Source organism: Coffea arabica, chromosome 3e, assembly GCF_036785885.1.
Source record: "Coffea arabica cultivar ET-39 chromosome 3e, Coffea Arabica ET-39 HiFi, whole genome shotgun sequence".
NCBI classification, from domain to species: domain Eukaryota; kingdom Viridiplantae; phylum Streptophyta; class Magnoliopsida; order Gentianales; family Rubiaceae; genus Coffea; species Coffea arabica.
In genome coordinates this window covers 1920308-2195668 of record NC_092315.1, presented here as the reverse complement: position 1 = coordinate 2195668, position 275361 = coordinate 1920308, and the positions used below count along the sequence as shown (strand labels likewise).

The window sequence follows — 275361 nt, the reverse complement described above, 5'->3', positions numbered from 1 at the left end:
GAGGGTATTTTAGAAAAATAGCAATCTAAATTTATTTTTCCAACAAAATTAACTATTTTTCTTAAACTGTGTAAAAAAAAGAAACAGAATTATCAAAGTGAGAAGGATGAAGTAATAAAAAAATATGATTACGAAAAATGACATAATTTTTTAATAGAAAATGGCAATCCAAACCTGACAGTGCTGCAGCCATCCACATGGGATGAAGAAAGTCGATTGACGCGGTCAAGTACTAGCTAATGGTTGACAGTTAAAAGAGTAGTTGTCAGGCCTCCGAATCCATTTCTGTCTGAAAATTGAGGGTAATTCCTGAATTTGGGAGGATTTGGGGAGAAGGGAGAGATTGGGGACGAAGGGTGCACAGAAGAACAGAGAGAATTGAGGGAGAGAGAGATTTAGAGAGAGAGAGTAACAAAAAGAGGGAAATTCTGTTATATTTCTCCGATACCGTTTCCACCAATCAATGCTATACAAATAAGCTGAAGCAACCGACTATGAAATCTGTTAACTAATTCTGTTATGCGCTAAAACGACGTCGCGCTACTCAACTTGGTCCTCCCACGACGTCGTCCTGCTTATCACTAACTCTACTGACCCTTAAGTGGAACGACAACGTTTGCTCCTTGGGGCAAAATTCGTTGGGCTAATTTGGAAAATCAATTGCTGAATTTGGGAATCAATTGCTGTGTTCTGACATAACCTCCCCCATTTAATAGTCTTGTCCTCAAGACTGGAACTGAGGAAATTGAGCCTGGATGAAGTCCTTATCTTCCCACGAAGCTTCCTCCTCATTAAGCTGACTCCATTTGATCAAGTATTGGATCACGGGCTGCTCATTCCTCATGATCACCCTCCTCTTCAATATGGCTTCAGGCTGTAGGGGACATTGATCTCCCATATCAGGTTCAGGTAGTGTCGTAGCCACTGTCTGCAAAGGTCCTACCTTCTTTTTGAGTAGTGAAACATGGAAGACTGGATGGATGCGTGCCCCTGCTGGCAACTTGAGTCGATAGGCAACTGAACCAACCTTAGCTTCAATCTGAAATGGACCAGGCAACTGAACCAACCTTAGCTTCAATCTGGCAGACAATTTAAGACATTTCCTGATGGCCACTGACTGCTGCTTGTAAGGTTGCAGTTTTAAGAAAACCCAATCTCCCACTTCAAAGGCCCTTTCTGTGCGATGCTGATCAGCAAAGAACTTCATGCGTTGCTGTGCTTTTACTAGATGGTCCTTGACACTATTGGAGATTCTCAACTTTTCCTGTAGTAGTTGAGAAGCTGCTGGAATAATGGTATCAAGGTGAGGCCCCAATGGTAGCGGAGGAGGCCTGTAGCCATACAGTGCCTCGAAAGGTGTCAATTGCAGGCTAGAATGATATGAAGAGTTGTACCACCATTCGGCCAGAGGGAGCCACTTGCTCCAGTTGTGAGGGAACTCCCCAGTCATGCATCTGAGGTAAGCTTCCAAACACTGGTTAAGTCTTTCACTCTGCCCATCCGTTTGAGGATGGTAAGCAAAGCTATACCTTAATTCTGTGCCTGCCAATCTGAAAAGTTCTTGCCAAAACGCACTCGTGAAGACCCTGTCTCTGTCTGACACGATGGACTCAGGGATTCCATGTAGCCTAAATATGTTGTCTAGGAAGAGTAGAGCCACTTGTCTGGCTGTAAAGGGATGAGCTAAAGCAATGAAATGTCCCACTTTGGTGAATCTGTCAATGACAACCATTACTGTATCATATCCTTGAGAATCTGGAAGGCTTTCGATGAAATCCATAGTAAGGTGAGTCCAGGCTGAATGAGGCACAGGTAGAGGTTGTAACAGGCCTGGGTAGGGGACATACTCAGACTTAAACCTTTGGCAGGTGTCACAGGCTTGAACGTACTTGATGACATCCTGTTTCATATTAGACCAGTAGAATAGTGCCTTCAGCCTGTGCCAACACCCTCTTTGTCCAGAATGTCCTCCAATGGCAGAAGCATGGAGAGCTTGAATCAGTTTGTCCCTTAAGCCATTGGCTGCTCCCACATAAAGCCTGCCATTGTACTTCAGCAATCCCTGATCCCACTCATACTGTGACTGGGCAGTAGGATCCAGGAGCAGTTGGGAGATGATACCCTGACATTGAGGGTCAGCATCATAGCTCTGTTGCAATTCCTGTATCCATAGGGGTGTTACTGAAGTAATGGCTAAGCAGGATCCTTGCTGATGGAACTCCTCTTGACTCCTGTTATACAGTCTGGATAATGCATCAGCCACCTTGTTAGTTGATCCCTTTTTGTACTGAATCTCATAATCTAATCCCAGCAACTTAGCCAACCATTTGTGCTGCAGTGTAGTAGTAAGTCTCTGATCTAGCAAATACTTTAGGGACTGGTGGTCTGTCTTGATAACAAAGTGGTATCCTAGCAAGAGATGTCTCCATTTGGTCACGGCCATCAGCAGTGCCAACAATTCTTTTTCATAGGCTGATAATCCTAAGTTTTTAGTTGATAGAGCCTTGCTAAGGAAGGCTATAGGGTGACCCTCCTGTATCAGTACTGCCCCAATTCCTCCACCACTGGCATCAGTCTCTATAGTGAAGGTCTTCTGAAAATCTGGTAATTTTGAGTACAGGGGCTTCACACATGATGTGTTTCAGTGAGTCAAAGGCTCTCTGTGCTTCCCCATTCCACCTAAAGTTGTCCTTTTGAGCAGTTCTGTTAGTGGCTTGCAAATGATCCCATAGTGCCTAATGAACTGCCTATAATACCCAGTCAGCCCCAGAAACCCCCTCAACTCCTTTACAGACTGGGGAGTTGGCCAATTCATGACACTCTCTATTTTGGATTGGTCCATGGACACCTCTTGTTCAGTGATGGTATGACCCCGATAATCCACCTTCTGCTGGGCAAAAGAGCATTTGGATCTCTTAGCAAATAGCTGGTGCTTTCTCAAGGCACTTAATACTATTTACAGATGTTCCAGATGCAGCTCAAGTGTAGCACTGTAAACCAAACTATCATCAAAAGAAACCAGAACAAACTTCCTTAAGTATGGCTCGAATATCTGATTCATAAGAGACTGGAATGTGGCTGGGGCATTGGTCAGCCCAAATGGAATGACTAGAAACTCATAGTGACCACAGTGAGTTTGAAAAGCAGTTTTATGGGTGTCCTTAGGCTTGACCCTGATCTGGTGATAGCCAGAAGTGAGGTCCAGTTTGGATTTGTACTTTGAGCCTGCCAGTTCATTGATCAGCTCATCTACATTTGGGATGGGATACCTGTCTTTAATTGTCATTTCGTTCAGGCGCCTGTAATCTACACAGAAGCGCCAGGTTCCTTCCTTTTTTTTGACCAGCAGCACTGGAGAAGCAAAAGGACTGTTACTATGTATAATTATCCCATGCTGCAGCATTTCTCTCACTTGTTTCTCAATCTCACCTTTCTGAGAATGAGAATATCGATATGGTTTCATTTTGAAGGCCTGTGCTCCCTGCTTCAGTGGAATCTCATGATCTATCTCTTTGGGAGGAGGCAACTCAACAGGGGTCTGAAATACATCATGAAAATTTCCAAGGACCTCCTGAACCTCAGCAGGCATTCCAGATTCTTCTGACAGCTTATCATGTCCCATCCTTAAAGCTAAACACATCTTCTTCTTATATTCAATGAAGTTCCTCAGATCACTTCCTCTAATAAGGTCCAAATCACAGTCTTCAGCTTGTCCCCTCAGTTGTATCGTTTCACCCTGATTATGCAGGGATATGGTCAGTTGATGGAAATCAAAAGTAATGGGGCTATAGTGAGTCATCCAGTCCACTCCCAAGATTATGTCCCACCCACTTAAATCCATTACTTTGAGATCAAAACAGAATTGGTGCTGGTTAATTCCCCATGTGACCTTGGGACAAATGGCTTTGCTAGTCACACATGCTCCATTCCCCACAACCACAGAAAACGGTTCCACTAGCCAATAAGGGATATCAAATGCAATCACCTTCTCACTGCTAATGTAACTATCTGAGCTCCCTGTGTCAACTAGTATGAGCATCTCCTCCCCATCCCATCTTTCTACTAGTGTTATTGTCTTTCTTTTCATGGCCTCTGATAATGCATGTAAAGACATCTCCATGACTTGTCCTGGATTCCCTGTGGACTCATCTTGCTCCCCTACTGCATCCTCAAACTCATTTTCCTCTTCTTCCTCAGTAACTAGAAGGTTCAGGTGGCCAGGCTTGCACTGATGGCCCTGTCCAAACTTCTCTCCACACTTAAAACAAAGGCCATTGTTCCTTCTGTATTGTAATTCTTCTGCTGAGAGTTTCCTAGTTTCTGATCCTGCCATAGACACTGGTTTGCCTCTGAATGGGGTATTTCTAAAGGTACTGGTGGAAGACACCCTATATTGAGAGCTGTGGATCTGGTGTGGGGACGAGTTCTTGGAAATTCCCAACCTATCCTCAAAGACAGCTTTTCCCCCCTCCTTGAAGGTCCTGGTTTGAAGTCTTAGTGCCTCTTCCTGCAGTGCAGCTAGTTCAAATGCTTCTAATAGATTCATAGGTTTCAACATTTTGATCATAGTTTTGATTTCATCCTTAAGTTCACTGATAAAACTAGATACAAAATACTCCTCATCTAGATGTGGATTTCTAATCATCATCATGATTTTTAGCTCTTCAAACTTTTCCTGGTAATCTTCCACCTTGCCTGATTGCCTAAGTTTATTGAATTCCTCTACCACATCTCTTCCATTTCTATTATCAAATTTTCTATACAACCATTCCTCAAACATTTTCCAAGTCAGATCTGGTTTTTCCAGCTTAATCCCCTGGAACCAGTTATCTGCCTTTCCTTCCAAATACATTTCTATCACTTCTACTTTTTGATCTTCAGGAATTTGGTAATTTCGACAGTATTTATTGCGTTTCCTAATCCATTCTCTCGGATTCTCGCCACTGAACATAGGTAAATCAATTCTAGGAGGGTTTGGTACCAGAATCTTACTTGTTTCTCTCCTCGCAGTTCTACTGTTGTCTGTTCCAAGCTGTAGTCTCTGATTCAGTGGTAGAGTTGGTAGTAGAGGTGCTTGATCCATTCTTTGCCTTTCATCATCGGAGGCAGCTCTTTCCTTGCCTAATACAGCTCTCATGAAGCCGCTAAGTTCCTGCTTCATCTCAGCTACCAGATTCTCCTTTCTTTTACTGTTATCTTCCAATCCTGAGCGAAATTTCATCTGCATTTGCTATTGTTGTACTTGCGATGCCTGCAGACCTTCCATTACTTCTTGAAGTCTGATTTCCTGCTTCTTGATTTGTTCTTCCAAGGTTTTGAACCTGGTACTTTCTGCCATGGATCCTGACTCGTTCCAAGGATTTAGCCTGCTTTGATACCACTTGTCAGGCCTCCGAATCCATTTCTGTCTGAAAATTGAGGGTAATTCCTGAATTTGGGAGGATTTGGGGAGAAGGGAGAGATTGGGGACGAAGGGTGCACAGAAGAACAGAGAGAATTGAGGGAGAGAGAGATTTAGAGAAAGAGAGAGTAACAAAAAGAGGAAAATTCTGTTATATTTCTCCGATACCGTTTCCACCAATCAATGCTATACAAATAAGCTGAAGCAACCGACTATGAAATCTGTTAACTAATTCTGTTATGCGCTAAAACGACGTCGCACTACTCAACTTGGTCCTCCCACGACGTCATCCTGCTTATCACTAACTCTACTGACCCTTAAGTGGAACGACAACGTTTGCTCCTTGGGGCAAAATTCGTTGGGCTAATTTGGAAAATCAATTGCTGAATTTGGGAATCAATTGCTGTGTTCTGACAGTAGTGTGCATTGCAAATAATTGCACCGTACAATTTAAGTGAGTGCACAGGAATTTAAAGGCCTGACCAATCTCCCCCCTCTCTCCTCGGGGGGTTTTTTTTTTTTTGAGTGACATTTATTTATATCCCTTGTCATATGTACGCTAAAAGATGGACAGAAGAAATGTGTATGATACACAGAACATTGCACAAAAACGAAAATCTGCTAAATCTCTCATCTATTCCTTAAAAAAGTGTTTTAGTAAAAAGAAATTCTGCATCCTAAAAATTTCTACCAGGGTACCCATAAACACAAAATTCCTATCATTAAACCCTTACTATTGCTGGTACTACTTTTCAGTCAGACTACTCAGCGGAGGCCTTCTTCTTCTTCTTCTTCTTTTTGGGGGAGAGGACAGCTGGGATCAATGACCTGTACTTGTCGTGTTTTGTTCCGAGTAAATATAATGACGGGTGGGAAATGTACGCCTTATATATGTGTGCGCAAATTAAATGAAAGGAAAAATAGTGAGCAGTTATTCAAAATTTTTATTAGCCTGTAATGTTGTCATTTTTTTCATATAGTTAAACTAAAAAAATTATTTATGGTTGTTGGAGGGTTCTTCTATTTAGCATTTTAGTGAAGGATAAATAAGGAAAAATAAAAAAGTGACAAAAAAAATTCACATCATACCACTTGTATCAGCTTGCACTATTTTTATCTGTGACAAATACACACTGGATATATGTGTAAATAAAAAATACATAATATTTATAGCCATATATTTTATTTAAAATTTTTATTGTTAAATGATTTGAGTAACGAGAGTGTAAGTGATATGTCTCGAGTTCAAATCCTTCCACTCACCCACAAGAATCTTTTAATTTTTTAATAAAATAATTCTATACCAGCAATTATAATGCTTAAGGAGATTTATGTTATAAATATGAGTAAATCTTTCCTACACTGACGGTGTATACACTATCATCGTTGGATTCATGACATGTGTACAAAAGTTGAATTTCAAATTCAAATTTTGCATAGTTGTCAATCATCCAACGTTGATAGTGTATACACTGTCAGTGTAGGAAAGATTAATCCTATAAATATATGCTTAAATAGTTACAACTAAAACAATCATGGGTGTTGACAACATATGTGTAGATAGTTAAAGTAAAAATAATTTTTATAAGCGCAAATAGAAGTTCATAAAGTGACAATAAATGTTTACTTCAAACCCCTTCCTCCGTATTTATACATACTAGTCGGTGGAACACACGCTGTATGTGTGCATAAAAAGTACGATTTTTGAAAAGTGATGCAATATTGCATTCATTGGTGGATTAGTTAATTGTAATAGTACTTATGTAGGAGTGGAAGATTTTTCGGATAAGATATGGGTGAATTATTGGTAAATGTTGGGATAATATTTTTGAAATAACAAATAATGATATTTTTTATTAACACCACATCCCTGCTCACGCTTTATTATATAGGGAGATACTCATGGGAAAAGCATACCCTATGGATGTGCAATTAAGAAAAATTAAGTTATCTTTTAATTTCTTTTTTTTAAGAAGTTATACAACCCTTTATTACAAACAAATAAAAAGCAAATAGAAGTTATTGGGTGTGAAGTTATTAGAAGTTACAAAATTAGTAGTTATCCTTAGTGCATTTTATTTTTTATAGGGATAAATTTGAAAAATGTAAAAATGAGACAAAATTTTAACATCAAACCCCCTCCTCATGCTGTATATATGACTAGTGCTCAAGGCACACCCATGTGTGTGCAATTTAAGAATAAATTAATTTTTATGAAATTTTTTTAAATAAATTGATAGCTGTCTTGGTAGTTATGTCAATTGGTAGTTAGTTTGGTAATTAAATTTTTTTATAATAAAAGTTTGGATATTTAAACCTATTGATAGTTGCAACAAAAATTATGTTGGTTATATATAATTGGATAGTTAGGATAAAATTTAGTATTTCTGATGATAAAAATGAAAGTTTAAGAAGTGACAAAATATGATTAGTGGATAATAGAGATTGAGAATAGGGATAAGGGTTAATAGATAATTGATATAAGGGTAAATTTCAAAACACACAAAGTTAACACTAAGTTAACTACCTACATAGACTTTATTATTGTAAAGATATGAGAGATATATAAGTATTTGTATAATTTTTTTAGTATTTGTATAATTTTTTTACAAAAATAATACTTATATTAACTTTTCTAAAATTACTATGCTTTGTAGAGTGGTTATGGATAATTATTACAACATTTGGGTGCTCATAAGTAGCCATGTGGTAAAATGTGGTTATGTTGGTTGGGTAAAAAAATTATTTGCGCTAACTATCGGTGCCTTGACCATGATGCATGATGCACGTATAGACGGAAAGATATATAGTGAGATAAGAAATAAATCAAAAGGAAATGGCCTAAAACTACTACTAAATGATGATAATTCTACTACTCAAAAAATTCATAAACTCTAAATGAATTATTTAAATATTTTTTTCTATCTTATAAATCTAACTCCATAATAATATACACCATCAAAAGTATCCCATCATAGTGATAAAATTGGTATTATAGTTATCAAATAATAGGTATCGACATGAAAAATTTGGCACTTTTTCCTTATAATTATACTAGATAATCTTATAATTGTATAGAAAAATAAATTAAAACTTATTACACAAGGACATATTTGGGTATTCATTAAAAAATTTGACCAAATCAAATATTATTTTAAGATTTTAGTACTAAAATTATCAAATCAAGAGAGGTAAGTGTAATTTTTTAAACTTTAAGGGAGCTTATTGAAATTATCAAAAAATTCAGGGGAGGTTTCTGAAATTATCCCCAAAAAAAAGGGTCTAAAGGAGTGGTCCAATAATAAATTATATAAAGTGGTGCCGCTTAAATAGTAAAGGCTCGCTGCCTAAAGTTTCTTCTTAATGAACCCTAATACTAATTATCCTCGTAGACGGGATCCTCCGTCTAATATTTTGTATCCACTTTCCTATCCAATGTAAAGATACGTAGTTTCATTTATTACATCTAATATGACACATGAAAAAGAAAGACTGTTTGGCTACTTTATACTTTTTCTTATTTCTTCGTTTTTGGATTTTCACTTAAGTCCTGGACTTGGCTGAAATAATTGAAATAGATAGTAAAATGCTAAAATGCTTTGACTGTATATAGTAAATAATAGAAAGGGTTAATTTCACTTTGTCCTCCCAAACTTTGCACGATTACCCACTTAAGTCCCTAAACTTCAAAATGGGACACTTAAGTCCCTAAACTTATAAATACATCCCACTTAAGGAAAATCGTTAACAAATCCTAAATGCCATTGGTGGTCGAAATATCTCATTTTATCAGGGTTTAGGGATTTAAGTGTCCCATTTTATAAGTTTAGGGACTTAAGTGGGAGGTATTTATAAGTTTAGGGACTTAAGTGTCCCATTTTGAAGTTTAGGGACTGAAATGGATAATCGTGCAAAGTTTGGGGGGACAAAGTGAAATTAACCCTAATAGAAATAGATATCGTTAACTTCATAGCAGTCCTTGAGAGTTTCCTTTCCCCAGTTTTCTCTCGTTCCATCTTCTTCCCTGCTTTGCTCTTGGCAGACTAGAACCTTCATTGCATCCCAGCAAGAAACCTTGACCCGTCTCTCTGCTACCAGGATGAATCCTGAATTCTTCACCGCTTTTATAACCTTCTCGTCTCTTATTCCTGATCTTCTCGCGATTTGGTATTTTACAGTTCTTCTGATTGGCTCGGCTAGCCATCTCCAAGCCCCGCTTTGCATCATGTCTGTGCCGATAGTTAGGGAGGAACAGAACTCAATTATCCTATCCAGTTCTACTGAAGTCCAACTTATGATCTGTGGTGGGATGATGAACGAGGGGGATGTGGCCATTACAGAAGAGAGCACTAACCAACTACCGGTCTGCTGCACACAAAAAAGAAAAGATAATAGACACGATAATTTCATGAATTCTTTCCAACTATGGATTTGATGAATTCTTTCATAATGATTAGATGAAGGTGAGTGTGTTGAGTTGCAGGTTTGACTTGATTTTTACGTTAATTAGTTGTCAAAATCTGTTAATCAAGTATCTGGTTCAGTACCTGGACATGGTCTTTAATTTTTTGTTCATTTTCTCATTGGTTTTCCCTCTTTGTTGTTTAGGTGGATGGATGGATTTCGAGCATTAAATCCGGCTGCCGGGTTTAAACAGAGGTTCGCCGCTTGGGTTTTAAAACTGCTGTCTTACTTGTCAAATTTGGTGATAAGCTTTGTCTTTCATACCTGTTCATTATAATTTTCCTGCTTTTTCAGGGGTTTGACAACTACAAATATTTTCCTAAAAAGTGCTTTGTTAGACCATTCTGAATCAAAACATATGGATAGGTCATGATCAAACTAATGTATTTTGTTGTTGAGTTTTCCGAAGATCAGATTCAACAATATAAATGCTTGCCAAGAGCTATAGGATGGAAATTTTGAATATCAGAAAATATAAATTAATATATAAGTGTTGGAACATTAACTTTGTTGATAACGTGCCAGTTGTATTGACAAATTTATTTCACATTTTCAGAAGGCTTTTGTGACGTCTTTGCAGCTCATTTAAGCAATAAGAGGGGTGAGCAATCGATAGGGTATGAATACCAACATAGACTATACTATTTTTGTGGATAGTAAACCAAGGTCACATGTCATCATAGGAGAGCGTAATGGTATAAGATTATAGAGACTGTAATTGATAGGATTAGGCACAAGTTTATGCCTAAAAGAGATATTGTTTACATTGTGGATATGGAGGCCATAGTAGGATCTGTGCCTGTATTGAACCTTAAAATGTATTAGTCCAATATATAAGACGCAAAAGAACTATCCTAAGACAGATAAGATGAAATTACAAATCCAATATGAGGTCTAATTTTTTTTTCTTTTCTTAGTTAATTCTTTAGAAGGTACAAATCCAATGGGAGGTCTAATTGTTATTTTCTTAGTTAATCCTTTAGAAGGTAAATGATCATAAAACAACTGTAACTATAAAATCTCTGTGAAAAATGAAGTACATATTTGCAGTACAGAATAAGCAGTAAGAGATAAGAGTTATTTATTCAAAGGTTTGGTCGATATTCAAATAATTTTGTGATGAATAGGAAATATTATTATTGGAATACAAACAAAATTTCTGAAAATATTTCAACTAAATTGAAAGCTTTGCCCATTCTCATGGAGCCACTATTCATTTGGAGTATTTAACCATTGGAAAATTTTGTTTGCTAGGGTATTGATTCACTTGGTTCAGATGAACTACGAACTATTTTTAGTAGATCATTTAACCATGAACTTTAGTCACTATATTAACAACTCTATTACTTCTGCAAGAAAATGCTTAAATGTGAACTTTAATTTGGGAGATGAGATTAATAATTCTTTCATTGGGATCCTTTCACTAGTTTCATATTAAATATGAACTTTATTCACTAAAAAAAAAGATTCTGCATGAAGCATTTTGCCTACTTTATCGTAAATTGAAAGAATTATAGCCATTCTATTAATAACGCTAGCTCTATTGGACGGCCAATTATTTGGAATAATGTTATATTCTTGTTTGTCCCCTTTATTTTATTGTGATTTTCTATTTTTGGTTGGCGCTAATATTCTCTTTAGACTTTAAGGCTATAGAAAGGAATGAGATGAGAAAAAAGGTTGGTTGAGAGAAATTCTAGAATGAAAACGACCTTAGTACTCATTTTGAGGGAAATGTCAAGTAAACAAAGGTGTATGAATAGTCTTGTTTTCTTCAGTTTGATTTAATATTAATCATGAATTTGTATTACATATTTTAGACGTTAAATAAATTAAAAACAGAAGCACAAAAGTAAGTGACAATTATAGCTTTAGATTTAGACAAAAAAAATGCATAACATAATTAGTTAGTTTTGAGTGACTAAAAACCACTGACCATCACTCAAATTAATAGTGATGCAAGTGGTCTTCTTTTAGACCCTCTCATTCTCCCCCACACCCTCTGTACCTGAACTGTCAGACTTAGGATTTGAACTATGAATATAAAGAGCTCTTTTTTGACAACTGGACCAACCCAAGTGGTTTAATAGTGATGCAAGTATTCATTTGATGATTCCTAAAATTTGTCCCTCCCACTAAAGAATCATTCCTCAAATTTGTATCACTCACTAAAGCTTTCCTTCTTTAATTTCCGCAGTTTTATTTCAAGTCTATTATCAGCAATGTTTTCAAATTCATTGATAAAAGTATATTGAATTATACCAAACAAGGTTACTGCTACTTCTACATAAATCATTTTCCCAAACTTATGTGTTTAACATAGATTAATAGTTTTGATGATTTCTAACAAACAAAATAAGCACTATGTAACTTTACCTGACCATTATGTGGAGTCCAAATCCCAAAGTCCCAAAAAAATAAGTAAACTCACTAGATTTACTTTGGGCAAAGCACAATAGGTTTTCAGGCAAGGCACCAGAAACGATTCTTTTTGGGGGTCTGGGTACCATTAAAAAGAAGAAGAATGGACTTATTTATGCGGGTAGGAAGGCTTTTACGAGGAGATCATATCCGTCTTTTATCTTATTAGTTTCAGTCTATAAATTTCTCGTGTTACTATTCTAATGTCCAATCTTTTTACATTACTGTAGAAATCTCCCAATTGAATTGAAACTAATCATGAAAATATGTTGAACAATTTCAGAGTGCGTGACTATCTCACACATACGGCATCGTGTTCTGAGACTTCTAGTTTTCTATTAATGATTTCTGTTAATGGTCTCGTATAATTCAACATGAATAGCTACCATGTTTTCATCGTTGGCATAAGAATTAATCAATGTTTGAAGTGGATAAGATAATGTAAGGCAAAATAATTCTTGCTACAGTTTATGAGACATGAATAAACTATAATTTAGAAATAAACCAAATTGTAAAAACATCCTATTATATCAGGAAATTAATTGTACAATCAAAGAGTGGAGTAGGAACTAAATGGTGTTTAGTTTGCAATTAGTAAGTCTAACATCAATTTACATAAACTCAAACAAAAAGTCTAAAACTCAATTCGATACTTTCCTGCTGCATCTTCCTTAAGAATGGTACGAAAATTACATTTTTTCAATAAATTTTCTTTAACTTTTCCCGCAATTTCGCTCAAATTGTCTTCTGTAAGATCCATGGTCCTGACTTTGCCTCCTTTCTCTCGTACTTTTGCTTCTTTTAAATTGCCGAACATATTTACAATTGAATCGGTAGCCTTGTTGGTGAATTCCTTCACATACTGCACACGGACTTTAATTCCTCGCCTCTCCAACTCGAATTTCAAAGTTGTGAATTTGCTATTTGCAACCAACAAGAAAAGAAAATGATGAGAGTAAATCTAACACATTCATTTAAAGACTTTAAATGCTATACAATAGAGTTAATTAGCAGAAAGAACATTAACATATATTTTAAAATTACTAACATAACCAGTTTAACACGGTGCTCAATAGTAACAAATCTAGTTCCATTCGCAAAGTGCACCGTCTCATAATTGTCACACTGCACTAATAGCTTCTTGTATTGTTTATAATGCCCTTGCGCAACAAAATACTGTAAAGTTCCAATAATAGCTGTGAACTCTACATCAAAAATATTTTTCACGTCATCAACAACATCAGCCTGTCTCTCGCCTTCTATGAAAGAGAGATGATTTCTGTATAATCCTCCATAATACCCTTTACCCATAGGACCACCAAAATCGAATATATCATCTACAGAACATGTCAACTCCCTAAAAAGTAAAAATATTTTCATTTTCATCAGCCCTAAAACACCAAAATAAGTATAAGAAACAGCAATGCACTATATCCTTTACCCACAGGATTATCAAAATTGAATATACCATCTACAAAACATGTGAACTCCTTAAAAAGTAAAAATATTTTCACTTTATCCCAGAACATCAAAATGATTACAAGAAATAGCAAAATAAGAAACTTACTTCTCATCTTGTAATCCTTCTCATTTTGCAATACTTGGGGGTCTCGTCAACTTCTTCACGGGTGCATCTACATCTGCATCTAAATGTTGCATTTCTTTATCAAATTGCATAAGACTCGTCTTTTTTCACAAGACACGGAAGCGAGCCACTGACACCAACTATCTAATGAGATGACTATAGGCTGGGAGCTTTCTGTGATATTCATTGTTGGATGCGGCGAAACAAGTTCCATTGTGTATTTGACTTCCAACTCCAATGTCATTTACTTATAGGGGTGTGCAAAATCAAAAAATTTCGATTTACAGACCAAATTCAAATTTCGAAATCGGTAAATCGAAAATCGGAATCGAATTGGATTTTTTGAATTCATATATTTCGAATTTGGTTCGAATTCGATAATAGAGTTTTTCAAATCGAAATTTTCAATTTCAAATTCATAATTCGAAATCGGAATTCGAATTTCGATTTCGATTTCAAATTCGTTTTTAATATATAAATATATTTTTATACATGTAATATAAAATTTATATTATAAAATTTATATAATATAATATTATATAATAAATTTTATATTATATAATAATATATAAATTTTTTCGAATTCGGTGAAATCGAAATTAACAAATTCGAAATGGAATTCGGTACGAATTCGAATTCAGAATTGGTGAATTTAAAATCGAATTCGATCGAATTATCAGATACCAAAATTTCAAAAAATTTCGAATTTAAACTTCCGAATTACTGATTTCGAATTCGATGCACACCCCTATTTGCATAGGCTAAAACGACACTTGAACATATATTAATAATATAGTCATATATTGTTAGTCTTTTTAACCACAACTCGTAAATTATATAAATTACCAATGTCTTAAAATTTTCTAGAACGTTGGCATCTTTCATCTCTTTTTCACCATGTATAGGCTGTGAAGTACTTGAGTTACTTTAAAGATCAGCATACTTTACAAACAAATTCAAGCCTATATCAAGAAAAAATGAATACATAATCAATACCCATCATTTCCTCTCTAACTTTATTCTTTAATTCTGCTCTCACCCTTTCCATCCTTTTTGTTTCTTTCTTTGTTAAACCATAACATTATCAACCATTAAAACATTTTCTCAAGTTATAAAAGCAATGAATAATCTTGGGTTGGTATGATGTTGTGCAATAAACGCCGAACGATTGTCAAGGCCATGGACACTATAGGACAAAAACAGCATCAACAAAAACATAAAGAACATTTCAATAGGAACAAAAGTTGAAGATTAGAGTCAAGCACCCAGGGCTTAAAGAAAGGTCTACTCTCCTTGAGTTTAAGAGGTATTGCATTTTAACCGCTTTCCTTATCGAAAGCAACAAAGAAAGAAAAGAAGTATTGAACAACAGGAAATAACTAATATTCTAAAGAAAATTAATTAATGAACATGGCCATAGTTCAGACATCATAGGTGCATGAAAAAATCTCATAGACAAATAGGTAGTTTAAGATAATTATCAGATCTGTAAATGATTAGCTTTTCATCAATCAAGAGTTCAGCATATAATATTCTGAAAAGCTGTAGACTAACTAAAGACATGGAAAATATCGGTTAAAGTGCAAACACTCTAGTTGAAGTGTCGTTTTAGTCATGAACATTCTCAGTATCGAATCCTCCTCCTCATGCTCAAACCCATAACAGACATTTGTGCTGCTGTTGTAAACTTCCGCATCAGTGGTTTCATTGCCTGATTGATGATTCCATCCGCTTGAGTTCTGACTGGTGAAACAAGCTTGACACCTTTGGCAGTATTTGCCCAAGTACAAGAATGGAATGACTGGTTCAGGGGGCTATAAACCCGTGGAGTAAGCTGAGATCCAGCCTTCCTACTTCCCCGTACAAGCTACAGAATTTTACAGGCAAAAATAGTATACAGTATCAATGATCGCATTGGTCACATCAAGTATACAAAGTAAACCAGTCTATTGCAGAAGGGCTCGTGGACTAGCGGAATGTCTCACCCACCAGGGACCTAATACTGCCAAAACAAGAAACTCCATGTGGGGAGAGGATTCCTACCTACTCAAAGTGAGAGCTGAGTATATTCAACCATGAGAATTGCTTTTCATGATGCAACAATGACAATCTAAATGTTGGACTAATAAAACTAAAGCATTCAACAATAAATTGAAAATATTTCAGTTTTTACTCAGTATTCTTAAAAAAGTTTAAGAAAACCAGTATGACTATATTAAAAATATGGGCGCACACTACAGGACATCTCAAAAAAAAAAAGATGCAAGATTTAGTCCAATTTTTAGAGATCTTACCTCAGGTAAGCTCCTCGTCAGATTAACAGATTGAATGAGCTTTGCTGCAAAACAACAAAGAAATATCACAGACATCCTTGTTGCTGATTTGCTTTATTAGTATTTGTATCTGGTTTCATTTTCTCTCTTTTAGTCTTTCTTTATTTCGGGAAAACTACACAACATAAAACATATTTAATCATATAAGGACAAATTACCTTTCTCCAACTTTCCCAAATTTGAAAGACAACTTGCTCACCCAACAGCAGGGTATCATCACATTCCAAAGCATAAAAATTTATCAAAGGGGAAAGATGAAAAGCAAAAGAGAAGCAATAACTGAAATTAGTGAAACGCTAAATAATTCCATTGTGAGTGATGAAATGACACAGACTATGAAACAAAACTAAGAACAGGCTTACCTGTTTATGTGCTCCCGAGACCCAAGAAATCCAAATTTCCACAACAAGCAATGAATATCCTTTGCCACTTTATTATTTAGTGAACTCTGCAAAAGATACCCTAGCCTTACTACAAACACAAGCAAAAAAACTAGGCTCATTACAAATTGAATGGCAGCAAGTCAACAATAGCCACCTTTGAGAAGACAACACAACTGTTCACTCAACGGACACAAAAGAACAGGAAATAGAAAATACTAGAAGCACAATAATAATTAACCCCATCACAATAGAAATGATGATAATCCTATGAAAACACAAAAATAGGTTATTAGCACCATTAACCTTAACAAACATACCCTAGTATTGCTATGACAGTAGTCCTGAATGGCACCACCAGCCGACTCAAAAACTTGAAGCAATGATACTGCAGACAGAAGTGCATCTTTCTTGCTCCTGAAAGGCCTAATCTCTTCACGTTTACCATATGCAATCAGTCTGAACTCCTCACAAGTTAATGATCTCAACTTCTTTGCAATGTACAGCCCGAGGATGGGACCTTCGGTTTCATAGCCTGGAACGGGTTCCAGAAGCTTTTCCCTGGCCCCCATCAGCAATGTAGCAATCTGAACAAGATTCCCATCTTCAACACAGTGCTTGGCTACTGATTGAACCTCTCCAGAACTCTGTGCAAGCAACTTCACGACCTCCAGCGGTTTGTGCTGCCAAAAATAAAATAAAAGACAAACTTCAATAGGAAATTTTCGCTCTTCCCTTTCACAGAATCAATTATAAGACTTAAAAGATGAGTGTGGTTAAACCTACCAGATCTGGTAAACAAAGCAAATAAATTAACTTATGGATGGACTTTTCGGGGATCCAATCGGCAAGAAAGTCATGACGGCTGGAATGAGAAGGAAAAAAGCATAATAAAACATTAGAAAGATTCAAAGGTAATAAATTGGTCCAAAGAATTAAAAGAAGGCACCGACTCGTGCAAGAGCCACAACCCTAACATCAAATGGACAATAGCAGCAACAGATGTATGAAATAGATTATGAACATCTTAAACACAGCAGCCGTAAGAAGGCAGATATACTTTTATTGGAAGAACAAGTGTGCATATAAAATACATACATCTATAGAACAAAATGCCAGCCAACATAGATGCATGAAATAAATGCCTAATTGACATCAAATAGCTATATCTGTCAGGGATTACATAAAAACATTTTCTCAAATGCATGGATTCCACTCTCTACAAAAGTTAGATATAATTATTTTTATACTCAAGAACTCCCAAAGTTTTTGCACTTCACCTAAAGCAATGAAATAGTTGGTCAAACACAATGCACAGGCCCAAATGGAGACTTTTGAAACTGCACATTCCACTAACTAGTCCAACTGTGATGATGGTGCTCATTGAAGCTCACAAACCCATCCACCCCCTCTAAGTTCTATATATATTTCCTTTTTTCTATTATAAAGTAATTAAAAGCTACATCTTGTACCACAAAATATATATATATCAATGGACAGTTAACTTACTCAATCAAACTTAATAGCTTGAGCTTTTCAATAAGGTAAAATAACGAAAAAATATCATCTAAAATTCCAACTGTTGTAAAAAATGAAACTGGAAAAGAAAGTAAAGCATATATCCATGAAACCTAGCAACAGAGAACTGCATAAATTTATTGAACCTAACAAACTAGCGATTGAGAAAATCATGTAGTTAGTGTTACTTAATGCCATAAATTGATGGGCAATAAAAGCATAATGGGCCCGTAAAGGATGAGATCCATATAGAACCAACTTATGGACTATCGGGTAGTGATTGAAAGTCAAAAAAAGAACCTTATTGCCTCAACTGCCATGTGCAATGGGAGCTTCCCGCTGCTACCAACTACATTTGTCTGTGCTCCTAGTTGGAGAAACAAGTTTACTAGTTCAAATGACAGATTATGAGCAGCAACATGCAATGGGTATTCTCCACTACTCAGTTTGGCATGGAGATCTAATTTTAGTCCAGCCTCTCCTGCAACAAGAGCAGTAGCACAACTCTTTGCTCTGCATTGACAAACCATGGTCAACAAACTCTCCAGTTTAAGAGAAGAGATCCCAGAAACATTCCTTTCTAGCTTCTCTTTGAGCAAACCCACAAGTTCATCTTTGTTGTCATCAGCAATCAAGCTACTTACTTGTCTCAGATAGAAAACCTCTTCATCTCTTTCACGATTCTGATTTAGGTGCTCATCATCTAAACCCTCAAGTTCACCTTTCTTTGCAGAGCCAATTCTTGCTTGTTCCAACTCAGATTTCACTTCACCTTCACAGTTCTGTTCATGCTGCTGTGCAACTAAACCCACATATTGCACTTTTTTCTCAGAGGCACTGATGGTTTCTACTTGTTCCAGATAAGATTTCACTTCACTTTCATGATTCTGTTCCTGCTGCTCTCCAACTAAATCCACAGATTCCACTTTTTTATCAGAGGCATTGATTTTTTTTACTTGTCCCAGATCAGATTTCACTTCAGGCCCCCAATTATGTTCTTGCTGCTCTCCAACTAAATCCACAAATTCATTTTTCTTTTCCAAGGCAGTGACTTTTTCTACTAGTCCCAGATCAGATTTCCCTTCACCTTCATGATTCTCTCCACCTAAACCCCCAAATTCATCTTTCTTTTCAGGGGCAATCACATGTTGTTTCGGATAAATATTAACTTCTTCACTTTCAACATTCTGCATCAGCTTTCTCATGAAAATGTGCATTAATTAGAAGATGGAATGGAAAAGGAACATGAATGACAAAAAGGCGAAAACAAACAAGTTGCACCAGAACAAATAAACAAATTAAATGCATAGAGGGAATTCTGTGGGGTATATTAGATGTTAGAAGACATAGGAGAAAGTTATCTCAAGTCATGCTATATTCTGGTCACATAGGTACCATTTTATACCAAGAAAATGCACTCCCTAAACCACCACGCATTCAAGGGCATTGCATAGATTTACTTTTCTAAGTATTTAGTCATTTATGTTCTCACTTCCCATCAAAGTGAAAAGTTATGTATACTAGTAATAAAAACTGTCACCCATGCTATCAACTTCCAGACAAAGTCTGTTATCACCTTTTTCTTGTTGGTCCAATGGCCCCTACCTTGACTTTGTGGCCTCCGCCTTCTTCAAAAATAACAAATTAATAGTGAAAAAAACACACCATAGTTGGTTGAAGGAGGTAGGTTACTCATTAGTGGTTAAAGCGAAGTAATAGAATGTGATATGTAACATAAGCGTGAGGCTATTAACTAATTCAAGCATATGCAAACTGTTTCCTCCAAGTCTGTTAGCATATCTCAATGTTCCAAAATATGCTACTATATTTCAATATTTAGGTTATCATTTACTTGATTAAAGTTGTTCAGATTGGATTAATTCTTCATGCATCTGTCCCCTACTTGTAATGGCCTATATAAGGACCAAGTTCAGATCTTTCAATTGGAAAATTTTCAATTGAGTCAAAGTTGAGTCATGGTTTGGGTACCAAGGCAAAAGTTTCAGTTCAACTTGTTTTATCAGAACACTTAAAAATGAAAAAGTTCTTAAATCAAATGGGGTGCTCATGCTTTACTAGAGTAGTAATGGTAATAACTTCCAAGTTAAGAACCAGATTCACAGTCTTAGCTAGTGCCTACGGTTGCTTAAAATAGTGAATGCACAACTCTGGATGTTAATCTCAGCACAATAACCTACACCACTAAGCTCAGCCATGCAACAGGACAAACATGTCCAATGGTTTTCTTATCTAAAATCTAAGCAGTTTAAGGTATTGTCATCTATATAAATATTTCTGACTTGTGGAACTGATCTTTTTTACTTCTAGACCTGAGAACAAACTTACTTTTGATAAGATTTACCATCATGGTATATGATACACATCCTTAGAGTACAATCTACAGTTGTACATATTTGATTCTCTTTTACTTACAATGGCTTATGGAGAATTCAAGTTACAGAATGGGTGGTTGGTTACTCTATGAAGAAAAGACCTGTAAACTATAGGGTTCTCATGCTAGTGATATAAGACCAGGGGGATCTTGCCTACAATAAAAGGAAGGATCTAGGGCCTAAGAACTATACCCTTCAAGGGTAACCCAATGAAGACGAGGAAAATAGGGAGCTTTGGCAGAAGAGTAAACAAGGTAGAAAACTAAGCAATGGTTCTATTATTATATGAGTTTGTCCAAGGAGTGCTAGCGGCACTTGTTCATTTGGGTCCATGTGTTAATTTTTTACAAAACTCAAATTAAATTGAGAAAGTTACAATGAACTTGAGTGTATATGTTTAAATGGTTAGTTGTGGGTATCAAGGCTCACTCAGAAAACCATTACAAAACTTTGGGAGATGAAAATCTAGAAAGTTAGTGAACTTCCAAAACCTGAATTCTACTATGATGAGACCTGATTAATGACATTAAGCAACATATTCACCTCATGATTACAATGCTTATCCTCAAGGAATGCCCAAGTGAAGCTTGAGAGAAATTATGAAAACCTTCAAAGTTAGCTTCCATTGAGCCCTTTCTCAACGGCATCATTTGGCTTTAAAAAAAATTAACAATAACATAAAATAAAATAAAAAGAAAGGTTTATCTTTTCAATTTTATTTTACGAGTTTGTGAGTGTGTATGAGAGACAAACACAGAGCGTCTGTGTTTGAGAGAGAGAGAGAGAGAGAGAGTAGAATGGCGTTGGAGGAATTAGGTTTTGGTGAAGGTAAGTGGAAAGAAAGCTCAAAAAAATCAACTTGTTACAAGTCAATCAACTTTCACAATCAATATCCAGACTTTGTGATGAGTTATACAGACTTTCCTATTAACCGTGGGAAAGACATACGGGGTGAGCATGATGAATTTTAAAAGCAAAATGCAAGGTGATCACTGGCATACAGCGAGCAGTATAATGGAGTCCAAACAAGAGCAATGCAACCCTTAAGGCATCATTTTGAACCCTCATCTAATTCATGGAGTGAAGAGTTATATCCTTTGTCATGATTACGCACGAGGGGAATCGCCAACTTTAACATCAACAACAAAAATCAGGCTTGCTTGGTGTCTGTCAGCATCTTGCTTTTGTAACCATATTATCATTTTCTTTAAAACCATCAATTTCAAGCCACCAAACGCGGCAGAAATGAAAAGAATGCAATTCATCTAAGTCTGAACAGCCCAAAAAAAAACCCATAAAAAAGAACTGAGAAAAGCTCCAATCTTTCAACCCCAGAAAACACTACATTTCCCATCCTCAGGCATAATTACAAAATTTCCCAAGAAATGCACAAACTTAACACTAAGAAACATGAAAACTCAGGCTATGTGATTGGCTAAGGACAAATTTGCAAAGTACCTCTTTTGCTTTCATCCCTGTTACCGACCCCTTCGAAGTTGAAGAAACCCTAGTCTCTCTGTGTTTCTTAGTGCGTCAGGGAGTGATGAAGACCTTTGTATAAGCTGGGCCTTTTGCTTTAACCTGATAAACTTGGATCCTTGCCCCTTTCAGGGGTCCTGAAAGTATACTGGTATTACTTTCAAAAGAAAAAAAAAATAGTGTACTGTTATTCAAGGTTCTCTAGAATTTCTCCTTTGGGTCATATGCAATTGTCTTTGGGCTTGGGCACTGTTCATCCAACAGATGGACTTGCGTCTTCATGTGTGTCACCGTCTTTACATTAAACTTATCAATTCACAAGACATTGCCACTATGTCTGTGCACAACTTCACATTTAAAAAATATTATAAAGGAAAGAAAAATTTGTTGGCGATTATTAAAATTTTACTGGGCTTATAAATGAGAGTGATTTTCTTGTTGTGAAAAAAGAGAAAGTTATCGTTGGTTTTTGTTAATTAATAGTTTATTAAATAGCAGGAGCGAAAGGGATAGGTTGGATAGTTTGAAAGAAGAAATGTAAGTCAGAGAATCTCGCATTCGAACCTCCCACTTACTCTTTTTAAAAAAAAAAGTAGAGATGTAGATGTGCAATATCCTAGGAGGAGTAATTATTTGAAAAAGCGATGGCAACACTTACCAGAAATAGAGTGAAAGTTTGGCACATAATAGATGGATTTATTAATTGGTGGTAACACTTACTAGAAGTGGAGTGAAAGTTTGGCACATAATAGATGGATATAGTAAGCTGAAACTTGAATCTTAAAAGAAAATACTAACAAATAACACACAATTATTTAATATCAAACATTTGCTGACGCTTTACATTGAGAGAGTCGAACAATTATTTAACATCAAACTTTTGCTTACACTTCATATAGGGAGACGTTGAAGAAGGCCTAACAAAGTCAAATCTAAACTCTAGAAAACTAAAATCTATCGACCGCCATTTTCCCTTTATATAATTTATCCACCCATGTAAGATCCATAATGATAACCTCCTGGGGAGCCAAGACTTGGAATTTGTCTAAGGGCATATGATTTGTCCACAGAGAGAGACCTTAAATAGCATAGAACAATTTTATTTAATACTAGTATATAGCACAGTTATTAAACCTGCCCGGACATCAACCCACCCGGGAAGGTCATCAGTTCAATTGCAGATTTATCGATTGAACCGCGTGTTATACTATATCACAAAACAATTATTTTTGAGTTATTAAAAATAACATAATAGTTATTGAATTATTGGATGAACTAGTTAGTAGTTGAACTTCCAATTTTGTCATCAGTTGAACCAACAAGTCATTGGCCGGTGAACAAGTTCATCCTCTATATTAGTCTATTTACTAATCTAACTTGTTTGATCGATTTGATCTGTCGAACTTTCGAGCTGGCCATGCTTGATTACTATGGTATATATAATAATAAGTTGAATAAAGGGCCAACTGAGATAAAGCAATTCTTCTCCCAGACCCGCCTGATGTGGTGAAACCTTTTGTTGGCTAAGGATTTGATGGCTATAAAACACCATACGAGGAGCTGTGTGTCAGGATCTTCAAAATAAAAGAGGGTGTCATTTTATACATGAAGTTGTGCATTTGAGTCAGGAGGATTAACTACCATGAATGCTAGACTTAAGATAACAGTTATTTCCTTGTTGCAACTAGTTAGGATAATTGCATAAATAGTCCTCTTGTAACAGAAAACAGTTATGGAATTGGATGTAAGAAATGGTTTCTCTCTCTATTATGTTATATTCTTTCTTCTCACTTTCTCATTTTTCTTCTTCTTCTTTCTCTCCCATTCTCTCTGATTCTGGCTTTAACTAGGAAATTATCTCTGAAACCTGACATTTGGTATCAGAGTAATCGATTATTGGCTGTTAGTGATATCAATCATGGCAGAAAGCACTCAATATTGATCCTTGGAAGACCAACTCAAGAAACAGGAGAATTGACTTCAAGAGCTAGTGGAATCCATGGCCACTTTCCAAGCTTCGTGTCAGGAAGAGTTGCAATAGAAGTTCCATGATGAGATGGAACAAAATAACTTCAAATTGAAGGCAATGGTAGGAAATCTTGACCAGAAGTTCAACAAGATGGAGCAACAGTTCAATACCATGCTAAAGCTAATGATGAAGGAGAAAGGGCTTCAGGACAACGATGTCGAAGCATCAGAACCAATTCTACCAACTCCATTGGCACATCTGAGGTTGACGACTCTAGCGGATGTGCCAGGATTCCAACATGAACCTAAAGGTAAACTATTCGTACCTAATTTGCCTCGAATAGAGTTACAATCTTTTTTTTAGGCAACCCTAGGGAGTGGTTGAGAAAGTGTCAGAAATATTTCCTAAATTATATATCAAATACCAAAGAACCAGAAGTTAGATATGGCTGAAATGTTCTTAAAAGGGAAGGCTGACAATTGTTCCAAGGGATGAAGTTAGCAAGGCCTAGCCTGTCTTAGGGGGAATTTAGTGAGTTGTTGTGTGAAAGGTTTTCTGGAAAAGGTTCCCTTGACATAGTAGAGGAATTCAATAAATTGCAACAAAAGGGTACAGTAGAGGAGTATGAGGAGAAATTTGAAGAGTTGAAGACCCTAATGCTGACCAGGAATCCAAAGTTAGATAAATCCTACTTTGTTTCCAGTTTTGTTAGTGGCCTGAAGAATGAAATCAAACCAATGGTAAAGATGTTCAAATTGTATACATTGACAAAAGCCTTTGAAGTTGCTAAACTACAAGAGTGATCCTTGAAAAGCCAATCGAAACAATCTAAGTCTTTTGAAAAGATTGCAGTAGACCCAAAATTTGGGATGTATAGGAACTCTGTAAGTGGACAAAATCACTATAACTCATATAAACTTCCTGCAATTGCTCTAGTTTTCAAGAAGATTGATTTTACACATAGAGAATTTAGTAAGATTTCAGCTGAGGAAATGTAGTATAGGTGCAAGCATAACTTTGTTACAGATGTGGAAAGAGGTTTGGAGTCGGCCATCAGTATAAATCAGGGAGTTTGAATTGTATAGGCACTGATGTGGAAGAAGAAACTGACTTTGAAAATACAGAAGGGAAGCAAGATGAGCACACGGGTAGAGTTGGGAAACTTACTGATGTATCCTTAAATGCCTTATCTGAAGCCATAAAGAGAAAATCAATAATGCTGATGGATAATCTGGGGAGATTACCAATCAAGATTCTGGTAGATATAGGGAGTTCTGATAGTTTCATTTATCATAAGGTTGTCAACCTATTGCACCTGCCACATCATATAGTTAATCCTTTCATTGTGATCCTAGTAGATGGGACTGACATAATTAGTGGGGCAATCTATCCCAAAGTGACTTGGTTGATCCAAGACTATCAATTCCAGTTTGATCTAAAGACAATGGAATTGGGAGAATGGGATATTATCCTTAGAGTGGACTAGATATGTCAATTCAGTCCTACTATTTTTGACTTCCATACTCTTAGCATTGCTCTTAGTAGCAGAGGGGATTTACTGCACCTCTAAGGCTTTGTAAATCAACCTACAATGGAACTAGTGAGAGGCAAGGATCTCAGATAATTTATACAGGAAAAGCAGAGGAGTTGTGCAGCAATGCAAGCGGAACTTAAAACAGATTCAGAGAAAAAGCTTCCTAAACCTATAGAGAAAGTTCTGCAACAACATTCCCAGGTGTTTGCTCTCCAAAAGGACTACCCTCAGAGAGAGAGTTGGACCACCAGATCATTCTTAAACCAAGAGTTGAACCTTTCAAGCTCAAACTATACAGGTACCCCCATTCCCATAAAACAAAAATTAAAAAACAGGTTGTTGAAAATGCTCACAAATGGGATCATTATGCACAACACCAGTTTCTTTGCCTCCCCTATGTTAGTTAAAAAGAAGGACAATTCCTGGAGATTGTGCATTGATTATAGGAAACTGAATCAGTTAACTGTAAAAGACAAGTTTCCCATCCCAAATATAGATGAGTTACTAGATGAGCTGCATGACACAAAATACATTCCCAAACTAGACTATAGAATTAGTTATCATCAACTGAGGGTTAAAACAGTAGACACCCTTAAGATTGCTTTCTAAACACATCATGGTCACTTTGAATTTCTAGTAATGTCTCTTGGGCTGACAAATGCATCAGCTACATTTCAGGCCCTAATGAACATGATAGTTTAACTATATCTGAGAAAGTTTGTTTTAGTTTTTTTTTTATGATATTATGATTTACAATCCAACTTTAGAGTTGCATGCACAACATCTGCAAACTATGCTTAGAGTTTTGGCTGAAAATCAGCTGTATTGTAAGAAATCAAAATGTTCATTTGCTCAGACTTCAATAGAATACTTGGGCATGTGATCTCTGAGGTGGGAGTAAGGATGGATTCAACTAAGGTAGAGTGCATAAAAGCTTGGCCTATTCCCAATGTAGTCAAAGAATTGAGGAGTTTTTTTTGGATTTAATTGGATATTATAGGAGATTCATTAAGGGGTATGGGTTGATCTGTAAGCCTTTAACTCAGCTACTAAAGAATGAGGGGTTTGTATGGAACCATAATACTCAGATAGCCTTTGAAGATCTAAAAAGGGCTATTACTACAACACCAGTACTGATTATATCAAACTTTGAACTCCCTTTTGTAATAGAAACTGATGCATGTGGAGTAGGCATTGGAGCAGTACTGATGCAGCAGGGACATCCTATAGCCTTCCTTAGTAAAGCCTTATCAACTCAAAACCTTGGACTATCAGTGTATGAAAAGGAGCTATTTGCTTTAGTGCTAGCTGTAACTAAAAGGAAGCACTATTTAGTTGGTCATCACTTTGTCATTAGGATAGATCACCAAACCCTCAAACACCTGCTGGAGCAAAGGCTTACACATCTATTGAAACACAAATGGCTTGCCAAATTGCTTGGCTGGACTATGAGTTACAGTACAAGAAAGGCTCAGAAAATGGAGTAGCTGATGCCCTCTCTAGGAGGAGAATGGAGGAATTCAGTGACAATAATGTAGTTGTGCACCAAAACTGTGCCATTTCCACAGTCCAACAAGCCTGGATGCAGGAGCTATGATAGGGTGTTAATTGTTGGTTATTTTATTGTTAATTTTCCCCTTTATCCTTGCCAAATATTGTTTTAATTATTAATATTTACTTATATTTGGTATTTGGCCCTAATTACAGGAAGTGGAGCAAACAAGTGCTAAAAAGGAGACTTTATTGAGAAAAACACTCCACACATGGGAAGTTCTAAAAGGAAATACAAGCCGGGCTCCACAGGATGCTACAAAAAGGGATTTCCTATCTTTATGCTGAAAAGGGTGGACTTGTACTAGGAGTCTTACGAGTAAAGAGGAAACTAAAAACAAGGACTTTGGTAAAGCTCCAATTCTTTGGCCCTTGGACTCTCAATTCAGTGGGGACCACTAGAGATAGCGTTGGACTTTCTTTTGGCTTTAAAAAGGGAGAAACTTACAGGAGGGAGGTTATCTTATCAATCGATAGTTTTAGTTTAGTTTTTAGCATAGTTTTAGTTTTCTTTTCTTAGCTCTTTCGCATGGTTGTTCTCCATTAATGGAGGACTAACCTCTTAATTCTAGTCAAGGGGACAACTGAAGACTTGGTTCAACAATTACTGTGAGATCTAATTTATTTTAATTGCTTCCTTAATTTATTGGTATTTATATGTTTCCTACTTTTAATTGCTATAGTTCGTGTGAGTGATTGAATAGATGCACAATATTTAATTATTCACATAGGCTATTTTGCTAAATAGGGATAATTGAATCCGTAATTGTTCGTTATTTTTATCTCAGTAGCAACTGGCGTAATTGGGTTTACGTCAGGGGAACATACGATCTAACTTAAACAAACCCTCGTAGCGTGTTTGTTAGTTAGGATTGGGTCTTTCTAATTATTAATGCAATCTAGAAATTAAACCCTACGGTCGTACCTAGGGTTGTTTTTGGGTTAGAGAAATAGTTAACGGTCGTACCTTAACTATCGAGAAATTAAGAAAAGGTTGGTTGTTTATCGCGTGCATGACAACTATAACTAATCTATTAATAAATGTGGAATTATCTGTGAATCAGTGATCAGTGCCTGAACCATTTCTGAAGTGTACCCTTGGCTAGAGTTTTCCCTTAATTATTTCTCTTAATCAATTATTTCCTGCAGTTAATTTATTTAGTTAGTATTTAATCCAAAAACCCCTCATACTTTGGACTCTAGAAGAAACGAATTATCCCCAGTCCCTGTGGATTCGACCCTACTCACCGCTATATACAAAATCTGTATTTTTCTCGAGTAGGTATTTATTATTGCACAGGTTCGGCACCTGTCAAGCTACTTAAGAGCTATAATGGGAATGCAGAGGCTCAACTGAGGTTATCTGAGTTGCTATAAGATCCTAATGCAAATTCAGATTATCAAATGGAGAATGGAGTGCTCAAGTTTAGAGGAAAATTATACACGGGGTCTTCTAAAAATATCAGAACCAACTTAATTAGAGCCTTACATGACTCAGCTATTAGAGGGCATTCTGGTCAGAGGGGATGTTTACATAGGGTACTGGCTTTATTCTACTGGGCTGGAATCAGAAGAAATGTCATTCAGTATGTAAGGTCTTGTGATGTTTGTCAAAAGAGTAAACATGAAAATGTCCCTTATCTTGAACTACTGTAACCTATTTCGGTACCTCAGCAAGCTTGGTCACACCTAACCATGAATTTTATTGAACAACTTCCCCTATCCCATAGATTTGACACCATCTTAATAGTAGTGGATCGGTTAACCAAATTCAGTCATTTCATTAAACTCACTCTGCCCGACAACAAATTGCTCAGGTCTTTCTTGACAATGTATATAAATTACATGTGTGAGGACTCGCAAATTCCTTATATTTTTCTCAAAAATGCCCTTTTATTTGGAAATTATTCATTTGTTATAGCCCTACTACCCAATCATTTCACAATAAGTGCAGATGGACCAAGAAAGTAGGGTTTCACTCTATGTTTTCAGGATTGGAGTAAACTAGGGTTTTTGCGATTTTTCGCCGGATGATTTTTCGGTACGGAGCAAAGATCAAATTTAGTGATTAAAAGTGACTTTTAGGTGAGAAATAATATGTGATTAGGAGCAATGATAAAAAGTGAGTGAATAGGAAGTAAAAACCCTAGTACGTGTGATTTAAGAAAAAACGGCGCGAACCGACGGGTACCGCGCACTACCGATTGAACGCACCACTTGACCACCACTTTCTTACCACATGAGCTCATTAATATTTGAGCAAAATATCCCCCTCATTTCCAGCTAGTCTTGACCGAAAATGTGGACCAAATGCAAAGAAAAGAAAGAGAAAAGAAGAGTGGTGTTTCTTGACCAACCAAGAGTCCAACCTTTTTATCCCCAATTTTTGCTCTTTCTTCTTTATTATTTCTGTTGGTGGCCGAGACAAGAGAGGGGAAAAGAGATAGCAAAACCCACCTTCCTTCATCTTAAATTTGAGCTACAAAGTGAGGAAACAAAGAAAGTAAACCGATTAAAGTTATCTTTGAGTGTTGTTTTAGTGAGGTGTTGGTGAATTTTTGAAGGGGAAAGCTAGGGTCGCCCTTAGTAGACACTAAGCAAGGTAAGGATGGTGATATCCCCAATTTTTACTCTTAATCTTGTTTAAATTAGCTTAGCATCTCAAATTTGTGGTGAATAATGGTTGTTATCATGTCTTGGGTGTTATTTTTCCTTGTGGATACATGAATTAGGGTTTGATGAATTACTGTCAAACTTGATGTATGGTTACTATATGTTGTATCCAAGATTGTATAGGGGGTTTTGGTAGCAAGTGAAGCAAGAAATGAAAAAAGTTATCATTGGAATAAAAAATTCCAGATTTCTGGAAAAATTTTAGCCCATTCTGTTCGGTTTTATTGCATCATGTTAGAGGCCGAATTAGGCTTGGCATAAAACATGAAAGTTGTAGAGAATAGAATTTTATAGGTTCCTACAAAATTTCAACTCAATCGGAGCAATGTAGCCTGTGAAAAGATCAAAATACCCTCGCTGTCCTAGGTTAAATTCCAATGTTCCGCGTAGACAGTTCAGTCCATTTGGCTGTGTTTATTCACTATAATTCGTTCGGATTTAGCCATTTGTCAAAACATGAAAGTTTTAGTACTCTGTTTTAAATTTTTAACGCCACCAAGAACGTCTTAAACGGATCTTGGTAGACTGAGATAAGGCCATTTGAAGGCAGTACGGTTGAATAGCCGAATAGTTGGAGTTAGGTTATGTGAATTGGGAATTTGGTTAGGTTACACTGGAAGTTAGACTAAGTGTTCTTCATGAACATTGTATCCCTATGTCTTAGCTTCGAAATGGTATAAGTTGCATACTAATCCGATAAGCGTAGCCTCAGATGTACTCTTTTCGTAAAAACCCGTCAAATCTGTCTTTTGTAAACTTCATTTCCGCATTTGTTATTAGTCGATTTATGTTCTTGTATTGTTTTGAGCCTATGGAACGGCTATTGAATGCATTTGTGTTGTGTATGAACTTGGGCTTGAATGAGAAAAATAATGAAGCCAAAATGGCTAGAAAATTAGGTAAACACAAAGGGCATGCTGCCCAAATTTACGCTCGAGAACTATAGAAATATACTTGCGATTTGGGTAGAGTTGAGATGAATATCACTTGAACCATTTAGGACTTTTGCTACTTTGGTTATCGAGGGTTATACGTCAGAATCTAGCCGAACTTGTACCCCTAGGAAAAGTGGTATTAATCACTATAAATCTGTTTTCCTTGCACTTTCGACTTAAAAGCTATTTCCAAGTATAATTGATACCAAAATTTACCATTTGAAAAGCGAGCGAGTGATTTACGGATATTTTTCAAACAAATTTCAATTTCTTGATTATTATTGAACGAAACGTCTAAGTTTCGAACCTTACATGATTTTTCAAGTTGTTAAGCAACTTTTTATCGCAGATCTGGACTCCAAGCCAGGAGTATCATCTGGACGAGACCACTAAAAATACTATACTTATTTTGGTGAGTGCTTTCAAATATCGAATTGCACTTGATACTTGTATTTGATACGTGATCAATGTGATTACATGTTATGTACGTGTAATTTTGGGGCAAGAGTATACTTTATCGCACTTGCCCTAATCAAACTTGTTATTATTCCATGATTTCACTTGAAATGATATACTTGCATACAAATTTTGTCTTGTCTGGTATTCCAGAAACCCTGTGGCTAGTTAATCGAGTCGAGCCGGTAAGGGTCTGATCGATTAGATAACGAACCCTGGGTAACTAGTAATGTCGAGTGGAGTGTTCTCTCCTCGACTAATCGGTATATTCGAGTATTATCACCCGTGTTTTGTGTGACGTGCGGGTCCGGGTAAGGGGGTTGATTGGTGGACGGAAACTGGCGTGAAGTGGGGTTTTTCTTTCTGGAATAGTTATTACTTGAAAGTTGACGTAGTGTCAACTACCAATCGATCAAGCTGGGATGGAGCCGAGGCATGAGCCACTGTATCCTTACATGTGAATATGAGCTATATATTCTTGATTACCTGAAAGGTCATCTCCTCGATTGGACTTGTTTGCTCGCTATTTCACTATTACATGATTATTACTTTGTTTGATGGCTAATTTGATATTTGAAACTTCACTGAGTTTTCGCTCACCCCCGTTAGTTTTATTTTCCTTACAGGGGTACGAAGGAAGCGTGGGATATGTAAAGACTAGTGTAGTCTAGTTGTTTTGATTTTGACTTGTACTCGCGCTATTACTCGAATAGAACGTTTAGTATCTAAATTGTGTACACTTTGAACCAGTTTGGGTATATTGAGACTTTGTATCTTAATTGTGTATCAATGTAAATTATAAGTTGAAATCGCGATATTTTTATAGTCCATGGTTGTATGCACGTGATACGAGTGAGTGAGTCCTGACGAGAGTTGGACAGGCGGTCCGCCGAACCCTTTGGTACGCCCTAGGGTAAGGTGGGGTCGTCACAACATGGATTGCCAAAATCAATAATAACTGACAGAGACAGGATTTTCATCAGCAGATTTTGGTAGGAATTGTTCAGCTTGTTAGGAGTAAATCTACATTACAGTTCCTCATACCACCCTCAATCAAATAGCCAAAGTAAAAGAGTTAACCAGTGCTTGGAGAATTATCTCAGATGCATGTGCCATGAACACCCTTCACACTGGAGTAGTTGGTTACCTACACCTGAACTTTGGTACAACACTAACTTTCATATAAGCCTGCAGATAACGCCATTTGAAGCATTATATAGGTATAAACCAAGTCATACTCCCCTGGGACCTCTCCATGAGAGTATAATACCTGCGGCAACTGACATGGTACATGCAAGGTTTCAAGTTATATCTCTCATCAAGGAGAATCTAGCCAAAGCTCAGAATCTTACGAAAAAATTTGCTGACAAGAATAGGACTGAAAGAGTTTTTCAAGAAGGTGATTAGGGTTCCTCAAGTTGCAGCCTTACAGGTAGCAAACAGTTGCCATTCACAAGAATTTGTAGCTGACTGTTAAGTATTTTGGACCTTTCCAAGTCATTGCAAAAGTGGGGGCAGTAGCCCACACACTAAAACTGGCTAAAGGAGCTAGAATCCATCCAGTATTCCACGTTTACTTGTTGAAAAAGAAGATTGGAATTACTCAAACTATAGAATCTACTCTATCATAACTAAATGCAGCAGATCACTATTTACTAAAACCTAAGAAGATTCTTAAAAGGCGGGTTATTGTGACAGCCCCACTTTTTCCTAAGGCGAACCAAAGGGTTCGGCAGACCGTCTGACAACTCTCATCAGGACTCACTCAAACTATTCAAATAAAATAAGATATAATCTCGAGAATAAGTGAAATAACAATTCCCAAACTTAAAACGAAAACTTACACTCATATCTATTTCAAGCAGAAATACAATCCCAAATATAATAAAAACTTTAAGTTCCCAATACATTCAGCCCTAACTGAGTACTAGAGCGAGAACAAAGCAAAAATTTTAAAAGAGCTAGACTATACTTTTCTATATAGGTCTCTCGTCCTTGCTCGCATCCCCTGTAAGGAAAACAAGACTAAATAAATGAGTTAAAAGTCCAGCGAGATTCTATACACATAAACAAGTAATTAAACAAGAACATTAATCATGTAATAACAAATAATTTAGAAAATATTTACAATATAAATCAATGATAACACATTTATTAAAAGAATATATGTTCACATGGAGCCTTTTGTTCATTCATTCCACCAACCATTTCCTTATTCCTCCAGTATTAAAATAATTTCATTTGTAAGTGAAAATCCCTCCATTGTTCCTGCCATTAATTCATTCATTTCATTTTCTCCCTTCTAGCCAATTCATTGGCTAGTCTCCACCATATTTCGTGGTCATATTCGAGTATACCAAACATTAACCCAGGGTCACCAATCGCCCGACCGAGTTCTCTTCTGGCTCGAGTCGACTGGTAACGAAGAGCAAGGACCCAATTCAGCCAAAAGACTTACATTCATGCACAAATAGCATTTAATCATTTAATCGTTTAAACATTATAAATTTCACATTCATTTAGGTCAAGTACGATAAAGTACACACTCGCCTAGCAAAATTCATTTTTAAAAATCATTGAAAACAATTAACATTTAATCAAACATTCACAAATAATCACATAGTCACAACAATCCACATAGTCACAGGAAACAGAACGTATATAGAACACTCACCTATTTAAGCAAAATAACGTTCAAAGTATCCTTCCGGATAACACTCTCAATCACCAAGGAACCTTAAGAGTAACCAAGAGAACACATTATGCTTCAACCATCAAAATTTTAGGTGAATCAAAGAAAATTCGAATACCTACTAGTACAATGTATAACTATAATTTTTGAAGTGAAAAGGGTACATTTAGATAAAAGAACATGAGTAATTAAGACTTTCCCAAATCAAAGACAAAATTAAACTCAAAAGATTTTAGAAAATTTCATCGAAAAACAACTGAAACGGATGCCATGTCACAATCTAGCCGGATTCAATGCAGTGAGCATTCCAAATTTTTTTCTTCTTTCCCTGTCAATCCGACCAGCAATCCGGCCAAGATTTGGCCGGATACACGGCCGGATTTGAAGAAACATTTTTTTCCTTTTTCGTAAAATTCTTTGTTTGGCTCAAAACGAACACACATGCAAAGAATTAACATATAACAAGTGTTTTGAGTAAAATCATATGAAAAGAAAGATAAACAAACCCTAAATTCACACCTAAAGTCTCGCTTGATAAAATAAGTTTTGTGGCCGAGAAACCCTATGCAACTCTTCTTTGTTTTGGGAAGAAATTGAGTAAACATTTGAAGTTCAAAACTTGACGTTTGTAACCAAGTATCATGTTTAAAACGGTTGTCACATTCACTATGCGAAAATGTATAAGTTCAAGTGAAATTTAGCTCATCTAATACCATTAGAGTGGACCTAAGCATTTCTAAACAAAGTAAATCCAATGCATCACAAAATCACATTTCTAATCTCACTTTTACTCACTCAATACAAGAAAGTAAACGGACAGCATTTTCCCTTGAATTCTCTATTTTCCACCCTATACTTAACCACAAACATCTATTCAAAACAGCCATAAACACACACACAAATCATAGGCTAGCAAAACCCCTTTAAAATCCAACCAATTGGTAGCTCTAAACTAACCCTAATCATGCTCAATTAGAAACCCTAAAACTGAAATTGATGCATTCCAAACTGGAATTTCTTTAGACAAATGAAACTAACACCAAAACACTAGATTTTTCACATATTAAAATTAGTAAAACATGGCCAACCATTAATCATCACATGTGAGCAGAAAATTCATCATAAAACTGAAATTTTACATAACTCTACCTCAAACCATGAAATATTCCCATAAAGCTACTTATCTTGCACCCTTAAACCACAAATAAGCTAGTATTAGAAGTAAAGAGAGATTTCTTGGCAAGATACCTTAAAACCACAAGAAAGATAGTAGTTTAGACTTTCCTCCTCCAAAATAATTTCACCAAAGCCTTTAAGTTTCCTTAGTGAGCACTTGTATGGAGTAGTTTCAAATTTGGTTGGCTAAAACTCAAGATTTGAGCATATTTGGAAGCAAGAAATTGAAGTAGTCTCTCTTGTTTTTCTCCTCAAAACAGCCGGCCAAGAAGGTAAGAAAATGACGAAATTTTGGGTCAAAATTTGTTTTAGGAAAGTGAAATAATCCTTGTCAAAGTCCAACTTCCAATGAGGTGGTAACACTTGGCTCTTTTAATGTTTAAACCTTATCTTCTTTCTCCCAATAGTAATCTATCTAATTAACTTCTAATCATCTCCTAGTACCTTGTAAAATAATAACATTTAGCACAAAAATCACTTAGTCACCAAATTTATATCGCTCTAGCGGGTCCCACATCTATAATGCACTTCAAATTTAACGTACACTAACTCATATCAGGAAAATGATTTAAAACTGTACTTACTTATAAAAATGTATAGAAACTTTAATATTTTAAAGACAAGTATTAAAATGTAGGCAAAGAAATAAAATAATGTCTAGAAAATGTGAAAATTTTCGGGTTCTCACAGTTATCATGCGAAATTCTCAATCAATCATTTAGTATTTGGTGAAATAGAGTAATCTACCAGAGTCAGAATCATCTTGGGAGGATAGGAGTTTCATTGACAGGCAATTTCCAGAATTTCAAGCTTGAGAACAAGCTTCGTTTAAGGGGAAAGGATTGTTTGGATCTTCAAAATAAAAGGGGGCGTCGTTTTATGCATGAAGTTGTGCATTTGAATCAGGAGGATTACCTACCATGAATACTATGTCGATAGATTTAAGATGGCGGTTATTTCCTTGTTGCAACTAGTTAGGAATAATTGCATAAATAGTCCTCTTGTAATAGAAAATAGTTAAGGAATTGAATGCAAGAAATTGTTAGTATGGATAGAGTATTATCCCAAATAATTATTTAAAATAATTATTGTAACATTTTTTGTGATGTAATATATGTGAGATAAAAAAGTGATTAGAAATATAAAAAGGTGGATTGAAAAATGTATTTATGATGCAAGTGAAAATTTTTTTTGGAAAAATTTGCTATGCATACAAAGTCTAAATATTCTTTCTTCTCACTTTCTCTTTCTTCTTCTTCTTTCTCTCCCATTCTCTCTGATTTCGGCTTTAGCTGGGAAATTATCTCTGAAACCTGACACTGTGCAGTACTGATTTTTAGGCCTCTTTTCATATTTTCCCCTCTACTAATAATATAAATAGACAAATTACCGACTAGTAGTATTTTTTTTTTGGAGGGATAACCTCGGATGGATTGACATTCTGACAAAAAAAAATACTTAGTCTGAGCAGTATTATAATCACGCGGCTTATTCTAAGTTGAAAACTAAATCAGAGCTGTACTTATCTGTCTCAATTGTGAGAATGCACATCTCATGAGAAAACAGACATATTGATTGCATGACTGTTTTGTTTTTTAGTTGCAGACTTAATGCGGGTTGAATGATATTACATACGAGTCCTATAAAATTTTCAATACTGCCTAGCAAGTGTTACATTTTTTAACTAGACAATTTATTGCAAAATCTGGAATTGTTTATGATTGTTTCACATCATAATTCACAACTCACATGCGCATCCCTTGAGTAAATTTGCTTTGTTGGTTATCGGCAAGCCAAAGATATTGTCCTGGGAACAAAAACTGAATTGGTGACTCCTCACCAGTCAGAAAGGCGACGACAACAGTGGTACAGATCCTGTAGATTTCTTACTTGTATCACTCAAAAAGAAAAGGGTTTTATTCCTGCATGCTAAATGTTGTAATGGGCTTACTCAGATTGAAGTCATCCAGCTTCCATCCCCTCCTACCATTTGGAATCTTTGAATGTTTGCTGTAGCATTTTCTTATTGACAGGTGTGAAGCACTGGAAATTTTTAAACTTAAACAACCTCATATCTTTGCTGGAAGATGAGAATAATTTATACAGTTACTGTTTTATATATTCCTTCCCAAGAGGAATAATGCAATGGAATCCTCTGATAGTGACTTTCAAAAAGACGAAAAAGAGCATCAATTATTCTTGTAATTAACTGGACATCCACGAATAAGATGTGTGAAAGAGGAGGACTGATTCTCTATCTTATTTATGTTTGTGTATGTTTGCTTGGCCTGTCTTCTCAGGTAGAAGATTAGGTAAGTTTTCACCCAAAAAGGGAAAGTCTTGAGGGAATGAGGGGCATCTTAAGGATTGGATTGCAATGATATGATTCTTCATATTGAAATTGGAAAGAAGAGAAGCAGAATAAGTTTTCCTACCATAAATATTAATTCGAACAATGAAAGGCAAATGGGAGCATAATCTCTAGTCTAAAGTTACTTTTGAGGTCAACAATCAATTAGTGCAATTTTATAGGGTAGAACTGTTGCTTTGGAGGCAGACACGATATAATTCCTTGTTTTCTACTTTTCTAGGAGGGAGAGAAAAGAGGGCTGGGGAAGTGATAAGACCATTAAATATAATTAAGAACTATTAAGAGTATTGAAGTGGGGTGGAGAACAAGAAAAGATGACTTCTTTTCAAGCTAAAGGGATGGTAAATAATAATGTTTAAACTTGCAAGAAGGATTGAAGGGGCTGTGATACTGTGAAACGAGCAGCACAAATCCAAATAAGTAAGGGAAAGGAGAGAAAAAGGAAAGGTGTAGTTTCCATTTAGTACCACGTAGCACCCCAAAGTAGGCAAATTTTTGGCCTTTTCTTTCTGGACACATTAAATTCACCAAATCCTTTTCAAGCTTTTATATCCTGTGATTTTGCAGTTATTCTACAAGATCTGCCTACGCCAACCAGAAAGCTTTCATTGGTTGTCATAACTAGCAAACCTCAAATCGTCCTAAAGACCAAAAGAGAGTAAGACAAAAGAAAGGGTAGAAAGATGGAGGTTGGTCAATTGCAGAAAAGCTTTGTGGATTACACTGCATCTTTGTTTCGGGAGGTAAAAACCCATAAACTGCAGTTTTATGGTCATGAAATTATGGGGTATCTGTTTTTCTTATGTTGTATTAGTATATCAGGAAGTTAGTTTTATTTAGGTTGTTAGATTCTTGGGTGGTTATGGTAGTTTTGTTCTGTTATTTAAAGTTTATGTGGATTTCAGGGCTTCTTGGATGGTCAGTTTAGTCAGCTTCAGCAACTGCAAGATGAGAGCAACCCGGACTTCGTTGTTGAAGTGGTGTCTCTTTTCTTTGAAGATTCTGACAAGCTTCTCAATGATCTCACCAGGGCTCTGTAAGAACTTCTATCCTGTATCTTCCCCTGCTATCTGCCTCAGCCTGAAAACCATATTTGTCTCTTAAAGTGGTCGTTTTCTTCCCCTTATGCAGGGATCAGCAAAATATAGATTTCAAGAAGGTCGATGCCCATGTTCATCAGCTTAAGGGCAGCAGCTCCAGGTACAAATGACCATTTTGATATTAAAAAAAATCAAAGAAATTGAAAAAGGAAGAATGTTCTATGATAGCCCATTTTCTGAGCATATATGCATTTACAAATACCAAGATTTCCTTAGACAATCGGCTGTGTCACAACTGATAATTTTAGCATCTATTTGAAAGAACTGCAACAAAACTGTTTGATGAAGAAATCTTCCATTATTCTTCCACAGCATAGGTGCTCAGAGAGTAAAAAATGCCTGCGTTGCTTTTCGCAATTTTTGTGAAGAACAGAATGTTGAAGCGTAAGTGTCTCTGCAATCTTGTCTTGAACCAAGGGTTTACTCCCTTTTGATTATTGTAGCTTTTTCTTCTTCTTCCTCTTTTCTCATGTTTCTTGAGTCATTTACTCGCTAAACAATGTATGAAAGCTCCAGGAGTTGTTTTTTCCTTTTCCAGTCAATTAATATCTAGTTTCATAAACTGAAATCTTGGTGACGGGATCTTGTAGGTGCTTAAGATGCTTGCATCAAGTAAAGCAAGAGTATCTCCTGGTGAGGAGCAAGCTTGAGACTTTATTCACGGTGAGTAGATGAACTTTTATAAGCCTATCCGTTCTTCTGAAATTTGAAGCTTATAAAGTTGCGTATTCTATATTCTATCCCTGATTCTGCCTTCTGACTGTTGTCTGCAGCTGGAGCAGCAGATTATCACGGCAGGGGGAGCTATTCCCATGATGGAATGAGATGGTCCTTTGATAATCAGAACTGTGCAGAGAAAACCATAATAAGCTCTCTTTTTGTGAAGCTATCTGGATCTTCGAGTGAGTTACATCACTAAGCATAAGGTTCTCTAAGAAGTGAGGTTTTGTATCTAGGAATTTTTGATTGGAACTGGAAGAGGTGTTGTGTGCCTTTGCTTTGGTGAACTCAGAAAGTTAATGACTTGAGCTTTTCTTATATTTCATCTAGTACTAGGTTTCAGTCTGTTCAGCTGTTACCAAATATCATCTTGGATCAATTTAAGTTCTTGTTCTTTGGTACATCTGATGTTTCAGTTGTACCAATTTGGTGGAGCCTCTGCGTTGGGATATTATTTTCCGGGCTGCACCTTCTGGTCTGCCAGCATGTCCCTAGCCATAGAATCAATATTCTTGAGATCGGTTATTTATCTAAGTAGTTGATATTCCTGTTCGTTTTTCCAGAGTAAAGAAATCGACTTCAATGTCAAGTTCAGCAAAATATCAAATTTAACTGAAGTCAACTTCTTTGCTCTTCCATATCTGAATCACGTTCATTTAGGTCTTCAATAACGCATACAACGGAAAATTTAGGTATTCAAATGGAGCCCCTAGCCCTGCAGTCTGCATTGCATTGGCATATGAAGAAAGAAGAAGAGGACCGACTGATTGATGCTTTCCCAGGAATTATGACAGCCTCCTATACATGCTTTTCGTTTCTTCATAGTTATATTGTCTTGCTTCTTGTTGCTTTGTTGTTCAACTGAAGTTTTCTACGCCTTCAACATATACAAGTACATAGAGGGCTCACCTGCAAAAAAGTATCTGTAGCGATTGTTGGCGAGAGTGAGATGCTGTTTGAGACGAAAAAGAAAATTAAACACTTCAATTTTCCACTGATTATAGTTGGCTCGGGTACCGATAGCAAGGTTCGGATTAGATTAATTATTGACTCTTTCGAGAAGAGCCATTTGATTCACCGCCGTATTATTATTTCAGCATCCTGTGCCTCTTTAGTTGAAGCAGATAAGAAAATTTCTGGAAAGTTAACAGGAAATTTTGTAGGAAACGGCAACGTAGGAATTCAGCTATATGCAGAGACTTACAAAGGAAATTTGAAGGCCATTTTCAGCTTCCACAGTATGACAGCACAAGCTGGATTGCATGAGCTATATTGTCATGTATAGAAAGCAAGAGCGATTGTAGCAGAATGGAATAATGACGGCATCCCACACAATGATTGAATGCATTTGAGAGAGGTTAAAAAATTCAGGGTGATAAGGATCAGTAAACCTAACTACAAGAAGTTCGAATATTTCGAGGATGAGTTAACCTAACTATAACAAGTTCAAATATTTCAAAGCTAATGCCAGGCTTTGATGAATATTATCTTCAGGACAAATAGAAGATTGACCCTATTTGGTGCTTAGTTCATCTGAAATAACATGGCAGTTTATCTTCACAGCCTAAACTATAAACGGGTAAAAGAAACTGAACAGTTTTTCAGCTTACAAACTAGAATAAACAGATTACAGTATTCATTATGTAGGCTTGGTTGTTTTCATGATTTCATTTAATTGCACGAGGAACTGCGCCTAATGAAAAGAATGAAAAATCATGGGCTCCTATAAGAAAAATATCTTGGTTTGACTTCCTTTTTCTTTGTTTTGTTGGTATAAGCAACTGACACAGCTTCTCTTCTATGTGATTTGTGTCATCTGTAATTGGAATTTCAAGAATCAAAGGTATCAAAGGAAATATCTGGTGTCCAGAAAGAATTTCCACCAGAAAAAAACTTTCTTTTCTATGCTGTCAACTAATTATCCAAAGGCATTCCTACTTCTATATTGGTGATTTACTCCACAATTTTCTCTGTTCATCAAAGCTTCCAACTATAGCAGACTGGTTTTTATCACCAAGTTGATTCGCAAAAAGGTTATAATAAGCCTTTGAATTCACATCTGCTAGTACGTTAACCAATTTCCCTTGTTTTTCACTAACTATCATTCGTCCATCTTCAGATTCAACGCCTTTTGCAGAGACCTTGACAGTCTTCACTTCGAATGTTGATTCCAATGTTGAATGATCACCCGCAAGAACAACTGCACCAAGAATTTCCCCCAGAAATGTTTCCTGCAGGAACAAACATATTGAGTTCTCAAATAAAATATGCAAAAAAAAAATTGATTAAGAGCATGACTCTGGAGTGCAGATGATTTTCCTATCACATGGTAACACTGACATTTTATATTAAAACCACATATAAATTTCAACTATCGATAAAGATGCAAAATATTGAGTTGATTTATGTAAACAATAAGATTGATGTACCATATGCTGGTATCTAGGATGTGCCTGTTTCAAGTCATGTAACTTAGACAGTAAATTCCTCGCAAACAATGCCTCAGGGGTCTTCTTGGTGAGGTAGAGTCTTTGCAAAACTTTCTGGAACGTACTGACTCTACGCTGAACTCCAAGTGGAATAAGGGTGATATTAAGTTCTGAATCAAAAACTCTCCTTGCAGCCAATGGATCAAGATACATATTCAGTTCTGCGTATTCATTGGATGGGACATTGATGACATTTCCTTTCTCACAGTTATCATAATTGATGTGGCCTCCAACAATGTATACATCCTGCATCACAAATCAAGGCTTGCGTATTCATCCACCAATCTTACTTCATAAGCTATTCCATGCATCAGACATGCAAAGCTTTTGGATAAAAAATTAATCACTGTAGACCAATCTCACATTCCATGCAGCATAAGACATTTTCTCAATGAGCAATTGCATGTATATCTTCAGAATATGGTGCTTAGAAATGGCTTATCAGTCTTCTGTATAGACTATTACTGAGAATAATAATTTTGTGGTTGTTGCTTCCTATCTCAGAGCTTTTTGGTTATAAACACCATAGGGGTTGTTTCCCCTAATGTTGTCATTTGCTGAGATAGAATTACCTTGAACCAAATCCCAGAAAAACAGTGATACTTACAGATTGATGCTAACAAAGCTCAGTGATACTTTAATTTTAACGATGTTAATGTAATGCAGAGAAACTAGCCAGCTAGAATGAATAATGGGTGGATTCTTCATGTCATAAGGGCTAAGAGAATGAAAAAGACCATGCTGGAGGTACATAAGAAACAGGAGTTTAGGTATTGAATATTGAAACAGGGACTGATTTATATGTTAACCTCCTTTCTCATGCCTATGGCCTCAGTTTCTTTTCTTTATTTATAACACAATCAGTATGGAAGAGCCACTCACCTCAATAAAAGAGGTTACATTCTTGCCCAAATCAACAATGTGTGCTAGAGTAGTCAGTGGTCCATTGGTCAAAATGGTAACCTTAGACCCTGGATCTAGAGTTTTCACTAGTGACTGCCATATCTCCAGTGCAAGCGGTTGTCTGAGCTCAGGGTGACCAGTGTCTCGAGGAGCACCGAATTTGACAGAATTTTCTGCTGTATACCTGCAATTAATGTGGATTTATCATCTGAATTCAATCAGACAAAATGTATGGCTCCAATCAAAGCAACATTTATTTGAAAATACAGAGAAGTATGAATCACATGAAGTTGACATTATTTAGTAGTTGAAGTAGTGCAAGATCAATATAACAGTGGCAAACACATGCCTGCGAGGGCTTCGTGGCAAATCACGAGCTAATCCATAGAGAGTATCTGAGTCTAGAAATCCACCACTACCATGAGGAATAGCCTTGTTATACTTGCAGTCACCCACAGCAGACTTTGGAACAGATTGGTTCAATGCAAACATATCCCCAAGGCCAACAGGAATGTCATCACGACCCATCATATGCAGTAAATCATAGACAGCATCTATCGTTGCCGCATTTGCCCATCCAGTTGGAGTAACCAGCACAGCCTATCAGAAATGACGAGATACATATCAGAAAATCATTTTCTCATGAATGCTAGAAAACTAGTTCCCATCAAATATCTAACTTTCACAGAAATGATCCATAAAATTAAGAATTCTGCTTCTCACAGACTAAAACCACAATTACCAAACAAACTTGTAGAAATCTTGAGAAACTATAGTCATAGAATTACAAAGTAGGATGAGATGAATTTTTCTTTCCTTGAATGATGATCCATATCAAAGAAGTCATGTGTCAGAGAACTATGAAGACAGATAAATGAAAATTATTAAAGTTCTTGGATCAGTCTCGCTTGAGCTACGTATACAACATAATCTATAACTTGCAGTGGAACAGTAAATGCAAAAGGCTGGTGTACCTTAAGATTGATAGTTTCCACAGGTAATTTAAGGAGGTAAAAAAGAGCTAGAAAGTCTCCAGCACTCATGTCCATGTCAAACACAACATTCTTGCCAAGTCTCCTTCCCCTGAAATCTGGTTTGTAAAGAATTTCTTTGTAACGAGGAAATTGTGTTGTAATGTTGAATCTTCCTGAGTGTTGAGGATGGTTTAGAACCTGCAGCCATGAGAGATATTGTGGAGTCGTGTAAATTTTGTGCATCCTGGACTAAACTGGAACATGTAACTGAAGCTAGCATGATTGATGCCTTCTGCTTACATATATTGACAAAAAGTGAAACCATATGAGTAGCTGTTCAAGTTTATGAAGTGAAGCAGACTGGATTAACATACATCAAGAAAGCTTCTAAAGAACTCTCTGTTTAGAGGGCTGCTTCTGTCACGATTACGTTTTGCTCTAACAGCAACAAGCACACGCACTGCTCCTTGACCAGTTACCTCTGTTGTATAGCCATCCTATTAATATGCAGTGAATTGCTTATCAGAAAAATTGCAGATATAAAATCATTATAGGATAAGAGAAAATGAAAGCAAAGAAATTCCTGCTGTAGCAGCAAGTACAATGCAAGCGGAGAAAACCATAAAAACAAGGGTTAAAGATGCTTGTTGATGAATCTAGAGGATCTACTACAAAATGCTTTAGCTAACCCTCTTCGTTGCAAGAGAGCTATTATGTTGGAAGAGTGACTTTATGTATGTTGCCATCAAATTTGGTGCATAGATAAGCTATTGGTTAATTCTTCATAATCAAGCTACACGAACTAGAAATATTATTCTGCCAGAGATGGTCAAAATGACTATTTCATAACGATTAAAAGTAGTCCTTGCATCATTAACCAAAAGAATATGAAAAGCCAGAAAGAGATGTACCTTGCACCGTCCCTTCCCCTTTTTCACGAGGCAAAATGGATCACGAAGTCCAGTCTGGACATGGCCACCATGAACTCCATCTTTTTTCAAGTTAAATTTAGGGGTTTTACGCCCATCAAAGAATGGATTGGAGCCATCAGATATCCCATAGGGCTCATTTGAAGTAACTACAGTGATGTTCATGTACTCCATCTCGGCAAATTCATTCTCCCCTTTTTCGTTGTGTGGCTTGCGCATAATTGAAGTTGCTACACCAGATAAAAATGAGTCCCACATAAAAACACTCTGCATTAAGAGATTAACGGATTATTACCATTAACAACATGCCTCATCGGCCTCTAAACAAGAAGAAGCACTGCATTTGATAAATTACCAGGTCATTACCGTGAAAAAGTGATCATCAAACCAGGTATCACGAGCCATTTTCAAGGACTTGAAGCAGTATTGTGCTTCATAAGTATGTTGATTCTTCTCAAATGTCTCAAAAAACTCCCGACTTATTGGTATGGTGTTTGTGGCATCTAATGGAACAAGAGTAACTGGAATTCCAGAGTGAATCACCTATATTGCAAAAGAAGTTGTTATATGTGTTATTACACATTCTCAAGTTTGCAGGACATAAAACTTATTATCAGAATAACAGTAAGATCTAAGGCGTAACAGCCATTTCTTGTGTCACAAGGGCAAGAGAGGAATGACTTGAGCTTTTCTGGTTCCCATTGCCTAATTTAGCAAAGTAAGCTGGTAAAGCAAATTCATATTACCTGGTAAGCTGCAAAGGGATCTCCAAACATGTTGAACTCTGCATAAGGATTACTAGTGTAGCCTGTGAACAAGTTGCCCTGGTCACCACATTGCCGAGGTTGGCAAGATGAACTGGCATTTTTTGGGCAGCAACCGGTTGGATTCTTTGATCTCACACCACCACCCATGATGTAAATATGCTTGACATTTCTCTTCAGATGTGGATTATTCATAAGAAAAATAGCAAAATTTGTATGGGCTCCAATTATAAAGACAGTTGTTGGACCGGCAGAAATTTTGTCAATCATTACTTGCTGAGCAGTTGGTTGCTGAAGAGGTGAATATTTCCTTCTGCCCTGGATTCAGAGTGATATCAAAGTCAGCAATGCATAAACTAGCTTGTATAACCAAAGACCAGAAATGGATACAAAAGTCAACACCAATATTCAGACATGTAAAACTCGGATAAGAAGTTTTGAGATAAAACATCAATTCTCCCTGGACAGCAATAAAATCTTTATAAATTGTGTCTTCAACTTCGACTCGCCATTCATATATCCACTTCAATAGTTCATACCTGCGGGAGAAAACCTTTGCGAAAGCCAAAATTCGTATCGACGTCTAATCGACCTCCAAGACCTACTGGAATGGCTTGCCTGTATCTACAATATCCAGCTGTACCAATCCCCTAGTTAAAGCAATATAAAACATGAGTAGCAGAATTCAGCTAAAAAGAAGAAAATCTGAGAATTTGTTGTCCATTGCAAGAAATACTGTTGAATGTTGCAGCACTTCTGGACATGAAGCAAAGAAACACTTGCTTACCTGTTCAATTAGAGGAAGATATCCTCCTACATTTGCAAGTATGGTACCATCTTCAAGGATTCCACCCTCACCTCCCACTCCAACAGCAATGTCATCACGTCCCATCATGTAAAGAAGGTCATAGACTTGATTGACACCATGTCCTGCATCAGTCCATGCATTTGTGTTTATGGTAACTGCCTGCATTGATACAGTATTCATCAGTCATCTCTCTGTTTTGTTCATGATGAATTATCAAACGATTTGTTGATGACTACATGAAAAAAAAAAAAACTTTTTTTTATTGATTGAAGTTTCTATATGCAGTCAAATTCTAAGCCTCAACTAGATTACATCAGTATTCACAAAACCAAAAAAAAAAAAAATGTCAAAATACATGTACTTTCAGAACTAGAATAATATTTCATTACTGCTTTCAATCATTATCTTTATTAGTTGGCCTTTGCATAATCCTGGTATAACTATTAAGAAACAAACTTCTGGATTTAAGGAACCTAGTAAAGCCCAGCCAAAGCTACGGAAACTGTCAAACTAATGAAACTGACATGGTGGAAACCCAAATTTAATATTCACCAAAAACTACTCCTTAGCTAAATAACGGAACGAAACAAACATGTGAGTAGACCTTTAAGCTCAAGATAAACATCACAAAACCAACCACATCTCCTTCCCCTCATAAAAGATAAACCATCAAAGTAACACATTTTGGAGAAAGCATTGACCTGCAAATCAAATTCTGATCGGTTAAGCTTCAAAAGATACAATAGAGCAAACAAATCATCCGTATCAACGTCTGTATCCAAAAGAATCCGATGGGGCTGCCCCTCCGTAGGGTATATAACCCTTGCAGCTATTCCACTGATCACCAAAGCCATAAACACACATCTGTGTATCAACATTTTCCCTCCTGTCTTCGTCAGTTAACCAAAAAAGAATTTCAAGAATCAGTCTCTCCTTCACTTTTTTTTTTTTTTTTTCAAATGATGATCACACGGAAACTATTGCATCAGTCCCATGATCCCTGAGAGCAGAAAATGTAAGCTTAAAAATCCGCCAAAAGAATAACAGGAATTGAAGGAAAAGAAAATTCATGATGAGTAAAGCCACAAAAATTCAAGAAAAGATCTTTTGTACATATGGAACACTAAGACACAGTTATATGTGGCGATGCAGAGGATTCTCACAGAACCCTGATAGAGAGAAGGACTCAGTACAGCAGAGTCAGTGTGTGACTGTGTGTTTTGAAGATGAAGAGAAACTGTTTACGTGGGTATGAATGATCAGTAGTAGTATTGAAATAACGTTGAAGAATGAGAAGTTATAAGGCTGGGACCAGAACATGGGAGGGAGTAGAGGATAAAATGCAGAGCATTCAATGACTTACTTCTTCTCCTGCTCTCCTATTGCATTATTAGCACGAACATCATAAGAAAAATCAAAGAAGAGACTCGAGTATGTAAGCAAAAGATCGAGTCTATCAGTATATGGTGCAGAGAGATAGTACAAAGCTTTTATATATGTTGGAAAAGGTAAAACGGTATGGCATGATTCATCAAGGAAGATGCAATTTTCAGTGAAAACAGAAAAAGTCGGTATAGAACTCTATTGTTATCAGTACACTATTATTTATTGCCATGAGGAGGAGGGGAGGCTGTAATTCGATAATTCTTGGAAAACACGAACATCGGAACATGTTTGCTACAAATAAGCATAGGTCAAAGTGATTTTTTTTTCTTCTCAAATAGAGGATTTTTTTTTTTTTTTTTTGGGGTAGGTGTAAGTTAGAGAGGTTAGACTTGGAAGAAAACAAAAGAACCATTTTGTGTCCACAATTTGACCACTATTTATCTAAAACAAGCAATAATACAGGGATATTACTATTTTTAGGAGTTTTTGTAAAAATAAAAAAATATATTATAATAATTTGATGTAGATGAAATAAAAAAATAATTTAAAAATATAATCACAAAAAAGGTAAAAATTTTTACTACCAATAATTGCAGTCTATATATACATGCAAGAGTGAAGTATTTCTAAAAGCAATAATATTTCACTATCTTTGGATGTTTTAACATCACCATACATGCAAGGTTCTAATACAATATTTGACGTGTAAATTAAGTCAATCGAAACTTGCCGATCAATGTTGAACTCGATCGGGATCGATATCACCAGCTGTACTAACTACTGAAATCCAAGAAACATAAATGTTGAAGAAGAATTTTAAAGGTGACAATTATGATTCCTGTGTGTGATAATAGATACAACTCAGATATACGAAATCTTTGACATAGTTGCAAGTCTTTGACTTGACTCTGCATCTACAATTAATATCTTTTTTTTTTGGATGCGTGTGTATGTCTGAACTGGACTACCCATCATGTTTTTGGTTGAATATTTTCGTCGATTGCATGGGCACTAAAGAATCGAACCACCAATGTTTGGGGCTTGTTTTTTATTGATAAATTAATTGATGAAATATCAAGAGTAAGGGTGCTCGCGAGTTGAGTCGAGTCGAGCTCGAGTAGCGCTATGTTCGATCTAGAATTTGATGAATTTTCGATTACTTAAATTCAACATCGACGTCGACTCTGAGGAGTAATAAATATAACTCGAATTCGACTTTATCTTGTTCTCAGGTTATATCGAGCTTAAGTGCTCGAACAAAAACTCGAATTTTGATAAAACACAAACTCATAATGATCATTTCATAATTAAAATAAATATATTATATAAACAATAGAACTACTCAATTAGACTCGCGGAATAGCATTTAAGGGAACTCGAATTCAAGTCGAGTGTTGCTCACCAGCGGCTTGACTTGTCAGCATCTGCAATCAATTGTAGGTGCACATAGTAAAGATCTTACGTTTTAGTTTAAAAGAATTGTACGGTACCACAAGTACGAAATCTTCCTAACTGATATGAATAGTCTAAAGAAATATATAGCAACACGAGTGCGAAATCTTCCAACTGATATGGAGGGGTGAGACAAAAAAAGTACAAAACCTAGAAAGGAGCAAATATTACAAATGCATAACTTGTATGGAGTTTAGTTCAATGATCCCTTCTTCTTGTTTTTTTTATTCGAATGGTAGCTGTTTCTCGTAATATAAATAATCAAATGAATTAGAATACGCTTAGAAAACATACCCGGCAAAGAGGGCCTGAGAAAGATTTTTTTTTTCTTTTTTTATTCGGCATGATTAAGATCAGAACAGGAGAAAGAAGCAAGGCAAAGTTAGTTGCAACGCTGTTTGAGTTTAGAATCAATGAATAAAGAAGGGTTCATTTCGTTGGTTAGATGTGATCAGGGCATCTGATTTCTAATCCAATGATTAGACGTTGCTGGAATTCTTGTCTCTTATCTGATTAGGATACTACTAAGACATCCTTTAATTTACATCAAATGTTGTCCCTGACCGACAGATATGCCCATGCATATTGTGGATAAAAAAGGGACATAAACTTTTTGTTCGTCACTTGATTCAATAGTTGCTGAGTTCTTAGCTGCATCAATCCATATTTAGTGATGGAGGAGGATGATATATTTGTAAACCTAAAGTGCCAAAAATAGTACGAGTTCTTGGAATGAGTAATAATACATGAGCAATGCACCAATTTTTTTTTTTTTTTTTGGTTTGACAAGAGGAGTAATTTAAGAATTTGATGTCCCATACAACAAATTTAAGGGAGGTTAGCGTAATTCGAAATTAGAGAAAAGTTGGGTGAAGCTGTAAGAAACTTCAGAAGGCAAGTCGTTTCTGAAGTTCTTGCTTCTCAGTTTGGAGCACCCTTCGTCAAGGAAAATTCAGTGTGTTGTATGGTCGGCCATGAAAATGAAATGCCCCACTCCAAGTGCTGCTGACACGCCAAAGATCCCATGAGAAGGATGGAGATATGGAGTAAGGAGATGAAATAAAATAGAGGTGGAAAACCCAATCAAGAAAGGTCATGAAAATGGCTCCTCCTGTCTTGCTCTTGCCTTGCAGCAGCAAACATGCAAAACAGTACGAGAAAAATGACATCGGAATCATGAAACGAAACCCCACAACTCTTTCGTTTGACTTTGCTTTTTCCTAATCAAGAACACGTGGAAAATTACAGGTAAGAAGTGCCAGAACTCATTCTAGCTTTAATTGGTTGGTTCTTTGGTCCACTGCTGCTTCCTTTTTCTTTACGTAACTCAGCATAATGTAGACGTTTCCTGCCAACCATCGGATTGAATGAGGCATAATAAGTAGATCCTACATATGCCCAATATTAAGGATACTTTGATGGTATGGTACCATATTAATTTTCACAACCTCATTTCATTATCAACTCTTGGGGAAGAATCTGTCAGTGTTTTGAATAAGAAGGGCATTGAGCCGCCTCAAGACTAGTTTACAATATGAATGCGGAATTCTGAATATTCATAGTTCTTGAGGTCGGAAAAAGTTTAGGATAATGAGAGATCATGACAGGCCAAAGGCTTTACGGGATGTTTACAAATTGCCAACGACACAAAAGGAGGACGCCAGCATTTGTAACAAAGAGGGGCAGTCGCAAGAAAGTTTGAACCTAAAGTTATTTAATGCCACAACCACTCACTTTTAACCAAAAGGACGAACCGGATCGAACCAAGACCTTTGTAATAAAAGACCAATGTATTAACCGTTGCACCATCAGATCTTATTAGTTTTTTTTGATAACTTATTTATATAAAGCAAACACTCATATTTCTTTTTTTCATTTTTCTTACAAAATCTCATCCCCTCATGGCTCTTTCTTTTTAATTTTCAACTCTCTCTCTCTCTCTATCCTCTTTTCTTTTGTCACTCCCTTTTTAATCAAACCTTTTTATTTTTAATTTATTGATGTTTTCTTCCATCTTTTAATTTTGTTTTTGTCCATTAAATTGAAAAAAGTTAAAAAAGAATTTTTTTAACCCAAATTATTTAATGCCACAACCACTCACTTTTATCTTATTTTTTGTTTCTTATCAAGTTTACATTTCTATTTTCGATTTTCTTGACTTCCTTCGAACTCCAAATTTTCTTTTTTAAATTGCAATATCTAAATCCCAAAACGTAAATTAAAATTTAAGTTCATAATATCTAAATTCTCAGAGACATGAATTTTGTATAATTTCAAAATATTGTGATATTTTGGGGTTGGATTTAGATATAATTGAAATTGAGATGAAATTTATTTGTTTTAACTTATAATTTAAAAAATTTATTTTTAAAAATCCAAGTTATTAAAAAATAGTAAACTTTTCATCATATAAAATATTAAATTAGTCTATTACATGTCTTATTTTGTACATATATATATTTATATAAATTATTTTTTAAAAAAATCATTGAACCGAGGTTGAATCGATCCGACCGGTTGAACCTCGACCCTTTCACTTCACCGGTTCAATTAACGGTCCGATTTTTAAAACATTGGTTCAAACCTCTTAGGCTTAGGCTTGGAATGGTACAACTTAAAGGAATGGCACAATCATTATGCAATAGCTAGACTTAGGCTTCAATATATAGAACAACGCAAGTGGGATTCGGCGTGGGGAGGAAAATTCTTTTAGCATGAGGTGCAATCTTTAAATTCACGGCTGATGGGGAGTTCTCTTCTTGATTGATGACTAGAAAGTACACAATTCATAACTTAAAGGCTCCCAAAGCACAAGATTCTGCCTTAATTTTCCTTCCCTTATCATTAGCTAGGTACCATTATCTCATTATCAGCTCCTATAGAAACCGCTCGTCCTTTTGGTTCCTTACTGCGTAATATGATGAGATGAGCCGCCTCAGGACTAGAGTAATGACTGTGGAATCATGAATACTCAGTTTAAGCACAACCAAGTATCAGAAGTGTCTTCACATCATATGGTGTTAAGCAATATAACATCTATTGCTCAGCAGAGCCATCACTAATCAGCCTCCAATGTCTCTTTGATTCTGAGAAATACTTTTTCACTAAAAACAACTATGATGGCAAACATTTCCTTATCCTGCAATTGTTAGCTTTAGGCAGCAAATTAGTAGAGAACAGCAACAGTAGGCTACTTGTGGGATTTCGATTGTATTTAAATAGGAGAACGCAATCTTTAATTCCAGCAGTTGATTGGGAGTTCTGCCCATCTAATTTATGAATGACGATCAGAAAGTACACACATTAAAATATAAGACTCCTGAGTACAATATTCCCCCTTAATTATTTTTTTATTCTTTCATCTGTAATAATGTTTATCAGAATCTTGGTGTTTACCAGAAAGGAACTGCAGAGTTCTTTGTTAAATGTATCTTTCCTGCTGTAAACTGCACCCGTCTAGCTCTAGCTATAGTAGCTCAAAAGCATGACCAACTAAGCTAATATACAGGACACCATTACATTTCCTCAAATTATTATACTAAAGAAGATGCTTGCCGAGAAGAATCATACACAAATTTTCAAAAAAGTACCGACTTTCTGTGTGATTCCCCCACGATTTGCTTTGACAAAAGGGTGGAGAAGATGTTTACAGAAGCAGAAAAGGTCAACTTATTATATATTTTCTTAACAAATATTGGGGAGCAGAGAGTTCATTAAGCATGTTGATTATCTTAATCCAATCCACTGAATAAGCTTTTAGCTTTATGAAATGGAGTTTGAGGCCCGCACCATTTCTTTCCCGAATGGTGGAGAGTCAAAATGCATGCTCAAGAACAAGGGGTTCGAATGTTTTTTGTCACAAGGAATCATGTAGAGAACACTGTAGAGGTAAGTCTTCTCAAGTTTTGTTGGGCACTAAGAAAGGTACCTTCCTTTCCACCACTAATACAAATGCTTAACATTAGTCAAATCTCAACCTTTCCTTCATCATTGGGTATGTAAACACATAATAAAAGCAAACGAATATGCTAACTCTATCTGCTACTTTCTCCTCGTTCTTATGCAAAGACGCCCTATTGCACATTTGAAACTGACCTATTATGGAAAATTCTGATTCCTATACCCAATGATAATTAAGCATAGTGATGAAATTCAAGCCAAACAATCAACTCTTTTCTAATAGATAAGGGCGGCGTGAGAAGAGGAGGGAGAATGATGGATCTGAAGTCTTTGCCACCCTTAAACCACAAAAATCTGTTCATAAAATTCATGGCCGTGCATATCCCTTGTCAGAAAGATAGGGTTCCAAGATAAATATATGACAACATATAGGGCTGCTCAAAAGGGTTAATGGATGCATACAATAAATATGGTTGAAAGTGACAGAAAAGTTGGTGCTTCCATATAAAAAATTAGCACTGACTTCTAAAAAGCACTAGAAATGTCAGCGAATCTACCCATCATATCTTGACTAATTTCTTTTTGTGTGTGATGAAGTAGTGATGACCATGAGTTGATCATAAGCAATCCTCACATAGTTTCTGGTTGACAATGATTTTCTGAGGGCTTTTAGGAATATAGCTAATGGTCATAACTGAAACATCACAAGTATGAACTCAGCTCATGTTTGTATGCCCATAAGCTAACGGCATGACCTAGACAAGAACTGTCCGATTTCCTATGGCTATGCTTAGAACAAGTCAAATGAAAAGGAAAGACATTGTTGTTCTTGACTTACTCTTTATATGAGATAAAAGTTGCCTCGCCATTGGATGGAAAACCTGAAAGGTAAATTGACATCCATTATAGCTTTCAATTCCTGAAATAACATCGTGTATAAGCTCTTTCTGGAGCAAGATCATGCCCCATCCCAAGTTTTTCAAACTACTGAAGATGTAACTGCAGGGTTGTAACATAGACATACCATTACTAACTATCAAATGAATGATCTAAGCCATAATGAGGTTTGCACAACTAAAAAACACCATTCTGACAAGGACTTAACCATTACTAATGCCTCACTCCCACCACAGAAATCTGGCCTTTCAACATCACAGGCAACTAACGAGGAGCAATGTTGGACAATGGCCAAATCCCCCAACATAGCTCAAGGAAATATAGTTATATAATCTAATTCAGCCCCATAAAGCCAATGGCTAAGACCTGCAATACATCTTAAATAATTACTACAATATCTATATCTTGACCATTATGTCAATGGTGATAAGGCAACAAATTATTCAACCAAATCTTTTGAACATTGGTCTTGACACTCAAGCAGAGTACGTTGCTGACACACGAGTTGTGTCACTTGAAATCAAAAACATTTTTGCACTGCATATTCAGTTGTTCTGGGAATAAAAGCAAATATACGCATGACAAACAAGATGGATCCTTTTAATTATGGTAAAACCTTAATGCAGGTCAGTATGATTTACCCAGTCACAAAATCTGTACAAATGAAAGCCCTCACAATGAATCCTTATTATCCAGGTACACATAGAAGTCATGAATGCAAATACTTCCTTCTCTTTTGGTATCTATAGATCAGAGACCATCCCCCGACCCATAACAATAGCAACTTTTCTCTAAGTTACGACCCAGGAAATAATATGTGGGTCAAGTTTGTATTTAGGTCATGAAGCTATATCCAAATGGGTATCCCCAAGTTTACTCAGTTGCAGCTATTTATCTCTGAGCAGTACTCTTCATCCTGAAGTCTTGTCATTTGAAATATGAGTGGTCAACTGCAACAGGAGTCAACATTCTGAGGCCAACTCATGCAGGATACAAGTATTTTCACCTCCAGATGAAGAAAAAAAGTAAAACCGGCAAATGGTGTGCTATTTTCGTTCTTATCTTTGCTGTCATTGTAATTGTCATTAAATTACTACCATGTGCTCCTGTAAGAATTTACTGAATAAGTAGATTAAGAACTGATACCATTTGGAAAACTTTATTCCATACTGGCTATACAGAATTGCGAGGGTTTTGAAGATTATTTAGCTGAAAAAGGAAAAAGAAAATAATATACAAATTACCATGCACACCACAGCCAAACTTCTGACAATAGCTGATATTCTGCAAAGAGCCAGGTTTTGATAGGTCACAGAAAAGCTTTGCCCATCCAACTGAATTTAAAGGCAGGTACCTGATAGGGCATGCACCTGCTAAATCCAGCCAGCCAGGCACTAGCAAACTCCTACTACTGAGGGATTGCTAAAACACAGCAGAGTATTGATAGTGCCTATTAACTACTATAATATATAGCCAATGGATATTGAAATTCTACACAAAGTATCAACTCTGATTTTGAGTTGTCATAAGAAACTTAATGCCCCTAGGCTGCAGGACATCTTATGAGAAACTTTAGTGTTGCTTAAATTTGTAAAATAGCATTTTGCAAGTGGGTTAAAGCAGATGTTTGATCCAATCAACCAGTTATAAATAGCATGAGGACTTCATAATTTACAGATGCTAGAACATCCAAAAATGAGAAAGACATCATAACATAGTATTCTAGACTTCAAAGTATGGTTTTTTGCAAACTACTTAACATAGAAAGAGAGAAAAAAATTTCTTATGTTGACTAAAACAGAAAAAAAAAGAGATAACTAGAGGCATTAGTGTCAGTCCATTGCAGGAAAACATAATAACACAAAAATGCTGAAAGATTCAGGAGTTTAGCTCTAAGGGGATTGCAAAACAATTCTCAGTTTCCGATATTTTTGCACGATTTGTTTCAGATCGTCCCAATCAGGATTAAACCTATAGAGAGCTCGTTGAGAATAATAGGCATTTAAGGGTGAATGCAAACAATAAGACGACCTTTTGGCTTGATGAACCATATGCATTTGACGCAGCGTGTCTTCTGCTTGCATCAGTAGTTATTGTTCCTAATGCCGCCCAAATGTATTTTTACCACTTCCGGATTTCCACAATCCATTAAACAGATTCTAGCAGTTGAGAAACAACATAAAACAAAAATCACCCAGCTACATCGGGTTTTGTCATAATTTAGTTGGACGTGAGTTTCCATCACAAGAGAACAAGGCCATCAGATGTCACCGGTCTTTCTGCTGTTGGTTATTTGGAGAACCATTAATGTATGCACTAAACAAAACAGAGTTTTTAGTTCCCTTTTTGTTGCATCCGGATCATTTATCCAATCACTAACTCTAAAGGTAGAAAAATACCCTTCAGTAAGCATTGTAAGCTGTACCTTGCATGAAGCTTTAAGCATTCTGTGTAAACCAAAAATCATGAGGAAACAATCACAGCGCTAATTTCAACTCAGCAAGCATAAAAATGTCAAACATTTAATGGAACAAATTTACAAAGGAAAGAGAAGAAATATGAAAAGAAAAGCACCTAATAGAACCCATCCAGCACTGCATAAATGAGAAAGCTTCTTAATTGAAATCTTTAATTTACTAGTATCCACATGGAGATTAGACACGATCATCAGTTGATGACCATTTCTCCCAAACATCTTCAGCAGTGTGAACCTCAATTGTTGATATATGATGCACAGTCAAAATTCCTATTAATAACAAATCCAACAGATTTGAATCTACAGAAACCTCAACTGCTGCATTGCCATATATAACATCACAAAATGCTCATCAATTTACTAGTTTTACATACGTCTATACCATGACTAGTGCACTATGATTTACTAAAAAGCTGGCAGCTTTCATGAAACCTGACAAAGATCAAGAAGCCTTCTTGCAGTTGCTGATTTCCCATCAGGCCTTCCGGAGTCAGACTTACCATGAAGCCACCCCACTGATCTCTGTGCCTCGTATACAAATTGAGAAATTCCTACATTACCCGAAAACAAAAGACTGAATTTTCCCAATCCCGCCTCATAAATGTACCAAAACCTATAAAAATTTCATTAGCATAATAGCTCAGCATTATACCAATAGAAACAATTGAACAGATTCAGGCTATGCCTAGATTGTCCGGCCAAAAAAAAGGCAGAGATTCACCGAAATCGCATTAAAATTCACAAATTATATGTAAAAAATACATGTACCCCAATATTCTCGAGATTCTCAGATTGCTCTATGTTAAAAAGCCCAAATCACCTCACCCAAATAAAAAAGAATAAATATTTCTTAGACCCCCTTCCAGAATGCACTAATGAGAGATAGCAGATGAAGACATACTCTACCTCAATATGCACAAATTTTATAAACAAATATACATGAATTCAATCCTGCAGATTTCCAAATTGTACAGTAATCAAAAGCACAGATTTTTGCTGACCCAATAGAAAACTACAAAAAAAAGAACTAAATTTTCTTAAACTCCATTTCAAAATGCACTCATTGCAGGCAGTAGATGAAAACATATTCTACATAAACAAACCATAAAACCCATATATAAAAAAAAAAGACGCATAAATAGCTCAAATTGCAGATGACAATCAAATGGCTACAGGAAAAAGGGGAGATTTAACGTAAAGAAAGAAGGAACCTCCGGAGACAGTCTGCTTCTTAGCTCTGATATCATGAACGGTAGCAGATATTTTCCAGTAAAGAGGACGACCCACGTAGAAGAGCAGGAGAAGAAGTAGTGTGACCAACACCAGGCGAAAAATGAGCCTTGCTCTTGCTGATGCCATTCCGTGCGTTCAGTACGTGTTTCTTAGGGTGTTTGAGTGTGTGAAAAGTGGGGATTTTAAGAAGGAGAATTCTTTCATTTCATATGTGTTTATGTTAAGACCGGACAGGGTAATATTTATTTGATTAGTTGTTATCTATTAATGAATTTTCTTCCACTTTTAATATCAAGAACTTTAGATCTATTTATATTTTTTAATAGTTTCTAATTCGTTTTGACAAATTATTAGTTTTTTTTTTGTCCAAACGATAACATGAGACAAATTATTAGTTGCATAAGTGCATTTTTATCATGTGGCACAAATGTGTTTTGATTAAAGATTATTTGAAAATTTTTTTTAAAAAATAATACTATCACTTTTTTTTTTTGTGACACAACATACACGAAATAAGAAGGTAATTTTTTAAAAATGCAATCAAAAGCATTTTTGGCAAATAAGGGCCCATCCAAACAAATACTCTCAAAAAAAAAAAACAAAATTTTCCATGATATTAAATGAATTTATGAGCTAGCTTACTTGGTATGAAACTGCATCTCTGCCGCATTGATAAATGTACTTCAAGCTCTCTTACTTGAATATTGCAAAGAGGTAAGAGTCAAACCTGAGTTTGGTCTTGTAAGAGCTTGTTCGTGTGCTACTCAAAAGTTTGATCGAAGAAGAATATGCTCGACAAAAGTTAGGCCAACTCGACTTAAATATCATTCAAAATATTTGCAAATTTAAAAAAAGCTTTAACATTTCTAATGTTTATTTTGGTTCTCTCAAAATCATGATGTGTATTCCTAAAAGGAACAGCCGGGGTGGATATCAGCTAATTAGATAGATAGATTACCATTCTTGATTTTGTTTTTGTTGCTGTTAATAATAGGTATGGTTTGTGATTAGGAAGTTATGGAGTAAGTTGCTCAAAACAAGCAAGTACTAATTACCATCCGTCTCAAGGCCATGCCTTGTCCAAAATGAAAAGAAAAGGAAAACAATTTATGACCATTGTATTTCCTATTGTTCATGTCAAAAGAATTCCGTCTCAAGGAAACTATATATATATATATACAGCCATCGGCATCAATATCAAAATTTGAGATGTATGCTAATTTGATAACTCAACTTTCCGCACAAAATTTCCGATACATGCTAGTAATTGACAAGTATAGTCATATTTTCCAAGACCGGAAATGCTGTTCAGTATAGAGCCCGCCGTCTTCTTCTGTTTCGCCTTGTAGGCACAGAAATTTCACCATTGCCAGGGAACTCCCAATTGGCAAGAACTCCATCCCATGAAGAACTGACAATCATAGGGTAATAGGGGTGCCAATTGCAGTCTCTTACAGGCCCTTCATGGAAATCAAGTTTTGCAACTTGAGCTCCACTCACCTACAGAACAGGACCAAGACGGTCATCTTCCCAGCTCATGCATATAGGAGGAAAACAAAGAAGGTGAACCAAAAAGATCCAGTAAGACAGCATCAAATGAGAATGAAGACGTACCAAATCATAAATATATACGACAGAATCTGTAGATCCAGTGTAGATATACTTTTGCCCCGTGCTGCAAAAATTCACTTTGGATATTCAATCAGTTTGCCACTGAGAAGTCACATATGTAAAAAAGAACATCCCGTATGTCGTTCTTAGGAAAAAGGTCCAGCAGTTTCATTAACCAAGAATTGACAAAATAGTTCCACGCAGTCTGTCCCTCAATTTAATTATAACACCACACCCATGCATGGGAACTTAGATCATTCTAATTGCCCAGGACATAACAGAGCCTCCCAACTCCGACATCGCAAGAGATTGATGCTCAAACGACAATTGGTTATGAGACAAGTTTGAAACTTCTAAGCTGAAGTGACAAAAGATTCAATTGACTTTGACAGTAATAACAGGGAAAACAAAAGGAGGAGAAAGCAGAGCGGGGGAAGGTGGACATCAAGATCTTCGTTTCAAAAGCTAAAACGTATATGGCCTAAAACTCAAAAGTGCACTAGTCAAAACTAATATAGAAGAAATTCTAACTCTGGTGCCAAGATTAAAATGATAATTAATAACACAGTTAAGAGGACAAAGAAAGGATTTAGTTTTTGTCTCAACAATTTTCTTTCCCTTAGAAATGTTAGGCAGAAGTGAAATTACGCCCTCATGGAGTGCCCTTCCCATAGAAGTTCCTTTTACAGGTAGATGCAGACAGCGTATGAGCCATTTACCTATGAGCTGGAGAGAAATAACAGCGTATGAGAGTCCGCAAAACTGTATGGCCTTTATAGGTAGTCAATGATAGGTCGTTTGGATTCCTCAAATTTTTTGCACGCTCTGGATAATCCATCCATCTGTAATCCCAATCATAATCTCTACGCCATTGTACGCTGCAATCAAAGTTGGAAACATATGAGCATTGAACTCTTATACATTTTGACCTTAATAAAAGAACATATCTTCTGGCCCATGCAATAGTCATTTGACAAACCCATAAATGAGAAGAGGAGAAGAAAGCCAACAACTGGATAAAACATACGGCCATTAAAACCATTCCAAACACAAAGACTAAAATCAAAGACAAGACTCGAATTTTTTATGATATTAGTGAACGTGGAAGAATGCACATACTAATCAGCATTTGAAGACATCTTGCGAATATCCCAAAGCTTGATGACCTGATCTTTGCCATTTGAGATCAAGTAACGGCCATCTCCACGAGTATCAATGAAAGTAATTCCTTCCAGGTGTCCAATAAGGACTCCAGCTGGTTTCCCTTTTGTGGCAAAGCAACGACGGTCCCAAACCTGAACTCATTATAAAATTTTATATATCAAAAGAAAATTCCCATTTTGCCAAAATTTTTGGCTTAGTCAAGCTGAAACATTGAATATGGTATGTCGTGCATCTCTTCCAAATATGAATATGTAAATCTATTCTAATGATGCAAAAGCATTGCCCAAAAAGTAGCAATCACAACATCTACTAACAGTTCCCATGTTAAATGAGACAATTCAGCTTTCTCATCCTGTCAAATAATAGTAACGGCAGGGCAGAAAAGCTGCAAGCATTTTGCATGTTTACACCTTATAAATGCTTTGAAAGAAAGTTACCTTACAGAGGCAATCGTCACTCCCAGAATATATCAGGTGACCAGTCTCATCCGCAAAGCACACAGCATTCACATCAGACTGCAATGACAAGAATAAAGAAATATACTCGTGTCTTTGTATGATCAGATGCCCACAATAATCCATACATATAAGCTAATGGAGTTTCACTCTAAACCAATTTTGGGATAATCCTTGTATTAAACAGCTAAGTGAATACAATTCAAGGACTCCAAATACATTTTGGTTACTCCTAACGTATAAAGCACAAGAACAATCTGGGAATACATACGGGACTGAAAATTGAAGAAGCCAAAACGAGCAAGGTTACTCTGTCCTTAGCTCAATTCATCTATGCATATGGAACAAACAAACTAAACCTTATCACAAGAAATACGCAAAGTAACACTCACACGTATGAACATCCCTCCTATATGGACCTCTAAAGGGCCTCTTGACTGCCATAAACTGCAATATAGCAGTGTAAGCAGCTTTTCTTCAACAGAGAAAAGATTAGGAAAATTTTGAGCTACCATTTGACAGAAATAAGGCAGATATCCATAAATATCTTGGGCGTTACCTTTTCCAGTGTCCATAATTGAACCGTGTCCACCCCCCCTCCCCCTGCCCAACCCCAATGGAAAAACTAATAGGAAGAGATAACAAAAAGAAAAAGAATGACAAGGAAATGTTAAACACTGTTTGGAAAATCAAGATTGGTCCCCCCCCCCCCAAAAAAAAAAGGGAAAAAAAAGGACACTTTGTTATCAACCTTACTCAACAAAAAGGCACAGGTTTGCAACACTTGGACCAGAGAAGGCACTGAATCTCATGCCCTAAGAGTTGACAGAATGAGAAAAAGCTCTGCTTACTTCCAGATAATACTATTAAAAAATCTATATCTCGAACACCACTGTCAAATTATATCCTGCGGAATCCACCACTGGAAGCAGATATATTAACTTACTAAAATTACAAGGTCTAATACCTCATGAGCTGGAATGCAGAGGCTCAGCCTTTTTGCTTTGAGATCATAAACATAAATGGAATTATTACTACTAGCAGCCACAAGTTCTCTGCCATCTGTTGAGAATTTCACGGAGAAAATTCCAAAAGAATACTCATCATAGTCTGAAGCATCTGAAGAAAATTCCAATCCCTCGTGAATTTCCTGCAAAAAGGAAGCAGCAAGAAGGAACTCATTAGGAAGTGTATCTATTGCATCCCATACGCTTAATTAGGGTCTTCAAGCCTCCAATATCCCAGCAGATGTATGAAGGTAAGAGGCTTTGATAAACAATTAGAGCTTTAGTTGGCTCCACTCCTCACTAGTCTTGTGGAAAAGCCTGATAATCTAACTTTCCAACTAAATAAATGCAGACAAGTTATACCTATGCGACTACAAATAATATTTAAATACCTTAATTTCTAAATTTTGGATCCAGTTGAAAAAGTTTCCTTCTAAGAAATTCAAACTGAAAATTACCATACTTCCCATTCTCTCAAAGGACAGTCCATAAGGTATGAGGTAGATGCACAACTATAGACGAGACAAAAGATATTCCAAATAGATATAAATCATAAGCAACTAAAAGATTCGTGCTCCAAAATAAAGATTTTTTCTTTCCAGTTTGTTTCTGAAATTAATAATAGTAGAATTTCAAAACATACCGTAACATTTGCAAGAGATTCTGTTGCAGCAGATCCAACATCAACAATATGAACTATGGGAGATATACTTGAGTAAGCCTGTCAAATGAACTAAAACCTTATCAGAGAATAGAAAAGAGAATTTGAAGTGGCAGTTTACCAATGATGTTAATTACCAAACGAAATGCCAAACCAACACACAAAAAGGATACATAAGTTGCAAGCCACTAATAAGATCTTTCAAAAATGTCTATTTTTGCTTACTAAATATAAAGCAATGGATGTGTTCTGAAAACAACTTAAATGACTAAAATTACTACACCCAAGAGAAAAATGCGCAATTTGTAGGAAAATTCAGTGTGAGATATAAAGCAACCCTTCCCATTACATAAAGGAAATGACTTTGTGGGATTAACAATATGCCCATATAATTGCAAATATACACTTGTCAAGACAAAAGCATTGAACTTTTCACAGTCCTATTAACAGTTGGTGGCAAAACGTTGGTGCTCCTTACAAAAAATCACTCCTACTTTTCCAAGCCTTTAGTACTTTACTTCCAATCCTGATATCAACGAACTACCCATGCTCAATCTGAATGCAATTCCGAAAACTTACAAGAAAACGACGATCTGGGGATAGGGATGTATCAGTGATTGTCCATCGCAAGCTTCTAGCTCTAATGTCCTTCTGCAGTCTCCATCCCTTGTCAACATTATATATTTTAATCTGACTTTCCTGTTCAGGAAAAGAAAAAATCCCATTAGCCAAATCAATGAATACCAATAAGGAAAAGGCCCTTTCTAAATCTTCCTCGACCAATCAACTTTCAACAGAACAAATGTCATCAATACCTGAAATGCAGCAACAAACAGAGAACCATCTTCTGAAAATTGTGAAACATATGCACCACTTGGCATTCGATCAACCACTGAAGGACCATAAATAGGCATATACCGACTCAAAACATGACAACAGTCTCCTGATGAGAATCTCCCTCTCCCAGAATAATTCCCTTCCCTTCCCACCAACATTTGCACAGGTGAAACGGGCAACCTTGCCTTACCCGGTACCACTTTTCTGAAACGTTCATGCGCAGTTGACGTATATTTTGTGAGTAGCGCTATCTCATGATTAAGATAACTATTTTCTTCACTGATCCTCTGACTACCAGATGATCCCTCAGCTCCATTTCCTCTATCACAACCATCCAAACGCTTTCTAGTCCAAGTCATTTTCTAAACAACCTTTGCCTCCCTTCTTTTAGTATGCAGGCTCTAACAATTAGCTGCTTCCTATACCTATTTCACCCTCCTTTCCAAAATTAAGCTCAATAAACCTTAAAGGGCCTTCAAATTTCACCTTATTAATCCTGCCAAGCAAGAACAAAACAAAAACAAAAAGCCACCCAGAAATCCAGGCGCACACGCACACGCACAAAATTTAGTATACAAACAAGAATGTGATAAGCATGTAAGCAAAAGTCGGTAGAAAATTACTAAACATTAAAAGGGCAAAACTTTGAATAGTCCAAGAGCTTAACAATGTCAGCGGCTATCTATCATTAGGTACTTAATAGAAGAAAAGGCAACTTTACTATAAACTGGCGTAAGAAATTCCAAAACCATCATTTTATACAAACGAAATAGTATGTACGTAAGCAGCGACGTAAGAGTAGAAATCCCTTTAATCCCATGACGATAAATTAACCAATTTCAATCCAAGAAAAGTGGGAAAAAAATGAACTTTGTGGAATCAAGATGAAGATTGAGAGTGAGATTACCTTGAGAGAAGAGGGTCAGACCAAAAATGGCAAATTTCTTTGGTTTGGGATTGATAAATAATAAATGTAGGGAGATTACGATGATGATGACGGACATGAATAGTCAAAGGACTGTTTGAGTTCACTCTTCTTCACACCTGGAACTGGAATTAAAAAGTTAGGGGAGTCGAGTGTAGCTCGCGCGCGAGAGTTAGCAGTTGAGTTGTAAAATGCCTTGAAAGTGTCGAATTCGAATTAATTGAATGTGAGTCGAATTCGAGTTTCAGATACAATGCTCAAAGCTCGTCGAAATCTTATCGAGTTTTTTAATTTTAATTCTTTAATATATTATTATTACTACGAAATTCTTATATCAAAAAAAATGGTTGAATTTATGAAATGTTTCAAGTCGTATAAAATTTTTAAAGGACAATAATATTTTTTTGCTCAAAAATTGTCAAGGAAAATAAATATTTCTGACTCGAACTTGAGAAGGCTCGAGTTCTATGAGCAATCATTGAGTTCAACCTCGAGTTTCAATAATACTATTTGCTCTAGTTCAAGTATCCTTTTTCGAGTTTGACTTGACTCGGTTACAACTCTCGTCGCGAGGCATCGTGCTAAATTTCTTGAAAAGAAGCCTCCATTTTACTAATGATTTTCAACTTCGCGCTAAATAGTTTTTCCAATTTCTAACTTTGACCATTTTCTAGGCCGAGATTTTACGTTTTTACCCTCTGTCGTCTGAATTACATTACTCACCATGTGTTTATTATTTTACGATTTGGCCTCAATTATTTACAAAATAGATAAATAGACCCATAATAGTTTCATGTCTGCACAATTGTACATATGTATATTTTTTGGGAATGACCTCACTAAAGATACCTATACTCTAGAGGAAAAAAAATTATATTTTCCAAAATCTTGGGAGTGTAGTTGCCCTTGTCCAATACTTAAATTGTTGGCAACGTTAAGGATGTAAAAATTGTTTATGTCATCTATGTTTTCACATTTGAGACATGTAAATCACCTAAAAAAGTAAACTTTCTTGTTAGAAAATTTAAGTATGGTATTTTTTCAAGGCCCTCAATATCACAGATGTTAATTTTCAATAAAGATATTATATGTTTCCTATTTCACTATTTAGGCAGAATACTTTCGACAAAATGTCCAAGGGTGGATTTCAATTAAACCTCCAAATAAGAAATTATGCTCCAAGTAAAGCCCATTTGTCAATTGATGTTTTGGTCACCTTGACCAAACTTGAGTGATATAGTGAAAACTTACCATTTTTATATGAGTTTAGAAAATTAACACTTTTATATGAGTTTCGAACTCAAATTGGACTCAACCCAAGTTCATAATTATAGACATAATTAATAATTATGAATTAGTATAAATTTATACATAAGTTATTAATATTTTATGTTGTAATATGTATAATTATAAATTATAAATATTACTATATTTTGTGTCTATAAACGAGTCTAGTCTTATTCAGGTCTGAATTTACTAAAATCCAAATTTAGTTCACATTTAATTCGAATTTAAGATTCAAGTTTAAACTCTAACTCAATTAAATATTAGATTTTGTGAACTTTTTTCGGGTTTAAACTGACTCGAACCTATTGACAATATTAAACTTGGTAGGTGTAGGTTACCGTGGCCCTCATAGGCTCCTTATTCTGAATTGCTGACCCAATTCTGACCGGAAATCTTTATTTATTTTTTAAAAAAAATAATATCCGCGCGCCCCTATGTGATATCTGCACATTGCTGCCCATCCCCAGTTTCATTGTATCTGAAGTCAACTACAGAGAGCGAGCATAAAAGAATTCTGAAATGTGTGAGCATATAACATTTTTCCTTTTTTTCCTTTTTCTGTGCTTTGAATTTTTCGATTGTTCTCAAAATCAGCCCACTCGTCGATAACTCAAGACTGGGCTGGACTAGTGCTGGCTCCCTGAGAAAAATTCAGAACTGAGCTGCCCATTCAAGATTCTCCATCCCACATGCTGAATTATTCATGGGATGATGAGATCATGAGAAAGACCACCCGTGTAGCGCATGATGAATCCTTGTTCGGTTGATGGCTTAATGCCTTGCTGAAGAGTGAGTGGAACTAATTTGAGAGAAAGAAAAAAAAAATTCATCGATTCTGCATAACTGCAACGACATTTCGAGTTACATGAAAAACTCTTTATCTATCCTACCGTGCCATCCTGCTATTGTGTTCTGTCGAAATCTCAGAATGCTGGAACACTTCCTGCAAATTCCAGTAACATGGTTGTTCACCATTATTGCCAGGAGCTGAAATATGCATTTGTCAAGAAGGAGATTTCGGCCAGCTTTGTTGCATGATGTAAATTTTGCTTCGACTTTTGCTCACTATAAAATCTGATCATATGTGATGATAAATTTTGCTGAAATCTCACTCAGATGTCTGAACCCTCATCAAGTAATACAATGATCTACCAATTCTATCCGTTAATGGAGGCCTGAACCTCCTCCAGTGTTTTACCCTTGGTTTCTGGCACTAATCTTGCCACAAACAGTACAGTAAGAACACAGAATCCAGCATAGATGAAGAATGTCCCTGTGAATGAGCGTCCAAAAAGATGTAGGGTCAGTCAAAGAGCAATGCATACAGGGGAATCCATCCAACTGTTATATGCTGGAAAGTAGCATTCATTCCAGGAAAATTTTGTCTACCTGTGGAACTCCAGCTCATGAGAAAGTTGAAAGTGAAGGAAACTGCCCAAGCACCTATCCAGTTCACCAGCACCACCAGGCTTCCAGCAGCACCCTTCACGTTTATCGGGAAAATCTGCAAGAGGAAATGTCATGTTTCTGGATGGGAGTTGAATTACTCTGGGATGCAATTTTTTTGAGTTTAATCTAACTGGGTTACCTCTGACATTATCACCCATGGGACAGCTCCCATTCCAATTGAGAACGCTGCTATGTAAATCTGATTAATGGGAGGAAAATATGGCACTTCATTAATGATAGGTTCACAAGAAAATCCTGCAACTACAATAGTTGAGAATGTACCAGTACTCCAGAGACAGCAAGCAATGGCACCCATTCAAGCAATAAATTCTGGCCCTGATCCAGTAAAGGAAGAATGCAGTAAAAAATCTTGAATTAAACATGAACTCGAAACTAGAAGTGATCTTACATTCCCCTTAAAACTTACCTTGAGATAGAAAGAAGCACCAGTCAAGAAGCAGCCAATGAATGTGCCTGATGCTGACACCTGATAATGCAAGACTATCGTTACTAAATTTCTGTACTAAATATGCTGCCAAACCAAGGAGATGCAGTGGAGAACAGGCACTCACCATTAGAAGCGGTCTTCTTCCAGATTTGTCCATCAACAAGGCTCCAACAACGGTTAGGAGTACCTACAACATAAAATTAGCCAGTTTAGATACTGAGATTTCGCGCATTTTGGATTTTCAATGATTCCTGATATACACCATTTATCAACACACCTGGACTATGGCATAGGCCACTGTTCCTGTCTTACCCGAAGAAAGCCCTGCAGTTTTGGACATGGATGATTATTAATGACCAACTTCAGAATCATCACTTTAGGTAGATAATAACACACTCAAAATTCTAAATTACCAGCTTCTGCAAAGGTTTCGCTAGCATAGAAACTTATTCCATTTATTCCAATGAACTGTTGGAATACCATTAGTCCCACACCAATCTGAACAAAAGAAATTTTAGGAACAGTTAGCTTAAATAGACAGATATTAAAATGCATGACTGAAAACTTAAATCAGATTGAAGAAGTTTCTTACCATTACAGAACGTATGTATTTTCTGTCGAACAAATCCAGCATTCGAGATTTTGGAAGGCTTCGAAGAGTAACATTATAAGCCTGCCAGTGAAAGAGTAAGATTATTAGGCTACCATTAAATTTATACTCACTCATACCATAAAAACAAATTCAAATCTGTGAATATATGCAGAGAGGTATATACTTCAATTTCTGCAGCTTCGCGAGTAATGTCAGCATCTTTGCCACGAAGCCTCCTCAAGGCAACCAGAAAATCTTTCTCTCGACCAACATTTGCCTGCAAGTGCAATATCTCATTCAATAAACCTATTTCTGATGTTAAAATGCAGTAGAATAAATGTTTATTTCATGGAATCTTACCAGCCATCTAGGTGACTCAGGGGTGAAGAATAGGCCCACAAACAGGACAATGCATGGAAGAATACCTTCAAGTAAATAAAATCAATAATCAAATTTTTTCTTCCATGATTCATCTAACTTCGTTGTGAAAAATCCTAATTATTTACTTCCAAAAACATATAGTAATTGTTTCAAACTTACCGGTCAGGGCTAGAGTTTGCCATGATACGACGGTTCCTAGCAAGTATGCAACTGATGAACCGGAAACAATCATGAGCTGCAGAACAAACGAGGGAAGGTGGGATTTTATGTCAATGAACACCTGCTCTTCATGAATAATTCAGCAAGAGAAATAGCAAACGAGATTTTATGCTTCTCCAACCTGATTTATGGTTGCTAGACCTCCTCGAAGATTCTTTGGAGCTATTTCAGCTATAAACACGGGGACCTATTCAATATGTAAGACAAGGTAGAAACAGCAGGCGCCAAAATGATCCGAATTTAATGAACTTATCTATGAAATATGTAAGTAAATTTCTTTTCACTGCTGATTTACAAGATCAAATAAGCACTTACTGCATAAGAAAATATTCCAATCCCATATCCCGTGCAGAACCTTCCAAAATCCAGGATCAAAGCACCCTGTATCATACCAGAGAATAATTTTACATACTTATTCTTCCATACCGTACTATGTGGTCCTTGCAGTTGAACACTGTATTCTAATTGAAGACAGAAGAGTAAATAAGACGCGTACCGTAGAAAAATAGACTGCAAGCCATCCAATGACACAGAAGACAGCTGATATTCTCATTGCCTAATCAACAAGCACATGAAAAAATTATACTTATGAGGCTGCTAAAGAAAATTGCAAGAACAAAGGGACAATACAACTTGCTTTTTCTGATTCCTCCAGATTCACAAAATCTCACTTATTAACCCTTACAAATTTTTCAATTTGTTATCAAAAGAAGCAATAAAATAGCATACAACTGCACATACCCCTTTCCGGCCAACGAAGTCTGCAATTCTGCCGCTTGTGATTCCTCCGATCATAGCGCCAATTGTTAATATAGAACCAAACATAGAGAACTGCAACAAAAGTAGCAAATAATTGAGCTCCATTCAACTGAAACTGAGACCACTTTTCCTCTATCGAACAGAATTTCTGTAAAAGAATGACATACCTCTGCTAGAGATAGATTTAAATCTTCCCTGATAGCAGATTGAGTAGGTGCTGAGTATCCCACCTGCAAAAGAATTAGCTTAAGCTAAATAACCTATTTTTGTTCCTTTTTTTTTTAACTGATTTTTTTGGTAGTCCTGATCAAGACGACGCAACAAGAAGAAACGAAACATGTTAATACGGATTCCTTTTGAGATTCAAGAAACTGTTTTCAGCAGCAAGAAACGAAAAACACCTAGAAAATAATACTTACACACGATCCGAACTCGAAGGAACCGCAGACAGCTGCGCATGTGCTCAACAGCACCATGGCAATTGAACCATTTTCTTTATCTGCCTCTGATGAACTATCTTCAGAAACGACCATTTTTCCATTCTGAATAAAGGGCTTCTCCAAATCCTCCAGAATATTGTTATGACTAATACCATTTTCAATATCCTTAAATTGATCAGTAGCCATATCTACAAAAATCTCAATGCAGCAGCTAATACTACAGCTTCAAGAAAGAAAAGCTAACTAGTCTATGTGGAGATGAGAAAGTGGTAAGGGGTGCATGAGACTGAGGTTTCTTGAGGCCTCTATATAGTACTTAGATAACATGCAAGCCTGAGGTTCCTGGCTAGATAATTACGGTATTGATGGTCTCATGAATCAATGATGAGTAAAAAATCTAGTAACCCAAAACTATCATTGTTGTCCACTTTGACCCCTCTGATCTATTTTTTGTCTCCAACTAGCCCTTGAGCATTTCAAAATGTATAGTTTAAGGGATTCTTGCCATTTTAGACAAAAATCCAGACGAAATTAAGGGCCAATGTTGCTCAATAATAATCAAAAGCATCGAAAACTTAATCAAAAGCATCGATAGCAGGAGTAGAAGTTTTGAAAAAAGAAAACTCTTCATCAAATTTCTCTATAAAATTCCTTAATTCATTGATTTCATATCCGAGTGCCAAAGTTTCATCAGATTTTTCATATCCCTCTTGATGAATGTTAAGTTCTCAATGCTTTTGATTATGGTCGGATAAAAATGCCCTTGGATTCCGAAGGTTTAACATGGCCTAAAGTCCTTAAACTATACATTTTAATTGTTTAGGGGTCAATCGAGGATAAAAAATAGATCAAGAGCCAAAATGGACAACAATGACATCTCAGGAACTTCCCAGATTGTTTACTCATCAATCAATGATTGGATGTTCGTTAAAAAAAAAAAAAGCATAAGATATTTGAAAAATCTGTAAGAAGCCGGGATAGGAAAAGCTGTCACTGACGTGTGATCTTGTCAGACCAACTTGACCTGTTGACTGAGGCGGGCGTGCCATTTTAGGCTTTTTAGCCATGCACTGGCATATGGAATCTGCAACCTTGTTGTTTTCTTCTGATTTGGAGTTAGGAATATCGGAGTGGGATGGGACTGGAGATATTGTCGTTTTGCCCGTGAAATCAGATTGTCCTAAAAGAGTAAATTCGTCCGACTCCCTTGATCCTCCAAACTATATTGTAATTATATAACCTTCCCAGATACTTTCTTTTAAGTTATATCAAAAAAAAAAAAGTTATATAAATATCTACTTAAAAGCCTTTTTTTTTTTCTTTTGAACAAATCTCTTATAGAGGTTTATATTATTGTATACAATCCTTTCGGTCTCCCAACTTTTTTTTAATCGATGCTAAAGGACAGAAAAGTTACAAGTAAGAATTGAACAAATTTATTAACAAAGGAAAAAAATATATATATAGTAAAAGGCTCAGTGCAAATGTTTTTATGATTATAAAAATTAAAAAAAGGGTTTTTCCACATGCAAAGTTTAATTCCTTTAAAAAGCTCCAAATACAATCTACCGGAATAGCAAAGGTAAAAAATAAATTAGTGAAACTGAATTTGACAAAATTCAATATTTCAAAGTGTGGTTTCAGCACCCCATTTACTCATTCAATTTAGAACAGGCCCTTTAAACATATGATATGATAAATTACAAAGTCAGGAAGGGTTAAATTGCCTGGTAAAGTGGGAGGAATTGTAAACTCAACAAATTACTAAGTCCTAAACAGAAAACAAATGATCAAGATTTAAGAAGTAGAAGACATTGGATTCTTTTTTTGAGGACCATTTGATCAATTTACTTCTATTAGGAAAATGGGCTGGCTTAGAAAATAGTGGAAATAGTATTATCATTATTGTCTATTTTATTAGAGAAAATCCTTGGATTACTCAGATCCTACTTGGCGGTCAATGATTTGCTTACTATTCAACGTTAAGATGATCAGTGCCACAGAATCCTTTTGTCTTCGTGTGAGGCTGTCGTACAGGTCTAACTACTTTGGTCACATCTCATCTCATATGAATATTAAGCATTGTCAATTTCGAATTTATGACGTGAGCACCACAGAACAAATTTTGAAAGGGAATGGGCTTGGCAAGTGGTAACACCAAATAAATTGTTTGTCGAAGACAAAAAAAAAAAAAAAAAAGGAAAAAAAAGAAGATAAACTAGAACCAAACAAGTGGATCAACCTGCTACAAGAAAATAAACATCATCCCTTTAGAATGAACACTAAGGCCCTGTTTGGCACTTGAGTTTTTTGTCAAGTTTGTCTGCTACAAGTTTTTTAAAAACTTTAGCTACTGTGACCTCGAAAAACCCAAAAAAATTTTTTAAAAACTTCTACAATAGGTTATAGTAAAGTTTTAGACAAACACCCAAAAAACTCACTTGCCAAACGGGACCTAAGTTATACAGAATTTAGTAAGTTTGCCATAATTTTACAGCACTGCATCTATCAATGGCAAAATCAAGTTTTTTATGTTTTATATGAACACATTTTTCAATCACCATTTTATATTATATAAGTTGAACCGCTACAATACTTCTTTTTATTTTTTACAAAGGCTCCAGAAAATAGCAAACAAGTGGATCAACTTGCTACAAGAAAATAAACATCATCCCTTTAGAATGAACACTAAGTTATACAGAATTTAGCAAGCATGCCATAATTTTACAGTACTGCATCGATCAATGCCAAAATCAAGGTTTTTATGTCTTATATAAACACATTTTTTGATTACCATTTTAAGTTATATACGTTAAATCACTATAATAATAATTTTTTTTTTTACGAATACTCCAGAAAATAGCAACTCAAACGGGCCTATTTCTTGATTTCCTGCATTCATCTAAGTACTCTTTTTATGCCTATCCCGGGTAAAATAGCAACTCAAACGGGCCTATTTCTTGATTTCCTGCATTCATCTAATTACTCTTTTTATGCCTATCCGACGACCCGTGCAGTGAACAGTTTATTTAACTAATGGTTCATTGTCTTGATACTCAAGAACTTGGAGTTCAGACTTACAAATTAATATGCCCGGTAGTTTCATAATTTAAATTAAATATGGATATAAGGACGGCAATATCAAAAAAAAAATTCAGATGAAATTGTGGGGAATTGTTAAAAATTAAGTGAAGGAGGTCCAAAGTTGCCATTTTAAATCAAGACAAGAAATAAACCAAATTCCAGAGTTGGCTGGGCCCCAATAGTGGCCAAATCCATCCCCTGAAAGCATGGACCAACTTTTCAATTCTGAGAATAACAAGAACCACCTTTTTTTTTTTTTTTCTTTTTGTGTATGTTCAATGTCCATCACAGTTGGCCGAAAGACATTTGAGTTGGGGGCATATAAGGGCCCAGCATATTGTTAGATTAGACTTATTAGTACCTTCCGGAGTCCAAGATCTTTCAGAGATGACATAACTGATAACACCACGCTCCCATCTTAGCTCTAGCTAGCTAGTTTCTGAACTTTCTGTAACAACGTTGCATGGACTTTTGTGTCACAAAATCATTTGCGAGAGATGCAGGAAGTAATCATGACGTCAATCTTTCTTTACTGCACCATCACTGATGGGCATACCAAGTTGTCTTCCAATTATTGTTGGGGGGGGGGGAGGGACGGTTGCACGGGGGGCACGGACGATTTTGGCCATTTTCAACTGCGCGTAACTTTCTTTGTACATCGTATAACTTTTATTGCACATCGCGTAACTTTAGAGTAAATTTTTGTGGGACCCACACATGACTTGAAAATCGAGTTACAACTTGTAATCTCAGCCGCACAAATTTTTGAGACCAGATCGTGGCCATTAACCGTTCAGGGACGGTCAAACTGCTGACCGTCCCTGCCCCATTTCCACGGGGGGTGGTGGGGGTGTGTGGAAAACAAATTAAATACCAAGTTGTCTTCCAATTATCGGTGTATTAAATTAGTGAACTTAATACGTGCATTCTTAAGATTCGATGGGCATATCAATTGCTTGAGCTTTGAATCCATGAGAACAGATAGATGACTTGAATTGGCAATAATGTTACTTTTTGGCGACATTAGAGTTTAGGCAAGGACACAAAGCCAAGTTTAGCTAAAGTCTCTTGTTGTGAACAAATTCATGTGTTTACTTGCTCATATCTTGACAATGACACGCTATCTATGGAACCAACAACAACAACAATAATAATGACAATAAATATAAATAAATAAAGTAAAATTTCGAGGTTGGAAACAATTTGGATAGTAAATTATTTGAGATAAGTTTTTTACAGTAACGCTTTCTTAATGTAATATCTGTAAAATAAAAAGATAATTAAAAATATATTTATGATGTAAACAAATAAATTTGTGCAAATAATCGACTATCCAAACACACACGGACCACTCAAGCTTGCGTTTAGTTTTTTCAGTAGTTGCATTCTTTCTTTTATGTACATAAAGCGATGCGCGGAAAAAATAGTTTTGAACGATTTTCCCAAAAATATTTTGAGCATGTGAAATTCATGTATGTCTAAACATACAAATGAGCCCAAACCCAACCATATTTGGACCAAACATTTTGGCCAGCTAAAGCTCTGAATCCCAGAGAAGGGAACAATAGGTGAGATGCCAGCCGCAAATACGAAGGAGAGGAGAAAATATGTTCTGGTATTAGTAATCAAAGTTCAGAAGCACATGAACTCGTTCATCAAAGTTCTGTGCTGAATTTTTTTTCCCTTTTCTTTCTTTTTAAGGCATCTATAATTACTATGATTATTATCATTAGCTTTCAGGGTTCCTTTCATAAGTGCTATCGAGTTCTTAAAGCAAAAGAAATCCTTGTTCCTGTGCCAGTCAAATTGAACAGCCAAAACTTCATATGAAATTGCAGAAATTCAAATCTTTAAAAGGAAATTTGGACAGCCAAGTATTCGAATTTCAGGGATACAAGAGTATTAGGAAAATTATATATATTCCCCATAATCAATACAGAACATAAATAAATAAATAAATAAATAATGAAGCTACTCACAGTTCCAAGTAAAGAACACACTATTAAGTGACACTAGAAATTATTTTTATGTCATGAACCGAGTAGCTAGGACCGTAAAAACATAAACATTTCTATTCTACCAAAACTTGATACAGAAAAAAAGAGAAATCTACTATTGGTACAACGTTTAAGAACAAAATACAAGAGCATCATGGATACACCCAGCTGTCTTTTCAAGGGAAAACAATCCGTCCAACAATTGAAACCATGTACCGTCGGTTTCCATGCCATCCTGAGTACTATTTCAACTTGTTGGGTGCATCCAAAACCATACAAATGCTGCATATTCCACAGCCAGCTCAACTTCGAGCATCAAAGCAAGAATATAACATTCACCACCTTGTGATTAATCACCTTAATCCCTAAATCTTTACTGTACATTGCGGTATCATTCCATCTACATTTCGGTACACTTGCTCTGGATTGGAGCAACTTGCAACACTACGAATTCTGTTCCAAACACTTCCGAATAGTCGTGGCTACTTCACCAACCTTCTCAGGGTGGAAGAGGACAGCACAGAGTCCAATACACACAGTAGCAGCGGTTAAAGCAAAAATGAGAGGCCGAGAGGAAAATCCCGTTTTAATCAACAAAGGACTGCAAGATTTTCCCGGACGTTCACTAACATTTACTCTCATGACCACCTCTCCGGTCAGAAGAGGGACCGTTGTTCCTCCCTCGTGAGAAGATATGTCCACTCTAGCAGTTAACTTTGCCTTACTTGTTACCTCCTCACCCTGCAATTTCAAAGTCAATGTCTCGTTCAGAAAAATGAAAACATGTTTAATCAGCATAGAAAAGGACACCAGTGGACAGGCTCCAGCTGCTTAGAGTCTAGACAGGAATCTGTACCCAGAAGGGAAAAAACATGAAAAATAACAAAAAGGAAAAGAATAAAGAAGTTCCACCAGTCTTGGTGCAAAACTCAAAATTTGGATGTTTGGAAAAAAGAGTCCAGCTTTCAAAATGTCGACTCCAGTGTACTCCAAGACATCAAAAAGTTCATGAAAAATTAACAGGGCAACATCCAATTATAAGCAGATAGTCATAACCTTCAAATTTGATGACACAGTAATCAATCGCCTAAATGATCATAAATGACCCACAACCATTTAGGGGCAGTGGAAAAAGCCTTCACCTGGCTGTTTGATGTTGCAACAGATGACATATGATCCAGGGAGGTTCGATTGAAAGACCTTTCCCCTAGCAAAAACTTTCTTGAATTATTTAATTGATGTTCATTTCGTTGCAATTTCTGATAAAGTATGTCTCTTGCCTTGTCCAAATTCATCCACAAGTGCTCCATATCAGCATCAGTGATGTTGGTTGCAACAAAATTATTGTCGATCAAAACTCTCGTATAATACACCACTCTGTCCAGTATGGCAGTAGACTCATTTTCTATTAGAAAATTCAAAAGATTAGTAAACCTTTTGATCTGCACAGATGTGAGAAATGGCGTAGATGATTTCATGACAGGCTTCTTCAGTGACCATGCTACATCCATAATAAATTCTGAAAATTCTGTTTGTCTCAAGTCAGAAACTCCACATGAACTAGTAGCCGAAAGCTGTAGTCCTTTAATACATGGTTTAGCAGCAAATCTTTGCTGCATTATATTCATTTCTGCACAAATTTCTTTGTCGCCGATAAGGACAGGAATAAAATTCGAAAGGCCAAATTCATTCTCAACCTACAAAGACAAGTTTCAAGGACCTAAATTTCAGTTCAGAAAACCTCTTGCATTTCCAAAATAAGTAGTCCTAGTATAGCCACAATAATGGGCCTATAATCAGAAGTAGAATTTATATCTTTTCTCAAAGTATTCTTAATAAGAAAGTCATGATCAGAAAACTATAGATACATATTAAGACATACAATTGTCCAGTCATTTATAAAGAGGATTTACAGGAAGTTCTACCTCAACAAATGCAGGGCCAAAGATTCCAGGTTCTGTTTGAGGAACAGATATCTTGAATGAATGATGGTTTAGGCTACCAGCATCCCCTTCAGTCTTACCGCATGATGATGAAACACAAAGATCATGGGCTAGATATTTTCCCGTGAAAGATACAAGGAACCTGCATGGACAACACACATTATATTCATATAATCTCCAAAAAGAACCGAAGCAAGCATGGTACGACCAACAGTTATACCATCGCTTTGCTGACATTCTACATTCATAGGCAATTACATAGTCACTTTGAAACAGCATATTAAAGGTACTTTAGTGAAGATGCAGCTTTTTGGCTTCAATAAAACCACTAAATAAATGAATCCTTCTGTTCTCTCACATGCTTCAATCATACTTGTTCTTAAAAGGAGCTTTGTATTTTCTCAAACCCCTAGCACATGTATTATCCTTGAAACTACAAACATCAAAATACATAAACTTACATCACACAAACCGGCTGAGGCAAAACTAGAAGCAGTTATCTTTCCACCTTATAATTTGGCCTTAGCATAATTATATGAGTGATTGTCCAAGATGAGTGCAGAGAAACAGTTTTACTACTATCTCTTTAAGTAAAGCTGCAGTGACATACCGAAGTTTAGACGGAAGAAGGTTACTTCCACAGGCAACAAACTCCATTGGCTTTCCAGCCTCAAAGCATGTAGGATGAACATGATGGAGCTTTGGAGCCTGCTCATTAACCTTAACTTTGAAGAGAGAACTTCCACCTGTTTCAATACACAATTAAATGAACAATTACTGCAAATTCAAGGATTTTATAGCTTGATGAAGTCCTGGTTTAAAGAACCATATCCTTGCCAAAGAACTACAATATGTATAGTTCAGGTTTTAGGAGTCAGACTCCTAGGGTTGCTTCTATAAGTACAATAGCAATAAACCCTGATATTAAAGGATACTGGTCTACCATTCTAAAATAGGAAATCGCAGCCACATAACAAAGGTCATCCTGATTAAGAATAGTAACCTAACCTTGATTTTGAGATTATAGTTCCACATACAACAACTTCCGGCTTTGATTATTTCCTATTTTTGACAGGGTTCTGAAAACAGATGATATTTTTTATGACAGAACCAAGAATCCCTTAACATCTTTGTCCGTGTTATATGATGAAGGATTATATCAAAGCAATTTGAAATTTGTGCAAATGCAAATTTAAGAAAAAAGTTCCACGTGAAGTAAATATCTATTACATTTAAAAAATGTGTGACCTAAAAATTTCATGTGGTTCAAAGTTGTATGCCACAGAGACAACTGATAGCAGTACCCCTGAGTCAGCCAATAATTACTCCATGGTCTTGTGAAAGATAGTAGCCATGATCATAACCATCAAAAGGCAAAATAGTAGTTAATCCTTGGATACCTTACAAGCAGTACTGCAAGGGAAATGAGTACATGGCAAGTAAAATATGATGGTCCATCGCAAATGACATCTAAACTGACAAGTTACCTTTTATCACACGGAATATCATGTTGTTAAGATAAATATGAAAAGTGTCCCGGCCAGATAGCATGCTTCCAGGAGAGAGAACCAAGTTGTGCAAGCACTCAGCTGGCTTCTCGGATAACTGCTCAATGCAATTAAATGCAGGAGTTAGATTAAGGAAAAGTCCTATCAATTAGACATTTGAATCCACAACCTGGATAAAAAAGCATGGCCATAACTCAGTGATTTTTTTAATTATTTATTTTTTATAGCACGGAAGGGTGGGATTTAAAAAGGAGGGAAGGGGAAGGGTGGATTTGAACCCAGGACATCAAATTCCTGAGGCCATAACCCTGCGATGTTAAATGCAGAGCATTCACAGGAGTTAACGAGTGAATTATCAATGCACAATGTGATCTATCATAAAAAAAAAGAGGTTCAGATAAAAAAAGGCAATTAATCTTTCAGTAAAGTTAGTGTGCTATTGATTTTTAAACTTTGTTGATGTTAAATAACGACAAAGACAATAGGGTGAAACTTCATATACACTACCTTAACCCACATAAACTTGGGCATTGCAATGAACACTGTCAATATTGTACAGCCAGGGCGGATGTATCCCTCCAATTCAACAGGCATGCTAGCTAACCATTGAAATATCTGCAAGGAACATTCAGCCCTTAGTCAAGTAAATTGTAACATACTTTTGCAGAAATATGCATCATCCTCGCACTTATATACTAAACTGTAATAATAATCCTTTAATACTTGGTGCCGGAGTCGTCGAGGAAATTCTGCAGGATTCCAATCATAAAGCTTGAAAGAGATGCGACCAGTAGGACACTACAACAAACACAAGACCAGGAAACACTAACTCAGTAAGCTCGCAAGAAGAATTTGGAGGTACATGACGTTAAGCAACAAAGTTGACGAAAACCAACCACAGAAGAAAATGCATTTTTGTTGTCACAGAAAGACGGGGAGCGACTGTATTTAGGATTTTCTTTCTCTCCGTAGATCTGGGTGTCACCATAAGAACCAGAAGTTACAATGCTATTGTTCTGAATATTTTGTGAATCATGAGCTGAGCAGAGTGTTGACTGTTGCCCTTCAGATTCCAACAATGTTTCCTTCTCTGCATTTTCACTACTCAAGCAAATGCCATCTGTGTCATGCAAAATTCTTTTAGGCCATGAAAAAAATAAACAGCTATGTTGCATGATGCAAGCATAGGAAGAATTGAAAGAGGGACATTGCAAGATAGAAAAATCAAGTGCTTTTCTGTATTTATTTGTCAGTGTTGAATCGGTGTTGTTGCCATTGACCAGTCTATAACAGGACGAGCCACAAGATTAGCACCACAAACGGCATATTTAAAATGCAGAAACACAGCAGGGGTTTTCATGCTTCTAACAAGTGGGTTCAAAACTATAATACCTTTTCCTGCATCATCATCACCGCTAACATCTTCGGCCACAGTGGTCTGCTGATGTTCCGTTTCAACAGTGCCTTTAGGATCATTGGGTTTCCTTCGTCGTCTATTATTGTGACGCTCTAATTTCCTTCTACAGCTACGCTTGCCCTCATCAAAATCAGATAAAATATGAAACCTTCAAAACAAATTCCGTTGTTAACTGATGACTCGAGTCAATTGGAAGACAAAAAACATGAAATCTAATTAGTTTTAAAATTCCAAAAAGTCTAAGTCTGGTTGTCTCTAGCTCAAAATAAAAGAAAAAAAAGGAGGGAAACTGGACAATTCATAGATATAAAGTTAACATGCACAGATTAAACAAATAACAATCTGAAAATTATGGCTGAAGTAATATACGCTCTTAACTAAGCAGAGACTAGAAAACTTATGTACGCAGAGCACAAAAGCATCATAACAAGATGAGTTCTCAATGTTCATGGAAATTTAGATATAAAAAAATAATAATTAACTGTATTGAACGAAAATTGATCAGATAATATCCCAAAGTGTAAGAACAAAGTCGATTTTAGCCATGGAATCAACAACTAATCAGGAGAGCAATGTATCTGAAAAAGTGGGGAAAATGGTTAATATTTGAAGTCATCTGACAAAAACAGTTTCAAATGTCTGCGTTGTTTTAAAAACTGGAGCTGCAGTATGGAGCTGTAATTCTAGAAGCACTCTACGTCAGTTCACTGAAGACTCCTTTGGCATGACTACATCTCAAACTGAACCCTTAATAATAGGAGCATCGCAAGGTGCTTTTCAAAATCATCTTTTTCTTCCTCTTAAACAGACCAAATCACTAGTTGAAAAAAAAAAAGCAAAAAACAAAAGCTTAAAATAACTAACAACTTTAGCAAAGTCATAATCAGCTTATTTTAAACAAATGAAAACAAACCCTGAGTATCACCACCAATTTTCTATTGCCTTTTCTCGTAGTAATAACTTTTCATCCCCTCCCCCCACCCCAACCGCCTCTGGGTTTGTATTGCCAATTACTATCAATCATTTCTTTCACCCCATCTGGCGTATTATCACTACTAAGCCACTAACTCCCAGCTTATTTTGAAAGTCCCTATCCTTGTTTAAATGTCTAAGGAGAAGCTTAAATTTGAACTGCATAACTTTGTCATCAGTAATAAATGTCTCGTCAACTACATTCATTTACTTTGGATCCTATTTCAGCTAAGATCAATTAAGGTCATTAGGTCCTCATTCCATGTGTCTTGTAGTAGGTGCAACCAAACATGAATGCAATTTTCACCTATTACCTAAATACTTATAATGGTGCAACAGTAGAAGGAAATGCTCATTCAGGAATGAGGAGAACACCTTACAACACCAACATCAATAATCCATGGTGCCAACTGCCAATATTAACGACTCAAGTCCAGTAAAATTTAGTTTCCCCGGTTATCACATAAAAGCGAAATTCAGCAAACTCCTCTATAAAGTGTACCATAAATGATTAATCCTCAAATGATCCCACTAGTCATGTTCACCGTCAACTCCACCTCCATACTAAAACTTCATTTTCATACTAATTGCTAGTCCATGCATCCCCTCCATCTCAAATTTCCCATTTCGCGTATTTCTTTCCACGACTTCTCAAAAAAAAAAAACCAAAAAAATTAAAAATTGATGAACCTAATGTGATCCCATATAGATGCCATTTTTCAGCATATTCCCAGGCATTTAATGAACATATGAACGTAACGAATTATGCGTTCCGCTAAAATCTTCACTCCCATCACCAAAAAATTGCATCTTTGAGCAGCAAATAACTATTATAATAAGCCAGACAGCAGGCAGGAATTTAAGCTAAACTTACTTGCCACACTGTTGACAATATCTCTTACTCTGCCCATCAAGAACTACAGCACCAGCATTGGCGCACTGCAAACAAACCCGGTGCCGCTTATGATATCCTTTAAGTTCACTGATATCAGCTCCACACCCCGTCACTTGGCAGCGGGCATTAGACCCTGCCGGAACCCTGACGGTCCGGGGTCTCTTTTTGCCCGGCTCGCCAAGGGCCGTCACCTCTTCCAGCTCCAACTTCTCATCTAACTCCGGGCAAGCACAGGGAACCCGACCCGCCAAGAAATTCGAGCAAACCAGCCTCGGGTCCCTCTTCCTAACCCGCCCCGGATCCTCCGCCAGAGGTGAAACTTGATCCGAATCCGAGGGCGAGACGGGTCCCTCCTGCTGTTGTTGATCGGCGGCAAAAGGAGCAGACGCAAAAGGCTCGACGTCGATGTTGAAGTCCAGAAAATCGGACCAATCGAAAAGGGAGGAGTTGGTGGGGTCCTCTAGAATTGCCGAGATCATGGAGGCGTTAGACATGTCCAGGGGTTTAGGATGGGTTTGATGGCGGGATGGCGAAATTGGTGCAATTGATGGTGAACTTGAATTGTCCATCAGGCGTTTGATGAAAAGCCGCCAAGATTGTTGGAGTTTGATGAAAAGCCGCCAAGATTGTTGGAGTTTGATGAAAAGCCGCCAAGATTGTTGGAAGAAAAAATTAGCAGAGAAGGGAATCCAGAGGAGCAGAAACGAGTGGTTGGCGGTGGGGTTGAGGGGCAGAAGGGGTTGGTTGGGTGGTGAAAATCGAAAATTGGGCAGGTCAGCTGTAACACTCAGCTGCTGGGGGTGGTGGAGTTAGGTGGTGACACGAAGACGCTGGGAATCTTCAAGGGAGGGATTGACTACAGGCGTAAACACGAGGAGATGAGTAGGCCCAATGTGATGCCTCTTCCTTATCGGGATGGATGAACAGATATGGGTTGATGAATTTGATGGTGGTGGTAATTTTTGTGATTTGGATGGAACATTTTGCTTTGTCAATCATAGAGGAAGAATCAAAATGATTGACGACTATTGGAAATCCTAAGAGCCATATGGTTTGGATGAGGGGCTTCGGGGTTCGGGCTTCGGGCAGGGAGAATATAGGAATATAACTAGTTTTCTTCCTTTATATTTCACGATCAATAAACTTCACATTTATTACAAGAAGAAAATATTTGGTCGATGGTACTATCATGTTGTCGCAGATTAGTCAAAAATCTAAAAAATCATATTATCTTTTGGCTACCATTTGTTTTAAGTTGATCCATTATTCAACGGCAGTTATTAAGTTGTAGCAATTGAATCTGCTATAGTCAACTCGATGATAAGTGCAGCCCAAAAGTTAAACTACTACTCTGTCAAAATGAAACTAATGGCGTGTTATTTCTTTTTTTAAAAAAAAAAAAAATTCTTCAAAAACATAGAAGTAAGTAGTATTTGAATACACTAACAGCTTAATTCTTTTGAATCAATTTGGCTCCTTGACATATCATGCGATTAAAATTAGAGGGTTGGTCGAGATTGGTGTGGAATTAGATCAATCAACAAACGGTTGAATCGTTAATGCTATGCATTTTTTTTAAACAACGACTTTGTTACCAAAATAATCAACCAAACGAATGATATTTTGCTAACCAAACTATTTGATCAAGTAAACTTGCACCAAACTCAATCATATTTTCACAAAAATGAACGTTTTCACAAGTCATTTAACCATGTAATATGTATGCAAGATGAGTTTGGCACTAGGGGTGCGTCAGTCAAATTCGAGCAGTACACTATTCAAGCCTACTCGTACTCAATTTGAGTTAAAAAAACTTAAAAGCTCGAGTTTGAATTTAAATTTTCTTTTTTTTTGCTTTACTTGAACTCAAGTTCGCAGTCATGCAAATTAAGTCCAATCGAGTTTAATTCAAGTTCAATCGAGATTGGTCGATCCTAATCGAGCTTTAAAACATATAAATTTATATCTTGTATTATTTCAAACAAAGAACAAAATAGACATTTCACACTAATATATATATATATATATATATCCGTGTGTGTATTGCGTGGATCTTTATTGAATTCAATTAAACTCAATCACCTTTCAAACTTTACATATTAGGCTCGACCTTATCGAGCTCAAACTTGTGTTGACCTTGAGTTCAAACTCGATCAACATGAGTAAATTCACAAGTTACTTAATTAATTCGGCTCATTTCCACTCCTAGTTCAATATTTGATGTAACAGTAAATCGTAGGTATCAGCATTCGTCTCAGCACCTTTTGGTCTTTATTAGATTAGATTTACCAAAGGACAGATTATATGGACTATATATGGCAAAAATTATTTTTTTCTGTTTTCTGCAAGAAATCCTATTAATAGTATTTTCTTAGGTTCAGAATTTATCCAGGCTAAATTGTTCTTTCAAACACGCAAGTGTTGAATTAGTGCTCGAAAGTATGCTGAAGGCCCATTTCTCTGTAATTTTTTAAGGTACTCGAAATAAATAAAAAAATTTTTGGGTTTGATTAATTGAGGAGTGGTGGTGCATGGCATCACGGAGCCTGGGAAAAATGTTTGGAAAATGTCAAATCACCGCATTCTCTTCCGGTTCTTTTTCTTTACTTCAAGAAAATCTCACTCATCTCCTGCTAAAAAAACATTACAAATTTCAAACACTTATTAATGATTGATTGATTGATAATATTTGTCAGGTTAAAATAGTAGTATGATCCGAGCTGGACTCGGGGCAGGGACGGTTGCAGGTGCAACCGTCCCTGCCAATTTTAGCTCATTTCAATTGCGCGTAACATTGGTTCAACTGCGCGTAATTTTTTTTTCACAGGATGTATTTTCACAACAGATAGTGATGGGCCCCACACTTGGCGCGGATTTCGAGTTACATGGTGTTATTTCAGCCGCACAAAATTTTGAGGGCCAATTTTCAGCCGCACAAATTTTTAACCGTGCAGGGACGGTCATACTGATAACCGTTCCTGCCCCAAATCCGAGCTTTGAAACACTTACTTGCTGAACGGGTCCCAACCCAAGTTACGTAAACAGTGAAGCAAAACCGCTTGACGATGAAGCAACTGTGACGACATTTTGCTGGTGAGATGGAGACAATAATCATTGAGGACGAAGATACACCACACGATCGACCTCCCTCCCCTTTTCGCTTCTTTTCTCTCCTTTCTTCTCCCTCTCTCCATGTCTGGCTGGTAGTTCTCCTGTATCCTTTTGTCCCTTGTTAGTGGTTACCATCAAAAGTTTGGATATTTGTTATTTGGTCTCTGTCAAAATGCATTGTGTGAAGCCGAGTGTTGGTGGTTTAGAGCCTATTATCTCCAAATACGGTGTTTCTAAACAGTAAAGGATCCCTCTCCCCCGCAACCAACCCAAAAAAAGAAAAAAAAAAGATGCTATTTTTAATGGCAATTTGCAGCCATTGATTGTTAATAGATTACTTTTTTCATGCTATTGATCTAACATCTTATTCATTCTATATTAAAACGTGTAGATGCATTTTACATGTACAAAAATCTTTTATTATATACTATATAGGGAGAAAGGATCATTATCTTATATAGTGTAAGCACACAGTAGTGTCACTTATTAAAGATTTTAATCAAACTTAATTATTAGGATAAATTGGTCCCAATATATTCTAGAAAAACTTACTTACAATCAATACATAGTTTATCTTTTGAGATTACCCACTAATTATGTAAAATTTAATTTCCACAACTACCACGTATTCTCCTCCTCAACTCCTATCATGCTTTTATACGATAGTTAAATAAATAAAAAAAAAACTTTATTAACGAATAATTTTGTTAAATACATTTATAATTCACAACACATATATTGGAACGTGCTTTAAGTACAAATGAAAAGAAGGCATGGATGCATGTTACATATATTAAGGGGAAAAGTTAGTTTCAAACTTATAAAGAAAAATATTAGTATTTGTTGTTCAACAAAATCCACAATGTAAAACGAAATAAGTATACAATAAGTACGTACTATATGAAAATTAATGCTTTACTAATCAGTAAAGGATAAGGGAGAGAGCATAAGTTATTAAATATATACTTACAAAGCTTCTACATTAAGGATTAACTTTTTATTATACAAAGTTATTCCTACATTAATCAAATCAAAGTCAAAACAAGAAAGTATATTCCTTAACTTCTCTAACTAATTTAGCAAATTTTGAAGATGGACACAATTAGCGTAGATATTGAAATTCAAATTTAAATAAATTAGATCATTTGAGCTTGAAAGTTGAATTTAACTAGGCTCGGTAAAAGTTCATTTAATTTAACACAGCTTTAAACTAGTTAATGATTAAACCAAACTCATTCGTCATAGCATTTGGATGTATAAAACTATTTTTTTTTTGTTTGTTTAATGAAAAGAGAAGCTCTCAATTTTTTTGTTGGGACAACAACTCTTGTCCCTAAGTCCTAAATGTAGTAGGAGTAGGGGTAGGAGTAGGAGAAGGAAAGGGTTCGGATTTCACTCAAATCCAAACAGGAGCAGCTCTTGGAATCTCCAATTATATATAAGTCTAAACGTAACCTTTGCCTCTACTAATTAATACCACCACATCTTTTGCTCCCACTAATTGTTTTCTTTGACGAGCAAGTCTCAGTCTGTTCTGACTTCTGATGGCTGCTGTAGCGGTTGAAGGAATGGTTTCTCGCGCCCTGAATGTCGGTGGCCGAATCGCCCTGTACGCTTCCGGAGGAATTCTCTGCATTGGTGCTTACAAAGCTTGCAACTACATGCACTCAAACAAGACTGCTGCTAACAGCAAGAAGCATCCATCGAAGAAACAAAAATCATGGTGGCTCTTCAAACACCGCTAGGACTCATCCATCATCTGTTGTCCATGTATAATAGATTGCTCATGCATCTTTACTTCAAGAATTTAAAAGCCAAGTTGGGGTTTCTTCAGGAAGAGAAATTAATGTAATGCAAATATTTTTGTGAGATACCACGGATTAATGAATTGTCGTTTCTTTTATAGTACTGTGTTTTATATGTATATGTGTGTGTATATATATTATTGACAGTCTGTGTACCCTGCATGATTTTTTGTTTTCGAGCCTTGTTGTTACGTGGTTTATGCTGTAACCTCTTCTGAATCTGTGAAAATTGATGATATTATTTTATTCGATGAAGTTGCAATCCTCGACACTGCTTTACATGAAATCCTAGCTCTCAGCAAATTACTCGTGCGTTGTTAATTCTCATATGTAAGTAAAGAAGTAAATAGTAATAGTTACAAAAAATTGCAAATTTTGCATCTCATCAACTCAGCAAAGACATTAAATGGAAGAAATTCTTCGAGTGTGGATAGGATAGAAGTCCACAGATTTATTCGAGGCAGTTGCCTTCATTGTATAGCTTTGAATTTTGATACATGAATGAAATGTTGACGTTTCCAGAACAGAGAAAAGAAAAAGAAAAGGATCGAGTCCATCCTGGTGTGTGGTGCTTATGGTGGCTGACCTCTTTGATGCTAATGGAGCATTAAATTTGCAGATTCTGTCGTTTTTCCTTCCAGAAGAAATTTCTAGTTTAATCCTGCACTCACAACTAGTCCCCCACTCTCGGTCCTCTTCCTCCAGGAAAACTCAAATTCTGATTAGGTGGATTCCCCCCATTATTGGCTGGTTCAAGCTCAACTCTTATGGCTATGCTCTTAGTAACACTAGTACAGCAGGCTCCGGGGGTGTCATTCGTCATTCTTCTGGCTGTTGGATTAAGGGATATAGCAGGAAGTTAGGCATTGCATCTAACATCTTAGCTGAGTTTTGGGGCGTTAGGAATGGACTTCAACTTGCTAATAATTGCTATGACACTGAAAATCTCCTTTCTAGAAGTCGAAGTTGACTGCACCGACATTATTTCTCTTCTAAACTCTACTGTCAACTCGATCTGATCATTTCTTACATCCAATTACTATCATGGATTGCAGATGCCGGCTGCTTTCGCAGCTCCAGCAAGCTAGACTCAGGCATGGCTTTCACGAAGCCAACAAGTGTGCAGATGTACTAGCGAAACTGGGTAGCAAACTAGATCAGAATTTTGTGATTCTTGAGTCATGTGCTCGTGAAACTTTCTTTTGCTTTTGATGAGGACACCAGGAGCATCTGTTTTCCCCGTAGTGTTAGGATTGTTTGTAATAGCTAGGTGAAAAAAAAAAAATGGTTTGTGGTACCTTCTTGCTTTTTTCTCGAGTGTTTCCTTTGCATTGATTTGCCACAAACGAATGCAAGCACTTGGTACTTAATTTGCAATGTAATGTGACCAATTTTTTGAGAAGAAAAAGTTTCCATACACAATCCCATACAACCGTGGAGCCAAGTCGAGGCAGCAATGGATATCGGTCGCATCTATTTATAGTATTCGACTATTTGTATGGTAACTCAATTTACTTGACCCGTTTAGTATTTCAGACGATAATAACAGTTGTGGCATAAATTCTATACTACGGGATTAATCCATTAACCTAGAATGAACTTGAAAAAATCCCTAGCCTGTTAAGCATATGCTTCAACATACTTTTTCATCTAACTCATTCATTCTTGTTGTCTGAGAGTTTTTTAAGGACAAAATTAAGAGTACATAATAAAGTCTTTAAAGCATAAAATAAAATCCAAACTTTCAAGACTTGGAGTTTTAACCAAAAAAAGAAAAAAAAAACAACATTTGATGGTAGAAAAATCAAATACATTGTTATTTGTAGTGTTCGGATAAAATCAAATATATATATACGTGGGTTTATAGAAAAAAAGCTATTCATACACATGATTAATGAATGAGGGATGAAAAAATTCATTTTGAAAAATATAAGGGATGGAAAAATTTATTTTTTAAAATGTGAGGAACGAAACAATTCATTTTGTAAAATGTTAGGGACCAAAAAATTCATTTTGTGAAATGTGACGGACTATGGATCAGATTATGTAAAAATTTGATTTGACAATTTTACCCTTAAAAAATGATCACATGCAAGTCACGTGGTGGATTCCGGCAAAAAACTAGTCAGAAACCTAGGTAGGGACCAAATTTGGTCAATTTGAATTTGTAAGGAACGTAAAATTACACTTTTAAAAGTGAGGGACGAAAAAAGTCATCTTGTGAAATGTGAGGGACGTTTTGAACGATTTTTCCTTTTTTTTTTTGAGTAGATGCATTTAAATTGTAGTTAAGACTTGTGTTGCAGTAAATGTTAAATTTTGTCTTCTCATCGTAACCTAAAGAATTTATTTCCTGTTCTAACTTTTCACAATTAGTACAATATATTGTTGTAATTCAATAAAGTTTCTAGCAATTGCTATAAATATTCGTGAGGGGTAAATTGGTAAAGTCACTGTATCATCCATAGCTTTGGCACATTAAAAGTCTCCCTCCAAAACGTCGAGGCATCGGTATTAATCAAACGCACCAAAAGTGAACTAGGGCTCATTGCAACCTCTATCGCTCTTCAAATCTTAGGACTAGGGTTCTGCAAAATTTCCTCTCAAAATTCAAAATTCTCCAAAGAAAGAACGAAAATTTAAAACATGGGAAGGTACAGAAGTCGAAGCCGGAGCCGAAGCTACAGCCCTGCAAGGCGCAAGCGCTATGACGACCCTCGGGACCGGCGCCGGGAACGCCGTAGCTCTCCTGCCCCCTCTGGGCTTCTCGTTCGTAACATCTCTCTTAGCGCAAGGTTGAATTTTCGTATTTGTTTCTAATTGTTTGGTAGAAACTTTTTATGGCAGTTTAAATTTTTTGTTGGTTGGGGGATGTATAGCATCATTGTTTCGCCTCTGAAAAATCATGTTTTTATGCAGTTGGCTATAAAAAAACATCTTGCTTTGTTTATAGATATGTGGATGGTTTTTAGGTGATGTTGCGATTGGGTTCTAGCTATGCTTATAAAATGATTGAGTTACTTGGGGTTTTTTGTTACTTTGAACAATAAATGTATGTGTAAAGCATATTTCTGTTTAGCTGGTAAAATAAATCAGTTTTGTTACTCTTGTCAAAAGCAGTGGTTGTAACCTTGAACTTGTTTTCCCTAGCCTAGTTACTTATTTGTCGTTTTTAGTTTAAATGTGAAGTTCAGCTCTTTGATAGAATTTGATGCTCAACTAGAAATTTATCACAATGGAAGATGAGTTTGATTTTTAGACAGTGACGCTACCATATTCAAGCCTAATTAAGCATGTGGAAATTTGAAAAACTGGTGAATGAAGCTGTCTTTTTAAGAAATCTTTGGTTTTCCTGTTTAGAATTGAAAATGATTATAAAGTTGTTCTGGATTACTTTTTGAATAATTAAACTAACAGAGGCACATCCATCACTTTTTGTATAGTTGAATATGTGTAAGCTTTGCAAGGTAAAATGTATAGGCAGTCATGCTTACCAACACATGCTTTTGGTTTCAGTTTATCCACCCCTTTATCTTCAAATTTTCTCCCAACTCTCTGCCTGCTTATGTGTGGAAGATGATGTAATTCTTGTCCTTTGCAGGCCCGAAGATCTTAGGATTCCATTTGAAAGATTTGGTCCAATAAAGGATGTTTATCTTCCAAAGAATTATTACACTGGGTGTGTTTCATATTGTCAATGTGGAGATTTTGATCTCTCCTTTTGACATGTGTTTACCTCTTACTGCTGCTCTATGTTTTCGTATTTTATGCTGATTAACAATGTATCTAAGATTATTTCCTGCCAAAAAAATGTAAGGGAACCTCGTGGCTTTGGATTCGTGAAGTTTCGCAATCCTGAAGATGCAGCTGAGGCAAAGGCGCATTTGAATCGTTCAGTTATTGGAGGACGGGAGATAAGAATTGTTTTTGCTGAGGAAAATAGGAAAACTCCTCAGGAAATGCGCAAAGTTTCACGTCTGAGGTGTGTCATTGAATCAGTTTCCACCTTTTCCTGTGTTAGTGACTTGCCTGAACAATTGCAGATTCCTTTTTCCTTGTATTGTCTTTACTCATTGTGTCTTTCTCTTAACTTTGTCTAGTAATCGAGGAAGCTACAGGAAGCGGAGTCCATCAAGGTCCCCAAGGCGCCAATATCGCTGTCAGTTTGAACTTCACTCCTTTTCACTAATTTCCTCTTAAGCTTTTTTTCCCCTCTTTTTTTCTTCTTCTGTATTAGAATGCTAACAGTGACATCTATCTATGTATTACTTATGGTATAGATGTGCATGCAGTGCTAGTACCTATCTATTTCTCTGTGTGTCTATGCGTGTACATATATTTTATTTGATATTGTAAAGTACTTTGCAGTTTCCTATTAACTGTTAAATGTTTGGCTTTGCAGCTTACTCACGCTCTCCTTCTCCAACAAGACCTGACTTGAGGTGTGGTTTTGAATTATTTGCAAGTATTGGATTCTTTATGTTGTGTCCATATTTTGGCCTGTCAAAAATTTGGTTATTTTTGTATCTGTCATTGTTCTCTACATAATGAAACTGGAATTTGAGGTGGTCTTTGTTAGCAGTTTCCTTGACCTCTTTACCGGATCTATATTGGAAGTGGTTTTCAATCACTTTTTCTACTAACCAAATAAATGTTTCTCAAGTTATTAAGACTAGTTGTTATTGACTTAAATGTTGCATGTTTAATGTTTAGCCTGTCAAGCAATTTCCTGCATTTTCTTGATATTGATGAGGGGCTGTTGGCATGGTTGAATTGCTGATGCAATGAATTCAAAATTATACAAATAGTCCTGTTCTGGCTTCTGGTTTTATGTTCTTTTTCTTGTTTTAGACGTCTTTGTTTTGCCTTCTGACATGCTTTTATATTTACACTTTTGACTTTTGGTTGCTTGACTTTTTGGATGGCTCACATTGTTTATCTTGTGCATTTCTTGCATTCTTCCACAAGACTTGAATGACATCTCTGGTGGCCTTATGAATGCAGATCCTAATATGAGAAAGAGACTTAAAGTATTCTGGACTAATAAAGACAAAAGAGAAAAGGGATCACAAAATCAAAGAGTGTACTTGCTTACGTACATATCAACGCCTCTCCAGTCTAACCTTCAGTCCTTTTTATGACCTTGGCTTCTAAGGTGTTTACCATAAACTGGAGAACCATCTGGTGTGAAATGGTGTGTAAAATGATTACACTTACAGAACAGCTTCAATTTTTTCTCTTATTGAAATCTTAGCTTGATTTTCTATTGTTGCATACTATCCAGTTAAAGAAAGAATCTAGAGCTTATAGTTGGCCAATGAAAGAACCATCTTCAAAGAAGCAAAGGTTTTTCAAAGTTTTTACTGATTGAGGTGTCGTGAGAATGGCCGTGAAAAGATATTATTGGGTTTCTAGAAGTTGGGGCAAGGAGAGCATTGAAGTTGCTGATCAGTATACACTGCTATAGAGCATTAAAACAGTATTTTGGATGAAAGTTTCATAGTTTTTTTCCAGAAACTCTGGAAAGATGCAGGTAAAGGTCATGCTTCAATCATTAATTTCGAGGCGCTACCAGCTTCTATTATCCTTTATTCCCTTCTTCCTTCCTGGAAGCACTGTTAGGCAAACCTATTTATATTAGCTGTAATATGTAGTGGACTTCTAATTTTTGAGTTGGAAGTGTCTTCCCTTGCTTGAGAAGCATCTTCTTTTCGCTTGGTCTTTGAGCCATTTTCTCTCAGTTCACTTTGGATTATGCACTTTTGGTACTAGCACTTATTAGTTGGGTGATTTTGGTGATGATGTATGATTGAAAGGGGCCGGGATCGTGGTGCACGTGAAGAACGCTACTCTCCTCAAGGATCCAGATCAATTTCTAGATCTGTTTCTCCTAGAGAAGAGAGAAGTTACAGGCCCCATGAGAGATCCCCAAGGCAATCCGGGTCCATTTCACGATCAGCTTCTCCTCGCAATGAGAAACATGACAGGCCAAGCCGCCAACATTCAACTCCAGGAGGTAATGACCACAGAGTTCTTGTTGTTGACCATGTGCCTAGCAGGTCCCAGAGTCCTCGAAGGAACTCTCCTAGTCCATCTAGATCTCGTTCTAGATCCTATAGGTATGTTGGATACTTATTTTTGTTAAATTGATACAGGGATTGGTGAAATAGGACTAGTACCTACCCTGCAAGAGTTTAATATTTTTTTTTTTTTGTGGTAAGTTAGATTATACTGAAAGGGCTGGAAAGTTTCTTTCCAAATGTCATTTTATGTTCTGATTGGTGGACACTTTATCTCGCGTTGGATGTTGACAACTATGACTGCTGGTTCTACTATTAACACCCTCATGGCATTTTTGCTCTTTCTGTGTTTCTTTTTTCTGGCTGCACTAGTTTACATGACCTGATCATTGCTTTTTGTTGTGCAGTCCTCGTTGATGGCTGTTTTGGTTGCATTGTAACCATCTCAAGATTATATCGCTCTGCCTGAAGAAGTGCTGCCTGCGATCTTAGTACCCTGTGATGATGACTGGAGATGTGAAAATTAGACCTCTAGCGGACTGAAATGTCGTCATGTGTTTTTTCGCAACAATATCTGTTTTTCTTTGTTATATTTTTGTTATATTACACTCTTATGCGAATGCTTTATATTTCAGTTTCAAGGATTGTTACTAGTTAACATGGATGTTTCAGTTTCTTATACACTATTCTACTTAAAAGAATCTCTGAGCACATGAATCAAATAGTTACTTTGTGACATAAATGGTTGATTTTGCTCATTTGACGGGAATTTAAAGCTGCTTAAATCTGACTCCGTGATATTTAAGCAGCTTTGCATACATTCGCTGATTCCGTACTCGACTGGTTTTTGTTTAGCGCTATTATCTTCTGAGAGAACGCAAATGTTGGTTTGGTTACAAGATTCGACATTGAGATTTTTAGAGGGCTTCCAAGATTCAGCACTTGTAGTGCGTGCAATTGGTCTTTATGTGGGGCTAATGACTCTCGAGAGTATGCAAACATTGGTTTATCTAAAAGGTTGCTAAGTTTTGAGGGTCTAGAGAGCTCTACAACTGTCAAGTAGTGGGAAACTTGTTCATCTTTAAGATGCACTATGGCCGTTGAAATACGGCATGGAAAAATGAAGAGTCTGACGTGCTGCCATTCTTCAATTGCATGCTGCAGCATATATGTAGACTGGTGTGGATCAGAAACATGCTCCACTCAGGGGGGCTCACTTTATCTAACATCCAGGTTCACGGATGATGCTGAGATATGAATATCACTGGGCATATAATGTTGCAATAGAAAATAGCGTTCCACCTATAACTTGCGACCTGCAGAGCAAGAAACTCCGGAGACAGTAATTGAAGCCTGAGTTTAGGTTTCCAGATCACAATCTGTAGTTACTGGAGTCAAAAGGGTTCTTCGTTTAAATTCAGAGCTCTCACAAGTGAATTTGAGTATCCACAACATATGGGATGATGAAGGTTGCAACACTGTTCAAGAGGCAATTTGCATGTTTGGGAAACAGTACATCTCGAAGATAACAACACAACCATAACATTGGTATTTAAAACCAGAAGAGGATCAAGTGCAAGTACTTTTAACATAAAAAATCTGCTTATAGCAGATCTGCTGAAATTATTATGTTGATCAGCTGCTGTTTCACTTGGCAATCATTCAGAGAGGGCATGCCTTCTCAAATTCCTTTTGCTCTTTGCGACATAATTCAAACTCATTTGTGTGGTAGTACATGCACCCAGCATAAGCATCCATCTCTTTAGTGCACCTTTGATGAAGATCCTTCAACCTGCGAAGGCAGATTAAAAGCATTAAAGCTTTTCCTTGATATCTAAGCATTGGTCTTTTACTCTATAATTTTTTTTAATAATGAGAGGATTACAACCAAATAATAAAAATCTTCAGGCATATAACGCATCATATGTCAACCTTATGACCTTGATGACCTCAATAACCAAATTTAGTTTACTTCAGTCGAGATTTACTCAAGTGGAGAAAACACAGATAATCATGCTTTAGCACACATCATTTCCTCTGCCAGCATCATTAGATAATTTTACCACCAAAGAGGAGAAAGATTGCTCTAGGAGTCTGAATAACTTGTACCTGATAATAAAGATATAACTGGCTACTTCACTGCCTCTCCACATTCCCCACCAATCCCACACCCACCCCCCAAGAGGAAAGAAAACCCCGATCGAAGAACCAAAGTTAAAAGTGAAGAATGTCTCCAATATATACTGGATAGACCAGACAATTAATGGCTACATATGCTTGTGTCTATCTTATGCACAACCTACTTTCTCCTAGAAGCATGATATAGCACATACTCATTTAGGCGCAGTTCGCTTTGTCCTACTAAAAAGGTTTTAATCTTTGCATGCCAACAACGCTACTTTAATAGTCGTTTGCAAAAGAGGGGCTGGACTACCCATCCGTACTTAAAAGCATTCATGTAATGCTTACTGCCAAGCAGGGCACGGCACGGCACAACTATGAGCTAGAATTATTTTGGTGGCACTGGAATAAATCCCAGCCCAAAATCCTTGCTGGGACAGAGTAGCTAAAGAGACAGAGGCTCCAACAACTTTGCAATTACATCCAGTTGCCAAGATAAAAATCCCAGCCCAAAATCCTTGCTGGGACAGGGTAGCTAAAGAGAGAGAGAGACTCCAATAACTTCGCAATTACATCCTGTTGCCAAGATAAATTTACGAATCCAAGTTTGAGGGAATTGCACTGCATTCTCCCTAAAAGGCTGAAAGGTGATGAAAACTAGTGTTTGTCGTAACATGATGCTATCACTTTAGAAACCATTCTAGGCAATAGGTTTCAACTGGCATAAACCTGTGTCCCCATGAAGGATCAATTGAGGGTATAACTAAAAAAGAAACAAATGACCTAGATGAGTTATAACCAATGAACCTGAAAAGGATAAGGAGAAACAGGGAACACAGAAAATCTTTCACTAAGCCAAAAAATGGACAGCCAGAAAGAATCACACATTATCAAAATGATATAAGCCCTATTCTATGCTGCAGTCAACAAATAATATCCACATTTTGACTGATCATAATTCCAATATCCCCAAGCTCCCCCAATAAAGAACCTCCAAAGTCCAATTCCAGCAGTCTAACTAGCAAAAAATCCACATTTCAAAAATTTTATTGAAATCCCATTTCTCCTATAAACTTCATTATCTTCCATAAACTAGCGCATAAAATTTCCCATCCCGATGACAATTCAAATTAATTAACTAATCAAGTATTGCTGAAATATGAAAACAAATTAACCATCCATAAACAGAACCAAATACTCAAGTTTCTAGCTTACAGGCTAAGAACACAGCGGGTGACTTGATGGCCTTTGTCAAGGCATTTTTCGGGGTTCGGATCATCCTTCTTGCACTTCAAAAACGCCACATTCGCATCACGGCACCTTGTTGCTATGTGCTTTGAAGCTGCCATCAAAACTGCCGATGTGGGGATCGGATTTCCTGCTGCATCCACCGTACTACCCATTCTCCAAATGCTTTTTCATCAAACCGAAACAAGGAAACCGATAAAAGAAAGAAACCCAGTAAAGATTTTAGTCACTTTTTCTTATGATTGAAACAAATTTTTGTTCTTGGAAATGAAAAACCTACATGCAACAATTTAAAAAAATGGAAAAGAATATGGTACACTAAAAGAATTGGCATTTATGGTTTGGAGATGGAAATTAAAAGGAAATTTGCACCTTTTACCCTTTCCTCAAATGTGGGTTCAAGCTGAAATTGTCCAAAGATCGAATTTTTTAACTTCAGAATTTTAGGGCAAGCAGTGAAGTGAGAAGTGAGAAGAAGAAATGCGCTTTGGCTGTGCTAAAATGCGCACTTATCTTACTATGGCAATAAGTCTGTTGTTAGGGGTACTTTTGTCTTTCCGAGAAATATGCCATCGAGCGGTTTTATAAGGGTTCCAAACTTGCTGAATTCAATACTGGAAGTAAAGAAGGCACGGTGGTGGGGGAAGAAAGAACGTATTTTTGCAGTGAGTTCTTTTAGTTTTTCATGATTAATTTCGAGTATTTTGTTGCATATAAAAGTTGTTTTCTTCATCGAATGATCTTTATAATCTCAGCATAAATGTCAATTTTCGTTGAAGTGTTTATTGCTGTTTCTGTATTTATATCTATGCAAATGTTTGGATTCTTGAATATTCTTTTATGAGCAATAGAATTCAAAGGGTTCTGTGTCCAAATCTAAAAGCAGAGTTTATAGAAGTATTGAAACCCATTTACAAAGCAGAAAGCTTTTCTGAAAATAACGGGAAGATTTTGTGTCTGGTGTAAAAAAGAAAAAAAAAGTTTATTATGCTCTTTATTATTTGGCTTTTCTCAGGAAGGAGAAACTTTAGGACTAAAAGAATGCTGTTGGAATTGCGGTTAAGGGAATAAACTGTTACGATACTTGTTAGATGTCTAAGTTAGAAAAACCCACAACATTTCTCGTAAAGCTGTGTGATTGATGCTAAAAATTCTGGTGAAACAATTGAGTTTTTGAAATTTAGTTAGTAACCTGAAATTTTTTAGAAATACGTTCAGAGTCTCATAAATATCGTTTTGTCTGCATACCTGTGTTCTCGCTGTGGAACTGTGAAATGTGCTAGCATGGTTTGGTTATGTTGTTTCTGTTGAAAGATTGCAATGATGATTAGTAACGTTCAAGCTCAACAGACCGGATTGCACAAGGCTTCTGTACTTTAAGGGCTTATGCATGTCGATTTTCTCTTTACCAAGCGATCTCCATTTTCTGAATCTAAAGGTGTCTTTGTGCATAGGAGGTTGCTGGCCTGGATTTTTATGTGAGATTTCCTTGCGTTGATAGAATTCATAGGTGACAGGGGTTACGTTTTGGATTCATCCGATTATTATCAATATCCTTGTTAATTTTGGTATGCCATTTCTAACTGCAACTTTTGTTCTCTGGTCTGGTTATAATCTGCCTTTTACTTTAAAATGCTAAAAAAGGGTTTGTCTTCCATGAATGATGACATAATTGTAATATGGACGTTTGTTTTCTGGGTTTTTAATTGGATGGGGTTCTGTTATGGGTACTGTTTGACAGAGTTTGATGTTTGCTTTGTTTCTTATTTTAGCTTGTACCAAATGGGTGACAAGAAGAAGGCAGGTTCAATTCTAGTGAGGCTTGTCTCTGCAGCTGGTACTGGATTCTTCTATGTGGTTAGGAAGAGCAGGAGGTTTCAGAATACCCAGGCCAAGCTTGAGTTTCGCAAGTATGATCCTCGTGTGAAGCGCCATGTTCTCTTCACTGAGGCAAAGATGAAGTGAGAGACGCGCAGAGTATTTACTCATGGCGATTTAATATCGTTGCCTGTTACATGTGAATTAAATTTTACATGAAAGAAAGCGCATAGTTGTGAAGACAATTTTGGTATTTGCTGTATGATGGTTTGACTGTAATATCATGGCAAACTTGTAGCTGAAGCTGGACGACTCTACATTCTTTTAGATTAATAACAGACCTGCAACTTTGGGATGTTATTATCTGCTTCTCCAATATCTAATTCCAGAATTTCTTTGGGCTTTTCAAATTTAGAAGAATACACTTTTGATGCGGGTTGAGCCATTAATTCATGCCTTTACTTGTCTTCATGGTATTTGTGGCTCTGCAATTTCCCCCCGTCATCTTCATAATCCGGAGGTTAGTCTTACTCTTGGCAATTAGGTAAGGTGTATCTATTCCGGAATAGGATATACAGCAAGCCCCTTGGTGATGACAATCTTCAGATTGTCTAACTCTGCTTGGCTATTTCAGGGGTCATGTAAATGTCCTGAAGCTGCATGTGGGGTGTTCATTTGGGTGTCTTTGAACCTTGGTTCTTGAGGGTGACATGTTCTTGAATCCAATTTAGTTGACTTGTGTAGTTGTCAGCAAAAAGGCAGAGTGAAGCGTGATTGAATTTTATACTGGCAGATTTAGATGATCCGTGCGGTTCAGTTCATCTAGTTGATTTGGTGCCGTATAAAATTGGAGTATAAGGATTGATTTTTTCTTGACCATCAATTCAAGTTATCATGAATAATTAATATAAAGTTGTATTCTATTTAATGTAAGGATGTTTTAGAAAAATAATAATCTAATTTATTTTTCCAACAAAGTTAACTACTTTTTTTTAAAACTGTGTGAAAAAAAAATAAAGACCATCAAAATAGGATTTCAACTGCGTGAAAAAAAAAACTATAACCGGCGGAGGGAGTACTATAATAACACATCAACGGATCGCCTTGCATCAACATGTATCATGAAGGCCGCGATTCCTATGCTTTTGGCACCACCTGCATATTAATCACTGGTCACTTAGCATAATCGACTCCTAAGATGGTATGGTATCCATTCAAGATGGGTGATTAGGTAGGAAATCTGAACATTAAAGAGTATAATGATGGCTGATAATACAAGCACATATAATTGTTTCAATGGAAGCACTGAATTGAGAGATAAATGCTAATAATGAGCAAGATAGGGCACTAAAAAGCAAAAAGAGAAACATCTTAAAAAAAATTTTAGTGGGAAATGGGGAATGCATTCAATTTAATTAAATGCTTCCACGCGTTAGCTGCACCACAGTGCGCCCCATTCTGTAGTATTCCATCTTTCGTTTATCGCATAGATGGAAAAAGTTGGGCAGGCAGACGCAGATCCTGCAATTGCACTTTTTCTCCGGACAACAAGGTGCACTTTAAGGTGGCAAATGCAGGACCAATGAATTTGATTAGCCAAGTCAGAAGCCTGAAATCTTTTCATTAGACAGCTTTTAATCCTTGTATTTGGAGAATTATTTACTTACCTTAACCAACTTGAAAGTGGAACTGGATCCTATCAAAAATCAGAGTCAAATATACAACTGACATTTGACACCACTTCTTCCCTAGTTGAAGAAAAGATGGAAAAACACATAGAATCTATCCAGGCCATAGTGCTCCTACGTTATCACCACATCTCTCTATCCATTTGGGATTTCTTCCAACGTGGCCCAATCAAAAGATACCAGACCATTTGACTCCTGCATCACTTTCCAATTTTGCAGTATAAATAGGTCCACAGCAACTTTCTTCAATTCTGCACTTTCAGTTCACAGAGAAGAAGATTCATACATCCCTCTAGTCTGCAATCCACATTCTCCACCCACAATCCGCCATTTCAGCACGATCATTTGCAGTTCTTGCCTTCTAATTTCACACACAGCACACACACTTCATCCAGTCAGAGCTCATTGCTTCTTTCTTTTGCCATTCTTACCTTGTATAGCAGCAGTGAAACCAGAACTGATCCCTGGAGCTGGAATCATATCTTGGGTTGCTTTTCTTGTCAACCCTTTTGTTCATTTTTATTGGGTTTTCAAGCTTAGGCCTATAAAGTGTATGCATCATGGCTTTAAGTACATTTGCGTTCCCTGCAAATTTAAGCGGGGCAGTCGTCTCAGATTCCATAAAGCGGAGTCTTCTCTATTCTAGCTGGCTCTATGGGACAGATCAGCATCTTCATTTTCAATCCATGAATAACCAGGTTTGACATCTTTCTGATGATTTAGCTCAAAATAAAATCTTTACAAAACTATCATTGAATGGATATCCTGATCGCCCCTTTTGGATAAAAACTAGTTTTTGATTCCTTCTCACCTGATCACGCCGTTTAACTTGTATTTGTGCGCTTTTTCGTTTGTGTTTGTTCTGTCGGTACTGATAACTTTGTGCTTACCATTGCTGTTATTAAATTGACATTGAATTATCTGTTGTTCTTCTTGCATTTTGTTGAGAGGTACTGTGTTTATCATCACATATCTTAGTATTGGACTTCTTGAATGAAACGTTGGTTTTGGACTCATTTTGTTGTAAAGGTCACAAAAAAGTCCAGTGGAGTTCGGGCATCACTGTCAGAAAGAGGGGAGTATTACTCGCAGAGACCACCAACTCCTCTACTGGACACTATCAATTATCCAATTCACATGAAAAATCTTTCTACTAAGGTGACTACATGTTTGATGAAGTTGTGTAATAATGATTGCTTGTAATGTATATTATTAACTGTCTGAAATTTAAAGCAATTTCTTGATTCAGGAATTGAAACAACTTGCAGATGAACTGCGTTCAGATATCATTTTTAATGTTTCAAAGACTGGAGGTCATCTTGGTTCGAGCCTCGGTGTTGTTGAGTTAACTGTGGCTCTTCATTACGTATTCAACTGCCCCCAAGATAAGATACTTTGGGATGTTGGTCATCAGGTAATGATTTAACCTTGATGGAGAGTAGACTATATGGATGGTGTAGTTTCTAAATTGTTTTATGCCTCTAAATTGTTTAATGAAGGTTAACAATGGTCTTCTATTCTATTCTGCAGTCCTACCCTCATAAGATTTTAACTGGGAGGAGAGACAAAATGCCAACTTTAAGACAGACAGATGGACTGTCAGGGTTCACTAAGCGATCTGAAAGTGAATATGATTGCTTTGGTGCTGGTCACAGTTCTACCACCATCTCTGCTGGCCTAGGTAATTTGTTTCTTCTGGTCAAGAATTGAGTTTGGAATTGGTAGAATTTTTACATTAACTGAAAAGGACCTCAATGTTTAAGTTATATATGAAAATCCTTTTCAAGAAATGCATGCTTTGTAGATTGAATTTTGTATCCTTTGACATGAAAATTAGTACTTTTATTTTAGTGAAATTTCAGGTTCTACTAGCAGGGAGGGGGGGGGGGGTTCTGGATTCTTTTGGCATAGTTGTTTGTGCTGTAAATATCCATGAAAACCTATCCTACTTCATCTCACTCCAGTAGATGTCCCTTTATTGCGCAGCATGACAATAGCTCTTTATTGATATTATTAATCTTTATTCTAGTTAACTATTAAGATCCAGCATATGATTCTTTTAGATTTTTTGTGGGCAGGAATGGCTGTAGGAAGGGATTTGAAGGGAAGAAAAAACAATGTGGTTGCAGTTATTGGTGATGGTGCTATGACAGCAGGTCAGGCTTATGAAGCCATGAACAATGCTGGATACCTGGATTCTGACATGATCGTTATTCTGAATGACAACAAACAAGTATCCTTGCCCACTGCGACACTAGATGGGCCCATACCTCCAGTAGGAGCTCTGAGTAGTGCTTTGAGTCGGTTGCAGTCCAACAGGCCTCTTAGAGAACTAAGAGAAGTTGCCAAGGTTTGAATACTTCAATAGGACAAAGAATGTGGCAAGCTTTTCTTTTCTGCCCTGGGTTAATGTGGATAACATTTTTTCTGGTAATGGAAAATGCAGGGGGTTACCAAGCAGATTGGTGGTCCAGTGCATGAGCTTGCAGCAAAAGTTGATGAATATGCTCGTGGCTTGATCAGTGGTTCTGGATCCACTCTATTTGAAGAACTTGGGTTTTATTATATTGGTCCGGTAGATGGTCACAACATTGATGATCTCGTTACAATTCTTAAAGAAGTTAAGAGTACTAAAACAACTGGTCCAGTGCTGATCCATGTTGTGACTGAGAAAGGCAGAGGTTATCCATATGCTGAAAAAGCTGCAGACAAGTACCACGGTAAAGTATACCTTGGACTTACAAAGTTGCAGAATTATTGTCAGATCAAGTTAGATTGAGAATTGAGAATTTATTGTTTTTGAAAACTCATCATCCAGGACTTACTTTCTCTGAATTTGAAAAAAAAAAAATCAATTAGTAGATCTTGATCAGGGAGGTGCTGAACATGATGTGAGACAACCTGATGTATCATTTGCATGCATGCAGTTTTTTAATTTAATAAAAAGCTCATTAGCAGATTTGCCTTTTGCAGGAGTTGTGAAGTTTGATCCAGCAACAGGAAAGCAATTCAAAACCAGTGCCAAAACTCAGTCTTACACAACATACTTTGCAGAGGCTCTGATTGCTGAAGCAGAAGTAGACAAAGACATAGTTGCAATCCATGCAGCAATGGGAGGTGGAACAGGCTTGAACATTTTCCTTCGTCGTTTCCCAACACGATGTTTTGATGTTGGGATAGCAGAACAGCATGCTGTTACCTTTGCTGCTGGTTTGGCCTGTGAAGGCCTAAAGCCTTTTTGTGCAATCTACTCATCTTTCATGCAAAGGGCCTATGACCAGGTAAGCCAAGACGCTTCCCACTTTGTCCAATTCAATTTTTATAATCTACAATGATTGTCATTTTTTTTTTTAGCTTGCAGATCTGTTAACTCAATGGCTTTGCTTATATTAGGTAGTGCATGATGTGGATTTGCAAAAGCTGCCAGTGAGGTTTGCAATGGACAGAGGTGGTCTGGTTGGAGCAGATGGTCCTACACATTGTGGGGCTTTTGATGTAACATTTATGGCATGCCTTCCAAACATGGTGGTGATGGCTCCTTCAGATGAAGCTGAACTATTTCACATGGTTGCTACTGCTGCTGCCATAGATGATAGACCTAGCTGCTTCCGTTATCCTAGAGGGAATGGGATAGGTGTAGAGTTGCCGCTGGGAAACAAAGGCATTCCTCTTGAGGTATGGTTAAACATTTTTATTTATTTATTTATTCGGTATGGTTAAACACTTCATTTAAGTGTCCAAGTGCTGAAGGGAACTTCAAGAAACTGAGCTATGTGAATCTAAACTGATATTTACACAAAAAAAAAAATTTTTCAGGTTGGGAAAGGTAGAATATTGATTGAAGGGGAAAGAGTGGCTCTCTTGGGCTATGGAACAGCAGTTCAAAGCTGTTTGGCTGCAGCTACCTTAGTAGAAGCCCATGGTTTGCGGCTAACAGTTGCAGATGCACGCTTCTGCAAGCCATTAGATCATTCTCTCATACGCAGCTTGGCAAATTCTCATGAGGTCTTGATTACTGTTGAAGAAGGATCAATTGGCGGTTTTGGATCTCATGTTGCTCAGTTTATGGCTCTTAATGGGCTTCTTGATGGAAAATTAAAGGTATGAATTTGAGGTTCCATGAGATTCTTAGATCAGTTAATCTAGTATCTAATGCAATTGTCAACTAGTTTAGGTAAAAGGGATGTTAAAGGCTAGCTGATTCGTATGCCCTGAACTTCAAAATGGCTTGAATTTACACGTCGTAGTCAATCACCAATCTTGCTTAAAAGAACTAATTAGCCTCTTTGAAACTTTTACAGTGGAGGCCACTGGTACTTCCTGATCGGTATATTGACCATGGATCTCCAGCTGATCAAGTGGAAGAAGCTGGTCTGACTCCATCTCATATTGCAGCAACTGTATTTAACATACTTGGACAAAAAAGAGAAGCTCTAGAAATCATGTCATGAATGTATGGTTTTAGTTTGTCTGAAATATCCGTACAAAATATAATATAGTGAAAATTGGACTTCAATCTTTCATCACCTAGAATGTAGTCTTAGCTTAATATGCAAAGTTATGTCACTAGATATTGATGCAGAAATTAGCCAAAAACATTGAGCATCCCCGTGTAACATACATGCATACATTAGCATAGCACCTATACATCCCCTACATTTTCCCTGCCCTGGTTTGTCCAAGATTTGAACATTTTTCCTTGAATGGCTGCCTGCCGAATTTCAGTTAAGGCTTTTGGATATTGTACTACTATATTCCCTTGAACGAAAAAGAAATTGCAATTCAGGAAATAAGTTTGTATGCATCCGAAGTAAATTTCCTAAAGATAGTAGAATAAGAAAACATTTTATTAATACGACTTGGCAATTGGAAAAAGAACAGAATTTGAAATCTACTGTTAAGGACACTATGAAGGGGTTCTGGGCTAAGCATCGAACTTGCGTCTTCGAACAATAGATGAATTGCACTTGACCAGTGGAATATGATGATTGCTCAGTGGATTCTTTTGACCTCAAGAAATCAAAAGATGTCTAAATGTAGTAAACTCCCCAAGAAAAAGAGGAAAGCCTAATGCCTTGAAAACTTTAGGATTTGTCTAGCTTATAATTGGAGGATGTGGCTGAATAGGAGTAGAAAATGTGCACACTTTAGGGTCAAAATTTAAAGTGCATGGCGCACTTCTGGTCACTTCAGTTTGGCAAGTGTCTATTCTATCTTTCCACACGGGGAAGTATGATATGATAGGACCGCCATGCAATCTGTGGCACCGGCAGGAGGAAGAATCAGCACAAGTACTAGGACACTAGAGGTAAATCTAGTCTCTGTCCATTGTATGTGTTGGCCACATTAGGCGACAATGCAACATGGCCACAGAAATAAGTTACTTCTTAAAGATGGTTCGTTTTCTTGATTTTAATAAATATTTCATGTTTGTGGCTATCATTTATATGATTTTTAGTTGTTTTTTTATAGATAAACTTTTGGCAAAATAATGAACGGAGGAGTTTTATAATTCGAGTACGTTCCATTTGTCTCAGAGACTTTGTCGCAAAATTGTTAGGTTTTGGGTTCAAATTTTCCATCGCTCTCTTTCTCTCTCTGCTTCTTAACTTTCATCCCCAACTCCAGTGGGAAAAAAAATTTTAAAAACAAAAAAGATCCAAAACCGCCAATATGAGAAGGCCTAATGATAAAGAAAAATCAGGTACTCGAGGACATGAGACAACTTTAAACTTTCATCAGCATAAAACTGGCTAGTTTGTGGCAAATTAAAAAAGTAATTGCGCACTTCACTTGTAATAAAAGCCTAATATCCAAGAATTCAAGGATAATAGTGCGATTCGAATCTCGGTCCACTCTTTAATTGAACTCAATGATGGATGTGACAGAGTCAAAGGTTGTTGCAATTGCTGCCACTTGTTTTCAGTCTCATTGAAGAGTTTTGCTTCCCTGAGATCATTCAGCCAAGAAACTGCTAAACCGATCAAAAGCAATTCTGCTCTCAGACAGCAAACGGAACAGAAAGTTAATGGAATCATCAAAGAAGTTCGGAAAGCGCAAGGCAAGAGTCTTAGGACGACAAGCCCACAACAAACAAGAAACCAGATGAATTGACGAATATCCACAATCCAATGTTAACTTCAATGTCTCCACGTCAACAGCAGCAGCACAGACTTGAAGGGGAAACAGAAGGTCGTCCGTTACCTTCACATAGAAAGGTGCGGGGTACTTTATGTGGAGTGAAACTGTCAATGGGGTCAAATCTGATAGCATTTTGTTCAACTTGATAAACCAATAGTGCTCGACTGGCATATGCAAGATAAACGACACACCATTTGAGTTTGATTTTTAGGCAAGATGACACAATTTGTCACCAAAGACGGATTGGCCAGGATTTCTAATTCATCAAAACTAGTATCCAAGAAAGTGAGATTTGGAGTATCAATCTCTACTTTCTCGGGCGGTGGTTTTGAACTAGAGAAAATGTGGACGATTTCGATGTGCTTCAGGCAGTGACTTACAAGGTTATTTTTATCAAATCCAAAGAAACTATCGACCTTGAGAAACTCAATATGCGGAAACCTGTTCACCAAGGTACTGAAAAACGTAGGTCTGAGACATGTCGAGTTCAATGACAGCTTCTTCAACTAATTATTTTGAGCACGTGCATGCAACTCATGTACTTGGTGCGGAAGCCGGCATCGGCAATTAAGACATAGCTCTGTTAATGAAGAAGAAGATGAAGATTCATCATCTCCAAAGATGATATTCTCCGGTAAAGTATACATTAATGTACTCCCCCAAATTTGCTCGACAGAGATCCGAAGCACCTTCAGGCCTTTATCTACAGCTATTCCCAGCCATCTGTCAATTAGAAGATTGTCAGCAGGGTTGGTCAAAATCATAGAAAGATTTTTCCTCTTGAATATGATCTCCCTATCTTCCCAATGTGCTGCTGACATAATTCTCGAACCTCTGGCTGTAGTTTAAGGAATCTTCTTGGAATTGCTTGCAGCGGGCGCCCTTGCTTAGTTTATGGGCACTTAAATTATTGGTGTGTTTTTGAAGAAGAGATAATGAAATTCCAATATAGGTTTGTTAAGCCATGCACTCAACCAAGCCTTGGATAGAACACGAGCTCTGGCTTGCTCTTTTGCGTTGAGGTATGAGAGGATAAGCTGGATAATATCCTCCGGCATCCACTGCAGCCGTGATATTGCTTCTTCCATGGCTTTGGATCTCCACGAAACTGATAATGATTTCCGGCTGCTCGTTTAGTTTAGTTTAGTTTTAGTTACCCTTCTTGCGCAAACCCTACCACTACTTCTTAACATCATAGTACCTGTATCCTTAGCATAGGAGTATTACTTATCCTTAGCAGAAGAGTATTACTCAGTCGATTTAGGAAAAGGATTTTAATATGGAAGGCGGTTTACTTTTTTTTTTTTTTTTTCCTTTCCTATTTTTGGGCTTTTTACACAGTAATCTACTTTAGTTAAGAATCCCAAAATTAATTAGTTTAACATTTATAGCATATACATAGGAGAAACCTGTCAACCCTGCTCCCAAAGTGCCATTCTGGGTGATGGGAGATGTGTAGAAAACCTTCTTTAGTATCAGGGTTGGGTGGTCGATGAGAACTTGTAAGTCATATATGGTCCTAGGAATGTATCGTGAGGCTGTGGTAACCGGAATCGAATTCACCGTAACCCTACCACTAGTTCTTAACACAGTGCCTGTATACTTAGCATAGGAGTATTACTTTGTCAATTAAGGAAAGGATTTTAATATGGAAGGAGGTTTACTTCTTTTTCCCCTTTTCTTTTGGGCTTTTTACAAAAGTAATCTTTCCCCTTAGTTCAGAATCCCAAAATTAATTAGTTAAACATTCATAGCATATACATGGAAGAAATCTTTCTGTCCTGCTCCCAAAGCGCCCTTAGTTCCAAAATATGCCATATATAGTTCCAAAAATATGTTCTAAGGTTGTGATGAGCGAGTCGAATTCATCCAAATTTTATATGTAATTATATACGTGTGTATATATCTTTCTTACATCTTTTAAGAGCATACTCTTACTTTTTTTTTTTTTTTGTATAAATTCATTCAATCACAAACCTGTAAAAAACAAGTAAACAGACTCATATTAGTCAGACATGAAAATTTAAGTATCTTTCCAAACGCATTTAAGGAAAACAGAAAATGGAACTTAGAAGGAAAAAAAAAAAGAATATTAGAAAGGTCAGATTTTCTAAATCACTTCAATAAACGTCTAAGTCTAGTGAGCTTGTGATGCCAAGTAGTTGCTTAAATCAATTCAAGAAAACCACCGCCAACAGCCACCCAAATTAGTTTGCATGCATCAATTGTAAACATGTAGACGAATAGTGAATTTTGGTTGGGGAACAGAGAGGACTTGAGATGAAAATTACTAAGATGGATGCAGAAAATAATGTACGCACTTTTGGTCGCAATTTGAAGTGCATGGCGCTCTTATGGTCACTTTCATGAGTTCGGCAAGTTTTGATAAGACCTCCATGCAATTGGAAATGTCACTGCCAAAATCGGTGATAGTTGTTTACTTAAGATTTGACAAGATCGAGAAGTGGTGATGACCAGGTCCGACTAATACTCTCCATTTTACGCATTAACAACACGACAATTCCGCCTATAGTCTCCCTTCTCCCGTTCGTAAGAAACTCCAATGGCACTAAGTTTCCTCATCGATCGAGAGTGAAAAAGAAAACAGGGATTCTGGCTCGATGGGGTGAAGGAAAAAACCATGAATTCTGGAGTTCTGATGCTGTTCTAGCTGAAAGGGAATTAGTTAGTGAGGTTGAATATGATTGAATTACTGGCATGTAATACCTTATCATTCTATTCATGGGATTTCAGCTAACTTTTGTGATTGTTTATTACGTACATATTCAATGGCATGGACGCTCTTTGACGGGTTGAAATCAAACAGAATTGATCTGTTCATTTAGAAAAGCGAACGTTTATGGCAGACGTACACATTACTAGTATTCATTAATTTTTCTACTAACACAGAACTGCATGTAAAAAAGCACTAGCATGGTCGGACCTTTTTTCTGCCAATAACAAAGAAGTGGATGCACTTTGTCCTGCACATGCCAGGGCACTGAAAGTGAATTCGAGATTAAATTTGTAAGCCTCAAGATGCCAACCCTTGGATCATCGCTAGAATTAGGAGATGCATCCCATTCTAATCTGAAACGAATCTTAACAATGCCCTCAAACTTCTTTAACTCGTCTAGGAAATTATTCCAATTCAGAAACTTTTTCTGCCACTCTTCTTGATGGAAGGTATAGATCTCCATTTCTACCTCCTTTAGATGATTGCGCCAAACTTTTATACCAGCTGACTCACAGAAAGAACTCCCGGTTTCGGCTCTTATCCAACCATGGTTCAAAGTCGCGGTCGCGGCTCAGACCGTTCCACATCGGTCTTGGCATATCGATCGCGGTTTCGGCGAGACGCAATTTTTAAAATATTTAATATTCTAAAAATTGTAAAAAATATGATAAATAAAAATAATTTAAAAATAACAAAAAAATAAAAATTTGAGTTGACTTGGAGCGACTCGGCCGTTTTTATCTGTTTCGAAGACGTCTCGGACGAGTTCTCGGCGATTCATTATCTCGAAATTATCTCGTCCCGATATATGATCGGGAAGCTCCGTTCCAGTGACGTCTCGGCTGAGTCTTTGAACCATGTATCCAACAGCTTCAGCAGGCACACAACCACCAAGTTCTCATTTAAATGTTTGGGACTGGTATAGAGGACTGAAAGATTTAGGCTGACAAGGCCAAAATAGACCATCAATAAAATTAATTGATCTATGAACTGTGAATTGTGATGCTAACTTGCCCGGTACATGTAACTTGAGTTCCCCAACAGAAACAGCAGTGCAACTACGGAGGATGTCTCGACCGTGCTGGAGGATTTTATACTTGGGATATTAAGCAGAATTTGGATGGAAGGAAAGCTTGTATAAATATCCACTTTATTCTCTATAATTTTTGTATTTATCCACATAATCCCTCTGTGATTTTATATAACATGATTTCGTTATTTGATTTAGCATTTAAGCAAGGCATTGCTAGTATTTCAACTAATTTGTATAGGCTATTCTCTGCCAAGTTTTCAATTTACATGAAACTATAGGGGGTGAAATTGACATTTTAAAATATTAGCAATATCTTCTTTTTTTTTCAAAAACGATAAAAACGTCAAGAATATCATGTAATAATAGATGAAATCACAGGGGATTATTTATAATTTACCCAATTATTAATAACTTAATGACAAAAAAAAATAATGAGCCTTTGACTTGTATATCATTCATTTCCTTACAATCACTTGTGTCGTGTAGTAAAGTGATGAGTTTACTCAAGATTTAAACAGCATGAACAATTGTGTGTGTGTTTCTAAAATTGTAGCTTGTATTAAGCCTTTTGATAGGTACTCTTGATTTAGAAAATCTTTTATGGCTTACTCAACTTCATTATACTGCACATATTGATCTTACCTTGATGAAAATATCCACGTAAATATAGCAAGAGGGCAAAGTCATCGAAATCAAAATACTGGGGAAAAAAGTGGCAAGGATTGATTTCTTCGCTTCTTGATTGGTGTTACAACACTCTAAGTAGAAATTCAGATACTGATAAGAAGAAGATCAACAGAAAATGGCGCCACCAAAAACTGGTGATACAAAAGAAAAATTTAAGATTGACGTGATGGAGAGGTGGTCATGACTAATAGGGTCCGACTAAGCATTGACAACTCGACAATTCTGCCTAATCTCTCCTTCCCCATTAGTAAGTACTCCAATGGCACCCATTTTCGTCATGGATCGAGCAAATAGAGCGAAGAAAAGCCGAGGATTCTGGAGATGTGATGCTATTGTAGCTGAAAGTGGATTGGTTAACAGGGCTGAATCTGATTGAAAAACTGTCATATTTTGGCTCAAAGCCACAAAATAATGGCTATCGAAAGAGTCTGAGCTTCCAGGGTCCATTCCTAGAGTTGTGGTTCGAACAATAGGAAGAGGACAAATGGTCTTCAAGGTTTGAGCATATTCAGAGTCCAAAGAAGGATCTGTGTCTCCTTTCCCTGTGAAATTGTACAGTCTCTTCGCAACCAAACTGCAATGTGTGACTCCAATTGTATGCGCCCCTGCAATCGTTCAATCTCTTATGTTATACTGGATTCTAAATAGTCTCGTTTTCTAAAAGTCCGCAGTATAATAAGTTACCTGATAAGGTTACTAGATCGACAACGTCCAGATTATTACTCTGGAAATTCTGAAGGAGAGTGGGGAAGTCTGAAGATGGTGATGGCAACCCTGCTAATGCTTCAGAATCAACTGAAACTCTTCCGTCTTGCCTCCCAGTGAACACCTGCCACATTGGTCTTTGGAACTGCACATCATACAATAAGTTCAATTTGATAAGTACACGTAAAAGAATAAATACATTTTTTTTGGGTCGAAAGATGAAACAAACAGTCTAGCAAATAAATCCAATTTTTCCTTGATATGAATGCAATTTGTGAGCTAGCTTACTTGATATGAAACTGCATCTCTTGCTGCTAAGGCAAGAATATCAGCACAGGAGACGGCTCCTGGACATTCCTCTTCGAGAATTGACTTTACGATATCAATGAAATCAAATCCAGATAGAGATCGATTGGGTATAGCTTCTTTTTCAGATGGATTATTGGGGGTTGAATCCAGAAGAACTGATCCATCACAACCCTGCAAGAGTTGGATAAATGCTATTAGCATGTCTGCGCAATTAAACCAATTTGGCATTCAAAAGAGTCAAAAGTGTAAGAATCTGATCTGATGATAATAAACCAAGTAATGTGCTAATGTGCGTTGGATGAATTGGCGGAAAGTTGTATCCAGATTGAGTATACTACTATATACTTCAAATCTGAGAGTCCATCATACCCTGACAAAGCAGTCATGATAATGTAGCCTAAGCAGCTTGGGGGCGAGGCTGGGATTGGCACTGACATTTCTCCAAGTGATATCCCTCACAATCTGTTCAACCCCACGGCAGCTCTTACGATAATAGTTCCTCTGCAGCTCTCCTGCATTGCAAGAAAAAGAAATGAAACGACTAATTTTCTCACCATCTTGGTGTTTTTTTTTTCCCAGAGTCAAAATTATACCAAAATGTTTGCTGTAGATGGAATGAGATTCAGGGATACTTTGGGAGTAAATTTATAGGCACCGCATGTAGCTAATTACCTCAAGACATGGAACTTAATTTGAGCTAGCTAGCTGGAAATTAAAGTTTACAATGTTCTTTTGCTGGTTGTCACAGAGACATCTCAATCATAAGCTGTCTGTCAAAACTCAAAAGAATGACCAGCTCCAGTCAACTGCTAAATGAACATTGTTACATGCTTAATTATACAACAATCTAGGTGATGTTCATTGAATTATGTAGTACCGTATTTATATACTTCACCTTCACTTAGAAAAATACCAGGAAAGAACATTCTTCTGGCAAACTAAGAAGCCTAGTAGTTTCATCAAGTGTTCCTCTAATTAGTTTTGACCTTTCATTAAGAACACTTGCATTGAAAAAACATTAAAGATCTGACATTCCCTCAGATTTCTACAGACATCATTATTGTATTGGAGTTTAATTCAGGTCTCTGCATAGACCTTAATGTCTCTTAATGTCACTACTACGCACGTCCTATACAATGTCAGTACCCTGGTAATTATATTGCTCTTCAAGAAACAGGACAATCTAAGACATGGGGAACAAAATCTCCCCAATGGAATGTCAAACAAATTCTTATCTCGAAGGAAACTAACCTGGACCATTTCAAGAATTGAAAAACAAGACAAACACCAAAGATGGTGAAAAAAAAAACCATTCTTTCCACAATGAAGTGTTTACCTTCAGACAAAGGCATGATAACACACATCAACATGCGTGAGAATCACGAAATGGAGGAATTTTTCACTCGGCAATTACTCAATCTCAATGGCCCTAAGAATAAATGCCAGACTAATTTTCTTCATCTTTTGTTGAGGCTTTTTCGTACTGTACTTTCATTTGATCTCTTCTATTTTGCGTTTGGCTCATGCATGTAACTACCTTGATTTGGACGTTACTCATGGGCTTAACATGGCAAACTCAAGGCCCAACTACCTTTTAAACGTAACACGTGTGTGTGTGGAAATGTTATATTTGTTTATTAATAATCCACATTGATCATTATTTGGAGGAAAAAGAAATACAGGGTCAATACAATATGAAATGAGGTTAGCTGCTATGCAGTTTTCGAAACTTTGTGTAGATAAATAACATATTCACGTGGGTACAAAGAGGGAACTTGATCCAAAGCTTTGAAAGGAACTAAAATAAAATGAACTCGATTAATCAATTTATAGTTCTTAGACAACAAATTTGGAGGTTGGGCTGCAAGAATAAAGTATCCGGACAAATGTAACTACTACTTCACACAGCATTCTTGTTGGATCAAATTTATCCTGTTCACTTCACCCCGCTACATTTCTTCCTTATTTCTCCAGCATTTCCAGTAAGAACTCCAATTGCACCCATCCTCTTCATGGATTGTCCAAATTCAGTGAAGAATTTTCCAGCGGTAAGCATCTCATCATCAATGTTGCTTGCACCTCTGTCTGTCAGCAATGCAGCATCTGATTGGAAAAGGCCTTGTTGATGCTTGAAATTTGAGAAATAATGGTTGTCAGATGCTACAGAAATCCCAGGGTCCGTTTCTACTGTGGTTGTATTATCAGAAAGGCTTTTGCATTTTGTTCTCAAGAATGCAGCGTAGGTTGAGTTCAGAGAAGGATCTGCATCGGCTTTCCCTGTGAAATTATATAGCCTCTTTCTGAACAAGTTGCAATGTCCAACTCCAATGGTATGTGCACCTACACACATAAAAATTACATATGTCAATGTCAACATGATGTTTCAAAGTTCTAATTTTGATCTCAAATTGAGTGTTTTCGTGTAATTGTTGAAGGCCGATCAGAAACGCGTGGGAATTAGTACTCTAGAATTTTTTTTTTTTAAGTGTGAAGGAGATCGAATGAAACGTAAAATTCCGCAGATATAATTTACTCATGCGACAAAATATTTGTGACTTCAGAGATTTACATGACTATAAAGTAGGCGTTTCTTCTCCATTTTATTCTTGTAGCATGCATCTTACTTGGGAACATGTTACCTGACAAAACCACACGATCATGGACTGTAAGATTCTTGCTGGCAAAGGACTGCATGAGGGTGGTGAAGTTGGAGAATGGAGAAGGGATGTTGGCTAGAGCTTCTGATGCATGTGAAGTTCTTCCATCTCTTCTCCCACTCAATACTTCCCATATTGGCTTATTGTAATTCTTGTCCAATCGAATTACAATAAATAAAACCATAGACGTGGTTTCCAAACAGTGGTGGAGCCAGTAAGTAATATATGGAAGGAGGACCACTCGTGAACGTTTTTTGTAAGCTTTGAGAAAAATAGATATTGAATTTTTCTATAAGGCAAAAGTGATGTAAGGAGGACAATATAGTGTACTAAATCAAGATTTTAGGGGAGTGGCAAGAGAAAAACTTCATACAAATAAGTACAAAATTTTATAGACGCTAAGAGAATTTTTTGATGCTGCCTCCAAAGCTTGGCTTAAATAGTTAACTGACCCCTCAAAAAAAAAAAAAATTGTACGTCCAAATTTCAACCAATGACCTTCAGGCTAGTGGTACTATATCAGCCGTCACCCTCTAAAGTTAAATAGGAAGTATCATATGATATCCTAAGTAGTCAGAGAAAAAGGGTTGATTGGAGGAAGAAGAAGGTTTAATTACCCTAACAAAGCAGTCATGGAAATGCATTCTTAGCCGGCAATCTTGCATTGCTAGCCACATGTTTCCATGTTATGCTTTGAACAATTTGCTCAGCTTGAGAACAACTATCCTTGTAGAAGTTCATCCTCAATTCACCCCCCCACTACAAATTCTCATGTCCACCAAAATTACCAGCAGGGCAACAAATCCCCCCTTCATCTCTCTCACTTCTTGTTCTTCTTTTCCTCTGTGCGTGTGCGCGCGCGCGATCGCTCCATAATAACCAATGCATGCGTTCTTATATACGTCCTCTTTCTGGTTATTACGTCCGACATGCAAATAGGTTAGTTGAATTTTTTTATCTCAGAGGAGGGGAAATTGCTTTGAATTAATAACGTTACATGAGAAAAAAATTGATATATCAGCCATGGTTTTGCCCCAGAATATGAGAAAAATGTATAATATATATATGATGAATTATTTCTGTTATATATTGATGAATCTCAAGAGATAAAGGATGCATAGACAGACCTCAGTTACATGCACTTTCTGGTTGGTGGTGGTAGCTTAAACGGTTTTTCCTAAGCAGATTTGTTTGACTAATATAAAATTTTGCCAACAAAATTAGTTGGATCCGCCAGGCCTTGATGACGGTTTTGTTTCGAAAAGTTTCATTGGCTTGGCTTAGATAAGTAAAACCCTTGCGAGATTTGATCAATTCCATATACTCTGTCAGTCTTATTAGGAGTATTATTATTGTCTCATTGGTCAAGTATTTGGAGAAAGGAAGTTAGTTGATTTCCATTGATTCATTCTTTTGTGCCTAAACTGAAGGTAATAAATCGCATTAATTTTTCATCAAATGAACTTTTTTGTACTACTGATTTTAGGATGGAAGCACCTCTTTCAAGAAAACCACATCTTGACACTAAAAAAGTACTAATAAACATGTTTAAGGCAGAATCGTAAGTAAATGTGGTTTATCCATCTGCAAATCCACAAGTAGAGAATTATGCTAAAAGCTAGTCAAACAAAGTTAGCATGTAGTACTTGTTCAGTTTCTAATTCTTTCCTTTTTCTCTTAATTAATTGTAGGAGCCAAAGCCAATTGGGCAAGCAGATGAACAGAAACTATCCAATTCTACTTGTGGTTATATTGCTCGGAATATCTACTTTGTCCAACTGTTATCTTGTACCATTTGAGGAAGATACAAAGAAATTTGCTCGTTTATTACAATCCACATGCATGAAACCAAAAGAAAATCAGAGAAGAAGAAATGTTTAAGAAAAAAAATGCTGTATTAAAACTTCAAATAATTACTACGATTCATGGAAAACCAGCTGCCAAGCAAGTCTCCCAGAAAAGCCTGTCTCCCTCAGTTTCATGCTCCACTTCCGTACCGATACGTTCAACAAAAGTACCAAGTCTTGATTCTTCTATCACCTCTTCTGGATCATAATTGACCACAGCATCATTTGAATCTCTAAAATCTTTACCATCGAATTCCCTGAGCTCGTTGGAACTGGATGATTCTGCATCATCTTGATCACCAGCTAAAGGAAGCCCGTCAAGAAAATTCATCCACATAAGATTGCATATACTATAGCACAAGCTTGCTTCAGCATTTTCAAGGGAATTGGGATTACCCTCGGAATCTCCACTGGCCTCCAAGAGAAAAAGAAAATGGTACAATTGACTACTGCACCTCCAATCCATCGCCGTCAAGCAAGAAAAGTACGAGAACGCTGGCTGGACAGTGCTTTAAGAGCCTATTTATTTGCATTCTTTTGTGATGCTAATTAATATGATGATGACTTTAACTGGTGTAATGTTAGAAGTTTCAAAGTCTTGCTTAGTACTCTCAGTTAAGTGGGATATGATTATTTCAACACTCCACTCCATGTAGGGGTTAGACTAATTTTAATGGTGGAGTTTTTCGTGAAGCACCTGTAACTTTTGGCAATTCAATAAACACTTTGCATGGCTTTGATTTGGAGGCTTACCTGATGTGCTTGAGTGCTGTGTGATCTCAATTTCTAGATGCGGGTTAAGTTACATCTAGTGCTAATGCGCCACTATCAATTCATTTGGGTTCTGCCGACGATTTACCACTTCAAAAATTTGACACAGCCAAGGATTTGACAAGCCTAATGGAGTATGGTACCCTTCTATGTCTCCTTTACTTCAATAATCTGACAAGTCGTAAATAAGAAAAAGCAAAATTTTCACCATCCCCCAATGAGGTATGGTAGTTCAGGCTACACAGTCATTTAACAATGATCAAAGGTATGAAAGTAAATTAAGATTCGACAACCGAGTCCAACTACAACTAAAAATTATCATAATCTGGAAGTGTGCTTCCAATATGCAAACCAGAGAATACTCAGCAAAGTTCATGAAACCCTCCGCGAAAATTTCAATCCTATCGGCTGAAGTAGCCTTTATGATGATCTTCAAAACAAAATTCTGAGTGCCTGCACAACTGCAAGTGGAAAAAGGAATCCCATGAAAACAATAACCTGAATCTTACAACATTCTCCAAGATCATGAAAACATAATGGAATTATTATTCCATTGTCAGTGAAAAGCTAACAACATGTTCTGGCCATATGAACGTATGTTTCACATAGCACAAATTCATTAGACACCCTTGTGTTGATGTCAACTATATAAAGAAAAATTGCGATAAAGTTCAGGATAACTTCTCTTTAAAATAAATTTGATATCCCCCTTCTAAATAGTAAGATTGAAAAAGGATACAAGGCATCTGTTTTGTCCACATCTATTTCAGTTTAACAAACGTCCAAGACCCAAGACCCTCAAACTCACCCAGACCATCATGTAAATGTTTTGCTCGTAAATTCATTTGACTACATCAACTACACCTTAATTTGAGCTCTATGTTTACTAGGAAAATTCACTTACAATTTGAGTGACAAAATTGAATTAAACTCATTTTCAGCTTTTGGTAAGTTGGTCTAAATCGAACATTTTGTGGTTGCTTTACAAGCCTTCTACAAGAGTATTGCAATAAAGCACAACAACCCGTAGGGAAGGCAAACACTTTGTTAGTTTGATCATGAGAAATTCAGTGTTGGTCAAGTTTTGCTAAGATTTCAAATAGCTGCTTCTTTAAGTTAACAAAAGGAAGAGCAGAAAGCGAAAATGTTGCTTTAGTGCTTCAGCTTATGTAACATTCTAATAACAACCATCTAGAAGAAAGAGAAAATAGACAAATTTATCAATAGATGCCAATTATTACATTATATCTAGTTGAATTTCTTTGAATATTTGAGGTAAATGATATTTGCACTACAAAATGATCCTCTGGCACTCCACCTTTCTTCAAGTAATAAAATGCTAGAATGGAGTGCCAAGAGCTAGTCTTGGAGTGCAAATATCACTTGCTTTTTGAGGATGAAACTCAACATAAGAATCAAAATTTGTGAAAGACTAGGTGCTCAGACCCTGTGTATTGAACATGACAGCAAACAATATCAGATGCTGTAGGCTAAATTAGAAAATTATATCTCTAATAGAACAGTCAAGTTCCATTCTTCCTACTTTAAATAGTTTCACTTGGCATGTATTTTGATTTGTGAATTACAGTCACCATCAGACAGAATTTAAGAATGGACTATGAGAGGAATATTTAGGAAAGAAGACCTCCAAAACGTAGCTAGGGCCTAGGAACTTTTCCTAGTTCCTGCATCAACATGCCTCCAAGGATTCAAAGCTTCTCTCCTAGCTTGAGCTTCAGGACTATTCTCCCAAACTCTCTTCTCTGACTCCAAAACAGTTACTTTATCATCTGCCAAGACAAAAATTGTATTAATGAGCTGGAGTACTTGTAAAAACCACCCAAATGAAGTTGAACAAATTACTGCATATTTGCTACTTTCTAAATTCTTCTCTTGGTACAGAAACTCAATCAAACATAATGTACACAAAGTCAAAATACCCTTTAATCAACTAAAACAAACCAAAGGTTGCTTACAAAATCAAAGATACTGCTTCATACCCATAAGCCATTAGAGCTTAATCACCATTAGAGCTTAATCATTTATCAAAACAAACTAAGAAGCATTAACAGAGCTCTCAACTACCATAGCTCAGTCATCTATTGGGAGCTCAGGAAATGACCATAATGTTGAAGTAATGATCCATGGGAAAGATATATCAGTGTAAATGATGATTAACACCATATCTATGGAAGCAGATAACAGTAGACTGCTTATAATTCAATTAAACAGAAAACAGACGTTTAGCACTATTTTATGAAGCATAAACGTTAAACCACAACATCCTTATAGACTCTCTTTTTCATCCATTCTCATGATCTGAAATCCAAAGAAATACCACCAATTAAGTAAAGGGTAGTATAAGTCTTCAACCTTAATCAAGTTTAATCATCCAAAACCCCAAATTGTCTGAATTTGCAAGCAAACATTCAGCATTAATCCATTAAAGCATTAGTTGACTGAGTCCATTAAAAGAGATCAAATTTTACTACAACCCGCAGAAAAAAGATCACATTTTTAAGTAGCCAAAATTTTAAAGTATAACACATTTCCTCAAGTTTAGTCAAATTAAGACAAGAATAATAATGGTGCGAGCGAAAAAAGGACAAAACTTAAATAAATACTGAAAAAGAACTTCTGAATAAGTAACAAAGTTTCTATCTTGAAAAAATTAAGAAATAATTGAAAGTTGAGAATCAAGGAGGTTGAAAAGGAGGGTTCTCACACAGAAGCCAGTTTTGATCATGAACAATTCCATTGAACCTCCAACCATGGCGGAAAGAAGTGATATCTTCACGTACCAACCCAGAAATTTCATTCTTCTATTTTTTTTGGTCCCTTTTCTTTGCTGTTTTGTTTTCTCTGCGCACAATAGAAAGTGGTTCAAGATTCCGAGCTAAAGAAATTAGTTTAAGAAAAAAAAAATAGCCCAACAAACTAGCAAAGCAGCAGATTTTGAACTTTCAAATGCTCATGAGGCGAAACCGGATGACGGAGGTGCGCCGCCTATACGAGGAGGGGTTGCGGCGGAGAGTTGGGTGGCAATGAGAGTAGTTGTGTCACTGCCTTCGGTATTTTCTGTTTTTCTTTACTTTTGGTTCGTCTAACTTGTTTTGTTTCCTCAATTTCTTTTTTATTTGTCTTCTTTTTTTCTTTTTTCTCTGTGGTTATATTGGTTAGGCTAATTAGCCTAATTCAGCCAAAAAAAAAAAAGGTTATAGGCTTATAGCTTCGAACTTACCCTCAGATCAAACAGGCTCAAGTGCAAATTGAGCTTATGGAAATTGAGTTCCAAGTAAAAGATTCTTGTGGTGCTCATTTTAGTTTAAGTTGAAACTCAACAATTTCTAATTGATTTTGTTGTCTTTTGTAGGAGTGTAAATGAATCAAGTTACTCAAGTTACTCATGAGTAACTCGATTCTCAACTCAGAGAAAAACTCGACTCAACTCGACTTTATTGTCTGCGAGGTCAAGCTTGAGTGACTCGAGTAATAAATTGACTCAAATCGAGTCAAGTTCAAGTTTTAAAATGCTATGCTCGTGAGCCTAATCAAGCCGAATTGAATATTTTTTATTATTTAATTTTAATTTTTAGTATTATTTACATTTTTACATTTTAATTTTTTTATTTACAAAAGTTTTCAGTTTTTAGTTTTTAGCTTTTAATTTTTTATTGATGGATTCACGACTTCCATTTAGACATGACTAATCTTTTTAATCATGTGAATACTAGTTTAAGTGTTTAGACCTTTATAATTGCACATGGATTACTGAAAATTTGTGGTTTGAACTTTAAAAAAAAAAATAATCAAGCATGCTCGATTGAGCTCGATTTTAAGCACAAGTTATACTCGAGCATGAACTCAACCCAAAAAAAAAAAAACTCAACTCACGAGCAGCTCGGCTCGCGTACATCCTTAGCTCAAACACCTTTGTTTATTAGTCAAGTCAAGCTCGAATAGGGTGGCATTCAAACTCGACTTAATTCGATGACACTCTTATTTGCTTGAATAAAATAAGAATGCGGAAATGTTACATAGATCAATCAGAAACATTCCATCCACTGGAGTCTTGACACCACCTTTAAAATAAACTCACCATTTTTTTCTTCTCTAAATATGATTAATATTGCCATAGAACAGTTCCTCTTCCAATCAATAGATATTTAATCTTTGCTTACCAATAACTCCTAAAAAATGAACAAATTATGAAGTAAGCTACAAAGCATAATGGATATCCAGTTCTATTCACTCACTTACGTTTACAGTAACACACTGGATGTAAATTAATACTACAATTTTAGTGTAAATGTGAATTTGAATTACTAAAAAATCACGATTACACCACAATTATATAACTTTAGGCCAAAAGTTAATAAAATTACAATAATTGGATAGAACTCGATTGGGATGCCATGATCCAATCACAATATAGTTCTTCTTCTTCGACAGAAATATCGTCCCGATTTACCGGAAACTCGCACAAACCCACCCTCTCTCACACACTCAAATCATGAAACAATATCCACAAGAAAAGAAACATAAAATCAAGAACCAAACGGAAAATGAAGCAAAATTGAAAGGAGAAATGTCTCTCAAACGCTCTCTCGGGTCAGTTCACCGGCAAACGTATTTCGTTTAGCCATTTTGTCAAATAGATTAAGGTCATCACAAAAATTGAGTATTGCTTATGAAATTTGACTATGGCTGAGCTGAACATATCTTGTCAAGCCTCATTCAGGCAGAAAAATGTGAAAAAGAAACAATGAAATTGCAGCAAGTATCATTGTCCAATTTCATTTATCCACATAACAAAGCATACGGGAAGAAGATAGCAATTTCAGTAGCCAAAAAAATTGATCTCAAACGAGAGATTAAAACAAAAAGGGATTATGGAAACCTCACATTGCTTTCTTGATGATGATTTGCCGGTGGTGGTGGTTCCAGCAAGAAGACAGTAACTCTGGCAATGGTGACGGCGCCAGTGAGCTCCCCTTGTTCCTCAGACTCCCTCTTTTTTTCTGTTTTTTTTTTTGTTGGTTTAGTCTTTTTTGGTTCTTTTCTTTTTTTCTTAGAAAGAAAATGGAGGATACCACTCTACAACTAAGATACTGCAAGGATTTTGGAGCGGTTGTTATGAGTTCATATGAAACTCAAGGTGGATAAGGGATGATGACTACTCATGGTCTTTTATAGTTTTAATTGTTGAAGGATGAGGGTCGATAGTTACGATAGTGATTGAAGAATCGTTCTTGTCTTACATTGGAGACTCTAAAACAATTGGAGGACTATCTAAATTGATATAAAGGACAAAATTGGTTTTAGAGTAAAAGTCTAGGGACGAAAATGGTGATATAACCTGCCCCGCCAACAAACCACAACCCCCGCCCCCCCCAGGGCCCAATCCACCAGACGACAGTCCTAGCTTGGTGTTTGTGTAGTAGTGAGTAACTTCGCGCTACATTCTACAAGCAACAAATTGCTGGAAGACGACGAAACCTTATTTGTATTCGTTCCCATGACAACTGGGGACCATTTCCCACCATCGAAGGTTGCTTGTGCGGCTCCTGATTCAGACTTTCTTTGTCATCATCTTCCCCGGCACCCGAACCGAAACATTGCAACCCTGAAATTTATACTGATGCAATTTGGTCCCTTCCCATCATCTCATCTCCAATTAGTCTTTCACCAATTACTGCAGTCTTTTTCGTTGAAACCCCGTCGACTTTTTTGTTACAGTCGTTAAACAACTTGAAAACATAAACGCTTTCTGTTAACATTTGTGGATTAGAGTTGGTAAATGTAAAGACACTCATATTTTGTTAGATAAAGATAAAAGGACTTCCATTTCTTTTTTTCTACTGTTTGTTCTCTTTCATTTACCGATAAAGATCGGGTTTTTATGAGTGAGAACCAGAGAATGGAATCGCCCAGAACTTCAGCAGATGTGGGAATTGCAGTTTCAGCTAATGATGATCCTGCACAACCTGTACAGGTTACTTCACTGCACTATTACTGCTTGTGCTCTTGGGATTATAATTTAGGTTCTTCTGCTGGAATTTTGCTGAATTTTTACAATTTTCATTAAGTAGTCAATCTAAGTCATCGTATGAGAATTGTGGTGTCCTTTTTACTTTATTTTCTCTGCGTTCCCTGTTTTTAATTCTTTAAGAAAAGGGATTGCAAATAGGGCAGAAAGCAAAAACTATAAAATGAAAAAGGCATTTTTTGCTGTTTTTTAAGTGCATTATCTTGTGGAACCTATAATTGAAGGATTCTGGATCGGTTGTTAAAAATCCTTCCATAAGTTGCATCTAGCCTAATTTTGGTCACTTGTTGTTTCCTGTCGTATTTTATGATTTGAGAGGGTATAATCTTGTTCTTTCCTTTCTGGTCTTACAGCAGATTAATTAATGTGACAATTTGGTCTGTTCACCTAGAAGGGTTTTACTTTTCTTTGAGAGATTGGGATGGTGAACATTTGAGTAATGTCCAACAATGTTTAACATTTACTTTTAATAACCTTACTTCTGATTCTGTGCGAATTCGATGGATCAGTGCTGGGATTAAGCTGTCTAAGTATTCCTTTGATTAAAGCTGTATAGCTTTATCGCCGCATACATGATAGAGCTTAATTTAATTGAGTTACGGCAATTTTTGCCATCCACATCAAACTTTTACTACTGCAATGCTCTATCTGTTGAGGGTTGCTCGAGTCTTTTGACTGGCAGTTGGCATTGGTGTCACATGAATTCTTCATTTTAATGAAGCTTTATTATTTACATTCATGACGTAGCTATATTTTAGTTCCCATTCACAAATGATAAGCATGTTGCGTCATATTTCTGGAGAACTTATTCTGAAATGTGTGCTACATGCAGGAGGACATTCTAGATAGAGATTCTCTTAATACAGTTGTAAGTTCAGGTCCAAGTGCAAGGCGTGCAGATCTGTCCCTTCAAATACCTCCTAAACCAGCCGTGTTTGGAAATAGTCGCAGTGGAAAGGGTTTACTTCAGTCTCCTAGTATCCTGGGCAATTCATCAACTGCTGGCTTCCTCCGAGCTCTAAGCTTCAAAAGGAAGCTTACTGCAGCTGATGGTGAAAGAAGCTCTTTGCTTAATTCAGACCCCAAGGCAGCTCCTGAAAGCCCTGTTTTGGCTAATATCATGTCAAGCCTGTCTTGGAAAAAGAGTACTTCTCTTCCGGTAACGCCTGCATCAAATTTGTCTCCCTCAGTGTCCACACCTACTACCACAAGGACTTACAGTGAAAGAAAAAGATCAAATGTAAGTTGTTATCCTGAATTCTGCCAGTCTGCTATTGCTTTTGTTCTTCCTGGCTGGTAAGAGATGTAAATTAGAAACATTATTTTGAATAGAGCCACAACATCTACACCACACTCATATAGGTTATCTATCACATTGCTCTTGAATGTTGGACATAGATGCCAAATTGTAGGTAAGATTGTAATCATTGCAGTCATCTCAAAATGATTCCATATCCATATATCTTCCCCTTACTAAGATAATTAAATATAAACATATATCCAGATATCTTCACCTTACCAAGATAAATGTAGTTATGGAAACACAGCAGTCTTCCTTCTTCGTCTTCCTCTCTTTTTTTTTTGGGTGGGGGGAGGGGGTTTGGTCAGGAGGTGTGTGCCTTTCTGTCAAGGTTGTAATCTTACAGAACAATACTTCAAGATCTGCACTTGCTGCAGGTTGGTGCATCTAAAGCTGCTGTGTCAAGGTCCCTCTCTGTACCTGGGAGAAACACAGTCATTGTAAGATCAGCCTCTTTTGCCAATGCTGAAGAGTATCTTCCAGATGCTGATAGTGGTATGTCATGCGTGTATCCTTCAGACTTCATATTGTTACTCCAAGATTCTAGCTTACCTCATTCTTGGAAATTTAAGTTCAGTTGCTTGCAATGTTGAAAAATGTTATTCAGTGTCCATGTGATTTAAACTAATTAGTTGGCTTGTACACGGTTAAGTTCATATTTTTGTAGCCTTCTGCATGCAAGATTATAGTGCTTTTTAACTGGCATCCTGGAAAATAATTTTGTAGATTGATTGTTGGTAGGCTTTGTTTGGTTATTGTTTCTAAAACTTCTTCTTTCTTGCAAGTTAGACCAAATAACTCCTGCTCCACCTGACAATGATGAAGAGATTCCTGAAGAGGAAGCTATCTGTAGAATCTGTTTTGAAGCATGTGAAGAAGGAAACACACTTAAGATGGAGTGCAGCTGCAAAGGTGCTCTCAGACTGACACATGAAGATTGTGCAGTTAAATGGTTCAGCATAAGAGGAAACAAAAACTGTGAAGTTTGTGGACAGGAAGTTAGGAATTTACCGGTAACTTTGCTGCGTGTGCCAAATACAGCTCAAAGAGATAACAGGTTGGATGGACAAAGTAGTTTCAGTTCAGAGAGGATAAGGTAATTGACGATTTAAAATTCTGAGTAAAACCTACAAAAATTTTTTTTTTTTTTATTTCCAATAAAAGCAATATTTGGGTAAGTAACCCTGTTTCTTGTGGGCTACTAAATTCTCCTCTAGGAACTTGGTTCATTTTCATTTCATTCATCAGTGCTTGTCACCATATCATCTCTAACTGCTAGTTGATAGTTAAGTTTATTTATTTTTATATTTTTAAATCGTTGCTCAAATTCTATGCTCAAAAGTGAATACCTGAATTCAGGGTTAATTTAAAAATTTACATTTCAGGGTTGTGAACTTGATAATACGACATGTACAACTCTTTTTCTTATTCCTCTAAATTATCTCTTTGGCTTTTTAAGTTGATTCTTAATGGATTTATATGTTTCTTATACAGTGCTTGGCAGGACTTTGTCGTTCTTGTCTTAATTAGCACAATTTGCTATTTCTTCTTCCTTGAGCAGTTGATGGTAAGTAATCTGGCTGTGAGATATGAAGTAAAGATAACAAAGTCTCAGAGGCTTTTTCCTTGGCACAATTTCTGTTTTTGTTTTTCGGAGGTGGGGTTGGGATGGTAGTGGAGAAATGGGCTTCCAGATATTTGTTTGAAAGCGATATGTATGTACTTAAATGCTTGAAAAGTGAAATGTAAAGAGCAATATCTTCAGAATTTTGTGAACATAATGAGAGAACTTAGTTATATGACAACTGCTACCAATTTTAGGGTACTTATAGATCAATAAATGTAAGCTTTTCCAGCTCAAGCTGAGAAGTTGGGGGATATTACCAACACTAAGTTTAAAAGTATAATGGCAATTACATCTGCAACTTTTTTCAATTTTCATGGTCTCTTTTTGTGCAGATTCGCGACATGAAAACCCAGGCACTCGTGATTGCTGCACCATTTGCTTTTACTTTGGGCCTTTTGGCATCTATATTTGCTGTGATCCTAGGTATTGAATTTGTCTCCTGGGGTTTTTGTTCAACTTATAGTAAACATCAGTCTTAAATCATTTTATTTCTTGCAGCAATTAAAGAATATATTTGGACATATGCAGCACTTGAGTTTGCACTTCTTGCCATTATTCTCCACTTTTTATACTCCTGGGTAAGTGTATTGATTTACTACTTTGTATGCCTCTAATTGCTTTGTTTATATCAATTGCTGCTGCTGTTTGTGGTCTTCTAAAAAATTAAAGACCTCTCTCTCTGTCTCGCTCTCTATCTCTCTCTCTCTCTTTCCCCCCTTTTTGGCTTATCCAACTTATTTTGTGTATAATAATAAAAATCATCAAAAATAAGATATGGCGCTAGTTTTAATCAGTCTGACGGCTTTGACTTAGATTTGTGGAGTTACTAACACCTTGGCTCAAATGGGAGCCCAAAGATATTACTAAACGTTTCCAACAAAACTAGCAAGTAGCTGATGTGTGAAACGCAAACGAAATTCTCTGGCCGATGAGTGTCGTTATTGAACTAGTAAAGTTCCCGATGGAGAAGACAGTAGCACTCAAAACACTTGTTGTAATAGAACTGTTATAATTAAACAGCTGTTGCCACGACCTCTGTGTCTCATGGAGCCCCTGAATTTTGAGCTAACCAATCTCTGAGTCGTGAAAATTTTATTACAAACTTTGTACATGTTGTTGGTACGATTATCAACGCTTTGCCATCTGGAATGCCTTTTACTCAGATTTTCTTGTCATGCCTCGCACTTGTATCTTAGCAAGCTGAGGAAATACTGCGATAGTGAATCTTGTGTAGTAGCTTTGCTTTGAATTGCCTTGACACATGCCTTTTTTTGGCCTTGGCAGGTTCACCTGTCCGCAGTTTATGCAATATTAGTTTCTTCGGTTTTGGCATTTGGTCTGGCTACAAGTCTCAACTGTCTTTACATGCGATACTTCTACTGGAGAGTTCAAGTAACACAAAGCTCCAACCTTGCATAACCAGAGTTTGGAGAGAGAGAGAGAGAGTCTGCCAATCTATTCTGTTTAGTTAGTAGGAAGGTGAATATTATATCAACCACGGAACATTGTATACAGGATTTGCCACCAAGGTTTCAAAAAGAAGTAAAATAACAAGATGCTGGAGGGGGTTTTGGACTTATCATTTCTTTACCCATGGTACCCCTTTTATTTTAGTACCTTCACCGCATAAAGAATAACGAGAACTCGACTTGTGCCAAGTTGTTAGGCTTCTAAATTCTCCACGGTGGGTTGGAAATTTGACTCTTGTCAACCCCCTCCCTCCCTCAAGCCTTGTAGATGCTGCCAGCCCATAATGAAGAACTGATAATATTGTGAATTTGTGTTGTACCACTGAAAGTCGAATAAGCGGTGCAGGTGATTTTGCAGGCGTGGTATGCTCCTCATGTCATTCTTCTTGTTCAGATTAGTGCTACTTTTTGCGTATGAAAAAACTAAAGCCTTAAGGCTATTGCATATAACCAATTATTGTCAGGCAAATTTCAGACTGCACAATTACTTTGATGATCAGAAACCTAGGTCAACAGCTTAAACGGAACAACTTTCCAAGTCATCCCAGTATAATTTGGCGTGCGTGTCCTTGTGGCTGTTTCGACAGATTGTTTCCGTTGAATCTTCTATATGTGAAGTCTTTCGTGTAACGCCATTTACTGAAAGCGAAATAGAGGAGCAGCTCAACGTTTACTGCCCTTTTAAGGATAGGAGCAACAAAACTTTTAGATGCAATAGTATCCCTTCCTCATGGCTTGCCCTTTGGAATGACAGCTCAAAGCAAACAGGCAAACACACAACCCACCCATCTATATGCTAATTTTCCAATGATAAAGTCAAAACATCAAAACCAGCAGAGCAAGACTAGACGAGGTGAAGATAACCTTATCCAAGTATGAAAACGCTAACATGATACAAGAACCAAAAGACAGAGAAGAGACAATGAATTGAGACTGTACATTGGATCTGGCTTTACAAGATTTTTCAAACAGAAAAAACTTATTTGCTTTTAGTAACAGGGAGATACTGATTGGAACTATTTTTCTTCAACCATATTGTTGATCGAGTTCTCTTGACATTATCCACGAATAGACGATGCCTGCAATTGTGTACAGAGCAAAAATGTCAGATAGCAGTGTTAATGGTTGCCAATAAGCTAAAGAATGCCCTGGCACTGTTAGCAGGACAATTGTCAAGATTATAGCCGTTTTCATTTTACTCTCATGGTGAACTGTAGATGGAATGGGAGCCTCCTTACATTCTTCTTCTAAAGTTTTTTCTTTTTTCTGCAATTAAGGCCTACAAATAACTTGCATCAAGTTTAAAATGTTCAGGCCAATCTAACCATGCTCATATTTCTAGTGCTCCAGTTATAAATTTGCCAACTCTTGCAAAGGAACAAACCAACCTTTCGTACTCAAGTCTCTGAATAACAATTCCATTCAGTAGCAGCTCAGAGCTGTAAACTGCTGCACCTGCAGATATCATTATGCTTTATACTTCTATAGTATTTGCATTGCTTAATTGTTATTAAATGACAGTATAGTTAATTACAACCTTTCTCAAGGAAGGGCACACAAATTTCGTAGTCTTCTTCACAAGAAAGAATCAAAATGTCATCTGGGAGTCTTTCATCTTTCCATGCAGATCTTCCAAGTCTCTCCACCGCCTAAGGAATACAACTACGAGTCAATGTTCCAGAGCCATTTCAGATCCATTAGTGGAAAGAAACTAAAACACACATAATCAACTAAGTTCGAGAGCTTTTTTTTTATGCAGTACTGGTTAAAACAGCGAATTGTAATTCACAGAAATACACAGAGATCATGCAAGTAAATCAAAACTTAAATTTGGGAGCGTGCTTGTGTGCTACTAAAAATGTTTGGGTGAAAGCATCAAAAGTGCCAGGGAGAAGTACAAACCAAACCATGAACTGCCTTGACCAAGCTTCCCAGTATTTCTTTACCAGGCTTTGTGTTTGGGGTGATGAGGACTCTTAGTCCCTGCACATGATTTACCATAAGAGGGCGACTACAAAGGTACAGCAACCAGTAAAAATGATGAGTTCAGGTTATAACCTGCAAAAGTGGGTGCTGGCATGCCCGTGATAATGAAACTGGCATACTGAAGCCAAACTCCTTTTCTTTTCTGGCATCTCTCAGTATATAATTTCTCTCATCAATGAAGCAATTAGCTTGTCCACAACTCTCCAGCCATAAATGTGTCACCACTGGCTTGCCAAAAGCAATAGCTTCTAGCATATTCCTGGTGCGGACAAATTCATCAGTTATGAAGTGTGTTGCCTCTGACATAGAGGATGCTACCAAAGCCCCAAACCGAGCCAAAATCTGTGATAAAAGAAGTAACTTGAGAATGCATAACTTTGAACAATTTTCCAGCACATGTACATAAGTAGTATAGCTAAGCAAAAGACAGCACAATCCACCACCTTCTTCTGTTGTTTAACTGTATCTGCATCCAGGTGGCGACTGAACATGGCTCGAACAGTAGTCATATCTCTCCGTCTCCTCAAGTCCTTCACACCACCTGTAAATAATGGACTGGTAGTATTTGTCCTACTATTAAGTTCTTTCATGAGAGATGACCCTAACAAATTTTTCCGACATGACTGTTTATGATATTCATCGCCCATGCAGATGGGTGATGCTGCACTTATTGGGGTTGTAAAACTAACAGGAGTCGTGCTTGTAGAGGCCCCGGATTTACGTCTATCTTTGGGTGATGCATCTTCACTTCCATTCATAATCTCCCCTTCAGCAGATCTACTATTATCCATATCTATTTTTATGCCTGAATGATTCGATATTATAGACTTAACCACATTTTCCTGAATATTAGACAAATTTCCATGTAATGAGCTACCGACATCAGTCCTATCAGCCAAAATAATTTTACCTTGGCTTACAGATGTCCGCTCGTCCTGATTTTCGACTCGATTCATAGAACTGCTTGTAACATCACGTTTTGATCTTTTAAACCTCGTAATGTTTTGAGCACCGGCTTCTTGACTAACCAATGGCAACTTCGAACGAGTCCTTCTCCCTTTCGGATATTCCAAACCAAATGTTTTCACATTGCTGCATCGATCTTGATTTGATTGTCCAATTTTCCTCGCATTGTTATGTCTAAGTTTACCAACACCATTTCCCAACCTAGAACTATCCAAGTTGTTTTCAGCCTTTGATTGACTTGCTTTTGCTGACGCCCTAGTTCGACGAGCAATAGGTGTCAAAGAACCAAGTTCCTCAATTAAAGGGTGTCTTTTCAAAGATTTTCGACCAGCAGATGCAGTAGCAAGCGTCTGATTAATATTATCAACATCACTTCCCGCTGGAACTCTATCTTCCTTTCTGGGCTCAACCACCTTAGAAACAGTGCTTAAGTTTTCAGTTCCATTTGTAATCAAGTCCTTCAAGTTTGCTTTAGCCCTCTTTGACCTTTTCAAATTCTTAGACTGTTTAACGGATGAACTATATGACTCTCTACTTAATTTGACACCAGTTCTCCTTGCTTTCTTGGATTGTCTCGTAATAAGTTCAGCATCTGATGAACAAGTTCTTTTCTGTGTAATGCTTTCGTTAAAACTTGATCTGTCATCTGTGCGAGCACTCTTTGTCACGCTTGTGATACCTTCATCACCATTCATACAATCATTTTCTTTCACACTTACAGCAAATTGTAAGGCTTCCATAGCATCAGCAGCCATTTGTGTGTCAAAACCCACATCCATCTTGTCTGGCAAATCCTTGTGAGCACCAGCATCTACTACCCTCTCCACAGAAGCATCACTCATCTCTTCATCCATATCTGGTAGAAGATTCTTTTTAAAGCTTGCCTTTCTCGGCTTTGAAGACTCATTTGCTCTGGAATTTTTGGACAACAGCCTTGAATCAGACAAGAATGCATCCTTCAGTTTTCTGGTGTTGTCCACTATCTTCTTCTTATCTGTATCAAGTGGAATGGTTAAGCTACTTTTGGAGGTAAGACATAGAGGTTTTGTGGAGTGGGGAATAGATCTCTGCCACAGGCTACGATTTTCAAAGAACAATTCCCTTTTCTTTTGGAAAAACTCTCCCCCTCCTTCATCTTCGAGATCATCATCCCAGTTGAAAATCCCCTTTCCTCCATGTGAGCTTCTAACAGCAGCTTTCTTGGCCAAACTTTGAATCCCTTTTGCACTAGAGACAGATCTTGATTTTCTCCTGTTTGACTTTGAGAATGTAACATCTTGATCAGAACCAGCCGCATTGAGTTCAAGAAATTTGTCCACGACATCAAGTGCATTGGCTTGAGATAGATCTCCAGGTTCTTGGGAATCTACATAACTTAAACCTGCCAAATCATGTTCCGATGCCAACTGAGGCGCACCTCCAGTACCATCAGAACCGTTCCTACCATCATCTGCTTGTTCGATCTCAGACACCACCTCATCCATAAAGAGTTTTCTCACTGCTGAACTACCTAACTTGCGTGTGTTTTCATTCCCTAGTTCCTTGATTCGTGGATCATAATCCTCCATACTATGTTTCTGATTAAGTTCATCGGTCAACTTGAGTGAATCTCTACTACTATGTGATTTATCTTTCTCAGCAGGCTGCACATCCAGAGAATCGTTGCACTTTTTGGGACAAGAACTACTATCAATTCTTTTGATAGCCATGTTGCGAGCTGCCAAACCAGAGGCTCTCATGGACGCTGCACGAACTGAAGTAAATGTTCTCGCAATAGATCCTGAAAAACAGATGCATTAGTTTTGAGTTTGAAATGATAGTCACTTCACTTAAACCCATGCCTTTGCTTCCATGAATATTAATGAGACCACATTAAAAGCACACATTGTGTTATCAAAAATTAAATTAAAAAAAAAAATCTGCCAACCTGAACGACGCCCTTCATTGCATAACGCATCGGATTGTGCTTTAGAAGCTCCATCACTTTGTTTGCTAAGTTCAGTGTCCAATGTAATCTCAAGGTCATCTGAACAATCAATTCCTTTTGTTGCTGGGTCATCATCAGATAGCTCCTGGGTATATGACAAAACCTCAGTTTTATCACTACCCCCAGCATCACTATCAATTTGAACTTGAGTATCAAGGCCATCCAACACTTGAGTTTCACCACCAAGATCCACCACCTGGGTTTCGCAAGTAATATCCACTACTTGGGTCTCATCACCAAAATTCACCATTTGAGTCTCAAATGCATCTCCAAATGGGAAAGCATCGTCCACAGGCAATGTGTCTTGTATAAATTGTAACCAATCATTCTCATGTTCGAATTCACCAGCTAATTCATCTGAAAAGACGAGGGAAATCCAAGTACGACCTTTCAAATCAACTTTCAGACCCACATCCAACTTTCAATGTACAATTTTGAAATTAAAAAACCTGAAGAGAAATTAAAACACGAAAAGGCTATCGTAATAAAGGTTTTTCACATTGAAATACAGCATTGGCTTGTACCTTCATTTCAAAAAATCACAACTTTATTGGAACAAAACAAAATTTATCTTGTAAAAATTTCTTCAAACCAATTCAGACGTGGGACAAACTCATCAAATTAACGTAACATTGAAACAAAATAAATTTTTTTTAAAAAGGACAAATTTTAAGAGTAAAAAAAAAAAGATCGAAATTTTACCATGAAATTGAGGTGGAGAAAATTCCCCATTCTCAACCGGCTGAGTCTCGGTATCGCTTAAATCGGAATTTGATTTGAATTCTGCTTGTTCGATCTTCTTCTCATCGTCATCTCCCGGCTGACCCATCTTACTTCATCTATCAAAATACCACCAACGACTGTAATATCCTAAAAAATATACAAGTAAACGACACTCAAACCCCGAAAAACTAATAATTAATTGCTAGAAAAGGTCAAGCATAATAAAATAGTTTGGATGAATAACGTTGAAATTGTCGAGTGAAAATCTTACACAGAAAGCTAGATCGAAAAGGGAGGACTGAGCGAAGGAGAGGGTTTAGGGTTTGAGAGAAGAGTGGAGGGAAAATTTAGGGATTAGAAATTTTGGAGGGAAATTTAGGGATCGGAATTACTCCTAATCGGCCTTTAACTTATCCTACTTTACCGATTAGGGTTGATTTTTCGTTTCATCAACGGTTAAAAAATGAACACTGTGTTAGAAAGCGTGAACGCTTTTGCTGCGAAGTTCTACGCCTTCAAAAGTTGAAAACATTCTGTTCACATATCGCATGGGTGAAAAAAAATGCTCAAATATCGCACTTATTAAATCTGGGTGTATCTCTACAATAATAAAGCCTCCCTAAGTGTTAACTTGGTGTTAACTTTGTTTGTTTTCAAAATTACCATATTATTTCTGACACACAAATCACATTCAACCGAAATTACCTCTCTTTAATTCTCACGTTCTCCCTTATTAATGATTTTTTTACTTCCAATTATACATATTTATGTGTAATACATTTTTATTACATATTACATAAAAGAATTATATTCACTTGTACTATTTTGTGATTCTTTCAATTAAAAATATTTTTTAACAAGTTACACATGCATCGAGTGTGTCTCGATAACTAGTAACTATAATAACATAGTAATACAAATACTCGATGACTAAATCGTAGAAATGTACCTACTTTGATCCATAACTCATTTCAATCTAGGTTTATACAAGATTTTCTATTCCATTATATCACATTATTATAATTACCACAACCACTCTAATTACATCAAAATTAAGACACTCCAAATCAAAATCGAGCAGGGCAGAACCAACTAGTAGGAAGAGAAGGGGGAGTTGCCGTCGTGAACAGCAGTCATGGTCCCCATATCGACACTTTCGTTAAGTGACCAGCTATGGAATTTCAGGCCAACTTCTCCGGTGCCGGATTTGATATCATGCTGGATCATGCGTGTGGCAGGATGCTCTGACTACATACTTCATTTAGACCACGGGCAGGCAATCGTTCCTAGCTGTTTTGTGCATTTTACACACCGCGAAACTTTGTTTGCACGTCGTATAACTTTATTTGCACAACGTGTAACTTTATAACAAATTTTTGTGAGTCCCACAAACGTTATTAAAAACGAGATACAAGAAATAATTTGAACCGTACATTTTTTTTAAGCCAAATCCTGACCGTGAACAGCTGAGAAGTGGTCATCTGATGACCGCTCCTGTCCCTCGTCCCTTTTACCATCACGCCGCTGTGTCCCTATTTACCCCCCGCGACTTTTTAGTTCATATTGCTTTTGTGGATATCTGGCTTTCGTGCCTTTTTTCCATAATGATGATAAAAGCGGGATGCTAGAGAAATTCAAGCGGTGGTCTTTTCCATGATATGATGGTTGGACTCCACAGTCGATAGTCAAATAAATGGGTTGGTCTTATTGAGTCATGCTACTAATTCTGTTTAGGATTATTGTACGAGAAAACTAACTTTGGTGATTAGTTATGCTATATTATGGATACATGTTTCCTTAGGAAAACTACCATATCCAGTAGTTCTTGCATCGAATTAATCCTTAATCCTTAGTTTCGATGGTTAATTTGTATACTACTTCTATTATTGACTTATTAGTAAGTTTGACAACATCACGTTGTGACAACCATAATTAAGCCATTAACAATGAATTTAGCGAAGGAATTTCCTCAAACAAAAAAAAAAAAAAATCTAGCGAAGGAATTTATACATCGCTGTAACAGCGCAACACATTACTCCTAAGATTATATAGTTGGTAGCCGGCAAAATATGATGAGATCTTAGTTTATTCACAAAGGTTTTTTTTTAACCAAGATAGCCATTTAATTAATAAATAAATACATTTCATGTTACTCAACTAATGAAGGCTTTGACTTTTAATCACTCAATTGATAAAAATATATTTGTTTCGATAGCAAAATTTGTGTTCTAATCAGTTGAATAACTATTTTGGCTAATCCTAAATAGTTTTGTTACCATATGTGATATTTGCCCTCAGTAGTAACATCACGTGTTAAAACTTAAAACCCACCCATAAAATGGACGATTCTTATTACTTTTTAACTAATGGATCTTGACTTTCAATTTTAATGGTATCTTATACTGGCTTTGCAATGGTGAGGAAAAGGATGGAAATATATGTAGCATGGAACAATAATCCTGAGAGTGAGAGCGGCAACAAGAAGTCAGCAAAGGCAAGCACTGCTTGGAGTAACAGCCACGACGCAAGTATTACCAATTGGGCGATAGATAAAGCTCAGGAAATAATAAAAGAACATTGATGAAGAAGCAGTGGCAATCAAACTAGTCTTGTGCAAAGCCGTGGAAAAACAGCGAAGCAGAATCAAGATTCAAGTTCGCAATCAGCAGCTCTTGAGACAGATTAAATACGGCAGACGCCTTGGTAACAGGAATTCTAATTGAGGATATTTCCAAGCTTAATGACATTAATTAATTGTTTCGGAAAACAAGATTCTTAAATTAGTCCTTGGATATGTAGTGAATCTTCAGTTTCATGGAAGAATTCCAGCTTTTTACTATCAAAAATAAATAAACAAATAAATGCTATAATGCAATGGCACCCCAATCCTAAAGAAGCCTAAAGGAGATAAAAGACCATACATGCATTGTGATTCCGATAAAACTAGTTTTAAGACAGTTCCGAGGATTAAACCCAAAAGACCGGCCAATTCCAAAAATTTTTAAGCCTAAATTCCGATAGCATGCTGAAATACCCCACTGTTAAATTTTTTTTTTTTTTTGGCCGAGTTACAGTTACAACCAGGGCTTCCGTACAAGAAAGTCCTTGGTCTGGGAGGCACTACTTAAGTACATGACAAAAATCTGAAGGAAGAGAGAGAGACGACCATCAGCTTGGGCAAAAAAAGTATATTGGAAGTGCAGCAGGATCAAGCTCCCAGAAACCTCTCAGGCTGCCATCTCTCTCTTCTGTCAGGCGGACAGAAGGAATTTGGTGGGAGAATCTGAGCAGCTCCGCCCAAGGTATCTGCCTAGTCACTGTTGATTGTCCTGCTATTTGAGGCTTGAAGACGGACTTAAAACCAGTGACCAACTCTAGAGCCAACACGGTTATCACTTCCTCGTTTCGTTCCACGACTTCCACAACATCATATTCACAATTGTCCAAGTCTGAACAAGTCATTTCAGATCTCCAATGTTTATATAAGGCCCAAATATCACCTTTTTCTGGGTATACGGCATAGACATTCTTCTCAACCTTAGATAGCACTCTTAACTGATGAGAGAAGGGTCCAATGCTTGTGAACATTTGTGGTTTTCCCTTTCCAAGCTTGAAGTTCCCACAACAAATCGGCATCTTTTTATCGGTCCACTGAATTACATCTTTTGATAGAGAACAGGGAACAAGCCATGTCAAGTGCAATGCAAACCTGGGAGGCAAATCTATCTTCTTAACCCTACCATAGTACCTGGGTAAGGCGTCTTCATCACCATACAAGGCCCATATCTGACCAACTTGGAACTTTTCCTCAGCCTTTTCAGCATCAAAATTGTAAAATTCTGGTTCAGGAATTTCATAAGCTTCTGATGCTGAAGTAGGTGAGTCTTCTTCAATTTCCTTTGCACTACTGTCAAAGCCATTGGAATAGTTCTGAAAATCCTCTTTTTCTGCTTGCCCTAAAACTGAATTCCCAACACCCTTTGCCTTCAGTTCTACTTTATCTGCTGAAGCTTCATTTTCCTCAGACTCTTCTATAAGATCCACCACACCTGCCCAAGCAGCATTTCCTTTGGGCTCCACCTTCAATCCAACGAATTGTGAGGGAGAAACATGTTCACTGGATTTCTCCTTTGGCTCCAGAATATCTTCCTGAGATCCAGAACAAGAACCGTTAGGATGCATGTGTCTCCCATCTGTATCAAAATATTGAGAAACATCAATTCCGTCAATGGTAGCAGGCAAAGAAGCAGGGTCAAGTTCAAAAGATCCTTGGGGAACACATTTTCCTTTCTTCCCGGACATCTGGAAAGAAGGAATCTTATGGGAAAATCTGAAAATATCCTTTGGTGGAATTAGGAATGAGCTGATTCCATTCCTTGATATACGACAAAAAAGAAATGCAAACCCTTTCAACTTACCCAAATACGCTACACGTACCCCACTATTGTCTGCATAATCAGACAAAACTTCAACAAACTCATACTCAAATCCTTTCTTCCCATGTGGATCACTATGCCAGTTTACATCCCAGTTCTTAAACAAGGCCCATGTTTCACCTCTTCTGGGATATATCTCAAAAGTGTCCATTTGGCTGCCCTTTTTCCACTCGACACGATGTGAGAACATTGAATCATCTGCACTATTTTCACGGTTTCCATAATTGAACTTACCACAAGAAACTGGCAAGCCTTCATTAACCCACTTGATTTTATCCTCACTGTCAGGGACTGGCTCTAGCCATGTTATTTGCAGCTTAAACCCGGGAGATTGGACATTTTGGACCAGAGCATAGAATCTAGGCATGGCATCCAGAGTGTCATAAACAGCCCACATCTGTCCAACAGCAAAACATTCTTTTTTTCTATCTTTGTCAAAATCATAAAATTCTGGATCAGGAATTTCATACAACTGTGGATCAGAACTATTCTCCATGTCATTTTCTCCATTTTGTAGAACCTCATCAGAAGGAGAAACTTCCTTATCTTTCACCTCCTTTTTGTCCTCTACAATGTCAGCAGAAAGGGCAGCTTCTTCGGTAATACTATTATCTTCAACCTCTTTGCGACCAACATTGAAAGATCCACTGCATTTGGACTTTTTAGACGGGTTTGCCTCATCATCCCCACTCAAATTTTCATCATAAGAGACTCGTTGCTTACTACGAGTAGATCTCCGGGGGTTCTGATCACCATGATATCCAGAATTTTGACCAGGCAGACAACCACCGTCTTCTTCGATATTCACATCCGCTCCAGATTCCATGCTACTCTCAGAGCTGCAACTTTCAGTAGATTCTGCTGATTTGTTCCTTTTCTTCATAGTCACTTTTGAGCCCTTCATATTGTCAATCTTCGTGTGGTTTTTGTTCAGTTTAGACTCTTCACCAACGGTAGCAGTGAATCTTTTCTCTGCGAATGAATCCCTATTTACGTTTTTAATGTTGACACTTCCCTGCATTGCCTTTTTAGGAGACGAATTTTTTGTTCTTTGTGGGACAGTAGTAGAGTTCCCCTTGCTAAAAGCACCTGACTGTTGAGGAAATGTAGGCTGACTTGAATTACCTCCAGGAATCCCACTAGGAGGGTTCATCTCATAACCAGTGAAGGCCTTCTTACAATTTTGACAGCTTAAAGTTTTATTGAGTACCTCCTTATAGTATTGGTATTTAACAGAACAAAAAGGACAGATGGTCCAGAAAGTATCCAATTGAGTCTGCTGTTGCTGTTGTTGCCGGTGCTGCTGGTTCACAAACTGAGAAGTAGAACTGTTCATAAATTTGTTCTGAAACCAAGGATGTCCTCTGACATTTGTCTGCCTACTTCCTTGATGTGTAGCCAACTTTGATGCTTGATATTTTCCCAGAGCTTTACATTTATTGTCGTACAAACACCGCTTTTCAGGATCCAAAAGCACCTTTTGAGCTTCACCAACCAGTTTAAAAGCGTCTGATGCACCTGCGAACTTGTTTTTGTCAGGATGAAGTGAAAGAGCAAACTTGCGATATTGTTTCTTGATTGCCACCTCATCAGCTGCTGGCTCAATTTGGAGGATACCATACCAATCACTCTCACCTCTGTTAACCTTGTTCTCAGCAGCACAATGCACATCACAAACCAGGATCATCTGAGAAATATTCACGAGATCAGGATAGAGATGCTGGGCCCTGCAAGCCATCTTCCGTGCACTCACAAAATCCTTCTTCTGCATCTTCTTCTCTGCTACCTCCATGGCCCTGATGGCTTCTTCTTTATTGCACTCCATCAGGATCCAAAAGGACTAGTTTGAAATGTACCAAGGTTAATACGCCAGAGCAGCTATCTTTACACCTAATGCCTGACATAAAGACAAAAGAACAATCTTAGAGGTGCTTGAGAAGGTTTGGTAATGTTCAGGGAAAACAACAAGACACAAAACATTTCCATCACTGAGTATGCTAATAGTAGTCAGAATTAACAAATCAACTAGAAACAATAGAAGAATATAATATTGCCAAAAGAATAAGAAAATGCAACAGAAACGCTCTTGCTTCTATTTGAATATAACTGAAAAAGAAGTTGGTGAAGACAGTAATGCTCCATCCAGACGTGTCTCGCATAGATGAAAAGCATAACTACAACAATAGGAAATATAGAATACAAGGTTTTTGCCTCCACAGAAAACAGGCGCACCCATCCTTGACCTCGGTACAGATTATCAAAAGAATTATGTGCCACAATTCCACATATCATATACATCTATTGATGAAATTATCCAGAAATTCAACATTTAGTAGTGCAACAGAAAGTTTACTAGATTATTCTGTGGATTGATATTTCATTTGCTCAGTTGCTATGTATTCATTAGTTCTGCAAAAAGTTTAAAAGGAAACAAAATTTAGTGCGAATCAATTGAACTCATAAATAATCACAATGAATTAGCTCATAATTTGAATCGCTTAATGATTCATTATTCAACAATTATTCTTTTAAGGTAAGAACCTCAGTGTTAATGAACTCCTACACCTACCAGAAAGCAGCTTAAAATTTCAACGAATAAGGATATTTCAACCAAATGTTTTAGCCAAATGGAAACTGCAGGTCATATTATCCAAAAGAAACATATATCAGATTATTAAAGAAAAATGACATAAACCAGCAACAGATCAGTGCACAGGCTAAGTATCAACAAAAAGACACACTTCAGCATTGCAAAGAGATGAAATAAGTCAAAAAGTAAAACAAAAGAGACAACACTCAAGATTTTAACAACACAATAGCACATAACACTGATAACAGAAATCAGATAAGCATCAACAATCTATCTCACATCATAGATCTCCATTCTTCTCCCTAGTTCCTTCCCACCCCGTCAGCATCCCTCTTATGTAGTCATCATCTCTAAACTTGCTGGCTGATGACCATCGCACCACTTCAAGAACAATGGAATTTTGCTACAAACAGCTGTAAAACAGTTTAACAATCTTAAAATGGCTACTAGGCTGTTAATCTCACTACTTTATAACAAAAATGGGTGCAATGGAATTGGTATATTACTTTAAGCTGAATTCTGGAATTCTAGTACTTCCAAAACAAGGCAAGTGGTTTTCCTATAAATACAAAAGATAATGACAATAAAAAAAAACACCACGCAGCTGAAGAGACTTTCCAAGAATCTGATGCTTGCGTATAATACAGTTTCTGTTACTTCCTCTCTCAAATAAATTCATGGCAATAAACGATGCTTGCTGCCATCACATGGTAGAGAAATCGTATCATTTATCTTCCACTTGAGACCTGATCAAGTACTCCTTGACTGTTTTTGTAAAAAAAGTACAAGACATTAATGGAGCAACAGACATGTGTCCAAAGAGCACTGGATCCAAATCCAAATCAGATTTGTCAACCTGAAAGTATGTGCAACTTCATACAACCTGTAGAACTAGCTATAAGTTGACCAACAGAATTAATACTCGAGCAATGAAGTGCAACAAACACACAAGATATCAAAGAATCTACATGCAACAGGATATACCTTCTTCATAAAAGGTGGCAAATCCTAACTTTCCTAGATACAGGATTAAGTCAATAAACAACAAGAGTGACCCAAAAACCTAGAATAGCAAAGCTAAGAACCATTAAAGCAGCCATGTCAATGAGTGACCCAAATCAGAGAGTCCACAAGGCACAGAACAGGGCAAGCCACAGACAAGTAAAATTTATCATGATTAACCACCAAAAAAAAAAAGAAGTTCGTCCAGCCACTGAATCAGTTCATAACACAAGTTTATAATCTCAAACATATTTCTCTAAATTATGTAACTTGTAATATAAACAGAGTAAAACATCAACCATAAGCTAAACAATCCACTTCCCACCATACAAAATTATTACTTGTGACACACATACAAGAACCAAAACTACCCAATAAAGCGAAAAGGGATGCTCAAATCAAAGAATTAATTGCATGTTCACTTCATCTTAGGTCCACACCTTAAGCATCAGAGCCCCATTCAGACCATGCACACTGATTTCCCAGACAATGTGATCCAAACAACCTGCAAGATGACTTGAATAGAAGCGATAGCCAATAAAGGTTCATCAAAGACTTGAGAAAGATCAAAACTTTCCAAATTTAATACTAACAGACAACAGGGTTCTAAGGGGCTCACTCAAATTTCAACAAAAAATTGTCGCTTTTCATTTTTGCCCCAAAAAAAAGGCTCTTTTTGAGCAATCCAAAAAGCCCTAAACGGGATAAGTTCAAATACACTAAATCAAACTGAAGAGACCCATAATTTGAATGATTAAGAAAAAAATTTTGCATGACAACACAAGACGAGCACAGTGAAATTCAAGAAGAAAATGAGGAAAAATAAATAAGTGAGAAAGCTCACTTGGTTAAGCCAAGGTTGACTTTTTGACAAGTATGCAAGTACAGGCACTGATGGAAAGGGGAAAACTGGGAGGCAATAATTATGTGCGCATGAAGGAGGAGGCTTGGGTTTGTGAGGCAGGAGAGGGTTGGAGGGAGAGGAAAGTAGTCTTTGAGTTTCGATTAATTACTTTCGGAGTCCTGAGACATGTATTTGTGGTGAGTCTCTGTAATTTTGTTAAACTTCAGGGGCAAAGTATTTCACTTGTTTTCCAAATTTACCCCTAACCTAAAACTTAATGACATGTGAAAATATTAGGACTGTCAATTGGACGAGACTAGTATTGTAAATATACTCTGGATGAGAGTGCTATAATAAGTTTACTCATACTTGCATCTATAAAATATATTTACAACGTAACTAGATGTTAATCTGAGCGTTACTCTAATAAGTTTATTCATACTTGCATCTACAAAATATATCTACAATATTAAAACCGCAATTAGATGTTAACCTAGTGTCACGATGTAGAGGTCCTAAGTTCAAATATCTTTCTCTCTCCGTGCTTTTTAAACCTCATCATTTTCTTGTTAAAAATTTTAAAAAAAAAACTAAATGTTAACTCATGCAAGATATGTGCAAATTTTCAAAAAATCGATAATGTAAAATTTTTATAGAAATTTATTACTATAGTGACTGAACCCAACCTATTGACAAATATGGAAAATGAGTCAGGGGTGGACAAGTTGCTAGTCCAATCGATAGGTAAGTAATTAAGGTCCTGTTTGATAATTCAGTTCAATATTTTTATTTAATGGATTTAGATCTTAACATATTCAGACGTTTGATAACTAAAAATTAAACATCTGAATTAATTAAATAGCACTGAATTTCCAAGATAAAACTTGCTCCCAAAATTAAGTAATAAGCTATTCACTTATTACTGAATGTGATATGCACTTAAATGTATTAGATTTAATACTTAACAATTCAATAATTTAATGGATTCAGACTTTAGATTTCGGATTTCAAACTTCAGTTTTATCAAACGCATCCTAAATTAACGTATCGATAAAGTGATACTTTCATTAGTTTACTGCATATAAAATTTTATAAATAAAGTGCTTGCAAATATTAAACATTGAACTTGACAAGATTATAATATAGAAATATTAATATAAGACTCAAATTCATTTATCATACTTTATAAATTTATTCAAACCTTCCCTGTTCCCTTTTCCATTTGTAAAGTTTGAAATCTCCTCTTGAATTTAATAAAAAAAAAAAATTGTTTGAAATGTCACTCACATTTCGCTAAATGAATTTTTTTGTCCTTTACTTCTAAATGTAATCTTCTCTATCAACGGATTTGAAGTGGGGCATCTCTCGTTGAATGCAATACAATATAGCTTCGGTTCAAGTCGAGCCTGAATCAAATAGAAGCCCAAATCTTCTTGGCTTAACTGATTTAAAACTATGAATCGAGCAAACCCTTCTGTAATTGATTTTGGAATTCAATAGCGTACCAGATAATGCATAAACCCATTAACAAGAACGTGAATGAATTTGACTTGTGGTTTACCAAAATAAACAAGTGTTTGACACACCACCAGCATCATAATGATCTGGTGATGGCTCAGCTAGCCAATTGTAATCATGCTGAAATGTGGAGGCAGTCCTTTATTCGTTTTCCAGTTTCATTCTTGACCAGACGTTAATAATATGTCATGAACGTCGTCAAAAAGATGTCAACTGGGTTGAGCCCCATACGTTTTCCCATAGCAAGCTCTCCCAAAAATTTCATAAGACGAAGAAATGCAAAAAGGAAATTTGAGCTCAACCAGGGTTTTCTGATCTCTTCATCTTTGTGTTGCTGTTGCTATCCTTCATTTTCGCTTTAGAAAGGCAAGGCTTGACCAGAATAAATGGAAACTTGTTGGATACGCTGACTTGTGGTTTGGCAGACTTGTCTGATTTTCAGACCAAAAAAAAAGTTCCTTTTGTCTGCTGGTCTCACAGTTTCGAGCGCAGTTCTGAATTTATTTCATCAAACTTCGATGTATTGCATGGTCTTTCTGTGCTTAGGAAGACAGATACTTCCGAGCGTTTTATTCCCACTCGGCGACAGTTATTGGGTATCTCATTTCAGATCCAAGAATCGACAGCATATAACTCAACTCTCTCATGCATGCATTTGATTGTGTTCCAGCCACGAATGATGCCATCTCATTTTTCACCTCTATCCAACTAAAACCTGGTAACTTTTTCACCTGTTGACGAGCCATTCGTCTCCTGATTATCTCAGCTTCTTTCCACTGCCCACTTGCACAATACATGTTAGACAGCAGCACATAGCCCATCTCATTTTGTGGCTCGAGAATCTGCAGCTGCTCCCCCAATTCCGCTCCCATTTCAATATCGTCTTGACCAGAACATGCTCCAAATAGAACATCACATGAGCTGATCTTCTCACTCTGCACACCAAAGTATTGGTCAGCCAACTCTCTTGCTTCTCTTAAATGGCCTGCCCTCCCCAACATATCGACCATGCAAGCCACATGATCAATGTCAGGGGAGATGCCGTGAAGAGCAGTCATCGATTCAAAAACAAAACGGCCTTTTTCTATGAGCCCTGAATGGCTACATGTCATCAATAGACCTATGAAGGTTACTTTATCTGGTTCAAATCCAGAAGCTACCATTGACTCAAAGAGCTGCAATGCTTGCGTAGACAATCCATAGAGTCCATATGCAAACAACATTGTATTCCAGGTTGTCAAATCTCTCTCAAGAATTTCGTTAAATACTTTGCATGAATCAACTATATCCCCACATTTAGCATACATATTCAGCAAGCTATTGCCAACATAACCATATCTAGAGAGTCCTGATTGAACAACACAACCATGGATTGTTTTACCCTGTCCAAGAGCGGCTAAGCTTGAGCAAGCATGCAAAACAGCTCCAAATGTAAAATCATCTGGCTTGAGACCGCTTCTTAACATGTCAACGAATATGCTAAAAGCGTGTTCCCCATTGGCATTTCGGGCAAATCCAGCAATCATTGTTGTCCAAGAAACGACATTCTTCTCGCGTGCCTGCTGAAAAACATGTAATGCTTCCTGACAATTACCTGCCTTCATATAAGCATCAATAATTGCATTCCAAGATACCTGATTTAAAACCCCAAGACAGTCGATCATCTTTGAAATCTCATTGTGAAAGCCAAACCTCACATAGGCACTAATTATTGAATTGCTCACCTCCACTGCAGAACTCCAACCACTTTTAATGATAAAACTATGTACCATACAACCATAACAACTTTTACTCACTCCAGCACAAGCATTCATGACTGCACTCAATGTCCACTGATCCGGCAAAGAAGAATCGTCTAACATCTTCTTGAACAAATCAAAACATAATTCCACTTCACCACTTTTGGCGTAACCAGCAATCATGGTATTCCAAGCAACAACCACCCTATTTGGCATAGCAGAGAAAATACTACTCGCAACATCAAAATCGCCAGTATTTACATAAGCAAACAATAATGAACACCATGATACTTCATTCTTAGAACCCATATCTTTAAAAACTCTATTAGCATCAGGACTGCTCATGCACTTACCATACATATCAATGAGAGCATTATTCACAGGCAAAAATAGAGTGTATCCAAAAACAACAATCAAAGCGTGAAGCTTTTGCCCAGATGGAAGATTTCCTAGGCCAGCACTTGCGCTCAATGCAGAGGTGAAGGTGTAGTGATCGAGCTTGGAGTTACTAGTTCTCATCTGGGAGAATAACAAAAGCGTTTCTTGGTGAAAACCCAGTCGAGAATACCCACTAAGCATTGCATTCCATGCAATGGTATCTCTCTGACGCATTTCGTCGAACATCTTGCGAGCGCAAACAATGCGACCTGACCTCGCCAAAGCCGTGAGCTTCGAGGTGACATGAGCCAAATGTCGGTACATGAACTAATAATCACAAACTTAAAGAAGCCCATTAATCTGAAGAAAGCCTAAAACCATAAAGGTAGAGGCCTGATGGAAGAGAATGGAGGTAAACCTGAGACCTAAGGTGATCAAACTATAGTGGGGAAGAAGAAAAACTCCAGTCTTTATTGTGGTGCTGCTTCCTGAAGCTTTGCATGGGGTCAATATGTAATTCCTCTTTTGTTGTACTCCAATTTTTCATACCAGAGGGGGTTCCTGAAATTAAGGTAAACCTCAGGGGACGAATCCCTTTTTCCAACGAGGACTTATGAAACTGAACCAGAACAGAGCGACGTCGCGAATCGCGATGCATAGAATAGACGTCGTTTTGCATTATCATCATTTCGTTTTCGACAGAAGTCCGCTTCTGAACTCAAACGAAACAAGTCGTTTTGAGGAATTATCCATGTCGTTTGATTGAGCATTTGCTGAAGAAAAAGTTTTTTAAAAAAATTAAGAATTTAAAGGCGACTACACTTTATACGAGAAAGGGAAAATGGTCAATTTAGTCCCTATACTTTTTTTTAATATCAATTTAGTCCTTATATAATTTTTTTGGCCAATTTAAACCCTATACTTATTTATCGGTTCCAATTGAGGATCTTCACGGCGGCGCCACCTTGTAATTGCGATTCAACGTCTAATTGAGCACTTATGTGGGGGCATTTCTGGTACTTCACTGTTGACGCTCCTTTTCAGAAGTAAAAATCAAAATAAAAAAGTTATCGGTGCAATTTTTATCACCGCTGACAAAAACCCAAACCTGAGAAAGCCTTCATCATGAGAGCAAACGCCTTCTTCTTCATGATGCTGGTGGTGGTGGTGGAAAAAGCTAATTGCTGGGCTTGGGGCAAATTCATGATTACTCCCCAGAGAAACTACGTTAACAACTGCTGCTTCGGCTCCTGTGCCTTGCTTCTTGGCCGCCCTGCTCAAGTCCTTCCTTTCTTCATCAAATATTTTTGCCATTGCAGAAAGTTTCTGGACAACTGAACCATTAGAGACGAGAACTCCCCTATTCTCATAGAAGAAGATAAGCAAGAATATAGCAAGAGCTAGTGAAGAAGATAATCCAGCTATCAGGAAAAGCCCTTTAAAACTATCCAGTGTCAGGCTGTTGGAAGTAGCCACTGCTCCATATTGCTCCGAACAATCTGTTTCTTCCCCAAACCACTCCTTTAGAATTCTTTTCATTTTATCTCCCTCGGTCACATTTAACACTGCCCTTGATACATCAGGTACGAGGGGAGAACCCTTCGGAAATGCCTGAAAGCATTCGAGAGCAATGGAGATTAACTAAAGCTACAAATCATCAACCATGCCATATGTGATCAAGAAATAGATGATTAATAATCTCAGAACCTTTTTAGTATCAGGACTTTAGTTTTGCTTAATAGGGTGCTCTAGTTTTGCATTAAACTATTAACACAACAAATCATTATGCTATTAACCTACACCGAACTTCATTAAGCTATTAACACAACAAATCAAACAGATTTAAATGGCTTAACTTACCCATTTTTGTTGACCCCTGTTTCTCAAGATTTCTTCTTTCACGCCTTTCGTCACTTGCTCCCTTTTCAGATTCCTTCGACTTCCTGCGCCACTACATTTCCTTGTTCATCACCATTTCAGTCAATTTCGATCGGTTTTTGCAAGAAAAAGTTGAGGTTTCAGGTTTGGGTTTTTGTCAGTGGTGATAAAAATTGCATCGGTAACTTTTTGGTTTTGATTTTTACTTCCGAAAAAGAGCGCCAACAGTGAAGTACCAGAAATGCCCCCGCATAAGTGCTCAATTAGACGTTGAATCGCAATTACAAGGTGGCGCCGCCGTGGAGATCCTCAATTGGAACCGATAAATAAATATAGGGTTTAAATTGGCCAAAAAAATTATATAAGGACTAAATTGACATTAAAAAAAAGTATAGGGACTAAATTGGCCATTTTCCCTACGAGAAATGTTTTGAACGATTTTCCATAAATTTGGGAAAAACGCCAATTTAGTCCTCAAATTATTTCACTAAAGCCGATTTGGTCCCTTAACATTTTATCGCATGAATTAAGTCCCTTAATTAAAATTCTTGTGTCAATTAAGGACCTATACGGTATCGCCACCCAAAACACATGTTTCTGTACACAAACCAACGGCGAGGCAGGGCTTTTTTGGAAATAAAAAAGTACGATTTATATGGGAAGCAAGACACCAACCATTTTGTTCTTGCCTGTTCCATGCTAAAACCCAATACAGTATCTGTCACAGTTTCATTCCCTCTCTTTCTATCTTCCTTGCTGAAATTCTGGAAATCATTTTCATTATTCCTAAAACCCAGAAGAGAAAAAGGAAAATCTTTCTGTCAAAATTAAGAAAATTCAACACCAGCATGATTAGTCCTTAAGTTCACAAAACCCAGATGTTTAATTGCTACCACAATAACAAAGCAAACTTCACTGAGGCATTTCATCGAACACCTTTGCCACATTTAATCAGTACTAGCAATTTTGATCATCCGTTACAGGTATGTCAGAATTAGTTGGAATCGATTTGGACCCTGAGGACTTTGCCTCCTCACTTCCCTTAAAAAAGGTCCCATACGGCAATGTTTATGAGGCTTCCAGGGCCGGCGACGTTGACCAGTTGAAGTACTTGTTGGAGTCCGGCGTCAACGTAAATGCTCGGGACCAATGGGATTCGGTGGCCCTTTACTACGCTTGCCTTGCGGGGCATTTGGATGCAGCTAGGATGCTTTTGGAAAGCGGGGCCATTTGCTCCGAGCACACGTTTGATGGCGATCGCTGTCACTATGCCGCGCTTAATCTTAAAGTTAGGAAGCTATTGAAAGCGTTTGAAGCTCGCCCGCCTCCTTTGGGGCCTTTGCAGGCTGCATTGAGGGAGACCTTCTTGGGGTGTTGGGCTAATAAGGCTTATTTGGAGCAACTGGATAGCCAAGCTCAATTTCCAATTCCAGGTCTGATTTGAATATTTTGATTTTGTTCTTGCCTATTTCCAATTCCTGTTTTTGAAGGTTAACCCTTGAGCAAGCCAGCGCTGTCGGAGGTCTTAAGGCTAAGAAATTGAGGGGATCGCGTGGTATGAAGCGGCCTGACTTGCTCGGGAATAATAGCGAGAATGCCGGGGAAGGAGTGAAAGGCGTGAGCTTGGGAAACAGTGAGCTGAGCAGAGAAGCCGTGGAAGACGGTGTTGTAGGTGTGGACAAGAAGAGGAGGGGGAGTGGTAGCAGCAGTGGTGGAATCATGAGATGAGCGGAGAGAGGTGAGGGAGGACTCATACCAGTGCTGATGAGTGGGGAAGATGGAAGGCTTAGCATCGGGGTGAACTCGAACGATGATCGTCTTGCGCTCTCTTTCAGTGACTAAGACAGGGGATGTTGGGAGGTGTAGGAGGAGTAAGAGAAACAGTGTAGCAGGGAAGAGGGGAAGATTGGAAGAGATGGCCATTTAATTTAACTGCTACTAGCATTTAGGGAGGAGGAAGAGAATGGTGGGAGAGGGGTGGATTTTTTGTTATGTAGTACACTGAAACTCCTCACTACACTGAGTTTTGAGCTCGGATGAGTGGGAATAAATGGTATCTTGCTTCCCGTAGAAATCGTATTTTTTTACTTCCAAAAAAGCCCCTGTCTCGCCATTGGTTTGTGTACAGAAACATGTGTTTTGGGTGGCGACACCGTATAAGTCCTCAATTGGCACAAGAATTTTAGTTAATGGACTTAATTCATGCGATAAAATGTTAAGGGACCAAATCGGCTTTAGTGAAATAGTTTAAGGACTAAATTGGCGTTTTTCCCATCTTTCCTACGTGTATGAATTTCCTATGTTTGCAAAATTTAGAGTTTAAATTTAAATTTTGCAATGGAAGAATATTGGAAACAAGTCAAGTAAGGGTGAGGAAGTAAAAACATAAAAGAAAAGGGTGTGATTGCAAACAACAGCTGCTCAGTTGATCCTTTCTAAGCAGCTGAAAAATTTTGGTTCATAAAAGGAGTAAAAGGTACCAAGTACATTTTGTTCAAATATGTTACAAATACTAATGGTTACAAGGCTAATATAGCACGAAATAGAAAGAATACAAGTGAAAATCCGGACAAATTCTAACATAGGCCTAACTCTCGTGAATGGTTTCTAATTGCATAGTATCCTCTAAACTTGAAGGGTTGATTGTCCAAACTTCATGATTAATGACATGAACTACCCAGAAAACAGCAACCAATGGAAAAATTTACTGATCCATCATCTAACACAGAATGCATAAATGGTAATCCCAACTTTTAACGGAGATGTAGATAAGCTGGATTTATAAACTCCACATCATGCCGCGATTTTCCTAAAAAGTTCCTTTGGTGCTGCATTGATACAGAAGAACTTTCATCAGAGCACAAGAAAATAGCCAGAGAAGCTGTGTGCCAAAGAATCCGATAACCAGGAACATCAAACAACAAACAGAAACGTATTAAACTTGTCATACCTGGCAACCCAGTAAATCTTTCGTACTGTTCATATGCCTGCCCAATGAACATTTCGATTCCTGTTACAATTTTTGCTCCAGTCTCTAGTGCCTCCCCTAGTAGTCTTGTAATTTTTGGGGTGTAAACAGCATCAAAAACCAGGGCATAATGTTTGAGAGCTTCCTGCAAAATGAAAAGGCATTAGCCCAAGGCATTGCGGATTTTAAATAGTAGGACAGGTTAATTGATACAACAAACCATGGTATGTTAAATTATATATTTGTGCATATGACATTCACGAGTAAATTTAACATTTCTTTATGTTCTTCGAGTTTAAGACTGTTCAACTTCACAAGCGAAAATTGTTGGTAAGTTCCAACAAATAGTTGAAGATGTTTGTCTATAACAAGGAACTTCCAGAACTCGTAAATGATGACAATATATCCGTTTCTTAACCATTTGCATATTTAACTATTAAGTCATCACATAATCCTAGATATGCAATGCTCTTTGCTCACTACACAATATTTCTCTTGTAAAGAAAAGGAATTTCTTAATTTAGCTTCTTCGCTTTATCATTAACACAAGCAGCACAAACAGAAGTAAACAAATTGTTTTGTGGAGAAAGGTGTGAAGAAGGCAAACCTTAGAAATCGGTGTCTCATTAACCTTTGGCTGCATACCAATGGAGGTAGTGTTTGCAAGAATCATGCCATTCTCTGGATGGAAAGTGTCCAAGTCAGAGAGAGACAAAGCCTGCCCTCCAACTGTATCAGCAATTTCTCTAGCTCTTTCTACGAAAAACAAGAAAGAACATTCAAAAACCAAAAACATAAAAAGCCATGACAACCAATCTATCTATATACATATATATAAGCAGGAATATGAATACTTGACTTTCTTAGAACTGGAAAACTCAGCTAGCATTGAACTGTTTGTTTGATAATGTAGACATAAAAAAAAAAAAAAAAAAGAGTCAAAATGTAACGTAAATTTGGCTTCATAAATGACTTTTATTAGTCTTTGCCCCGTGCATAATATGACTTACCATATGTTCGATTAGCAATGACAACCCTTGCCCCCTTTTCCTTTGCGCCATAAGCAAGAGCCTTGCCAGCACCACCAGCACCAATGACTACAAATAGCTTACCAGCCAAGGGTGACTCGCTGAAGTGTCGTGAACCTGCAAATGAAACAATAGGATTATTTAGTTCACACTTACTAGCATGGAATTTTTTACAGCTAGTAAATCATAGATAAAACCTCGTAATCCATCCTCTATGGCAGTAATTGCACCAATATGGTCTGTATTGCAGCCAAATAATTTCCCATCTGTAGGTCTCCTCACAAGGCAATTTACAGCCCCTATTGACTGGAGAACATTCGAGGGGAAATAGAAAAGAAGGACAAAATTGCATTGACAAGACAAAATTAAACCATCTTCACCGAAAAGCAATCATGAAATGATGGTATAGTTTAGTACCTTTGCAACAGGATCTACTTCATCGCAGCACTTAAGAGCATCCTCTTTATGAGGAATAGTGCAGCTGCACAAAATTAAGTTGCAATGGATCATTTCAACTTTGCAGCTATTCATCTTGTACATAATAGAACCAAAAATAGATCACGGATAATAAACAAAAATCTAGGAGCATTATAAGACCAATAAGCATCCAAAAAATAATCTGTTGAGGCAGGAACAGGTGATCTGGAGATCTCAATGATCACGATACTGTAGTTTAAGAGTTAACCTGAAGCCAGCAAAGTCTGTAGAGGAATAGGTCTCGAAAAACTTTCCAACATCATCCACCAACAAATGTATATATACTCCATTAAAACCAACAGATTTGAAAGCTTCATTGTATAACTTAGGAGATTTGCTGTGGCTAACAGGTTTTCCAATAACCCCATATATTTTTGTGTCAGGCCCCAGCTGTCTGAAGCTGTACAAGTTCAGCAAGTCCTCAATGGTTGGTTGCCCCGGAGCTGATACTTTGCCCGAATCAAGAGTACCAAATGTCAAATACCCACCAAATTTGGGGCAAAGTACACGAGACATTAGACCTCTTTCTCCCATGACCATTGCTATGATGGGAACCTGAAAGTTTAAGAGTAGTCACAAATATGCTACTGACCTAGTACACTACTGTGAATGAACTCAAAATTCTCTACAACAAAGACCTCAAAAGTCATTCCGACAAAAATAGTGTATTTGGACTCAAACAAGGCAGCAAAAAGTAAAGAAATGCATTAAACTCAAAAGAAGGAATCAGATGCGTATTTTCAACTGTAATCACAAACATCATATGGAACTCATATAAATAAGGAAAAAGAAAAGAGACAGAAGAAGACGATATAATAAAATAAAGTTGGCAGCTATATATACATCAATTCTTAAAGAAAACCTTATTTGTTTGGCTAATGAAAAAATGATAACTCAAGCTACATTGCCCCCCTGCCCTCACCAAACACCCAGCCCAGGAAAAGAGCCTGTAAATGTAGATAACACAGGAACAGAAGATTTGCATCATGACAGCTATCATTTCATAGAGAAAAAGAAAAGAAACTGAAGTATCAATTTCACAGTTTAAATGATCGATGCATATTCAAGTGACGATTGTAGAAGATTTGAACTTTAAATCAGTAAATTTAAAACTAATTAGTTCTCAATTACATAGTTTGGGAGAAAAGTTCAAGGAAACTCAAAGCCCATACTTCAAGATGAAACTTAGGTCCTTTCCAAGTAACTGCAAAGGATGGTGAAATAAAGCTAAGAAACTGGAATCAGCACAACACTTTGATATCAATTGGAAGAAGAAGGGTGACATGGTGAATTTGAAAATTCCAGAACCCAGATGACATGTAAACATGTTACATGATTTTTAAACCAAGATTATGTCATATCAACTCATTCCTATCAATGAAGCTGTCTATAATGGACCATCTATGTGCCAAAATAAATAACTTATGATATCAACTTCATGCAGAATGCGGACATTATATGAAATAAATGTTCATAGTGCTTGGTTACACTACTTACGCCTCTTACTTGAGAATGCACAGTGATTTGAAAAACTCTTGAAACATCCGTAATGTCTAAAGCGGTTGTTGCAATTTTTATGATATCAGCTCCACTTGCTTGTATACGTGCCACTAGGTTGCCAAGGTCCTCAGAAGATGGCGTGTTGTGATAGTTATGGGAAGAAACAATGACTTTGCACTTTGCAGGCCTATATCCATGCACTGAATCGTTGAACTCATCAATAGCCTTCATGAACATGAGCAGAATGTCAAGACCGTTCTACAACTTTAGCATCATACAAGTAAGAATGAGGAAAACAAAAATTAAAGCCACAAATTTATAACCTCTCATATTCCATATGCCATTCAATAGCATCAATGAATGGTGAAAATTATCTACATTTATCATGTATATGTCCATGAAAATTTTGTCTAGTTCACAGGTCAATGGTTTAAACAAGTCCCTCAAGTTCCTTATAGGCTACCATCCTAGAACTCCCGCTCTTAATAATGTAAGTTTCAATTAGATACTGATACAAAGAAGAAACTTTCCAGCTGAAAAATGCAAAGAGAAGAGATGGAATGCAACCTTAAGCTCAACATCAATATGGTCAGCTCCCAACTCCATTGCTAAACGAAGTGCATCCAGTCGACTCTTTTCATCACCAGCATACTGGCCACCTTCCCAAATAGGCCTAGAAAAATCATAAATGGTCATAAACTTTTCCAATGGGTGCTACTTAAAGCTAACAAAAGAAATTTTGCAATCTAATCTGCAACAAATTATTGCTACATCTTGGAAATAGAACAAGCTATAAAAAAATTTCCATACTTTGAGATAACCATTCAACTTCTAGAATTGACAGTAGAAATCTTTTTCAATGACGAAATGCTAAAGGAATTTCTAACGAACAAAATTTAAATCCAAGAACAACTATTTTGACACTAATAAGCCAAATACATACATCCTCAGTTCATAAGATTTCACGTGAAGTAATGACCAGAAATGCTTCACCATAACTTTTCCGTTTTCTCATGACTCCAAAAGGCATATCTCAGAGCTTCCAGTTCTGGAAAAATATTCAAAACCCATCCTTATTCTTATTTCCCAACTTTATCTATTTTTCAGCAGAATTCAACATTGCAAAGCCTGAACATCATATGCAAGCTAAGACTCAATGAAAGAAGAAACAACCGTATTATTAATTATTCTTTCAGCCAGCCAAAAATAAATCCAGCTTCAGTTAATAGGATATTATTCTTAGCCCAAGCCAACCGCAGGATGAAAAACTCCCACTGGTATCCAACAATCTCGTCTTTCTAAAGCACCTCTCCTGTGCCACCGTTATTTTCCATCTTGATACCCATTAAAAACTTTAAAAGATTTATAAACTTTAACCACTAGTCAAAAAATAGTCAATTCTCAGCCGATCAAAATCAATTTCAAGGATCTATGCTGCCCGCTGTCTTTAGTGGCATTAGTTGTCTTAACATTTCATCAATTTCTTTCCGTTCCATGCCATTAACACCTCTTTTAAAGCACGAAAAAAGGGGAAAAATTCATTCTTTTAAGCACAAGCCTTAACATACAAAAGCAACCTGTAACTGCAATTTTAACATTAAGCAAATAAATTTTGTATAGATTACAAAAGGAACCTGTAAGTGAAGAGGGTTGGCAAAGGACAATGCTTGATAAGATTTGTAATATCAGTCCGTGGATTAAAACTCTTCAACCAATCCAATCTAATTTCCACAAGATCAGCACCACTCAGCTTAGCTTTCTGCATTAAACTCAGCATCTGATCCACCGTATCCGCCATTAAAGGTGCACAAATTAACGTGGGGTTCCTCCTGGTTCCACTCTCCATTTTCAAACCCACCTCAGAGGTAACCTGAATCAATTTACACAAAACAAAAGATTCAAAAATGGAACCTGCAAGAACTGGTAACCAGTAGAAAAGCAAAAAAAAAAAAAAAAAAAAGGGCAAGACCCTTTTGAGAATTGAAGGTCTCGTTCATTTCTTGTTATTTTTTAATTGTAAATTATTAACAACCCAAGTCGTAATAAGATTAGTTTAGCAATATTTTAATACCAAACCACTGGGAAAAAAAATTATAGAGCACAAAATGGAGGGTTGTTGACGCGGGATTTTACCAATTCCATTGTTTATTTGGATTTCTTGGCAAGAAGTCAGGGGAGAGAAAAGAAAGAAAGAAGGGTGGCAGGTGCCAGCTGACAAGGAGGAGGAAGAGGAGGAGAGGAGAAGTAGGCTTTAGTGGGCTGCTGCAGCCTGCAGTGCCAGCTAATTTGAAAAGTGGCGTGTGAAACTTGAAAGCGCAGAAGTGAATTCAATTTATATTTGGCCTAGACTGGGTTGTGGGGTTGAGAATTTAGAAAGTTCGTAACTTTTGAAGGGCTGGTGGGGACGGGCATGAGGGGGGACTTGGGTTGTTGTTGTTGTTGCTGCTGGTGGTAAAGACGATGGCTTGTTTTGCAAACGGTGGTTGGTGGGAATTTGGGATGGATGAAATGACAGTGATATGGTCAGCTGCCGCGAGGAGTCGGTGTAGGAGTAGCCCAGTGGGAAAGAAGACCAATTGACGATCCTAATCGTTAGATGGATCCTAAGATGGTTAAGTTCCTAGCGTGGAAATTTGGCTACGTCGCAACGCTTCATCCTTGTCTTTGTCCTTACCTAACACCCCCCAAAATACCCAAACACGACTTCTCTGTCTTTCTATGTGGGTAAAAGTTTAGGGCTTTACTAATGATTACCAATGTCATCATCAAAAATTAGGCGTCACACCTTTAATAGAAACGGAAAACATGGAAAATTGCATGAACTTAGATCAATCTAATAATAATATTTATATACAACGATTTGATTTAGACTAACTAATTTGTTTATCCATTTTAATTGGATCCGGCGGAATAATGATAAAGAAGGGGAAGGGAGTTTACCAAAAACAGAATTCATAAAAATGAGTTGGTTCGAATAGATTGGATATATGTAATTGAATGGCTATAAATAAGTAAACTCCCGTGGAACTAAACCATCTTCTTCTCTTTTTTGTTGTTTTTTATACACCCTCTTCTCGCCTTTGCTCTTTCGAGCTATCAACACCGTTCTTTTTCTTTGGTCCAACAAAACATTTGCAGGGTTGTTTTGTGGAGAGTTGTTTAAGAGAATTTTACTGTTAGTCAGTACTCTTTCTCCAGAAGTTTGATTGTAGTTGGAAGTGTTTTATACTGTATACGAGGCACACCGCAGGCAGAGCCAGTCAAAATCAGATTTTGCAAGCCATGCTTTATAGAAGGTAGCGTTTGGCAGTTCTCTTCAATCATATCATCATTCTCAAGGTTGTGAATCCAAGCACCCAAGATTCATCTACCGGGTAATGTGGATGGAGTAATGAAACAAGAAATTCAAAGCACTCTTGAATAGCAAGCCGCAAGAATTAAATTACCCGAAACCGAAAATGCAGCACTGTAAAGGAATACCCAAGCCAAATAGCAGAATATTCATTCAGACTCCATGGAGGAATGGAAAACCCAAAACTCTTAGCAAGACCATTAGATTAAGTACCTCAAATAGTAAGGTAAGTACATCATATTAGAACACGGAAGTCATCGTTTCAACCAGCTGTTTATTTCCATATAATTTCTGCAAGTAGCCGGACTTTTATAACAAAAGACTGTTTCATGCAGGAAGTGCAGCAGAAAACCAAGGGAGGTCCATTCAGCCCTGCAGACCGATGATACCTGCATGATTTTGAGAATGTTATATATCTCAGCTTTGGGGAACCATGACTAATAGACAACTTAGTTAATATCCACTCTTTACGCTTACGAAAGCACACAAGTAGTCTATGAAAAAGTTTCTGCATTATCTCAAGGAAAACACCATATTGACCGTTCCTGGAAAATTCTTTTGCTATTTACGTATAGTCTCTTAATAAAATTTAATTTCAGGATTCAGCAGTAAAAAAAAAAAAAAAGTTTTTCCCTCGTAGATTCTTGCTTATCCCTCCCGTGATACAAAAACTCGTTGTCAGATAAAATCTATGTAAATCCTAAAATGAAATTTGAGGTTACTGAAGTGAAAAAGCACTGCCAATCCCTTTTTTTGTCAAGCAACAAGAGTGGAGTTGACAGTCTCTGACAAAAGAACAGTATTAATCAGTTATCAAGACAATGCCGCTTGTTGGAAAATGATAGATTAACTAGAAGAATATGCTTTCAACCACAACATACAAAATCCAAGATAACCATAACACTTACCACAAGCAACTCTTCCCCCAGCATTTCCAGTGGTCTTGCTGAGTTCATGCCCTCCTGCAGAAGAACACAGAGATATTCCAGCCGTAAGGTCACAAAAATGAACAATTTGACTGCTACCAAAAGCGTACATTCACAATTTTAAAAGTTATATGCAGGCAAAGATCCATTTCTTGGATAATGGAAAATTACAAATCTTAAGTGCAACCTGCTGTTTCCACTTATCACTGCAGTGAAGGCCCGACATACCATAGACACAGAGAGAGATGAATTTAGAGGAGGCTAAAGAGTAGGTATGTATCTAATAGCCTTCCATATGCTTCACAATTGTATGTTCCATCAGAAAACAATTCACACAGAAAAACTTTGCTTAACAATGTAATGCCTTGCTACATGCTGAAAAACTTTCTGTTGATAAAAATTTTCCAAAAAGATAAAAATGTGTCAATTTTTCTCAAGAATTACAGAAGAGCAAGTAATATTTATCTTTTGCTTGAAGCAGGTTATATGCTTAAATAAACACTGGTGAAGCTCAGAAACATTTTAGTCAAAATTTATTTTAGTAAATTATAAGAATTTTTGAATTTCAGAAAATTAGGTACAGTTTCTAAAGGTTTCCATGAGTGAAACACGGAAAAGTAGTTATTAGTTCCAAGGAATTCACCCTTTCCGAGATCATCAGGATCACCATGGACAACTACAGCTCATCCAATGACGGAAAGTGGTCCAGAAAGGGGAATCTGAAATAGAAAACAACAGTTAAGCGATGCATGCAAGTTATGCAGAATATTGATTAAAAGATGGTAGAAAATCGACTGCTCACCTGCTTGTCAGCAATGTTGAAAGAAGCAGTACCTGTGAGATAATGAGACATCATAGTCAGGTGTTATATGGTATAACTCTTCATCACACACTGTATTTAGCAAGCAAAGTGCTCGACATAACTGACCAAATGAAAATTGAGAAAATGCAGTAATGTTTGCATGCTGTGAAATTAAAAGGTAACGGCATCACAAGCAAAAATAATGGCAATACCAGCACACCCGCTCATGAGAAACAGAACATACCAACTCTCCCAAAAGACTGAAGTATAGCTAGGATATTCTGTATCCATTTACAGAGAATGTTACTTTATTCATAAGATGAATTCATAGTTGCTTCGAATATTAAGGAAGGGGGTAAAGTCTCAACCTAAGAGTAAAGCTGATGTAAAATGAATTCACATCCTCAAATCAATTTCCAGAAGTCAACTAGCATTGCAATGCTTATAGCACTGTACCACTATATTTGCTTAATGCCAAAATCTCCATACAGAGCATCCACATATGAATATGAGAAATCACGAACTTAAGAAAAGAAACACACATTTTATTATAGGCAATTTAAAGCAGCACTATGGTTAGTTTCTGAAATATGCCATCTTCCTGCTGCGCAATCGAGTCAGGAGTCTGATAAAATGGGAAAACTAATCTGATGCAACTAAGGAGCACATTAACCAACTACTCCACAAGCCTGTTTCAAGAAAGCCATTGACTCCAAAATTATCACCAAGAAACCAAACAAACCTCCAAAGTTGAGGCAATACCATTGCATCCATAATAAACCTCCCCATGGCCTGGCTGCGCAACTCCATGTCCAACTTAGAATAATCAACACCAACAAACCTTTAACACAATTTTTCAAACACACTGCCCAAATTACACGTCTAACATACAAAGACTAATATGACAACTAAAACTTCAACCCACTATGGGAACCAGTTTAAAGTATCTCCATAGTACATACTTTAATTGGTAATGTGCAATTTCAATCATCAGAAACACGGGTTATTTATGAACGTATATTCCTGATGATGACAAAAGGGAAGATAGGGTACCATCTTCCCCAACTGTGATATTCCCAAGATCACCAGCATGGCGATTCTCATCTTCAGGAGCACCATGCTCTTTGCCACCAGGATTAAAATGTGGTCCTGCAAATCATAAGGCCTGATTAACTGAGAGAATATTTATGGAAATACGCTGGTGATTTAAGTCACTCCTGGGTCCCCCTATTTCCAATTTCATTTGGATATAGAATTACCTGTTGACAAGCAACCATTAGTTGTGTCACCAAGGGCATGGACATGGAAGCCATGAAGTCCAGGTTTAAGGCCAGAGACCTCTCCTGTTACTGTAGTTGGACCTGGGAAGTCAAAAAACAAACTAATCAGAAGATTCATGATGCAGGAAGGAGTTGAAACAATTCAGACAGAAGTCCTGAAGCAATAATTGGACATAGCCGATTAAGATTACCGTCTCCCTCTTGCGTAAAGTAGATGGTGCCCTTAACACCCTCACTACTGCCCAGAACTACAACAGCCTTCACCATTGTTTTGTGTGATCTAAAAAATATCAGAGAAAATCTCTTCAATCAAAGCAATATATAATAAGCAGCTAAAACAGAGCTAAAAAGTGTATGTTCATCAATGTCAGCCTAGTAAACCACATACTGCCCGAGAAAAAAGAGATCACCCAATTTTTGCAGTGCCAATTAACAGACTAGAGTTATAATTCGTTCAACATGGACAAATGGACACGAGAGCAAACAGGGGCAAATCAAACAAAAATGATTAGGTCTCAGCAAAAGCTACCATTATTTCACCCCATACAAAGCCCATTGACAAGGTTGCTAATCCAAAAAAGGTTTATTATCATTTTTCACCCAAAAATACATATCATCTTTTGATACAAGGCCAATGAACTGTTGATTGAGACCAATATTCTTTGCATCCAACAATAGAGAAAAAGAGGAATTCTTGAAAATCCCCTCTGAGCTCGGCAGAAATCATTTGTAAATATTTCCAAATTTCTGCTAACGAAGCCAAACAAAATTAACACCCCTGTACTCGGAAAACCACAACATCGGCAAGAAAAATAATCCACAAAGAGACATCTTTCATGCACTCAAATCTCAAAAATGACATCTTTTAGGAATTCAACCAACACCATGTGATGGAAATGAAAATTAAATCAAAAAAAATTTCTTTCACCGAATTGGTGATCACCAAAATTTTTCTTTCACCAAATTGGTGAGATAAAAAAATCAATCTGCTAGAAGACTAAGCCAAAGTTCACTTCTTTCTCTACACATAATGAGGCAACAACAGTCAAACAAAAGATTTGAGTACAGTAAAGATTAGATGGCCTCTCTAAACCCCAAAAAGAAAAAGGCCACACTAAACCCCAAAAAAAAAAAAACTAAAGATCATACATTTGGATGTTTCATCAGTTTTAGGAAGTAATGTCATAAGTTGAAGGGAAGAGGGAAGACTGAAGGGTTGATTGGTTTTCACCTCACCTCAGAACACCCCTGCTGGTACTGTTGAAAGAGATGAAGAGAGACAAGTCAACTGCTGTTCCTGTGTCGAAGAGATGCAAAAATGAATGTAACGGGATTTTCAGTGAGTGGGGGGAGTGGGCTATTGTTATGGCCTATGAGGAAGTGGGTAGGTCGAGCCTTAAACTTTTTCATTCGTTTTTTTTGTTAGTGTGCATTTTCGAGTGACCGAACTGGGAAAACTATCAGTAGTGTCACTGATGTTTCACCTACCACTGGGGAGAATTCTTCGCCTCACTGTTCACGCGCTTGGTTGTATCACTTGGCGCGCCTCTTTTTTTTTTTTTTTTGTAATGGTAATTGACCTTAATTGATCAAATACAGAAATACTCAAAAACATGGTTCAAATTTAGGTGCCATTTTGCACCACTCTTGCACTTGGTCAGGCTTGTGAAGAATAAATTTGTAGCATCCCATGACTAAGATTTCATTTTCAAATTTTCAAGATGTATACTAAATACTGTCATTCAACATGTATTCATTTTCATACAATGTATTTGGGTGTAGCAAGTGGTATTCATTTTTCTTTTTACATATTATATAAAATCTGTTACCATTTTTAACTTAAAAAATTTTTGTTACTCTGTGTGAGTAGTAAAGTATTCTTTTTTTATTAGGCATTGGAATTCTAATAGTAGTTATCATATGATCAATCGCAATTAAAAAAGTACGATTTTTTTTTAGTTCTCAACTTGAGAAAAGTGTTGAGAAATCATGTTAGAACCCTCAATTTGGTCAACCAATAAATAAGCAAGGAGACCATTGAGTTTAAAATTTGTCCTGTATAAGTCCAAAAAAAAATCAAGGAAAAATATTCAACTAAAATTGTAGACTGATTATGTGTTGCTTTAAGTTTTTTTTTTTCAAGTGCCTCATTTGGTGTATTTGGAGTACGATTTTTTTAACTGGACACCTATTAGTTACTTAAACTTCGCTTAATTTGTCATGTGAATACACAAAATCACAAGTATTGCACTTCTTGCATTTAGGTATTTCTCAAATCAACTACATTTTTTTAAAAAAAGCTAGCACATGAATCTCCTTTTGACGGGTGTTCAATGGCTATCTATTAATCAAACTGTTTAGAATATCATGTGATTAACCTAAATTTCTCTTTCATTTGAGTTTGGTTTGTTTCAAATGCACATAAATTTCTATTTCCTTAATTAAATAAAATTAATGTGTTTCAAAACCAATAATGAAATACGAGATTTTTTGTAATATAGTGGTGTTTTGCCGTTGATTTATTGGCATGTAATTTCATGTCTTACAATCCCATCTCTTCTTAGTTCTATAAATACCATGGGTACGTGCAGAATGCATGCGCGTGGGTCTGCTTATCTGTGGACTTTGATGGTGAGACTGGTTTGGCAGCAAGGGAATCTATTCCGATAGCAACGGGAAGCTAGCCGGCCAGGCTGGGATGCCAGATTGTTTTGTTTTATATTGGTGCGTGGCTCACGCGAGCTACTTGGGCCAGACTAGTAATTTATTTTGCAGAACTGGACCATAGTGTTCGGCTTAACGTACATACCTGAAGCTATTCTTCTAGGCCCTATTCGGGACTTGAAGACAGGGGCTAATTCTAATAATCATATAGTCCATGACATGGACATCACACGTTTTAAAGGCCCAATATTCTTCAGTGATGACGTTTTTTTTTTTTTTTTTTTTGGTTTTTTCCGAATTATCAGTCTTGTGAAGCAATTCATGTAAGTTTTATTTATTTATTTTTATGGATAGAACTAGGAGTATTAGATTTTATAAATCCTCAGTCAAGGGTTTAATATTAAAAAAAAAAATCTGTCATCATTTTTATCTCCAATTCACTCGTACATAATGGAACACTATACAATCGTATCAACATTATTTCCACGGAATTTTAGATAAGGAATTTTGTAAAGGAACTAGTAAATCAAAGTAAATATACTTCAGACTGAGACTTTTTTTTTTTCGCTTCTTTAATCGATAGACTGACAAAATTTATCCAATTCGATAAGAATTGACATTATGTTAGCCCGTGGAGTAGAGCTGGACTATAAGAACTCGTACAAAACGGCCCTCAATTTTGGCATTTCTATGACATACCTTTAATTAAACGTACCCTTTTTTGTATGTGTGTTTTTTTTTTTTGAATTTTTTATGAACCATGCCAACATAATTAATAGGTCACGGTTCAAGTCATCAATAGCATAAATGGGGAGGCACTATTGATTATTTTCGAAAAAATGTGAACATAGTTATTTTCTTGTAAGATTTCTTGAAGACAAAATCCCACAAAACTTGTGACATATCGATATAACTAATCCAGCAATCTAACTGAGTCGCATTTTCTTTTGTTTTTGTTGTATATAATAAGCTTAACAGTAGTTATCCTAGTAATTTTCAACTACGTATTGAAGCCTACGCAAATTCTAGTAGTAGTTATTGGGGGTATAATTCATCCATGTACCCAAGTTAATGGTATTATTACATCAACGACGAAGTAGCTAGTTCATGCATGGTTGCACATGATCGTCTAAAACAATCTAAATTTCCATGTTATCCGGCACCGTACATGCAAATGAACTCTTTCTTCGCCATTAAAGAGGAACTGGACTGCTTCCTTGGTTTCCCTCTTCATTATGCATTTGACCCTGAAACCTTCGTTATGTGGGAAACGCTCTCAGCAGTCAGAAGATTCTCCTCACAAGTTGCTGGGAAATGGTAGTAGAATTTAGATATAGGACAGCATTAAACAATCTGACCCCTTATGGTACCCTACATACCTAAATCAGAGCTTCCACTAATGCCAATCGATTCTCTTTTTCCTGTCACACTTAACCCTGTTTTGTTTGTCAAATTTTCACATATATCAAATGACATCGGACCTATATATACATATATATATATATATATATATATATATATTCCTATAGCTTGAAATGCAGATTCAGATGGTCCTGATGAACAAGTTGATGAGGGAAGTTATGCCAAGGATGAGCGCAATGTATCTTACTGCTGATTGTTTCGTGCCCTCTTACTGATGAGTGGTCAAGAGTAGCAGAATTGAAATATTTTACTCTGAAAAATAATTCCAATTAAGTTGAAAGTCTTGGACTGATAGATGATACATGAGCCACTTCTTAAATGGGTTGGGGATAGCTGTTAAGTCTTAATTTAGCTAACACAAAACAGGATAATAATCCATTAATCCTTGAAGGAAATGGGCTGCAAAATTCCATGCAGAGCACACATAGGTGATAGGACTAGTATAATGTCAAAGTCAACCAAACTACCAACTTTGAACTAGCCAACACCGTCTCTCGGCGCTCGAACTTGAATACCGGAAATTGTGGCGCCGCGTGCCAGCCAATACCCATGCAATCGTAGGACTTTTCTGTATATAAAGGGTTTACTTACTATTTCAAACCTCCCTTTTTTTTTTTTTTGCCTACTTACACTTGACAAATCTCCATTTTTTTTTTGTTTTTATTAGAGTTTTTACATGATTATTTTTTTTTTATACACTATCAATATATATACATACGAGTTTGGTATAAATGTATGCCACGTATAAATGACATACATCTACACGTGTTAGTACAATAAATTCACTAAATTGATAGTGGATGAAAACATAATCCTTTTTATATTACATTATTTTGGCGACTAAAAGATACAAGTATTAACAACCTTTATTTAGGGTAATGGTTACAAGGAAGAAATCAAAAGAAAACTGTACCCATTTTTTGAAGCTATAGTCCAAAGGAGAAGTGCTCATAATTGGATGTAGTCTAACCATCGATTTTGAAAACAGAACTTTGTACTGAAACTTGGAAATTTTCCAAGTAATTAATCGGCTGGTACTTGGTATTAGTAGGACTCTTAAGGCATACTAAAATGTTAGTTCACTAGCAAAATTGATCAATGTTATGGCACATAATTGTGATTGACATGATGATATCACAGCTTATAATGAGAGGAGTTCATTGTTTTTAGCCTCTCTAATAATCATCTTTCTTTCCTTTTTCTTTATCTTTTTTTGGCCTTTTAGTTTACTAAAACTTAAAGGCAATAGGTTTCCGTATTAGTTCGAGGTCACCAAAATGTAAACAAGAAAGTGTATAGGAGGTTATAACACTACACAAAGGAAAGGGACAGAAATTTTATTTCCTCTTACTTGGAATTCAAGCTGACGGTGGAGCACAAAACTTTACCCTATCATTGACAGGGTATATTATTATTGGATAAACTCTCAGGGATTGGTCTGCATCCATATCATTAGATCTCTACGCTGACTTTTGCTGTCATTATCATAGAAAGTCAAAAAACTTATTGAGAAAAAGTCCAGACATGCAGGAGAAAAGTGACACTGTATGGTAGTTCTATCTAAACTGGGAGACGAATGCCACTTGAAAATATCAACAAATAAGTCTTCTCACGACCCTTAGGCTAAGGCCAAATTACAGGTTGATTTTTATAATCTCCTGAAATTTCCCTCTTGCTTCGAATGGGATTGCTCCCACTTCCTATAAAAGGAGGCCACACTACAAGGTTTTCTGTGTGCTTCTCCAACAAACTTCTCTTTCAGCTTCAGTCTTCTAGCTACTTCTTGCTTGTGATATTACTCTATTTTCCTACTTAAATTTTACTAGCCAGATTTTCTTTTTTCAAACAAACAAAAAAAAAAATGAAGTCTGAGTTTAGCCTTCTGCTTTTGCTCTCAATTATTGTGTTTGGAGCCATTACGGTTACAAACGCAGGAGGTGGTGCCCCTGGTGGTGGGGGATTGAGACCTAACTTTTACAGGTTTACTCGCTGTCCCCAAGCTGAGATGCTTGTAAAAGCCCTCACAATAAGCAAAGTGCGAAGTGACCCTACCTTGGCTCCTAAATTGCTTAGGGTGCACTACCATGACTGCTTTGTTAAGGTAAGGCCACTATTTTCAGGCCTGCATGCAATGCATGCATATCATGACTCATCATTTTGTTCTCGGTTGAATTAGTGAACATCTTTTTTCATGCATGTAGAAACAGTAAGGACAGCCATGCATTCATTTTTGAGGTGGGCTGCTTTGGCATTGCTTATATATCTTGCTAAATTAAGTTGAACCCACTAAAATTTCAGGGATGCGATGCCTCTATACTCCTGGACACCGTTGGAACTAATCAATCAGAGAAGGATGCAAGACCTAATCAAACACTAGGAGGCTTTGAAGCAATTGATGATATCAAGGCACAAGTGGAAAAAGCTTGCCCGGGTATTGTATCATGCGCAGATATTCTTGCATTGGCTGCTCGTGACGCTGTTTCCTACTTTCCTTTCCTGTAAGTGTTACCGCTATAGTGATATGTATACATATATATACATATATAGGAGAAGTAGATATAATTGCAGTTTATGTCTGTTATTAATGCCCATGCAAGTATACAATCATACACCGTAGCTGGCCTGTAGGAAAGATTCAGAACCAGCCAGCACCGCATGAAAAACCAAGCAAAAAGAACTTTAGAGATGACTTGCAATCTAGTTAATATCACTCATGTTATATCTTGCGCGCAGTTTGGACGGAATTTGTGGGAAGTGCCAACAGGAAGAAGAGACAGCAGGGTGTCTCTTATATCTGATGTCAATGGAAACTTGCCTTCTCCATTCTCAGACTTTCCTACCCTTCAACAGTGGTTTGCCAAGAAAAATCTCAACGTTAATGATCTCGTGGCACTATCAGGTAAAATCATCTGCACTACAAAATTAATTAAGATTAATCATAACATACTACCTACATAATTCACTAGTGTTCTTGTTCTGACAAACAGAACACCAAATAATCCCCGAGATAACATGAATGCAATGGAAAAATGTGGTTATCCTATGAATTCAAAATTTCATGCAAAAATATTGTTACTTATTCATATATTAAATTTTTGTTGAAATAGGTGCACACACCATTGGAGTAGCCCACTGTGGAGCTTTCTCGAGAAGGCTTTTCAATTTCACTGGCAAAGGTGATATGGATCCAAGTCTTGATGCAACCTACGCTGAAACTTTGAAGCAACAATGCCCCAACCCGGCCAACCCCGCAACAACTGTGGAAATGGATCCTCAGAGCTCTCGTTCATTTGATACTCATTATTTCACCATTCTCAACCAAAAGAAGGGCCTATTCCAATCTGATGCTGCACTTCTAACAAATGCCGGTTCAGCTGCAATCGTGAATCGGCTGCAATTTCCAAGAAATTTCTTCTTTGAGTTCGGAAGATCAATGGTGAACATGGGAAACGTTGAAGTGCTGACTGGAACCGCCGGAGAAATTAGGAAAAATTGCCGCGTTATTAATCCTTTAGCATGAAGAAAATTTTTGATTTGTTGAGGAAGCGTGCTGAGATGTCAATTGACTAAGTAGTCTGATCATCTCTCTTGAATTTCTTTTTTTTTTTTTTGGGTTTCTCTTTCTTGACATTGTATCGTTACTGATAATTGTGTTTCAATTGTTTAAACTGCGCTGATGATGAATAAATTGATTTTCTTAAACTTTGACCTTGTTTGATTTACTGCAAAGATTTACCTCAAATCAATTTCCTCATTTGTGACTATATAACTAATGAGACTTGACTAATTTCTTAATTTATCAGCATTTTTCCTAAAGAAATTGGCTAACTTTTATAGGTTAAGGGAAAGCAAATATTTTCCTATGAACATTCTCAAGTCTTCCACAGCTGGACTTTGAGATTTATCATCGTTTTTGTACTGATCATCTTGACATTTGCTACAATTATGCTACCTGTCTAACATATTTGTTCATTTTTTGGTTTTTTGACCTCTGTCATTTTTGTTCTTTAGCTTTTTCATACTTGATTTTCTAAATGCATTGCATTCTTGTGTTGCCAATAAATTTGTGTTAGTACTTAATTCGGGCCCAATCTTAGCGGGAGACTCCTAATTGGCTGTAAAAAAAAAACAACAACTAAGCGAAACTAACCCTCTCTTGTTAGTTGTCAATTGTCTTCCAAATTTGTTGACTTCATCTCCTACTATTTCCTTTTCATATACTCCCTACTTCATGGCCAAAGGAAAGAACAAAGACGAAGATGACAAAAGGAAAGAACAAAGACGAAGATGACAAAGTAAGACAGTATATTAATCACGAGTTGATACATAATTAGCTGCATGATCTCAACTGTTGTGGTTCGAAATTAAAATTGATTGCTTTTGATTGGTTAACTAAACAGGTTGTGGTGGTAGAATATAAAGTTTCAATGCATTGCAATGCATGCGAAAGAAGTGTTGCAGAAGCCATTTCCAAAATCAAAGGTTAATTTCTTCCTTTCTCGGGCTTATGTTTTCACTGTTCATTCTTCATTCACAAGATTTTTGCATGCATTGATCTCGAAGGTTGTATATTTCTTGAATCAATACATGCACGTCTAATCGTGTTAACGTAAATAGATCTTTAGGCAGGAGGCAGAGCAACCATCCTCAAAATCTGGAACATCTTTACAAAAGATTTGGATATTCATCTTTTCGTTTAATTTCCTTGATCAGATAATTCTTTGAAATGCATCCTGAATAAAAATAAGTTTTGCCCCACAAAAAAGTAATCAAGATTAGACTAGAGGAAGCCCCCCCCCCCCCCCCCCCCCCCCCGAATAACTTCCTACGCACAAATTTCATCCTACGAATTCTTAAACCCTGAATTTGCTTCTGTAATGTAAATTTGTACGTCTGTTTCATGGCAACGATTTTAGAGCGCTCATAAATTTCTTTCTGTTTCGCCTTGGTATATTGCAAAAACCACAAAATGTAGGGGTTGAGACGTTTATGACGGACATGCCAAGGCAAAGAGTGGTAGTGAAAGGTAGAATCATTCCTGAAAAAGTTGTGCAGAAAATTAAGAAGAAAACTGGAAAGAGAGTGGAAATTTTGATCAACGAAGAAGGTGATGACACACATTCAGACAAAGAAGATGGAGATTCAGCATTACAAGAAACCTCAGAGCAATTACAGATACAACAACCTTTGGTGCTCGACCCCTGTTGGGATAGTGAGATTTATACCATGTTCAGTGATGAAAACCCAAATGCTTGTTCCACTATGTAATCTATTTGCAAGTGCGTATGGCAGCTTCTGTAAAACTTGTCGGCATACATTTGCTATTTATGCTTTTGGCTTTTCAAATTTTTTGTTGAATGGAGAGAGTTGGAGTTGGAATAAAAAAGAAAGTTAAAAATTTTTGGGACTATTAGATGCTTCTTTTGACGCTAGAAAATAAGATTTTTGAAACTAACGTTTGATTTTTTTTTTTTTTTTATAAAAAGTTCTTCAAATGCAAATTGTTTCAGCTACAAAATATTTTGGTATGGAATTATTTGAAATATGAGAATTGAGAAACTAGTAACTAACAAAAGTCAAAAACACAAAGCAACTTGCAGGGTCCAACTGGTGCAGTGAGTTTGACAATTGTTCTTCTAATGTTGTACTATTCCTTTAAACTCCAAATTAACCGCTCCTGCCTATTATACTACTCTGTCGTCAAACATGCCAACCTGTAGATCATACAGAAATCCTAAATGAGCCCACATTGATCATTGGTCATGATCCCAAAATTATAATAATCATGGCATCCATCATATATACTCATTTTCCCCACAATTCCCTCTTGTCCTTGGACTCCTCCAGTCACTGCAGTCTCCAGGAAGTGGAGATACTGAGTCCATCATCATTAGAAAGAAAGAATGGCCACCTTTTGCTTTCTAGTGGCACTCATTGCTGCTTTACTAGTTTCACCATCACTTTCTTTATCTTCCACTTCTCCGCTGAAGAATACTCCCACCATTTCTGCTGCGCCTACAATATTGCCTGATCCTCCACTGTCCCCGAACACAGAAATATCACCAGATATTGCTCCTCTCTTACCTTCTCCTGGATCTACCACAACGACGATTCCCTCGAATCCAAGCCCTCCTAATCCGGATGGAGTTTCATCAGTTGGCCCTGATCCTGCATTTGCACCAGCAGGGTCCTTGCCATTTTCTTCAGCAGTGAATCTCAGTCTAGCAGAGTCTGCAGAACTTCTGAAGTTGTTTAGTTTCATATCCTTTCTGGTAGTGCAGGCTCTTGCTCTGTGAGGTACCAAACATGCGATTAATATACCATCTGTTGGCATAACTTGGTTCATAGTTTCTTTACATCTAGCTGAGTTCACAGAAGTGTCCATATTCTTTACAGAAGATATATGATGTAATGAATGGTATTCAATCCTAGCATATTAAACTGTATTGTTTGAATGCATAGTTGTTAGCTGACTTTCAGTGATTGTATAACCTGGGATAATTGTTCGCTAGCATTTTTCATTAAACTTAGCTAATATTGATTGGTACAAATGCCAAAGGATAAATCAGTTTAGCAAAAGTTGGCTGATCAAGTTTTGTAGCTGACTTCAGAATTTGTTGGGGGCACTTGCACGGTTGCACCACAATTTTTAGCCATAATACTTCAGGTCTTCCAAGATGAAACCCAGAAAAACGACTAATAACAAGGTTGGGAGAGTCTAGTGTCTTGTGCAGATTGGTGTAAGATTTAGAGATGGGTTCATAATTATGGACTAAACAATGCAATTACTGTTCAAACATCAGATTTAAATTAAGGCCTGATTCCTGAAGCTTCTTTCCAGCAACTAATTTGTCCTATGTTGGTAGAGGTAGCTGGAGATGATTAAAAAGGTGAGGCTGCACATGTAAAGCAGCCAACTTGTGAACACAAAGACTGCTCCTGTTTACATAAAATACTACTCTTTCAAGTCTGTGAGTGGAGTAAGTGTGTGTGTGTCACTAGCTTTGCTTTATCCTACAAATTAAGTGATTAGTGCTAATGGGGCACATTCAGTGCCACAGTTCAGGCTTTTGAGTAGTGTACGAAGTTCAGGTGGCCCTTAAGCATAAAGGAACTCATTCAGAAAAGGTAAATAAAGGTGCAAAACAAAAGGAAAAGTCAAAGACCCTGGACAAAAGGCAATAAAAAGTTTGCGAGGAAATCTGTAAGCCAATTTCTTCACAAACTACAAATGTAATGAGAGTTTAGACATAATTTTGAGTCTGTGTTATAGTTTATATGCTCAACTGCGACAGGTTTTGTCCCAAGTAGATTGGCAAAATTTCCATCTTAAAAGTTCTCAATATCAAGTTTTAACAACATAAATCAGTGCATATCGACTGCTACCTGGGGTTACACTCGAGGATTCAATGAATTCCTGCGCCCCTTTGTTCTTTTTTACTGCTTTCTTTGCGTGCTTAAATTCTTTCCTTTTCACTAGATCTTGAAGCATAGAAGCCAACCACTCTGCAAAAGAGATGGGCATTCTGCAACATCACTTGTCCCAAGGATACTCAAGGAATCCTATGCTCGCCTACCAGATTTCCATCAAGGAAGACGCTTGCTAGAGTTCCGAAGAACAAATCCTAAGGGGATGCCACGGAAAACTAACATTATGTTATACTTTGTGCGTAAACACGTTTTGTTGGGCAAAACAATAATTGTTATAACATTGACGAACCATTTCCGCAGTTGACCCAGACTTTGGAGGTTTATCTATCGGACGCTAAGCTGATTATTTCTCGTTTATCAAATGTCAACGCAAAAAGGGCACTCAGCAGTCAGCACCAGTACTACAAAATCCATGTTAAATGGACATTTTAAAGTCTGCAAGTCATCATCGTTGTTGCATTAAGGCTGAAATGAGGAAGAAATCCTGATGAAAACAGCTCAAAAAAATGAACAAGCAAACCCCTGTAAGTAGTGAGACTAAACCCAAATTTCACGGCAGGGAATATTCAGATTAAGCCTCAGGCCCTATATACCTCTACTCTAATCAGGACATTCGTACTGGGGGTCATCACCCAAAAATCATGATAATGTCAAACTACAAAATCCAAGAACTTTTGCCACATATAATTTCCGAAACAAAAATACATCTTATGGAGTGGATTCCCAATTATAATGAGAGTCTGAAAAAGGAAAAGGCAATGCAGTTTCCTTTTGGAAGAAATAAATAAGCCTAAACAACACCCAGATAAAGTTTGTTCCAAGAAGCTACGCATGGCTCTTCATAAAACCAGGTGAAGGTGACAATAAAGATTTTACGAAGATGCAACTACAATGCCAATCCTACATCAAAACCTATTTGTGCAATTTGCAGCTCAAAAATTTAAGCACCCTTGTTCTCGATAAGCTTCTCAATCAGATCAGCGGCATCTTGAACAGTCGCAATGTTCTGAGCACTTTCTTCTTCCACACTAATGCCGAACTCCTCCTCAAGCCCCATGACAATCTCAACCTATAAAATAAGGCAAAGTCCCATTCAGTTAAAAATAAGGGAAATGAAAATCAGCCAAATAAAATGTCGCCATCATTCTCCAAGTGGATAGAACAAATAAGTCCCACAAAAAAGAAAAATAATCTGACAAATCATACTACCTACTTTTTAAACAAAGAACTTTTACGTTCTCCTGGCACTTCAATCAACTCCAATCAAATCATCTAGGGGAAAAAGAAAGAAGTAGAAATGACCTAGGAATCTGCAAAATAAGGTCTTTATGGGCTAAAGAAACTGCAATTGTAGCATGAGAGGGAATCAACTTGGGGACTGTGAAATATAGAAGACAAGCTCTGGCAGCATTTGCTGTATTTTCAAAACCCAGGACAAAAAAGTTCCAATTTCCCCCCTCAATACCTCACTGCATCTACCAATACATGATAGCAACTATGTTTTTTGCAAGCAGAGCTTTGCCAAGGCAACCAAGAGAGCAAGAATGTTTGGAAAACTAGGGATTTATTGGTATAAAGGTGCAAGAAAAGCATGTGAAAAATAGTTTGCTTGTTTATTTCTAACCAATGTGGTCATTACAGCAGAATGCAGCAACTAGCAGGTAAGTGACAGCAAACTATCACATGTGATACGCTATTATTGAGAAGAAATTACAAAAGGGAAAAAACAAAGAGTTATACCAGAAAAGATCAAAAAACCTTTAGCTATGCACACTCCTAGAAAGACATAATAGCATATAAACTTGTGTGAAAATGTGAAAGATGACATCACAAAAATTTGCCCCAGCAAAGAACAACTTACAGTGTCAAGAGAATCAGCACCCAAAGATGCAAATTTTGAATGTCCAGCAACTTCAGATTCATCAGGAAGAGCCAGCTGCTTCCTCACAATCTTACATACTTTGTCCACTGTCTCTGGTTTGGCCTGCTCAAGTAGAAGGCAGCCTTGAATAATGACAAATAATACTGCATAATTGACAAATACTGGACGCATGTATCCCTACATGTACCACAGATGATGAAACACACGACCTATAATATTTTCAGGCACTTTTCCAATCTCAAGCAAATCCAGAATTCTTCCAAAAAACAACTTTTTAAACCATAAAAAGCAAGAACGTTAAACAGCCTTAAATTCTAAAAGGCTACAAATAACAAGCACATGGTTTATCTAAAGTTAAGCCCAAAAGGGGAGAAAAAACTTGAGCACAATAAACCAACTTATTATAATTGCAAAAGAAATCAGAATCACATGCCCGGGTAACATTCTTTCCTGGTCTAAAGTTACTCTACCACATTAGGTAATGAAAGCAGAAAGGTATACCATGGAACTCAAACACAATCAGGTTCAGCACTGCAATCTAACTAGACACAACTGCCCACAATAAACTTACTCATCACGAATGCTTTTCCCTTCTAAAGGTAATGGCATTAGACTAATTGAATCTTTTAGAAGAAATAGCTAATGGATTTTAAATCAAAGAAAACAATGAGTCAATTAAGGCAAAAAAGAATGGCAAGGACCAGAACATACTGCGCAGGACACACGGAAGCGAGCTGGCTGCACCCGTAGAGAAGGGAAACTTTTCCCACTGATAGAGAGCGACACCGAGCCCAATTTAGAGACCCTGTTGACTGCCTGCATGAATCAAACACCAAAAGAATCAATGCAACCTGGCTCGGACCAAGAATCAATCTGAGCAATAGCCAAAGATCTCTGCTTTATTTCCTATATGAGTCCCATAGACATCAATCAGATTATAAATCAATTCATAGATAGCTCCATGCATCCAAAACTTAGAGGCCTAAGAATAGTTTAATCATAGAGTAATCTGCAAATCCCAGAAACGAGCCAGAAAAAAGTGAAAAGGATCCAAATTTTATCCCTTACGACTAAAAATTAACCTAATATCAGAACAGCACCCATGCTGAAAATTCAACAAAAATAACAAAATCCATGATTGAATCAGAAAACACTTGCAACCCATTTGCTTGATGAATCTAAATTAACCAGAAAACAGAAATCAAAACACTCAGAATAGACAGATCAACAATTTCTTTAATGTTCTATGCTTGAAAACAAATCCCAAAAAGTAAGGAGCAGAGAAAATGAAGATCAAGAAAGATTGAATTTACCTGGTTAGGCATGAGTGAGCAGGAGAGGGAGGTGAAGGATCCTGTAATTGAGGCCATGGCTGGATCAAGAGAGAAAAATGGATCTGAGGAGAGGAAGAGAAGGAAGGAAAATTGGGAAGGGAACGAAGTGGCGGAGAGCACGAAGAGCGTGTGGAGTTTACTTTGAGCACGGAGGAGTCCGTGAAAGAACAAATATATAGAGAACCCTTATGGTTTGGTTTTTGGTACTGTGCTACTTGGTTTGTATCGAAGATGGTCTGTTTGGACGCGGGGACATTGGACAGATTCGGAATCCATGGGAGGCCTAGATGGGAATTTGGGCCCTTGGGGTTGGGGCATAATTTGAACTTTGTACTATGGGTTTAAACAAAAAAACAAACAATTTTTTTTTTAAAAAAAAGGGGTGTATCTGAACATCAGATTATTCTATTCACAAAAAAAATTAGATTATTTGGAACAAATTTTGATATAACACTTTTTTGTGATTTGATAAAAGGCAATTCAAAAGATAAGAATGTATTTGAAACGTGTTTATGATAAAATTAATTTTTTTTATAAATAATCACCTATCTAAACAAATTCATTATTTTAAAAAAAAAAACTTTTACTTGCATCACAAACATGTTTTACAATCAAATTTTTATTTTTAATCATTTTTTATTTCATATATATCACATCACAGATAGTTTAATAATAATTATTTCTAAAAAATTTTCAAATACTTCCATCAAAATACACTCAATATGTTGTATCAAGTTCTAGCTAAATGGTATGAGGTTAATGAAATATATATATATATATATATATTTGAGGTGAGATACAACTTTTTCATTCTTATTTTAACTATATTTCCTCTACAAATGTTCACTATATTTCATCTATAAAAATTTTACATTTGAATTCAATGCTTAATTTATAAAAATTGCTCCTTGTGTTTCATATGATTAGAGTTAAAAAAAAAAAAAAGTACGGTTAATTTGAGAAAGTAAAAAATTTGATTTTTTTTTTCGACATGCAACATGACTTTATTGACTTCCTAACACATGTTGAGATAACTATTACTCATTCTTCCCTTTTTGTCTTTTGTTTTAATCAAAAACAAAAGCACGTCTTCTTCTTCTAATGATATTTTTCTCTTAGCTAAACTTACAAGACATTTTTGCCTTGACAATTCTAAATACCATGGAACAGATCATGTCACTGAAATACCTTATGTAATTGTAAACTTTATTTAAGGAAAATGATGAATTAATTGCACACCTAACACATGCTTTGTCTGTAAAAGAAATGAAAATTAAGATAAAGAAAATACATTGTTCATGTTATGCGCCAATATTGATTAGGTCTACGCAAAATTAAATAAATATATTCAGTATCTAAATATCATCATATTTTTTGAAACTATTTTAGTTTTTTATATTTCTTTATAAATTTAAAAACTTGATAATCTACCTGATATAAGTAGTTGTATTACATTTTGACCACCAAAATCCCGCTTGAGGGTGCGTTTGAGTAATCAAGAATTTGAGCACCTAAATAACTGTATCAGGAATTTAAAATCAGGAGAAGTAGTATTCATTTTCTTCAATAAATGGGGGAAAACTATAGGAATCGAGGTGATTCATACTGCCAAACCCATCCCCTGTTTGGCTATTTTCCTGCGTTGCGGACTTGTTTGGCAGCAAACAAGGACGAGCAAGTTGGTCAGAAGTCTCCAGGCACGTGTAGCTGCAGCTGTGATGCCGGTCCGTGAAGCCTGTCTGACAATCCGACGGTGTGTTACAACGTGGCCTTATTTGGACAGTAAATTTTCAAAGAGAAAAATGCAGTTTTGATACCTAAACTTTGACGCACGAGCGGTTTTAGTCTCCAAATTTTGGACGAAAACAAATTTGGTACCCGAACTTTCAATTTTGAACACATTAAGTACCCTTGACGATTTTTTCCCAAATTGTTACCGGAAAAAACCATGTGACTGTCACGTGTCCGGCCAAAATGGAATTAAAAAAGGCAAAAAATGCAGTTTTGGTACCTAAATTTTGACGTACTAGCGGTTTTAGTCCCCAAATTTTGGATGAAAACAAATTTGATACCCAAACTTTCAAATTTTGAGCACATTAAGTACCCTTGACTATTTTTTCCCAAATTGTTACCAAAAAAAGCCATATGACAGTCACGTGTCCGGCCACAATTGTATAAAAAAAGGCCAAAAAATGTCAAATGCCATTATAATACTAAGTATTAAATTTAAGGACTAATAGCCTAATAAAGAAAAAATCCAAGGACTAAATAACATCACATGAGTCAACAAAACCCAAGAACCGATACAAATGAGCTCCAATTCCAGTACATTAATCTAAGAATCAAGTCACAAAATTTGTCTGGAATTGGAGCTCATTTGTATCGGTTCTTGGGTTTTGTTGACTCATGTGATGTTATTTAGTCCTTTGATTTTTTCTTTATTACGCTATTAGTCCTTAAATTTAATACTTAGTATTAGAATGGCATTTGATATTTTTTGGGCCTTTTTTTATACAATTGTGGCCGGACACGTGACTGTCATATGGCTTTTTTCGATAATAATTTGGGAAAAAAATGTCAATGGTACTTAATGTGCTCAAAATTTGAAAGTTCGGGTACCAAATTTGTTTTCGTCCAAAATTTGGGGACTAAAACCGCTCGTGCGTCAAAATTTAGGTACCAAAACTGCATTTTTGACCTTTTTTTATTCCATTTTGGCCGGACACGTGACAGTCACATGGCTTTTTCCGGTAACAATTTGGGAAAAAATCGTCAAGGGTACTTAATGTGCTCAAAATTTGAAAGTTCGGGTACCAAATTTGTTTTCGTCCAAAATTTAGGGACTAAAACCGCTCGTGCGTCAAAGTTTAGGTACCAAAATTGCATTTTTCTCATTTTCAAAAATAATTATTACGTTTTTCATAAACACATTTTTCAATCACACGTATATCCTTTTTTTTTTTTTAGTCATCACTGTGGGTATCCGGGTCTACACCCGACTAATCCCACAGCGCTCCAGCAGAGCGGGCCTGACCGATGCTGAAGAAGATAACAGTTGGGTTGCTGCCCGGAATCGAACCCAGGTGAAACTCATCTAAGGAGGCTACTTCCACCAGCAGACCAACCCTGCACGGGCGTAAAGGGTTTTTCATTTGGTTCTAGAATTAGTATGAACTACCATGCATGGGTTTGTTTGGTTATCCAAATTTGCAAAAAAAAAAAAAAAATTTGTCCTGTTTACATCATAAACATAATTTTTATCTCAAACATATTACATTACAAAAAGTGTCACATTATTATTTTAGATAATTTTTTCCAAATAATCTTCTATCCAAAGGAGCCCACTAATGATTTGCATACAATATCATGAAAATATTTTTTTTTTTTTTTTTTTGGTGAAACATCAGTAAACATGTAGAGTTGTACAAATACCAGTAGTATTTTCCTAACTTTCCTTTTCCTTTACTTTTATTATTTGACGTGATGCAATTCTTGAAAGGGAAAGAACAACCACATGCCTTCCCACCAAACTTCATTGGTTTCATGCCTACTTCAATCAATGTACTCACTTTTTCTCCTCCTCACATTTCCCTTTCATAACTCACAGTTTTTTGTATGAGTGTTTCGATAAATGGACTCTGCGAAGACACTTCAAAAGCCGGAACTTTTGAAGTGCTCCGCAGCACTTAACTACTAAACCCCCCAAACCCCCCCAAGCGATGTGGGAACTTAACCCCACAGGGTCCTCCTCACATTTCAATCGAATGAAAATGAAAAATGTGATTAAAGAAGTGCCATATTAGTTAGGCTGTTTATTAAGTAACTTATTCACGAGAAGTTGTGAGAAAATGCAAATAAAACTTTCCACATTAAGGACTTCAAAACGTACAAAGGAAATCTTCTTCCCCCCCCCCCCCCCCCCCCCCCTTTTTTTTTGTCTATAAATTTTCCCAATACCTCCAAATTCTAGAAAAACTCTTCTTTTTCGAGAAACCATGTTAACAAATTTCCAAATCATAATAATGTGCCTGTTTGACAATCAACCATTCCATCAAATCTTTTCTTCGAGGAAATGCAAAATTTTCTATGATGTCTATGTTTTTAAACAATACAGACACATGATCTTCTTGTTTGATATATACCACTATGGGAATCATTCAATACGAATGAAAGTGTTACAATCAACCTATTCTCAACTTATGAATTGATTTCAAATTTATGAACCCATTAAAAAATGAAACCCAATCTAGTTCCAAACCAGATAGAAATATAAAATGTCTAAATCACACATCTAGAATGAGGTTTAGGCCTCCAATTCCATAATAATGAATCAAACACCTCCTTAATTTATCTATCTTTTTTTTGCAGACTTGTTGAGTATGAACTATGAACTATAGTATATTATTAGGAATTCCAAATTCCTATAATAGGTTTCGTTTGGATTGAAAAATTTGACGAAAGATTTCAAAATTTTAAATCCATTTAAATCGCTTTAATTGTTTTGATTGCTTAACAAGCATTTGAATTTGTAATATATCAACTATCAAAATATTTTTTAAGTCCTAAAATAATTGATAATTTATAAATTTAAATACCCCATAAATAATAAATAATGTAAACAACTAGATGAATTTAAAAGAATTTCAAATTCTTCGTAAAATACATGGAATTAATTAGTTTGACATAAACCAGTCACTTATCTTAGAAAAAAAAAAAAAAAAAAAAACCACCACGGATCCAAAGATTTTTCTTCCCTTTTTAAAATAAGATAGAAAAGCCGCAGTAACGCCAAAAAACTCAAAAACAGATGCAACCGCTCCTCCCAATTTCTCGTCCCTGTCACCGAATCCCACTTCCACTTACCTCACCGCTCTGCTCTGCTTCTTCCTCTTCAAAATCAAGCAACCGTTTTTTCGCGTTTTTCAGATCACCAAACGCCCCTCCTCCCCAATTCCCTTTCCACATTCTCTCAGCTAATTGCCACCAATATTCTCTCCTACCAAAATTTCACTCTTCTTGTTCATTCGACTCTATTTTAACATTTGAATCTGTCCATCCCTCAACATCTGCTTTACATTATTCACTTTCCAAGTAAGCCCATTTATCCATTTTATATCCACGTTACAATGTAACCTTTTGTGGGTTATTGCCCTTTTTCTTTTTACATTGTTTCTCCTGATTTTTAGCAGGTCACTGTTAAGAATTGGTTCTGATTTCTTTATTTTGGTTTGTTGATTTCTTTATCTCTAATTTGTTTCTTGTTTATATCTGAAGTTGGTTACTGATCGTTGGCTTAAATTTGAAGTTAACCCCTCTGATTTGTTGATTCCTTAGGATACTTCATTATGGAGTAGCTAAAATCTGATCAGGTATTGTTGGGAGTACCTAAAAATGCCACATTCACTCACTCAAGTGAACATACTCTTATTCCTTAATTTAATCTTTTCTTTTTTTGAATCAATTTTTTCAAAGATTTTGTATGAGGGGAGGGGTGAGATGGAATATGTGGGGAAAAGTACAGAGGGGGGAAGGAGATGGGGTTAATCCACAGTATTAAATTGTCAACTCGTTTTAAGACCGCCAAGGAGCCCCGGAGGAAGGAAGGAGGGGGGGGGGGGAGGCTCTTATCCGCTGGGCTTTATCCAATCTCTGGTTCCTCTAATTTCCATTTTTTTCCCTGGGATAACTTAATTAGTAATATTTTGGGATATAATGTAATATCATATTTTACAATGCTTATACTTGAGACTAGTTTGGAATATATACACATATACATACGTATGTATGTATGTATGTACGTTACATATGTATGTATGTATGTGTATATGTAATGGAGAATACAAGCAAAAGCAATGATCTTGGCTTGGACATGGGATTTCTTGGCAAATGGCTGCGTGGTCAGGTTTAGGTTGGCCCTTGTTTCTGTGGAGTAATGTGATAAAAGGGCTTTAGGGGAGGGAATATAGGTTTATTATTCTAACTGAACTAAATGATCGGGTGTAAGATCACATTTAGTTAGAGATATGTTGGAATTTATGGGTTTGAGAAGCACTCAGGCTTTTACAAGGCAGAGTAGTACTATATGAGGGTGCAACTTCATTTTAAGGTTGATCATGACCCACATTTATGATGTGGTGGAAGTTTTCTGCAGAAATAAAATTATGCTACCATGTTCAGTGGGATTCATTTTATTGCCCTTTTTAGTTTGCTTTTGTGATTTTGACAGTTAAAAAAAACCAACTAGTGTCTAAGTTCAACTGTTTTTTTCCCCCATACTCTTCTTCAGGAACTCTTCTAAATGCGTGCAGATTGGGCAATTCTTAATTCATCACTGTTGCAGGTAATAAAGAACTTTGATCATGGAGCAACTGGAAGTTCAAAACCCTGTAGTTAAGAAGCAGCTATTGGATGTTCAGCCTCGAGAACTCAAGTTTATACGTGCGTAGTCATCATACTTTGAAATGTTTCCCTCATGAGCAGGAGCTACATTTATTCTCCGCACTTTTTTTTGTGTCCTGTGAGGCATATGGTTTGTTAGCATAAAAGTCACCCACCTAATAATTTACTGTCAAAGTTTATCATTCTCTTTTACACCCCTGATTCTTAAGCAAATCATTGTTGTCTACAAAAATTTAGAGGTTTCTCGTCTAACTTCTGTGTAGTTCTTGTCTGTGTACTCTCTTAAGTAGATTGAAAAGTACTGTACTGATTGTTTTACCTGCTTTGCTTTCATCAGATCATCTTGGATGCAGCATGTTCCCAGACATAATTTCTTTTTTTTGTGCATCACAAATTTCCACTTTAATCATTTCATCATTTTTTTCCTTTATGGAACTAGCTTGTGATGTTTGATGCACAATAAAGTTTGCTCAACAACGTAATCCAAATGTTAAGTAGCTGTGTTTTATAATATCATGATGTGGTTAAGTTTGAATGACTGGTTAATACTTACTAGTTAGAAATCTCCAGTCCTAGCATTGTACAGAATGCTATACCTCTTCTTGTTTTACTATTGAAAGTTTGTAGTACTATAGTAGTGGTTTTTCTTCTTTTGGTTTAGAGAGGACTTTCTAGACGTTGTCAGAACACTAACATTCTTGTGCTGCCTAAAGGCATTTTTGACTTTTACTACTGCAACATGAGTTCTGATGCTTACAAGCGGCCAACATACTTATAGTGTATTTTAGGCACACTTTGCACAGTCAAAAGATTGGATGTCTGTTTTACAATATGCAATTCTTTAATTTTGCTGCTCTCTCTCTCTCCTCCCTCTCTCCCTCTCTCCATTCTTGTGGTCCTGGCATGTGATTTTGATTTGACATCTTATATCCTTTTTGCTTCTCAGTTGAGGTTAAGAAACAAAGTTCGTGTGCTGTTCACCTTGCCAATCTTTCTGATCATTATGTTGCTTTCAAGGTGGAGTACTTCATTGCTTGTGAAAAACCTTTTCTTACTTGGAAAGTTCTGCCCCACATTTCTTGTAATCAGTAGCATCTTTGAGTAAAAAGGATTAAGTTTATTTTAGTTGGATGAATTTTTACTGATGTTTAGTCGTTATTTTTTGGAGAACTAAAAATTTCGGAAAAGTAAGAACCGGACTGTACTTCAATTGCCAGAAAAATGGAAATCTATGCACACAAATTAGGAACAGAGATCTATTTAATGACCATGTAATTTTTTTGCAGGTAAAGACTACTTCGCCCAAGAAATATTGTGTGCGACCTAATATAGGGGTTATCAAGCCAAAATCAACATATGATTTCACAGGTATATGTATATTATATGTACATGGCTGACATCTATTTTTGTTCATGTTTATATATATGGTCATACATGTAACATTCTTTTCAAGTTGTGTACTCTATTTCTTTTATTTTGACGATGTTCTCTGGTTAATCTCAAACTTCTGTTATGCAGTCACAATGCAAGCACAGAAGTCAGCTCCCTCAGACATGCAATGCAAGGACAAGTTTTTAGTTCAGAGCACAGTTGCTCCATTTGGCACAACTGAAGAGGATATTACACCTGACTTGGTAAGTGCTTGCAGCTTGAATCAGATTCTTTTCAGTGATTGTTTTTCTTATTATTTCCCTCTTGTAGTTTGCAAAAGATAGTGGAAAATATGTTGAAGAGTGCAAGCTGAAGGTTTCGCTGACTAGCCCCACACAATCCCCTGTTCTGTCACCCGTTAATGGAGCTTCCAAGCTAGAACAATCTCCTGCAAGTGAAATATCAGAAGAAAAACTGCTGACTCGGGTTGAAAATCTTCCCCCGCTTCAAATGGTAAGAATATTTATTGTTTCTTGACAGCCTTTGCTTGGGTAATGATAATCAGGTTTTTTTCCCCAGTGCAACAGACTATATTTGTCACAAAAATACATATGACTTGTTACATATGATAATCAGGTATTTCCATTTACATATGACTTGTTATAAGTATGTCAGGTTAAGTATCTATTTTCATGCCCCTTCTACATCCGCATAACCAAGGGGGTTTTACTGTCTATCTGTACAAACTGAAATTGTAACATGCAATAATTGTCAATTGTGCTTTGTCAAGATCTTGACATTTGCAACTTTGAGAATTGAGGTTTAGAGATGTCTTCTAGTGTGATTATCTATTTAGGGTAAATTAAAGGTTCATAGCACGATTTTTTCCCCTTATGATGCACTGCTGTAACTAGGCCTGTTTTTGTGATATGACAGCTGGATGAGAAATTTGAGAGTGAAAAACTTGTAATGGATGCAGAGGTACTGACTTCAGCAAAAGTTGAGGAAAATGTCCTACTGCCTACTAAAACGGGGAAGCTTATTTGTGATAGGGATATGGAATATAGACCTTTGGACGTTGTTGATGGAACAAAACTGAAATTTTCCAGAGATGTTGAGGAATTGAAATCAAAGCTAATCACATTAGATTCAGAGCTGATTCAGGTCAGACTCTTCGTGCAATTGTTTAAGTTTATGTAGATGGCTTTGTTGGGACTGTGAACATGATCATCCTATACTTGCGGCTATACTTAAGAGTATTCAATTCAATAATTACTGGCTTTATTGAAACTCCTTCAGCATTGACTTGTTTGAAATTCTCCTGTAGGTTAAATCTAACATTACAAAGCTGACAGAAGAAAAGAGCTGTGCTGTTCAAGAGAAGCAAACATTAAAGCGAGAATTGGTGAGTGATGCCTTAAAGATGCCTTCGCTTTTTCTCTCTGCTTCTTCTCCTTTATTCTTTCTTTCTTTCTTTCTTTTTTTTTTTGTTTTTTTTGGGGGGGGGGGGGTGGGGGGGGTTGGGGGGTTTCCTGGGAGGGGAAGGGCTTCTAAGGACTATTTCATGCTACGGCTGAATCAGTTTTAAGTTGATGAAACTTTGGAGATTGTACCATCTATTTGGCCATTTTATTCCTTGTCCATCTATTTGGCCGTTGATCTTTTCCACTTAAATGAGACAAATGTGAATTGCATCTTATTTCTTTTTCTAAAATTTGGCAGGCAACTTTGAGGAGGAAGACTAGTGTGAGGACGGTTGAACGGGGATTTCCTCCTCTCTTTGTTTGCATGGTTGCATTAATTAGTCTGACTGTTGGATACTTATTACATGGTTAAAAAGAAGGTTATTTTCAGGATTAGTGATGCCATGGTTTAAAGAAAGGATATATCATAGGTTTAGGTTTTCAGGATTCTGTTAACTAGCCCTTAGCCTTGTTTACTTTGGCATCTTTGTATAACTCTGCAGAGTTTTATGAAATGAAAGAAACTTGGCACTTTTACTTGTCGCAATAATTGTAAAGAAAGGCTATCTTTTTAATAAAATATGTGTTTGCCCGCATTTGGAGCGTTGTCACCACGGCAATTCCTGTCTCAGTGAAGTAGAAGTCAGTTCACTTCCCGATTGACTTGGGAAAGTTTGGCTTAGTTGCCTAATCGATGATATGCTTGGAAAACTTCCTTCTATGCATACATCGCATGATTGAAGGTCAATTTATTGTGATCCTTTATATGCTCATGTCAATTTTCTCAGTTCCAAACGTCAGGCTCGTTAGACTGCAAACTTTAACAGCATTAAGCTGCATTAGGCATTGCAGTAACCGAGTACATGCAAATTTGAGATAAACAATCTATGGCATTGCAGTAATAGCATCTTTGATTTGAACAAGTAAATCAACATTTGTAATCCAGGAACAAGTATGATAGATGCACTCTGCTGTTGTTGACATATATTAACGGCCAAAAATTTCTATTATACATGCAAGTTGAGATGGCAAGTTCTCAAGGAATATACACCGATCTGGTGTTCTAGAAATATGTTGACGGGCAAAAGAACCTCTTGAAGTTCTCATGTACAAACTTTGGGGTCAGCGAATGCCCCCATAGGCAAAATTTTGACTGATGACCACAACTAATGGAGAATCCCTCCTCGCAAACTATATAATAAATTAGAACAAAACCCTACAGTGAAACACTAGAACACTCGAAACACAATATCAAGAGGTCAAAAAAGTGACTTGCATTAGAGGAAACTGGTGAATTTGGTGGCCTTTCTGCAATATTACCCTTCAATGAAATTGATTGCCATTTTGTTCAGTTGGTGAGCCTGGCACATATGGCACGAAACCTCTTCCACCAAAAACAGGACGCATGAAGGCATCGTCAAACTTTCTCCAGTAATAATGCACTGTGTGAGATGGAGCAGTCATGAGCATCCTTAAGCTTGATGGACGAGGCACGTGGGCACCTGGATCACCTTCTGAATCCTGTCCATTGAGAAGAGGTACAATGAAGGATTTTGGGGTTACTGGCTCAGAAGAGATCATTCTGCTCAAGTGCTTTGGTGAGGGAAGCAAGAGCCTTATCAAAGGCTTAGTCATCAAGCCAAAAACCTGCACATACCGGAAATAGTTACTGAATGACAACGGACATGGATTTCAGCAAATATATGTTTCTTTTGATACTCAGAATATAATGAAATGTAGATGTTTGTCGACATGATAACGTCTCAGTTTCTCGAAGTTCACATAAGGGGAAATGCAAGAATCAGAGACCATGGCCACTACACCAGGTTAGCTAATGAGGTTCTTTCATCGCAACCATTGATGAAAATCAATGACAGGAAGGTGAAATGTTTAATACTTAATATCTTTAGGCAAAGATTTTATCAAAACATGATTTGCAAAAAGCGGACATGCAGTTCAAAAATGCAGCAAAGAAGAAACAGAATTTCCAACACACTACCACCGTTCATATAGGGTTGATGGGAAATTCCCCAAAGAGTGCAATATGATTACTCCATGGTAGTGTCTGCCACATTCCAATTTCCATGTGCTGAATACAACTCACATTCAGTATGACACTCAAGAAACTTAAGATTCTTACCACTGTACTAAAAAGAACAACTGTTATTGTACTGGTGATCATGATTGAATTCCCTGGAAGTTTGGTATAACCTGCCCTTGTGAACTGCACGGATTAGCAACAATGAAGTCTGTCAGACAACTAATAAAATAGACTCCCATCCCTTCACCATCACATGCTAAAGAGACAATAAAATTCCAAGAAAATCAAAGCTTTCCCTTGGAGGAGACTTTTTGAACTAACCTGGTTATAAGCAAGGGCCATGGAAATAGCACCACGCATGAGACCTGCCCACCATATGGTAACCTGTAATATCACAATCAAATAATCATTAAACAGGATAAAAAAGCTAAGGACTGTGTGAACTCTCAACTAGAATTTTGAATTCATACTTGCTGCTTGAAGTGAATTTTCTCTTCTGGAGACTTCTTGGTCAAGTTGGATAAAAGTGACAGAGGAAAGACAAAAGCTGCTCTTCCCAACAAAACAAGTCCCAGTAGAATTGAGCTAACTTTAATTGATGTCTTGGGGCTGAAAAGATGAATCACAACCACTTTAATCTTCAAGTTTTATCACATCCTACTGTATGTGGATGATCATTGAAAATATGTCATAATAACTAATTTTACTTGTGAGCTGTCAAATAGATAGTATACCTGTCACTTACAATCTTCCACTTATCAATGTCCAGGGCATCCATACCAACATACAGAAATATAAAAATTTCAGCAACAAATGACAATGTTGCAAAAGCATGCCTGCAAAATAGTGATAAACAAAACAATTATAGAAAGGTTTCATCAGAAGAAAACAGCGACTCGGTAGCTTTCTTCGGATAGAATACAGAATAGCCAGTAATTCATTCCAAAAGATTCCTTTTCTTCGAAGAATGACATACTTGGTGGTAATTCTTGAGCTCTCTGTTACATTATGCCAGGTGTAATGCGACATCACAATCCCACAGAAAAACACAGTGAGGATAGCACTTAAGTCAAATAACTGCAAAGGAAAATTGACATCCCCAAATCAAGCTCCAGAGGAAAACAAAGAAGAATTTGTATTTGCAAGAGCAATGGAGGAATATATGCTGTTTAGGAAACTTACTTCAGCTAGCATGTACGAAAGGTATGCCATCAGCATCATTAGAGCAACCTCACGATCAGTCGAATGCCTGGAGACAATCAGCAAACAAGAAAGCAAATGATGCATACATGTTAAAAAATTTCATACAGCAATGTCAATGGTGCAAGAAATTATCTAGCATGGTCTTTTCCTGAAGCAAGTCTAGCATTAAAGCAATTATTAACCAACCTGCCAAAGTAGAGCTTCTTTATGATGAATGCGCTAAGCAGCCCAGCCTAAAGCCAAATGTATTGTCAAAAGCTAGGTTATCGAGAATATCTTAAATTTGTACAGATGCCAACCAAGAGAGTTAAACACACACACTAACAAAGAAAGATATAGAGCCTCACAACAACTCCAAGAACAGTACTTGTGATAAATAAATAGATGAAGTTTCCAATCAACTTTAAAGCCACACTAGTGTTGACATGAGACAAGTCAAAGTTCTGGACCGCGTTGAAGAGCACAATTGATGTGGCATCATTTACAACTCCTTCCCCAAACACCAGACTGTAAACTAAGGGGGTTTCATCCTGATTGAGAACCTGCACCAATCAGATATAAACATCAGCCTTGTAGAGATGCAAAAAAGTTTTTCATTCTAAATTAGCAAATGCCTGCTTACCTGTAGAGTGCAAACAGAATCTGTAGCTGAAAAGATTGCTCCAATTGCTGGAATCATAAATAAGGTCATGAATAAAAAGAAAATCACATTAATTGTTGCATTGGTAGGGAAGAGAGTAATTAAATAAAAAAAAATAATGAAAATAGGTGATGGTACCAAGAAAATCTCCTATTTTCAGAGGTTCAAGATTCATGTTCTTGAAAAAGCCAATAGCACCTGCACAAAAAAGCAATATTTAGCAACAGAGAAGCCATTAAAATTAGTATTGTAATTGCAGTAACTATAAAATATTGATTATGGAATCTGTAATTCATATTTACTGCAAGATGTTTGTTCGCATTTAAAAGGAAAAAAAAAAAGACGTTTGTTTGCATTATAAACATGACATAAGAAAACATAATTCTCAAGCATGCTATGAGAAGTTGGTTATATTTTCATGCATGTTCTTTTTCCTAAATGGTAAAAACAAAAGAACCTCGGGAGCAATGAAACATAATTTTAAGGTATGAAGTAATAATACAAGATTAGAATCTAATTAGTTACTAAGTGGAAGACAATTGCTGATTATGGCTATAGTAGACAAAAAGGACTAGTTGAAGTCATTGAAGATTTGTCAAAGAAGAGTAAGTTCGAGAATGTCATTTATTGTACGAGTAAAACATTCTCATGTCTCAATCTTCCACATTTTTTGTTCCTTAGGAAAGATATAATGTACATCATACATTCATGAACAAAAGGGGGACCAGGAGAAGATCAGAAAGCTTATGAGAGCATAATTTCGTGTACAGAATAGCTTATTGCTTCACAAATTTGAATGTTCTATGAGTTGCAAGGTAATCCTTTCTGCTTCACTTGCATGAAACAAAGGGGGAAAGAAAAAAACTCAATGGGAACTTGATGTATAAAGGAACCAAGAAAAAAAAAAGTGCAACAAAAACAAGTGCTTACCCAAGGATATGATGACGAAGGATATCAAAGTACCAAGTGCTCCAAACAGCATTATAGTAATGAAATTGCGAAAGAATTGCTTCTTTTTAACCTGGAACCTGATAATTAAGGGGAATGAAAATTGATCCCAAATCAGCCCTGTGCAGAAAACGCCCTTTAAGAAACTAGACTTTGGCTAAGTTTGTCATTTGCCTGCTATCTAAGCAAATTAATTTACTAAAATTCATACTCCCAGCAAAACCAAGGCCTAATAATGCTGAATCTCAGGTTATTTTTTTCTTTTGAACTTTTTCCTCTTTTCAGAATCCTATATTCACGTAGGTATGAAAATGGTTCAGTAAATTTACTACATACCCAGCATTGAAAATGATCGGAGGAAGCAAATAAATAAAGAAAAGATCTTCACTGAAAACCAACAGATGCGAGCTTGTTCCTCCACTAATTAGTAGAATTACGACTCCAGTGCATACACCCTGTCATCCAAGCAGCCCAACATTTTACTTAATACCAAAAGCACATAAATACAAGCTAAAAAAGTATTGATTTACACCACTCACAAAACTAATACTTCTATGTCACACGTATGAAATTCAACTTGCTAATACTTGCACACAATCATATGTTCTACATGAATCATAGACAAATAAACAGGAAGATGGACTTACAATAATGAGAGCCGTAATGGATTCATTCATCCACCGATTTTCCTCCAAAAGATGACCAATCACGATACATATACACAAAAGCACAATAAAAATATTCAATGATACCACTGAAGTATGATCAGAGGTTGATGATAATATATTCATCTTTCCTAGCAAAGCTCCCAACTCAAATCCCATTTTTCCACTAACAAAATCCCAGGAAATTCCCAAAAACTGAAGCTTCACTACTTCCTATTCTGCTTCACATTCCCAAAACAAATCTGCAACAACAAACAAAATTCGCACAAAGCAGAGTCAGAAAACAATTAAGAAACCCGAAAAAAAATCAAAACTTTGGGAGAACTGAACCTCAATAATAATACATATTAACATGGAGCCAAAAGTACATCAAACTTGAGCTGTCTGTCATGGGATGAGATCTCAACTTTGAAGTGTAAGTTCCAGCTAATTCAAAACAAAAATTTGCTCCTCCTTCCACAACAGAGCAAAATCAATCTCAAAATTTGGTTTCCATAAGCAGGGAAATATTGCACCCAAAAAAAAAACCCAGCTTTTTACCTTTCTACAAATGCTGTTAATTTAAGCTTATCCCACTTCCAAGATTTTGTTCATTATTCCAGAAAAACACATTCGAGCCACAAACTGATTTTGCAAATAGCATGAATGAAAATGAACCAACACATATTTGCTTACCCTTTTAGAATCTCTGTAAACTCAAAGCCTATCATACCTCAAAATAACAAGAATTCAGCAACCGTAAGTTCAAACTTTATTTCTTTCATTCAGAGAATCATAAAATCAAGCTCAAAACTGAGTTTTCATAAACAGCAAGATTGAAATTTTCAAAAAGATTTGCTTACCCTTTTGGAAATTGTGCAAATTTAAGCACACCCCGCTTTAATAATCACCAGAATTCAGCAACCCCAGTAAAAATTTGCTTCTTTAGGGTTTTCTTTTTCTGCACAGGGAGATTAACCAAAATGGAATCTTGCAACCATGAAATGGTATGGTATATAAATAGAGCTGCAGACTTTTGAGCAAAATTCAAGATTCTGAAAATGGTTCTCTTTCTCTGGAAAACATAAACAAAAGAAATTGTTTTTGTTTTTGTTTTCCAGAAACACTTACAAAAATCTTTCCAGAACAGGAGAAAAAACTAGAGAGCGAAACGTGGGGAATTTAAGAGAGAGAGAGAGAGAGAGAGAGAGAGAGAGAGGGTGAGTGAGAAATGGAGGGGACGGTGAAATGGAATATATTTAATTTATAGGTGGGATAAGGGAGGAGACTTTTGTTTGAAAATGAGAAGATTGAATCTCGGCCTTTGATTCGTATTGGTAACTGGGTTTTAGCCGTTGATCGGCTCTCCTCGTCGCGGGGCAATTAGCGAGATTTTTGGAAGTAAAAAAAAATAGAAAGTATTAAATGAAAAGGTGGGAGTCTAATGATTGTGTCTATGGACGGAATCTTGGCCCTTTGTGTTTTTAACCCACCATTAATGGTAACTTTTGCCTTTTAATTATGTGACTTTTTGTGACCACATATCGAGAATTATACTACTGTTAAATACGGTAAGTTTAATAATGAAAAATATGACAAGTAGAAATTTTGTTTAAAAAAAAATAAAATTCTATTTACTTTGTGATTTAGAATATTAGGTTTAGTTTATCACTCAACGTCGAGTCGTCAAATGTGCGTAACAAAATGTCATCATATTATTACTTTCATTTAGAATCTAATATTAATATTTATTCAGTTAATAGAGACCCTCTTGCATAATCAACATAATTAGCTCTTAATTTCTTCTAATCTATACTAATGTACCTCTATCATGGTATTTAAAATGTATTGTGTGCATCAAGAGGTATACTAAAGAGTAATAAGCTCTTATAAAGTTTGCTTCCTTTTTTTTGTATAAATTTAAATTTGCAATTTACGTGCAAATATAATAATAATAATAATAATAATAGTTCCACATCATAATGGTTTAAATTTTAAATCATAACAAAAAGCACTTAAATCATCACTTCAAATTTCAGAGCATGCATTCATTCATACACATGCATAATCTTGGGTGAGAAAAGATAATTGAACTGCAAACAGGTGGTTGGCAACATAGCGATTTGATGTATGTAAGGAAAAAAGGTAATGGGGAAATGTGTTCACGGAAAATGACGAAATTTTTCTACGAAAAACAGCAATCCAAGCAAGGCCAAAGTTTTGGAACTTCTTTTTTGAATCTCTTTTTCTCAGAAAAATTGATCCTATTCTTGTATTCTTCTTCATTTTCTTTCCTTCGAATCTCTTTTGTTTTGACTGGGATGACCTCGTTGTCTGCTGGTGGAGTACGTAACTGAGGTGAAGCTCATCAGTTGAAATACTACTGCTGGTATATTAACCGCTAAACAAGCAATTTTGGAAGACATAAGAATCTTGGAAGCCAAATTTCACCAGTAGATTATGGTCCAATTGCAACCTAAGCGACTTTTTCTTTTAATCTAATATATCTGGATTTCCCCAACATCCGGTTCTGTGTTGGTGCTTTTATGTGCCAGAATTCTTGCGGATTAAAAAATGGCTTGTGAACAAAATTTTTCCTAACAATGACGAAGGAGTCAGGATTTTTTTTTGGGTGGATCAAAATTTTTCCTAACAAAATTATTTTAATATGTTATGTTTAAAATAATTTTCATATATGCGTGTGCGTGTATGTATGTATAAACTCTCATAATATAAACTAAAATTATAAAAAATTAGGAGAGTCAACTTTATTTTACACATATATTTACACACTGTGAATTAAAATTTTCAAAACTGACCCCTTCGTCATTAATATTGTTTTTGTAATAGCCTTATGCGTGCAAGGAAAGACAAACTTGAATTGGGGGTCCTAAGTGTAAATCTAAAGAAGACTAGAACCTATATTCGGGTAGCCTTGATTCTTTGCAAAATGATAAAAAGTACTTTTAAAAGAAAAAAAAAATTTATAGTCAACCCGCGAATTATTTTCATTTCCTAGTAGGTCAATCTGAACATTTATTTAAATATTTACAAAAAACATATTTGCTTTTCAAGATCTCTAGGAATGAAAATGAGGTGGCAATTTAAGCAAGAAAATATTTGCATTTCTAGAACGCCAACACATTTTGCTGTCTGTAGAAAAAAAAAAAAACAGACAGAAAGAGCAACTCACGGGGCCTCAGAGTTGAAGTGTTTGAGGGCCAGCATTTTCCAAGTTGGTAAGAACCATTTTGACCCTTTTTAAAAACGCTTGTCACCTTTTAAAACAAATTTAAAAAGCGCATGATTATGCTCTTTTCTCAAAATTGGCTTAGGGTACATGAAACCAGGAATGTTTTTCCTAACACATTTTTTCTATTCAATTATTTTAAAATATAGGGTAAGCACATCAAAAATTAAAGAAGGTAGACAATCTTAAAAAGAACTTCAAAATTACTCGCCACCCCTTGAAATTGAACAATATATTTCTTAGGGCTGGAGGTGCTTTATCTAACTATTGAATATTTTTAGAGCTTTAAAATGTATTTTTTTTAAATATTTATATGTATATCTATATGTGTGATATTAATTAATTCTGCAATCAGTGCAGATTTCATAAAATTATAATATTTTATAAGAAAAAAATTAGAAAAAAGAGCACTCAATAGTCAATATCACGTGTAGCATGGTTTGCATTTGTAAATTTGTTGGTAGAAGCAAGAATTTGGTAAGAAGTCTAGCATGTATTCCCACCATATGCACAATCAAGCAGTAATTACTTTTCTTTTTTTTTTTTTTTTGGGGTCAAAAGTCATCAAGCCGCAATTAATTAAATGCAAGATAATGTCCTAATTTGAGTTTGAAGACAAATTGCTATCAAACTCTCAACCAAAAGAAACAATTAGCGAAGTGCATTGAATTGTGGAAGATTCTTATCCTAATTGATTCTAGCACATAGCCTGTTGCATATGTAGCTTGAACCTTGAATATCAAAATCAAACAATTGTGTAGGCTGCGTATATAGTAAAATATCAAGAGTCCTTTGTGGCTTGGAAAAAAGACAACAGCCTTTCCGGGTAGATTGGGTCACCTTTGAACTTAGCAGCAGGTCTCCTGCATAGGTTGTTATCCCACATCGGGGTTGGGGGGGATTTTGGGTAGGTTTATTAGTCTCCTCAGGAACCATAAGAGTTGCCGGCTTTTGTGGTTAATATCAAGAGTCCTTCGTGGCTTGGAAAAAAGACAACAGCCTTTCCGGGTAGATTGGGTCACCTTTGAACTTAGCAGCAAGTCTCCTGCATAGGTTGTTATCCCACATCGGGGTTGGGGGGGATTTTGGATAGGTTTATTAGTCTCCTCAGGAACCATAAGAGTTGCCGGCTTTTGTGGTTTCCTGTGAATTAAGGGTAGTAAAATATCAAGAGTCTTTCGTGGCTTGGAAAAAAGTGTAGGCTGCGTATATAAGCACATCTTCTTTTACTCTTATCAACTTGGGTGACGATGATATGATAAGCTGTTGGCAATACTAAAGCAGGACCACAACTCCAGCTCTGTTATTGAATTTGCCTTTATTATCTCAGATTCTTGATAAGAATTCTCCAAGCAATGGACAAACAAAGAGACTATACGTTTAATCTGATCGACATAGACGCTGCAATATTGCAGAGTTTGTTTGCTATTCTCAGATTCATGATCCCATTATACCGTCTCATGTCTTTTTGGTATATGCAAAACCCTAAATCATACAAGAACAAATTTACAACTGAATGCTCACACCTTTGTTCAAGTTCACCGGTTAGATTACATGTTGTCTAATTCTTTGATACAAGCAAAACTCTAAATCATACTAGAGATTAATCCCTTTACAAGAACTCGCGAGTCGAATCAAGAATCGACGACTTCTTGACTTTCTGAGCTTGATTGATCAAGGTAGCGCGCGCTCGTTTATTATGTATAAACACAGTTTAATTACTTCGTGTAATAAAAAACCTCAAGAATTTTAATTAGTATTTCGTAGTAAATGAATTGCATGTAGTGTAGTCCCTTATAGTAATTAGTGATTGCCTAGTTTGATTGATCCCTCTTTGGTGGGATTTAGAAGAAGAATAGGGCGATATAACGGGGCAGCTTCGCTAGCAGTATTGCTGGTGCTAGATCCCAAAACCATGCCAGTCTACTTGACATGTCTTTTGTTGGGACCTGGCTTTCTGAGTGTCTTTAAAAAATGGAACCACAAGTAATCTATCATCAATCAATTCTTGAACCCACGTTGTCACGTCCTCAAAACATTGGAAAAAAAAAAACATTTCAGTCTACTGATAACACCTTTTTTTTTTGGCTGTTTTGAGTGCTGCAACACTTCATTGGTTAGACGGATGATTGATTGTGTTTATCTAAAACCCTACCACTCTATATTCTCACTCGGTATATTCTAGAAGAGAAAGAAAATAGAAAGCGAAGGGTAACATGGGATCAGATCCATATCATAATATTCCCAGGACAGATTCAAGTTTTAACTCTTCTAGTATTTTTTTTTTTTCTATTGCTTTTGATGATGTTAATGTGCAGGTCCAGGTATAACCGACCAATAAAAAAAAGAAAAGAGGGCACTTGTATTAATTTCGAACATAAATTTTGAAGCCGACTTCTTGATTTTGCTAACAGCACTGTATTGTCAACTGTATTACATTCGATAAGCAGGCACGATTACGATGTAACATTTGATCATGGGTACTTTTCCATGATTTTGTCTTCATATATGACCACCGGTGCTGGCTCAAAGAATAATGTGGGTCATATTTACAGCACCTGGGACTTGGATCATCTCGTATGAGATGAGATTAGAGATATATAGAGGTATGGAACACAATTTTACTTGCTCTTAACCTGCAAATGCTTGTAAAGGCTTTGATAATATCAATATAAATACGAGTAACAATTTGATCCCCAAAAAAAAAATATATATATATCTCCATAGGAACCACGGGCACATCAGGCGGGGAACATTGTTGATTGGTGGAAGTATGAGAAAAACCATAGGAGTTTTGGTATAATTAATATTACGCAATAATATTTCTTATATTTTGACAAAAAAAAATAATATTTCTTATATTGATAATATATATATGCTAACGAATAGCGAGTTTTTGGATGCATGTAGAGGTGACAATTTATCCCAAGTCCCAACGGGTTACCCATGCCCAAAAAGACTTTGAGCGGAATGGGTATTGCAATTTGATATTGTCCCAATTGTACCCATTAATTGATGGAAAATGTTGGAAAACACTTGGGTACCCATTGGGCCCAAATATCTTCCCAAAAAATTTCATTTCCGACCTGGTCAACTCCTCTCCCTTGTCATCTCCGACCTCCGCAGCTCCCTCAACCATTCCTCCACCTCCCTTCCTTCCTCCGCTCACCCACAGCTACTCCCTCAACTTTTGTCAATTACATCTCGTATTCTGTTAATGTCACCCTCAGAAATCCCGGCAGGTATTTCATCTTCATATCCCTTCCTTCCTAATTTACTCCTCGGTTTTCTTGTTTATATTTGGATATTTTTTTTATAATTTTTTTCTTTCCCTTTAATACAATAATTGATTTTTTGCCTGCTGTCAATTGGCTGTTTCCTATTTGATGTAGTGGGAATTGCTGTAAATGTGTTCTGAAGGATGAGAAAGCTAGACTTTGAACGGGGAAACAATTTGTGTAGCAGATGAATGCTTATGTTCCACATGCGAATGCATGATATAGTTTAATATAAAGGTTCACATCTTCAGCCAAAGCTAAAGAATGGCCTAAATGGTGGGTTCCAATAACCAAAAACTTTGGTTTGGTTGATTATTTGAAATAATTTTTTGAAAAAAAAATATTGTAGAGTGTTAAATGAATTCATGAAAATATAAATTCACAATAAGACTAAAAGAAATTGAATAAATAAAAAATATTAAAGTTATTTAAAAAATAAAAAATGAATTAAAGGAAAAAAATATGTAGAAAATAGATTTGGGTATTGGGCGGGATCAATCTAAACCCATCCCAAAGTGATCCCGTCCAACTTAGTCCCAAAACACATATAGATAAAATTGGGCCCAAACCCATATGATTCGGTTCTATCTCAAATTTAAGCAAATCCCGCCCATCCCGCCACCTCTATATGCATGCTACATTATTTTAATTTAAACCTGAAGTCTGAAATTTGTACTTATGGCATACATCAGTCTGATAGGTGCATACCCTTTCAGAAGAAAAAAACTATTAACCTTTAATAATAAGGGTAAAGATAGCATAATCAAAATTAATGGACTAAATAAGTATAGAGTGAATATAAAAAAAATGAATTAAATTGATAATAGCTAATGTTCATCATGTACAAGCATGCAAGTTCAACGTCGTGAGCTGTGTCTCATATGTTGTGGAGATGATTATGATTCTGAGGGGGTGGAGGGGGCGAACGATCAAACAACGAGTGACAAAAAATTATCGAAATAAATGATAGACACTAACTTGAAATCAAAGTCTTAAAACTAAATTTTGATAGATGATAACTGAACACTGAATGTTTTTTTATATATAGTAAGAGACAAAATATAAAGTAAAAGATGGAAATTAACTCACGGACCAAAATCATATAAACGTTAACTAAATTCAATAAATAGACATTAACCCTATACAAATTAAGACAAAAATTCTATGATACAAATTTAGAATAAGAAAAATTGACAAATTAATAACCATCAAAAGATATCTAAATCATAAATTTAAAATAAGTGTATGTGTCTAAGTAATCAATGATTATGAATCAAAATATAAAGGAATTGTAAAGGAAAAAGGTTAGACTCACCTTGAAAAAATGGAGTTTTGAGAAGGATGGATATTTGAGCTGCGTTGAATGAACTTGGAGAAACATAGATGCTTGCTTGTTCATTCAGGTGTTAGCTTTTGACTAATGTATCTAAACATGATTAAATTTCCTTTTATTAGTCATTTATTTATTTCCTTACCTTTACTAATGTGAGGATACAGCACTAAATATATTAAAGTTATAATAATGAAATTTAATACATATAAGGAAACTAGAATGAGCTATTATAACACAAATTTTTAAAGAGAAATTAAAGGAGACAAACATGTTAACCAATAATAATAAAAAAAAAAAAACTTATTGAGAGGACAAAATGATAGAGTTCAAATTTAAATCTAATACGCTATGCAGAATGTTTGGAAAATTTTAGGGTAATGGTTGGTGAAGATGATATGTATCAAATGGGATAAGAATAAGTCATGCTGCCCATCACATTCATTAATCATTTAAAATTAGTCAGTTCAAATCGGTGGGGTCTGGAAAATGACATGTGTCAGGTTTGTTTGGATAGGATATTATTTGAAATATTATTTGGAATAATTACTGTAACACTTTTTATGATGTAATGTATGTAAGATAAAAAGGTGATTGGGAATATAAAAATTCTGAGTTAAAAAATGTGTTTATGATGCAAGCGAAATATTATTTGGGATAAAAGTACTGTCCAAACAAACGAAATTGTAAGAAGTATAATTAAATTTTACTTAGAATTACTCACCTGTCCATTTCCAGCTGTAATACGTCCGATCTTGGGTATTCTACAATTGGTCAATATTGAAGAATTGCAGAGACGTTTGACATGTCACCTTCATGGATCAGTCAATGGCAAATTCATATACGAGTTCCACTCACATTCATCAGGTGGTCTACCATCCCCATGAATTTTCTAATCAAGGGAAATTTTTGGCACGGTCCTGAATCCTGAGGGCCATGTTCGAGTTGATATCCTTTTGGGTGTCTTGATTTGACTCTCCTATCTATATGAATAAAGAATTCTATGCCCAGCCAAAAGACTAGGCATTCTACAGGAAAGATGACAAAAAACTGCCATGCAAACGTCCTACATCCAAAAAAAAAAACGTCCTACATCCAAAGGAGCATAGCCTACAAAAAAATGAAATCAAAATTTTTTCCGATCAATTACTGTAGATACAACCAACTCCCTCTGGAGAGGAGTTAGTTATCAGATTAATTCTGGGGTAGAAAGTCAAGGATTCAAATCTTACCTTTCATCAATTTGCCTCTATATGAGATTTGTTCTAAATCCATACAGATGTGCAGTGCACCCGTCGGAACTGAATCAAGTTTTCTCAACTTAGTTGGGACACTCTTAGAGTAGGCTACTCCAACCCCCGAGTAGGAGTAGGTTAGGTTAGACTAAATGTGTCGTTACGTTAAAAAAAAAAATTAATGTAGATGCCAACGACTTATTTCTTGCTTGCTTTGCTTATGCTTCTAATTAGTGATGTTGTTGAGACTTTTTTTTTTGCTGCCTGTTGTAGATATTGATCAAATTCCTTTATTTAATCTGCAGTATCGCCCTTGGTGATCTTCAAATTCTGCCCCCGCGATACAAGTAATCATCTGTAATTGAGATAAAACCCATTATATCAAACAACAGTCGTACGTACGTAATTCTCTTGGCATCAAAACAACCATTTTAACGTTAAAATAGATTTCGAGTGTCTATGGATTGGAATTGACAAGGACAATAACGTTTCTCCGTCGGTATAACTGTCGCAGAACAGTGATAACCATCAACTTTCAGTGACTGTTGCAGCCTGCATGCCTAAGTCCCATGAATGCAGAACAGGCTCCGATGAATTTTCTAAGTATATCTTCCAAGACCCCTCATTCATGAAGATACTATTCTATAGTATAGTTCATGATGCATGGGGACCAAAAGCTGGCTCACAACTCACCGAGTGAAAGCGACCATCAAGAGCGGTTTGCCACTCCAGGTGCACGAATGGTACCTCCGCCATCAAGTGCGCCTCAGCAAAATCTGATGACCAACTACTTGCTGCATATTCTAAGTGCCAACGTTGTACTGGTGTTTGTTGGTTTGAGCTAACAAGTTATGGGGTTACTTTCTTAGCTCTCTTTTTGGCAAGCAAAACTATAATGACTGTTTTGCTTAACCCCGACACAGCTCCTGCTTTAAGCCTTTAACCAATTGAAGAAGACTTTTTACAACTACTCTACATCTCATTATGTCAACATCCCGTGCAAGCTCTGTGCTCTTTTGATTTTAACTACCATCGATTGTATCAGCAAATTAAGTCAACTAATGAGCTTCTTTCTGATTTGAGTAAATTCTGCTGTTCATCATCTTCTTGTGTTTTGACTATATATTCATGGCCAAATTAAAGGCGTACACGTATTATTTTGTTGAGCCAAAATTTTTTATAACACTATGATGATCCAAATCCAATGGTCCAAAGTATCGAGATTAGTAGGATGCCTCCTGCAGATTCCCAATGAGTGCAAACATGGGGGTCTAGAAGTACAAAGATCGATGGACCTCTGATATTTTGTTTTCTTTTGTATCTGTGTTGAGATTTTTGGCAAATGATTTTTTCTAGAATATGCTTCTGGGATCTCAACTAGTATTGCATAGTATGCAAGGATTCACTTTAAAAGCTTTTGGACCACTTAAATCATTCTAATTGTTTCAATTTGTTTAATATAAGCCAAGTAGAAAAAATTCTCCAAAGAAAAACCGTTACCCGTAATCACATTTTTCAATTATTTTTTTATTTTTAATAATCGAATCGCTACAGTATATTTTTCTATAGAAAATAAAAAAATAGCGATCCAGACAGGGACCTAATTTCCTGAATGTGGATTTACAACTTTTTAACAATAACTCAATTGCTGAATGCCTTGTGCTGATATTATATTGTGATTATTGACTAGCTACCCACATAGATGTTGGCATGCATGCATGAAAGCGTGAAGCAATGGAGCAGGCCAGCAAGGCAACGGCCCCCAGCAGTTTGTCACGCCAATATATTGTACTCATGCAGTGATGTAAATTACTAAATTGAGAGACACCTGGCTTTTTTGAGGGTGCACGATTCTAAAAAAAAAATTGAGTGTGTTTGATGCAGTGCCAAACATCACTTGATACTTTCTGCTTTTATGCTTTATTTATTTACGTGGAGCATCAATGCTGGCTGGTGATAATATATATATAATCAGCACAAAAAATTAAGCCATGAGCGGATAACACTTGTCGACGTGGACCTAGGCAATATATTGCTTTTGTTTTGTTTTTTTCCTTGTTCGTCTTAGTCAATTGTTGCCTCAGATAGAGTCAATTGGAAAGACCTAGTTAACGTGCGGTGCTAAGAGACGAGGTCATGGTGATCTGATTCAAGCGAGTTACTTTCGTCATTAAGAAAAACAAAACAAAACAACAAAGAATCTAATAAAATAACACCAAAGAGGAAGAGAAAGAGAGAGATGGAGTTCTGCAATCCATGCACGCGCTCACACACATATATATACACGTACATACACGCACATCTTCGTCTTCCATTCGTAGGAATATCTCGTCCAAATACATATATGATAGTCAGACTTAGGTTATGGGTCATGCTTGAACAAAATAGGTATATATAAACTCATGAGCATACGCATTATTCTAGACTTGATTCTAGGCAAAATGAGCAATTAGTTCACATTCTAGTATTTGGAACAATTGAAAGTTTTAATGGGCTGGAGATTTCTCTTTTCTAACCAATTTAAAGGCAGTTGAACGTTTTAATGGGCTGGATTGATCTGATCATGAAATTGAAGGGGAGAACGAGGTTCAACATGCCCCCCTTCTCCTTAAATAGATGGGTGTTTTGAGGCTCATGGGCTTGGAGCCTTGGACTACGTATATCCGCTTTTCTCTCAGTCGTTTAACATTGCGGCAACCCACTCCACAAGTGGGCTGTGATATACTTTCTCAACCTTGACGTTGGTCTGATCTTTTGGGCCTCGTTGAAGTTGGGAATCCAAAAGCACTAACATTTTCTATCTCCATATTCATGTTTAGAATTTCTGATATTGTTTTACTTCTTATTTAAGGTTACGATGGTTATTATTTATTTTCAAAATTAAGCATACCTTTGTTCATGCGATATTGGCTAGGTAACCACGAGTTTTTTTATTCAATTCTCAAATCCTCTCTCATCCATTTTCATTTTCTTTTATAAAGGTTTAAAATCTCTTTTGAATCAGAACCCAAAAAAAAAAAAAAATCTTGGTAAATATGCATTTCTACCAAGGTACTCGAGATCAAAATTTTCAAACCTCTAATATCTAGACTAGTAAAATTGTTAAAATCAAAGCATAAACTACACATAATAATATCTAATAAAGTTTTTTTTCCAATTTTTTGTGGTCTAATAGTATAGGATAAGCACTTGAGAAAGAAGGGATATGCCCACTATAAAGTTTTGACATTTCTTTTACTCTACAAATTAAGTATACTTTTGTATAGAAAATTAAACTTCATGAAACCTTGAAAATATCTCATGGCCTTACCTGGACCGGATGCTAGCAATTACAGGCTCCATGCCCCTTAGATCCAAAGTTAGACGGGACGAGGGGTTAGCCCCTCAAACCAGGAAAGTAAATAAAAAAGATTAAGAGGAGGAAAGCATAAAAATTAAAATGATATACTAATATGAAGTTTGCAGGGCCTCAAGCAAAGCCAATCAAGCCTCCTTAGGCTCCCTTGCTGAAAAAAAAAGAAAAAAAAAAGAAAGCAAAGCAACAATCTTGTCCCATTATGGTAGTACTTTAATCCGTCGGGTCAAGCAAATAAAATAAGACACTCTAGCGCCCATCCCAGGGAATTGACCTGTATTTGGATAAGAGATCATTGTGAATAATATTTTTAATAAAATTTTTTTTTTTTTGATTTGATGTATATAAAATAAAAAAAAAATTATTAAAAAATATATTTATGATATAAGACAAAAAGATTTTTACAAGTAAACCAAGTATATATATATTTTTTTTGGAAGGAAAAGTAAACCATTGTTCGAACACACCTAAACAGCCAAAATTGGCCTTTATTTGAGCCAAACTATAGAAAACCAACAATTCGTACCTATGTAACTTGTGTCAATTATCGTCAGAACAGCCAAACTTTGTACAAAACCGCGAGAAAGCTGCGTCTGCCAAATCCCTCCCTCTCTGTCTCTCGAATTAGACCATTTGGCATTTGCGACCTCAGTCACTAATACTACCTTGCCACTTGCCACCTCTTCTTCTCTCCTCTCCTCTTCTCCGACCCAGAATTTTCGCGTTCTTTCCCCTTCTATTTTTTCCTGCCAAATTAATACCAAAATTATCATAAATCCCAATTATCTCAAAATCTCCCTCCAGAAATATCACTCTAGGGTTTCCATTTTTTTTCGGATTACACCTCCCACAAATAAATTTAGTTCGAATTTTTCGAAAAAGTTTCTCCCTTTCGGCCCCAGAAATGGGGCATTTTCATTTATTTTTCGAGACATTGGAAGATCAGCTGGAATTGGGATACTGGTAATGCTGCGGCTTTAAAAATTATATGTATTTAGTTTGGTTTTCAATTTTTATTTGTTCGCAGTGGTGGAATTTGACGTGCATTGAGCTTTTTTTGCCCCTCTGTGATATTGCATGTGAGTGAAAGTTGTTAATACGGCAATTGTTGGTTTGATTTTTTCTTTTTCGTCTCTCGTGGGGTTTTCACGCTTTGAATTCTATGCAGTTATTTTTAGTTGGAAAAGTAATTATTGTTAATCTGTTTTGAGAAAACACGCATTATTAGGAGATTCTTGCAAACCATGGTTGGAATGATTAAGCGTTGGGTGGGACCCATTTTACTGCGTTTGTTTAAGATTTTCAATGACCGAATGCTTTTTTGAGCAATGCTGCGGATTTTGAGCTATTTTTTGTTAATTGTGGGTTAGATTTAGCTGCTGTTTTTTATTTTATTGTTGCGGAATTCAAAATTCCATAAGTAGGGCCCAACTTTTCGACAATAGTTTCTGGTGTGGAAGATTTTAAAGATTCTGCTTTTGTTCTTTACCTGTGTAAATTTGGTAGAGCTACGGCAGTTTTGATACTGTCTGGATTTCGTAACTATTTTTTTTTTCTTGATAAATGATTTAAATCTGATGGCAGCGCATAGATCACATTGCCTTCCAAGTTTTAATGGTGTCTGCACTTCGAAGTCAGAGAATGGCAGCCTTGGCAAGGCTTCTAACAAGGTCGCATACTATTGCAGGTAAAAGGGAATGGATGTGAGAAAAAAAGGGGTTGGGTATTTTATTTTGAAATGACTCGCGTTTGATCTTCTCTCTTGTTGTCTTGGAATTTGGAATTTGTTACGTAATGACACTAGCAGACATCTGGGCAAGAAGTATTTAGTACTGTCAAGGAAATGCCTCAGTCAGCTTATTAAGTTGCTAATTGCCACACATTAACTCACTGCTAATAGAGTATTGAACAATCAGTGAAAATGAGTACATGAAATACTGAGATGCTAATCGTGTAGTTGCTTTTACACTGTTAATGATATAATTTTTAAGCAACTTCTGAGCTGTGAGTACTGTTCGAATTTTAAGTTTTGCACGACTTCTTTGGATACTATAGAGAACAATATGCTCAATTGGAGGCCATTGTAAAATGTGGTTGGACAGTTATTTATCGTATTAATAAGGAGACATGTTACCGGCATAGTAAGGCAATACTGTCTTGACAATGTTTTCATTTCTGTCCAGCTGTAAAGTTTCTTAAACATGCTCTTCTTAGGTCTCATTTGTAAAAGTATACTAATCTTGGTTTTTTTTTTTTTTTGGCCTCCACCCATATCAGCAGATGACTTTGGCCACGAAAAATTAGCTGTGCAGCAGTACATTCACAGAGAATTCAGGGAGGCAGATGAAGCAAATTTAATTGATGAAATAGGTATTCAATGGATGCATAAATCACAAATTGAGATAGGTTTGAATGTAACTGTTGATTGTAGTACAATGGACATGTTTTGATGAATAGTTAGTTCAAGAAGAAGGCTATCATTTCTTTCAAGTTTTAAATTTTCAGTCAGGTTACGGAAGAAGACACAGTTTTCTTTTGTAAGGAGCCAGCCATTCCTCAAGATGGATGGAGAAACAAGTTTCATGTGGCTAACTCCTAATACATGAGATCAGAAATTCTTGAATTTAGTACAGCATATGGTTGCACGCTAATAACTTTTACCGTACCTTAAAAACTCTTTGTCCTCAATTTAACTTTAATACGTCAATTCTATCTTGCTTCTTCAATGTGTATGGCAAATTTTCCCCCTGCCTTTGGTGCTGAAACGGTCATAAAAGAGGGGCCAAACTTTGATAATAGCATTTTATCAACAAGTTTTGGGCTTGTCTCTGACATGGCTTATTGCAGAATTCTATCATTCTTGTCTTTTCTGACTTGAACTGGGTAATGGTATTTCCTTCATTTAAAAAAAAATAGCAATTTTTTTTAATAAGAGAGTACAGCTATAACAAGATATTTGTTGGACGAGAAGACACAAAGCTGTAAACTTATATATTGATGTTTCATTCCGGTTAATTTAGTGTTGCCTTCATGGTTTTGTCTTGTAGATATGCATGTGTTTGGTTTGCGGCCGATGACAGATCCATTGCATTTGGTAAGCTTTGTATCTTTCTCTTTTTGACTTGTTGCTAACATCTTTTGTAGCACTGGGATTGTAAGGAGGATTGTGTTTAGGATAACCTGTCAAATGTTGTAAGTGGGCCAATTTTCCTTTAATTCCTTCTACCCCACCTCCAATGCTGAAAACAGAAGAAAGAAAACTTTCTACCTTGGAAAATTCTCCAATTTTCTCTCATGGAATATTCCTTTACTTAAAGAAACCAAGTAGAGAAAGGAGAACAGATCTTCCTGTGGACTTGCATCAGTCGCTGTCCTTGGATTGCTTCTCATATATATAGTACATAATGGTGTTTCTATGAGTGAAGAGCTTGCCATCAAGGTCGATTGGCTCTTTTGAGAGAGCATGCACAAATTCGGAAGGCTTAAAAGACCAGTTCACAGTCTTGCTTCGCATACCTACTTCACAAACTTGATGTTTTATTATTTATGACAATATTGCAGAGTTAGGGTGGAAGTATTCCAATGCCTTTATTACATATTAGAAGACATTCATGCTGAAAATAGTGGATAGTGTATTAAGTATGAAGATATCTGACATCATTGGGTGTGTTGTCTATACATTGGAGAAATCTGAATCTTTGACATGTCAATGTAAAATGCAAATAATATGCAAGCCCAAAGTGCAAAAATTAAAACTCTTCTGCATTCTGGGTATTGTGGCCTTCAATCTGTAATCTCATCAATAGCATCTTGATTCTTCAAACTCCTTTTAATGATGTTAGTCCTGATGAGAAAGGCTTAGGATGTTAAATTGGGTGTTCAAGAATAGCAACTACGTTTGTGTGAAGCTCAAACAGTGTAACCTTTCAGAAAACTTAACAACAATTATACTGCATCTTTTTTCTCAATCAGCTAGCTCTGCCTTCAAGTGGCATTTCACCCCTAACCACTATTGAGCACATCTATTGAATTTTGAAATTTAATTGAATTATATTTTATATTTTTAATTACTACTAAAAAGTGTTGTCATTATTCATCTATATGGCTTCAACTGGTGAAATATTTTCTCTTAAGATATTTTTTTTTGTTGCGCCTGATGGATTCAAAGGACATTTGATAACTTCAACCTGCCAGTGATTTTAATTGGCCATAATTGCTTGTGTACAGAATTCTCATTCGTGCTACGTACTTCATTTTTGTTGCTTGTTCTGAAGGTATGTTGTAATGCATGTAAGAAGCCAATCAAGGCCAGCCAATATGCAATTCATGCAGGTTACGTTTCTTTTTTGTTTTACTCATTTTTCTGTATTTTAATATGGGATCTTATTGGGTCTTTTGTTGTTTCTCAACTGTTTGCTTGGTGATGCATTATTGATGGTTGTGGCTGATGCAATATTCACTCTACTTGAAGGGCCCAAGATATTATACTTAAGAAAAGAATTTTAGCAATATTATGCAGTAATAGATGTGGAAATTAAGAGTTTTTTGCATGTCTCTCATGGACATGTTCTTTGCAAACCTTAATGAATAAGACATTGTGGGCTGTTATTTGTTAATGCCGATTCTTGTAACTACTACATTCCCCTATACTATCAATTATTTTACTTTCCACTTGCAACATGATTGACTGTTTTTAGCCATGGTTTGGACATTGTGTATATCTACTAAGCCTTTTGTTTAACATATTAATAAAATAAAAAAGAAAGGGGTTTTGATATTTGAGTAAGTTTACTAAGAGATGCATATTTTTGAGATTTAGTTTCATACTCTCTTTAAGCAATTTAGTCATGATCTCTGCTGCAGACATATTCATTTAAAGTTTCCTTGTGTGCTCATTAGTTGTCATTTTGAGTTTGAGATCTAAGCAATTTGATATGGTTTGCATAATGAAATTGCATGTGTTTCATTATGCAGTCGTGTGATCTGGGCATGATAACACATTTTTAATCAGTGATATTCTTTTTTTCTGGTGTTTGTTAATGGGCTTTAGGCCTAAACATGTGCCTTACCTCTGTCTCCTTGCTAAATGTGTGGTAGCTTTACCCTTATGGATCTTTACCAGAATTTGTGTTTCTGCTGATTTTTTCCAGAGCTTTGTAATTCATTGAACTGTAGTGAAGAAATTGGTTTGGAGCTTGATGGAGGCACAGGGAACAAAAAGCCACCACGGAAGGACCGAAAGAAGTTGCTGGCTGTTAATTCCAGTATCCTTCTACCCTTCTCCTATCATCATGGCTTGGAATTTGGGAGCCATTTCTCATGGCCTCTTTTTGTTTGATTACATGGAACTTCTGGAGGAAATGGATGGTCTGAACTTTCAATGTTAATTTGCAAGATAAAATCAAGTTTGATACTTATATAAGCTTATACTGGATTGCTGGACAATAATTTGTTCTTTTAACCTCCATTAGACCAAATTACTACTGTAATAGATCGAGGCAAATTTGAGATTCTTGATGCCAGTGATATTTCTGCACCGGAATTGTGTTTGGATGCTCCCGCTACCGAAGGAAAAAGTATAATCTTTTGCTCTTGTTTTTTTTTTCCCTTCACATAAAGTTGAATGTCTTAAATTTGCAGTAAGTTAGTCTGGTTATCCATGTTGTTGGATCAACTTATGGAAATCAAATGACTGAAGTCCCCTACACCTGTCCAATTAATGGATTAAAAAAGTTAAAGGGTATCTAATATAATTGCATAAATGGTCCTTCACGACGCATAATTTGTTTTCTACTGTTCATGCTGTCTGTAGTTAATCTACTGGCATTTATGCTAATTTGCAGATGATGCAGTAATAGTTGATGTTTTAGGAACTGGTCGAAATACAAATTGCTTAGGGAATGCAACTTCGCGTCCTAAAAAACGTGCAAAAATGTGAGTTTGTTTATCTTTAACTTAGCATCTCCTGGAGGCATCTGATGTACATTTTCCTTCTTATTTATATTACGCATTCCTGAATTGATTGTTCTACTGTGGGTATAGAGCTTCAATAGTTTAACCAAAACAAAATTTTTTCAGAAAAGTACTTCTAGGTTATGACAAGAAAGTAGTTCATCTTTTGAGATGAGTCCAGTAAATTTATCCTCCTTTAGTGTCTTTTGTGTATTTGCGGTCTGCTTAGGTGAAGAAGTGAGATGGACTTGGACTCAAAACCTCCGATAGTCATTGCTATATGATGTATTTCTGTAGGTAAGATTTAAGATGCAAGTGACCAAGAATATGATGTTATGTTGATATTTCACTTCATTTTTAGCTTTACCCCTTCATCGAGTGTGTCATCCTTGGTGTATGTGCATGAATCTTTCAAACTGGTACTTTTAAATTCAATGGGGAATTGGCTGCAGAACAATAATTAATGGAGTAATACCAATAGAAAGACTACTGGAATGAGTTTGCTGCACTCCCCCAAGCCCCACCCCCACCCCCCGCCCCCCAACAAAACCCAAGTCAGAGAAGAAGATGACATTAGTTAAAATCTGCCTTCTTAAAGGTTTATATTCCAAATTGGTGCATAGAGTACGCCTCCCCACTCTCTGTCTCTTTGTATTCAATATGCAATGCCTTTTTCTTTTGTAGGTCTAAGGCTGATGGTCCACGGCCACTATTGCATCTTCAACCTGCAAATGGTGACATCTCCCAGGAGGCCCTATTATGTAAGGCCAAATCCAAGTGTATTCTAATTTTATTGACTTCTAAAGTTTAGCCTAGGCTTAGTTCAGAAAACAAAAAAGAGGAAATGAGTAACCATACTTAACCAATATCTGAAATACTATGAAAATAAGAGCTCTGCAGATTTACTTGCATTATCAGTTTGTTGCACGGGTTGGTGTTTTTTGGTTTATGATGATCGGCTGTTGGTTTCCGGGCATGGGCAACCAACTTTTCGCAAAATGAATTATGAACATTTCATCGATATCTTTAGGTCATTCTGTGCACAATGGAGTGCAGTTCTTCATATCCAAGTCCTGTTTTCTTTATAGAGGTGTTGTTATTGTGATGTTCTGTTGAAGAGTGAATGGAAATGCTTTATTATGATGTTTTTTGTATCCTTTGGGGTTACCTCATGTTTGACTATACATTTTAGGAAAATCTCCTAGATTTTCTTTATTCTCTTTATTTCTCATCTCCTCTGTCTTTTTTCCTCTTTTAAAGCTACTTTCAACATTCCAAATTTCTTTCTTTTACTCATCTTATGCAACTTCTTCTTGATTCTTAGCACTGTCATTCTTTATCATCCTCTAGCAATTTTGGAGAAGAACCCACCTTTTCATTGGAAAGATTATTAGGGCATTACAACCATGTATACACTTTCTACAGCTACAAGCTAAATATGGGGTTGTTTAGATATGGCATTATTTGAAAAAAAAAAAAATTGTTGTATCATGAACACGTTTTTGAATCATCTTTTATTTCACATAAATCACACCACAGAATTAATGTGCTCAAATTGTTAAACTTTTCTTGGATTCTCAGAATAATTTAGTCTATATGCTTTATATCCCCATCTTCTTACATTGAAAGCCTCTGAAATTTGTTCTCAGAGAGTTAGCATAATAGCCAGTTGCTTTTCTAGCATTCCATACATCTCTCATGGAGTTTTTTGTTCCCTTATTAAGTGGTATGGCCCATCGATTGTTATTTTTATCTCCTTTAACAGTCCCTTTGAAGCTTGTGAAGTCTATTTCTTAGCTTTATTGAAATATTACGAAGCATGTAGTTCAATCACTTATTAATTAACTCCTGTTGACTGGATCTCAATGGTATCATTTTGATGATGTTACCTCTTTTAATGTATCAATCTCCATTTTAATTAAACCAGATTTGACTGTTCAGATCAAACTTGAATCTATCCATGGTCTGGTCTGCTCTGGTTTATAGCTTAAAACTTACAAAAGTCAAAAACTTGTACCCTACGAAGAACTTGCCAAAGTTGCCATAACCTGTTAAAGAACTGAAACCGTTTAAAGGATAAAATTAACTGGTCTTATATATTATTTTTATAAATTTCTTTGATCCTGACTGTACCATACCGTTTGAACCAAAAGAAAATCAGAACAACAATTTGGCAGCTGTTCAGGTCTAAAAGCATGAGATATTCATTTTGATGGCAGAGCTACTTGCTTTTGATTTTATATTCCACCATTAGATAACGTGTAATCAGAATTTTCTGCTTCCACATATAGCACATCAGCAAACATGCATCCCCTGCTCAACAAAGATGCTGGCTCTCCCAAATTGAGAACTAATAATAGTTCTAGATGTATTGCATGTAGAAATTTTCGTTCGTGTTTTGGCTAATATCTAGATGCGAGTCAAACTACTGTGCTGCTGGATGAATGTGTTTCACTTGTTGCATCTCTGTCATGTGATCAGGTGGACAGGATACTAGAAGATCAATGACAGGCACTGAGAAGACATCTAATCAAGTAATTACAGACCAAATACCTCAGCAACTTTCTGAATGTTACACTCTGAACAAAGGTATATCTGTTTTTTGCTCACATAAGCATAAGTAATTCTTTAACAACCAAGAAAATCTGTCCTATTGCTTTTAGAGAATTGAAGCTTGAAGCTTAGTGTTAGTTTATCCAGTATTGCCGTGAATATGATTTTGTGTCAATAATCTCAGATGTTCCAGTGCCCCTTGCAACCAAAGTTTATTATTCTCAACGGAATCAGCGCTTGCGATCAGCAGTCAGATATATGTATTGCGAAACATCAAATGAGTGTCATTCAAATGAATTTATTAGTGCAAAAATATGTCAGCCAAATGCTGATCGAATTTTGACTTCATCTCCGAACAGCTATTGTTCTGATCAATTTACTGATTACCAGCAAGACAAGGTAGGAGGCTAAACATTTCTGCTTGACATGCCCTGTTATATGCTGCTTAATGTTATCAAAAGCCAGTTTCTCAATGTATTTATGATTTTTGTTTCTTCTGTCGACATAATGCTTTGGATGCTTTAGCTGCTGTATTGTCTTATAAACTAAAATGAGTTAATGCTTTCAACATTTTTAGTCCACTAATCTTCTTTTCTATAATTCTCATGCAACAGGAAGCTGGTAATTGTCTGTATTCAGCACATAAACAAGATAAAATTCTTTCACAGAGTTCGGAATCGAACTCATGCAAATCAGGAGGATTGCCACCTAACATGAACATTTCTGATCTGAATAATGTCCTTGGACCTCAAACTACTCTTGGAAAGATGACAAGCAATTACCTTTCTAATTCTTATTCTTTTGCTGACAGCTCTTGTAATTAATTCTTGTTAGCTTCCCTCGTTTTCCTCTTCTTCACAAATCAACTGTCAAATCTAGTATCTTTACAGAAACCACAGTCATGACTCGAATTGTAAATGGCTGATAAGTAGACTAGGGATGTAGTACACTGCAAAGAGTGTTCATTACCAGAAGAGAGTCAGATGGATGTGCTTGCCGCTGCTCAACCACAGAGGATAATTGTTTGCTCTGTGGTGGTTATTTACTTTTAGTCTTTACACGCCCGGTTAGGATCTAATTGCTGGAATTAGTGGTGAAACAGAATTTTCATGCACGGTTTTTCCATCAACGTAGTGTGTTTAACTTATCAGACTCGTATGGTAGCTGTGAAAAAGTGAATCTTTAGTTTTAAATGCCGTGTATGGTTATGAACATATTTGTGGGGTTGTTAATGAAGGACACTATCGGGTGGAGATCAATACCATTCCCGGGTGTGGCTGTCCATGGACCAAACGTCAAGGCTTTGGTCCCCTTTCTCATGCGGTGCTTGTCTTATGAGTTTTTGAGTGGGCAAATGACCTCCAGATTTTCATTATCATAATAGAGCACATCCGCTCAAATTGCTGCTCCTTTGTTCTTGTGAGTATACTTGCCGCCGCCTGTTCTTGTGAATATCCTTTTTCCCGGGGCTACCACGTGAAGAGAACATCATAATTATCAGATTGGCATGCCGTTGCATCTTCCTAATTTTAAACATGCTGAAATGCATTTGTGCTTCAGCAACTGATAGATTCTCCATCTTCTCTCCCAACACCCTGAGCAGGAGAGGGCTCTACCTTTTGGAAGATACTGTTCATGCTGGTAGTTGGTCACTGATCACATTCACTATACTTATTAGTTGCTGCCAGTGCCTAGACCAACTGGGCATTCGGCCTGCTGAATAGAAAAATTGAAAGCTCCATCCATATTCTGGCTGTGGGCGCCAGGGGTTTGGCTGGTGGGTGTCACTTGGTGCTGCTATTCAATGAGATATCGAAGTCCAGTTCCAATGGGGCAGCAGCCTGATCATTTGGCCTGCACTGATGTCAAATATGGTGACATTAAGATAGCGATGGAGGTCGATGGCTTTCTTCCCCCCCCCCCCTCCCCTACCTTTAGAGAGGGTCATTATCCCCAAGCTATGAGCCTTTAGATGGAGAAAGGCATGATATTAATCATCAAATTAAAAACTGGCAGCTGGCAATCCTCGCAATCTGTCCTTTTGTCTTGCACTAATACTCTCCAGAAGTATTCACTCTGGGATGGAAAAGCTTCTCAAGAAACGACATCTTGGAAAGAACCTTCAAAGTAAGTATTGCAGCAATGTCGCACCAATTATAAGCCCAGCCATAACATGTCCACTTACAGGGTGCATTCCTGGCTGCTGCTGCAATCAAGTCTTCTTTATGTACTGTTGCTTATTCTGTAATTGTTTCAAGGAAGATATTTTTCTTTAATTATTCCGGAGACTGATTACTCGGTATTTTTTATGCGCCCCGCATCTTTCTTGGTTTTTTTAGGGGGGGGGGGGGTGTGTAGATACTATATTTCTTGATGATAAGGTAGTTGAAACCACGACATATCAAAAAGAGAACTTAAAATAACCCTCCACGGGAATGAGTTAGGAAGCAAATGTGATATATGACTAGGTTTAGAGATTCTTGCACCCATTTCAAGATTCTTTGAAGAAGCTGAAAACATGATGATACGCAGAAGGTGGTTGATTTTTTCCCTTTTCTATTCTTACAATATATACTCTCTTCACTAGTGCTTTCAAACTTCATAATGGTAAAGAGTAATAGGCCAAATATAAAGCATACATGAACACGTCAAGAAAAATATTTTATCCTCAAAAGGGGAAGTAATGTTTTATTTCGGATTATTGTAAGTCGGGAAATATTTTGAGCATATTCTTTCTTAATGCTTAGATGAGGTCACATTATTGTTATTTGCAATTTCAGATGGAAGCACACTAAGAGTAAATTAAGTCTAGTTAGGGCAGCTAAGCTAAGATAAAACTAAGCTCGGTGCTTAACACCATCCTAGATATTTTGCTGTAGTAGCCTCTTGTCCCCACAAGCTTCGGCTTTGCAAAAATGGGAAAAGGAAAGAAAAAGATGTACTAGAATTTGCCAAGGTGGTCCAATTCAACATCCCAAGTGGGAAAACTTGATTGAGCAAAACTCATATATATGATTTCAAGTGTTTTTGATTTTGGTTTTGAGTGCTTATGGGCGAAACTTACATGGGGGACTAAACCCCTGGTTAATTTTCTCTAAACACAAAGCATCATACCTGCACTAATACATCGGATTCCATCGAAGCTTCAAAATTAAGGGTTAATGCATCTGGACGAGAGAGTATTACTAGTACTAAATACATCATCCCTCCTCCTAATTAATTGTGCATCTAAAACTTAAAAGAGAGATGAATCGTTTAGCTATGGAGGAAAAGTGATATCATAACCCACTCAGAGGATCATTAGTTGGAGAAAAGTTGATATATATATATATATGCTCTTGCTAGCTGCTTTTTTTTTTCTGGATAATTATGGGCACAGAATGAATGTACTCCATCAAATATGTTCAGATTATACCACTCGTTTTCATGGCAAGGCAAGATATGGCACGCGTATTATCAACTTTTTTTTTTTATCTCTAGCCTGCAGGTTTCATAGTCTTCCACCAACAACGAAGCCATGTGATACAATTACTAGGACTAGTACATGATACTCCCTAGATAAGTTTAATGGTGGAAGCATCTATCTGATGTTATTTCATTGCCTGCTGCCTTGATGGATGTCCCTGTTGGTAGCACAAGAACCACTCAAAAGGTCAGACAACGTTATAATCTGCGTTAGGTTAAACAAAATATCTCCGGCCAAAACTCAAATCCTTGAATAATATATAGTTTACTACCCTTTTAAGATTTTTCGTCTCAAAAGGAAAAAAAGAAAAGAAGAAGAAGAAGAAGGGATGTTTTGTCTCGTAGGCGAGAGAAAAAAGGGTTTAGTCCAAGCACGGTGCTGTCTGAGTTAAGCTATCAAGCTTGTTTGTTTTTAGAACGTCAATTTCACAATTTCTTGTCTTGCATGGGTTGATCGGATTTTTAATTAGACTTGAAGAATGGTGGTAAACTTTGCGAGTGAAAATTTAGGCACAAGATCATGTGATTTTATTATGCATTGCTTCGAAGCATCTTTTTACGCAGATAAGAAGGCTTACGGTCGGTAAAATTGCAAGTAATTCTTGGACTGTGGATGCTGGTTTTAAAACATTAATCATTCATTGAGGTTCTTCTCATTAATAAAATCATGATTACAACCAAGGACTGGCCATCTTGTGTGGATTCTACGGTGAGAAAAATTCTCCAGGGTGCAGACCTCATCAAATTAATGATGCTAGTATGGTTTATTAATAATTGTTTTACATTATTGTCAACAAATTCATAATTTGTAATATTAATCAGACAAAGTAATTTTGTTGCACCTACTGAGTTGTCTTTTCAACTCATATGATTGATACAAGACTTATCGTTCAATAAACAAACATCGGATGCCAAAAAATATTAGCTTCCAAGTCCTAATTGCCCCATAATCTGCTCGCAAAAACGTCAAATGAAGGTCAAAGGCACACGTAAACGTACATGAATGATCCATTCTAACCCACAGCTGCTTAATTAGCTTCACTTATGTTAAGACTGACTGACGTCTAAAACTCTCATTTTTCTAATCTAAAGCTGATTTAGTACAATAATCAACTAAACCAAGTTAATAAAAAAAAAAGATCCAGATAAAGAATATGTTAGACTACACGTTGAAAAAGAAAATGAGAACATTCTTTTAACTAGAGTTAGCGTTTTTTTTTTTTTTTTTTTTTTTTGTCAACACAAGGAATGTCCCAACTTTTTGTCAGACTAATCTCCCTGCGCCCGTGCACCTCGCCCTTCAAAGATACACGAGACAGCAAGAGAGCCAGAATCGACCACACGACCTGGTTATGGGAGTTGAGTCATATTGAATGTTAAATAATTCGGAGTGGAGCATCGTCAGACCCTTCCAAAGGTGGTTCTCCCAACATTATTTTCTCTATCCACAGGAGGACTCGACAGTTAATGCTTACAAGTATTGAGGGACAAAAAAATATTCTTCTTTCTTGTGAGTCTGGAGGTCGGCTTTCAATAAGAATAACGTGTTTATATGAAATGCTGACCATTCAAGAATTCAGCGATCCTATACTAAGGCACGGTCACAGAAGACAAATCAACAATACCACTACCACCCATAGTAATTTAGAATGCAATAATGTCGTCAACAGAATTAGGCTAGAATATATTTCTCATATGAAGGAGTAGACGAAACCATTCTTAATTGTTGTTGATGTCAAGGAAGGTGTTCTTACTAGCACACCAAAATTGTAGCAAACTTTACCGGTCACTATGGTGATTGACTCAATAATGCTCGCAGGAAGGATTGGATTAGATGGTAAAAGGAAAGGAATTGCAAGTAGTAAGTCTGGATTTAAAACTTCGCACTTATCAACAAAAAAAAAAAAAAAAACTCATTATTGTTCACAATTAACATTTCGTATAAAAAAAATTGTCAGATGGACTACGTTGTCCAAACTATTAGTGAAAAAGCTGGGAAAAAAGTTAAAATTGAATAAAAGAAATGAAATGCATGGATGAGTAATTAGTTTAGAAGCATCCATTAAATAACAATAGCTTATATCTTTCCCTCGAGTAGAGATGGAAATAGGAAGAAAACTAATATAGAGGAAGGTAAAGAATTTCTGAGCTTTTTTTTTCCTAAAATAGTGTGAAGTAAGAATGAATGGCTTTTTAGTGACACTAATTTCGGCCATGGTTCCACCAAACACAACCCCGTGAGGCTAATGCTGATCCAATTTCATTTCCTTTTCAGCTAAGCAAATGGGTAAACCATCCTAAAATTCATCATTACCTAATCCTTTGTCTTTCCCTCCAATTATGCGATCACAAGAAGCATTGCAGACCAATCATTGTGACTTTATGCTTCCATTTACAAAACTATCGTCACAAAGATCTTTACCATATTATCAGTCTTTTTTTCTTGGTATAACTCACACGTATTCGCATTCGTTTTACGATCAACAACTAATTATACTCGAGTCGGGTCGGGTCCCTTGCAGAGGGAAGCTCTCCCAACATATTGTCTTTTCCATTCCCATGAATTTCGAATCTGAGACTTTATGATTAAGAGATGCAAGCTCAGTCCACTTGCACCAACATCCACCGGTCTTTACCATATTATCAGTGATTATTGGTGTTAAAGTCTTCAAGAAATTGTTAATGGATCTAAAATCAATCAATAAAAAAATTTGCAGTTCACCTCTTGTGCTCATTTCTAAGCGGGTTTTACGAACACAAACGACAAGGAGAACAAGATCCTTACCTAAGCTGTGTAAATTGAAAACTTCTGCTACTGAATCAATAAAAAGACTGCAAATTTCTAATTCTAAACTGTCAAGAAATGCAAATACCATAACAATAAGACTCAAACAGGCTAATTACGCTTATAAAACTTCATAATTCATATGTGATTTTGTTTTCCCAGAAGGAGGTACATTAATCATAATAACATTATATAATTAATCATTAATCATAATAAAATTATATATAATACATATCACCCTCCCAAGGAGGATAAGGAGCATTAACAACTTAAAATATCTGGTACCCTTCTGTCGAAAAAATTATAAAACACTAAATAAGATACACAAAAATAAATAACTAAAATGCAGCACAGTTTTTTTTTTTTTTTTTGACAAAAAATCCAGCACGGCTTTGTCCAATCAGACAAGTTTGTGGACCCTCGACCTTAAATGATTTTATCTCTCTCCATCCACTAGCACTCACTCTCATAAATACAACTGCAAGCTTCCCTTTGTAGCTGGCACATCTCTCTCAATCTCCCTGTTTAATTTCTTGTTTACTGCTGGCTTCTATATTGTTCATCGTTCTCTTCGCCCCTTCTGCCCTTGTCTAGTTCTCTTTTTATAACTGAAAACAATTCATTATATCTGTCCTTCACTTGGCAATTAATTAGATGCTTTATCTGTAATTGTAACTGAAGCCCGCATATTTATCCAGAAAAAGCCCATTAAAAAAAAGTTCCTGTTTTTCTTTCCCCTAAACAACCCTTCAACATGTCTCTCAAACCAGCTTAAATCCCATCGCCAATCTTCTCAAGTTTCGATTTTTCAGTGCTAAAACTAGTTTTTATCCATTGTGAATTATACCTAGACTGAACCCACATTGTAAATTAGTTTTTTTCCCTCCTGATTCCCAGAAAGATTTGACTTTGTTGAAGATGAAGTTGAGATTGAGGTCACCAAAGGTTGTCCAAGACAGCTCTGTGGCAGGGGAGGCTGAAGTGGATGAAAGGTCGAGCCAGAGCTGTTGGGCTAATATGCCATCAGAGCTGTTGAGGGAGGTATTAATTAGGATTGAAGAATCTGAATACAAATGGCCTTCGAGGAAAAACGTGGTGGCATGTGCAGGAGTGTGTAGGGGCTGGAGGGAGATTATGAAGGAGGTGGTAAAAACTCCTCAAGTTTCTGGGAGGATTACTTTTCCTATATCTGTTAAACAGGTCTGGATACTTACCTGTTTTTTTCTTTTTACAGTTTATTGGTTGATGGGGTTTTCTTCGTTTTTAGTTCTCATGGCTCATACTTTTCAGGTGATTGTTTGTGTGTGAAAGTTGTGAATTCGTCGTGCTTGTTATCTTGTTTTGTGTATGGTGGTGGTAGTTACTAGTTAGTGTTTTGTATTCCAAGTATAGAAAATCTGGCTTTTTTTTTTTTGTCTAATTTTTTGGGGTCGAAGGGGAGGCGCGGGGAAGAAGAAACAGACAGGCCGACGGCGACAGCCGAAATTGGACCTTGATTCTAAGACAGGACGATAAGAAAAGACGATAAGGAGAGGAGCAAAGGCCCTTTACCACTGAGTTTTATTTGATATTTGGTATATTGGAAGGATTTTAGGTGGATTTTGGGTGTATGCGTATGAAGTGTTAATGTCTTAATGGATTCAAGAGTGGAGCTTTTCTTATAAGTGGACACTTCATGTAAAGAGCGGGTGGGAAGAATCTTATCAGGGGAAAGAATAAAGAGTAAGAAGTTAAAACCATTCTGGGACAAAGCACGAAAGGATGATGATTTTAATATAATTCGTTTTGTTTGCTAGCCATGGGTTATTTAAGTGATGGTGATGTAAAAGTTCCTCTAAAAGTTGCCGGCTATATTCCACTATTTGTGCGCCTCTCAAGTTTTTGCTTCATGTATGGGAATTTTACAACCGTGCATCACCCCGGCTGCGCCGACTGAATAGCTGTCTTTTTTTTGGTGCTGGAAGAACATTAAGAAAGTATTGACTTTTTCATAGCTTTCAAAATATAAAAGTAAATAACTGAGTGAAGGTTCAGATAGGCCATCTTAGAAAGAGTATGCTGATATGCCTGTGGCTTTTGATGAATGATCAGTGATATTATCAAAATAATGGAAGCTAAAGGAGGAAAAAATTTCCTTTTAGCAGCCTCATTGCTGAGTCAATGCTTCTAAGTGATGTCACTTTTGTGCTCTAGGTTCATTATTCAGAACCAAATCACGTTTTGCCTTATAGTTGTCAGAAAATGTTTATCTCTATTCAGATTTACAGTGAAACTCTTCCCCAGTTCATCCATTACTTGAGAAGTGCATTATGAAACAATCTTCTTCGACGTAATAGCACATTCATAGAAATTTAGTTTCTTTGCAGCCTGGTCCGAGAGATACTCTCCTGCAGTGCTTCATAAAAAGGAATCAGTCTTCGCAAACGTATCATCTTTACCTGAGTTTAAGTCAGGGTAATAATTCTCATCTCAAAACTTGTATATGACCATTGTACTTTGCATTTTGAATTAATTTCCTTGTCCTTCACAACATGTAATTGGAGAAGGAAGTGCTTCAGTTAGCATTTCCTAAATGAAGTGCCCTTTTAACTCAGTTGAGCAATTGCCTATCCTTAAATGTGTTTGGTGATGAAATATTCATAATATTTTCTGAACTAAGAGCACTTTTAAGCAAGGGTTGCGAGTATTTACATTTTGCTTTACTTGGTCTTTCTTGCAGCATTGGCTGATGATGGGAAGTTTCTTCTTGCTGCCCGCAGATGTAGGCGACCTACCTGCACTGATTACATCGTCTCTCTAAACACAGATGACATGTCTAAAGGAAGCAAAACTTACATAGGAAAATTGAGGTGCGTGCAATCTGCTTGGTCATCTTCCTTTTGGCTGGTAATATATTCTGCTTCAATAGGAGCTCATCAACATGTTTTGCTTTGTGCAAGGTCAAATTTTCTGGGAACGAAGTTTGTTGTATATGATGCACTTCTTCCCCATGCTGGCAATAGAATGGCAAAAAGCCGATCCACTAGGCTGGTAGGGACAAAGCAAGTGTCTGCTAGAATCCCTCCAGGCAACTATCCTGTCGCTCACATTTCTTATGAATTAAACGTGCTGGGAGCTCGGTAAGACTGAAGGTTTTATATCTCGAGTTGACTCATAATATCATATATTTATTTCACTCACGAGTGCTCTGATAACGATTTTTTTTCTTTTTATCATACAAAAGTAGGGGTCCAAGAAGAATGCACTGCGTCATGGACCAGATCCCAGCATCTTCTATTAAGCCTGGAGGTGTGGCCCCAACACAGATCGATTTACCCACTGGCAGTGCTGATTACTTCCCATTATTCCGGTCAAAATCAAGCAAGTTTGAGAAATCCGTTTCTAGCCCTTCAGATGATCCGACAGAGGGATCCTTAGTTTTGAGAAACAAGGCTCCAAGATGGCATGAACAACTCCAGTGCTGGTGTTTGAACTTCCATGGACGGGTGACAGTCGCTTCAGTCAAGAACTTTCAGTTGGTAGCTTCACCTGAGAACGGCCAACCCGGGCCAGAACACGAGAAAGTCATCCTCCAGTTTGGCAAAGTAGGAAAGGATGTATTCACAATGGATTATAGGTATCCAATCTCGGCTTTTCAAGCGTTTGCCATCTGCCTTAGCAGCTTTGACACAAAGATTGCGTGTGAATGAAGAGGAGTTTGATAATTATCCTTGTGTATTCTGTGTGACCTGCTTACAGTCTAAGGCATGCTTGTCTTTTCATAATACCAAGTATATTTCTGGAGTAATACACATACAATGTAACATAATTAACTCTGGATGCTATTCCCCAGATTGTACAGAGCATTAGTGTTCCCTTTGCCTGTTTAGTCACAGTTATTCAAAAAGAATAGCTATTTCTTTTTTCTTCAATCTCATCTTTGCTGTTTGATGTGTCTAAATGGTTTCTGTTGCGTATAATATTCTAGCTAAAGATTTATGGATTTCTTTTCGTGGAGTACCTCCACACTGTTGTTAAGGCTATTCAGTTTTTCTGATTGACGCATATCGATTTCTACCAAGTCTTCTATGATTGTTGTGGCTATCCCTTCCCCGACCTGGGATTCTTCAGATACAAATTCCTTTTTATTTTCATTTTATTCTTATTTTTTCCCAGTGTATTGGTAAAATTCAACAGAAGGGTAGACAAGAATCGAATGCAAACCTTTGCTTTTTTTGAGTACAACATTTGTAGTATGTCGAGATCATCTTGCTTTGCTCAGTTCTTGTCGGTGCAGAATTCCCAGTTTTGGCTGGTATTGTTGCTTTTCTACTTCGTTTGAAAGCGAAACTAATTGCATAATATTTGTAAAGTCAGTCAGGGATGAACAAAAGGATGACGTTCCTTGTGTCACTTGGGAGCAGATGGTACGTTGGAAACAAAGGCCAACCCATCTTTATTTTACCGCCCGCCACCTTCTATACAAATCGCAGCTTTCATCTTCATCAGAGAAATGACAAATACCAGCTTAGCTAGATTCTAAAATAGGTCGAAGTCATCGTAGTCAAGTTTTTCTTTGTTGTTAGGAAACGTGATGAAGGATACTAGGGAAACTTCTCCAGTTTTCCTTCGGTTATTTTTGTTTGTTCGTAGAAGGGGGAAGGAACAGACAAGGGGCGACAGTGAGAACCAAACTTTCTTGACAATGATGAAGGAAGACCCTTTAGGGAGTAGGCGAAATATCACCATCAGTGCTATATCTCTTGACGATCTACCATCGATGAAGAGAGGTCAGTGCTATCTCGACAACTTTCCATCGCATATGTGCAAGAAATTCAAAAATCAAGACAAGCCAAATATTTTTTGACCTCCCTTTCAGCTAACTGAGCTAACAGCAGGGATTTGATCGACGGGCGACAGCAGCTGATAGTAGCGCTTAGGCCTAATTCCCCTGCCCTGCTCAAGGATCAAAACGGAAAAGACTTGCACACCCCAAGACGAAGAATGTCGCATTCGGGGATACAGCATGATGCCATTTTGATAATTGAAGCTGATGATGTACATCCATCGACCTAGCAGATGCAGATAAGCAAGAAACTTAAAAACTTAATCACGAGCCATTGAATAAGTACCCTACCATGTGAGCAACTGAAGATGGGAGAGTTATATGTTTGTCTAGATATGAATTCTTAACTGAGCATAATGTCTAGAAGTCTGCAGTACGCCAATAGAAGATAGACGGTGCAACCATCCTAAACATCTTCAAATGCTTGTAGCTCCAATCTCCACTTAATCAGACGGATGAAATTTTTGGCTTCCTGACATCAAACTAAAGGAAGTTCACAAAAAAAAAGGGGGAAATATTATTGTATTCCTGGAAAGTAACAAAAGTAGTACAGCAAAATAACCAGATATCTATTAAAGTTCAGGACAGTTTCAGAAGATCCGAACCATAGTTCTATCCGATGTATTAAAATTACATTCTCGACTTAAACGGGGTGTCTAACTACTATATATACATAAAATATCACTACTCTAAGCAGCCTGCATTTGGACATTCTTTTCAGGAAGAGATTCTGCAGAATCAACTTTTTCAACCGGCAAATCATCTGAATGCAATTGTGGCTGCCTTAGATCTCGGACAAACGCTGTGAATGAAGGAAAATGTTCTGGAGAAAAGAAACTAGCCCCCATTCTTTGATACGTAAACAAGTCTACTGCATTTTCACCTGTCAAGTTTTTCTTGATCTGTTGGAAACCACTAGGAGAACCTGAAATCCTTTCATTTTGGCCAGATATCTCAATTCCATACTTTCTGCAAGAGAATATGATTTGTTCAAGTAATGACTCTGGACTTGACCGGGTTTCCTTTGGCTGGTCCTCATCTGCCAAGTCTATTCCAGGCAGGATAGCCTTGCATGAATTTCTTGAGAACACTTCTATGATGCCTTCATATCCATCTCTATTCACTGTATTATAGATTCCAGCCATTAGCTCCACTGGGTGAGAACGGGTTTGATACCATGAATGCATTAGTGGAACCTTTCCAGAAACTGCGATTGGGACATCGCTAAAAGTTGAGGAAGCAAGGGAAAGCAGGCGATCTCCATGAGAAATTAGCTGGCCTGCATACCAGGAAAGGAAAAAATCACCATATTGTGACTCCCATGAACCTCCATGCTCCTTTAAAAAGCCACTAGAGGTTGCCAATTCGTTAGAGCTCGGTGCATCATGGGGACCACTAAGTCCCCAAAGAGGGTTCCCAGATGCTTCTGCATGCTGCTTGAGATGGCTCAGCATGTTTTTGTCGTAGCACTGGAATTCTCCAGCTCCTTGACTTTTGGCCGGTTTATGGTAAGAAGGATATCGAAGTTCACCATCTGGTCCAAGACCAATTGATATTCCCTATAAAATATCCCAAAAGACCAGATTAGGGACAGTGTACAAGTATTAACTGCATAACTGCACTCTAAGATTGCTATTTACCGTTATTGTAGAACCCATAAATGATGAGAATGAAGTCTTGAAGTTCTCACAAAACTCTTTGTAAACTTGAATTGGAGTCTTTCCATCAAAAATAGGAAGATCATCCACACTGAGTGATAAACAATCTTTGCAGCGCTGTCCTGAACGATCAGTGAAGTAAATATCAGGTTGAGATTCACCAATCTGAGAGACCCATTCAGGCAGTGGAACACGGGATTCTTTGCAGGCATGGAAACAAAGTGAAACATGAAGCTTAAGGCCCATCTTTTGGACCATCTCTGCAACAGAAAGATATCCTGCCCAATTGTACTGCCCCCTAGCTTCTTTCTCAGCAATACCCCACCAGATGGGGAGCTCTACTCCATCAACACCCAATAACTTCAGAGCTTTTAATCCAGCAGCAATTGCTCGTGCATGATTAATCGTATTAGTGCTTGACACTGCATCCAATGGCAAGCCAACATACAACATCAAGTTGTTGTCCTGCACATTTTCATAAACGAATTACACAACTGGATGAGCTTATCCATTTAAAGCTAGTAAAATATCATGTATGTTCTAACCATAAAGTTCAGTATTAACAACACTCATGAATACTCAGCCACAGAAAAAATATTGGGAAAACCAAATACTAAAATGGCAACTTTGATCAACTCAAAGCTGTGCTGCTAATTGAGTAATTGACAAATTAAGACAACATCTGAGGGAAAAAATCATCACGAACTTAACTATAGCGTGTTTGTCTAAATAATAAGAGGCATGTCAACTGACTCGTGCGTCAGAAAACCTTGCACCAGAGACCGAACAAGAAATCTAGTAATTTGCAACCGAACAAAAAGTGAGATCTATTGTTTATTTTGTCTCTAAACGGTATTAAACTAATGTTACCAAAAACCACCAGTTTAATTTACATGGAAAAATTCGCAAACTCTAGGATGTATATCTGCCTAAAATTCAAAATCCAAGATGCAGACGAACTTAAGTACTTCTCCATTTCACATCCAACAAACAGGGAAACTTCAAAATGAGGAGTGATTCCAGGACCAAAGGTAGACATTTTCCTAAACCTTCATGCTTGAAACGAAGGCAAAATTCCTCCATGTTTTAGTATTTCCGATTTCCTTCCGTCAGTAGTAGATCAGCCTGAAAACATACAGCACAAAATAGAATACAAGTGCTATTTCTTCCTTCGTTATTAAATGTTCAATGTGTTTTGTTTGGCTTTGGACAGTCAAAGCATCACCTTTTCCAGACTAATATGTCCTACTAACACTTAAAATTTTCAGAAAATTTTGTCTGAAATTGGAAACTATTTTAAGAAAAAGGGAGGACAATCACCGTAAAATAAAACAATCACAAAAACGCTAAATTTTAACCGGGCAAAAAAATCAAATAATTACTTCAAATCCAGAAATGGAAGAACAAGAGCAAGCTACTCCAATCATAAACCAGGGGAAAAGTCAAAGACCCAAACTTTAACCTCAATCATAACCAAGGTAAAAACCAAAGAATACGCTGATAAAATTAAAAAAGAAAAGAAAAACTTACAACTTCAGATCTTCTCGTCCCAGAAGCTTTCTCGGATGTAACAGCAGCTTCAGTTTGAGCAGTAGCAGAAGCTTTGACAATTAAAGGGAACAAATATTTTGAAGGCCACGAGATGCTGCTTTGACCAACAAATAATCCTGAATATTTCTGTGAAGAAATCTTAGCAAAGTTCAAATTTTTAGAAAAACTACATAAGCCAACCTCTCTATATCTCAAATCCACCCTGCCAAGATTGTTAACCTGAGAGCTTCCAATCACTGAAACCTCCATATTTATGTGTAAAAGCTGCTTATAGATAAGTAAACCTGATAATTTAAGCTATTCAGAAATTATACAAGCAAGAAAAACTGACAGGAAAAAAAAAAAGATGTTGATTTTTATGGGTAAAATTGGAGCTAGAAGGCCAGAAATTCTGAAAGAAATGGTGGTTTTGATAATTACTTCTGACAATTTTCAGGATCAAGCAAAAGGGTCTTCTGGGAATGTTTGAATTGTGTGAAAAATGGAAGGAATTCAGGAGTATCAATTGATGGGAGCGTAATCAATATATAGAGGAGATGACGAAAAGGAGATAACGAAGAAAAAAGAAAAGTAAAGTAGATAAGTGGGCCATTTCTCTATTTCTTTTGAAGGAAAAAAAGAAGAAAAATGGAACACGTGTTTTGCTTGGGCAGAAACAAACGGCCACCACATAAATTTCCTACACCCCACAAATTTGGAAATTTCGCTTCAGCTCTTTTTTCAATTTTCCTTTTTTTTTTTTTTGCTTTTTTGTGTAATTTTCTCATCTTTTCTCTTTTTTAATGTCCCTATAATCTCAGTTTTATTCCTAAGTATTATCAAACTTGTTTAATTCCTCATGTTGACTATATATTGTCCGTTCAACTGCTTGTTAAAGAAAAACTAATTGAAGATAAAGAAAGAATTTGTACAAAATAAATTAAACGGATAGAAAAAGTTAAAGATTTGAAAGTGATTTTATTGACCTTCCAACAAAGAACAATCAACTAGTTGGAATTCAACCAAAGTATTTACTCATCTTTGTTCTAGATTTTATGCATTAGTATCATATAGTTGAATTTGTCACCTTCCAATATGTAGCACAATCCATTGTGAAATTAATTATCTTGGTCATCTTTTACACATTGCTTACTTAAAACTCCTTCATAAAATGTTTAAAAAAATGGTGCATTGATGAAACTTGAACACATCTGAAAATTAAAAAAAAAAGTTATTCCGATTTTTTTGGGGGGGGGGGGGATTTTCATTGTTAATTAATAAGGAGAAACAAAATCTTTTCACCATAAAAAGAAGGAGTAGTAGCTAAATTCAATTTCCAAATATAAGAAAGTCCGCACCATCCTAAAAAAAAGATTTACATATTTAGCTTTGCATTTAATTTCCCTAGATATTCAATAAACAAAGGACATTTGTACTTGAGCAATTGTATTTTTCTTTGGCAATTCTTTAAGCAATTGTATTCTGGTGTCAAGACAGAATATACCACTTGATGACACTCTCAAATCAAAACGTGTGAGGACTGCAGGATTCTTTTTTCTTTTTTTTTTTTTTTTGGTGGATAAGAAAAAGACACTGCTGATTTTAAAAATAATAATAATTAAAAAAATTAAAAGAGTAAGGATCCAAAGCCAACTTATGCCAACCAATTTAACGACCATTGCATTATTTATTTGCTTTAGCCATCTTCTTTATTCTATGCATAATAATTAAATAAAGGAACCATCACAGTTGGCCTGACAGTTGGCTAGGATTTATGGGATAAGCTGACTCATTTCCATGCCAGACATGACTCTGTGGATCCCTCCTGTATCCGTACGACTGTTTTCAGTAGATTCTTCGCCTGAAGGATCTGACCATTGATAGCCCCGCCACGTAATAAGACATGGGCTTCCAAGTCTAGCTGCCAATTGGAAAATAACACTGCCACAATAATAATGATGATGATGATAACTGCCATTATCAGTATCATGGCTTCATGATTGGACTGTGGATAATGTTACTGTATGACGTGTCATTGCTTGCATTGCTTGTTCCAAATTCGATGTACCATGAATCCATGTTGGAACCAGGTTGGAAGCTTCAAATGATCAATCAAAAGTAGAGCAGTTAATGAATTTCTCCTAGCTCCAAATGATCAATAGGAAGTAGAGTGGTTAATGAATTTCTCCTAGAATAAGCGCCTGCTAATAATCACTCTTTTATAAAGTTTCTCGTTTTGCACAAATTTGGCTCGGCCTGGCAGCATTTTGTAGGCAAGTATGTTTGTGGGTCGAACGCGAAACTTAAAATTAAGTGTAGGCGTAGTAGGTGAATACGAGTGATTCAAATTTCTGCATTTGTAGTAAAATTCAAAGAACGTGTAGCAGTGCACCTCTTTGATTCAGAAATAGAAATCAATTCCTTTAATCTCCCTTAATCTAGTTAGGTCCTTTTTTAGATAAGTTAGAGTAGGAGTAGAGTTAATGTATAGAAGTTGCCGGTTGATAAAAAAAAATGTGGGTCAATTATGGAGAAAAAAAGAACATATGTATGTCAATTGTGGAGGAGCAAAGCAACAATATATGCTCATTAAATGTGTAATTAACTCTATCATTACTTTTTTTGGTGTGGGGAGGGAGGATGTGAATGGAGGTACACCATACTTTAGAAAGAATGAATGGCCCTTGTAAATTGTTGGAATTAGTGAAGGGATAATTAAATATGCAATCTACTAATTATTTAAAAATGTCTAAATAGTAAAATAATTGATGAATCACAAATTCAAACAACTCTCAAATTTTTTAAACGATTTAACAGATCTATTTTGAAAGGATTTCAAAACATTGGTCAAATCTCTCAGTTCAAATGAAATGTGATAGTATTTGCCTCTTTGGGATGGCCAAGTGCCCTTAGAACATCGTTCCGGCCTGCCAACCAATTGTATAATTGATTTTCCTCCGGGAACGAGCCAAATCAATGGATAGTGTTTGCCTCTTTGGGATGGCAAAGTGCCAGTTTTGTATTCCGGCGCCGGCCATATCAACTTGTCAAGTGGTTGCTGGTACGGCAAGCAATTCATCCTTCCTTTATCCAAACGTCTATTATAGTATACGTGGAAAATGGAGATGGATGACAATATATAATATATAATATATAAAAATGAAGTGAAACCACTAGTGCTTGTCTGGAGGAAAGCCCAAGTCAAATATAAATGCTGCGATAATATTATTGAGTTTGACGCATAATCAAATGAACCCATTGGCAACCAGCAGCCTTAGGCCGGTGGCCAGGCGAACTCTTGCCTCCCACCAATTTGTCACATTTGTGATTCTTTAAAAAATCCAACACTTATCTGGTCTGGTGATGATTCTGTTTTCGTTGGTCGTCCATAGGTCCAGTTGGATCTCCTCCTAGTTAGATTAGGATAGAATAGGAGTAAGAGTTGGGATAACGATTGACAAAAAAAAAAAAAAAAGAACCCATTGGCAACACTGAATTTATTTTTACTCTTTTTTTTCCCTTTTCATTGCTAGCTATTATAACTATAATACTAATACTCCCTCCATCTCAAAATTTTGGTCATATTTTGGGAATTTTAACATTTTATCAGTGCTTTAATTGTAATGTTTGGACTTTTCTTTCTTTTTTTTTTCCAATCTTACCCCTCAAAATTCAAATTTGAACTTGAATGTAAGATGCATTTGATTAAAAATAGGGACAATTATATCCAAAAAAGAGATCAGAAAGAGTTTTAACTTTCTAAATAGGACAATTATTTTAAGACATTTTAAAATGGAAAGTAAGACAAACTATTTGATTACATTATGAGTAATGTTATTTCTAATCTTTCGGTCCAAGTCATCTGTTTAGTTTAATGCCACGTCGTTTCTTATGCTACGAAACATATTATGGAGTGTTTGGATACAAAACTTATCCTAAATAATATTTCGCTTGCATCATAAACACATTTTTCAACCCATTTTTTTATATTCCCAATCACCTTTTTATCTCACATACATCACATCACAAAAAAGAGCTACAGTAATTATTCCAAATAATATTTCAAATAATACCCTATCCAATCATGGGTGTGATTATATGACTCCATTGGACATTTCACCAACGGTCAGAAGAACCATTAGAAGCCGTCATCATCAAGTCTTCACCATCTTGGAGGGCCAGCGGGAGGTCCACCGGGCCCAGGGGGCGCATAAGGTCCTGGAGGACCAAGTGGTGGACCATAAGGAGGCCCTGGAGGGGGAGGAGGAGGAGGAGGAGGAGGAGGAGGAGGAGGAGGAGGAGGTGGTGGTGGTGGTGGAGGAGGAGGAGGGGGAGGAGGAGGGCTAGGTACGAAAGATGGGCTGGATGGAGGCCCAGGATCTCCAGTTGGGCTTCCAAAACACTCTTTCAGTAGCCAACAGCAGCACAAGATGTAGAAACTGCATGGGCAGGAAAAATAAAAAATAAAAATTTACAGTATAAAAATCAGAGGCCATTTACTAGCGCAAGGTGCTATTCTGGAAGGTTTATTCACTTTTCATTTTTTTTTGTCTAGAAATATTTAGATTTTTGGATGAAAATTCACATTTGAAACCCTTAAATTTGAAAAAACGTCATTAGTAATTTCTTGGAGGAACACCAAAAGAATTTGCTAGTGTTGGGAAATAAGTGTGTTTGGATATTAAAAAACTGACAAATATCGTTATACTTGTATCATTAACACATTTTTTAATTCTTTTTTTTTTTTTTGCATGTTCACAACTATTTTTTTTATGTGACATACATCATATCATAAAAAAATACTATAATAATTATTCCGAATATTACTGTATCTATCTAAATATAATACTAATATTTCTCGGGCACCCTTCCCAATTAGTTTAACTTCGTGCACTCAAATTAGCTGGGAGCATTTTGGAGCAAATAAGATTTCAATTAAATCATGACAAGAAATTTGAAGTTTCCTAGCAGTTTTAGCAGCATTGTAAGAGTTAGGTCTCAAAGTAAAACATTTTGGAAAAATGAAGAATTGGGAGAGGACTGACCAAGAAGAGACCACATTGCACAACTGCCCAACAAAGCCACCAGAAGACGACCCCGGGCCAGCTGACGGAGGAGGGCCGCCTGGTGGACTCATCCTACTGTTTTTCTCTCAAAGGTTGCAGCCCCTAATTTGCAATGGTCAGTTCAGTGTTTTCTTTACAGAACTCAGAGCTAGCTGGAAGCTGGAAATGGAAAAGGTTGTCCAACAAGTATGTTGAATGGTACGAGTTATGGAGCTTTTTAGCTCATGCAAGAATCACTGGTGGTGCTCGTAGCTTTGTATGCATTTGGAAGTTAAAGGCTTCTGAGTCACTTTGTTTTGCCAAATTTCAAGCATGCTCAACTACTAATTTACCTGCCTTTCAACTTCTGCCTGTTTTTCCCATGGACACCTACCTTTCTTCAACTTACCAACACAGATGAACTTACAACATTACTCGTCTAGAGTCTACTCGGTCAGAGCTGACAAATCGACACCTGTGTCATTATAGTGAAGACAGGGGTAACTGGGGGTGGAATCAAGACTCCATGTGACAAAATTGATGGGAAAATAGCTAAATGATAGGTTTTGCTTGCTTTATAGTTCACCCCAAGACGTGGAACAACATTTTTTTTTTGGTTAAAAACAAAAAAGTCGTACGTGGTACATCTAATACATAGAAAAACTCCTCGTGGTTTCAAAACATATAAAACGACACCTCATATTTTGAACTAAATTATAAACTAACAGAATTCGTTAAATTTAACGGAATCCGATAAATTTAACGGAAAACTTAACAGAATTCGATAAATTTAACGGTAAACTTAACGGAATCTGATAAGTTTAACGGCTGAGACCGTCATTTTCGTTAAATTTAACGAATTCTATTAATTTACAATTTAATTTAAAATATAAGGTGTCTTTTTGTATGTTTTGAAACCACGAGAGATTTTTCTATGTATTAAGTATACCACAGGAGGTTTTTTTGTTTTTAACCCTTTTTTTTCCCTTATTTGGATACATCAATGGCTTATTTATTATGCATTACTCAAAGTTTCTATATGAATACTTGGAAATTCACCACAAATTCTGGTGGAAAAGAACTGAGCAGAGTCATAATGCTATTCAAAGTTGTTGTTACATCTATGTTGGCTCGTTGTACACAAGTCTTCACAGAAAGAGACTAAAGTAAGGCAGTTTCAATCGGTATACGGAACCGTGGCTCATATTCATCACCAACTAAATTCAAGTTGGCGACTGAAGAAAGACCAGCACATTGGAGTGTAATTATTGCCTGCTGAAGCACTTTAAAAACTGATTGAATGAGCTTTAGTCTGCCCCAACATTTTTATAGTGCTCATGCCATTACAGGGCCAATATGGCATTCATGAGCCAAAAAACTAACTTTTACAAACTAAACAAGCAAAAAGAATCATAACCTTCAACTTTCTAAGGGATGATACTATGATTGTTGAAACTCAAAAGACGAGAATTACAAAGATTTTTATGGTCCACAGAGATAGGGAGACCAGAGTCACATATACAAGAGGTGATGGAAGGAAAATCTGCAGCAATCTGAAAATAGTAACTAAAATCCTGGAATTGATGGTGTAAACAAGTAAACCTAATATTTAAACCCTCATTTGAAGAACATTTACTAATTTCACTGACCTAAATAGCATTCATTAATGGAAGTGAAAAAAAAAATTAAACATGTACATTACTAGATGAAATTTTCCTCTGTTCAAAAGAATAAGATGGATTGAAGGATAGTTTACCTCAGTATGCAGTTTGACAATTTAACAGCCTAGATTTAAGGCACTATTCTGCAATTTTCTTTGCATAATCTTTTGTTCTCCCTCCAAGCAAGTTTGAAAACTAACACTTTATTACATCTTTTCTTTCTTTTTTGTACGCCAGTCTTTCTTTGATGGTTTTGACTTTCTTCTAGCAGAACCGTTAGTAGCAGGGTCCCCCAGTGGGCCTGACCACGTTTGTATTGGCTCCTTTTCATAAGAAAAGTTCATAGAACTGAATGGGACATCAGAAGTATCAAAGGCTGAATCAATGTGATGTGAAGAACCGAGACGATAACCAAGTGTTCCATCTTGGTGTGGTGGAGGAAACTTTTCACTCTTGCTCTTTGCATTTGCATGTGTAATTAGACGCCGTCTCTGTTTCAGGGGGACAGAAAAATAAGCTTGTCATTTTGAGTTGTGAAGGAGCATTTTGAAGTCATCAAACAATTGCTTTGATTTTCCTGGAAGTCAAAATCAGATCAATATGTCTAGGCAACATGTTTCTAAGGTGTTTCCAACGTTTCAGGAAAATCAGGACACCCACTGTAATTGTTCAAAACATCAGCAAAGAACTCCAGCTATTTTTCTCTCTTTCATGATGCAAACATGATTTTCAATATTCATCCACCACCAAAAAGAAGGGTGGGGGAGGGATCAGAAGGCGACGCAAACACAAAAGTACTAGCAAAGATTTCAAATTTGAATTGTTGAAGCCGGAATGACAGTAAAATGAAAATAAAAATACACAAGATATTGCTGAAAGATGATATGTTATTGACTTATTTGTGCTGTCTTTATATTATTTTATTTTATTCTGTTTTGTTTGTTGCTGCACTTACATCAATGTTGGCTTGTAGCTCAGCATTGGCTTCCGGAGCAGGAATTGCCCTCACTGCACGATCACGCATTCGTGATTTCTTTGTACCATCGACATTGACTCGACCAGCAGCTCTTAGTCTACAATTCGAACAAGTTATTGCAGGTAATGTATATAACATTCAGAAATGTTAAAAGCAAACATACAATATACATCCAACTTCATGTTACTCACCAGATTGGATCCCAAGAATTCAACTAGCATATTGAATTTTTTCATAATAGTATTAATTACATCAGGTAATTATTATACTTTTGCGCAGACATGATTATAGATTACTGAAGCAAGCAAACAGGCACAACTAGAAATGCACATGGATGAATTTTTGTTTAGGAAGAAGGGGCCCATAGTAATATCAGCAGACTCAATAAAAACTTGCAGACAACAGGAACTTCAGTAGGCTCAAACCTTCTAGCTTCTTCATCCCGCCGTTTAGCATCCATCTCTTTACTTGGTGGATATTTTGGAAGACTGGAAGGCTCACAAGCATAAGGTTTAGTCGTGAAAAACTGAAAAAAAAGGACACGCACACACACAAAATAAATGTTAGCATGATCCTCGCTGAAAAGTTACAATATATATCAACTTACAAACCTTGAATTAAAGGATCCTACTTGTATTATTCTTGAGAAAAGTAGGAAGGCTACAAGGTTAGGCTAAAATGTAGTGTTGAGGAAGTTGAAGAATTTCTTGCTTCTTATTTTATTGTCACACACACACACACACACACACATATTGTCCTTTTTGTGGTCTGGGGCCGTGGGAGGGGGGAGGGAGGTTATTCTGGTCTACTTACATATATATATTGTCCTTTTGGTGGTCCGCAGATTTGGGAGGGGACAGGGACGTTATTCTAGTCTACTTGTACCTACATTTCAACTGTGTCAAATTATACAACTCATTTATGTTGTTACAGAAGCGTAGTATCTTGTTATTCAAAGGAAAATCTGACATTTTTATTTCATGTGAAGCTCATAGCTCCAAGATTACACTTCTATTAGTAGCTAATCTGACCAGAGAACTGGTTTGACTTTAAGATCCACAATATGAAAAATCATGGCAAACATAAACAAAGAAATATAAGAAAGAGATAGAAGCTCACTTCTCTATTTAATGCAGCTGTTGCAGTTTGACGTTCAGCTGGATCAATTGCAAGTAGAGTCTCAATTAACGGCAGTGACGAAGGTGGGAAATCCTTAAATGTTTCTGCTATACATCGTTTATATGAGTGTTGTGGCTTGAATATGGTTGCATGTGGTAGTTTTGACTTTTTCCAATACTCTTCCGAAGGTGAACCACATAGCTTGAATATCTTGTGCAGCTGTTCGACCTAATTGTTGCAAACATATTCAATAAATTCATTTACGGCAATTTTTAGGCTAGCTACCAAAAAGCAGTGATGCTCTAAAAAATGCAACACAATAACTCTAGCAACAAATTTCAAATTAGCCACAGAAGCTATCACGGTAATTATGGTGAACGCAAATAGCACCGGTACCAGTATTCTTGTTTATGCGGTCAAGATAATAAGATCCCTATCTGATATAAGTTGAATTTATTATGCTTACTGTCGTGCTATAAGAAAACCTCATTGCATGTGAGCTGACAAATATTCAACAGGTACAGAAACTGTGCAAATCAACACCCAACAATCAGGACGCAACAACTTACATTCAGATTCAATGTAACAAAGAACTCTCTATGTAAGTCACTTTTCTCTAGAATAGGAAGCTAGGTTTGAAGTTCAAATTCAAGAGATTCATGGAAGATTCAGTTGCCAGCCTTCCAGATAAAAATTTCAATGGAAGCTGCAATATTGTGCTCGATCACTATGGTGAGAAGTAAAACAAGCATTACAATGAACTTATTTTGTCATGAAAGAACACCAAATTAATGTGCAGTTGAATAAGAAAGTCAAAATTTACCTCAGTCCGACCTGGCATTATGGGCTTCCCAGCCAATAACTCTGCTAAAATGCAGCCAGCACTCCAAAGGTCCACTCCTACACCATAGTACGTAGCTCCAAGAAGAAGTTCTGGCGGTCTGTACCATAGAGTAACAACCCGGCTAGTCATGGGTTGCTTGTGATTAGGATCGAAGAAGGAAGCTAACCCAAAATCAGCAATTTTTAAGACTCCTCCACCGTCAATAAGAAGATTTGACCCCTTAATGTCACGATGTAATACATGACGGTTATGGCAGTGTTCAAGCCCTGACAGTAGCTGATGCATGAAACACTTGACCTACGTATTCATCATTCGTCGAACGAAAATAAGCAACACTGTCCAAACACTTCCAGCTAAATGCTTCAAATGATAGCAAGTAAACATAAAGAATGGTACCTGAGGTTCTGTAAACTTGATCCCTGGACTTGCAGCCAGCCCTGCCAAATCATGGTCCATGTAATCAAACACAAGGTACAAACTGCATGACATCCTCGAGGTCACTAGCCCTTGCAACTTCACAACATTAGGATGATCCAAACGGCGGCAAATCAAAATTTCCCTAGCCATGAATCTCACACTCTCAGGCTCCAAATTATCAAAGCGCACCTTTTTTAGTGCCACAATTTTCCCTGTTATCGAATCTCTTGCTTTGTACACATTGCTATAAGTACCTTGCCCAATCTAATAGCAACAAAAACAAAACATGCAGAAATGCAATGACCAAATCAGACATTTATTTTCATTTTCATTAGAAGCAAATAATGAGTCATTAAATCCAAAAACAAATCAAGATTGCCAAATTAAGTAAGCATAGCTTGCCTTGTCAAGTTTCTCAAAAGTATCAGCCCGCCGAGGAGTCCACCCATTGATTGCCTCCCCAGCCACCGCGGAGAGCCACGAGGGCCATCCTGCGGCCACTTGCTCTCCGTGAATATGCTTAGGCGGATTACTTAACCTCGGATTCGGCCTAGACCGCCTCCTCTCACCACGTGGCCGAGCACTTCCATCCTTCTTTTCCTCATGATCTCCACCATTTTGAACTTCACCACCACTACCTCCTCCTCCCCCTCCTTCCCCACCACCAACCACCCCAACTTTCTCTCCCCTCTCTGATGACACAGCCAAATCTCTTTCCCCCTCTTTCTCCCTTCCCTTCCCACCTACCACCACCTCTCCACGAGGTGGTCCTGAAGATGAAATCTGCTTACCAAATACACAGCCCATCTTTCCCAAAATTTACCCCTCATTTCTCATCAGACTCCTGACTCTTTTTCCCTCTTCCAAATTCCCAAAACTCAGGACTTCAAAATCAAACACGAGGAACAATCTGACATGCAATGCACCTAAAAACTTACACATCACAAAACCAGAAAACCAAATGGGATTTTTCTAAGACGGCAAATATCCACAAAGATTGGAACTTTACACAATACTTACACCTAAGACAACATTTACACAATGAATAAGCAGATGGGGTAGGACTAATACTTTAGTATATGCAACTGAGCAATAATAAATACTCTTTCAGCTACAAAATACAAATATACAGCTAAATTTCGAGCAGCTGAGGACATATAATGAGATAAATGTACATTACAGCAAATAATGTGAGTTGTTGATTGAAGAACCCTTAATTTCTTGCCCAAGAAAGTAGAAGCAGCAATGATTTTGATTTAAGCCCACAATTTATGGCGGTCAAAAAAATGTGCTAGCAGCTAGTGCACTAGTATTCAAGGAAGGTAAAGGCAAATGTAGAGTAAAACATTGGTAACTTTAAGCCTTTATGAGGTTCTTTTCTTCCTTTTTTTTTGGTTCGAATTTAAAGATTGGAATTTTGTATTAGTGTTACAAAGTTGAATTCCACTGTGGAGAAAAGAATAAAGTTATTGGATTTCTTTTTCTTTGTGGAAAATAAAAAATGGAAGAGTTGGAAAGGGGTCTGTTGTGTATATTATTGACTGACAGAGACTTTAAGGAGATGCGAGAGAAAGAGAGGAGAGACGGACCCCGGGGAAACCAACAAAAACAAAAAATGGAAGGCGATTGCGACGGCTTCAAGTCCCTTCTCAGCGGACTCGGGGCAGGGACGGTTGCTGGCAAATTTCCTCTTCATCAACAGCGCGTAACTTCTTTTGTTCACCGTGTAATTTTTTTTCCACAGGTTGTATTTTCACAACAGATAGTGGTGGGCCCCACACTTGGCGCGGAAATCGAGTTACCACTTGTTATCTGAGCCGCACATTTTTTTGAGGTCCAATCTGGACCATGAACCGTGCAGGGACGGTCATACTGATGACCGTCCCTGCCCCAAATCCCTTCTCAGCTTCTAACTTTCCTATTTTTATCTTTAAATAAAATTGATCGACTAGTATATACATTTTAATCAGACTCTAATAATAAAAATTTGAGAGTGGGAAAAAACTTTAGGTTGTGTTTGGATTGCATTTTCCGTGATTTTTCATGGAAAAATTACTGTAGCGATTTGATATATGTGAGGAAAAAAGGTAATAGGGAAATGTGATCACGGAAAACGACGTAATTTTTCGACGGAAACGGGCAATCCAAACAAAGCCTTAGATTTTTCACTCCAACTTTTATAGCATATACTTGCGCTGATTTTCTTTTTTTTTTTTTCTTTTAAGTGAAATGTTGATGTACTATTAATCTATTTTATGATTCTAGTCTATCATTAATTTTTGGACCTAATATCTTTAAGCAATAATGAAGTACATATAATGAATATCTGAATTTTTTGAAGTTTAAGTGAGCTAAATTTCCTGTCCCCACTAGTGGCTATAGAAAATCTTTTCAAAAAGTCTTTAGCAGCCATACAAGTTTGTCCACAAACACAAAAAAAAAAAAGAAAAAAAAGAGAACTATTGGAACGTGGAATTATCAAGCCTAGAAAAAAAAAACTTGAAAGTCAGAGGAATTCTGGCGTTTTATTTTGACTGTGAAGAACAGCCAATCTTTTGTTTAATCATCTTTTTACAAAGTAGACATTGACAGTGATTAGCTAGCTCTGCAACTGATCATTGTTTTGTCTCCATAATATGAATGAAATGCTTCGTCATGATCAGGAAGCATTTTGGTTGGTCTTACGTCTTCATGAATAGCTATTTAACGTTTTGATTTTATTGAAAGGATAGTTTATTCATTAATTCATGTTTTGCACTGAGTTAGAAAAACTAATAAATGACACTTGAAAGTAATGCATGTGGTAACGTGATTGCTCGACAGCTACTGTTATGAGATTTGGACCTCAGTTTTTCTTTTACCAATTAACAATTAATCTCTAGATTGGTGAATCAAAAACACTGAAAGCATACTTGGCTCAATTTGTCATGGGATAAAATACTTAATTACCATCTAATAGTATATGTTTAGCTTCGTGGACATGTGAGCACATACAAGATTTTTATCTCGGAGAAGGCACCCTGATTTTGATCTCTTCAAGGGTTTTCAAGGATTAGAGCCTTTAATTGCTAAATGCACAAGAACTTTGAGGTGTGTTTAATGCATGCAAATTGTGATTATCTAAAATGAGGTGTGTTTAATGCACAAGAAATTTGTTTATTTTCTAAGTTTAGTTTTACACATTTTTTTTAAAAGGGAAGTTTTATATACAAAATTAACACTGTGCAAATTACCTCAGAAAATATAATATGGCAATATTGACATGAGACACTACAAAGTTGTTGCTGTTGTCTAAGCTTTCGATGGAGTTAACTACAAAAGGCTTTTACCATTAATTACCATGTTGTTTTAGGAGTACTAATTGAAATGAAAAGTTTTGTGTGATTAATAATAAATTGCTTGTTCATCTCTTTTTTTTTTGAAAGAAAAAATAAATAATCAAGGCCCAATTAATGTTTCAGTTTCCTACGTCCAAGTCCTTTCCAGTTGGGAATTATTATCCATAAAAAGCCATGGTGAATCGCCTTTTCCTCCTTTTAAAGAAAGTTAAACTTGACCAAAAAGGCCAAGTATTGTACAGTGTTTAGGGATGAATTATTTGTTATGACTTCTGCAAGACCTTTATTTATTACTGTCCTCCACGAAAAAATTACAGTTTCCAATTGCACTTAGACATCAAGTACTTTTGGTTTGACTTAATTTAAGATATAACTTTAGGATTTCTTTTCCATGTTAAATTGTTCTTTCATATGAAAAAAAAAGTGTTTTTTTTTTAAAAAAAAAAATTCGAGAAAATGGAAAAGTATATATTAGTGAAGGTAAACGTATTCTCCTCATGGATGTAGACATTTATTAATTGTAGCAGTGCATCATCAAGTATAATTAAGGTGAGGCTTTACACTGATGAAAGTCATTATACCACATGATTTCCTGAAGTATTTAATCTTTTGTTCATCATGCATGTTGGCAGATTCTTATTGGCGTTTGTTTTACGTGACCAAAGCATGCAATTCCTCTAATCCTCCAAGAAACCCCTCACTTCTGTAATTTTGTATGCTCCAGCATTGCATGTCATTATAAATTTGGCATGCCAAAACGACAAACATATATTATTGCAATCAAATTATTAATTAAACTCAATGTCTTGTGAAGACACCAATCTATAGCTAGCTTAAAGATGGTTTGTTTGTTGGCAATTGGTGGAGACAACAGTCCGGTCCACCCCCTCCAATCCCCACCACCCGCCAATCTGCCTCCCCAAAAAGCTCAAGGCTTATACAAGAATATATATATATATAGCAATTTTAAAAGAACCAGGCTACAAAATCTTTTACTATAAGTTATTTGATCTAAATAACCCAGAAATTTTCAAGAAACACACAATCTTGGGGTTGGGATTGAGGGGTCAATGTCCGGACCCAGATGTTGACCCCATTTCAAACGTATTGAATAAGGATAAGATAAAAAAAAAAACCAACAGGTTTGTTAGGGTAGGTAAGCTTATGTTGCGTTATACTGCAGACCCTTTTAACTTCTTGGTGTTTTTCTACCATTCCCCGGCAGGTTTATCTATCTCTGCAACTAATCCATGGAGGATTAGAGAGATGAAAGTGACTTCCAATTGCAGTCATGGTTGTTGGCATTATAGTTATATGCTACAACCAATATTCCTTGACCTTTAAACTAAGGGCAGATCAACGTACATGTCTATTGAAAGTTGATCTATCAGTATGTAAGTACTTATATGCCTTAAGTTAGCATGTAAGCCAAGACATCAAGAATATCTCCATGATTGCATCATACTAAACCCTTTTGCACCTAGTATGATTGTTACGGATTCTTTTGACAATGTGTAAGGTTAGATTCCGATTTCCAACTCCTTGTTCTTCACTGAAGGACCAAGAAAAAAATAATGACCTTAGAATTAATTTAATTAGTCTGGATTTGGATATGAATTCTAGAAAATTAGATCCTACCCAGATTCACGACTTTCTCATAGGGTCTGGATCTGAGTAGGGTTTGGATTTGAGAAATTAAATCCTACCCAATATATATTGGATCTGGATTGAATTTGAATAATACCCGACTCATTGACATGCCTAATCTTGACTTGACTGTGCAGTTTGTCACACGGAGCACCCCTTTTGCGCCATAGTCAAAATGTAGTAGATGCGCATAGTCAAAATGTATTCTACTAGTAATATAGTACTACGTACTATGTTTCTTACTCCAGCTGAAGGTGAAGTGAGGTTAAAAAAACATATATAACAATAAAAAAGATCATGGACTAGAGTATAATTTTAGTTCTGCACTACAAAGTGTGTTGGTAACAAAAGCAAGGCACATAATTGTGTTGGTTGCGGCTAACTTTCTTCTTATTGTGCGATGTCCCCTTGTCAAGGAAATGCAAGTAAAGCGACGCAACATTAGCACTCTTGAAAGTGTAGCAACCAACCGGTTGATTGACCATTTTTAATGATGATGCTTTTTCTTTGGTTAGGTATAATCCGGAGGTTATACATGAATGCATGATCTACCTCAAATTCTGCCGTTAATAAAAGAATCGACCAAAATGCATTAGTATAATTTATGAACTAGCTCTACTTCCCCTTGCCTTCCTCCGTTCAATTACATCAAAGAAAAATCTTGGGCTGATCTATGATCTTCAAAGTTTAATGAACTTGGATTAATTCAGAACGAAGACTAGGACAAATTCTCCTAACTAAGTAGTGCTAGTATAAATTTGTGAAAGGCTGAAGGCCCATCCATCATTTTGGGGCTTTGTGAGGATACAAGAGCGCATGATCTTGAAGCCCGTTCAGCAAGTCAAAGACTGACGCAAACCTGAATCATCATGGCCAGCATTAACCTGAGTACTTTTTTTTTTTTTTTTCGACACAGGGGTGTCCCGATCAATCCTTACGAGACCCGACTAATTCCCTGCGGCTCGGGCCCGGCACCCCAACCCGGCTCGAACATATTAAGTGCGCGGAGGAATTCAGCGGAGCGGAGACTCGAACTTATGACCTCAAGGTTTACTGGTGAGAGACGCTGCCGCTGGACCATTCACTGGTGAGTACTTAATTGAGTTAATTCTCATCAACAAAACACCGAACACGTCTTGAGGGTCTTTTCTTGAAATTGCCCAATCGGCTTCTTCTAGTCTAGTCTCGTGGTAGAGTAGAAGATTCATTCACCTTATCTGATTTTCTTTTGCGATGGCCCAATCATATGATGCTGGCTCCCACTTCCACATCCATTTCTCTTCTCCACGCAATGTAATATCCCGGTTTTCACCAGTTTCTATGGTTTGCCGTGGTTCAGCCTGATCTTCTATTGGATTTGACCGAATTTTTACCTATCGAGTTTCTAGGAGAATTCGATGATGTCTTCTGATCGGTTCCGATTCAACCGATCGAGCCAGCCAATCATTAGATAACACATGGATATGGATGTCAATCATCCAGTGACTGGCTCAGTTAGTCAATAATGACGACTATTTCTTTATTAAAAAAATTTCTTGCGTCTGTGAGGTGGAGGGAGTGTCCGTGGCAGTGACTTAATAAGTACTCCTCGTAGTCGTAGTAGGCCAGAAGAACCTAAATCACCCCCAATTTTATACACTACTCCTAGTAAATAAGGAAAGGCTGGTGACCACCTCTGAGGATCTGTTTGATAATATAAAAAAGTGTTGAATCTGAATTTTTTTAGACATTCAAATATTTTGAATGTTTGATAAATAAAAATTTATTTGTTGAATTTGTTAAGTAGTGCTGAACTTGTGTGTATTTTTTTCAGCACAGGAATCCTAACTGAATGCTTAATTCTGATAAGAATCAATAGAATTACTTCAACTACCTTATTTTATCTACCAAATCTACCTTATTTTATTTTAATGACTGTCAAATCTTCTCCATACTTATCATATAATATATTTCATCTTTTATATTAATTTGATTTAAAAATAAATAAGTGTGTTTGGACAGCCAATTATTTGGCCAAATATATTTGCTGACATCACCATTACAATTTTCAATACACCTTTTTATCTTTCCAATTACTTTTTTATCTCACATACATCACATCACAAAAAGTGCTACAGTAAAAATATTTCAAATAACTTACAATCCAAACACACACATTGTCATTTTCATACCTAAAAATTTTAAGCTAATGAAATCATAGGTTCTATTTCTTTTTTGGATGAAAAGATATAAGGGCAAAATTGTTAAATTTAACTTATTAAACATTCACTTATAAATGTTTATCAAATAGTATAAATAGGTTCATCATTAAAATTCGGACATTTATATATTTCTTTTCAGTGGTTAAAATTCAGTAAACTAATTATTTCAGCATTCAGATTTCAGAATTCAGATTCATCTTTATCAAACGGAACCTAAGCCATTAAAATTTGGTGAGGTGTCTCTCATCAATTATCATATTAAGTGACTTTTTAAAAAATTCAGACATCTGCGTAGTGGATCCTTCTGGTTTGGTGGTGGTTCAGTCTCCATCGATTTCCTTTAGGGGTGTGCATCGAATTCGAAATCGGTAATTCGGAAGTTTGAATTCGGAATTTTTCGAAATTTTGGTATCTGATAATTCGACCGAATTCGATTTCGAATTCACCAATTCCGAATTCGAATTCGTACCGAATTCAATTCGGAATTCGGTAAATTCCGATTTCACCGAATTCGGAAAAATTTATATATTATTATATAATATAAAATTTATTATATTTATTATATAATATAAAATTTATAATATAATATAAAATTATATTATATTATATAAATTTTATATAATATTATATAGTATAAATTTTATATTACATGTATAAAAATATATTTATATATTAAAAACGAATTTGAATTCGAAATCGGAATTCGAATTCCGATTTGAAAAACTCCATTACCGAATTCGAACCAAATTCGAAATATATGAATTCGGAAAACCCGAATTCGATTCCGATTTCCGATTTACCGATTTCGAAAATTCCGAATTCAATTCGAATTCGCTCGGTAAATCGGAATTTTTCGATTTTGCACACCCCTAATTTCCTTAGACTCAGTTGAGTCTCCTCTTAGATTAGAACAGTATAGGATATTATAGATAAATAGTGTAGAATATTATAGATAAAAAGTGATAATTGATAAAATAATAATAATAATAATAAGAAGGAGAGGACAGCAGGGGGGGAGGGGTGTGTGTGTATGTGTTTGCGGAGGGGTTGTACTTTTAGGAGTATCTTACTACCAGGAGTACCATGTAGAATACAGATCATCTATCTATCCACCTAATCCACCCTTTTTTCCTAGAAGACGAATGTCAATGGTCAGCCAAGATTGCTTCTCCAACAATGCTGCTGCTGTTGCTTCTCTAGTCCTGCCGCATTCCCAATCCCCAAACCCACGCTCCAATTCCACTACTTTCTTCCATGACTTCAAGGCCATTTGTCTCTCAGTTTCTAGGAAATTCCCCAGCTTCACCACTTCTCGCCTCAACCGAAACCGTCATTTCTCATCATTTCCAATTTTAATGGCCTCCGTAGGTATTATATCTCCTGTTCTTTCTTTGTCTCTGTTTCTGTTTCACACACAAACACCCTTTACGCATTTCTCCAGAAATGATGTATAGCCAGCCACTCCCCTTATATGTATGCTTTTCTTTTCTTTTTGGACTATTTAGTACAGTTTTGTGATTTTTACATGCACTGTTGTGCTTTTTAGTGCTTATCTGCATATGGTTTAATACAAGATAGCAAGATGGCAATTTCATTTCCGCTAGAATTCTGTACAGTTTCTGGAGCGTATAGTATGACGCTGTCTGCCTTATGTAAATATAACCCTGATGGAATGATGCGAGAAGAGTTGTGTCTAGATTTTAGTGTAAACGAATTATTTCTTTTGACTCTGAACCTAGATGACAAGCTGATCTCTAGTCCTCACCAGGCCTTATCGAGTGAGAATCCTGAAGCTATTGGCTTGCAAGGTACCGCGTGGCAGTCCTCAATGGCCAATAAAGAACCACCAAATAATGTTGGTGGACTGGCACGTGGCACTGTTATCTATCCAGTACGCTTCCCTCACGAGGCCAGGATGTTGTTCCCCATTTTTGAAGTATTTGGCTCTGTTCTGCTGCGCCTGTCCAGCGCTGTCGTTGTTGTTATTAGTAAATTATTAGGAGCTAATTTTTCCATGCTCAAAGTATATACTTACCATCAATCTTCATGAGAAAGCTATGAACTTTTTATGGGTCTTTGATAACAGAGTGGATGGCCAAATTGTTGTGATATGTTAGATAAGTGATAATTGTTATTTTCCGGGTTTTTGAAAGCCTAATATATATATTAAAAAAAAGACTTTATTTTAGTTCACGTTATTCAGTTAAATTAACTTTTGGGAAGTCCAGAAACATGCCGAGAATCAGTGAGGATGTTTCTGTCCACCATTTGACTAGGATACAATATAGTCTGGAAGTGTCCTTATCATCTGGAGGAATGCTTGGATGATAGTGTTCTTGCTGATATGGTTATATTAAATTAATTTGGTTTTACTCTTTTGCCTTACTGTTGTACTGTATTTTGATACTCAAGGTGCACCAAGTGAAACATTGGAGGCTTCATCCTCAGGAATTGTTGGAGCCAATGACTTGATGATTGTTGGACCAGGTGTTTTAGGGCGCTTAGTGGCTGAAAAATGGAGAGAGGTGTACTTTGGATAATCCCTTTTGTGCATTATTTTCTTGATGAAAGTCAAATCATTGTAGTAGTGGTTACCGTATGGGTCAGTATGGAAAATGAGATATTGATATACTTATGCAGGAACACCCCGGGTGTCAAATTTTTGGGCAGACAGTTACTTCAGATCACCATGCCGAATTGATTGAAATGGGGATCAAGCCATCAGTGAAAGGGACACAAGTGCCTCATAAATTTCCTTATGTTATATTTTGTGCTCCTCCATCTCAGACTTCAGACTATGCTGGTGATATCAGGTAGCTTTGAGATGGTATTTTTTTTTGGATTACCATTCTCATATTTTCTGTGAGAATCTTAAAATGATGCTTGTCAAAAGGGAAACTAATTCTTTATTACTAGAAGAAATGGTGCAAATGAACTTCGAAAGAAAGAACATAGTACATGATAGGTTTTGTTGTTTCATAGTTTGCCATAGAGATATATAAGTTTCACCCAAGTGCTGTGCCCAGTTGCTTACTTCTAAGTCCATATTCCATACTACTTCAAAGTACATAAAGTTGTTGTTGCATTAAAAGACTCACACTTTGATTAGTTGTGTGGGGGTAAATAAAAAGAGATAACGTGAGATCCTTTTTGTCAGATGAGGTTATTAACAAAGAATGTCTGCTTTGGAGAATCTGTCTTGTAAGTTCACTTTTTTAATATCCTTGGTAGCCTTACAGATCATGTTCTCTCTTCACGGTTACGCTACCTTTTCTACTGTTTCAAGTGGTATAACACTTGGATCAAACTTATCTGTCATAGGTTTTCCTGCTGATAAATCAACTATAGTTAAATTGACTGGAGTAGATAGTGCTTAGATGCTAAGGTGTATTATTAGTGCTGATGAAAGTCGTTTAACCCCATCTAATTGAGTTGACTTCTTACTGCATAAAGTAGCTTGTGTACTTGTTATTTGCCTTTGCTGTCTTAAACTCTATTTCATGTACAAATTATTTAGTGAACTGAACTGCATCTGAAGTATTGAACTTGACCAAAATTGTATAGCAATGAACAGGGAAGCTGCATCTAACTGGAGTGGGGAAGGTTCATTTCTTTTTACTTCAAGCTCTGCTCCCTATGACTGCAATGACAATGGATCATGTGATGAGGTCTTATATCTAACACACAACATTTTTGCTTCTGGTAACTTTTTCTGGTTTGCTTCTTTTACTACTGAAAGAGGTTTCCATGCTGAATCTGAGAAATAGGAATCCCAGTGGAAGTAATACCAATATTCATGGACTATAGTCTCTTTAATAACTACATTTCACTTTGTTATGCTGAACTTGTGAATATTACTAGTTATTGACACACATTCACCATCATGGCTGTGCAGGATAGCCCTGCAGTTCCAATTGGAAGGAGCCCCAGGACAGATGTTCTTCTCAAAGCTGAGAAAGTGGTGCTGGAAGCCGGTGGCTGTGTTGTTAGATTAGCTGGACTCTACATATCCTTCTTGGAGTCTGATATGTGGTTTCAGTGAAATTATCTGGGAATGGATATTGATTCAAATGATAGTTTTGTATGATAACCACTGTTACCTTGACTATTGGCACAAAGCAGATAGAGGTGCACATGTCTATTGGTTGAGCAAAGGGACTTCTGACGTACATCCAGATCACATCCTCAATCTTATACACTATGAGGTACTTACTTGTTATTCTTTTTAGGCAACATATAGTCCGTACTCCATTGCTTTCTGTCCTGTTTACTTTCAATGATGAAGTCTGTTAATTCATAAGGCTTTTGATGTTTATAATTTTTGTGGTTTTTGAAATGATTGGAATCTCACATATCTTGGTGCAATTTCCTTCAGTAGCTTCTCTTTTTCTCAATTTAATGGAGATTTCTATTTGCCTTTTTAAACTTAAAAAGCCTTTACCTCGTTATTTCCTGGCTGTGATTAGTTGTTAATTCAATGTATGCACTTCATACAGGATGCAGCGTCACTTTCTGTTGTCATCTTGAAGAAGAAACTTCGCAGTCGTATCTTTTTGGGCTGTGACAATCATCCCTTATCCAGGTATCTTAATGGAAGAGCAACGTTTCTTTGTTTATTACTGTATTTCATCTCTTCACTGTTTGATGTAAATAAACACCTATATACAGTGTCTACACATTTTTCCTCTCTTTAAACAAACCTTTTGTAATTTATCTCAGGCGGGAAGTGATGGATTTGGTAGAAAGAAGTGGAAAGTTCAGCAAAAAATTTCAGGGCTTCACAGGTATTCAGTGCTCTTCCAACAATATGTGGTTGTCTTACGATGGTCTAATGCAATTGATAAATTTTCTTTTGGCTTCTATTTCTTTCTTTTAAATCTTTCCTCTTGTGGCAGGAACCAGCGATCCTTTAGGGAAGAAATTAAATAATTCAAAAACTCGTGCAGAATTAGGATGGGAACCAAAATATCCCAGCTTTGCCCAATTCCTTGGGGTCTCCTGACGACCGCGTTCTGTCTCTTATTGATCTTTGGGATACTGTTGGCACAGGCCTGAGGAAATTGATGATTGATTATAGAAAAAGTGATGCTCTTTTGGTGGTTTTAGTATATTTTATTTGGAACATTTCAGCATGTTTGCAGGTATATATATGTCTATAAATATTTGACAGAAAGAGTTGTATTGAGATCAAGTTGTTTGTTCTCATTTATCTTTACCACAGAAACTCGTATGTGGAAACCATATCTAAAATTTGACATCAACAGACTTGAATTTGTTCAATGAGGAATAAAATCAACGAATGCAGTTCTACAGTGTTATGTTGCCATTCCAACCCCTCTCTCGAATTCTTTTTGCTCATTTTAGTGGACGTTCATATTAGGGAGATCACTGTGAACGTTATCCATCCAAGGCTACGTTCTTTTGTCTGACAGGGAATGTGATAAGTCATTTGCAAGTACTGCTGTATGCAAGAAACTAAACAATTTTTGGAGCAACATGGAAATAAGTGTGAGGAAGTCAATTTACGCATTTGTAACTTTAGGATAGAATATATAACTTGTTATAAGTGCTATACCAGGAAGAGAGAGGCAGCATATGCAGGAAGGAACGACCCTTGTGGCATTCAAGCAATTGGTTCATGGCGGCTGGTAGTTATTGTAAAATTTATTCAATTCATTCCTGGGATTAGTCTAACTTATTCATTCAGCCAGTTACCAAACAGTACGCAAATCCATATTCCTAGGTTAGCTAGCAAAATAGGATGTGCCCTCATAGTTAATCTCTCTCAGCTGAACTAAAAGGGTCAGAAATTTCATGTTGCCTATGTCTTCATGGGAAATTGCTGTTGTTCAGCAGACAGATGTGAAAGGACTCCTCTTGGTGCTTGTCCTAGCTCTTCTGCAGATGGCCAGCTGCATTCCACCTCCGGACGACGGATCATCTATGTTTATCATTGCTCCTGACTCGCTCATCTCAATAGTCGCCACTGGGTATAAAGTTCTTTCCTGCCGTGGTTTTTCATCACTTTGCTACAATAATTTGATTTGCGTCCGGGACCAATACTGGTAATGCAAATTTAAGATGATGATCCTACTCTATTCGTGATCTGAAAGTGCTGTAAAAGTGATGCTAAGCTAACGAATTTTGAGAGTGCTTATATTTACTGTTTACTTGGAAGTGTATTTCCTATTTAAGCTTGACTTTGAACCAATGAATGATAGCGGTTAAGTTTCAATCAAGTTGTGCAATTGTTCCAAGTAGAATGCGTCCTTGGAGGCATATTTAGCGCATCATGAACTGATATAATTTAGAGGAGATGCTCAAAATTAGAAGGAATTTGCTAATGGATGGAAGCGAAATATCTATAGTTTTGCAGGAAGAGAAACTACCACATTTCATGCAATTTCCAACACAATTCAATACATCAAACCAGTTAGCTTCTTTCTCTTATCTTCATTAGCTTAATTTAGAGGTCATTTTAAACTATGAATATCAACATCTTTCAAGATCGACACGCTTATGACTATGCATAGATAAAGACCAAGCAATCAGGTTAATTCTGCTATCATGCTCAAATGTAAGTGAAATTCGCTTTGCATGGATTGGCTAAAAACATACAGATGTGAAATGCAAATGTAAACATATGTGGAGAACCAACTTCTAAGTAACAAAGACAATAAACATGTTGCCCACCTTTTCTTCTGCAGTTGACATGCAAGCACAATTAGATGAACAGATAAGTTGAAATTTCTTTCACTGTAGTACTCTTGTGGCATTGGACCAATGGTCCCACATTTTTGGAAAAATCTTCTCAAAGAGACATAATTTCTTCTTTATTATCAGGTGACACCATTCAACAACTATTTACAGGCAGAAACATGGGAAGAGCCTTTACATCGTCCAACTCTAAGCACTTCATGCTTGTTAAGCGTGGATGTGGGTTCAGCATCAGAATTTGGACCTTGGATATCTTCCTCAGCTACATCTAGGTGGAGCCAGAACAAATTTATTCCTGCTTCTGTTGGATTTTGTACAAAATATATATTCATAACTAAAGGCAGTAGCTCTCCTGGCACAGCTATAAATTCCTGGCAAACATGGCTCAAAGAGGGAGTGGTAATACTAAGATCCCCTTAACTGGAACTTTCTCTTCCACAACTATGAAACAATGCAGTCTTCATCACAAATATTGTCACATGGGCACCAGCAAAGAAATACTATAAAAGATGTAAGCATTTGTTGTGCTCAATCTTTCCCACTTTCTGCACTTTGGAATTACCAGGGAGTGCATTCAGGTTTTGCAGCCGAGATCTGAACACGCAATACCTCATGAATTGCACCTCGATGAAGCACCCCGAGAACTTCTTCTTCTTTGGATGTTGCAAGATCTCCTAAAGTAACATTACGAGAAAGTGATTCATCCCTCAGGCGAAAGCCATAGAACCATCTACCAAGCTTCCACCATCTGACACATACTTGCCTTTCTGAAATCCTGCACATGCTTAGTGCTTCTGCAACACACTCAGCCTAGAAGTAACAATGATAAGACATCAAAAGACCCGGCTGATACAGAGTGATTCATTACACACTTTGGATAGTATAACATGTTGCTAACAAGCCAGGAACTTGCTAGCCGCAATATAAGACTAGGGCTGTGGAATCAGAAAGGACAATTCAGAACAAACTTCTTATGCTTTGGGGAGCATCTTTTGCCCTCATACTAAAACTAAAGTGGGCATTTGAATGAATTCTCACAATTTATGACTGCGAAACCAAGGATGTGATTCTGCTAAGGATCAGATTCAAAGCTCACACCTGAGTCTGCATAGGTTTTTCAAAAGCCTATCTCAAGGTATCGTAGCTAGTTTTTTGACAAAGGTGGAGAATTAAACATCTGATGTTTTATTTACTTCACAAAATACAATGTGAAAAAGCTCAATCTCAACAAACAGTTTAATCTGCTTAGACAATTCAGTACACTTCATGATCACACTAAAATATACTTCCCTTTTTAGCTTTAAGTTGCATGTGCTAACTGACATAATATATGGTTGAAGACTTTTGCCAGTCGATACAGGTGAGGAACTTCACACATTGTACAGATAATGGATTTCAATTTGCAAAGGATTAATAACAACCAAAGATAGATACGGGCAGGTCAAATATAGTACTTACCGGCAAGTCAAGCTTACTGAAGCAATAATGCAAGCCAATCAAGTTGAAAAGCACATTGATGTTTGGTCTGAGAAAAAACATCTGGACGTCCTTAAATCCAAACTGCATTGCAGATAGGTCTTCAACTGCTTTTAAGTAATATCCAACCTCAATTGCTTCAAATGCTAAACATCTTTCCACATAATTAAATATAGAGGCAGCTTTCCGTGCCATCTCATTGTGCTTATGTGCGTACAACCCCCTCCATCCCTAAAGCAAGTACATTCAATCATGCATAAAGGACAACAAATAGGGGCACTAAAAATAGGATTTGAATCAGACGGAGCATGCTATCCATTTGAATCACACTTCACATCTCAATTTCTCGACAGAGTCCTTACGAGATTACAAAACCAACCCAAACATAAAAATATTCAACCCAATAAGATCAATCCCACCACTAGTGACTACCATAATCTGTAACTAATCTTTCAGAGTCAAATCAAACATAAAAATTTTGAATCCATTAACATCAATTCCACCAGAAAATACTTAAAACCCAGCATCAATTTGATTACGCAGAAAAAGCAAAAGGATTTTTCGCCTTCACTTTTTTCTTTTTCCCTGTGTTGTTAAGTTCTCTTTTTCTTTCCCACAAAACTTGTCTTCCACATAAAAACGATGTCATAGCAACAAAAACAGTTGATCAAAAATGATTCACTGCATCCCCAACTGAACCTATTATTTTGGTATTTATTGCAACAAAGTCATGATTATGCACAAATTTCAATTCAGAGGCAAAAAGAGTGAGAATTGACCATTAAATTGAGGTCCAACTGTTGATGAAGATGATGATTTCCGTTCTCATCAGCTGAAGATTCCTCACCTAAATCAATTGCAGGCCATCTATCTCTGTACAGAGCCTCCCAGACATGATCAGACCCACATAGCTCGCGCCAGAACCTTGAGCAACTGCCCAGTGAACAAACATCTGATACCTTCACATCCAAAACAAAAAAAAGATTCAATCTTTTAGAAAACCCATTTTAAAGAAGTAGATGGGATTATCCAACTCAAGAAATACCAGCTCAGATAAATTAAAAAAGAAAAAGAACCTGAAGCGACAAAGCAATTTTGAGGGCAATATCATCGGGAAGCGAATTTTGAAGACTGGCTGATGAATTCATTGTATTTCTGGATGATATTTTATGATAATTCTTCGGAGAAAATTGTCATGAGAAGAAGAAGGAAAGAGTGGAAATCTGTGTGTGCGTGCAATTACAAGCTAGAGTTTTGTGTTACGTCAAGCAAAGGTGCAATTTTTGTCATTGAGATCAACGGTTGAGTAAGTGAAAAGTGGACACAGCTGGTCACTGGTAGTGTCTCTGGAAAATGTAGAAGTGTGTAAACTGGTCTAGAACAAATCGCTTATGATTTTGTTGCAGGTTGAATTTTCAACCAAGTTAGAGGCATTCGATAGGGAGTTGATCATTACCCGAATCAAGTTTGAACCATATTTAACGACTTTAACTTCACAAGATTCGTTGCTTTATATGAAAACATAAACATACATTTAGATACAAAAATTACTGAGCCTTTCCTCTTGTATTTATCTTTCATACGTTGATGATGTATAAATTAGTGAGTTTGGATGCATACCAATTAATTTCAATTTGATTAGACTCCTTATATACGATTGTTAGTGCAGGAACCTTTAATCTCGTGTTTTAGTCCCTAAATGTATTCTTTTTTTTTTTTCCTTCTTAGGCTATTTTGCTTTTGATTAATTCTTAATTTTAACACAAAAATGTGATCAATTGACACCCCAGATTGAAAAGCAACTTGAGTCGACTATTTTAATCTGAACGTCCATGGTTGGCCCTGAGGTATATACGATAGGAGAGAAATAAGTGGTATATACACAGGAATTTCCTTGCAGAATTTCTTTTCTTGCCAAGAAATTTTTTTGCTTTAGTTATTATTGGACATTTTGTTGTTAGCCATTTATTGCTTTTCTTTGGGACATTTGGACAGTGGTCTAATTTTTTTTTTTTTTTTTTTGCACAGTAGGGTATCTGGGCCCATGGACTGGTAATACCGTACGGTCCAACTAATCCCTACTGCGGGCTGGGAGCGGCTCGCCCATGGACAGTGGTCTAATTGTAACTGAGTAATAAGGAAGATACAATTCGTGATCAAATGGACTCTGAAAAAGCTTGGGACTTGAATCTTAGAGGCCAAAATCCAAGACCATCTTCTATTTTTCACACAAAAATACCTTCCTAATTTTTTTTTTTTTAAAATGTTTACCTAATCAACCGTGCTCAGAAGCTTCCTAAACTCAATGCCTAAAGGACAGTAAGACTTTCAATCTCCCAATTATCTTCTAATCAGGATCAATTTCTCCTCCCCAGAAAAGTATCATTTGTAAACATCTAAAGAAAATTTAATCTGCTCTATATTTACTTCAGGAGATTTTCACCTTCTTAAGCCAGCCTCAACTAGAAAAGAACACACATGACACTTGGCACTATACTAACTTTAGCTAAACTAAGCCACCAGCTAAACAACTGATCACTATATGGAACAAACAGAAAAAGCTGTTGATAGCTCAAACACAAGCAATAGTTGAATTTAAATCAATTCTTTTATTCTCTACTCATTTTTTCATTTCACACTATCACTATATGCAGGGTACAGGAGTCCTGCAATTTCCGGAGGAGTTGCCTTTTAACAAGATTTCAAAATGTGTACACTGCTCATATCTGAAGTCTACAAAATTCTGAGCTTGCAGTTGAGATGTCCTTCCCCGTTACTTCAGCTCTCTTTATCTCACCCTCTGAGGAAGTCCCTTCCTGGCTAGGAGATGGCATTCTCCTTGTAGGAGATGAACGTACTGGCATTACTGTTCGAATTTGAACTGCTGGTGCCATTTGACTGGCACAAGGCTTCGGATGGGAGTGCTTCATCTTGCATTCTACACGAGGTCTGGTTGAACCGGTGAAAACTGCAGTCCTGGGTGTTGAAACAGGTAGAGATCGATTTGAAACTACGGGTCGGAAGCTGGCAGAGGAAAATGCACCACCATTTCGTCCTGTCACACCAGAAACAGTTGTAAGGCCTGCTGAATGCCTTGTGTCTTTTGGACAAGAAGCCACCTTAGAGTGCAGATGTTGAACATCAGACCACAAAAAGCCTGGACTCTTTATGTTCTGGGGTTGCAACCAGGCTTCTCCTGCTTCTGTAACACTCTGTCTGTTGCACATAAATCCAGGTGGTAACCAACTGAATTCTTTATTTGGCTTAATTGGCCAGATGGATTTGCTCGTTCCATTGGTAGACTGCACCTGCCTCTCTCCAGTTTCTTTTTGTAGCAACTCTTCTTCTAAACTGGAATGTTGAGATTGAGGATGATTTGAAACATCTAGTGTGGGAATCCCAGATGCACTGGATAGGAAATTGTCCCTCCAGCAAGAGGGGTTAACATCCTTATTTAGCCACTCTTCTTGCATTGGGCTGTTTTCTTCTATCTCTTCTATGGTAACACGGGAATCATTCCTATCTGGAACTGGCAACAAATTGTTGGACAAATAGAAAAGAGGCCTAGGTTCTGGTACAGCAGCAATAGGTTCTTGTTCCCTTGCCCAAAAGATTGAACCAATATCTGGCCTAAGCATCATAGATTGAATGAATGGAAAAAATCTGGGTCTTGGGATAGAAGTAGAAGTAGAAGGAAGAGCCAAGAAGTGACTCTGCTGAGGAACTCCTCGATGGCAGGTCTCGTACAAGAACCACTCTGGGGGAAGATAAGAATAGGTGGAATTCTGATGCTTCATTCTGAAGGATGGACTGCCAACACCACATGGAATTACATTCCCTTTAACTCGAAATATTTCTTTCCGTAGTTTGCCCTTTTCTCCCTGTCCGGATATGCTCATTTCTGGTAACCTTAAACTAGAAAGATAACGAGCAACAATTACTTGTTCTTGCTCATCCTTTCTGCCAAGATCTGATAAGTGGTAGGAGGAAGAGCATATGTGTGACACTACAAAAGACATCTCGAAGTTCAGTGAAGGCAAGAGTCATGAGGTTATGAATGTCTTTGCTGAAAAGATCAGCAGCTAATAGATAAAAAGGGAAGCTAAAGCTAAACCTAAACACTCAAATGAAATTGAAACCACCCAAACATGACAGCACAAGATTAAATACTCCAAGGATAATTTGTCAGCCTTGCACTTAAGAGTAATTTTCTCCATCAAAAGTTCTGATTTTTTTTTTAATCATTTTTGGGCTGAGAGAACCAGAATTCAAAAATATTTGCAGAGTTAACATATAATATTGTACTACTTGTAAGACCAAGAGCTGATACATACTCTCTTTCAAGGAAAACCAAGCAGCCATTGCGGCACTCTTTTGAGCTTGTTTTTTGGTTTTGGCTGGCTCCCCAGAAAAACTCATCCCAGAAAGTTCAACTGTGCAGGTAAATACAGGAGCATATCCTGGTCCAGTCCGGACAGTAGTATAGACTGGAAGCTTCATTCCTGCTCTATGAGCTGTTTCCTGAAGTAAATTCTTGTAAACACCAGTTTCATCCTGCATTGGGTTGAAAACCAAAATGGCACACAGTCAATACATGCATCATTGAATCCAAACACAAATTACAGAACAGATCATATATACTGCAGTTAAAGCTTTCATTTTGGGTATTGAGAAGACTTACATATCTCATGAGGTTGGAATAAGTACACCGAAAAATAACAAAACAGACTCAAGAAATCATTATATCACAAGTCTAGAAATCAGCCAAATTACAGGTCAAAACAGAGACCGTTATCATTCAAGTACAACATTACAGGAATTTCTTTATACCAAACTTAAACTCATTCAGTCATAAGATAGGACTCACAAAATTTGACATACTCATAAAACAAGTTTTTTGACACACACACACACACACACACAAACACATATTCTACCAGAAAATAAATAAAAAGAGAGACTGACAGAAGATTTAATTAGCAAAATATTCACAAATCTTATGGAAAAAGTGTATCCACAACTATTAATTTCTGCGAGCTACATCTAAGTGGAGGTTTATAGTCACTGAACAACATAAAAAGGAATATGAAACAGACAATTTGTTAACATACTTATGCCTACCATGTATTTTATGTGCACTACAGAGTGTCACTATAACAAATTATTGGATTTTTACTAATTAAAACAATAGTCCGTGAATTTGAGTGAGATTCAATAATGCAGATAAGTAAATATGATACATATGCTCAACTGTCAACATTGTGCATATCCATGACTTAACAGAACATAAGATCAGAGAGATTTATATATGGTAACATAAAAAGTTCTATTTTCAATCCAACACAGCTATTTGCTATATGGCACAAATGCATGGCCAAGACATTCTCAACACAACAAAGATAGACATGAAGGGTGGAAATGATCACAAAGTTGTGAAATACCAGAACTTTTGCAGCTACAGCTCTTGATGGGCCTCTTTGTGACAGCATTTTTAGTGCAACCTCAGCTGCTGCATGTTCAGCTTGTCTCAAAGTACAACAGAATTTTGGGCTCTCAAAAATCTCTCCGTTGCAGTTCACCTTGGCTTTGAACCGGGGGGCGTGGTCCGGTCCTTCCCGTATGCTGGAGTATGATGGCAAGTTAATGCAGCTTCGCTGAGCAAATTCCTGCAGTTGATTCTTATACATCCCTCTGGTACACGACTACTGAAAGCAGAATCTACAGAGGAATGACATTCAATTAATAGGAATGAATATAGCATGCAATTCTTGAATTCATAGACATCAGGAATAGAAATCATCAAATATTCTGGAAAGTTGAGATCTTTTGACATGACAGATAGAATGGAAGGCAATTAATATAATAATTTGAGGTACCAAAACACAAGCAACTAGTGAAAGTATGGTCGGGGTTAAAGAAGAAAAAATAAGAAAGATTTGAACTTCACATCTCCAACTGCATAACAATGCGTTCAATCCAGAGGTATGACAATCTGACAAATCACACACTTCACAAACCAAATTGATAGTATGACATGTACAATTACATGATACCTAAACGTCAATGCTCCAAACTGAAATCAAAAGATGAAAGTCTGAAAACTAATCAAGAGAAAGAAAGAAAATCAACTCAAAAAGGATAAATGTAGATAGAGTAGAGGATTATTTGATACCTAAGTAATTGAAGTCATTAATCAATCTCCACTTTGCAATTAACCAACCACCACATTTAATTGAATTCAACTCAACCCCGACATTGTATTAACTGCAAAGATTCATAACACCATTATTTAAAGAAAACCCTTTTAAAATATATTTAAATCCCACCTCGATTACACCGTCTTTAATCTAATGCATGCCAACATTCAGATCACAGAAAACTCACGAATTCATTAACTTGCAAATTCAAAAGGGTCTCCATAACTTGACTCACAAAATTACTTCACACAGCTCAACACAATAAACAGTTAAACACAGAGACTCGCACACATCATTCATGCATATATGCACTTGCTGAAATATTTCAAGAATCTTAGCAGGAAAACAAGATAAGCCAATTCAAGAAGAGCCCAGATGCTCAAATATTGATTTTGAGGTTGATAAGAGCTAAAATTCTAACCTTTATGGGAAGAAGTTGGCGATTAGAGTCAAGTAATGGGTGGATTACCGGAAAGTGACATCATGGTAGCCGGCATAAATTGGGGTCCGGCCAAGAGGTGGTGGGGAAGGGATGGGGTGAAGGATCTTTTGTTTTCAAAGAAAGATGGTGAGTGCTAAGAAGATCTAAACAACAAACTGAACCTTCAGAGCCTGCTTTGATGCTAATACGGAGTCCTAGTGTGTATAATTATATTCGATAGTCTTCAATACTGAAAAGGCTGACAGTATATTTATCACTCTGCTACAGTAGTAGTAATGTTTATGGTCTGTGCACCTTTTTCTTTGTGCATTTGAATGCAATATTTTTATTTGCTTGACTAACAATTCCACCGTTTTTGATGGCCTACTTAGTGGCATCATGGAGGGTTGGATACCAATTAACTTAGTTCACGCTTGATGGTACATGTGATTTAATTTCGTGGAATTTATTAGTTGGTCTAATAATCATATGCATTAAAATCGATTTAATATTATACTGATCTAAATCGAATTCAGCTTGATAAAATCACATTTGATATCGATTAGAACAATAATGACTGGATTACTACCTAGTAGCTAGTGGTTGAAGATCTTTTCTTTTTATACAAAAAATGTGTGAAATTTTGCTTTGAAGTTGTCATAAAATCTTCCATTATTAAAACATATAGCTAATAAAAATTGAAACTACACATCGAGCACAAGTAGAAGTTTTCTTGATATTTTTGAAGAATTGTGCATGTTATAACGCTAACAATTTATTTTCGGATATTTTTTTGTTATACTTTAGAATTCACCCCCCACTCTAACATCGTTATAGTGCATTGCTCACCCCCCACTCATGTAAAGATCACACCTTTGCTAAGTCAATAATGATTGCTTAATTTGTTGGCTTCCAGCCTTGATGGTTTATGAGTCCATCCATTTTTTGTTTGATTCAATGGATCTGTGCTTTTATATGAACTTCATTCTAGTCATTGTACCATATCTCTTGTCTCAATTACATGCCAAATTCTTGTCTCTCTCTCTTTTTCTTGGTCTACTACATGCTCATAGTCATTTCCCAGAAATAAGCACGTATACTTTGTTAATAATTATGGCTGCCTAACTTCTTGATTATAGTTGAGACTGATGCAAAGGGGACCCAAATCTTCCTCTTATGCTCAAATTTTCGCCTTAGTCGTATAACATGGAACTAGAAAATCGTATCTTGACAATGTCTGAGACAATACATAATCAAGACTTGGTCACACTTGCACACCAAAATTTTAAACATTTACGAACAAACTTAGATATGCTCATGACACAGTTTGATTGCCCGATGCCTCCGTCCTATCCATTTGAATTCTGCATATAGAGAGACATCACTTCGAAGTATTTCGTACAATTGAGACTGATTTTGATGACAACGCACCTCGTATCCTGAAATGAGCTGGACAATCTCTTCGGCCCATGTAAATGAGTTGAAGCTTACAAGTTACTAGTCCTGGGCTTTACTTATTTTGTGGATAGAGTATCTATGCTACTAGTGTGAAAGGAATGGGCCTTAAGAAGGAATGGGGGAGTTAACAAAAAAAATAAAAATAAAAATTCAAAGATTTCCACGCACTTCCCAGCAATATGAACCAATCAGTTGGATTCTCCGAGGATAACAGACGAACTCAAACATAGCCACCTTGCCATCTTCAACCTCAAAATTTCTTTCTTTTCTTTTTTTTTTTTAAGGAAAATTTTCTTTCTTTTCCAATTTCCCTTATTTCAAGAATAATGCTTTAGCAAAACCACGAGCCATTTTGGGCATTTTGAGAATTCCCAAGTAAAATGTCCATTTGTGCAGCTTATAATGGACTCGCACTGCACTCGCCAAAAGCAGAAAGCTTCAGCAGACTCATTTCTTCTAATTTTATCAATCGTATTCAGGTAAGACCAGCCCCTTATTCTCCTTCTTTACATTTATCAGGACACTTTAAATTTGGTAAAGAAAGATGTCATCTGATATCAGCTTCAGCTACACCAACCGTTGAAAGTTCCAAAACTTCATTCAGGAGCAAAAACCCAGAAGATATTAGTGTTCTGGTTGTGGGTTCAACTGGCTACATTGGGAATTTTGTAGTTAAAGAGTTTGTCAAAAGAGGCTTCAATGTCATCGCCATTGCTAGGGAAAGAAGTGGCATTAGAGGTCGGAATGATAAAGATAAGACCTCGGAAATGTTAAATGGAGCTAACGTATGCTACTCAGACGTAACTCAGTTGGATGTTTTGGAGAAGAGTTTAGCAGAAAGAGTGGCTTCAGTTGATGTTGTTGTGTCTTGCCTTGCTAGTCGAAACGGTGGCGTGAAGGACTCGTGGAAGATTGATTATGAAGCCACAAAGAATAGTCTTGTTGCTGGCAGGAAATTTGGGGCTTCACATTTTGTTTTGCTATCTGCAATCTGCGTGCAAAAACCCCTCCTTGAATTTCAAAGAGCAAAGCTGAAATTTGAAGCTGAATTAATGAAAGAAGCAGAACAGGATGCTGGATTTACCTATAGTATTGTAAGACCAACAGCATTCTTCAAGAGCCTTGGAGGACAGGTTGATTTGGTGAAAGATGGAAAGCCGTATGTGATGTTTGGGGATGGAAAGTTGTGTGCTTGCAAGCCAATCAGCGAGCCTGATTTGGCCTCATTCATTGCGGATTGCGTATTGAGCGAGAACAAGATTAATCAGATTCTGCCAATTGGAGGACCTGGGAAGGCTTTGACGCCGCTGGAGCAGGGGCAGATTTTGTTCAGACTGTTAGGGAAAGAGCCCAAGTTCCTGAAAGTGCCAATTGAGATAATGGACTTTGCCATTGGTGTTCTTGATTTCCTCGTCAAAATATTTCCTTCGCTGGAAGATGCAGCTGAGTTTGGGAAGATCGGTCGGTACTATGCCGCTGAAAGCATGCTGGTGAGGGATCCTGAAACTGGAGAATACAGTGCTGAGAAAACACCAAGTTATGGAAAGGACACCTTGGAAGAATTCTTTGACAAGGTCCTCAGAGAAGGAATGGCCGGTCAGGAACTAGGCGAGCAGACCATTTTTTAGGTGTTTCCTGTGAAAATTTTGTAATCCAACCTAGTCGATTTTCGACGAGATTTTTTTCTACGACGTCCTTGTATGCTGTATCATTTTTGCTCAAAATTATAATTATACAACTATCAATCATCACACCTGTAACTATACTATTCATCAGCGTGAGCACCTGCATTGTGTAACGTTATTTTTATATTCTGTCATTTGACCTTCACAACAACAAAGGGACAAATGGTACTCTTCTTTCACAAAGGAAGCAATCTGCAATAACTTTATGTGTTCCTACCTTTTATAGTTTTAAATTTTTCTTGGTTTATCCACTATCGGTAACACTTTTCAAAATTACACCTTGAAAATTTATGGTAAAGATGCTAAAATGTCAAACAAAATATTAGCCACATTCTTTCTCTTTCATTTCTTCTTTTTTTTTTGGATCATTTCAGTGCATACAATTTTTCCATTTTGTCAGGACATAAAATAGTATTTGTTTTAATGATTCAATTTTGAAGAGCATTGATTCTATAGATTTTTTTAAAAATTTCGCTAGTTACATATAGAAATGACCACAGTTCAGGTTTGATTTGAAATCGGATCGAGATCGGCCCCAATGATTTATTGAACTTAAACCAGGACTGAATTTTGAAAATCAAAATCGAGAACATAACCGTAACTAAAGGTTCAGGTTTAGATTTACGACCCTTTCAAACCATCTAAAAAACATGGGATAATTTCAGAAATGTAGTAAAATGATTATAATATCCTTCACTTATAAATAATTTCTACAAACAAAAAGAAAATCCTACGATTACAACTAGTCTTTCATTTTAAAACAACGGTTGCAATATAAAATAAATTCTTATTCTATCTTTTGAACTCTTTTAACTACTTTCTTTCTCCTACATTTTATAATCCACTATTTTCCTGCAAATAGATCTTCTCCCTTTTATTATTTTTCTTTTTTCTATAAGTATTATTGAATTGAAATTACAAAATGACAAGTTGCCGAATCATATTTATTGTCAAACTAAATGAAGGTGAAAAAAATGATGGTGATACAGAGTACATACAAGAAAATAAAAGTGATAGCTAAAAAGGAAACATGGATTGAGGAAGGTTGCAGTATTATACCAATTGTGTAAAAAAGAATTTTGGAATATAAAAACTGCAATCATATTTGCCTAGAGATATGGAATGTGATCTCTAGTGTTGCTTTTGGTTGTTTCGTTTTGATATTCTTGATAGGTTAGATTACTTTAGCATCAACAAGGTTGCGCCCCATTTGGATTGAATATGGATAGTAATATTAGTCAATTCAAACATTGAACTTAGGCAAAAAAAAAATGAAGCTAAAGATTAGGTTGAATGCAAACTTTAATTGTCACTGTTGATTTGTATGGAAAGTTTCGGGGCAGCAATGGTAGGCTGTTAAAATTGTGAGAATATGGGAATTAAGGTGAAGTGATTTATTGAATTCGTTAGGATGGAATGGCAGGTCAGGAACTAGGCGAGCAGACAATTTTTCAGATATTCCCTGTGAAAATTTTGTAATCCAACCTAGTCGATAGTTTATTTTCGACAAGAATTTTTGTGTACGCATCACGTCCTTGTATGTTGTATTGTTCAAAAACATTATACAACAACTATCAATCAGCACATTTGTATCTATACTACGTTTTGGACATGAGATGGGATCTGGTCCTCTTATACTCACTTGGGGGATACGGTGTATTTAGAATTTGGGTTAGAAACCCTCAAAGGAGAAGAAGAAAGAAGAAGGAAAAAAGACAATAAAAAATAGTTGGAGAAGCAGTGGCGGCAAGCTCCTAAACCCACTTGATTTAGCCATTTTTCTTCCTAAATCCGCTGAGTTTCTACTCATAAGTAGTAAAAAAAAAATCTTAGCTTACATTCCATGGCGCTTTCTATACTTGGAAAAAGAGCACAAACTAAAGAATTGTTAAGAAATGCTATGTGTGCTGCAACTACTTTTGTGAGGAAGGACTTAGAACCAACAACCAGGAACAAATTTTTCTGTTTGTTGGACAAATTTAATCCGTTGCTACGTTTATACTAACTTGCTGCTTATGTGAAAAAGACCTTGATTTTTTATGGTATCTACATAAAGACACCAAATGAGGAAATCTCTAAGATAGTTTTGTTTTGTTAAAGGGCTATTTACTTTATTGCTATACTAACTGCCACTTTGTTTTCATCCTATGGGTGCTGAAATAACTATATTTGTTGATACTGATGCCTATTTTTTAATTATCAACCCCCAACTTGATTTTCGGGATAAACACGCTTAATAAATGTGTGACTTTGATATGATTTTTGAGATGTAAAGTTTCTCTTTAGCATATAATGACGGGTTGTATTTTCTAAAAAAAGATGATTGTTTAATTATTCAAGTGTTAAATATTCCAAATCCATTATTTATGGTAGACAAGACTGTTCATGCATTAGATGAATCTAGATCAGTTTGAGCATTGATAATCAAAGCAAAAAAAAGATTGGTGATTTTGCTGATTTGTGGGTTATGTCATTGCTATTTTAGCAATTTTCTGTTGCTCTATGATCAACAAAACAAGTTCATTTTCATTGTTGAGAGACCATCTTAGTTAAATAGACATGATTTCTTGATATCTTATTTCTGATAATTAAAAAGCAATTCACAACAGACAAACTCTTTAGTATTATGTTCTTAGGTGAAATTTTGTTTTCGTCTTCTTTGATACCAAGCTTATGTTTTTACAAAGTAAGATAAAATGTTTTTGTTTCAATTGTTAGACAACTTGTTAGGTTAAATCATTCTTGAATTACTGATCTAAAATTGGTGATTGGACATCCATTTGGCAAACCAAAAAAAATAAAATTTTGTGGACAAGCCAAACCAAAAAATTAAAGTTTTGTGGACAAGGCAACAATTCCAATAAATTAGTGATTGGACATCCATCTAGCAAACCAAAAAATTAAAAAAAATCCTACGATTACAACTAGTATTTCATTTTAAAACAACAGTTGCAACATAAAATAAACTCTTATTCTATCTTTTGAACTCTTTTAAATACTTTCTTTCTCCTGCATTTCATAATCCACTATTTTTCTACAAATAGATCTTCTTCCTTTTTAGTTTTTCTTTTTTTTTTTTATAAGTATTATTGAATTGAAATTGCAAAATAACAAGTTGCTGGATCATATTTATTGTCAAACTAAATAAAGGTGAAAAAAATGACGGTGATACAAAGTACATACAAGAAAATAAAAGTGATAGCTAAAAAGGGAATATGGATTGAGGAAGGCTACGATATTATACCAATTGTGTAAAAAAGAATTTTGGAATATAAAAACTGCAATAATATTTGCCTAGAGATATGGGATGTGATCTCTAGTGTTGCTTTTGGTTGTTTCGTGTTGATATTCATGATGGGTTAGATTATTTTAGCATCAACAAGGTTGCACTTCATTTGGATAATAATATTAGTAAATTCAAACATTGAATTTATGTAAAAAAAAAAATGAAGCTAAAGATTAGGTTGAAAGCAAACTTTAATTGTCACTGTTGATTTGCATGGAAAGTTTCGAGGCAGCAATGGTAGGCTATTAAAATTCTGAAAATATAGGAATTAAGGTGAAATGATTTATTGAATTTGTTAGGATAGAATGACCGGTCAGGAACAAGGCGAGCAGACAATTTTTTAAATGTTTCCTGTCACTTTGTTTTTATCGTATGGGTGCTGAAATAACTGTCTTTGTTGATGCTGATGCCTGTTTTTTAATTATCAACCCCTAACTTGATTTTTGAGATAAACACGTTTAATAAATGTGTGACTTTGATATGAGTTTTGGGGTGTAAAGTTTCTCTTTAGCATATGATGACGGATTGTATTTTCTAAAAAAAGATGATTGTTTAATTATTCAAGTGTTAAGCATTCCAAATCCATTATTTATGGTAGACAGGACTGTTCATGCATTAGATGAATCTAGATCACTTTAAGCATTGCTAATCAAAGCAAAAAAAAGTTGATGGTTTTGCTGATTTGTGGGTTATGTCATTGCTATTTTATCAATTTTCTGTTGCTCTATGATCAAACAAAACAAGTTCATTTTCATTGTTGAGAGATCATCTTAGTTAAATAGACATGATTTCTTGCTATCTTATTTTTGATAATTCAAAAGTAATTTACAACAGACCAACTCTTTAGTATTATGTTCTTAGGTGAATTTTTGTTTTTGTCTTCTTTGATACCAAGCTTATGTTTTCACAAAGTAAGATAAACTGTTTATGTTTCTTTTGTTAGACAACTTGTTAGGTTAAATCATTCTTGAATTACTGATCTTAAATTGATGATTGGGCATCCACTTGGCAAACCAAAAAATTGAAGTTCGGTGGAGAGGACAACAATAACTAGAATTGAACAATATTGAATTATCAATTGTGACAAGGTTGCTTAATCCAAAGATACACGCACAAGATACAAGATGTCACTTGGCCATTTCTAGTCCCTTCAATTGCTTCATTTCGCTTGCTATTTTTCCTATCTTCCTCTTTCATACTTTCCACCTAACTTGTCAACGGTATAAATTAGTTTGTGCTATCTTATTTAACCTAAACTTCTTAGCCAAAGGATACCTGATCTGACCAATTACACACCCCAATTGTTGTAACTAGGATCGAATGTGGCTGTGAGGAAAGGCTTGTATTAACTGATGGTTGGTGTAAGTGAATGCACAAGATTCCATGTGCTAAAAAATTTGAATTATGTGATGGGATGATCGGTGCATATTTGTGTATTGTCACTTGAACAAAAAAATTTTGTTCCGATAAAAATATGCATCAATCCCTTGAATGGATCACCACAAGTGTTATGGTGACAACACGTTAAAGGGATGTTTGAAATGCAATGTGGATGTATCATTGACGGAGGCAAAAGATATGGAAAAAGATCAACTGTTATGAAGAAAAAAAATGGTATGGAACATCAAAATGAAGAGACGTAAAGAGTTGGTTACATAAAAATGGTGTGGAACACTAGAATGAAGAGATAATTGGAAGATATGAAGAAAGAAAATGGTGTGGAACATCAGATTGGAGAGGCAAAAAGAGTTGGTTACATTGGAGGGGGTGTTCAGAGAATGGAGAGGCAAAAGGAGTTGGTTACATTGAAGGGGTGTTCAGAGATTAAGTGGGACTTGTGAAGGAGATTTGTTTTTTGACACAGTTCCTGAAATGACAAATATACTTGAAACAGAATTAAAAGGTATTCGACTGAAAATGGAACTATTCATGGAGTTAGATTTTGATGGGAAACAGGAATTCAGAAGATTAATTATCGAATGTGATAACTTCATAGCTGTAAGGATTGCTCACCATGAGTAGCTGTATCAGCATGACTATGAGTAAGTTTCTCCTCTCCCTATCCTATCAATTACCTTTTTGATGTCATTCTCCATTTACTTTTTTAACTTGTTGTGTATTGTTGTAGTACAGCAAGATTTTGGCACTGAACGTCACTCTTAACCTTAATGTCTGTTAGCAACATTTTGGCATTAAAGCTAGCTGTGTATAGAAAAAGATATGTGTGTTGAGATTTAGATAGCACATTACTGGGGAAATCATATTTTCTCGACTGTTGAAGGTTTTCTATGCTATTAACCTCAAAATGACATAGAAGTGACCAAGACATCTTGAATATAAGGTCTATAATCACATATAGGAACTGGATCACTGTTTTAATTTCTTTGTTTCTTTGAAATTAAGACATGTTCAAAAAGCTCTCTTTTTTTCCATTTTATGTTGACTTGACAAAAGTTAAAACCAGAGTTTGATTGAGTTTTCACTCATCTGCACTTGTCCTATACGATAAGACTGGGCATTATATATGGTCCTTTCAACACATGCTTAATAAATGTGTGACGTTGATATGGTTTTTCGGATGTAAAGATTCTCTATAGCATATAATGTCGAATTGTATTTTATAAAAAAAGATAGTTGTTTAATTAGTCAAGTGTTAAGTATTCCAAATCCATTATTTCATTTCAAAACAACTAGTATTTCATTTTAAAAAAACGGTTGCAACATAAAATAAACTCTTATTCTATCTTTCGAACTATTTTAACTATTTTTTTTCACCTGCATTTCATAATCCATTATTTTTCTACAAATAGATTTTCTCCTTTTTTTGTTTTTCTTTTTTTTATAAGTATTATTGAATTGAAATTGCAAAATATCAAGTTGTCGGATCATATTTATTGTCAAACTAAATAAAGGTGAAAAAAATGACGGTGATACATAGTACATAAAATAAAATAAACGTGATAGCTAAAAAGGGAATATGGACTGAGGAAGGTTGCGGTATTATACAAATTGTGTAAAAAAGAATCTTGAAATGTAAAAATTGCAATCTTATTTGCCTATAGATATGAAATGTGTTCTCTAATGTTGCTTTTGATTTTTTCGTGTTTATATTCTTGATTGGTTGCATTATATATGGTCCTCTCAACACACACTTAATAAATGTGTGACGTTGATACGGTTTTTGGGATGCAAAGTTTCTCTTTAGCATATAATGACAAGTTGTATTTTATAAAAAAAGATGATTGTTTAATTATTCAAGTGTTAAGTATTCCAAATCCATTATTTTTTCATTTTAAAACAACGGTTGCAACATAAAATAAACTCTTGTTCTATCTTTCGAACTATTTTAACTAGTTTCTTTCACCTACATTTCATAATCCCCTATTTTTCTACAAATAGATCTTCTCCTTTTTTTGTTTTTCTTTTTTTTTATAAGTACTATTGAATTGAAATTACAAAATATCAAGTTGTCGGATCATATTTGTTGTCAAACTAAATGAAGATGAAAAAATGACTGTGATACAAAGTATATACAAGAAAATAAAAGCGATAGCTAAAAAGAGAATATGGATTGAGGAAGGCTACGATATTATACCAATTGTGTCAAAAAGAATTTTAGGATATAAAAACTGCAATAATATTTGCCTAGAGATATGGGATGTAATCTCTAGTATTGCTTTTGGTTGTTTCGTGTTGATATTCATGATGGGTTAGATTACTTTAGCATTAACAAGGTTGCACTCCATTTAAATTGAATTTGGATAATAATATTAGTCAATTCAAACATTTAATTTATGTAAAAAAAAATGAAGCTAAAGATTAGATTGAATGCAAACTTTAATTGTCACTGTTGATTTGCATGGAAAGTTTCGGGGCAGCAATGGTGGTCTATTAAACTACTGAGAATATAAAAATTAAGGTGAAATGATTTATTGAATTCGTTAGGATGGAATGACCAGTCAGGAACTAGGCAAGTTTTTAGATGTTTCCCGTCACTTTGTTTTCATCGTATGGGTGCTGAAATAACTGTCCTTGTTGATGCTGATGCCTGTTTTTTAATTATCAACCCCCAACTTGATTTTTGGGATAAACAAGTTTAATAAATGTGTGACTTTGATATGATTTTTGGGGTGTAAAGTTTCTCTTTAGCATATGATAAGTGAATGCACAAGATTCCATGTGCTAAAAGAGTTGAATTATGTGATTGGATGATAGGTGCATATTTGTATATTGTCACTTGAACAAAAAAATTTTGTTCCGATGAAAAGATGCATCAATCCCTTGAATGGATCACCATAAGTGTTATGGTGACAACACCTTAGAGGGATGTTTGAAATGCAATGTGGATCCATCATTGACGGAAGCAAAAGATATGGAAAAAGATCAACTATTATGAAGAAAAAAAATGGTATGGAACATCAAAATGAAGAGACGAAAAGAGTTGGTTACATGAAAATGGTGTGGAACACTAGACTGGAGAGATAATTGGAAGATATGAAGAAAGAAAATGGTGTGGAACATCAGAATGGAGAGGCAAAAAGAGTTGGTTACATTGGAGGGGGTGTTCAGAGAATGGAGAGGCAAAAGGAGTTGGTTACATTGAAGGGGTGTTCAGAGATTAAGTGGGACTTGTGAAGGAGATTTGTTTTTTGACACAGTTCCTGAAATGACAAATATACTTGAAACAAAATTAAAAGGTATTCGACTGAAAATGGAACTATTCATGGATTTAGATTTTGATGGGAACAGGAATTCAGAAGATTAATTATCGAATGTGATAACTTCATAGCTGTAAGGATTGCTCACCATGAGTAGCTGTATCAGCATGACTATGAGTAAGTTTCTCCTCTCCCTATCCTATAAATTCCTTTTTTGATGTCATTCTCCATTTACTTTTTTAACTTGTTGTGTATTGTTGTTGTACAGCAAAATTTTGACATTGAACGTCACTCTTAACCTTAATGTCTGTTAATAACATTTTGGCATTGAAGCTAGCTGTGTATGAAAAGGAGACGTGTGTTAAGATTTAGATAGCACATTACTGGGGAAATCATATTTTCTCGACTGTTGAAGATTTTCTATGCTATTAACCTCAAAATGACATAGAAGTGACCAAGACATCTTGATTATAGGATCTAAAATCACATATAGGAACTGGATTATTGTTTGAATTTCTTTGTTTCTTTGAAATTAAGACCTGTTCAAAAAGCTCTCTTTTTTTTTCCATTTTATGTTGACTTGACAAAAGTTAAAACCAGAGTTTGATTGAGTTTTCACTCATCTGCACTTGTCCTATATGATAAGACTTGGCATTATGTATGGTCCTCTCAACACACGCTTAATAAATGTGTGACTTTGATATGATTTTTGGGATGTAAAGTTTTTCTTTAGCTTATAATGATGGATTGTATTTTCTAAAAAAAGATGATTGTTCAATTATTCAAGTGTTAAGTATTCCAAATCCGTTATTTCATTTTAAAACAACGGTTGCAACATAAAATAAATTCTTATTCTATCTTTCAAACTATTTTAACTACTTTCTTTCTCTTACATTTCATAATCCACTATTTTTTTGCAAATAGATCTTCTCCCTTTTTGTTTTTCCTTTTTTAATAAGTATTATTGAATTAAAATTGCAAAATGACAAGTTGTCGGACCATATTTATTGTCAAACTAAATGTGGGTGAAAAAATAACGGTGATACACAGTACATAAAATAAAATAAAAGTGATAGCTAAAAAGGGAACATGGACTGAGGAAGGTTGTGGTATTATACAAATTGTGTAAAAAAAATTTTGGAATATAAAAATTGCAATCATATTTGCCTAGAGATATGGAATGTGATCTCTAGTGTGGCTTTTGGTTGTTTCGTGTTTATATTCTTGATTGGTTGCATTATATATGGTCCTCCCAACACACGCTTAATAAATATGTGACTTTGATATGATTATTGGGATGTAAAGTTTCTCTTTAGCATATAATGATGGATTGTATTTTCTAAAAAAAGATAATTGTTTAATTATTCAAGTGTTAAGTATTCCAAATCCATTATTTCATTTTAAAACAACTAGTCTTTCATTTTAAAACAACGGTTCCAACATAAAATAAATTCTTATTCTATCTTTCGAACTATTTTAACTACTTTCTTTCTCCTACATTTCATAATCCACTATTTTTTTGCAAATAGATCTTCTCACTTTTTATTTTTCCTTTTTAATAAGTATTATTGAATTGAAATTGTAAAATGACAAGTTGTCGGATCGCATTTATTGTCAAACTAAATGTGGGTGAAAAAATAACGGTGATACAGAGTATATAAAATAAAATAAAAGTGATTGCTAAAAAGGGCACATGGACCGAGGAAGGTTGCGGTATTATACAAATTGTGTAAAAAAGAATTTTGAAATATAAAAATTCCAATCATATTTGCCTAGAGATATGGATTGTGATCTCTAGTGTGGCTTTTGGTTGTTTCGTATTTATATTCTTGATTGGTGATATTGCTTTAGCATCAACAAGGTTGCACTCCATTTGGATTGAATTTGGATATTAATATTAGTCAATTCAATTCAAACATTGAATTTGGGTAAAAAAAAAAATGAAGCTAAAGATTGGGTTGAATGCAAACTTTAATTGTCACTGTTGATTTGCATGGAAAGTTTCAGGGCAGCTATGGTAGGCTGTTAAAATTATGAGAATATGGAAATTAAGATGAAATAATTTATTGAATTCATTAGGATGGCTTGGCCGGTCAGAAACTAGGTGAGCAGACAATTTTTCAGATGTTTCTTGTGAAAATTTTGTAATCCAACCTAGTCGATAGTCTATTTTCGACAAGAATTTTTGTCTACGAATTACGTCCTTGTATGCTGTATCATTTTTGTTCAAAAACATTATACAACAACTATCAGTCTTGACTTTTGTATCTATACTACATTTTGGACATTAAATGATGGGATCCGATTCTCTTATACTCACTTGGGAGTTACGATGTATTTAGAATTTGGGTTAGAAACCCTCAAAGGAGAAGAAAAGCGAAGAATGAAAAAAGACAATAAAAAATAGTTGGAAAAGCAGGGGTGACAAACTCCTAAACCTATTAGATTTAGCCATTTTTCTTCCTAAATCCACTGAGTTTCTGCTCATAACTAGTAAAAAAAGTATCTCAGGTTACATTCCATGGCACTTTCTATACTTGGACAAAGAGTACAAACTAAAGAATTGTGGAGAAGCGTTTTGTGTGCTGTAGCTACTTTTGTAAGGAAGGATTCAGAACCAACAACCAAGAACAAATTTGTCCAAATTTGTCTGTTTGTTGGACAAATTTAATCCGTTGCTACGTTTATACTAACTTGCTACTCATGTGAAAGCGACTTTGATTTTTTATGGTATCTACCAAAAGACAGCAAATGAGGAAATCTCTAAGAAAGTTCTATTTTGTTAAAGCGCTGTTTATTTTACTGTTATACTAACTGCCACTTTGTTTTCATCATGTGGGTGCTGAAATAACTGTCTTTGTTGATGCTGGTGCCTCTTTTTTAATTATCAACCCCCAACTTGATTTCTGGGATAAACACAGTTAATAAATGTGTGACTTTGATATGATTTTTGGGATGTAAAGTTTCTCTTTAGCATATGATGATAGATTGTATTTTTTAAAAATAGATGATTGCTTAATTATTCAAGTGTTAAGTATTCCAAATCCATTATTTATGGTAAGCAGGATTGTTCATGCATTAGATGAATCTAGATCACTTTGAGCATTGCTAATCAAAGCAAAAAAAAAGTTGGTGATTTTGCTGATTTGTGGGTTATGTCATTGCTATTTTATCAATTTTTTGTTGCTCTATGATCAAACAAAACAAGTTCATTTTCATTGTTGAGAGACCATCGTAGTTAAATAGACATGATTTCTTGCTATCTTATTTTTGATAATTCAAAAGTAATATACAACAGACCAACTCTTTAGTATTATGGTCTTAGGTGAATTTTTGTTTTTGTCTTCTTTGATACCAAACTTATGTTTTCACAAAGTAATATAAACTGTTTCTGTTTCTTTTGTTAGATAACTTGTTAGGTTAAATCATTCTTGAATTACTGATTTTAAATTGGTGATTGGGCATCCATTTGGCAAACCAAAAAATTGTAGTTCTGTGGAGAGGGCAACAATAACTAGAATTGAACAGTATTGAATTGTCAATTGTGACAAGGTTGCTTAATCCAAAAATACACGCGCAAGATACAAGATGTCACTTGGTCATTTCTACTCCCTTCAATTGCTTCATTTCGCTTGTTCTTTTTCCTATCTTTCACTTTCATACTTTCCACCTAACTTGTCAACGGTATAAATTAGTTTGTGCTGTCTTATTTAACCTAAACTCCTTAGCCAAAGGATCCCTGATCTGACGAATTACACACCCCAATTATTGTAACTAAGATCGAATGTAGCTGTAAGGAAAGGCTTGTATTAACTGAAGGTTGATGTAAGTGAATGCACAAGATTCCATGTGATAAGAGAGTTGAATTATGTGATGGGATGATAGGTGCATGATTTGTGTATTGTCACTTGAACAAAAAAAATTTGTTCCGATAAAAAGATGCATCAATCCCTTGAATGGATCACCACAAGTGTTATGGTGACAACACCTTGAAGGGATATTTGAAATGCAATGTGGATGCATCATTGACGGAATCAAAAGATATGGAAAAAAATCAACTGGTATGATGAAAAAAAATGGTATGGAACATCAAAATGAAGAAACGAAAAAAGTTGGTTACATAAAAATGGTGTGGAACACTAGAATGGAGAGATAATTGGAAGATATAAAGAAAGAAAATGGTGTGGAACATCAGAATGGAGAGGCAAAAAGAGTTGGTTACATTGGTGGGGGTGTTCAGAGATTAGGTGGGATTTGTGAAGGAGATTTATTTTTTGACACAGTTCCTGAAATGACAAATATACTTGAAACAGAATTAAAAGGTATTCGATTGAAAATGAAACTATTCATGGAGTTAGATTTTGATGGGAAACAGGAATTCAGAAGATTAATTATTGAATGTGATAACTTCATAGCTGTAAGGATTGCTCACCATGAGGAGCTATATCAGCATGACTATAAGTAAGTTTCTCCTCTCCCTATCCTATCAAATTACCTTTTTGATGTCATTCTCCATTTACTTCTTTAACTTGTTGTGTATTGTTGTCGTACAACAAGATTTTGGCATTGAACATCACTCTTAACCTTAATGTCTGTTAGCAACATTTTGGCATTGAAACTAGCTATGTATAGAAAAGGAAATGTGTGTTGAGATTTAGATAGCACATTACTGGGAAAATCAAAATATGGTAGCTCATCTGGTGGTCTCTGAAGACATGGAGAAGAAAAAAGCTTGAGCTTTATCTGAAGAAATCAACTGTTAAAGCCTATTTTCATGGATATGATGAATGTGAACATGAGCATAAAAAGAAAGGATAGGAGAGAAAGATTAGGTAGTTGAAAAGAGGTGTGGCTAAATGCATTAAAGAAAAGGAAGCCCAAAGAAATTACCATATAGTATTTTGAGCTTATGAGGTTTTATAGAGGTTATGAGCTTATTTGCAGAGGTTTTATAAAGATGTTTGTAATTACTTTAAAATATATTATGGGATAAAACCTAAATGTCCATTTGGTTCATGGGATGATATAGAATTGGATTAATCATCTTGTGTCATCTTATCTTTGGTTGCATTTTACACATGAGATGACACGTTCTAATTAATGGAATTAATCCCTTATTTATGGGATAAAATAATTCTATGACAATGTGATATTAGTTATCTCAGGATGACATTAATAAAATAATCCCATGGTTGAGGTAGTATTAGTCATCTCCGAATAACTAAAAGATAGAATGATGAATTTTTAAACTAATTTATCCTTATCAATAATATAAATTTATACTCTCATAATTATATGACCTTATCCTCACACGATAATATAACATGAATGGATTAATTTGCCCTTGCTAATTAATTTAAAGTTTTTTGACTTATTTGTCCCCGCTATAAACATAACAATATTTGAACTAAATTGCCCTAACAAATGATACAAATTTATACTGAATATTATATAACCATACTCTCACATAATAATGTAGTAATAAATGGACTAATTTGCCCCTATTAATTAAATTAAAATTTTTTTGACAAATTTACCTCTATTAATTAATTTGAAAATTTTGCCAAATTGGTCTCTAATATTTGTAAAAAAAAAAAATTTTTTAATCTCTAACATTTAAAATTAGTCAGAGTAGTCCCTAGCATATAAATTCCGTGCTAGTTTAGTCCTAATACTCGTCTTTACTCATTTTTTTCAACTAAAAATCACACGTCTCTCTCACATGAGCATAATTTCAAGGGCAAAACCGAAATACACATTTCGACTCCCTCCTAAAGCAAAAGTGCATGAGATGACCACCCTTTTTTATCACCGTTCCTCTCAATTTACTATCACAAGAAACCCTAATTCCCTCCATCCCCTAACTAAGAAGCATAACCTCAAGAATTTTATTGATGATGATGACAACAAGAAAGGTGTAGGCATATGATAGAGGAATGATTGAAGTTTTGATCTAAAAATCTTGAATAAAATCTTCAAAAAGATGCAAAATGAACCGAGAAAGTGGAAATTCACAATGCATTATGATGAGTTTTTTTTTACCAATGTATTTAATAAAGATATTGTCGTGGCCAAATCTTGCTTAAGACTGTGTTTTACTTTAATTAATTGGAGAATGTTCATTATTTTATTAATTTATGTTGTGGTCCATAATTTTTTATCAAAGGTTCCACCCTTCTATCATGATCCCAAAGTAATTGTCATTTTAATAGATGACAGGGACTAAAGAGATGCGTTTTTCTATTTGCATACACTTTGAAGGTGAATTTAGGGATACCCAAAATAGAGACTATACAGGGGGTTTGGTTGACATAGTTGATAGTTGTGATTCGAAAAGATGGTCTCTATGTAAACTGGATGAAATAGCAAACAAACTTGAATATGAACATTATACTGTAGGCTACTATTACTTCATTCCTGGTAGGAACATGGCAGATGGCAAACTATTCTGGGCATTCTGTATGGTGTGATGTTTGCATTTTTTGTGCCTTCTCTTCGGACTTGTTCTTGGCCTCATCATCTTCACCATTCTTCTTTCTCGTCTTTAATTACTGCACCACCCAATATAAAGAAAATAAGTTCTTGAAACGCTAAATTCATTTAACTCAGCTCGGAAAATGATGACCCACAAGCTTTTTCTGATTACTATTTTTCGATATTTATCTGCTGGATCTTCTGTTTCAGTTTTATTGATCAAAAAGATTTCAAAACTCTCACTTGCTTTTGATTCGTTTTGTTTTCTGAAATGGCTTGAATAGAGAACTTGCAGTCATGGCCAAATAATAGTTTAAATGGAATTCTTCTGATGATTCTCCATTTAGATGGACTGGCATTTCTTGTCATCCACCAAAGTGCCATGTCTATAAACTTATCCTATATGCAACTTAGAGGGATTATATCTATCAGTATTGGTAAGATTGCAAAGACTGGCATTTCACCAATGCATGTATTATCCCCAATGCCATTACCCAATCATTCTGATCTCAGAGCCCTATACTTGAGAGCTAACAATCTTCTAGGAGGGATTCCATCAAGTATTGGGAATGTATCTCTCCTGACCTTATTGGAATTGTCAAGTAATTCATTTGGGTGTGCTACACCTTCATCTCTTGGTCGCCTGACACTTCTACATTGTCTGAATTTGCTGACAGATTTCTTCTTGCTGAAATCCCAGATGTTGGAGTTCTAAGTTCTTCTGGAAACAAGTGGTTTGTTGGTAAATTATATCTTTGTGGCCAACAAGCGCAAGAACCTTGTCAAACCTCTTGGTTTCCTGCAGTCTTGCTTCGAGTGAAAGTGATGAAGCAAGAGTGCCTACAAAAAGAATAAAATCAAAATCGAGCATTTCCTTCAGCTGTTGGGGGTTGAACCAAGGTTTTGCTCCATTCAATGTATGTACGTAGTAATTTAAAACCTCTATTAAGCCCCCCATAAACACGTAAGCTCAAAATGATATGTGGTAACTTTTTTGCACTTCTTCTTTTTCGATGTATTTAGCTATACTTCTCGCTAACTGTCCAATCCTTTTCTCCCATGCTTTCTTTTTATTCTTATACTTTTTATACTCATTTTCATCCAATTCAGCAAATTTAACAACTGATTCCTTCAAATAAGCTTCAAGTTTTTTCTCCTTTACGCCTTTAGAAACCACCAGATGAGCTGCCATATTTTCTTCTCGCTTACAATGTGTTATCTCAATCTCAACACACATTTCTTCTCCTATACGCTTCTTCAATGCCAAAATGTCGCTGTACAACAACAATACACAGCAAACAAGACGTTAAGGTTACGAGTGACATTCATTCAATTCCAAAATCTTGCTCCATTCAATGCCAAAATGAATGTTGTTGTACGACAACAATTCACAACAGGTTAGAAATAAAGGAACAAGTAATGAAAGAATCACATTGAAAGAGAGAGGAGAAACTTACTCATAAGCATCCTAATATATCAGATACATCTGCCCATGCTTATGAACATTGCCATTCGTATGTGGACCATGATTGGTAATCCTTACAGCATCTGGATCATGGTTGGCAATCCTTACAGCTCTAAAGTTATCACATTCTATAATTAATCTTGTGTATTCCTGTTTTTCATCAAAATCTAATTCCAAGAATTGTTGCAAGAATTGCTCCAACCCAAGTCGAATAGCTATTAATTCTGTTTGAAGTGTATTGGTTATGTTAGGAACCGTGTCAAAAAACAAATCCCCCTTCACATGTCCCAACCAATCTCTGAACAGCCCTCCAACGTAATCAACTCTTTTTGCCTTTTCATTTATTCTTTTTGAGCCATTCTGATGTTCCACGCCATTTTCTTTTTTTATATCTTCCAATTGAGCAGCCCTCCAACGTAATCAACTCTTTTTTTACATTCTGATGGTAGCTCATCTGGTGGTCTCTGAAGACATGGAGAAGAAAAAAGCTTGAGCTTTATCTGAAGAAATCAACTGTTAAAGCCTGTTTTCATGGATATGATGAATGTGAACATGAGCATAAAAAGAAAGGATAGGAGAGAAAGATTAGGTAGTTGAAAAGAGGTGTGGCTAAATGCATTAAAGAAAAGGAAGCCCAAAGAAATTACCATATAGTATTTTGAGCTTATGAGGTTTTATAGAG

At 36.4% G+C, this 275361-nt stretch overlaps 33 protein-coding genes, 1 long non-coding RNA gene and 1 other non-coding gene across 73 annotated transcripts; 13 read left to right on the top strand and 22 right to left on the bottom strand.

Moving 5' to 3' along the window:
• Positions 1-2956: 2956 nt before the first annotated feature.
• On the bottom strand, positions 2957-5227 carry LOC113737890 (uncharacterized). The gene has a single exon (XM_027265031.2). The coding sequence runs from the start codon at positions 5225-5227 to the stop codon at positions 2957-2959; it is 2271 nt and encodes a 756-aa protein (XP_027120832.2).
• Positions 5228-9384: 4157 nt separating this feature from the next.
• On the top strand, positions 9385-10382 carry LOC113736451 (uncharacterized). The gene is made up of 2 exons (XR_003459701.2): positions 9385-9864; positions 10010-10382. It is a non-coding gene; the product is annotated as an uncharacterized lncRNA (long non-coding RNA).
• Positions 10383-15338: 4956 nt separating this feature from the next.
• LOC113738160 (uncharacterized) lies at positions 15339-22173 on the bottom strand. Of its 6 annotated transcripts, none has more exons than XM_072084230.1 (9): positions 21954-22172; positions 19679-19730; positions 18403-19298; positions 17371-17449; positions 16905-17267; positions 16567-16652; positions 16363-16394; positions 16166-16209; positions 15339-15738 (listed from the first exon to the last, which is right to left on the bottom strand). In XM_072084230.1, exons 3-9 carry the CDS (start codon positions 19293-19295, stop codon positions 15496-15498), a joined length of 1740 nt encoding a protein of 579 aa, XP_071940331.1. In that variant the 5' UTR covers positions 19296-19298; positions 19679-19730; positions 21954-22172; the 3' UTR covers positions 15339-15495. The 6 variants fall into 6 exon arrangements, with proteins under 6 accessions (XP_071940331.1, XP_071940332.1, XP_027121167.1 ...); XM_072084231.1 differs by having other exon boundaries at positions 19679-19727; XM_027265366.2 differs by lacking the exon at positions 19679-19730 and having other exon boundaries at positions 16363-16483; positions 21954-22173.
• Positions 22174-36751: 14578 nt separating this feature from the next.
• Positions 36752-39585, top strand: LOC113736840 (histidine-containing phosphotransfer protein 1-like). Of its 2 annotated transcripts, none has more exons than XM_072084229.1 (7): positions 36752-36826; positions 37899-38074; positions 38237-38367; positions 38463-38531; positions 38744-38815; positions 39022-39094; positions 39205-39585. In XM_072084229.1, exons 2-7 carry the CDS (start codon positions 38015-38017, stop codon positions 39253-39255), a joined length of 456 nt encoding a protein of 151 aa, XP_071940330.1. In that variant the 5' UTR covers positions 36752-36826; positions 37899-38014; the 3' UTR covers positions 39256-39585. The 2 variants fall into 2 exon arrangements, with proteins under 2 accessions (XP_071940330.1, XP_027119817.1); XM_027264016.2 differs by lacking the exon at positions 36752-36826 and adding an exon at positions 37544-37778.
• Positions 39586-40765: 1180 nt separating this feature from the next.
• LOC113736896 (nucleoside hydrolase 3-like) lies at positions 40766-47622 on the bottom strand. The gene is made up of 13 exons (XM_027264094.2): positions 47382-47622; positions 46720-47018; positions 45998-46177; positions 45750-45860; positions 45193-45528; positions 44813-44989; positions 44429-44713; positions 43892-44014; positions 43518-43715; positions 42893-43143; positions 42523-42727; positions 41581-41886; positions 40766-41382 (listed from the first exon to the last, which is right to left on the bottom strand). Exons 2-13 carry the CDS (start codon positions 46894-46896, stop codon positions 41092-41094), a joined length of 2640 nt encoding a protein of 879 aa, XP_027119895.1. The 5' UTR covers positions 46897-47018; positions 47382-47622; the 3' UTR covers positions 40766-41091.
• Positions 47623-56119: 8497 nt separating this feature from the next.
• LOC113737096 (uncharacterized) lies at positions 56120-57590 on the bottom strand. Its single transcript, XM_027264346.2, has 2 exons — positions 57341-57590; positions 56120-56680 (listed from the first exon to the last, which is right to left on the bottom strand). The coding sequence occupies exons 1-2, from the start codon at positions 57486-57488 to the stop codon at positions 56553-56555; spliced, it is 276 nt and encodes a 91-aa protein (XP_027120147.1). The 5' UTR covers positions 57489-57590; the 3' UTR covers positions 56120-56552.
• An 858-nt stretch (positions 57591-58448) lies between these two features.
• Positions 58449-64205, bottom strand: LOC113738159 (LEC14B homolog). The gene is made up of 10 exons (XM_027265362.1): positions 64005-64205; positions 63076-63593; positions 62840-62959; positions 62243-62320; positions 61560-61742; positions 60575-60652; positions 60093-60268; positions 59693-59851; positions 58977-59037; positions 58449-58862 (listed from the first exon to the last, which is right to left on the bottom strand). Exons 2-10 carry the CDS (start codon positions 63454-63456, stop codon positions 58671-58673), a joined length of 1428 nt encoding a protein of 475 aa, XP_027121163.1. The 5' UTR covers positions 63457-63593; positions 64005-64205; the 3' UTR covers positions 58449-58670.
• Positions 64206-66112: 1907 nt separating this feature from the next.
• On the bottom strand, positions 66113-69920 carry LOC113736389 (sugar transporter ERD6-like 16). The gene is made up of 18 exons (XM_027263331.2): positions 69577-69920; positions 69325-69387; positions 69140-69229; positions 68895-68954; positions 68714-68779; positions 68520-68585; positions 68339-68414; positions 68159-68223; positions 67983-68075; positions 67799-67879; positions 67620-67704; positions 67484-67530; positions 67331-67393; positions 67186-67245; positions 67041-67094; positions 66898-66957; positions 66699-66813; positions 66113-66582 (listed from the first exon to the last, which is right to left on the bottom strand). Exons 1-18 carry the CDS (start codon positions 69781-69783, stop codon positions 66467-66469), a joined length of 1467 nt encoding a protein of 488 aa, XP_027119132.1. The 5' UTR covers positions 69784-69920; the 3' UTR covers positions 66113-66466.
• A 4742-nt stretch (positions 69921-74662) lies between these two features.
• Positions 74663-82189, bottom strand: LOC113738158 (squamosa promoter-binding-like protein 7). 2 transcript variants are annotated; one of them, XM_027265360.2, is made up of 10 exons: positions 81393-82189; positions 79522-79694; positions 79026-79249; positions 78853-78927; positions 78637-78744; positions 78109-78226; positions 77232-77367; positions 76604-76763; positions 75821-76375; positions 74663-75419 (listed from the first exon to the last, which is right to left on the bottom strand). In XM_027265360.2, the coding sequence occupies exons 1-10, from the start codon at positions 81980-81982 to the stop codon at positions 75123-75125; spliced, it is 2436 nt and encodes an 811-aa protein (XP_027121161.1). In that variant the 5' UTR covers positions 81983-82189; the 3' UTR covers positions 74663-75122. The 2 variants fall into 2 exon arrangements, with proteins under 2 accessions (XP_027121161.1, XP_071940329.1); XM_072084228.1 differs by having other exon boundaries at positions 75288-75419; positions 75735-76375.
• Positions 82190-88824: 6635 nt separating this feature from the next.
• On the top strand, positions 88825-93007 carry LOC113738157 (serine/arginine-rich SC35-like splicing factor SCL28). Its single transcript, XM_027265359.2, has 7 exons — positions 88825-89124; positions 89931-90008; positions 90147-90311; positions 90430-90488; positions 90732-90771; positions 92146-92448; positions 92757-93007. Exons 1-7 carry the CDS (start codon positions 88976-88978, stop codon positions 92764-92766), a joined length of 804 nt encoding a protein of 267 aa, XP_027121160.1. The 5' UTR covers positions 88825-88975; the 3' UTR covers positions 92767-93007.
• Positions 93008-93734: 727 nt separating this feature from the next.
• LOC113738155 (NADH dehydrogenase [ubiquinone] 1 alpha subcomplex subunit 8-B-like) lies at positions 93735-96235 on the bottom strand. Its single transcript, XM_027265356.2, has 3 exons — positions 96091-96235; positions 95686-95883; positions 93735-94141 (listed from the first exon to the last, which is right to left on the bottom strand). The coding sequence occupies exons 2-3, from the start codon at positions 95871-95873 to the stop codon at positions 94012-94014; spliced, it is 318 nt and encodes a 105-aa protein (XP_027121157.1). The 5' UTR covers positions 95874-95883; positions 96091-96235; the 3' UTR covers positions 93735-94011.
• A 25-nt stretch (positions 96236-96260) lies between these two features.
• On the top strand, positions 96261-97896 carry LOC113738156 (uncharacterized). Of its 3 annotated transcripts, none has more exons than XM_027265357.2 (3): positions 96296-96383; positions 97173-97286; positions 97491-97896. In XM_027265357.2, the coding sequence occupies exon 3, from the start codon at positions 97501-97503 to the stop codon at positions 97681-97683; it is 183 nt and encodes a 60-aa protein (XP_027121158.1). In that variant the 5' UTR covers positions 96296-96383; positions 97173-97286; positions 97491-97500; the 3' UTR covers positions 97684-97896. The 3 variants fall into 3 exon arrangements, with proteins under 3 accessions (XP_071940328.1, XP_027121158.1, XP_027121159.1); XM_027265358.2 differs by having other exon boundaries at positions 96334-96383; positions 97176-97286; XM_072084227.1 differs by lacking the exon at positions 97173-97286 and having other exon boundaries at positions 96261-96383.
• Positions 97032-97136, top strand: LOC113738286 (small nucleolar RNA Z107/R87). The gene has a single exon (XR_003460073.1). It is a non-coding gene; the product is annotated as a small nucleolar RNA Z107/R87 (small nucleolar RNA).
• A 1738-nt stretch (positions 97897-99634) lies between the features above and the next one.
• Positions 99635-103963, top strand: LOC113738154 (probable 1-deoxy-D-xylulose-5-phosphate synthase, chloroplastic). Its single transcript, XM_027265354.2, has 10 exons — positions 99635-99922; positions 100254-100382; positions 100474-100638; positions 100755-100905; positions 101303-101574; positions 101671-101944; positions 102198-102505; positions 102618-102899; positions 103041-103325; positions 103526-103963. Exons 1-10 carry the CDS (start codon positions 99785-99787, stop codon positions 103673-103675), a joined length of 2154 nt encoding a protein of 717 aa, XP_027121155.1. The 5' UTR covers positions 99635-99784; the 3' UTR covers positions 103676-103963.
• Positions 103964-110020: 6057 nt separating this feature from the next.
• Positions 110021-113677, bottom strand: LOC113737889 (peroxidase 24-like). Its single transcript, XM_027265030.1, has 8 exons — positions 113476-113677; positions 112777-113176; positions 111750-111822; positions 111630-111642; positions 111206-111348; positions 110816-111007; positions 110507-110672; positions 110021-110427 (listed from the first exon to the last, which is right to left on the bottom strand). The coding sequence occupies exons 1-8, from the start codon at positions 113675-113677 to the stop codon at positions 110021-110023; spliced, it is 1596 nt and encodes a 531-aa protein (XP_027120831.1).
• A 2550-nt stretch (positions 113678-116227) lies between these two features.
• On the bottom strand, positions 116228-121391 carry LOC113738153 (uncharacterized). The gene is made up of 4 exons (XM_027265353.2): positions 121017-121391; positions 118839-118973; positions 117757-117901; positions 116228-116572 (listed from the first exon to the last, which is right to left on the bottom strand). Exons 2-3 carry the CDS (start codon positions 118927-118929, stop codon positions 117777-117779), a joined length of 216 nt encoding a protein of 71 aa, XP_027121154.1. The 5' UTR covers positions 118930-118973; positions 121017-121391; the 3' UTR covers positions 116228-116572; positions 117757-117776.
• Positions 121392-121498: 107 nt separating this feature from the next.
• On the top strand, positions 121499-126864 carry LOC113738152 (uncharacterized). Its single transcript, XM_027265352.2, has 8 exons — positions 121499-122106; positions 122993-123400; positions 123838-123955; positions 124250-124556; positions 124955-125027; positions 125420-125510; positions 125586-125665; positions 126372-126864. Exons 1-8 carry the CDS (start codon positions 122014-122016, stop codon positions 126504-126506), a joined length of 1305 nt encoding a protein of 434 aa, XP_027121153.1. The 5' UTR covers positions 121499-122013; the 3' UTR covers positions 126507-126864.
• A 543-nt stretch (positions 126865-127407) lies between these two features.
• Positions 127408-132713, bottom strand: LOC113736417 (uncharacterized). 4 transcript variants are annotated; one of them, XM_072084226.1, is made up of 10 exons: positions 132490-132713; positions 132198-132355; positions 131436-131852; positions 129453-131288; positions 128986-129083; positions 128615-128884; positions 128459-128539; positions 128094-128205; positions 127945-128011; positions 127408-127635 (listed from the first exon to the last, which is right to left on the bottom strand). In XM_072084226.1, exons 2-10 carry the CDS (start codon positions 132322-132324, stop codon positions 127536-127538), a joined length of 3108 nt encoding a protein of 1035 aa, XP_071940327.1. In that variant the 5' UTR covers positions 132325-132355; positions 132490-132713; the 3' UTR covers positions 127408-127535. The 4 variants fall into 4 exon arrangements, with proteins under 4 accessions (XP_071940327.1, XP_027119169.2, XP_027119170.2 ...); XM_027263368.2 differs by having other exon boundaries at positions 128986-131288; positions 132198-132365; positions 132490-132712; XM_027263369.2 differs by having other exon boundaries at positions 128986-131288; positions 132198-132334; positions 132490-132712.
• A 2409-nt stretch (positions 132714-135122) lies between these two features.
• Positions 135123-141237, bottom strand: LOC113738150 (uncharacterized). Of its 6 annotated transcripts, none has more exons than XM_027265348.1 (4): positions 141091-141237; positions 140687-140762; positions 139524-139657; positions 135123-138551 (listed from the first exon to the last, which is right to left on the bottom strand). In XM_027265348.1, the coding sequence occupies exon 4, from the start codon at positions 138477-138479 to the stop codon at positions 135387-135389; it is 3093 nt and encodes a 1030-aa protein (XP_027121149.1). In that variant the 5' UTR covers positions 138480-138551; positions 139524-139657; positions 140687-140762; positions 141091-141237; the 3' UTR covers positions 135123-135386. The 6 variants fall into 6 exon arrangements, with proteins under 6 accessions (XP_027121149.1, XP_071940325.1, XP_027121148.1 ...); XM_072084224.1 differs by having other exon boundaries at positions 140687-140751; positions 141091-141236; XM_027265347.1 differs by lacking the exon at positions 139524-139657.
• Positions 141238-142550: 1313 nt separating this feature from the next.
• On the bottom strand, positions 142551-145497 carry LOC113737062 (pentatricopeptide repeat-containing protein At2g36980, mitochondrial). The gene has a single exon (XM_027264312.2). The coding sequence runs from the start codon at positions 145047-145049 to the stop codon at positions 143178-143180; it is 1872 nt and encodes a 623-aa protein (XP_027120113.1). The 5' UTR covers positions 145050-145497; the 3' UTR covers positions 142551-143177.
• A 3507-nt stretch (positions 145498-149004) lies between these two features.
• LOC113738148 (bifunctional 3-dehydroquinate dehydratase/shikimate dehydrogenase, chloroplastic) lies at positions 149005-154876 on the bottom strand. 2 transcript variants are annotated; one of them, XM_027265345.2, is made up of 11 exons: positions 154710-154876; positions 154211-154446; positions 153144-153249; positions 152583-152801; positions 151285-151631; positions 151017-151080; positions 150797-150905; positions 150582-150716; positions 150179-150327; positions 149554-149716; positions 149005-149431 (listed from the first exon to the last, which is right to left on the bottom strand). In XM_027265345.2, the coding sequence occupies exons 1-11, from the start codon at positions 154716-154718 to the stop codon at positions 149397-149399; spliced, it is 1572 nt and encodes a 523-aa protein (XP_027121146.2). In that variant the 5' UTR covers positions 154719-154876; the 3' UTR covers positions 149005-149396. The 2 variants fall into 2 exon arrangements, with proteins under 2 accessions (XP_027121146.2, XP_027121145.2); XM_027265344.2 differs by having other exon boundaries at positions 152574-152801; positions 154710-154853.
• Positions 154877-156099: 1223 nt separating this feature from the next.
• Positions 156100-160367, bottom strand: LOC113738147 (superoxide dismutase [Cu-Zn] 2-like). 3 transcript variants are annotated; one of them, XM_072084221.1, is made up of 9 exons: positions 160173-160304; positions 159128-159216; positions 158916-159017; positions 158710-158805; positions 158399-158497; positions 157657-157688; positions 157498-157573; positions 156837-156890; positions 156100-156317 (listed from the first exon to the last, which is right to left on the bottom strand). In XM_072084221.1, the coding sequence occupies exons 2-7, from the start codon at positions 159201-159203 to the stop codon at positions 157538-157540; spliced, it is 441 nt and encodes a 146-aa protein (XP_071940322.1). In that variant the 5' UTR covers positions 159204-159216; positions 160173-160304; the 3' UTR covers positions 156100-156317; positions 156837-156890; positions 157498-157537. The 3 variants fall into 3 exon arrangements, with proteins under 3 accessions (XP_071940322.1, XP_071940324.1, XP_071940323.1); XM_072084223.1 differs by lacking the exon at positions 158399-158497 and having other exon boundaries at positions 160168-160367; XM_072084222.1 differs by lacking the exon at positions 158399-158497.
• Positions 160368-164883: 4516 nt separating this feature from the next.
• LOC113736278 (peroxidase 24-like) lies at positions 164884-166552 on the top strand. Its single transcript, XM_072084027.1, has 4 exons — positions 164884-165123; positions 165321-165500; positions 165756-165921; positions 166130-166552. Exons 1-4 carry the CDS (start codon positions 164884-164886, stop codon positions 166540-166542), a joined length of 999 nt encoding a protein of 332 aa, XP_071940128.1. The 3' UTR covers positions 166543-166552.
• Positions 166553-171109: 4557 nt separating this feature from the next.
• Positions 171110-173833, bottom strand: LOC113738146 (acyl carrier protein 1, chloroplastic). The gene is made up of 4 exons (XM_027265342.2): positions 173649-173833; positions 173047-173151; positions 172315-172437; positions 171110-171522 (listed from the first exon to the last, which is right to left on the bottom strand). Exons 1-4 carry the CDS (start codon positions 173703-173705, stop codon positions 171394-171396), a joined length of 414 nt encoding a protein of 137 aa, XP_027121143.1. The 5' UTR covers positions 173706-173833; the 3' UTR covers positions 171110-171393.
• Positions 173834-178454: 4621 nt separating this feature from the next.
• LOC113736758 (vesicle-associated membrane protein-associated protein SCS2-like) lies at positions 178455-183498 on the top strand. Of its 9 annotated transcripts, none has more exons than XM_027263849.2 (10): positions 178455-178760; positions 179004-179038; positions 180010-180107; positions 181015-181085; positions 181355-181436; positions 181587-181702; positions 181770-181952; positions 182376-182603; positions 182767-182844; positions 183162-183498. In XM_027263849.2, exons 3-10 carry the CDS (start codon positions 180029-180031, stop codon positions 183273-183275), a joined length of 951 nt encoding a protein of 316 aa, XP_027119650.2. In that variant the 5' UTR covers positions 178455-178760; positions 179004-179038; positions 180010-180028; the 3' UTR covers positions 183276-183498. The 9 variants fall into 9 exon arrangements, with proteins under 9 accessions (XP_027119650.2, XP_027119652.2, XP_027119654.2 ...); XM_027263851.2 differs by having other exon boundaries at positions 178472-178760; positions 179956-180107; XM_027263853.2 differs by having other exon boundaries at positions 178472-178760; positions 178944-179038.
• A 359-nt stretch (positions 183499-183857) lies between these two features.
• LOC113738143 (sodium/hydrogen exchanger 1) lies at positions 183858-189623 on the bottom strand. Of its 3 annotated transcripts, none has more exons than XM_072084216.1 (16): positions 189242-189623; positions 188744-188852; positions 188382-188641; positions 188071-188189; positions 187717-187814; positions 186925-186984; positions 186769-186815; positions 186494-186688; positions 186333-186379; positions 186126-186192; positions 185920-186020; positions 185678-185779; positions 185414-185552; positions 185265-185327; positions 185043-185126; positions 183858-184549 (listed from the first exon to the last, which is right to left on the bottom strand). In XM_072084216.1, the coding sequence occupies exons 3-16, from the start codon at positions 188556-188558 to the stop codon at positions 184226-184228; spliced, it is 1623 nt and encodes a 540-aa protein (XP_071940317.1). In that variant the 5' UTR covers positions 188559-188641; positions 188744-188852; positions 189242-189623; the 3' UTR covers positions 183858-184225. The 3 variants fall into 3 exon arrangements, with proteins under 3 accessions (XP_071940317.1, XP_027121140.1, XP_027121139.1); XM_027265339.2 differs by having other exon boundaries at positions 188768-188852; XM_027265338.2 differs by lacking the exon at positions 188744-188852.
• An 11691-nt stretch (positions 189624-201314) lies between these two features.
• On the top strand, positions 201315-210595 carry LOC113736248 (uncharacterized). Of its 3 annotated transcripts, none has more exons than XM_027263134.2 (12): positions 201315-201789; positions 202411-202513; positions 203107-203196; positions 203874-203920; positions 205101-205158; positions 205977-206090; positions 206298-206402; positions 206670-206760; positions 207463-207539; positions 209260-209367; positions 209516-209730; positions 209946-210595. In XM_027263134.2, exons 2-12 carry the CDS (start codon positions 202441-202443, stop codon positions 210153-210155), a joined length of 1188 nt encoding a protein of 395 aa, XP_027118935.1. In that variant the 5' UTR covers positions 201315-201789; positions 202411-202440; the 3' UTR covers positions 210156-210595. The 3 variants fall into 3 exon arrangements, with proteins under 3 accessions (XP_027118935.1, XP_027118934.1, XP_071940316.1); XM_027263133.2 differs by having other exon boundaries at positions 201316-201789; positions 203104-203196; XM_072084215.1 differs by lacking the exon at positions 202411-202513 and having other exon boundaries at positions 201317-201789; positions 203104-203196.
• A 5469-nt stretch (positions 210596-216064) lies between these two features.
• LOC113738142 (tubby-like F-box protein 3) lies at positions 216065-219492 on the top strand. Of its 2 annotated transcripts, none has more exons than XM_027265336.2 (5): positions 216065-216781; positions 217948-218035; positions 218301-218430; positions 218521-218700; positions 218805-219492. In XM_027265336.2, exons 1-5 carry the CDS (start codon positions 216500-216502, stop codon positions 219268-219270), a joined length of 1146 nt encoding a protein of 381 aa, XP_027121137.2. In that variant the 5' UTR covers positions 216065-216499; the 3' UTR covers positions 219271-219492. The 2 variants fall into 2 exon arrangements, with proteins under 2 accessions (XP_027121137.2, XP_027121138.2); XM_027265337.2 differs by having other exon boundaries at positions 216066-216781; positions 218808-219492.
• Positions 219493-220899: 1407 nt separating this feature from the next.
• On the bottom strand, positions 220900-224177 carry LOC140038818 (inactive beta-amylase 9-like). Its single transcript, XM_072084214.1, has 3 exons — positions 223595-224177; positions 222047-222529; positions 220900-221965 (listed from the first exon to the last, which is right to left on the bottom strand). The coding sequence occupies exons 1-3, from the start codon at positions 223862-223864 to the stop codon at positions 221096-221098; spliced, it is 1623 nt and encodes a 540-aa protein (XP_071940315.1). The 5' UTR covers positions 223865-224177; the 3' UTR covers positions 220900-221095.
• A 2621-nt stretch (positions 224178-226798) lies between these two features.
• LOC113736223 (uncharacterized) lies at positions 226799-229112 on the bottom strand. Of its 2 annotated transcripts, XR_011842372.1 has the most exons (3): positions 228640-229112; positions 227668-228033; positions 226799-227004 (listed from the first exon to the last, which is right to left on the bottom strand). XR_011842372.1 is itself a non-coding variant. In XM_027263095.2 (2 exons), the coding sequence occupies exons 1-2, from the start codon at positions 228729-228731 to the stop codon at positions 227757-227759; spliced, it is 369 nt and encodes a 122-aa protein (XP_027118896.2). In that variant the 5' UTR covers positions 228732-229111; the 3' UTR covers positions 227540-227756. The 2 variants fall into 2 exon arrangements, 1 of the variants encoding a protein (XP_027118896.2); XM_027263095.2 differs by lacking the exon at positions 226799-227004 and having other exon boundaries at positions 227540-228033; positions 228640-229111.
• Positions 229113-230270: 1158 nt separating this feature from the next.
• On the bottom strand, positions 230271-235182 carry LOC113738140 (probable serine/threonine-protein kinase At1g54610). Its single transcript, XM_027265334.2, has 7 exons — positions 234059-235182; positions 233636-233920; positions 233219-233536; positions 232396-232623; positions 231702-231802; positions 231256-231373; positions 230271-230791 (listed from the first exon to the last, which is right to left on the bottom strand). The coding sequence occupies exons 1-7, from the start codon at positions 234461-234463 to the stop codon at positions 230507-230509; spliced, it is 1740 nt and encodes a 579-aa protein (XP_027121135.1). The 5' UTR covers positions 234464-235182; the 3' UTR covers positions 230271-230506.
• Positions 235183-241899: 6717 nt separating this feature from the next.
• LOC113738139 (uncharacterized) lies at positions 241900-246160 on the top strand. 3 transcript variants are annotated; one of them, XM_072084210.1, is made up of 9 exons: positions 241900-242210; positions 243255-243367; positions 243483-243655; positions 244417-244510; positions 244738-244849; positions 244959-245047; positions 245339-245424; positions 245562-245626; positions 245738-246160. In XM_072084210.1, the coding sequence occupies exons 1-9, from the start codon at positions 241985-241987 to the stop codon at positions 245842-245844; spliced, it is 1065 nt and encodes a 354-aa protein (XP_071940311.1). In that variant the 5' UTR covers positions 241900-241984; the 3' UTR covers positions 245845-246160. The 3 variants fall into 3 exon arrangements, with proteins under 3 accessions (XP_071940311.1, XP_071940312.1, XP_071940313.1); XM_072084211.1 differs by having other exon boundaries at positions 242207-242315; XM_072084212.1 differs by lacking the exon at positions 241900-242210 and adding an exon at positions 242556-242733.
• Positions 246161-247650: 1490 nt separating this feature from the next.
• Positions 247651-250489, bottom strand: LOC113736455 (uncharacterized). 2 transcript variants are annotated; one of them, XM_027263419.2, is made up of 4 exons: positions 250112-250489; positions 249815-249994; positions 249018-249266; positions 247651-248369 (listed from the first exon to the last, which is right to left on the bottom strand). In XM_027263419.2, exons 1-4 carry the CDS (start codon positions 250181-250183, stop codon positions 248118-248120), a joined length of 753 nt encoding a protein of 250 aa, XP_027119220.1. In that variant the 5' UTR covers positions 250184-250489; the 3' UTR covers positions 247651-248117. The 2 variants fall into 2 exon arrangements, with proteins under 2 accessions (XP_027119220.1, XP_027119221.1); XM_027263420.2 differs by having other exon boundaries at positions 249018-249119; positions 250112-250330.
• Positions 250490-251624: 1135 nt separating this feature from the next.
• On the bottom strand, positions 251625-255987 carry LOC113738138 (uncharacterized). Of its 2 annotated transcripts, XM_027265330.2 has the most exons (5): positions 255654-255987; positions 255208-255299; positions 254477-254753; positions 253370-253589; positions 251625-253041 (listed from the first exon to the last, which is right to left on the bottom strand). In XM_027265330.2, the coding sequence occupies exons 3-5, from the start codon at positions 254720-254722 to the stop codon at positions 251756-251758; spliced, it is 1752 nt and encodes a 583-aa protein (XP_027121131.2). In that variant the 5' UTR covers positions 254723-254753; positions 255208-255299; positions 255654-255987; the 3' UTR covers positions 251625-251755. The 2 variants fall into 2 exon arrangements, with proteins under 2 accessions (XP_027121131.2, XP_027121130.2); XM_027265329.2 differs by lacking the exon at positions 255208-255299 and having other exon boundaries at positions 255654-255986.
• A 1343-nt stretch (positions 255988-257330) lies between these two features.
• On the top strand, positions 257331-258871 carry LOC113736608 (divinyl chlorophyllide a 8-vinyl-reductase, chloroplastic). The gene has a single exon (XM_027263666.2). It carries the CDS (start codon positions 257492-257494, stop codon positions 258737-258739), a length of 1248 nt encoding a protein of 415 aa, XP_027119467.1. The 5' UTR covers positions 257331-257491; the 3' UTR covers positions 258740-258871.
• Positions 258872-275361: the final 16490 nt, after the last annotated feature.

Coding starts and splice junctions, on each gene's coding strand:
- LOC140038818 (XM_072084214.1), bottom strand. CDS start 223,864: ATGGAGGTTTCAGTGATTGGAAGCTCTCAGGTTAACAATCTTGGCAGG. Junction 222,530..223,594: donor GGACGAGAAGATCTGAAGTT/GTAAGTTTTTCT, acceptor GAAAATGTGCAG/GACAACAACTTGATGTTGTA. Junction 221,966..222,046: donor TTATGGGTTCTACAATAACG/GTAAATAGCAAT, acceptor GATATTTTATAG/GGAATATCAATTGGTCTTGG.
- LOC113738156 (XM_072084227.1), top strand. CDS start 97,501: ATGGGTGACAAGAAGAAGGCAGGTTCAATTCTAGTGAGGCTTGTCTCT.
- LOC113738160 (XM_027265363.2), bottom strand. Junction 16,395..16,566: donor TCTCGGGAGCACATAAACAG/GTAAGCCTGTTC, acceptor TGGGTGAGCAAG/TTGTCTTTCAAATTTGGGAA. Junction 16,210..16,362: donor TTTGGGAAAGTTGGAGAAAG/GTAATTTGTCCT, acceptor GTTGTTTTGCAG/CAAAGCTCATTCAATCTGTT.
- LOC113736608 (XM_027263666.2), top strand. CDS start 257,492: ATGTCCATTTGTGCAGCTTATAATGGACTCGCACTGCACTCGCCAAAA.
- LOC113738150 (XM_027265348.1), bottom strand. CDS start 138,479: ATGGAGTGCAATAAAGAAGAAGCCATCAGGGCCATGGAGGTAGCAGAG.
- LOC113736896 (XM_027264094.2), bottom strand. CDS start 46,896: ATGTTGATACACAGATGTGTGTTTATGGCTTTGGTGATCAGTGGAATA. Junction 45,861..45,997: donor ATCTTCCTCTAATTGAACAG/GTAAGCAAGTGT, acceptor TGCTTTAACTAG/GGGATTGGTACAGCTGGATA. Junction 43,716..43,891: donor TCTTTAGAAGCTTTCTTGAT/GTATGTTAATCC, acceptor TCATGGCTGCAG/GTTCTAAACCATCCTCAACA.
- LOC113738147 (XM_072084221.1), bottom strand. CDS start 159,203: ATGGTGAAGGCTGTTGTAGTTCTGGGCAGTAGTGAGGGTGTTAAGGGC. Junction 158,498..158,709: donor TATCACAGTTGGGGAAGATG/GTACCCTATCTT, acceptor ATTGTGTTAAAG/GTTTGTTGGTGTTGATTATT. Junction 157,689..158,398: donor GTATTGCCTCAACTTTGGAG/GTTTGTTTGGTT, acceptor ATTATCTCACAG/GTACTGCTTCTTTCAACATT.
- LOC113738157 (XM_027265359.2), top strand. CDS start 88,976: ATGGGAAGGTACAGAAGTCGAAGCCGGAGCCGAAGCTACAGCCCTGCA. Junction 90,312..90,429: donor CGCAAAGTTTCACGTCTGAG/GTGTGTCATTGA, acceptor AACTTTGTCTAG/TAATCGAGGAAGCTACAGGA. Junction 90,489..90,731: donor CCCAAGGCGCCAATATCGCT/GTCAGTTTGAAC, acceptor TTGGCTTTGCAG/CTTACTCACGCTCTCCTTCT.
- LOC113738143 (XM_072084216.1), bottom strand. CDS start 188,558: ATGGGATTTGAGTTGGGAGCTTTGCTAGGAAAGATGAATATATTATCA. Junction 186,816..186,924: donor GAAAATAGGAGATTTTCTTG/GTACCATCACCT, acceptor TTATGATTCCAG/CAATTGGAGCAATCTTTTCA. Junction 186,689..186,768: donor ATTCTGTTTGCACTCTACAG/GTAAGCAGGCAT, acceptor TGATTGGTGCAG/GTTCTCAATCAGGATGAAAC.
- LOC113737890 (XM_027265031.2), bottom strand. CDS start 5,227: ATGCAGATGAAATTTCGCTCAGGATTGGAAGATAACAGTAAAAGAAAG.
- LOC113737096 (XM_027264346.2), bottom strand. CDS start 57,488: ATGGCATCAGCAAGAGCAAGGCTCATTTTTCGCCTGGTGTTGGTCACA. Junction 56,681..57,340: donor GAAGCAGACTGTCTCCGGAG/GTTCCTTCTTTC, acceptor CGGGTAATGTAG/GAATTTCTCAATTTGTATAC.
- LOC113736223 (XM_027263095.2), bottom strand. CDS start 228,731: ATGAGTCCACCAGGCGGCCCTCCTCCGTCAGCTGGCCCGGGGTCGTCT. Junction 228,034..228,639: donor TGCAATGTGGTCTCTTCTTG/GTCAGTCCTCTC, acceptor CTGCCCATGCAG/TTTCTACATCTTGTGCTGCT.
- LOC113737062 (XM_027264312.2), bottom strand. CDS start 145,049: ATGTACCGACATTTGGCTCATGTCACCTCGAAGCTCACGGCTTTGGCG.
- LOC113736417 (XM_027263368.2), bottom strand. CDS start 132,324: ATGGGTCAGCCGGGAGATGACGATGAGAAGAAGATCGAACAAGCAGAA. Junction 128,206..128,458: donor TCAAGGCAGTTCATGGTTTG/GTTTGTACTTCT, acceptor TGTATTCCTTAG/GCGGTGGAGAGACTTGGAAG. Junction 127,636..127,944: donor CAGAGACTTGAGTACGAAAG/GTTGGTTTGTTC, acceptor ACACAATTGCAG/GCATCGTCTATTCGTGGATA.
- LOC113738146 (XM_027265342.2), bottom strand. CDS start 173,705: ATGGCCTCAATTACAGGATCCTTCACCTCCCTCTCCTGCTCACTCATG. Junction 173,152..173,648: donor GCTCACTCATGCCTAACCAG/GTAAATTCAATC, acceptor TGATTCATGCAG/GCAGTCAACAGGGTCTCTAA. Junction 172,438..173,046: donor GCTTCCGTGTGTCCTGCGCA/GTATGTTCTGGT, acceptor CTACTTGAGCAG/GCCAAACCAGAGACAGTGGA.
- LOC113738158 (XM_027265360.2), bottom strand. CDS start 81,982: ATGGACAATTCAAGTTCACCATCAATTGCACCAATTTCGCCATCCCGC. Junction 79,695..81,392: donor TATTGTCAACAGTGTGGCAA/GTAAGTTTAGCT, acceptor TTTGTTTTGAAG/GTTTCATATTTTATCTGATT. Junction 76,376..76,603: donor TTGGCCCTGCATTTGTTGAG/GTAGAACTTCCT, acceptor TTGTCTTTGTAG/GTTGAGAATGAATTTGGCCT.
- LOC113738155 (XM_027265356.2), bottom strand. CDS start 95,873: ATGGGTAGTACGGTGGATGCAGCAGGAAATCCGATCCCCACATCGGCA. Junction 94,142..95,685: donor ACCCGCTGTGTTCTTAGCCT/GTAAGCTAGAAA, acceptor CTGCCTTCGCAG/GTTGAAGGATCTTCATCAAA.
- LOC113736389 (XM_027263331.2), bottom strand. CDS start 69,783: ATGGCTACTGATCAATTTAAGGATATTGAAAATGGTATTAGTCATAAC. Junction 68,224..68,338: donor GCAAACTCTAGCCCTGACCG/GTAAGTTTGAAA, acceptor ATTTACTTGAAG/GTATTCTTCCATGCATTGTC. Junction 67,531..67,619: donor CGAAACCTTTGCAGAAGCTG/GTAATTTAGAAT, acceptor CCAAAACTGCAG/GGCTTTCTTCGGGTAAGACA.
- LOC113738139 (XM_072084210.1), top strand. CDS start 241,985: ATGTCAATGGTCAGCCAAGATTGCTTCTCCAACAATGCTGCTGCTGTT. Junction 244,511..244,737: donor ACAATGGATCATGTGATGAG/GTCTTATATCTA, acceptor ATGGCTGTGCAG/GATAGCCCTGCAGTTCCAAT. Junction 245,627..245,737: donor AAAATTTCAGGGCTTCACAG/GTATTCAGTGCT, acceptor CTCTTGTGGCAG/GAACCAGCGATCCTTTAGGG.
- LOC113738142 (XM_027265336.2), top strand. CDS start 216,500: ATGAAGTTGAGATTGAGGTCACCAAAGGTTGTCCAAGACAGCTCTGTG. Junction 218,036..218,300: donor TTACCTGAGTTTAAGTCAGG/GTAATAATTCTC, acceptor TCTTTCTTGCAG/CATTGGCTGATGATGGGAAG. Junction 218,431..218,520: donor ACTTACATAGGAAAATTGAG/GTGCGTGCAATC, acceptor GCTTTGTGCAAG/GTCAAATTTTCTGGGAACGA.
- LOC113736758 (XM_027263849.2), top strand. CDS start 180,029: ATGGAGCAACTGGAAGTTCAAAACCCTGTAGTTAAGAAGCAGCTATTG. Junction 181,703..181,769: donor AGGATATTACACCTGACTTG/GTAAGTGCTTGC, acceptor TCCCTCTTGTAG/TTTGCAAAAGATAGTGGAAA. Junction 182,604..182,766: donor TAGATTCAGAGCTGATTCAG/GTCAGACTCTTC, acceptor ATTCTCCTGTAG/GTTAAATCTAACATTACAAA.
- LOC113738159 (XM_027265362.1), bottom strand. CDS start 63,456: ATGACTTGGACTAGAAAGCGTTTGGATGGTTGTGATAGAGGAAATGGA. Junction 62,960..63,075: donor TGTTTGTTGCTGCATTTCAG/GTATTGATGACA, acceptor TTTCCTGAACAG/GAAAGTCAGATTAAAATATA. Junction 61,743..62,242: donor AATCTCTTGCAAATGTTACG/GTATGTTTTGAA, acceptor TCCTTTTTGCAG/GAAATTCACGAGGGATTGGA.
- LOC113738140 (XM_027265334.2), bottom strand. CDS start 234,463: ATGGGCTGTGTATTTGGTAAGCAGATTTCATCTTCAGGACCACCTCGT. Junction 231,374..231,701: donor CGGGATGAAGAAGCTAGAAG/GTTTGAGCCTAC, acceptor TTCGAATTGTAG/ACTAAGAGCTGCTGGTCGAG. Junction 230,792..231,255: donor AGCTACAAGCCAACATTGAT/GTAAGTGCAGCA, acceptor CCCCTGAAACAG/AGACGGCGTCTAATTACACA.
- LOC113738138 (XM_027265330.2), bottom strand. CDS start 254,722: ATGTATAAGAATCAACTGCAGGAATTTGCTCAGCGAAGCTGCATTAAC. Junction 253,590..254,476: donor CTGTAGCTGCAAAAGTTCTG/GTATTTCACAAC, acceptor AACCCAATGCAG/GATGAAACTGGTGTTTACAA. Junction 253,042..253,369: donor TTGGTTTTCCTTGAAAGAGA/GTATGTATCAGC, acceptor TGTCTTTTGTAG/TGTCACACATATGCTCTTCC.
- LOC113737889 (XM_027265030.1), bottom strand. CDS start 113,677: ATGGTTTTATTTATTGTAATTCGATTGGACAAGAATTACAATAAGCCA. Junction 111,823..112,776: donor AAGAAATGTAGCGGGGTGAA/GTGAACAGGATA, acceptor TCTTAATGAAAG/GTCAAAACTAATTAGAGGAA. Junction 110,428..110,506: donor CGATCTAGTAACCTTATCAG/GTAACTTATTAT, acceptor GAACGATTGCAG/GGGCGCATACAATTGGAGTC.
- LOC113736278 (XM_072084027.1), top strand. CDS start 164,884: ATGAAGTCTGAGTTTAGCCTTCTGCTTTTGCTCTCAATTATTGTGTTT. Junction 165,501..165,755: donor CATTGGCTGCTCGTGACGCT/GTTTCCTACTTT, acceptor TCTTGCGCGCAG/TTTGGACGGAATTTGTGGGA. Junction 165,922..166,129: donor TGATCTCGTGGCACTATCAG/GTAAAATCATCT, acceptor TTGTTGAAATAG/GTGCACACACCATTGGAGTA.
- LOC113736455 (XM_027263419.2), bottom strand. CDS start 250,183: ATGAATTCATCAGCCAGTCTTCAAAATTCGCTTCCCGATGATATTGCC. Junction 249,995..250,111: donor AAATTGCTTTGTCGCTTCAG/GTTCTTTTTCTT, acceptor TTGGATGTGAAG/GTATCAGATGTTTGTTCACT. Junction 249,267..249,814: donor AGTTGGACCTCAATTTAATG/GTCAATTCTCAC, acceptor TACTTGCTTTAG/GGATGGAGGGGGTTGTACGC.
- LOC113738153 (XM_027265353.2), bottom strand. CDS start 118,929: ATGAAATTTCTGGGTTGGTACGTGAAGATATCACTTCTTTCCGCCATG. Junction 117,902..118,838: donor CATGATCAAAACTGGCTTCT/GTGTGAGAACCC, acceptor TTGTCTTGGCAG/ATGATAAAGTAACTGTTTTG.
- LOC113736248 (XM_027263133.2), top strand. CDS start 202,441: ATGGTGTCTGCACTTCGAAGTCAGAGAATGGCAGCCTTGGCAAGGCTT. Junction 203,921..205,100: donor TGACAGATCCATTGCATTTG/GTAAGCTTTGTA, acceptor CTTGTTCTGAAG/GTATGTTGTAATGCATGTAA. Junction 206,761..207,462: donor CCTAAAAAACGTGCAAAAAT/GTGAGTTTGTTT, acceptor TTTCTTTTGTAG/GTCTAAGGCTGATGGTCCAC.
- LOC113738152 (XM_027265352.2), top strand. CDS start 122,014: ATGAGTGAGAACCAGAGAATGGAATCGCCCAGAACTTCAGCAGATGTG. Junction 123,956..124,249: donor TCTTCCAGATGCTGATAGTG/GTATGTCATGCG, acceptor CTTGCAAGTTAG/ACCAAATAACTCCTGCTCCA. Junction 125,666..126,371: donor TCCACTTTTTATACTCCTGG/GTAAGTGTATTG, acceptor TGGCCTTGGCAG/GTTCACCTGTCCGCAGTTTA.
- LOC113738148 (XM_027265344.2), bottom strand. Junction 151,081..151,284: donor ACAGACTTTGCTGGCTTCAG/GTTAACTCTTAA, acceptor AATTTTGTGCAG/CTGCACTATTCCTCATAAAG. Junction 150,717..150,796: donor CATAGAGGATGGATTACGAG/GTTTTATCTATG, acceptor TTTCATTTGCAG/GTTCACGACACTTCAGCGAG.
- LOC113738154 (XM_027265354.2), top strand. CDS start 99,785: ATGGCTTTAAGTACATTTGCGTTCCCTGCAAATTTAAGCGGGGCAGTC. Junction 100,383..100,473: donor TGAAAAATCTTTCTACTAAG/GTGACTACATGT, acceptor TTCTTGATTCAG/GAATTGAAACAACTTGCAGA. Junction 102,506..102,617: donor TGCAAAGGGCCTATGACCAG/GTAAGCCAAGAC, acceptor TGCTTATATTAG/GTAGTGCATGATGTGGATTT.
- LOC113736840 (XM_072084229.1), top strand. CDS start 38,015: ATGGAGGTTGGTCAATTGCAGAAAAGCTTTGTGGATTACACTGCATCT. Junction 38,368..38,462: donor AATGATCTCACCAGGGCTCT/GTAAGAACTTCT, acceptor CCCCTTATGCAG/GGATCAGCAAAATATAGATT. Junction 38,532..38,743: donor CTTAAGGGCAGCAGCTCCAG/GTACAAATGACC, acceptor ATTCTTCCACAG/CATAGGTGCTCAGAGAGTAA.